This window comes from Barbus barbus (assembly GCF_936440315.1).
Source record: "Barbus barbus genome assembly, chromosome: 21".
NCBI classification, from domain to species: Eukaryota; Metazoa; Chordata; class Actinopteri; order Cypriniformes; family Cyprinidae; genus Barbus; species Barbus barbus.
The window spans coordinates 23249949-23499509 of NC_136749.1; the positions used below are offsets into that span (position 1 = coordinate 23249949).

Below are 249561 nucleotides of genomic sequence, written 5' to 3' on the forward strand. Positions count from 1 at the left end.
CCAAAGCAAACACAAGAAGCCCCAGTACTAGCAGGAACCATCCACTGAGCAATAACAAAAAGACCTCACCCCAAACCGGCCCCCGGTCCACATCTCGCTGGCTCGCTTAAACACATGCAAGCTCATACGCACAAAAACACACAAGCAGATGTGCAGGTTCATAATGAAAAAGTGCCCTCCACCCCACCTCGGCGTACACACTTCAACACACCTGCCACAGCGGTACACGTTTGTTCGCTCCCTTGCACACATTCGCGAATACATCACTGTAGCCCAGATGAAAAATTGATACCGGCCAGATAAACCAATCTTGTAGCCAGCTGTCCTTTGATCAGCGTGCATTACTTCTAACTGAGGTCTGAGGGCCACCTTTCGCAACTGCTTTTTTTATTTGAACTAAGACCTGAGGACCGGGCCGGTTCTCTCCTGAGGGAGGAAACTGAGAAGGCTACTATCTGTGCTAACATGCCCCTATATTACACCACTGATTTATCGATTCTGAACACAGCCGCTAAAGCGCTTTAATGAGCAGACAAGCTTATGAAGATGGACATGTGATCAAGAGCAGACCCTCACCCGCCCAGGGTCGCGCAGATGACCTAACGGGGCTGCTGGGCTCCATTTGCACTCGGGTCTCAGAGGTATGTGCATTACTCTCTTTGTAACAAAGAAGAGAATCTACAGATTGCTTCAGACTGCGGATGAACGTGGAAGTGAAGGACGAATGCTCAACGTCAGGGTTTAGGCCTAATTGTTTTTGTAAAGGATGTGGTATTGAAATAGCTTTTACTAACTGAGAAGGATTTTGCACACAAAAGAAGGGATAAATTACTGTAAGTCGATCCCTTATGATAACAAAATGAACACACATTCTGATGCAGAGAAACCCAAGCTGTTGGAGAGAGGAGAACTGGCCAAATGGATTGTCATCCTTACAGATGCTCAAGCAACACTGTATTTCTTTGACTGAAAGTCCTCCAAGTTTATCATCCAAACAGAACTCATATCATTACAGCGTTAGACAAAAGTAGGAGGTTTTTAGAGAAGGCTAGTTTCACTCAGCCCCTGAGTGAGAATGGAGTCCTCCAAGTCTTGCTCCTCCTCTACTGGCTCATCAACCAAGGGCTCAAAGTGGGCTGAAGCGCTCCTATAGGCTAGGAAAATCAGAAACGAGATCTCTTCAGTTTCCCATTTATCCCAGACAGCAATGAGACAGCATTTTTACCTTTTTTTTGTTTTTTTTATGATAAATTTTAGGAGAAACATCTAAGACAAGGTTGAGCACTGTTTAATGAATCCCATTTTTTTCTTGCAGACTTGGACGCACTACCTAGCTAAAGATGACAATCAGACAACAAGCATACCAGTCATTAACAACCAAAACTAGTTACGCAACACAGGCCCAGATGACCTCACAATCACCCCAGTAACCATCTTAATTACTCACCAAAACAACTACTGAACTCACATAAAAGAACATGCAATTAAATACAATCGATTGTGAGAAACCCAATAAATCACTTATCACTTTAGAGAAGATACACCATACTGGATTTGTTTGTGATAATCCCCAAGCCAAGAAAGGTAACTGCTTTGACACATCCCTAATGAATCATAGGATGGCCGGATAGACATTGCCTGTGAGAAACGAGACAACGGGTTTTAAGTCTCATTACATAAAGAGTGTAGCGTGTAAGAGACTTAGTCTCCAAGCATGTTATTTAGCTTTGCTGCACACCGTACCCTCAAATTCACACCAGCCCACAATCAGGTGGGAACAGAGATGAAAGGGAAGAGACAGCGACAGCTCTGAAAGAATAGAAAAAGAGAAGAGGAAAAAATACGGCCTTTGCAAAATTGGAAAAGCATAATTAAAGGGAGACTCCTCTCATGCCAAGCCATTACTGTATTACTGTGATATCCAAGAAATGCTGTGGCACTCTATAATCAAGGCCTGCTAAAACACGGCGGAGTACAAGAGCGGTATCGGGGAAGGGCAACTGAACAATTGAGAAATGCCAGAATCATTTGCGCTGTTGTAAACAATAAAACCTCATGAGTCTGTGCGTCAATCAAGGGGGTTTTTCACAGCAGATAAAGGTGAAATTCTCATGGAAGGTTGGATGATTCTATCAACTTCCGACTCATCAAACACCTCAGCGGCTTTTAAAAAGGTGAGTCACATTACCTCAGGTGGTATAAAGGCTAATTACAGGCTGTAAGGTTAGAACATCTAAAATTACACCTCTAAATACTAATTACAACATAAGAAACCACCTATTACCCTTAGAATCATACGCAAACGGACTTTGCAATGTTATGAGAGCATATTTACATCAGGCCAAGGAGGGAGGAGTGAGTAAGAAGTGGGAATTTTGAGGAAGAATTCATTATATTGGGGACAAAGGGCTGCAGTACTGTTTAACACTGCAGAAAAAAGTAGCCTAAGTTATGATGAAAAGGAAGTTGTGACAAATCTTTTCTTCTGTACTGTGGCATACATACAAGTGTAAAAAATATAGGCTGATACTTTGTTCTGTGTAGAGTTCAAAATAAGACCTATAACATGCATTTAGAAAACAGATGAACAGAAAACAGTGAATTTTCATTTCATGCTAACTCAAAACCAGCATACGATGGTCTTATCTAACCACCTAACATTGTAAGACAAGCCAGTTTGCTGATTTTAGATGAGTTTTGGGGCACGTTTCAGCTGCTTTGCCTGGGATATCAGTTGGGCAACTTGAACCATCTAAGACCAGCAAACCAATCTAGGCTGGTTTAAGTTGAGGGGTTTTCAACCTGTACAAACTGAGAGACCCCTTACCCAGACATTCAGCCAACACAGGGACCCCCTAAACAAAGCTAGATTTTCATGAAAAGATTTTCAAACAGTTACACACCTTTGACAAGAAAATTCTAGTAACACTTTACTTAAAGACTTTATGTATAATGCATTATAAAGGGTTATTAAAGGGTATAATTCATTATAATTATTGCAATACATTATTGCAATACAATTATTGCAATATTCATTATAATTATTGCAATACTTGTCATAAATAATTATAACCAAATTTAAAATTCATAGTATAGTAATGAACTGATAAGTCTGTATTAACTGTGGTTACAATAATTCATGAGATTGTACTATGTATTACAAGGCATAATGAAAGAAATACAACTACATTTATAATGCATTATACATAAAGGCTTTACGTAAAGTGTTTCCAAAATTTGTTATGTTTTATATATCTTCTCTATTTACCCTCCATAGGACATTAACAGAGCCCTGGTTAAGAAACCCTTGGTTTTAAACCATTGTACGATTCATCAATTAACGCATTCCCCAGTAGCTACATCCGTTCTCCATGACACAGATTTATGTCAGCGAAAGGGCCGCACTCTAAACTCGCACAGGTCTGCGCCCGCCACCCCCCACACCACTCACTTTTCTTAGTGATCTTTGGAAACATATACAAACGTGACACTGAGCCCGAGATATACTCCAGGGCTACATTCAGGCAAAGGAAATCAGCACCGGTCACAGGATGTGACCAAAGCCTTTCACTCCCTCTTTTCTTCGTTCCCTCTTTTTTCACAGATCAATCAAACTTCCGACTATCTGAGAGGGGCAGGCGGAAAGGAGGGTCCTGATGAGGGCTGTTGGGATGGCCGAAAGGACAGAGGCCCTCTACACACACACACACAAACTAAAAAATACAGACCTGCAACCGTCTATGCACAGGGGGAGGATGCCTGCTCTAAACGATGCTGGCGGGCTGGTAAAGAATGAGCCTGCAACAGGATTCCAGGTCCGTGGTGCTCCGTTTACACTTTCAACTCCTCCTAGCTTATCTCACAGATTCGTCGGGATAAGAGAATTATGAAACCCCTTCTGGCATCTAAAGCTTCCTGGGGGGTCAATGGCGTGATGAGAGACAGCTATGAGGGGGCGGCTACTCAAGCCTACAGGCCTCCATGCTCTCTCCCTCTGGGCTCTCTCGCCTGAGCACAGGACTCTCGTGGGCCTTATCAAACTGTAATCATCACCTTGGCTGTTGGGCGGAAGGCTGGCCGGGTAGGAGCAGGCTGCGGAGGGGCTCGCGAGCTGATAGCCTCGCTTCTGTGAGCTCCTTCCGGAACATTCCGGCTTTTTGTGACCCAACTTAAAGGACAAAGAGCTTCAACCGATTGCAACAAACCCCTTAAAGGGATAGTTGAACCACAAATGAAAATACATTAACCCTCATGGCATTCCAAACCTGTGCGACTTTCAGTTTTTGTCCATACAATATATAGTCAGTAGGCTCCAATATCGTTTTGGACCCCATTGACTGATTTTATGGACAAAAATTATTGAAACAGTATGAAAAATATCTTCTATTGTGTTTCTCTTACTATTATAACTAAGGGTTTTCTCAGCTAAAGGGTTTGTCGCAACCAGGCTCTGGACATTGATTAGAAAAGCAAAGATTCTGAAAAAGGCCTTTAAGGAAGCAAAATGGTATTTGGGCCACATAAGCAGTTACGCAAGAATGAGGTATTAATCAAACAGCCATAGTTGTATAATTATTGCATCTGTCAGTGTAACATATTATGATTATTCCCATTCCAATTCCATATCCGGCTATTTCCATTTGTTTGTTTTTGAAAGAAAGCAGGGGAGCACTGCAACGCTATAAGCAGGAGAAAAGACTTTAGGTTTTCTGTCATGACTATGTCTGTAAGACAAGCGACAATAGCTGTGATCCAAAATTTAGTGAGAAATGAAAGCTATTCCAAATAAGTATGTTGAGTAACAGATTCTTCATTTAGGTAACACATTTTAAGACAATATACCGCATGTATCCTTGTAGAGAAGACAATTTTACAATGCACTGCAAAGAACTTTTTTTTAAAAGCATCAATATTGTGGACAGATGTTAGAATATTTTTTATTAATTTAATACCAAAAACAACAAAAAAAGTGACTGTTTTACCCAATACTTGTGTATGATATTTATTTTATTAGTATGTTTTTAGAGTGTCATGTTATTTGCTAATGTCAGACTCATAATATAGAAATCAATTCCGACTATATTTTATGAACTTCTGAAATTTCTGAACTCAAGAGATTTTTGTTACAATTTAAACAGCCTGTTAGAACAAGGAGTCATGAGAAGCAATGAGCTAGGCAGTGAATAATGTCACAGAAAATAATTTCAGTAGTCTCAGTGCTGTATCTTTGGGTGAAGATGCTTGTTATAATTGGTGGCACTGGACACTGGGTGCATGGTGCCCCGAGTTCTACAAAGACAATCAAATTTCAAAAACTCAAGCTTAGAAAGAAAGCAAGCAAGGAAGGCTAGCAGACATTCGGCACTCGGCCATCAGTGATTCACCCTTACACTCGGCCGTCTCCACTCAATGGCACGCCCTGTGCCTGGGGCATAATTGTGCCGCAAAGAGGAACAGGAACCGGGCCACACCTATGAGTCACCTCTCGCTAACAGAGACCCTTGTGGTCGGGGCCTCCAAATTCACAAATTCTGCATCATAGGCACCCAAGCCAATATTCGCCACAAACTCCAAGATCAAACCCTCGCCCCAGCCTCCATGATTTCCCAACCCCCGCCTTTCCAGCCGCCTGCCAGCGCTACGTTGGTTTAATCCAACAACACTTCCTATAGCAGCCTGTTAATGTCATTGTGGATTTCCTCAATGTTCTCACTGACCCAGAAAGGAGCACCACCCCAGCACTTCGCCAGGACCCTTCCTTGGTTTAGTGTTCCCAACAAATAGCAAATATGCTTCAGAACCAATAAACGCAGACCTGATATTTATTGGACTGTTATACGAGTATTCCCTCCTTGCCTGGCCAGCCCCTTCTCCGTGAGCAACCTTAACTACGCTCAAGTCTTTGCAATGCTAATGAGGACATGAGATGAAAGGGATGCAGCGTTACAGTGCAAGGCTAGACTTACAGAATGCAGCTGCTAGGTGAGAGGAAGAAATGGACGGGGAGGAAATGGAGAACACGGCCTGATTAGTGCCCTCTGAAATATCTAACCTTTGACTGCATAAAGGCTTACTTAAAACTCCAGTGACTAGATTTCATGAAACACAGCACACATATGAGTAATAGGAGGGTTTCCCGTAGCCGTCTTGCTCACATCAGCAGTCACACGCTGCCTGTTTGAACAAAATCTTAATTAGCGGGTGCTTCCTGTGAATGTAAATGTGACTGTTAAATATAGAATAATATATATATATATATATATTTTTTTTTTTTTTTTTTTTTTTTTACATATTTGCTGTAGTTAAGAAAGTACATGCAGTTCAAATGTTCAGGAAATTCATTTTAAATATTACATTTAAACAAACATAAATTGCATTCAATTCATTACATTTTAAATAATAATACAAATTATTACTATTAAGAAATATCATCACTCATATTCATAATATAAAATTAGCATGTGCCAAAACAAAATGACATGAAACATCAGGAAACTGCATGTCCTGCTGTTTTTATCATCTCAAATCAAAAGGTCTATTTAAAAAGTTAAAACCATCAGCAAAGATATTTAAAATGTTAAAATACATGTAAAATATAAAATGATGTAAATTGATGTATGTCAAATTCTGCCTCAGAATAAAAAATAAATAAAATAAAACAGGCAATTGTGAAATTAAAATATGAAAGTCACAAAGAAACATATAGTCACAATTCTAAGAAATAAAATTACAGCTCAGAATTGCGAAATATAGTCACATTGTAAGATATAACAAGTCACAAGTCCAAAAGATAGTAACAGTTGTAAGAAATAATTTTCAAATAAGTTATGAAATCATTACAGTGAAAAATAAAGTCACATTGTGAGATATTAAGTCTCAGTTGAGATATAAAGTTGCAATTATGAGAAATAAAATTCTACATTTTTTTCTCTGAAAAGTTTTACTACTTGCAAACTCTCTCAGCACAGAACTGAACGCAAGGCTCTTTTTCCACCGAGTGACTTTACGACCGCACATCCCAATTTCCTCCCTTTGACCACATACATTGTTCTCTCTCTGCGTTTTCGCTGCTGCGGCCAAAACCTTGCTTATCAATACACTGTCACCTCCATCATCCATCAGTCAGCACAAAGCTCTCGCCTTTACCCAACGACAGTCGTTTCCTCAGGCCTGTAGTCTGTTGCTAGGGCCTGGCCAAGGTTCCTTCTTTTCCTGCTGCTTGGTCTGAGGCCAATAAAAACCTTCTAGTGCACAAAACCCACCTCAAGGTTTCGATCTTGCAGTTTGTATGTAACGTACACGGAGTGAGTTTAAACACAAAGTTACTTTCTGAATAACTGCTAAAGATTGGGTTTGAATTCGAAACATGTACATAAATCAATAAATATGTTTGTAGTCTAGGAATGATGGATTGAATCTCCTCTGAGGGACAGCACAGATAAGAGGCAGCAGCCCATGCTAGTTCACAACAAGTTAAGCATGCACACACACATTCTCGGGAATGGGATCTGGTCTGCGTCACATGCTGTGGGGCAGAGGAAGGGAAGTGTTTCTTGTTTTAGCAGCACTTAGGCCACCTTCATATCTCGCCGTTGCACCTTTATTCAATCACTTATAAAGTATAGCCAAACACTTAAAAACTAAACCAGCTGAAATTCAGTTCTACCACCTTTCAACTTGTTTACCAGAAGCAGGCTGCACTGTATAAAGTAAAAATGAACAGCTTCAAAGCAGCCAATTCTGCCTAACTGGACCCTTTTAACTATAAAAAATACTTATGTTTAGTTTTTTAGGTTAGCTGACAAAACATTTATGAGGCATTCTACAAAACGGTGCCATTTGTGAATGTTTTTCCAATTTCTCTGTGTACATTTAGGAAGAAATATTTACATTCTGATGAAATTAACATAAATGTCTTCTCTCTCGAGATGTAGATTTTATTTGTAATAATGTGTTATGAAAAATATTTAAAATAGTGTGCCCAGATTATATAATAATCTGTTATTATATTAGTATATAATTAATAGTATATAATATAATATTTAAAAAATAATATTTACTTTTTTTATAAAAAAAGCCTTCAGGCTGAGAATAAAATCTGGTTTGTTTTAGAATCTGTGCATTTTGATTACTTGAGCAATACTCCAAGATTGTATTAGTTTTTTCATCCATTGGTTTGGGAGTGCATGCTGGGCTTTTGTAATCATGACACACAGCTCTAGCATGTGCAGCGTGGCTCTGCTGTGTTTCACGCAGACATTTGTTTCACTGGCTTTGTCGTTTTGTCTGGAGGTGGAGCACTTGCAGAAATCAATGTATGTTTCTTTACATGTCAGACCGTGACTGTTTTAGGCCTCGTGTAACTCAATATGCATATATGCTCACTCTCAAACACACACACACACACACACACACACTCCATACAATCCCTCATTTTCTCAGACACACAACCTGGGTTAACCATATCATATGCTCAAAAAACAGCAAGAGCCACATGTTTTTGATGTGTCTAACAAACTTGGATAATCCTTACGCTTGTTATCTTCAGAATTTTTCACTAGAGTGCAATATAACACCTTAATCTCACCGAGGGAAAACTTTACTTTAAATAAATACATACATATACATACATACATAAAAGATTAAACAAGAGGAGGCATAAATCTTTGTAAAGTCACGGGAAAGGAAACTTATACTCATGAACAAGAAGCACATGTAGGGCACAAGCTACCAGGAAATTGGTATAGTCTCGTATGATTTTATAGGGATCTTGGGCATGCCCTTCAGATTAATTAGGACGTGGAGTAGGGAGGTATTTTTTACAGGAAGCTAAGAATGGAACCCCTGCTGTCTGCCTTGGGGCGCAAATCATGAGTCAAAAACACGAAAGACTGTAACCAGGGTTTGGGGAGGTGGGGAGTAATGCAGGTCATATGCACACACACACACAAGCACATGCTTGCACCCTCACAAATATGTAAGAGCATGTTCAGCATCTACTTTTAATGATGTGGTCACTGCGCACACAGGTACGGTTTCTAATTCGCAAGCTCTTTAGAGAGCTGAGAGCTTTCCATCCGCTAATGCTGGTGGATCTATACCTGGAAACGGGATTGTTTGGTTTACTACACCATGGAAATGTTGCCAAGGAGATTTAGGGAAACGAACGGCTCACAGATAGTAAATGCAGATCAAATGCGGTGAGCACATGCTCTCTCTCTATCATATATACACATATGACGATAACTTAGTTGATTAAAAATTTGAAGCCTTATTTACTCACCGTCATGCTGAACGCAAACAACTTACTTGCTTCTGTGGAAAACAAAAGAATTTGTATTGTTTTTTTTACACACTTTAAAAAGAGGATTAAACCAAAAGGACTGTATTATGTGCTAATAGGTTTTTCACATGAGGTCAATTGGGACTTTAAAAAGTATGTAAAAGCACCATAAAAGCATCATTTTAAAAAATGTCAACCTAAACTTGGTAACATCTAAACTGGTTTTATTCAAGTCAAAACTATAATTTACTGCTGCAGAATCAACCAAAATACATTAATTGAACATTATTTGAAATGAATTATTCTTTGTTCAGTCATAAAAATAGTTGTTTGTTGTAATTAAGTGTGTTGAAGTAATTTAATAGATCTGTGCAATTAATGGATTATGATAACAAATAAAAAAACTGATTCCGATCCTGATATTTGAAAGAATCATTTAGACCAGGTTTGGAACTGGATCAAATGATGCACTGAAAAGATTCATTTACTTGGTTCATTCACAAAACGTATGGCTGTGAAGCATCAGAAGGCTTGGGCTGCATCCAAAATCGCATGCTTCCCTACTGCATAGTAGAAGAAAAACAGAATCTGAACAGAGTAGTATGTCCAAATTTACAGTATTCATATAAGAGTAGGAAAAAGGTCTTCGGATAACTTACTATTTCCAGTGAGATTCTGAAGTGTGCATCCAGCGGACACTTTACTATCCCATGAGAGTATACAGAATATACTTTTTTAATGGTCATTAAGTAATTACTTATTCAAAAGAAGCACCTACTCAGAGAGTATGCAATTTCGGACACAGCCTCGGAACATAATGCATAGGTAGTATGGATCGCTTTACTTTACTGGTGATGGTGTTGCTTTAAAAATTCACCTTTTGTGTTGCACGGGTTTAGAATGACATGAGGGTGAATAAATTATGACAGAATTTTCATTTTAATCTTCAGATTTTTTACATCAAAAGAGCAAAGCTAAGTCAAGACTGCATAAGAGGATCATCATCATACTTCAGAGCACAGTGTCAGCACTAACTGTGGATGAATGTATGTTTGCACAATCTAATGCAGCAGTGCAGAGGTGAATGGGCCAGGCTTTTAATGTTCCACTGTTTATTTACTTAGACTTGTGCTTGGCAGAGAAACACACACCGCACTGCAGTACTCCCCCACAGGCCGACCACTGATCCTAGGGCAGTGTGTGAGATCATAGTGTCCCTTGTAAAATCTCCCCGCTGAGCAGGGGTGGGAGACCCCATGCCCGGCAACATGACATCACTTAAAGCAGATTGCCACCATCCTGTTCCATGTAAATAGCCAGAGCTGTTTCTGTTCGCAAACGCTGTTTACAGCAATGCTGTGCGTAATGCTTTTAAATACTGGAAAGTTCACTTTTTCCTAGTAAGAGAAAAAACATATCACCAGGGTAAGCATCAAGTGCTTTAGAAGTTGCAGGTTTGGCTTCCCAGAGGAAATCTTTATTGCTTAAAACATTGTTATTTCATTGCTCATGAGACTTTATGTGGCTCTCGGCAACGTTTAAGATCAACTTTGTCTTAAATGTTTCTCATACAATTCCTTAGGTAAAATATAAACAAATTTAACTGATTGTTAATATAAAGTCAATATATAAAGCACACTGGAAAAAAATAAAAAATAAAAAAAAAATAAGCCTTAACTAATTGCTGGTCCCTATTGGATAGACTGTTCTGTTGGCTGATTTCAGAGGGGTGTTAGCTGGTTCAAGTGTACATATCATCAGCTCGAGTTCAGGAAATTTGGTCTTGGAAGTATTTCATGAATAATATTTGAGTTTATATTCAAATCTTTGACTTCTGATTGTAAATTTTGCTACCTTTGAAAACATGAGAACAGGTCTCTTCTGAAAACCAAAAAGTTCATTTGAAATTACTGCTTCTAGACTAGAGTCTAGAAAAAACAAAAAGATATAATTTGTGATTTTTCCTTCAGATGGGATGTGAAACTACACTTTTATCATACACATAACTTCATCCGGAAACATCTTGTCATGCAGGCACTGTTGTAACCAAGAGCAGAGTTTTGCCACAGGCTACATAAACACTTGAGCCATTTTATGTGACCAGCGCACAGTAAGAGAAGAGTGTTGGTCCTGCAACTGCCAACTCATAAAATTGACATGTCTGTAAATCCAGGCTTTTATTGACACAGTTCTGTGTGCTGGAAAGCTTTTGTCTGTCTGTTTCAGGATTGTTATTATTCAGTGTTTTAAACGTGAACTCTCTGCTCTACCGATTTCTCTTTGGATACACAATGGAGTTAATAAGGGGGGGGGGGGGGTAAACCTGGTGACTTGTGGGAGTTTGCTGAAAAGCACAGATTTATACAATTCTGCATTACTGTGTTACATGCAGATTATAAATGGTAAACCACTGAATGTAGTAGAGTAGCAGTGAAGCATAACTGAGAACAATATTTAATCTCATGCGCAGTGAAGGGACTTTTTAGCAATAAAATATCTTCTGGGGAAGCAGAACACATTTAATGCTTATGTGGGTAATGTATAATTTTTGCTATTTTTTAGACATTTTATTTAATAATGTGTAGATTAGAATTTTTATAAATCATAACTTTTTAAGTGAATGTTATCCAGGGCTATACTGCAACCTTAGGACAACAGCTGAAATGTTACAATTGATAAATTGTGAATTGTCCCTGTAAAAATAAAATAAAATGAAATAAAATAAAATTTTAATAAAATTAATGAAAAATATAATAACAATAATTAAATTAACTTCCTAGAAGACATCAAACTACAATAAGTGTCATAAGCAACTAAGGAGCAACATTTTTAGCAAAAAAATATCTTCTGGGAAGGCAAACACACTCAGTTCTTTCATGTATAATGCACATTTATACACATTTTGTTTTGTTTGTTTTAATAACATTTTATTATAACAAAGTGAATATTCTCCAAGGCAATACTGCAATCTAATGGCTACAGCTTAAATGTAGCTTTTATGTAATATGATTTCAATGCATGAATTGTCACTAAAATTAAATAAAGAATTTAAGTAATATAGAATAATAATAATAAAAAATCTTAAAGATTTCCCCTGAAGACACTGAACACCGCATTCAGTCACATGAGCAATGAAAGACCAATATTCTGAGCAATTAAATATCTTCTGGGAAAGCAAAGACAAAAATAAAATGAACACCAAAAGAGCATGGTTAAAAAATAATAAAATAAAATAAAATAACTTCCTAAAAGTCATAAAACATTAATTGTCATAAGCAACTAAGGAGCAATATTTTTAGCAATAAAATATCTCCTTGGAATGCAAATGCACTCAGTTATTTAATGTATAATGTACACACACTGTTTGTTTGTTTTTTAATAATGTGTACATTAGTATTTATATAAATTGAGACATCACATAACTATAAGTGAATATTCTCCAGGGCAATACTGCAATCTAATGGCAACAGCTGAAAGCTTTTATGAAATATGGTTCCAATGCATGAATAGCCACTGAAATTAAATAAACAATTCAAGTAATATAAACAAATATATATATATATATATATATATATATATATATAATGTTTTTTTTTTTTTTTTTTTTTTTTTTATCTTTAAAAAAAAAAAAACACACACACACACACTGAACAGTACATTCACTCTCATGAACAATGAAAGACCAACATTCTGAGCAATTAAATACCTTATGGGAAAGCAAATTCAAAAATAAAGTAAACACCAAAAGTGCAAAGACTGGTTAAAATAAATAAAATAAAATAATAACTCTGCAATCATTCAGTTAAATACTTAAAAGGACATTGAACACCCTGCCATATGTTCTTAAGATGCATCCCAGCTTCCAGAGGTCAGTGGTGCTCCACAGCTAACCTGGCTAATGGCTGTTGCCCTAAGCAATGCAATTGGCCCAAGGACACGTCATTCAGATCAGCAGCCTGTTGATGGAGCCAGCGAGCTGCTTTCGATCTCGTGCACATTACTCATTCAGTCAGAGATGCTCATCTCTTTTTACACGTCCTTTCTCGACCTTTAAGTCAACATTTGTTTGTATATTTGCATCTAGTTTGATTACGGCATTGACTATACCTGAAGAAACGTACTATGCAGCCATTTAGTATGAGTGTTCAGTATGTAAAGTGGCTTCCTTGGGTCATTCCCTCATTTTCTCACCACTCACTTCAGTTAATGAGACATGCCAGTCAGGAGGGCATCCTGCTGCTCGGGGCCAGTGCATTGCCTTGGAGCGGAGAGGAGGAGAAGCAATCACCGATCAGCCTGGCTGGAACTCTGGAATGCCCCCTCCTCATACCAAACCCACCAGGAGCCCCCCGATCTTTGCCAAAAACCCTGCACCACCAGCCTGTGGGAACTCAATCACCTCTGCCAGCATCCAGATCTACCTCACTGAGCTCAAACCAGGGTTTCTCTCTCTCAGCTCATCCGAGAAGATCCCATGTGAAGCCACCTTCCACGTGCTTTCCAGAGCAACACAATGAACATGTGCTACATTCGCCCTGTTGAAAGAAGCACAAGGTAGATTTATCGAGTGACCCATGACCGTAACCGACCATGTAACGGCTCGGTGGCCCCTACGCAGTCTCTCTCTAACCAATATCTTTTAACAAGTTTCATAGACGTTTAACCAGTCCCTTGTTATGAAACCTTACCCATTATTGAGGGCTTGTTTAGAGCTTTTATTAAGAATAATGAAAAGATGTTTCACTACTGTTCTGGTATTTTTATGATTTTATGTTTATGGGTGCTCCATTTTTTTCCCCTTGTCTCTCTTTCTTTGCCTGGGTTAGGATTCCCTTTACTGCCTCTTTTCCAGAGTTTGGCTGGAAATGCTCTGTTTGCCCAAAGGCTTTTATTGCCCCCTAACATTGTGTTAGGACACAGAATACTCCACAGACCTCAGAAAGAGGGAGCAAGAGAGGAGGGGGTAGGTTTGAGATGTTAAGAGGATGTGGTTAAACTCACCACATGATTTTCTCTGGCTCACATTTACTCTTAAATTTGAGCACAATGCCATGCAGAACATTTCCCGTCCATCTCAGTCCTTTAACTGCTCAGATATGCAGTGACCTTAAACTTAGTTTCTCAAAACACCTTTGCTAAACATCGAATGGTGTTTCTGCCACTCTATCGATAGATGAGGAAGAGACAGCAATGTTTGATAAGCAGAATTACATTAATATAATTTTTGGAGATGCTTCTATTAAAAGGGACTATGATACTACCAGAGTTTTTATCGACCATTGCAATACCATGTACCATTAACAAGTAAATACTATGGTACAAAAATTCATGTACTATGGTATATACACTACTGTTAATAATTTGGGGTTGGTAAGATTTTTTTAATTTAAAAAAAGCATCTTATGCTTCCCAAAGGCTGCATTTATTTGATTAAAAAATACAGTAAAAATTAATATTGTGAAATATTGTTAAAAAATTTAATTAAGTGTTTCCCATTTTAATATATTTTAAAAAGTAATGGCAAAGTAGAATTTTCAGCATAATTACTCCAGTCTTCAGAGTCACATGATCCTTCAGAAATCATTCTAATATGCTGACTTGGTGCTCAAAAAACATTTCTGTTAAAAATAAAATGTTAAAAACAGTTGTGCTGCTTAATATTATTGTAGAAACTGTGATGCATTGTGTCCAGATTGTTAAAAAGTTAAAAAGTAACATATTTATTTGAAAAGTAAATCTCTGTAACATAATAAAAGTTTTTAGTATCACATATGATCAATTAAATGCGTCCTTGCTAAAAAGAAATAAAAAACACTAAAACTCCTAATTTGCTGTTAGTAGCTGTTAAGTTTAGGTATTGGTAGGAGGATCAATGATGTAGAATATGTTCATGCAATAAAAGTGCTTTATAAGTACTAATAAACAGCCAATATGTTGATAATAGGCATGCTAATAAGCAACAAGTTGAGAATCGGGTCCTATACTAAAGTGTTACCAAAAAAAAAATCGTACTTTCCACAAACTTTTAAACGATTGTGCACATAGAATTCCAAAAATACCACGAAAGCACCGTGGTACATGCCCAAAATATCACGTGGTACTTCTAAGCTCATTATATGTTCTACGTGAAAAATATCATGGCACAACATATTACTGTCTGATAGAATCACTTTACAATAACACCATGAAAGTCATTTTTGTTAGGGTCACACTTAGCATTTAATCTGGCTCGATTCTTATAAGTAACGGACACTTTTTACCATCCAATCGACTCCTGATGGATAAAATCAAGCCCCACCTTACATTTTTTCTGTTTAAATATTTTGTTTCACTCAGAAAACATAACAAAATAAAGTAAATTGGTCTGTAAACTATGATTCACATTGACGTCAAGGACATTTTTTTCTATTATTTTGTACAATAAACAAGTTTTGTAGAGAGCTGACTCGCCACTTAATGTCTCTTATAACCAGAAACAACAAATTCATCTTTGTGACCCGAATGGATTTGAGTTTCCTGCAGTGCTGGCAGCATGTGAGGAATAGATTAACCTGACCACTGTACATTTGAAGGCATGATCTGGTGACCTGAAAACGTAAATTAATAGGATTCAGTGCACTATCCCTGCAATCCTAGAAGGCTGAAGGCAAATTCCAGGTCTTAATTTGGACTTGCGTTTCCAAACCCTTATGAAACAGACAAAGAGCCAATTTGCAAAGGCATCTGGTTCCCCTGACAGCATAGACTTGCCCTCCTCCCTGTTGCCCTCTGTCTCTCTGTCTCTCTCTCCTACCCACAGCCCGTCCTCGTCTGTTTATCATAGAATCTTGAAAACAGAATCAAACATGAAAGGAAGAGTGCAGGCTCGATCTCTTTAAGATTGGCTGGAAATGTGACATCTCTGGAAGCGTTTAGACTGTCATAGCTGCCTGTGCTCTTCAAAGAGGAGCTGGAGGAATGAATTAATGTTGCTCCTGTAACTAACATCCTTCCTCTTCCTCTCATCCTCCTCCTTTCCCTCCCCACATTGCCGATTATGATAGCGTTTGTGTGTGTATTGAATCTCGAAGAGATCCTTATGAAGGGGGCACAATCTGAAGGTCACATTTGCAATTACAAATTTAGGCATAATTGAAATCATAATGCAGTAAAGTACGATAATATGATTTCAAATGAAATTCTTGTTCTCTCATAAACAATCAGAGAATGATCCAAAGCAGTGCCAGAAAACATACTCTACCATGGAGAAATGTTTTATGCTATTGAAAGATGTCTCTGTTTTTTTTATCAACCAATCATTTGGCCAATGATTATTTTTGTGATAAACTAGCACAATGTGTCTTCATACACCAAGCTAGAATATGCTTAAGAATACTTGGAATGCAGTGCATTGAATGGGTTTGAAATAACATGAGTATCTTTCAGCAGTTTCTCCTTATATTTTATTGTGGATTTGGGTTTAGCTCTCTCTATCACTGTATTAATACATTTCAATGCTTGATTTTAAAGTCAACATGAAATCAAAAGTGTCCTTTTTACTTTCTTAATGCAGCTTTATGGTCTTAGCGAATGACATATTGGATCATGTTGTTCCAAATTTATGGGGAAAAAAAGTTTATCTCCATAATATTTAATCAAAACATAATAACCCACTCTTCCTTTTCTGTCACTTAGGTCACATGGGCTTTTGAATAATTGTAATGATAATAGCCAAATACCCCTTGTGTTTAATAATCTTTCCCGGATATATTCATGTTGACTTTAAAGACATTTTTGCTGACATTTTGTAAGATTTAGGTGATGAATTATAGCCAGTTGAGAGCAGTGTGTTAGTGGCATTTGACCACTCACAGCTGGCCCTAGTTCTCTATCTCTGTCATTCTCTGAGCCAATCAAACGAGGCGGTCAGCGGCCCTCCTGCCAGCGGCCCAGGGAGGAAAAGGATCAAGAAGAGGGAGAGTCTGCCTCCCAACTTCACTGAACCCAAGGGTCAAGAGGAGTTTATTACACCCGAACCAAGAGATGCAGCGTCTCTCATCTGCAGACAAACTCATACCCACCCACTTACATGCACTTTTAAACACTCAGACCCATGCAAACACACTCTCCTACAAAGTGGTCCACAAAGGAAAGAATTCTGTTTGCTCACGGCACTCATCCATGTAAAAGCACGGCAAATGTAAAATCTCAACGGCAAAGCAGACAGTCTGTGTGTTTCTCAGCACGTCCAGTCAAACACTAACACACACACACATGCACCAACAGACCCCTTACCGCCACAAAAAGAAGTGGCACGACACTTTCCTTTTCACCACAGTATGCTGACTCTCTAGCCTCCCTCCCTTTCCACCTTTGTATCAGTTGAGCAGCATATGGTTACTGCCATCTGATTCCACAGCTGAAAGTGCCTTTCACTTAAGAACAGTTCAGAAAAAGGTCAGACTTCTGCAAACAGAAATATCACGCTGGAGAAACGCTCGCTCTCATTCTTAGGTGAAGGGAGACCGAAAAAAAAAAGACAAAAGCACGAGGAAGATGAAGTTACGTCTGCTTAGACAGGAAGGGGATCATGGTACACTAAGATTTTAATGGGAAAATGGGCAAAAACTCCTGCAACTTGTGCAAAACGTGGCATTTTGCATAATAGCGATGCATTTCAGATGCATCAATTACTGAAAAAATACACCAAAAAAATGAAGGACATTTGTCCTAAGCAGTAATGAATTCAATTATTAGTTGCAAATGACTTTAAGAACATGTGACCCAATCAGCATCTGTTTTGATTGATTTGTGCTATTGTCAGCCTGTGTTTTATCTAGGACTTGATGAGCATGTGTTTGGCTCACAGAATCCTGGCTGCACTGGGCTATCTAGTCTCTCAGGTCCCCATTGTACCACGCTAGTAAATGATTAATGTCAACTGTTCCTCCTCTGACCTTGTTGGTTAAAGACTTGTACCTGACAACTCTCACCCTTAGCTGGAAGAGAAATGCCTCATCAGTCACAAAGAGAAATGCCTCATCAGTCACAAAGAGAAATGCTCCTGCTCCAAAAAAAGAAAAAAAACTCACCTGTTTATAGGATTTGCAAAGTTAATTTTAAAGTTAAGTTCATTAAATAATTATTCAATATTAATATTAGGAATTACAAGTATTTAATATTAACTTACCTGACAACATAGGTAATATATGGGTGAATCAAAGAATAAGTGCAGGTCTTTTACCCCCCTAAAATGAAAATAAATGCATTTTAATCAGAGATAAGAAATTATTAATAAAATTTCTTATTTATGTTTATTATTATCAATTAACTGATTTGTCTCAATAATGACTGTTTACTATTGTCTTTTTAGAGCTGCTTTACAGCAGAATGCATCAGATATACTGTAAGAATGTAACAATAGGCACCAATGAGAAAAGTATGGTAATGAGAATAATTTAAAAAGAAAAAAAAAAGAAAACAGTTTGTTTGTTTTTTTAGGATAAATGACCTGGAATACACCCTGGTGGATGTTTTATTTTTTATCATTTGATCACACTAATTTTATGTTGAGTACAAATTATAAAGTCTGGTATTCACTATTGCAATGAGCTCGAAATATTTAATTGCAAGTCATCATTCCAAGCTTGTGAGTCTTTCAGCAACAACTTCTTCAAATATTTTTATGAACATATTTTGATGAACACAATGAAGAGAGCCACTAGGAGCCACAGAATCATCCATTCATTGCTTTTGAAGACAACAACAGCATACTTCTTGAAAACCTATCAGTCACAAATGTGGTTTTTCCATCGCCTGCTAACCTTCAAAAAGGCAAGAGAAGAAACCACTGCAGCTGATAACCACCTTTACCACTCACAGGCCACATCCATTGAGAAAATCCTATGATTCTGAAAAAGCTGCAAACTGTATCTGATCATACACACACAGCTAGAGATTTCTGATGAAAAACTGCTTTCTGGAATCCCAGTTCGTCCTCCAAGTCCAAATTAAGTGCATGTGGTACGCTAGCTGCCGAGAGTGTCAGACCACATCATGAATGCCGGCTGACTGTCTCCCAGACGGGAGCCTACAAAAACGAAACACATCCGGAACAACTCATCTGTTGGTTGTTTGTGTGTGTGTTTGTGTGCGAGGGGGGAGGGTGCGTGTGTGCTTTCAGAATTGCACTCTTGAATGGCATCGTCGAGTTACACCATAAATCTGTCCCTCATCAGGGAGACAAAATGAAAAGGGCTCCCCGCCATAAAACATCTGTAACAGTTCCATCCGCCACTAACACGTAATGGGGTAATTACCGAGTGGGGGGCAGTTGGTTTCGGGACAACGCTATACCCCTTTTCTTTAGTAATGCTCAGGGAATGTTCAGCCTGACATCTAAAAGTCGATAAGACCCGGACTTCCTCCTGGAGGTGCATCATTGATATCTCATCTTTTTTAGGAAGACTATTCGCTCCCAGCCGGCCGTTCTCCACACCTCCTAATCAAGCGCAATTGAGGCTAACTGTATTGTGCTGAGCTGAAACGTTAGACAGGTAAGCTGCAAAGCCTCATGACTAATGGATGGTGCGAGCCAGCAGGGGCTGTGACCTTTTGAGACACCCCAGGCACCATCTACAAAGTCCAGAGGTGTCAATCAGGCCGACTTTCCAATCAAGAACCTGAGTTCAATCCCCCGGCCCGCCCCGTTCACGAAGGGTCTGTTCTTGCTAGCTCGCTGCTCATGCCCCGTGTTTGTTTTTCTCAGTGGATCACTTTACAGTACAACTCCAAACGCTCCATTGTTCACGGCGGCGCAAGCTTGTTTTTATGAAATCAAGCAGGCTCGTAGGTCTCTAGCTCACCCGAACTTTAAATTGCATTTTAGGAGTAGCAGTCAAGGCACACGGCCAGCAGCGCAACCAGATGGAAGGTGGCAAAGAGGTCGCGTCCCTGCCCCGCCACTAAACACTGCTATTGTCTGATCGGCTGTGCAAATTTACCCTGCTCTTAGCACACACTCTAACCAAACCCCGAGACAAGACACACACACACACTTAACGACAGTAACCAATACCAGACCATTGTCTCTAAACACTCAATTGAGCCGCGAGTGTGCCTAAATAGTTTCCAGAAAAATAAAGTATCTCGTCAAACAAGTGTGTGAGACGTTCATCATTGCGGACACCCTGCAAATATTTGCGTATTCTCCCTTTCTTAAACTAAAACAAACAATCCAGAACATTCTCCACACACAAATCTACTATTAGATTTGAAATGTTTTGCTGCCGTTAACGAGATAAAAGCACCGACTCAGTTTTCAAAATGGCCCCCGGCCTGTGTTATAATGTGATTAGCAGGTAAGCTAAAGCCAGGTGTTTCTCAAAAGCATGTCAGGGGAAACTCAACAGATGCCCCATTAGAGGAACTCCACCTCTTTTTATCTTCTGTCCTTCTTTGTCATGTGCTTTCTGGCAAATCATCAGCTGCTAATTGCTTTGGCCTCTATTGACATAAACCTTATTCAGAATGTCCTTATTCAGAATAACATTATTCGGAATTCTCATTTGTGTGTTCCAAATAAAAAAAGAACATTATACAGGTTTGTAACAACATGAGGATCATTTAGTTCCCAAAACTAATACCGGGTTAAAAGTCTGAGTTTTAACTTAATCACAAGACAGTAAGGCGGGAAAATATTATTGTGTATGTATAGTTTTTGTACAATCTTTTATTTTTGATGATTTGGATTTAAATTTCTCTGTCTCTCTTTGCTTCATCTCTCCTTCTCTGTCATGTGTTTTCAAGCAAATCAATAGCAGCTCATTTATTTAGCCTCTATTGATAAAAAACTTAACAATATTCAGAATTTTCTCTTGTGTGTTCTACATAAAAAGAACTTTGTATTGGTTTGGAACAATATGAGTATCTCAGTTCAACATTTTGCAAACCTAATGGGTCCCAAGTCTGTTCTGACAGGAAACAGTAGGGGGGGAAGTATAACTGTTCATAGTTGTGTATAGTTAGGAGACACGCATACCCCCCACCCCCACACACACACACACACACAAAAAAGAGGTAAAAATGCTTACCTTATCTTTTCTTGTTGATGTCGGACATTGTTAATTGTTAAAAACTCTCAGTCAGATGCCCCATTAGAAGAACACACCTTTTTTTTTTTTTTTAATCTGTCTCACTCTGTCATGTGTTTTTCTGCAAATCAACAGCTACTAATTGCTTTGGCCTCTATTCATATAAAACCCAAAAACATTTTCAAAGAGAACAGTGCTACAAAACTAGATGAAAGATAATCTGACCTTTGACCCCGAGGCATGGGCAAGTGTATGTACTGTTTGGGTCGGCCTTTTGTCTTTGTGTCGTATCCAGCGGATGAATGCAGGGCTACACTGGGGGTCAGTCAAGGCATCTGCCACCCTTCAAGCGCGCTCTCATCCACCCTCCATCTTCCCATCTGTGTGCGCTGCAGTCCTTCTGTCTCCTCAAACACACACTCCTCCTTACTGTCTTTTGATCTGTCTCTCTGCCCATTCAGTTTTATGAGCAGGCTCCTGACACATGTCCTGCTCTTGCTTTAAACCTTAAATTTGAATCATTAAAAACAAAACAAAATTACAAATTGAAATGTGTATTTAAATGTGAATTATTGACATTTTGCGTGTTCCCATATATTTAACATACAGCATTTGAGGTATAATGTTGATTATTACAACAAATAATTTTTGCTTGTCCCTATTCTTCTTTAAAAATGTAAAAAAACAAGATTACAGTGAGTTACTTCCAATGGAAGTAAATGGAGCAAAAATTAGATTTGATAAAATCTCTTACACAAATTCCTCTCTTATAATTTGTGCATTATTTGAGCTGTACAATTATTCTTTTTAAACTTTAACAGTCAGGTTGTTTTTCATTTTTACAGTCATTTTAGGATTTATGGAACTGCACTGTTTTGGCGACAAAGTTGTAAAACCGCATATAACTTTACACAGAAATAGTAAGCAATTTTCTCATTCTAAAATCATGCTAACACACATTTTGCAAGTTTACATCTTCTGGCTATACTATTGAAACTATTGATGGTTATGAACTGGCCCCAGTGTCTCACTGTAAACCAGATTTTGCTTTAAAGAAAATAAAGAAAACATTTAAATTCATATTTGGGGTAACCAACATTAAACCTCAAATGCTGTCAGCTAAGCATTGTATTCAAATATAATTTGTCCCACTTTTGAATTATGCTTTCTTAATGTCTATTTGATGAATCCATTATTAGTAACTGATTTGTAAGATTACGAGAGCTTCCCAGAATCAAGAAAGAATCAAAACTGTATATCTTCAAGATTAAGCATTACCAGAGGCCTCCACAGTCGAAATCCTGTCTGATAGCACCATGCACAGATGTGATGTGTCAAGGCTATTTATGAAGAACATTCCCCAAAACTGCACTGAAAGGTATCTGTCCGTCTGCCAGGCATTTCACTGTACGATTTTATGAAAGAAAAACACACACACACACACACATTAGACATAACATTCAAATAAACAGTGATGTCTCAAGAGGCATTCCCGACAGTGGAAGATAGCTCTCCAATGACCAGGAACAGCCATTTACTTAATGCAGCACTGAGTCCAGGAATGCACTGAGGAACCCGGAATGGTAAACTCTGCATTCCATTTTGCTAAACACCCTCTGTATCTCCTGCATTCCGATCTCCAGCTACTCTTTCTATGAACCCGGCCATTATTTCATAAATTATAATCAAATAAGAAACAGTCTCGGGTCTGCAATCAGTCTCCGTTTAAAAGTTCACTGATGTTCTATTAGGATTAAGAAACAGATTCTGATCAGTTTCATGCTCGAAAGTGTCGGAAAACCTCAAATAAGGATCCAAATGCAAAATACGGTCAAGCTGACATGAAGCCTGTCATATCTAGCAAGCCAATCCCCATTATTTTATCCAAAGTAAACTTATCCCATGTGTTTTTTTCGACACAACCTTAAATTCATGCTGTCCACTATAAAGTTTTAGTGAGTAGAAACCCCTTAAGTGTCACCCCCCCTTTTTGGGGGTAGAGCTGAAAAGGGGGTGTCCAGATTCAAATTAATGTAATTCTGGAACGGTTTGGAATATGAACCTAAGTTTGGGCTCGTTTTTAAAAACACACTTGGAAGTTTCTTGTACAAGTGAAAGAAGTTGAATAAAATTTTTAATAAAAAAGTTATAGGTGTTTAAGTTTGTTGTAATAAAAAAAGTAATTTAATATTTATTTATATTTCATTAAAAAAAAAAATATGTGGTGAATTTAATTTCATGTCAAATGAAAAGCCTTCAGTCTAAAGAAGTTGTGTTCCAAATTTGACATTGATATCACAAAAAATGAGGTTTCTGTGTTATTTTTAGTCGCTATACCAACAATGTCCACTAGGTACTAGTCATGCTCCTTGTATGATTTGTAATGGACGACTGATTTGATTTACAATTTTTGTTTTATTCAAACAGCAATAAAACATGTCTAGATAGGTTGTAAATGATTTTTTTAAAACCATAAATATGACATAAAAAATGTAATATGACCATATACAATAAAACAACTACTACTGAAAACACATTGGCCTTAGAAACAGCTCTGGCTGCTTACTGAGACTTATCTGAATATCTCCCCTGTTCATTACTGCATAAAGTTATGAGGATGGGCTCTTTCTAATCAGAAATCTTAATCAAACATAGCTACTAGACCGTTGTTACAGAAACTTCACCAAAAAAGTTTATTTCATGTATGATCATACATGAACTTGACATGCATTACATTTTTTACTGAATAATTGCAACATCAATCATATACAAATATACATATTCAATTTATTCTCAAAGTTTTAGATAAAAACTAGAAAATATGTTTTGTCTGAATTGTTGGCAGCCAAAAAATTTTTAAAAATAAAATACTTTCGTGATTGTATGTGTATGTATCAACTTTTTGTAATAAAAGCCAATAAATAAAATTAAAATAAAATAAAAGTGTTTTTTTTTTTTTTTTGCTAAATTTTCTTGTCACAAATTAATGAATTACTGTCACTACATAATTTTAAATATAAAACAGTGGTCAAATATAAAAAATACAATCTCTAAGGTTAATAATGATATATAGTTTGTCAAGATTAGTTTAGGTTTAGTATAGAATATTACGGTTTTAAATATGTAATGGCTTTGGGCCCACCGGTGGGCCGGTGACACTTAAGGGGTTTTAAATGAAGATGGACAACTTTATAACAAGAAATAAGAACAACATTTTATATTTGTCTTTATTAATCTTCTTTAAATCTATTTTGATTTACTAATACATTTTTGCCTTTAAATTGTTCAGCAATATCTAAATATATCGTATTTTTTACAACAATTATTAATTTTGGTTAAGATCCACATATACTTAATGTGCATAATCATATTCATATATATATATATATATATATATATATATATATATATATATACAGTATATATATATGATATACATATTCTAATATTTTTTTTAACATTTGAAGTTGTTAATGTGCATATACGTGCACACACACATATACAGTGCCCTCCAAAAGTATTGGAACAGTAAAGACAAAATTCTCTGTTGGCTGTGGAGTCAAGACATTTACAAATATGATTAAAAGGTGAATATGAGACAAAACTACAGAATGTCACATTTTATTATTGGGTGATTCAACACAGATGTTTTACCAGCTAAGACGTTCAGCACTTTTAGAGTTCATCCCTCTATCTGATGTGAGCATAAGTATTGGAACAGTTGCCTCACAGGTCTTTCTAAGTGATCAGCTGTGTCCTGTTGCATTAATTCTTCAGATATTAAAAGCAGTTATATCCATTACTTCTGTATCGATGCAATCGATGATGACACGCACAAACCAGGATGAAGATGAGGGAGCTAACTTTGAGGGAAAAGCAAGCAATTTGGATGCTAAAAGAAAAGAGAAAGTCAATTAGAGCTATAGCAAAAACAAAGGGCATGGAGAAATCAAGAGTTTGGAAACCACCAGCAACCGACAACTACCTGATCAACTGAGAAAACAACAGTAGTTGATGACAGACAAATCATAAAAGCTGTGAAAATGAACCCTAAAAGACATGTCTGTAAAATCACCAACAACTTCCAGAAAGCTGGGGTGATGCTCTGACAATCTACTGTCCTCAGGAGACTTTGACACAGAATTACAGATGCTACACAGCGAGATGCAAACCTCTGACCAGCACCAAAAATAGAAAGGCAAGATTAACGTTTGCAAAAAAGCACAAAGGTGAGCCAGAAGAGTTTTGGAACTGTGTTTATGGACCGATGAGACAAAGATGAACCTTTATCTAAGTGATAGAAAAGCAAAAATGTGGAGAAAACAAGGGAACTGCAAATGTTCCAAAGCATACAGCCTCATCTGTAAAGCATGGTGGAGGTGGTGTCATGGCATGGGCATGCATGGCTGTCTCTGAAACAGCCCCTCTCAACTTTACTGATGACTTAATGTATGATGACAGTAGCAGAATGATTTTGGATCAAGAAATATATAAGAAAATGCCACCAGATTCATTGGGAAGTGCTTCATATTGCATCAGGACAATGACCCAAAACACCCTGCCAGTTCAGTCAATGATTTTATAAGGGCAAAGAAATGGAAAGCCTTAGATTGCCCAAGTCAATCTCCAGATTTAAGTCTGATTGAACATGAATTTCACCAGCTGGAGAGGAGAGTAAAGGCAGAAACTCCCCAAAACAAGCAACAATTGGGATTGGCTGCATTAAAGGCTGGGAAAAGTATTTCAAAGCATGAGACCAAGAGTCTGGTGATGTCTATGGGTCACAGACTCACTGCTGTGATTGTGCGCAAGGGATCTGCAACTAAATAATAGCTTTTAATCTTTTATATCTGCCTTATGTTCAACTGTCCCAATACTTATGCTTACATCAATGAGTGGGATGAACTCTAAAAGTGCTGTTCTTTTTATTTGGTAAAACATGTATGTGTTGAAACTGCTAATAATAAAATGTGACATTCTGTAGTTGTGTCTCATATTCATCTTTTAACCATATTTGCAAATGTCTTGACTCAACAGCCAACAGAGCAATTTTGTCTTTACTGTTCCAACACTTATGGAGGGCACTGTATATATATATATATATATATATATGTATATATACATATACATATATATATAGATATTTTGTTTTAAATAAATACTTTTCATATTCAGCAAGGATGGATTACATAGATCAAGTAAAAGTAAGAACTTTTTACATTGTTTAAACATTTTTTTACATATGTTATGTATGCACTATATATAAATCTTAAATAAATAATGCTGTTCAAGATCATGATATCTAATGAATTAACTAATGTTAATGAGCCTATTGTGAAATGTTACTGAGAAGAAGATAAATCTTGCAGAATGAGCTCTTGGGTGTTTTCATCTGTTTAGACAGATCTAATAGGACCTGTAATGGATGATGAGATCCCACCTGACACAGCGCATGCTGTCTTCATCCTCATTCTGAAAGACATTATCATTGTAAGTGTCATTCGCAGAGACAGCTAAAGAGCACATTAGCATCTTTTCCCCCTCCTTGAACAAACATGTGTAGAGTGACATGATACTGTAACAGAGTCTGGACAACATATAGCATTTCAAAGCAATTTCCTAATTGCTTCCAGGCCAAGGCCGATGCCTATATGGAAGCAATCCCTCCCTTCAACCTTTTCATCTGAAGATTGGGAAACATTACAGTGTTAAGAAAACTTGACCTGCGGATGGCTAATTCATTGGAAAACAGCCTGTTGCTCATACACTCAGATCCACGCTGGAGATGTGTTTCCTTAAATCTCTGTGGTCCACATGTTTCAACACAATTCAAACATTAAGAGGTGACTGTGAGAGGCATTACTCTGCGACATATTAGCACCATTACACGGCCCTGATTATTGGAGCAGAAACGTATGCGAGGATAAAAACTCTGCTAATAATGCACTGTGAAAACGAGCCACAGAAATCCCATGGGGTTTTAAAACCGTCTGAGAGCTAATAAAAATGTGAAACAGATCAGGTGAAGTGCTGGATTATCTCAGGAGTGGATCTGTCAGTAGAATGGAAACAAAAGATGGACACTTGAAAAGAAGCTGCTGAGTGAAAAAAGAATAGAAATGTTAGACTTCACACAGCATTTAAACTTTTTAACTCTGTATGGCAATTAAATGGAGGGAAAAAGCTAAATCATCTGCACAGGCCCAAGAGAATGGCACCTTGTGTGTTCCCTAATTCAAATTGTTTAATCTAATCAATAAAGAATTAAGTTTTTATGCAGAACACTGATATTATGTTTAATTTATATTTAAAAACTAAGAGTGACGTATCATTCAAAATGATGGAAGCCAAAATGCAGTTTACAGGAAAACAACAAGCATATAGGATTTTTATGGAATATGGTTTTCAACAGCTGCTGCAGTGGCTTCTATATGAGGTCATCATCTCCTGTTTCCCAGGACAATTATTTAACTTCACTGATAAAATTACTTTCTCTTTTAAAAGGTTTGGGAGATTGATAACATATGATGTTGTGTTAAGGACTTCCAGTGTATCTTATGCCATACAATGTGCTTTTAACCAAAAACTGCATGTGGGAGAAAATAAGAATCAGTATTTCTATATGTACATGAAATATTGGGAAATTTTGACAGGCTGAATTTTACAGATTAGATTAAACTATTTTAACCAAGTCTGATTCTTTTGCCGACCATCATGACATTTCATTGATATACTTAACAATTTCAATGATTTAAAAATAAAAAAGTATTTGGGGATTCAGTTGCACCACACAATTTTTTTTCCCCATTAATAGTGTGTATAATAACCGATTAAGACAGATCCATATATATATATATATATATATATATATATATATATATATAATTATGTCCCTTGATTTCACAGATTACATCAAAACACTGGAATTTTTTTAATATGATCTGTAGGTCATTTGACATCTAGTTAAAAACTATGATTGATGTATAATTCAAACATTTCGGAGGTTTTAAAGTCAAAAGATTTAAATGGATCTTAGGAGTCAGTGGCACCACACAAAGTGCATTTATTTTTTTTATTAGTACAGTAATAGTGTGGATTATTATCCATTGATATACTGTATATATATTTATATATATTTGGGAAAAACTTTAAACTCTAGCTGAATGCACCTCAGAACGTATATTCTATGCAATTATGAGGTAGACATCGATAATGGTATTTCCACCCTCAGCAATAATGAATACATTTTAAATTAAATTTGTTTTATCAGCGTAAGAAATACACGATTATCATGAAACTCTGTACATCACAAATAATAAAATAATTATAGAATAGAAATTATAGCGATTTGAGTGCATTTATAAATGTACATTAAAGAAATGTGGTTTTGCATTTCTTCATACGTTGCACTTTAGGTTTTACTTTACAAATATTTACAGCTCATAAAATGAACAACAGTGCATTCAAAGCTAATGTGCATTTAAATATAATCTCGCTTTCGAGTCTATTTTTTCCTTGTCAGTCGATAGGAAAAACTCTCCTTCCAGACTACTTGGACAGTTGCGGAAGTGCATTTTGTAAATATGCAAACGTTGATGGATTTCCATTTTTGTCTTCTCAGAAAGTACAAAATGACATTTTGTAGATTTTTCGTGGAAAGGTCCAGGCACTTCAAAAAAACATTTACTCGAGAACGTTGCCCGATGCTCCTCAAAAAAGCATCAGTCAGTCAGCCAGTCTCTCTCTTTCTCTTTGTAGGGATGAAGCAGAATCGCGTTATGTCTTATTTAGTGTTTGGTACATTCACCTTTGCCCCCAAGAGCTGAAAATGCCTGAAAATAACGCACTGGTGGTCATAAAATAAAGCGTTTCCAGGGCACTGCGTTTTGCTCATTCATTATCATCCATATACCATACAGTATCTTATCCATATAACTAACAGATGAGTTTGAACAGGTGCCCGTCTCTACATTCTTCTGAGTCCACAGAGATAATGGTGTAACACAATCCTCAGTGAATCCTGTCCAGACGGTTACGCACTAAATCTGGCGTTTCTTCTACCTGCCTCGTCCGAGAGACGACTCGTTAAAGACATATTTAGGGTTTTTGGACACGTAATTACAAAAAGAAAACCAGCATGTGTACGGAAAAATGACGACGAACCTCCTAAAACACAATTTTGTTCAAGTCTAGAGAAACTGTACATGCGCTCTTGGCACAACCGTGAACAGTGGACGGATCGTTTAAATCGTAAAAAAAAAAAAAGTCTCTGATGAAGAATCCCTTTTGCATAGGTGAGAATGCGCAGTTTGGGCGGCTCAAGCGCGTCTTTACGCATCGTTCAAGTTTTTTATGCCTTGGTGCCAAACCCTCGTGTGTGATTCGCTACCTACAGCCACACTGTTCTACCACCATGTCCTCGTATTGTTTGTACACGACGTTGTTACCGGAGTCTATGTAAAGTATACTGATGGGGCTGAGTTTTGTGGGGACGCAACAGCTCGGCGGCGTGCTGTTGGGGTCCATGGAGTTCATGAGCGTCTGAATGATGGCGTGGTTGGTCGGCTCCAGGTGCGACCTCAATGGGAAGTCGCACACGCCCTCGCAGTGGTAGGCTTCGTAATCCAGCGGAGCGATGATCCAGTCGTCCCATCCCAGCTCTTTGAAATTGACATGCAGCGCCTTTTTGCTGCATCTAGATTTGGACTTTTTGCCATGCCGTTTCCCATGGCGATTATTGAGCGGAGTTCTCCGTCTGCGCCGCGCTTTGAACTGCAGCGCGCTCTCCTCCTCCGCCTCGTCGTCGTCTCCGCGAGACTTGATCTTCTCTTTCATCTCATTAAACAAGTTTTCTCTTTTCCGAGACCGCGTGTAGACCACCAGTATGGCCTTTTCTTGCTGCGTTCGGCCGTGCCGGTGGAAACCCAGTTGCTTTAGGTCAATTTCTGTGTCAGATTTGCCATGCGTAACCTTGAGTTGGAGACAAAGCTGATTCCCTTGATGTCTGCTTTTAAAAATTCCCCAAACGTCCAGAACCTCCCATTCTGCTTTTCGGGAATCCTGAAGATCAAGGGATCTGGAAGCCAACGGCCTCTCTGATCGACACGAGAGTAAATGAAGAGTGTAGACGCCTGATGGGGACGGCTGGCCATCCCCGGGCGGTTTTCGAAATATCCTTAATTCAGCACCGACCAGCTCCTCTTTGTCGGAGAGAGTTGAGACATCAAACAGATACGTTTGTCTTCGCAAAGTAGAGAGCGTGAGATCGTCTGTAAGATAAAGAGAAATAATTACAGTCAGATTCACTTAGAGTGACTCAGATTCTCATAAAGGGGCCAGGTAAAACCTAAAAACTTATTTTAGGCTCTCTTTTAGTCTTTAAGATGGAAAATACACACACAATTAAGTATAAAAGAGTACTTAGCTAAAAAAAAAACAACAACAAGGAGAAATAAGGATGATGAAGATGCAGCAGCTGAGTATCTCAGTTTCATTAGTTTAGATAAATATTTTACCGTTTTTCTTTTTCTAAAATGTTTCATTAAAGTTTGGTAACAAGCATGTACAACCTTTTAAAAAATACCTATTTAACCATATTAGAATGCAGCTTGTAGGCTAAATAAAAATTCAAGGAAGATACATGATTGAATAGTTACTCTGCTGGCTCACATTCTCAGAGATCAAGCTTTATTTTAGTCTTTTAAGTTGGAAAGTGGAGTCTATATCAAGGCTAATAGATTATCCATCTAAAATTAGACAAAAAGAAGACAAGAAGCTGAAACAATTGTACCCCACAAATTAATTGTTGACAAATATTTTGCTTGGCCAGTGAAGCAAAAATGTGTGGTTTCTCTAAGTCTATACTCTTAAAACTCTTAAAATTCTTTACTGAACATCTCATGTTCAGTAAAGAACCTTCTATTTATCAAAAAACATTTTTGATGGATATGTTTTTGGGGGGGTTAAAATATATATGTTCTTAAGATCAGAATTGGGTTTAGGGGTCAATAAAGCACCGGTATATAACTTTCTAAAGCACTAGAATTTTAGAACGGAAAGCATTTTTGGTTCTATTTGGAACATTTACGCCACGTGGGTACGTAGTTTCTTTATGTGTTTTTGTAATTTAACTGTTTGCTAAATAATTAGTCATAAGTATGTACAGGTGACTACGCAAATAAGAGAGATCTAGTAGCCATAGCGAGGAAGAGAGAGAAAGAGGGAGAGTGCGGGAAAAGAGTGCGCCAGACACAAAGCGACATACTGTACGTGTTGAACAATGCACAATTAATGCATTCTTTCCCCTTCAGGAATCCAGAGGCCTAGTCGCACTTTATCACCGCCTTTTATCTCCCTGACAGACCAAACGAGAAGCATTTATCTGAATTCGTGTGAGCTTGTGTATGTAAGAATTTTAGTTCAACTATTAGACTATTATCGCTCCAACTACGCCTGGGGCACAGATATCCTTTAGCCTGAACAAAATCCCAGATAAATACGTGCATAATTTTGAATAACACCAGACTAATTTTAATATGGCTGTTCGAGAGCCTGTTGCTTTTTAATGCTTAAATACAAAATAACTGCACTGCAGTTAAAACTAAATCAAATCTTAAAAAACGGCACTTTGTAGTTTTCATTCATATTTGCTGCAAATAAAACGAAAATTAAAATTATTTTGACTTTCTTTGTCCATGCGTGAACACAATTGTCAAATAATTCAAATTAAATGTTTGCTTTCGTTCCTGTGCACGTATGGTCCACATTAGCGTTTTTATAAGACCTCAAACAAATCGAATACAAGATCACCAAATAATTAACAATTCTGAATTCCCACCAACCTCATTAAAATGCACCCCGCTTATATTTCATCCCTTCCGCCAAAAACAACATCCCCGTTCAAAAGTGATTATTGTACATATAAAATACCACTCCATGTAGCAAGAGTGGGACGTGCTTACGCGACGGCCTAAACAAGATCACCGAGACAAGTGAAGGCCACTAACAGAAATTCATAAATCACTATCGCTCGCTTTTAATCAATCAACATTCTTCTGCAATAATTCGATTCTGTAAGATGAGAGCGAGAGAGCGAGAGAGCGAGAGAGAGAGAGAGAGAGAGAGAGAGAGAGAGACTTGTCTTGGTGTGGCTATCGGGGCACCATCTGCGTTTTAATGAGTTACTTACAAGTGCCAAAAATAATTTTCATACATTCCGTTTGTTCTTGTCAGATCTTGCAACCATAACGATCTAAAATTTGGGGAAATGTCTTATCTGTTTTGGAGGAAATTTCTTCCTGTTACACAAAAAGATTACTGCCTTATCATAATTGAACGGCGCTTGAGTGGAAATGATTCTTGATGACATTCAGCAGCGAATGACGCGCATGGTGCATATAGCCAACGCACTGTAGTGCAGCCAGGCAACTGGAACGGTTTGGTTTTGCATCAAGTGTTGATGGTAAGGGTTACAGACCGATTGCTACAACACTTTAAGATGCTTATAAAATAAATGTTTTGATCTGTAACCCCGCGTAATGCACTAAACTCTACTAAACTATATCCACAATTTGAAGCATATAAAGCCAGCAAAATGCCCAAAAAGCAACATTGTCCAAACTTAAACAGACGTAAGGTCCTGTCCAGTTTTTGCTCTTCTCTTTTGGTGATGTTCCACTGGCTGAACTAGTTCATTACTGGAGAATAGACAGTGTTTGATATGTTATGACATGGACACTCAATTAGATCACCCAGTTCAAATACTCCAATCAGCGGTTTGATGCAAAGCAACCCTCAGAGGGTCCAGTGAAGGGTCATAGCCAATGACACATCAAATCAAAATCAGTGATGAAAGTGAAGCTTTTTCATCGAACCAGTTGGCGCTTCTGTTCTTTCTGCGAACGCGTTTGTCTGCAGAGGAAAAGTGCACTGTTTGCGCCGCCTTCTTTTCGTTGCATGTTTTTGCGTTCACATTGTTCACACAATTATTTGGTGCAAAGAAATACAATTTCACTGCATCTTATACGCGTAACATTGTAAAATAGAGAATGCAACTGAAACTATACTCTAAAAAACTGAAATAAAAGTCTTTAACGTTTTAAAGCAAAAAGACTGTATTTGTATTGTACAAATAAAACATTTCCTTTCAAAATTAAAAAAAAAAAAATGCAATAATGTATTACGTTGTTTTTTCCTCGCATGAGGTTTGTGAGAACAGTCCGGACTGCTTGCTCGCGAGGATGTTAAGGGAAAGATTTATTGCCTTCATTTAGAAAACGCACCAATTAGTGTTTTATTGGCATGTTACCTTAGGGTCAATGTAAAACTAATACAACTTTATACTAGCCGAAATATGAGGTCGTGCTGACCATTGAATTGTGGCCCAAGCAGGACGAGTGATCACCAAACCCTTAGCACATGAACAAACTCTCAAAAAGTATTCATCCAATTTAAGGGGAAGATCTCATTATTTTTCCCCTCTAACGACAATCTTGGTCTGTTTATGGCTTTTAGAGCAAAACGTATTTCTTAATGGTTTTGACTAACAGAAAGTCGTTGCTCAAGTCTGTGTTAAAGCATTAACATCTTTTTTTTTAAATGATAGCCTGTATTATATAAAGATTTCAAAGTAAAAAATGGTTCATTACTAAATATTGAAAATGCATAGTGCATAATTCAGACAGATAATGCATGCAAGAAAACAAAACAACACAAACCTTTTCCCCTGTCTACAAAACTCGTTATGGTATTTGCAGACTTTGAAGAGCGGAAAAAACTTGCATTGAGCCCCAGTTTTTCAGCGGCGGAGTAAGTCCTGTATATAGAGATCATGTAATCGTGAGGCACAACCGGGTCCTTTAAATCATCCCGACGACCCGCACCTGGAGAGGATGCGAAAATCTCTTTAAGAAATTTGGGTGACCTTTGCCCATCATACGCGCTCCTGGCACCCTTGCTCCTTTTCTGCGACATAAGCGCAGCTGACTGGCAACACGGTAAACTCCAAAGGAAAATGAAGAGCGTGTAAAAGGCGACTGCTCGCAAGGCATCCATGGTGTTACTGTCCCAAAAAAGTCAAGGCGAGCCGTGTCTCCCAGTGAAGCCGGGTTTTTTGGTTTGTGTTTGTTTCACGAGCGCGGACAGCGCGAGATCTGTGTTGCGTGTCTCAAGTGAAGTGCGCTGTACGCTCAAGAGCGCCAGGCTGTAGATACACTCACTCACGAATCACGCCCACTCCACAGACGCTCCTGTATTTATTGGAGAACTTTTCCAGACTCTCTATACACCTCCTAAGTTGTGTGTGTGTGTGTGTGTTTACGTCATTATAATATTTGCTATATAAAATTCATTTTAAAACATCACTAGTAGTAATGGATTTATTATTATTATTATTATTATTATTAATGATGATGATGCTAATAGCATGCATAATAACAATGGCATATTATAAAGAATAAGTATTATAAGTGTGCTTGCTTGCATAAAATCATTTTCTTTAATATGTGTATTCTTTAATATATATACACACACATTAAATTAATATATATATATTAAAGAACACATAGCAGCTATCATTTATACAAAAAAAATATTTATATAAGAATAATGCATTTAACACACATACTCTCTAGATAGATAGATAGATAGATAGATAGATAGATAGATAGATAGATAGATAGATAGATAGATAGATAGATAGATAGATAGATAGATAGATAGATAGATAGATAGATAGATAGATAGATAGAATATATAATAGAGAGAGAGGGGGAGAGTCTTAAATATAAAGCAGGGCTTAAAACAATGGCATGTATGGTCTGAGATATTAACAAAGAAATTAATTGAAAGTTTAATTTAGAAAAGTTTTTTGTCCAAAAACGAATTGCTCAGTCTCAGGAGTCTGTCCTGAAATAAAATAAGTCACTGAGGGAGTCTTCTCTCTGTCTCTGCACCAGGCAACACAACAGGATGCCAGGCCTTCCAAGCAGACTAACATGTTGACAGGGGTTAACAGGTCGACAGAAATATTCACAGATCTATTGCTCTGGCTATAAGCACCTCACTGCAGGCACATCGTCTCGCCAAGAACTGCACCAGTCCTGTAGAAAATAAAGTTGCTTATTAAATAAAGCAAGGGAAAGAACAGGCTAGGTGAGAATTTATTGTTGTAAAGTGTAAGCCCACAACAACTGACCAAATAACTTGAACATGTTTGAAGTTTCTTCAATCCATCTTCAGTGGGATACAATTATATAGAAATTTATGTTCAAATTAATTCCCATGCAGTCCTGTCAATGTATATGTTTAAGTTCTAAAGCTGGAAGACATTATTGTTACTGTCATGTAAAAAGTCTCACTTCTATCCTCACAAAGCTGGCTGCAGACACTCGGTTAATTCTCCAGCTTCACCTGTCCCGTTATCTTGCGCTGCACTGCCTCCTTGCGGTCAACAATAGCGTTGCATTTTGAAAAATGGCTACATAACACAAATGATCAAAATAACACAACCCAGAAAAATCCATGTTCAGTTAGTCGATGTAGGTCGATTATATAATTTAAAGCTCGCAACAAACTCCAATGCAAGCAACAAATATATGGTCAGCCACTCTATTTTTCCCCAGTCATCTCATCGGCAAAAAGTTTCCCAATTTACCTGAATTGGCACAAAGTGTCCCAGTTTACCTGAATTTAGAGGGAGACTGGGCTAGTAGTCGCAATTTATAGGCTACTCCGATTAATATTTCTCACTGAAGGTAAATTATAAGTCATGTTCTCTATATTTTATATTATTGTTGACACAATCTGTCATTAAACAGACAATTATGAAAAACTAAACTCAAGAAATTTATGAAACATCAGAATGTTTTGAGATCACGCCTGAAACGTAAACGGGGGGGGTGTGTTTTTTTTTTCTTTCTTTCTTTCTTTTTCCCTCAGGTGGCAGCTGCTAGACTTTTGCCTTCATGTATGTAGTTGATTTTAGAACTTTTATGTACTTTTAGAACTTCGGCAGTTTATCATATTGCTTTATTGTTTTCCCTACAACACAATTAAGCTAGTACTGTAAATACAACACCTTCTACAGATTTGTAAACTACTTTCTAACAACGTAATGTTTGACTAGGATAGACAATTTCTACAAATGCATCAGTTCTCCAACATTGTTGTTCTATTATCTACCAGCAGAGGGCAGTGAAACACCTTATTATTATAACTACGCCCCAATCGTATGACAATCAGCAGATACGCTATGCAGATATATCCAGTCGGTCACACGTTGGCTATTTGCTAGGACTTGGACTTTAATTTTTTTATCAACTTAAAAGGTTATTAAACCAAATGAGATTTAATAAAATCATATCTTTTGTATAAAACTAGGTTTGCTCAATCTTCTGATATAATTTGGATGCTATCGTCTTGAGTTAACACGGAGAACCTTATCTGGAGAATGACTTGAGGCTCGTGTGGTTAAGTTGACTTCAGCACCATGGAGAGCTGACTCCTCCACTCGCTGCACACTTTACTGTCAGCAGAGCTGCTCAAGTATGAACCCTGCTGCAAATAAACATCTCAAACCAGACTAAGCTGCTTTTCTGATCTTATATGGTCTCCCAGCCACGGTCAACGTGAGAGTTTTCCCACTTTTCAGCAGGTCAGCCTGGGATTCTATCCTATAAAACAAACCTGGATTTGTTTTCAGTAGTACAATTGACAATGTAGGCTAGTTTGAAGATTGCATGAATAAAGAATTAGCCTGAAAAACCATCCTGAGTTCTCCAAAGAACCTTTCAGTGAACAAATCTTAAAACAAACTCCTTTTTTTTCTTAGTGTGAAGAACATTATAATAATCTAAGAACCTTTTTGCACCATAAAGAACCTTTTGTTCAATGGAAAGGTTCCATGAATGGTAAAGTTTCTTCATGTGATCATCTATGCCAATAAAGAACCTTTTTTAAGAGTGTAGGTCAAACCCCATCCATCAACCATGCTGTGCACAAAAACAATGCTCTATAAGTCACTTTTGATAAAATCATGTATGGCTATCATCAGTAAACCAAGTCAATAAATCCGACCTGTTAAATCTCATTCGACCATGTAAGAGTTAATTCTTGCTGCTCGTTACATAACACACTTTGGAACATTAGTCAGATTTACGTCGTCCTGGCGATGTCAGTGTCCTCAGCTTCTTCTGCTTGAGCACGTACACTGATGCATTGAGATGCGCTGTGCGGAATAATCTGGCTTCTCGCGCAGACTGAGGCTGGGAGTCCATCACATCAGATCAAAACAAGGGCTGAGGACCAAGAGAGCGCGCACTGTGTTGTTTTGAAGGGATACGGAGCAGCGCATCCTTCTCTCTCTCTCTCTCTCACTCACAGGAATCCATCCACGAGGCAAGTGTATTTACTTACTGCGTCACACTGTTGTTTAGGCTACCATATAGCGGGTTATACTAACGGAAATGATGGCATACATTCTAATATTAGTATGGGCTAGTTTTTAAAAAGAATAGCCTACGACATGTTATTTCTATAGCCTCTATTCAACATGTTCGCTCTACACGTGAATTACGCATTGCTGTTCACGCAGTGTTTCATTTTAAGAAACAATTTAAAATATGAAACGATTAGTAATGCAGCTTATATTCATTTTTCTTTCGTTGTTTAGGTGGGGCAGAAGCGTCATTTGACATTTCAGCTAAACGTCTGTCAGTCAGGTACTGTCAATCAACTTCGTTTTAATTAAGGTTATTTTTTACGAGCTGAAATATTAATATTGTCCTTTGCGGGGAAATTGTTGTTTTATGAGTCTAGTTTTTACAGAATATTCACAGAACGCTATAAAACACTATAAATGTGTTTAAAAAGTTTCCTTTATTTGATTATAGAAATAGCCATTTTTGAATTATTATATTTAAATTATATATTGCACTTCCTGTAATTAAAACTGATTTAAGTCATAAACGTGTATTTTATACTGTTATACAGTAAAGAAATTACTGTATAACAATATCAAGAATTTAATAAGAATTCCTTTTGAGAACAAAAGGGCATTAAAATGACAAATTATAAAAGGCAAAAAAGTTAAAATTGTAAATATTGTAGTAAATAATTAAATGTATAAATTTGAGTCATAAAATGATTTAATTTAATTAAATGGCATGGATGAATATTTACTGAGTAATCTGCTTTTTCGTAGTGGGAGGTCAATTTTTGGCAATTTTCACCTGAGATTCAGAGCCAAATAACAGTGGGGTAAAAATGACTTCAGAAAGATGGAAGCATAAAAATGTTACTTTTACACAGAGACTGGTAGGTCTATTACTAAAAATCTGTCGACTTTAGCAATCTTTGTTGCATTATGTGCCAATGGTGACCGTTAAAAAATGGGGAAAGAGCACTTTTCAATTTTTTTTCTCTAAAGTTTGCAGGCCTGTAACTCAAAAAGTATTAAAGATATATTAATGCCCTTTTAGATTTTGGGTCTTAATTTTTTTCCTTTGGCATCTTTATTTTTAAGGCACTATATGGCTTGGTTCTAGAGATATTGGGATCTCAATATGGCTCCTGGGGTAAATCGTTAAATTGTACACATTTTTAGTAGCCAAAAACCAAATGTGGATCAATTTGCAAAAATTTGATACTTCTTTTCTTTTAAAGAGGAATGTCTAAAGAACAAATAATGTTGAAACTAGCGATGTATCTAGTTTCCTTTTGTCAAAACAACTGCATTGAACATAACTGTCCAAGTGCCATAAATATTCTTTTCCCCAAGTTTGCGTGCCAGTAACTCAAGAAGTATTAAAAATATTGCAGTATGGTTTTAGATTCTAGTTCTTCGTAAACTTTACTTTTGCAATCTTCATTTTCAAGGCCCCACATCATTCAGTCCCAAAGACAGGGGGGTCTCAATGAGGCTTCATAATGTTGAATATTACCCATTTTCAGCGCTTGAAAACCTAGAAACATGATTAGCAAGCAACATGTTAACTACATGCTAATCATGCTAGAAACATGCTAATTTTCTAATTTATCTAAATTTTCAAACTTCAAGCTTTTACAGCTGCTTTAAACTTTCGGGCTACGCTTTCTCAAGCCAACCTAAAGTTTGTCTTGACCAACTTTTTTATCTAGTTGTATTTAAAGCAGAATATCGGAAGAATTCGTCAGATTATGAATGACCAATGTTTAATTGTTAACTCTAGGTAAAACATGAACAGTGTGAAATGTAAAATATGATTACTCAGGATCCCGTTTACCTGGAGGTTAGAATTGCCCAGGGTTAATTATTCCAAGTGTGAGAGATCTTAAATGTTTGAGGTACTATCAATGATTCTGCCAAATATGCCCTTTAGCAGTAGATACTATTTAATCTGATGAAGCTTCGCATTATATAACAATAAAAAAGAAAAATAAATTCTAATAATTAATCCAGATGAGGAAACATCTTGGTTTCTTGATGTGAATGCAATGTGTGGTAAAAGCAGCCACTTTTCCCTAGGAGGCATGGAATTTGTTTCAAACATGTTCTGTACTCTTGGTAGCTTCAGAAGTTGTTGAACAAAATCCCTTCTTCAAAATATCCCTGAAACTGATTCAAATATAGAATCTTATGAATAGACTACTGAAAGAAAGGTAATGTGCCTCAAGCTTGTTCATTTCAGTGTATTTTAAGCACTTCGACAGGTAGGATTTATACATGTTGTTTTGATAGAGGGAAACAAGATACAATTCTAATTTCAACATTATTTAGTATTCAGACATTGTTCTTTAAATTAAATATGTATAGACTGTATACAATGTGACCAACATTTGGTTTTTGACCACTGAAAATGGGTAATATTCAGCAATCTGGAGCCTCATTGAGACCCCCCTGTCTTTGGGACTGAATGATGTAAGCCTTGAAAATAAAGATTCCCAAAAAAAAGGTTTATCAAGAACTAGAATCTAAAATCATATTACGATATCTTTAAGACTTCTTCAGTTATAGGCACGCAAACTTTGGAAAAAGAATATGTATGGCACTCAGACAGTTATGTTTAATGCAGTTGTTTTGACAGAAGGAAACAAGGTGCATTTCTAGTTTCTAGTTTCAACATTATTTGTTCTTCAGGCATTCCTCTTTAAAAGAAAAGAAGTATTATATTTTTCCAAACTGATCCACATGTGGTTTTTGACCACTAAAAATGTGTACAATTTAACGATTTACTCCTGTAGCCATATTGAGATCCCAATATCTCTGGAACTGAACAATATAGGGCCTTAAAAATGAAGAAGTTAAAAGAAAAGTTTGTTAAGACCCAAAACCTAAAAGGGCATTAAGATATCTTTAATACTTCTTGAGTAACAGGCCTGCAAACTTTGGAGAAAAAAACTTGAAAAGTGCTCTTTCCCCATTTTGAACGGTTACCATTGGCACATAATGCAACAAAAACTGCTAAAGTCAACAGATTTTACTAATAGACCTGCCAATCTCTGTGTAAAAGCAACATTACGATGCTGCCATCTTTCTAAAGTCATTTTTAACCTCCTGTAATTTGGCTCTGAATCTCAGGTGAAATTTGCCATTTTGACCCCCCTTCTACAAAGAATTACTCAGTAAATGTTCATCCATGACATTTAATATTTTGGTTTTCATCACTAAACTGTTTATCTTTCTTCAGAAAAAATATTAGCAAAATCAAAAATTTGAACCGGGGACCTCTGGTTGAGTTGACTCGGCATGACCCTATAGTTAGTTAAAAATGTATGGAATGCTTCACACTATAGACTGTGACAGATAAGAGAAGCAACTAGAGAAAAGGAATTGCAAACATTAGTAATCGTGCACACTGATTAATGTATAATGTCGGGCTGTATTTCACCATCTTCTCCTTTAGTCAAGCTCAAATAACAACACTGAAACTAGCAAGCAGAGAAAGCACTCAAAGCCAGTAACAAATGCATTAGCACACATTACTCTCCGTCTCCAGTAGCATTGAGTCATCACTGCTTTAGTGGACTAATGACAGAATGAGGAGTCACTGGTGCTGAGGCAACTGATTTAAATGTGTTGTGTTGACTACATATTTAGCTAGAAGACGACAGCCTTAGTTATATATCTGTATATCAGAAATGAAAATACTAAAAAGTTGTTAAAATTGTTGACTATAATGGAAAATTACAATATATTTTGATAAAAGGGCTTAAGAACAACTTAAGAACAATATAACTTTAAGGTACTAATATGCATTTTTAAAACAATAATATTATGTCTTTAATACCAATATTATACCTTTAGGGTACTATTATGTACCATTTAAGGGTAAATAACAAAGATGTACCTGTTGTACATTAAAATACTGCCCCAGTGACAACTCTGTATCTTTTATTCTGTGAGTGAGATTAAGCTGATTTTTACTGTCATGCTTTATGCATGAAATCATTCTTCTTAATTAAATATGAGCAGCATGTTACATAAGGTGTTATGAGTCAACAAGTATATAACCTCTAACTCTGACTGCACTCCAGCTTTATCACCTCAAGCCATTCCATTTGCATATAGGATGGATGAGGTGATTTAAGAGAAATTGCATCAGTAACTTCTAACTGTGTCAGGCTGAAACTAGTCTCAGCTTTTCTATTAGGCTGACATGAGGTAAAAACACTAAGCTTCTTGTCCAGACACAAGGCATCAATCAAGGACTGAATGGCTGACTACTGTCACTGACCGCTATCTGGCTTCTGTAAATGCAATGTTCCTCTGTGTTGACAAGTCTTTGTTGCTAGGTTCCGTTGCTAAGGCTCTGACTTGGGCTCAGAGAGAAAACAGTCTAGCTCCCATGAGTGCAATTTGACAGTCAATAATTTTACAGCTTATTGACTAAGTAGAAAAAAGTACCATTCAAAAATATTTTTGAAAGTGTTTCTTATGCTCACTGAGGATGCATTTATTTATTCAAAAATACAGTAAAAACAGTTAAATATTTTTACAATAAAAATAACTGTTTTCTGTTTTAATATATTTTAAAATGTTATTTATTTCTTTGATGGCAAAGCTGAATTTTTAAATAATTAAAACAATTGTTTTTTTTTTCTTTAAACAAAGCACAAAAATCTAAAACAACATAATACTTTAATAATTTAAAAGGATGTGGTGACATAAGACACTCAAAAAAAAAAAAGTAGCACGTTTTCCATATCCGAAAGGAATGGGCGACCTACATAAAGGTTGTCCTTTCACTTCTTTTGTAATGAAACGTGGCATCCGGACACAAAACGGAAATAACCCAGCTATGCAACAAGCGTCAACCTTAAAGGGTCAATTACGTCATCTGCACTGAAAGCAACCATAACCCTTATATAACCAACTTCAAAGAGATACTGAAAAACAAGGCACACACAACCACAACATACACCACTAATAACAGGAAATGGACCAATGACGTCATTGTCAATCAAGCGTGATACATGATATTAAATTATTCAGCCATTGGGCTTTGGTCTGTTAGTTATGAGCAGATCTGGAACACACAAAGCAGTCAAATAAGCTATTCAGAAGGATGGGTTTTATCATGTCTGTACCTAGATGAGGATTACATTTACCATATTACATCCTTCTCCAAGTGCAAAGCCTTTTACATAACCCCTGGTAAATTCACTGATCATCAGAAGAATCATGTTAAATAATAGCATTGGATCGGTTTAATTTAGAATGAGTGTTCCAGCAGTTTAATTCCAAGTACTAGTGAATTCATTTATATTTAGAGGGTGCATGGCTGAAACTCAAGTATGATAAGGCACTATATTTCTAAATTGTCCATAAAAGACAACTAGGTAGAAAACAAGATTTAATGGCAATTCTTTGCAAAAACTTATATTTAGCATTTAAGTATATAAATATTGTAGCCTGGCACTCTAGTCTATTTACAGAATCATTCATGAACTAGGTTAAACCAGCCTGGCATCTTGCGTCATGTCCTCATTCATTTTTACACTATAATCTTTCTTTGTTCTGGTTTGTTTGTCATACCAAAACCTCTTCTTCAAGCAACCTGTTTTCTTTTTTTTTTTTACAGTTTATTAGAAGTATTCCCTATTTAAGAAGAATGGGACCTTTTCAGACATACGAGGTGCTGAACTCTCTTTAAATTATTCCTGTCTAAACACATTTTTACTTACAGTAACACTAATTGCATGCAAGCAAGACTTTTACTTTTAAGGACCCAAGCATAATACAGATTAATACCAGCTTTAAAAAAGGCTAAACAGCTCACCTCAGATGCTGACTGTAGGTTGTCTGTAGGTAGCCGTAGCACCATGTTCCCAGTTACCGATTTTCCATTTCCTGCAGGTAAAGGAAAAGGGAAGCATGCGCAGCCGTATCCCTCGATTTGTCCTCCACCCTTTACGTACTAAAGCAAAGGAGTCATCAGTGTCCAACATGCCATTGTCAGAAGAGGAGAGCAAGGATTTTGACATTAGCTCCCAGCACTCGAAAAGAACCATCAGTCCCAACAGCCTGTCCTCAGGTAGGACACAAGGTTATCATGACTTCTCTGATGGCTTTTATGTGTTGTTGGCCTCGTGCATATGGCCTCTCTGATAAGGAAAAGCACACTAGTATAACTTTAAATGGGGTGTTATATCATTTCCACTTGGTTCTATCTTCTCAGATGATACTGGATGCCCAATCAGTCAATGTGCATCGCCAACCAAGACCCCTTCAGGCTCTGACAACAGCCCACTGGGTTCACCCACACTGGGAGAGCGCAAGGTCAAGGTGAAGAGAGTTCGGATGAACGTTGGGGCCGAGTGGAGCGCACCCACACAGAAGCACAAGCTAGAGAAGCAAAAACGTTCACCAATCATGAATAAAGGTAATTTTATTTCTGCAATTATTGCAACCGTTTTATATTCTATTTACATTTTTATATTATTTTCTTTCGATTCTGAAGGTTTATTTTTAAAATAATATCAATAATAAATTATTAATTTTATAATCGCCTTTCCAATGCTCAGAAACACATCAATCAATCAGAATAATTGAAAAGGGAAAAATAAATATATATATATATATGTTATATATATTATGACTATGACAACAGATCAAATAGTCAATGTTTACAGAACTGCATGTTTTCTGCATTCGAAAAAGTAAAGAACCGCTTGGTTTAGTAATCAAATGTTTGGTTAGTTACATAAACAACCACAACTAGCGTACATAGAAGGACAGTTTGCACATGGGATCTTTATCCGCTTGTGTGCAAGTGTGCACGTCCACTGGGGTGCAGGTTCAAACACAGAAACACATACAGTTCTCCAAACTTCTGTTTTTGAAACAAGGGTATGATGAGTAATTTATTTACGTCATGGTCACACCTGCCTGTTTAATCTATTTAAATGTTCTTGGGATTCTGCTGGAATGGGTTTCTCTGAAGTCTTTTTTAAAACAGAAAAAACACAACACAATCCTGGAAGTAGCAGGTGCTATGTGCTTGATTACCCTTCCTCATAGAGGCCAGTGATTGGTTGGCTTGTAAATGGCCAATCAGTGCAACTTAAAGTAGTTGGCTCCTCCTACCGCCTGTGACAATTCACAACATTTGACCTTGATTTGTATTGAGCAACTTGCACAGTTTTGTAATTGTTAGCGAGTTAGTCACATTTGTGTGGTTCGTCAGTTAGATAGTTAGTAGCACGTTTGAAAAAGTATTCACTTTATCATGGTTTTGTCAAAAGGAAAGAGATACTTTTCAGGTGTGTGTATATATATATATATATAATTTTTTTTTTTTTTGTAAAATCAAGGTCCTGAATCATCTTACCCCCTCTTTAGCATATCTCTGTCTTTCAGTCACCTCATTTTGAATTTAATGCTTAATATATTTTATTTAGATTATTTTCCCCGAAATAATCTGTTATCTGAAATATGTCTTGATCTGATAGGAGTATGTCTAATATAGTTCAGAAGGTTATCTATTTGCTTTCCCACTTACTTCAATGGTACTTCCAGGAAGTAGGTAATCAGTATTACATCTCTTTAGTCTTACATTTAGCAAGAATAAAATAATATGAGAATATATCATGTTTTAAGAGCCCTCAGAATAAAAAAAAAAAAATGTTACAACTACAAATATAATGATAATGATAATTTAGCAATTAACACGTTGCAAGAATAACATGGCTACTTTTGAATGGCTGTGAAAGTAGAAACAGTGTAGTTATAGCATCTTCCAGCAGGGTCTAAAGCTAAAGCTATCTGGAAAAGTTAATGACTGCAGGTAAGGAGATATTCGAGCTTTCATAAAAGTGCTGAGGGAAACCGAATGTGAAGGATTCCTCTGTCACTGAAAGATTCAGTCCCTGACTTCCCAAGCCTTACTTCTTCCATAATGGAGTCAAACGATGTTCATCACTGAAGTCTGTAACCCTATATCCTCTGACAGACCTCTTTGATCTGGCTACTGGAAATATGCTAATTGGAAACGTGCTTGGCTTGTGCATTTGGCGGGTTTGAAGTCTCTGCTTCCAGTCTTTTTAGATACCCTTGAATGTATAAGTTTTGCTGATGTTGAAGTCTTTTTAGAGGAAACTTTAGACTTTTGATCCCAATTTTTATGCTCTGTAGGCAGTGAGGCAGATTTCAGCTCATCTAGCAGCACTGGAAGCTACAAGACACATGAAACTCTGCCCAGCAGCTCTGCAGGGAAGATCTCATCTTCTCGCAGGTATGGTTTTTATGCTTTTTTTGTTTGTTTCTGAAGCCTAATCCAAGATGGCTGATGCTTTGTTTATTTTTCTCTGTCAGATTTGATATTTCATGCTAGATGACTTACCATTTTAAATTCGCATGTTAAATAATTTTTAAATATAGTGTGTAAAATAGTTTAATACAGCATGCAACATTGTCACTTGATCTTATTATGAGATTAATGGCATACAGTTATATAAAAATTTACAAAACCTTACTGAAAATAGAAGTTCAAAGCACAGTGCACATTTTGGTAAATCAACAGTAGTAAGTTAACAAAATATTCCATGCATGCTGAAAGAATGAGTTGCATGGTTGGTTGTTATTCAAAATATGGCCTGCGTGTCTTGCCTATGACACTGTCCTGTCCAATCTGCTTGCTCTTATCTCGCTTAGCCATGGGCCCCACATCAGAAGCCTGCCAGTGTTCAAACCCGCAGGAAGCCCTACTGCCCCTCGCGACGCAGAGCTTTATGCCCCATACAGGATGCCTCCCAAAGCCCCCTCCATTACCAACAGCAGTAGCAACTCCAGCTCTACCAGAAGGTATGGACAAAGAGGCAGAAGCATACAGATGGAAGGAAGTTGAGAGCATTGTAGATGCAATATATTCTATGCAGGGCTCAGGCTCAATACAGATAGTGTTATTGTGTCCTCAACTTCACAGAATAAAGGATTAGATTGGTCATGGTTTGGCTGTGAGGGGATTTTGACAAAATTGTCTGCTCTCATTTTGCCCACGCAGACAGCAAAGCCGTTGGCTGGCTGATAGGAGTAAAGTGTTTTTCAGTGCTACATTTTTGTAGAGAGGGTGAGGGGCATTAATATTTCATGTTTGACGATATTTAGGCTGTCGTTTGACTTAATAGCATGATGTAGGGTTTCTGGGTTTTTAGTTGTTTAAGTGATTGAGGGTAAGGAAACCAATGGGTATTCTTGTTGACATGGTCAATAGGAGTGAATTTTGGTTGTTTTTTAATATATATATATATATATATATATAAGGAAACTACATGTACAATACAATCAACTACATGTACAATACAATACAATTCTGTTGTATTGTACTACATGTACAATACAACATAATTCACTCCTTTTGAGCTTCTCCAGGGTCCTTGTTTGTTCTTCCATTGTTCCATCTCTGGCACAGATGCAAATTTGACTTCAAAGCAACATAGCAGGTTGCTAGGATATTGTTCCTCTAGATTTACTGCCTGGTAACAGGGCCATTGCTTTGACATTTTTTCTTTCTTTCTTTTTATAATTAATTTTTCATTCGTTTTGTACTGTAATATATTTGTACTTTTGTCTTTTTGTACTTAAGTTCATTATGTTCTTTAATTATTTGCTTTTGGGTTTTTTTTTCCTTTACCTTGCTGACCATGACGCAATCAAAACAGACCTGCAGTCTATATTTGGGTCATGTCCCACATGTTGAAAACCATTGATCTAAACCAAATTGAATGGACCAAATAAAGGGCAGTTATGGTGACTTGTGTAATGTGAGGTTTTTAATTTTTTGTATCTTTAAAGCTTTTAGCTTTTGCATTTGGATGGAAACAGTAGCTGGGATCTTTGGAATTTAACTTATGCGCAAAATTTGCGAATAAGCACCGTAAGACAGTTCTGGCAGGCAAGTAGAAATACTTTGACGAAAGACTTTGCTCAGGCATTTCAGAATGATCATAACATTTGAGATGCAGATCGGTCTGCTGTTTAGTCAGGTTATACCGTCCCATTGCACAAAATCACATGTCTTTTAATGCGCATAGTTGAATTTATTCGCAAAATGTTTCCTTCTCCAATTATTCGCATTAACCAAATTCGCATTAGTCAAAAACCACCTCAAGCGAGCATGTAAACTTTTTTTGCAAATAATTTTTTTTTTTTTTTTTTTTTTTTTTTAATTTGGCATTTTCATCACTCGTTTCTGATGCAATACTTCAAATTGTGCATAAAAACAGGGTGATGGAAACATAACTATTAACTTGTTACAGATACAACAGGCCGTAAAGTTCATTACTTCAGCTCTTGTTGTAGCTTTCATATTAGCATGCTTCATCAAATTTAAAAAAGCTTGCTTTTAACTTTCAGAAGAACCACTCCTGTACGCTACCATTCCTGCGGAGACAATCATGGCATTAAGCCTCCCAATCCAGAGCAGTACCTTACCCCTCTACAGCAGAAAGAGGTAGCCATACGACACCTCAAGACAAAACTCAGATACTCACAGAACACAGTTTGTGACCGGTAAGACTCTGCTTTGAAATACTTGCACTAATCCATTACTTAATTGCAGTTCCCTCGAGAGCTCTGACACAATTTAAAAATTGATATCACATGGTACATTTTCCACACTGATGGGTTTCAGGGAGGCTGAGATTGAGGAGCTGAAGTCCCAACTGGGGCGTATGCGGGAGGACTGGATAGAGGAGGAATGTCATCGTGTGGAAGCTCAGCTAGCTCTTAAAGAGGCACGCAAAGAGATCAAGCAGCTGCGCCAAGTGGTGGAAACCATGAAGAACAGTCTCATGGAGAAGGACAAGGGCATCCAGAAGTATTTCATTGACATAAACATCCAAAACCGAAAGCTGGAGTCCTTGCTTCACAGCATGGAGTTGGCGCAGGATGGCTGCAACTTGCAGGATGAGCCGACACTGGACTTTATCTGTGATTCTCCAGAAAGTTCCACTGCAGTCAAGTTAGAGATGGAGCTAGATGGTGAAGAACAAGCAGTGGAAGAGATGGCTGATAGTGAGCTGATGGCCAACAGAGCTGAAATTCTCGAGAAGGTTCTCATGTCCACTGCGGTTGATTCCAGCCAGGATGGTGGCACCAAGATCATTCCCCAACCTGGGCTGTCCACCTTGGAGCCGAGTGTCTCGGAAGAGAGCACAGAGGAGCATATCTCAAGCGACCCCTTTGGTGCAGAAGATAAAGGTGTCCAGACTGATGAGATGACCTACACCGCTGATCTCCAAGCCCTCCTTTTCCAGCTGCTAAAGCTCCAAGGTGGTGGCTTCCCTGGTCTCCTTATTTCTTCTCCCCACCAATCCCAGGAATCACCTTCAGCACATGTTCCCAAAAAGATTGAGAACTTGCCTGAAGCACAAAAACGTATAAAGGAGTTACCTGAAGCACAAGATGAAGTCAAAGATGTTGGCCCCATTTGCACCAACACCGCCCAAAACACCGTTAATGATTCTGGTCTGGGCTTTTCCGAGCCCAAAATGAGTCCCCAGTTCATGGAAGAGCTGAATTTTGACCTGAAGAATCCCAAGAACACCTCTAGCATGGCAGTGGTGGGAAAAAGACACTGGAGCAACAACTTCTTGGTTGATCTGGTTGCTGTGGCAGCACCTGTCCTGCCCACCGTGGCATGGCTCTACTCGCAGCATGGTTTGGTTGGAGGGGCTCCTGTGTACAACATTGCAGCTTTAATTCGAGGCTGTTGCATTATGGGATTGCACTCACTCCGCCATGTCTCTCACGGGCCAGACACTTAGTGGCCCTCACCCACAGTTACAGCAAGAGCACTTAAACATCATCTTCAAGTAGAAATTTTGTTTTTGAACACCTGTGATAATATGCATACACTTATTTTCCATTTAGTTGCAGCATTCCTACTTTGCACTGTGTATTTTTGAGGCACAAAGGATGAAATTAAGGGGATGTAAACGGACTTGTTTTGTCTTTTTTTGTTATTTATTGCCCTTATGTGTGTATATATAAATATTTTTGCATAACCTGATCATCTGGGTGAACGATTATGTTGCTCGAGTCTTGTTCTTTGCTGATTGCTATTCCCTGCTTTTTATAAAAGAGTCATTTAGAGTCAATGGGGGTTGACTGTCAGTTGACCTTTGTTTTTGTTGTAGTTAAAATGTCACTTGTGTTCCAAAAGAACTAAAACCTTCTGCCAAAGCTTAAATGTGTTCAGCGTTTTAAGTGAAACTGTATTTCTCTCCCTAAACTAGCAATTTCCTGAAAGGCAGCACTTGCCACAGTACAGCGAACACTTGTTATGTGCCTCAGCTATGTGCAATATTTTTGTTTATATCAGATGTATATCATTATATTTATTATTAAAGCATGGAAAACCCCTCCAAGCTTGGAGTTTTATTGTGTGTTAGAGCATGGGGAAGGTATTGCATAGTTTCTAAACTTGTATTACTTGTCTAGGCCCACATTAAATCAGTGTCCAAAAGCTCTAAAGACTTTGAATGAATGACATTTACAAAGTGATACAAATCCTTCAACATTTCTGCAATCCTGCCGATTAAACATTTTGGACTATTTGATCATGCTTTCAGCTATACCAATAGAAAAATAATAATCTCCACAAACCCATTATGGAAGGTGTGGTTTTACGAAAGCAAAGGTTTAATGCTGTGATGTGCCAAGCAAAGTGAGTTAAGTCAGTAAAGTGAGCCTTAATCTTTAATCCTTCCATTTTAATCCTATATTAATACAATTTAATTCTTTGCTCTTCACAAGATGAAGTTTCTTTGAACAGCTACTTGTTTATGAAGCAATAGACTTTTACTAAGCCAGAAAATAGTTTTTAAGTGTAGAAGTGTGTGCATTTTGTGATGGAATTTACATTTTAAATATTAGTCAAATAAAAATTAAAAACTAAATATTAATATTTTTAATAAAAAAAAATGTCACACTTTTGCATAATTTGACATTATCCTTATGGGAAATAACATACATTTTGAGGGCTTTTCAGAAATCCTGTTTTTAAACCCAGGCAGTGGAACCTTTCACACCTATAATTCAGAAGTGAAGTTAACCCCACGTTGCGGTTCAGTGTGAAATGACATTTAGGTGTTGAAATATTACGGATAGATGCAACGGACACCCAACCGTGCCTCGTTCATGTGCTTTGGAAGTCACAAACACACCGTGTGTTGTAAACAGTATCGGCTGTTGAGGGGAAAAATCCACCCTGCTGAAAAAACAAAAGAACCATCACAGAAAACTAGAATGGTTTCCACTACAAATACCATTACAAACATTACAAACCATCAACTTTTAACCATTAAAACCATTAAAAATGGTTTTCTGTAGTGTGTTTTGGGACATATTCCATTTAGGATTTATTGGTTTTAACAAGCAACCAATAGACGGTGACCAATTACCAGTAGAGACCCACTGGGTCCATTACTACAGTTTCCATTAAAACCAACACAAGTCCCATTATAACCTGGAAAAAAAAAAACATTACAAATTTTGTGATGGTGTCTATTGTTTTTTTGTTTTTTTTTCAGCAGGGCAGGGGAATGAACAGTGTGAAAAGTCAACTTATGATTGGAGGATTATTTTTAACCTCCTGGTAAATTATAACCAGTGTGAAATGTGAAGCACGATAACCCAAGATTTAGATCAGATTAGAATAAATGTGAAAACTATTTCACCTTATTTCAAATTTTTTTTCTATGATGGATTTTAATATTTTAAGATGTATGTTAAGGTAAAACAACAATATAGGCCTACATAAAATTGACCTTAAAAATAGCAAAAAGATATAAAAAAAAATAGTAAGACCAGGCAGTGCGCTAATGTGACCTTCATTATAATAAATAATGTTGTTGCATTTAGGCCTAATAAAAATCACCACCGAGACATAAAACTGCCAGTAACCGACGAAACAACGATGTTTAAACTTTAATATGTTTTAAGAGAAATCCTATCATCAACAGTGGAAGTGCATTAATGCTTCTTTAATGGGCCAGCTGGGTACCCAAACACACACATGCACAAGAACCCAAAAACATTTTATATAATGCAAAATATATGGAGTATATGAATCTCAGTGCTGCTATATTCAGAAGCTGAGACAAAACCAACCATCACACAGCAAGCATGGACCCCTGGGCCACTTGAGGAACACACAGTACATCTGCTACCAGATGGGACTTGACTATTGCATAACATGCAACCCTGCATGCATGAAATGGCAAGACTGAGCAAATGCTTGCTGTTGGACACTACAGTTACTGTAGCTATTTACTCTGTTCCAGACTATGTATTGTAAATGTTTTAATATTTTACCGAAGTGCCCCCCCCCCCCAGTGCATAAAATCTTTCAGCAGTGTTTATATACATTTTATTTAATGAACATGGTCCAAAAATCTTGATGATTACAGAGACAAACTCGTGTGAAAACCATAAAGTCAGGTGTGATGACGATGCCCATAGCTGCAGAAGACAGCATGTAATGTATAATTCAGTCAGAGTTTATTTTCCTCTCTCTGTCTAAGTGGGTCAGGCTGTGGGAGGGTTGGTCGGCCGGGGGCGTTGCTGAGGCAGATGGGGATTATGACATCACATTCTCAGAGCTGGAATATTCCACCGGTCCAGACAATGCATCTGACCTTGAATATCACAAATGATAGCACATGTATTCAGCTTTATGATGCTGATTGAACATCTTAACAGTCTGAGTACAAACAGATCAAATAAACTCTACTATTGTTGATTATGTTCAGAGACCCAAAGACGTCATCTTTACCACGGCACGGTGAGCATGTACAGTAGAAGATTCTGAAAGCCTCTGAATAAAGATAAACCACTGAACAGATAACCAAAATGTTTATTACAGCTAAGGCTGCAGTATGAAAAATTGTAAAAACAACTTAAAAAGGCATGAGCATGCATGAATGGGAAACATAAATCATAGCAAAAGGTGTGATTTTATTCAGTTTTTCATTGTTATCTGTACCTGTGGCTCTCATGGCTTCATGTTCCTTAATAATCATCATAGCATGCAGAAGTTCATTTCAGCACCACCATCATCATCGCCATCCTCATTCTATCAATGAACATAAGCAATTTCTACATTTTCAAGAGATAAGAAATTCTTTAATAGCTAAATAAAAGTCGTTCCCTTTGAAATTGCTTTTAAATAAGTGGTGAATGCTTTTCTCTTAGTCAATGCTCTTCTCAGTAACACAGTCTTATAAAGATAAAAGATAGTATGGTTGCCAATTTGGATATTTATAAAATTCAGCGTTTCCATGACGACCAACCCACATCTCTTAAAGGCGCTCTCTTCGAGCCTCGGTACATATTGAATATTTCTGCTCTCCATTCCCACTGACAATTATTAATTCCTTACCCAGATGACTCAAATTGTTGTCTTTAGAAAAATCAAGATCAAAATATAAGGATTATTCACAATTAAGTCCATGATTATCAGATAAACAGAATGGCAACAGATTAGATAGACGGCTAAATAGAATGTGGAGAGCAAAAACCCAAGGTTGCATAAATTTGATTCTTTTGAAATATTGAGATATCACCCATTTCTGGTGAGGTCCAGTGTTTAAAGCACAGACACAAGACTTTGATGACGAAAAACAGGTGGGAGGCAAAAAAGCAAAACCAAAAAAATGAACGGAATTCCTTATCTAAAATTTTTCTTGACAAAATCATTCAAGTGTTATAAATACTGACAGAAAAAAACATTTCGTTTTTTTCTTTCACCGAGCGCACGGTAAGAAGTCACAATAACTCATAAACAAAAGGGATGATTCTTTGTGCTGTGTTCAGTCCAATACAAAAAGAAAACCTGAAAAAAACAAACAAACAAACAAAAATTCCCCAAGATGGCTAATGGACTAAAAAAATATCCCAAAGAGGTGAGGACAGCAGTGTGGTGGGAAGGACAAAACCAGGTCAAATGTAATATGAGCAGTTGTTTGGCTGTTGCTTTGAGTGTCCGGTGCGCCATATTAATGTTATGAAAGCTTGACAGCAATCTTCTGCTCTTTTTTCATCATTCTCTGTGCCTCTTTCTCCATTTTCTTCCTCTGTTGCTCCATTGAACGCCTCTCTCTCTCAGCCAGCTTCTGCTGCCTGTATCCACGATAGACAAAGAAAGATAAATTTCATTGCATTTATGATAAGTTTAAAGAGATTTGTTTTGAAAATCAATAACCTGCTTTATTGTTTGCGGTCAGTAAATACACTCAAAAATCATTCCCTTTCAAATATGATGTGATATACAGTATGTTAGATCAAAGTAAAAGAGCATTCCCAAAAATGACAATTCTGTCATCATTTACTCACCTTCTTATCATTCCATACCTGGAGTGACAAGAAACCAAACAGTTCCAGTTCCCAGTACTTCCATTGTATTTTTTATCTACACAATGGTAGAACTGAAACGGTTATCAAGATTCTTCATAATATTGTCTTTTATGTAACACAGAAGAAAGAAATGCACAGAGGTTTGGAATGACATAAGGGTGAGTAAATAATGACAGAATTTCTAGTGAACTATCCCTTTAATCAAGATCTGGCACAATGCAGTGGAGGTTGAAAACAACTGTGCTTGTACATTGACACCTAGTGGACAAAATATGAAAACCACCATATTCTACCTCAAAATATTTTGAGTTCAATTATTACCAGACCATCACAGTTGCACAGTTACAAAATATGTAACACATGTTTAAATCCATTCCACAGACTTTGTCCCAATATCAAAAAAAAAAAAAAAAAAAAGAGAGAGAAATCAAATCGGGACTTGGATTTTATGACTGCACAGTGAATTGGCATACATATACATATAAATATACCTGTAATAATTTAAATAACGGTGACTTCAGTGATTCAATATTGCAGTTATCAAGGGAAACAAAAAGAACCAGACCTGCCAACCTTGCAAAAAAAAGTTGAGTACCATCAGTGTGGCGGGGGCACAATGTTAAATATTTTTCATAGGTTAGTACTCAGGGTCTGCACTCAAGTTTATGATATTCCTGTTATACAGTATTTTAGAGTAAACTAAACAGTAAGGATGTAACAATACAGTTAGCCCACGGTTCAATAAATACCTCGGTTTTTTAACCACAGTTTTTGGTTTGGTTCTGATGGTTGGGCACATCAGAGTTATTTTTTGCGATTTTTAAATTCTATTTAAAAAAAAAAAAAAAAAACTTCTGTACACTGTAGAAAAACATGGATTTTCATATGTCTTCTTCAAATTTCCTTTGAGAGAAGTATTATTTTTAAGGATTGGCCATTATCTAGTGCTATAAACACATGGCATGTCTGCTTCATTCATACTGGTTGCCTGAGGGCACCCTCGCGCAAAAAATCTATGTATGCTTCACAGAAGTAATAGAACTGATGACACTCCAGGAAATCCCTAATATGGACAAAAGCATCCTGCTATCACTGTAACTGAATAAAAGAAGATAGAAATGCTTTGCATAATGACATTCAAAGAGAACATTAAGACAATAAACTTGACTGTGACAATGTATCTGTGTTCTTAAAATTTCCTCAGGTATTTTCATAATAATTAAGTATATTTATAATCCACTGCTAATCGACACAGCCTTTAATACAGTATAGAGGAAATAAAACGCACAGAAATTATTAAAATCCCCCCCCCCCCCCCCCCCCCCAAAAAAAGCTGATTGGTTGAACTCTTCATCTTTTTCTGTTGCTTGTTTTGAGTCTTGTGCATGGACCAGGTTTTTGCGTAGTTTAGAGTGACAAATCATACCAGCGTACTAAGAGGTCATGCGTACAGGTTGGCAGGTCTGCAGAACCAGAAAAAATGTTATGTTGTACAGGATCCCCTCATAGTCAGCTGGTAAGGTAGCTTACCTCAGCACTTCCTCTGCCTCCCAGGCTGCATCTGCCTCATCCTCCCAGGCATTAGTGTCCTCCTGCCAGGTGTCCAGGTCCCCCAGCTCCGCCTGCAGCACACAGAAACATTCGTCATATGAATTGGAGGACTCTCAATAAATCTTTTTTTGTTGATTTAAAGTGTGAATTGCAACTGTGTGATTATCACTGTTACAGTGTATCACTCACAGAGGGCTGGATGAAGGACATGTCCTGAGTGGCAGCTAGTCGGCTGGAGAAACCCGAGGAGCTGTCTGGCATAGAGAAATTCAGAGGTTCCCTTTTCTTCAAGACAATCTGGAAAAAGAGCACAAAATGGCAATGATTACTTTCTTTTTATTATCATTACTGTTGAAAACTGTGAGACATTTTCAATTTATTGCAGCCTTGCTAAATAAAAATTTTACTGACTCAACTTTTGAATGATATTGCACATTACACAAAAATGGGAACGAGAAGGTCAGCACTAAAACCGCACTAGTGCTTCAATAATATTTGGCCCTTTTTCATCACAAGGTGAAAACTGTTATTCTCAAAACCAGTGAAGTGACGTACTGCCAAGTATGGTGACCCATACTCGGAATTCGTGCTCTGCCTCATCTTCTTCTTCACAACCTTCGGGTTACAAGTCCGACTCTCTATCCATTAGGCCACGACTTCCCACAAAAGAATGTTCAGAATGCAACTCAACTTGCAATCAAGGAAAGGGGGAAGTAGTGTGTGGCCAAGTATGGTGACCCATACTCGGAATTTGTGCTCTGTATTTAACCCATCCAAGTGTACACACAGTAGTGAACATACACCCGGAGCAGTGGGCAGCCAATGCTGCGGCACCCGGGGCGCAGTTGGGGGTTCGGTGCCTTGCTCAAGGGTCTCACCTCAGTCGTGGTATTGAGGATGGAGAGAGTGTTGGTTATTCACTCCCCCACCTACAATCCCTGCCGGACCTGAGACTCGAACCCACAACCTTCGGGTTACAAGTCCGACTCTCTATCCATTAGGACTGCCCCGTAGACTAAACCAAAAGACTTTCTTGAATTTTTCAAATTAAATTATAAAAGTCTCTTACTTCAATAAGAAATTAATTTCCACTTGGCCTAACTAAAGAAACTAATTGTTTAAAAAAAAATGTGTTTTTCTTGTTTTTAAGAGAGAAAGCAAGAGAAGCAGAGTTACTAAGATGTAAAAACATAAAATATATAACTATAGGACAAAATAAAATAAAAATTAGGACAGAAGATAGAGAGAAATAAATAAATAACAATGAACCAACAGCAGATGTAACCCCTCCTAATAATCAACCTACTTTTTGTGTTTTCCTGATGGTGGGAGCCATATCTTTGAAGTAGTCTGGCTCTTCTTCTTCATCTTCATTCTGTGGAGGTGGAACTATCCCGTTGCCACCTTCAATTTTAATACTTGTTGGGGCTTCCTCATCCCATGAGCTCCACTCCTCAATCTCTGGCTGAATTGAATTATACAACAAACATTCACTCATTTGTGACCCTGGACAACAAAACCAGTCATAAGGGTCCATTTTTTCAAATTGAGATTTATACATCATCTGAAATCTGCATACATAAGCTTTCCATTGATGTATGGTTTGTTAGGATAGGATAATATTTGGCCGAGATACAACTATTTGAAAATCTGGAATCTGAGGGTGCAAAAAAATCTAAATATTGAGAAAAACGCCTTAAAGTTGACCAAATTAAGTTCTTAGCAATGCATATTACTAATCAAACATTACGTTTTGATACATTTACAATAAGAAATTTACAAAATATCTTCATGGAATATGATCTTTACTTAATGCCCTAATGATTTTTGGCATTAAAGAAAAATCAATAATTTTTACCCATACAATGTAATGTTGGCTATTGCTACAAATATACCCCAGTGACTTAAGACTGGTTTTGTGGTCCAGGGTCACATTTAATCAAGCAAAGGCCAACAGTAGTAATAGTCATCTGTCCAGTTTATTTCTAAGTGAAAGTGTGCTTTATTTTCGTTATTCTCACTGAAGCATAAAAATGGGTGGCTTCTTTCTAAGAAGGACCTACATGACAATTTAACCATTCGGACATGCTCGGTTTCAAAAAGCTCTCTCAAACTGAGAGGAATACTTCATTTACATACATTATGAAATTATGAAAAAATGCGGCTTCTGATGCTAATGGCATTTTGTTCATATCTAGTCTTAAACATAATAAGTATAGTATAAAAAAAGCATATAGTTTCTTAATTTGGCATTGAGGTGTACTGTGTGTTAACTGTTTTATATTTTAATATAATTTATTCCTGTGATGGCAAAGCTGAATTCTAAGCAGCCAGTACTCCAGTCTTCAGTCACATGATCCTGTTGCTCACAAACAAAATCTTATTATTTTGGTGGAAACTGTGATACATATTTTTTGATAAATAGTAAGTTCAAAAGAAAATTAATTGTATGAATTTGCCCTAAAAAAAAAAAGTACTTTCTCTATGCAAAGTATTTATCTTATGACCCATTTCTCAAGCAATCATTATTGTAAATATTCATGACACAGTCTCCAGCATGATGCATTTTCTAACCTGTTTTGATGCAGAGGAATAATCAACTGTGGTCGGGAGGGTGATCTGATCCCCACTCAGCTTGCGTGACCTTCCAGTCCTAAATTAACAAAAGACAACAGTAAAAACACAGCAGAGGAAACTCATTGCTCACAGCATCACATCTGTAAGGGACATGCATTCATCTCTAGATGCCTCTATGTCAACAAGTTTCAGACTGACAAACTACAAGATGAATATGCAAGAAATTGAACAAAAGAGATTAATACGCACCTGCAAATCAGTCTTTTCAAGAAAGAGAGAATAGATGCCAAGCAGGTGCATATTTTAAAAAGTCGAAACTGTGTGATGGCCATGTTATGAGTGATATCTAAACAGAGTCAAAGAATACAGGGAAAAAGGGTGTGCATTAATTCATACTTTTAAAACACAAACACATCAAACCTCAAATAATTTAAACAAGCAACGTCGACACTTCAGACATGATTAGGTACTGTAAGAATCCATGCAATGTCCTTGGACACTAATGCTATTTGCATAATTAGCAAACGTTCTGAGGTTTAATATGATCCATACATATTATATAATGCTTTTTTACTTTATCCAATTTGCCATATTGACCTTTACCAACAACAATCAAGGAAGCAAATGCACTGCAATAGCAATTGCTAATGTTAGCTAACGTTACAAGCAAAGCCAGCTAACTAAACATCTATGTTGCCTAATGAGGTTACTTCGGTTTAGTTTACATTCAGAGAGCGTGTATGCGTTATGAAACGGTGAATATCCATGTAGCTACTCACCGGTCAGGTCAATTAAAGAGAGTTGATGTGGATAAAATCATAGCACGGGGCTAGCAGACTGAGGTAAATACAACACTTGACCTTTACAGATGGGACGAAACAGGGAGATTAGTGTGTTTTGACAAAGAAAGCATTCAGGAAAGCAGAACCATCATGAATAGCAGCTGTCAAGGTGGTCATTCTCATCCATATTACTCTGATGCAAGCAGCCATCGTCCCTTCATTGTACCACCTCACACCAACAGGGAACTGTAGTCTGTGGGTTGCCAGGTTGTCCGCATAAAATAATTTCCTGGGTTAAAGCGTGTAAATAATTTTTGGTGTCGGGAAAATATTTAATTACACAATTTGTGTTTATGGACAAGAGAAGAAGAAGAAGAAGAAGAAGAAGAAGAAGAAACACCTGTTGTCCCAGTGATATACAACAAGAATAATTAACCATGGTTATTTTGTAGGAGCTGTTCCTGCAGATAATACAAAATACAAATATACATTTAATTAAAATTACAATTAGTAATAAATTAAATAAAATTATCCGTATGGTTTCGTCAAACAATATATTTTGTTTGGTTTAACTTGAATGTCCATTTGCAACTTGGCAACCCACATTTATTTTAAGGGACGCTTTAAATTTTCTGCCATTCCACACAATAAAAGTCCGTTCTAAATGTACTAAATAAAAACATAAAAATATAAATATAATGAGTCTTGCACACATTGATTTCAGTAACAGACAGTGCAATCAATACTGGGTCATAAAATGAAAGGAGATAAAATTATATGACAGTTTTAATTAACTCCTTTTGACATACATATTTTTATTTAAGAGAAACAAAATGAAATTTATATATGTTTGTAAAGACTATATATATTAAATGTTTGTAATATTAATAATAATACTATCTATAGATAGTATTAATATCTATCTATCTATCTATCTATCTATCTATCTATCTATCTATCTATCTATCTATCTATCTATCATCTATCTATCTATTCTTAAATCTGAAATTTATTTATTTATTTTATTTCATTTTTTTTTTAAACAATCGCTATTAAAGTTTTCTCAGTGTCCACAAGTGCCAGGTATACAATCATATCACGAGGTACCTGTTACTTTTCTCTGCGCTGGAAGGACGAACCAATCACAGTCGTTTGTGATTACTGGAAGGACTATATTTTAAAAGTAATTTTACAAGACGCTTTCGTGCTGACATTCATTTTTGTACCAGATTCGAATTCTTATGAAGTAGCAGTTTTAAACGATTATACTTTCAATACTAAAAAAATATATCTAATAGTATAAAAACACCCTGAGATTTGAATGCGGCTCAATGAGATATTGGGCTGTCTGAGCCTCCAAGCTCCCCCAAATAAAAGACCTTAAGCTTCAGTCTCCCAGACAACGCCTAGCAATCCAACGATTCGTTTTCTAGAAGTGGTTTCCATTTCGGATCGTGATCCGGTTGCGCCTCTAGTGAAAGGGAGGTGTGGCTTTCTATCAGTTTCTCCAGTGAAGGGAGGAGCTGGCTCCGCACGAAAATGCAGCATTTCACCAGCCCCCGTGCAATAATCGGGTAAACCACAATTTTTGTTAAAACACTAATCTCAGACATGTTCCCCTGCTGGCGTGATCCATGCATTATTGGATCTTCTCGGCCTTGAGTGGGCGAGCAAACGCGAGGAGCACCAGTGTCGCCAAAAAATGTGAGTATCGCCATGGTCAGGTAGCGCAGGTTTCCATACACAGCTGGCTTATTGAATTCAGTCAAAATCGCGTTATTATGAACTGTTATGCAATACACTTACTATTTCATGAGATGTAATAATATGATAAACGGTGCGCTTGGATGTTGTATGTGTTATTAATGATATCTCGGCACAGAGAAATTCACGCCATTGTGATATTATTTCCTGTTTTTGCTGCTTTGACTTTACAAACCAGATTTTGGGCTGTTTGGTGAAGTAAATAATTTTTTACACATTTTGAAACGCATAATGTTACTGCTAAATAATGTATGGCACTCTTGAACAATGCATGACTGTCTCATTATGGACCCAAGTAAACAGGAATGCCATCAGTAGGCATACAAGTTGGATGTAGTATTGATTTGTGGGCCATAAAGCGAGGGAAAAAAAGAAAAAAAAAAACTGTGAAAACTACAGTGTGTCCTCTAGTGACATTGTTGGTTCTGCTCAAGTGACTTATCTGTCAGACCGCAGCTTCCATACGGCTGCATCCACTAAATATGACCTTCTCTGTCTACTAAACCAGTGCTTCTCAACATTTTTACTCCAAGCTCCCCACAGTTTACACTTTTACACTTAATTATTTATATGACTTTTCTGTATTTTTTTTCCTTTCAGGGTTTTATATATATATATATATATATATATATATATATATATATTATTATTATTATTTTATAGTCACAATTCAAGATCATTTGTAATCACAAATACATTTATATCTTGACATAACTAAAGATGGCCATGACCTTTTATAATTTTCTTAATTTCCATGACTTTTCCAGATCTAGAAGTCACATTTTTAATTCCCATGTATATCCAGGTTTATAAAGAGCATAAGAATTCTGTTTCTTAAATAAAAATGACAGTCAGTCTCTTTGGAATTTTTAAAGCTCCTTGGTTGAGAAACACTGTCTAAATACTATACTAAATCTATACTTTGTTCTGCTTACCATGGTTTTCTGTGAACTCAAAATAGACTGTGCACTAACTTTTGTGATGTAATGAGGTAGTTTATCCATCTTTGTCTCTTTTTCCATCATCCCTGACAGGATGGCATCTCTGTGGTAGGATGAGAAGTCCAGTGCCGCGTTTCAGGGACGTCGAGAGGCAGGCCAGTGGCCTGCAGCCCGTACAGTGTCTTCCTCCCTATCATGAGCGACAGAACAACATGTGGTTCATCAAAGATGCCTGCGGCATCGTTTGTGCGATCATTACTTGGCTTCTCGTTTTCTTTGCTGAGTTCGTCGTGCTGTTCGTCATGCTGCTTCCATCGAAGAACCTCACCTACAGCGTGGTGAATGGCACCCTCTTCAACAGCCTGGCCTTCCTCGCCTTGGCATCTCATTTCAGAGCCATGTGCACTGACCCGGTGGGTTTTTACCTGTAATAATCAATGCTTTTGAGGTGTCTACTGGGTAGGGGAGATGATTGCCCCCATTATGTGGGATTATATCTCACATAAAAATTATAATATTATATAATTATTAATATTGCATATATGTGTTTTACACACACACATTGGGAAATAAGTGTCATCACTGTAGCTTGCTTGCATTTTAAGAAAAGTGGTGTTATTTTTTCCCTAAACCTTCAGCAAGGTGTCATAAATGCTTCCCATACTGCTATTAAAATGTTGCTGAAGTTGCCTGATGCTTTCTTAGGGAGCCGTGCCAAAGGGCAACGCCACAAAGGAGTACATCGAGAGCTTGCAGCTGAAGCCAGGCCAGGTGGTTTACAAATGTCCCAAGTGCTGCAGTATTAAGCCGGATAGAGCTCACCACTGCAGGTGAGACAGGAGCATATGGAGACGTAGATGCGTAACGGTAGCAGCGCTATTCATCATGGTTATATTACTGTCAATGTTTTTTTTTTCTGCATTGAGATAATTTCAGATTCTATTCTGTTCTATTACCATTTGTACATTCCTTATAACATAGTCATGTTCTGAGTTAGTGTGCATGTATATACAGGAGTTGCAATATTTCATTATTATGGTGTTGTACCACCATATTTGCCTTTAATACAGTTTTCAACCTTCTTATACAACTTCAGAATAGTCTCCATTGGATTGTCATTATCTGCCATTTGTTTCAGAGATGTGGAAGGAGGGAATTTGCATCTCCAAAACTGCCCACGGTGGTTTGTTAATATTCAAGTTGGGTGATTGAGCTGGCCAGGACGTTCCAGCTGTCCAAGTTTTGTTATAAATGACATAATTTTCTTTCTGATTTTAGCATTTGTGTCTGTGATTAAAGTTTTAGCAGTTGCAGCTCTTTCTTGGATGCTGGTTTTGTGAAGTTCTCTGTAGTCTATTGAGGTTTGCTGTCACTTTGCGGCAGTTGTTCTATGTCGTTTGGACAGGATCCTCCTTAGTGTTTGACAGTCTCTATTATTCACTTTTGGGTTCCGCCTATTATTTTTCTTCGTTATGAAGTCTTCCCATGCTTTATGTGTGCAGTCATGATCATAAAGACTGGAAAACTAAACAACACTATAAAACGGCAAACAATTGAGCTGATAAATTTACAGAAGCTCCCGCTAAACAGGTTTTTATGATTTGTCTACCATTTCACCCACGGCTTGAACTGAACACAATTCATACAACACTGATATGCATATGACAACAAAAAGGATCATTAAAGATAATAGCAATGTTTTCATTGTAACACAAATGATATTAACCACTGTAATAATAAGTGTTCACGTTATTTTCTTCAACCCCTGTACATGAAGCTCAATATTTTTGAAAGCCATATCTTCAAACTATTAAGTTACAGTCTTTCAGTTGTTTGGAAGTGTTAAGGTGACTCTTTCATCTCTTGCTTTTCTCCACCCCTCTTTTCAAACTCACTTTAGTGTTTGTAAGCGCTGTATACGGAAGATGGATCATCATTGCCCTTGGGTAAACAATTGTGTCGGGGAAAATAACCAGAAGTACTTTGTGCTTTTCACAGTAAGTATTAAAACGGCCTATCATGCACACTTCTAAAAATACCACAGACACAATTGTGTTAGCCACATGTTGTAAGCATTGCAAATTAATGCAACTAGTTCTGGACTTTCTGATAATAGTTCAATTAACTTCCTTCTCAATTTGGAAGCATCATTAATATTAAATTGATTGTAATGTTTTCACTAGGGATTTATTTGTATGTTTTATTTCATTCTGGGTATTTGAAACCAACACTAACAAACATCTAATGTTGGTGTGTTTTTCAGATGTACATTTCCCTGATCTCTCTGCATGCCTTGGTCATGGTGGTCTTTCATTTTCTCTACTGCTTTGAAGATGACTGGACAAGTAAGTAATAAAAGCAAGTTATTGTTGGAAAGACTGATAACTTGACCCCTGTGACCTCTAGATGTCAGGGTCAGATGGCAGGCATGCAATTTAGAAAGTTATCTACTGGAAAAAGCATTCCAACCTTTGCAAAAACAGATAAGTACTTCTTAAAGAGACCCAAAAGTGTAAATTCGTTTCAAACGTGTATTTCTTTCCAGTACATTGAATACACTGGTTATTTTTTCCATTTGATTACAATGTAACTATTTTAATCTCTAAAAAGCATGCAAAAGCACCATAAAAGTATCATAAGTATCATTGTATTTCGTTGCCTTGTACCCACATGTGCAATGACAATAAAGTTGAATCTAATCTAATCTAAACTTAGACCATGGTCTGTGTGCATGTGGAAGTTAATGTGTGTGGGAACAGAAAATATTTGTTTTTTTTTATGATGGACAAACAGTATTATGTAAATGTAATATGTCATTTTTATTAGTACAAAAAGTGGACCGGTAATGAAGAAGGAGACGCAGATTCAAACTCGAGCTGTTGGAGGACATTCTTATCTCCCTACCACAGCTCCAGTGATAATTTTATATACAATTTTATTCAGCTTTGCATAAGTTTTTCAACCTGTGTTTGCTGCTAGCAAATATACTCAAAGTACAGGTTATTTACAAGAGAAAAGCCTGTTTATAGTTTTAGTCAGAAACAAAAATCTAAATAGATTGACACCCAAAAATTAAAATACTTTTACTTCCCCTCAAGTTGTCCCAAACCGGTATGAGTTTTTCTTCTGTTGAATATAACAGAAAATATTTGAATAATGCTTGTAACCAAACAGCTGACGGTAGCCATTGACTTCCATAGTATTTTGTTCCATACAATAGAAGTCAATGGCTACCGTCAACTGCTTGATTGTATTTTTGATCAAATAAATGCAATCTTGCTGATTATGAGACTTCTTTCAGAAATATGAAACCAATCTTATTGACCCATTTGAACAGTAGCATATAAATGGCAATCCAAACGAAACCCCCCAAAAAACAACAGTGTTACCAATGGTGTTTTCAAACAGGTCACTGGTATATTGCTAACCAAGCTTGGTGAAATGATCAAATCTCTTAACCCATGTGCTGATGTGTTTCGATGCTTGTCAAGCCTGCTGTGTCCCAGTTTGCACATACACATACAGATGTGTTGCCAGATATTCATACGCACAAACCCTCTTTTTTTATTTTTCTCCTTGTTACAAACAGTTATACATAGACAAAATGAACCTTGGATTTTATAGTGGTGTTAGTATAATGTATAGCTGTATGTGTGTTAAGGCTGTATGTGTTCCCTCTCCTCTCCTGACCCCAGAGTGCAGTACCTTCTCCCCTCCAGCCACTGTCATCCTCCTCATCCTCCTGTGCTTTGAGGGCCTCCTCTTCCTCATCTTCACCTCTGTGATGTTTGGCACCCAAGTCCATTCCATCTGCACAGATGAGACGGTAAGATATCGCTTCCTTTCAGCAGTGGGTGAACGTGGTAGAGGTAGTGCTTGTGGTCTGATATTGTTATTTTTAGGTTAATGCGTGTGGACGGTTTTACCAAAAAATGCTATCGTGCTTGATGTGAAATGTAACACATATGCAACAAGTATAACTAGGTCACTGTGTATTAAATAATAGTTGCATACATCCATTCTGTTTTTTGCCACATACCATACCTTGTTATTATTAAAATATGCTATAAATTGGTGACACTTGACACATGAGTCCAAACTATCCAGTGCTTTGGTCAACGTACTTGCATAACACATGGTCTTGTGAACTTTTAACAGCTGACCTGATAACACAATCCACACATATTCCTGTTCTATAGATGCAGCCAGAAATTTGTTCAGAGGAAGATGCCTGGCTATTTATCAGAGAATCCTAAAAATCAATCCTCAAAAATATTAATGGAACACTCCACTTTTTTTGGAAATAGGCTCATTTTATAACTCCCCAAGAGTTAAACATTTGAGTTTTACCGTTTTTGAATCCATTCAGCCGATCTCCGGGTCTGGATGTAGCACTTTTAGCTTAGCTTAGCATAGATCATTGAATCGGATTAGACCATTAGCATTTGGTCATCAAAATGGCAAAAGAGTTTCGATAATTTTCCTATTTAAAACTTGACACTTCTGTAGTTACATTGTGTACTAAGACCGACGGAAAATTAAAAGTTGCGATTTTCTTAGTACACGATGTGACTGTAGAAGAGTCAATCATTAAATAGGGAAATTATCGAAACTCTTTGGTCATTTTTGAGCGAGATGCTAATGGTCTACTGCTGCAGACCCCGTTTTAGTTTGAAAACTCTGGGGTTGCGTTTCAGTGTAAACGGACCAAAACGGAGACGTTTGAAAACGATGGCTGCCCACATTCGCACTGCGTATTCTTTGAGACCATGTAAACAATAACATCATAAGTAAAGTAAAGTCGTGACGTATTGTCAAGTATGGTGACCCATACTCGAAATTGGTGCTCTGCCTTTAACCCATCCAAGTGCACACACACAGCAGTGAGTAGTGAACAAATCCACACACACACACACACACCGTGAACACACACCCGGAGCAGTGGGCAGCCATGCTGCGGCGCCCGGGGAGCAATTGGGGGTTCGGTGCCTTGCTCAAGGGCACCTCAGTCGTGGTATTGAGGGTGGAGAGAGCGCTGGACGTTCCCTCCCCCCACCTACAATTCCTGCCGGCCGGGGGCTCGAACCCGCAACCTTTCGATTACGAGTCCGACTCTCTAACCATTAGGCCACGACTTCCCCATCATGCTCGTTATTGTACCCATAGATGTGTATGGGTAGATTCCCCCATTCGACTGCTCCAAGCACGCAGATGCGTCCGCCATCTAAATAATAGGAAATCTACCTATACATAGCTATGGTTGTACCTACATGAATGGTCACGTGACATGCGTTTTCGGTTGTGTAGTGTAGATGGAGATTGTTTCTGAAACGCCAGTGTAAACGGGGATCGTTTTCATTCTAAAACGCGGTTTTAAAATGAAAGCGCACTAGTGTAAACGGGGCCCAAGAGTCTTCTTTCAAAAACATTATAAAATCTTTCTGACCCCAGACTTTTGAAGGTAGTGTATATTGTGTTCTGTATGCAAAATTCCCACAGTTCAAGGTGTTACATTTGAAAAATACTTTTTTTTTAAATTTTGTATTTAATGTATATTTTTTTAGAAAACCTTTGGTAAAATTGTGATGAAAATAAGATGAATACTGGATGCAACACATCATTACAAAATAAAATGCTCCCAGTTTTACGTATTCTTCCAGTATGATGAATAAACCTGAACCAATACCACCTCTCTTTCTTGAATCCTTATTTGATTGGAATATGGAGAGTCGAGACATTTTTACATACAACTGGATTAAAAATGCTAAAAAACAGTTATCTGTTAAATAACATTTACAGTACCATTTTAGCACATTACTGTTTGAGATGCATACCGTTATATAATACATTATACGCCACAATCTTTTAATAAAAATAAGTGGGCAGTATGCAGTGTATACTGCACTGAATAGACTAAGCAGTATGCTAGTATTGTATTATGAGCATAACCATAGTGATGTGACCGTTCACTGTGAAAATCACTAGATAAACTGATTTAAAATAAACATTTGGATGAAGTTCTTTGTTTTATGGAATGGGTCAGTTGTTCTTTTCCTCTATTGGTTTGTAATATTCACACACTCTGAAGTCTCGGTTATCTCTTGTTTTTAGGGCATAGAGCAGTTGAAAAAGGAAGAGAGAAGATGGGCTAAAAAAACAAAATGGATGAACATGAAGGCGGTATTCGGACACCCCTTCTCGATAGCATGGTTTAGCCCGTTTTCCACACCTGACCACGGGAAAGCTGACCCCTACCAGTATGTGGTCTGAGCTCAGGAAGCTTTAAGCTAGAGACTCGAGTGCACTTGGACTGCCCTTATAAACACCATCTTTTAATTTATTTGTAATCAACGAAGCATTCAGCAGTGAGACTAAATCACCTTCGTCATCATTTTTTTTCAGGGAACAAATCATTGCATATCCAATTATCCTTGCCTCTGTTTATTTTAATTTAGAAGAGAAAGTGGATGCTTTATCGTGTCATAATCTCAAGCATCTCTGCCTAGCTACACTGAAATGAAGATGAGTGTTGCGCAGATAATAGAAGCCAATTTATGCTAATATAATCACTATTGTAATCTTGCCAGACTGTCCACAATGAGAACCTACTTTCTGAAGGTATTTTTAAACAATATGTTATTTTTTTTTATACCTAGCTACACTATATACTCCTGCCCTTTCCTGGTTAACAATGTAAGAGCACTGACAACCATTCAATAAAATGTTTTATTATGCTGACAGATAAAAGAAACGTTTAAAGGCAGTTTTTACCAAGGACGATAACTGTAATGATAACTATAAATCATTCTGTGAGGATAGTGAAGTCCACACTACATCTAGTTTATAACAATAATGACACCGAGGAACAATATCATTGGAATCACTCTTTTTTTCCAGCTCATGAATTATTAAAAACAGTAACAGCCAATAAGAATCAGAATGCTTGAGCATTTAAAACCACTTATAAAAACAGAGCTGCTGTTAAGGACATATAGTTATAGTTATCCTTATATTTATCATTCTTGGTGTGAACAGGCCTTATTGACACTGGCTGTATACAAAATATAAAAAGTGTATAAATAATATACAGGGGTATAAATATGGTCTGACAAAGCTTGGATTCAAGTGATTCTATACTAAATGATGCAGAAATATAAACAGAAATGTAACTAAAAAGACAGTATTGACAAATATTGATAAAGCGATACACTATTTTTTACATTCACAATTATTGTAAAACAGAATTGATCTATTATTAAATTCCATAATCAGTGCATTGTCAGCTCATTTCTACACCCTTGATTCTTAACATTTGAAAATAATTCCAATTAAATGATAATTACTTTATAAATGTAACAAATGTGTTTTGAGATATCATGAGTACATTTGCTGTTACACATAATAAGATTTTGAGTGATAACAGTACTGATGTTACTCGGCTGCCCTATCAGATTTACTTCCTATACTCAATATACACTGTACTTTTTTTTTTAGAGCTGATTTACTTGGTATGTTTCCATAAACTTGGTTTGCAGAAATGTTTAAGAAAGGAACAGGCGTAAAAAAAAAATTGTATGTTTTTGAAAACATTTACCATTGTTGCCATTGTTTTGGTTAATTGCATTATACATTTTATTAATATACTTTTTTGTTCTGATGAACGGATGATATGTGCTTGAAATTTTAAGTGTGTATGAAAAAGACAATCATTCTGTTCTTTTTTTGACAAATGGTAAATAATTAAAAACCTGAACACTCGGTCATTAGTGCTTTATGTGAAAATGTGTCAAAGTGTCTGACAGTGGATTTTCTAAATGCACAGCCATAAGTGAATCCAGTCTAATGACATGAAAATCAGCTGCTAAAATGCCATTCGCATTGCTAAATCACTGTTGCAATCTCTCAAGAGATCCAAATGTTTTCAAATTTGCTTGGTCTCTGTCTTCCTGTCCACTTCCTGTCTGTCTTTGACACTAACCTAGTTTTCTCCTTTTTTATTCTTTTGAGTAGTTCCCTTGCTCAGAAATATCAAATCTTTGTATTTTTGGGAATTAAAATAAATGAAAAAGCAACTAATTATATTTAGTATTAAATTAGGCTGATGTCCCTGTTTGATTGGTGGGAGATGGAGGTAAGCTTTGATTGCTACCGGTATAAAGACACATTTGTTCATAAGACACAATGCATGCTACTTAAGATGGTCTGTTTTTCTTTTCCTTTAGATACCTCATTTGGAATGTGAAGGCATGCTGCATGCTCCATGTGTTTTTAATTTGTGCCATAAAGTGAAAGTCGAGCCATTTCTTCAAGTCGGCTTATTTCATATTAAAGATTAAACACCAGAAGCACGCAGGTGCATGAGTATAATGAAACGCTCCCCATGCTTTTTTTCTTTTTTTTAGCATGTTAACCATTTGCTTTCCTTTTCGGTTCAATCAGTGGAATTTTAAGTTATTTTTTTGCCAATATGGATGTTTTCCATCTATTTATGGAGTGTATTATTTCATATCTCTCTAAAGAATCACAGCGGTGTTTTTCTTTTTTCAGGGCATTGAAAAGATGAAGCGTGAAGACCCTACATGGGAGAAGACTCCTTCCTGGGAAGCTATGAAGTCAGCGTTCGGAGGGCCTCTTTCTATGGCCTGGTTGAGTCCTTTCACAGATCTCTCATGCCAAAAAGATACTTTGGATCCTGTTCCCATGTTCCCACAGGGTGAAATCATTGAGGAGGATGTGATTGAGATTCCTTTGTAGCCTCATTAGATCAAAAACCCTGACACTCAAATGGCACATTTCCTGCCTTGGACTTGCAAAGAGACCACTGTGGACATTTGAATTTGGACTTGTTTTTTTAACCTATGGAAAAAAATATTTACGTACTGTACCAAAGTGCCTTAAAGCAGTATTTAAAACCAAAACTACAGCTAGCTCTTCTAAAGAGAAACTTACACTGTGCATAGAGAGATTGAGCTCCTGACAATGTCACATAGCATGTACTTTATTATGCCTGCTATTCCTGGAGCAGTGATGTCTTTTAGTTTGGTATATCTATATGTTTTATAAGACCTAGTATATTAATAATTCTGTATTAAGTAACTGAAGTGAATTCTTCCATATAGGACACTATAAAGATGCATCATCACAGTTAAATAGTTGTGTCTATGTATGAAATAATTTAATATATCACAAGATTTTTATTTTAAATCGCCTGGCATTGAAACACTATAAAATGGCTGCAGTGAATATACAAGTTCAGGTGCAGAATCAGACAATATAAACATATGGTGCTCATTTGTAGACCTTTCGAGCCTTTTCCATAATTTGCAAGACTTACAAAATGTATGACTTGCTGTATCATTCCAGGATTTCACTGATATTTTAAAATTGTGTTGTTCTATGGCATTGTTCTTTCTTTTTATTGTATTTATGGCCTTTTTTAAAAATATTCTATAACTGTGCATCTTTCCATTACTGGATGCATTATTGTTATTTGTTATGTTCTGGATTTCTTCCATTACCCGATGTTCCTCATGGCTGCACACTTTCGATTTAAGGTTCTTCAAATAAATGTGCTGTTTTTACAAGTCCATTGTTGTTTGAATAAAAGTGTGGTTGCAAGTGGGATATTATACACCCACGGAATTCCAGGTCAACTTTCAGATGTGATTTCTGAGTAGAATACATGATAATGTCCTGCTGTGCTCAATAGATGCTGCTTTTGTGGTTGGGGTTTCCTTTAAAATAGAGTCCAGGTCAGTGGTTTGACACACAGTAGTCATTTAATAACCAAAAACATTTATGCAGTGTGTGCATCCTTTTGACTACCCTGTTCTGACTGGAGTGCTAGTTCAAGTTTTACTTTGGAAGAATTGAAATTGAAAAAGGATGTTTCAGAGAAAGATGAGAGGTGAAACAAAATTTCATTTGAGATCCACAGCTGCATTTGGTCAAATATCCAAATATACGTCACAAACATATTTCAAGTCATAGTAATAAACAAGAGTATAAACTGATTTATTATAAACAAGAAATGGCGCAAGTCCATTGCATGACTATAGGCTTGAAGTCATACACATTTCAAGGCTTTGCATCGTGTAATTTTTTCACATTATTTTCACTGATGCAGCAAAATAAGTTAACTACATAAGCAATCCTGACGGAAAAAATATATACATTTAGCATAGATAATTCTATCATACAATGTGCATAAATAATTCTTGTTAGCTCTTAGTGCTTTTTCACTTGACTGATTTCACTTCAGGCATTGGATAAGGACTTGTTGCTCCCTGTTTTCTTCTGTCAATCATTTTTCTTATCCACATTTTCCTGTGGAGCCTGAGAAGTTGATCCATGCAAGACGTAAAGCCCTGTCAGGGTCAAAATCATGCCAACCCACCACAGCTTGGCATGAGTTTCACCAAAGATCACGTGTCCAAGAAAAGCCTGGAAAAAAGACAACATTAAATCATTAAATAACCGCTTTCTCAAATTAATTTGAGGGGAAAAAAACTCACAGAGGATATAAAATTTGAGGCAGTGGTTGTCACAGTGGCTCGGGCAGAGGAAGACGAGTGCCTGAGTGCTTTGGCGAAGAAGGTCCACATCACAGCATTGCAGGTGAACAGAAGACCACCACAAAGCAGTCGCAGGGGTATATGTAACTGCAATCAATGACATCATGTTCATTACACTGAAATATGTATATTCATATATACACCACATTTCTTACCCAGTCACAAGCTGTGGGATCAACTCCATCAGTGTTCTCCTGTCCATCTGTCCAGATCTTCAGCCCTGATTCGCACACATCTTTCAGATAATCAGCACCCAGGGACAACTTCGCAGAAGATGATGCTAAAGCTGCCAGAAACCCGGCCATTAAGGCATAAAACACGCCAGGCAACATAATTCTAGCTCGGTCCGACTAAGTCACTCAGACTCGACTGTGATAACAGTATTATTTTATCGCCATAGTTGACATTTTAAGATATAAAATGACAAAGAAACTTGACTTCCTACTAATGTGCATCACAGAAATAAATCACACTTGCAACGTTACAGAGAGACGGTCAGCATGTAACACGGTGGGCGGGACTTGAGCGTGCATTGTTGCTTTAAATAAGAATGTCGTATTTTAAATATTATTTGGGTGAAAATTATCATCAGTGCTGAAGAATTTGTAGGCTTTACGTTTGTGATTTTGGCTTAATTTATTATTATTATTATTATTATTATTATTTTTAGCTTATAAAACTTATAATAACCATTAAAATGCCTACATTTAAAATCCATCGTTCCAAGTGTACAGATGTCTCCAATAATGTAAAAAGAAAAACAGTTTATGATATGAACGTGGCTTTCTGAGCCACCAAGCGCCTCTTGAGGAAATAAATTGTAATGGCATTAGCAAATTGAATTGTTAGCAAGTTTGTTTAGCTCCCAATGTATGAAACAGAGAAAGCGCTGATTGGTCGTTTACAGACGCGTATTGATGAGGTGGCATGAACGTCAACATTACGCGCCTGGTTTTTGAGTGTTTAAGTGTTTGTAAGCGCATTTACTGAAACACAATGAGCAAAAAGAGTAACGTATCATGGGTGAAGCCAGCCGAACCATCTTTTTTGAAGAAATTCAAGAATGATGTTGGTTTTAAAGAAGGGCCGACAGTGGAGACTAAAGTAAGTGTTTTAATTACATTGGTCGTGCCTCAGCGTAAAACACTGCTACCTGGCTCAACGCATGCCTGCACTATGTTGTCTATGTAGGCAGCTCACTAGGCTTTCATACACAGTCTTTAATGCATTTATTTGTAATGTAGGAAATCGAATACTAAATGAAATGCTGTTGTTTTTGCAGAAGCAGCAGATGCCGCAGTTGGATGAAGACAGTGGTGACAGTGATCGGGAGGACGAGATGCCGCAGGTCGTGGTCTTGAAAAAGGGAGATCTAAATGCTGAAGAGGTTATGGAAATCAAGAAAGATACAAAGGATTCAAACAAAGGTAATGCACAGAGACCACAAATAGCGATCAAACCAAATCTGTCATGCAGTTCTGATACTCAAAAATACTCCGTGCAATAATTATCTCAATGAAATTACAGAAAAGAATCATTAAAGGTACACTTTTAACATTCCATAAATAAAAATGCAATATTTATTATTTAGACATTTCATAACTCATTACTAGTTCTTTCATAAATGTAATACTATAAATATTGGTACAGTATTCATATTAAAAGATGTTACAAATAATATGAATAAAAAAAGCTTAATTTTTATGAAACTAAAATAGTTTGGTATTAATCTTAATATGTATTTAGGTAATCAATTCCTGCACATTTGGTGACTGTTTCTCAGAATGTGGTTGGTGACGGACTACTTTCGTAGCAAAAAGTTGACAATTATGCATTCTTTCTGGTCTTGCTGTGAAATTGCACTCATTTTGAATATTTAAACTGCTTAGTGGCTGATCTTGAAAATTATGAAATAAGAGTCTGTTTCCGTAGTCCATAGTATTCTAACTGTAGTATTGACTACATTGACGGATTGAACCAGTGTCCCTATTTTAATGTTATAAATGTATAATATCTGACTTCTGATTATATCTGGCTTTTTAATTTAATATTATTTCTAAATCTGTTAGTGACAGATTTAGGTTTGACACATATAAATGTTTCTTGTACCAAAGGATGGCAGGTAGATTTGTAGTAAAAAAAAATCACTCCAGTCTTCTCTAATGTTCTGGTGTTCAGCAAGTATAAAGCCATTCATTAAAGTAAATGCTTTCATTTTCTCCAGATGAACAGCCTCCACGCGATGGGAAGATCGTCTTTAAGAAGCCTGTCAAACGCTCCTCTGATAAATTCAAAGGCATTACTGCCAGCTCTAGCAAGAAGAAAAAAAGTGAGGATGATGAGAAGAACGAGTCAAAAGCTGGTGTGAAGGTGAAGAACAACAGCCTGCTGTCTTTTGGTGGTGATGATGATGATAATGATGATGATGAGGAAGACTAGTTTGACTAGCATCTCTTTGAGTTAGATTGTCTTGGACTGCTTCTTGCAAAGACCAATCTGCTCTTTTAAAAATTATATTTCTTTGTGTGTGTGTAAAATAGATGTTTGTGAGATTCGTCAAATCCATGCAGTTTATTTGTTATATAATTTTGTAAAACATATGAGTCATTATGAGCCTTCTTGAGCATCTTCAACAGCAGAACAGCTTTTGCATAATCATAATTGTCATTAATGACACTTTTTGAAAGACTGATGATGATTTAGGTCAATTAGAAATGCAAATGTGATATAGCGTGGAACATAGAAGTTTTCAAAGATGCTCTGAAGTGTTTCATAGAAAATAATATGAAATCCAACAGGATGTACACATATGGCTTCTATAAAGGAGCTGTTCAGTTTCCTTTTAATGTTATTTTAGGTTTTTGTTTTGCATACTGTTGACCCTCAAAATCCCTGATTCTGGGACATTTGGGGTTGTATTTTATTATTAAATACATTTTGAAGAAAGAAAAAGCATGCATTCTGGAATAAAATGTTTTTACCACCATTTATCTTGTGCTGTAACTGAAATTTTGAAGTGTTGTGAATAAAAATTGTGTGTCTGGTCAGGAAGGAATGTCATAAAAAAAATGGAAATAGGGTACTTAACATTATCAGGTTGAGTAAAATTGCACTTTTGGAAAGGACTAAATACAACCAACTGTAGTTGGCACATAAGAGATACACTGATATTAATATATGAATAACTTCCTTTGTATGTTGTGGTTCTTGACGTTTTTTTTTTTTTTTTTACTCAAAAGCCAACCTAATTTCTAAAACACTATTCATAGGACCCCTATATAATATTAACTTGACTTTATATAATATAGATTACATTAGAAACCTGTCGTGCTATAGGTACATAAATTAACCACAATTCATTTTGTGATTTCACAAGTTTCATAAACCACCGTTTTAATGGAGTTTTCAGTTCCTTATCTTCATTACTTGTGGGCTACAGCCTAACATTGGATTATTTTGTTACATTAAGATATTAAAATGTTGCAGTAATGATGTTGCTTCACATTTAAACCAATATAAAAACTTCATCGAACAAATATTTAGCACAGAGATTATTTTATTGGTTACTTTCAAAAGCAGCATTTGTTTCAACGTTCAGACATTTGTTAGAACACACAACATGCAAAAACTTTCACATTCTCAGAGGAGAAATAAAACAGGACGGGTTCATATATCAACATGAATACATATATATAGTTAATCCACTGGAGTGTTAGACTCAGTACACCGCAATATTTTCACAGCTGAATACTTGTAGTATGAATTAAACGCTTGCATAAACACTGAAAAGAATAAAAACAACACAGGAATAATGACACACTGTAACAGATATATGCTAAGAGCTAGTCTTGAGTTAGGTATGACCTAACAGATCTATAAGCACAGTATAGTGCTAAAAAAAGAAGGCCATTATGGATCCAAACACTAATAATACACTCCCTCATTTGAAAATCACAGAATTGTACTAAATCACTCCATTTTTTTTATAGTACAACTAAAGATTACATTAGCATTTGAATGCTAATCTTCATAGAAATGTGAGTTATTACAACAGAAACTAGATACGGTAGTTGATCAGTTTTTCAGGATGCTAAAACGGTTACTATTTAGGGTAGGCTAACCTAACTTCATTTAGATATGCACCACCGTATCATTTTTACTGTAACATGATAAAAAGTAAAGACAACTATGTAATTCTATAACAAGTTTTTATGCTCCCGCTGTCTTGAAAGCACTTAGTCTTAAAAGGGGGTTGCTGGGAAATTGATGTGACTGATTTGAGCCCCTTTTATAGAATATATTGTCTTTTAAAACAAAACAAAACAAAAACTTGCATTCAAGTATTTGTTGACCTGTGAGAACTGTTCCTGACCAGTGAGGAGTTAAAAGGCATCTTCACAGAAATCTAGTTTTACTTCCTCTACCATGACCCAAGAAGTTCAGTGTAAATGGCAGTTTCAACATTTGTCTGTATGAAACGAAGCAATTAGAAATAATGAAATTGTTTTAAACCTAGCTTCCATCCTTGAGTTGAACGATGCGTAAAAGTATCAAAAACTGGTATTATGCTGTTTCTACAGGATCTTAAAGATTGTAACGGAGGTGTTATAGTCGTGTTGTGTTGCTCTCAATATGGACGTGTAGTGACCCTCAATGATGAATCTCTATAGTCATTTAAAAAGAGGCATTTCATCTCATCTGTCAGTGAGGTGATATTGTGGGCCATCCACAAGAGGGCAGTCAGACAGAGAGAAAATAGTTAAAAATGCCATAAAGGCTCAAACTGAATAGCACATGGCTTTTATGAAAAATCTTTTTGAGTATTGTCATGTATTATAACAACAAAACCGGTTAGGTTGGAAACAAACCCCTGAGTTCAAGCCTAACTATTAGTGTAGAATTGGACCTGGGACAAAAAGAGAACTTTAAAATATAACATTGTTATAAATGAAGAAAACGAGAGGTGTTGGAGGTAGGACCACCTAACAGAACATAGGGGATGGTGGTGGAGAAGGGGGATACTGTGGGACTCTCACAGGTGCTCTGGATGGCTCTGCAGGCAGGTCATCATGTCCTGAACTGATCTGCCCTCGAAACAGATCTGATAAACAGCCGTGAACAGGGGGAACCTGGAGAATAATGTAGATTTCAGATGTCACCAATTTTGCAAATGCATCTAGACAGAGAACACAGCACGTCCTGCCCTACAGCAAGTCCTTTAGCCCCCAGGTTGCTCCAGGTGGGCTCACACTGCAGTAGAAAAGTCACTCTGAATAAGACACTGTCTGCTAGATGAAGAATGGTGTTATGTATCCAGCACCATAAATATGATACAAATTAGTGTCCTATTGATTTTTTAAGAAAGATCCTGTGATGGCAAATCTGAATTTTCAACAGCCTTTACTCCATTCTTCAGTGTCACATGACACTTCAGAAATCATTTTAATATGTTGACTTGGTGCTTTCTTATTATCAACATTGAAAACAGTTGCTCTGCTAAATATTTTTGTAGAAACTGAGATACATTTTCTTTCAGGATTCACTGATGAATAGATGTTTGTTCAAACAAACAGCATTGTAACATTTAAATGTCTTTGTCACTTTTCATCAGTTCACTATGTCCTTGCAAAATAAAAGTATTAATTTCTTCTTCTTCCCCTTTTTATTACTAACCCCAAATTTTTGAATGGTAGTGAATACTAGATAGAATACTAGGGGGAAAAAATCAACATACCATTAACTAAACATTAGCATTACTAAGCATAGCATTAACCAATAATTAAAATCATGTTACATTTTTGAAAATCTATTTAATTGATGAAAAGTCTGGCACATTTTTAAAATGTTTTAAATTTACGTGTTAAAAAAAACATTTAAAAAGTCTTACAGACCCTAAACTTTGAAATAGTAGTGTATCTAATACTAGAATGTGGGATTTGTGTTTTTATAACATTTTATTGGACACTAATTTGTTCCATATTTATGGTACAAATAATCTCTACACTCCTTAAGCACATCCAAATTCTGTAAGCAAATACAAAGATAGAGAAAGAGAAGGAGAGAGAGAGAGAGAGGGAGATTTTCACTCTAGAAATATATTTCGTCTTTGATGCATAAAGACAGCCACAGGGGATAAATGTATGCATTAAAAAGAAGAATATTTAATAATAAAAAAAAAAAAAAAAAAAAAAGTCAGATGTCATGTTTTACAGACTTTACTGCTATAAAATGATGCAAATCAAATCAACATAATCATGCAAAACAGGATTACTCGTCCTGTAATCAGTGTTTGAAAATTTGTAAAACAAAATAACTGTTCATGAAAGGTTTTCTATTTTAGGTTTTTATTTAATAGATAAAGAGCCATAACTGTTTGGAGGTGGGTGGAATTGGGACTTTTTCAGGAGCATATTCAGGATATATACTAATATATGATAATGACTATCATTTTTAAGCACTGACAACCAAAAAACCTTTACACATACTTATCCACTAGGCCCTTCTGTTTGAGGATATGATAAACCTCAGAAGAAGTCAATGGTCCCTGAAGCTTTTGTCCATTTAACATCTCCTTCTCCAGTTCCTCGATGCTCTGAAAGAAAAGAAATCTGCATTGATCTTTTCTGCATCAGCAAATGTGCCTAATGCTCAGCATCTTCTTTCAATCCATAAAATGTACATTACATGCCATCAGGCAAGTGATGAAAGGCTAAAATGGATCGGTTTTCTTTTTACCTTCCCTGTTCTGGCAAAAGCCTCTGCCACGCGCCGGTTTCTTCCTCCATAGCAGGTGGTGATGAGGTCAGCCACGCCGCAGCTCTCGAGGAATGTGGCGGAGGATACAGAATCGTCTTTGCTGAAGAGTTTGGCGAAGGCGATCATCTCCATCAATCCCAGACGAATGACAGCTGCTTTAGTGTTGTCTCCACACTGCAGACCATCACAGAAGCCTGCGCCCACTGCAACTATGTTCTAAAACAGGGCCAAATAAGGAAGTGAGGGTTAGTAGAATGGCAGAATTATTGTTTTTTTTTTAAGTGATAAAAGCATAAATCTCACATTCTAGTATCAGATACACTACCATTCAAAAGTTTAGCATTGGTAAGATTTTTTTTTTTAAGTCTTGTTGCTTAAGAAATCTCTTATGCTCACCAAGGCTGCATTTAGCTGATTAAAAATACAAAAAAACAGCAATATTGCGAAATATTATTACAGTTTAAAATAACTTTTCTTTTTAATATATTTTAAAAGAATTTGTCTTCAGTGTCACAAGATCCTTCAGAAATCATTATAAAACACGTAGTAGTAATGGTAGGAAGTAAGAGTTATTAGAATGGCAGTTAGAGCTAAATTTTTCACGTGAAAAAAATTATATTCTAAAAATCTATTTAGAGCTGCTTTAAAGCAAAATTCAAGTTTGTTTGCATCATTGAAACATTATCCTATTTAACACTGTAAAGCTGCTTTGACAATCTGTATTGTATAAAGTGCGATATAAATAAATATGGGTGGAATTGAATTAAACTATCAGCAAAGCACAGTATTTATGTGTTTAAAGTCTATCTCAAAACTCAGATGTTGGCAACAAATAAACAGTTAATTAAATTTTAAGATTTAAACAACAGCTGATGCACAAGACCACATTTTCAGTGGAGGGGAAGATTACGAGTGAATAAATTTGGGTCTATTATAAAGCTTCAGAAAACTCATATAGACTACTTTGTATATTGTAATAGTGCTTTTCATTCACTTTCATAATATGGGAAAAATTGTTGTCATTTTTATACTTTATTCAACATTTCTTCTTTTGTGTTTAGAACAACAATGTTTTTGAATGAAAATTCTGTCACCATCTACTCACTCACTTCAGGTCGTTTCAAACGTGTATGATGTTTTTCTTTTTTCTGCAGAAAGTTGTTTCGAAGAATGTTGGTAACCAAGCAGTTTTGGTTACCATAGACTTGGCGTTTGCCTTTATTTATATAGGACAGTGTAATGACAGGAAGCGAAGTGGGAGAGAGAGAGAGAGAGAGAGAGAGAGAGAGGAGGCGGGATCGGGAAAGGTCCTTGAACTTGGGACGCACATAATGCGACGGTGCTATATGTCAGCGCGCAGTCCACAAAACTATCGGTGCCAACACCATTGACTTCTATTGTATGGACCAAAATAAAACCACTGAAACATTTCTCAAAGTCTTTTGTGTTCCACAGAAGAAAGAAAGGCATACAGGTTTAGAACGACAAGAGGGTAAGTGAATGAAAACAGAATTTTCAGTGTCAGATGAACCAACCCTTTTTAAGCTGTAAGTAACCTAGATTATTTGTCAAAGTTTGACAATATTACAATGATTTTTACAATGTATTTACGAGGAAGACAGCTGCCTTACAGCATCTAATTGTAAATTCAGCCGTGCAAGTTCTTCTTTACACAGAGGTCTGAGTCGTGCCGCTGAAGCCCTGCATCTCAGGTGCCAGAATCAAGATATTTCCCCTGGGATGAGCAACGAGACAAGACTGATATTTACCTTGAGGGCTCCACAGAGCTCTACTGTGTCAGCATCATCCACCACAGTGATTCTGAAGTTAGGCGTCTGCAGGAGCTCTTTGAACAAGAGGCCATTCTCCAACACCTTGCTGCCTGTGGATCGAAGAAAATGTCTGTTGAGTTTGCCCCTGGTGCTTTTCAGCATGTTTAGATTAGATTAGATTCAATTTTATTGTCATTGCACATGTAAGGTACAGGGCAACCAAATGCAGTATAGTAGCTAGAATGCAATGCTACCTACAGAAAACTTTTCACTCACCAATGGTGCTCTCACAAAACTTCTCAGCTGCCACTTCATTGGCAATGTTGGCCCCCATTAAGACACTGACATCAATACCCATTTTTTCCCGAATAATATCAGAGATGAGCTTCAATCCTTCTGGTCCTTCATCAATGCCCTACAAAGAAATAAAAAAAGGAGTCCATCAACACCAATGCTTTTTTAAATGTAGCATCACACTATTTCCCCTTCAGTAGATATAACTCTGGAGCACAGCTGTTTGGACCATCTTTGCCTAATGGCTCAAAAAATGAGGAGGAACACCAAAGCAGAACAAAAATAATAAAGGAGGTGAAATGCATATACAAGAAATGGGTAGAAATCTGAAAAACAGAACAAACAAAACATACATTTTAAAATTAAACCGGTAACACTAAGAAACTAGGCTACTTTTCAAATAGTGAAGTGGAAAGGATAAATCTAATTTGGTGAGGTATAACTGCAGAGATGAAGCGCTGTGCAGCACAACCAGTAACAGAGGAGACAAACTGGCACCAGGAGATAAATTGCACACGAAGAGATTGCCAGCAGGCCAGAGGGCCTTTTTTTACCCATGAGTCACTCCACATATGGTGCACTTTTAAAAAGATATCAAATCAGAGACTTCTCAGCATTGTTCATTCCCAAACAACCTGTCTGCATGGAAGGTTTGACCAAAACTTGGAATATTAAATCAAAAACAGCAATGGGAAGCATTTTATTGCCCTATCAATCAGCAAGATTTCTGGCTCCCAGGTGTCTTTAATACAGGTAAGGAGCTGAGATTGGGAACACTCTCTTAAAGGGAGTGCTCCTAATCTCAGTTTGTTACCTGTATAAAAGACACCTGTCCACAGAAGCAATCAATCAATCAGATTCTAAACTCTCTACCATGGCCAAGACCAAAGAGCTGTCCAAGGATGTCAGGGACAAGATTGTAGACCTACACAAGGCTGGAATGGGCTGCAAGACCATCGCCAAGCATCTTGGTGAGAAGGTGACAACAGTTGGTGCGAATATTCGCAAATGGAAGAAACACAAAATAACTGTCAATCTCCCTCCGTCTGGGGCTCCATGCAAGGTCTCACCTCGTGGAGTTTCAATGATCATGAGAACGGTGAGGAATCAGCCCAGAACTACATGAGAGGATCTTGCCAATGATCTCAAGGCAGCTTGGAGTCACCAAGAAAACAATTAACACTACTACGGTAACACACTACGCCATGAAGGACTGAAATCCTGCAGCGCCCGCAAGGTCCCCCAGCTCAAGAAAGCACATGTACAGGCCTGTCTGAAGTTTGCCAATGATTCAGAGGAGAACTGGGTGAAAGTGTTGTGGTCAAATGAGACCAAAATCGAGCTCTTTGGCATCAACTCAACTCTGTGTTTGGAGGAGGAATACTGCCTATGACCCCAAGAACACCATCCCCACTGTCAAACATAGAGGTGGAAACATTATACTTTGGGGGTGTTTTTCTGCTAAGGGGACAGGACAACTGCACCGCATCAAAGGGATGATGGACGGGGCCATGTACCGTCAGGGCCAGGGCATTGAAAATGGGTCGTGGATGGGTATTCCAGCATGACAATGACCCAAAACACACGGCCAAGGCAACAAGGAGTGGCTCAAGCTGAAGGTTCGAGTTGCCATACGTCAGCCTTGAAACCTTAATATGACTTGGAGAGGATCTGCAAAAAAGGAGTGGGACAAAATCCCTCCTGAGATGTGTGCAAACCCGGTGGCCAACTACAAGAAACGTCTGACCTCTGTGATTGCCAACAAGGGTTTTGCAAGTACTAAGTCATGTTTTTTGTGAAGGGGTCAAATACTTATTTGACTCATTAAAATGCAAATCAATTCATAACTTTTTTGAAATGTGTTTTTTCTGGATTATTTTGTTATTCTCTCTCACTGTTCAAATAAACCTACCATTAAAATTATAGACTGATCATTTCTGTCAAAATCGTGAAACGTACAAAATCAGCAGGGAATCAAAAAAAAATTATCCACTGTAATTATTTAGACAATTACTTAATTTGTCATAGATGGACATTTTGTTCCATTTTGTTTGTCTGACACAAAAAATGATATTGCGGCATTCATTATCGTTGCACAATGGGAATAAATTATTGTCTGTTTGTGTGGTAACTCATTGGTTCATTATGAAAATGCATTTTGAGAAAAATCATCATGCTCATTTATAGCCCTTCAGCTTTTTTAAGCCAAGTTAATTTTGAGCGCTACCTTTTTAAATAAACAAACTGTGTATATCTGTAGTAAACTAGCCTTTCTGTTTTCAAATTTAAAAATAAATTTATATTACTTTAAATTGAATTTGGTAATATTACTGAAGGGGAAAAAGTGTCTAGACATAACACATTAAAAATTTAATTTATTTGATAAAGCAAAATAATATTTTAGACCAATTACTGCCTAATTGACACCCACTATCTAGTTTAAAACTAGGTTACCAATTTGGTTTCAAAGTTGCTGTCAAATCTGCATCAGGTTATAGTCAAACAACGACAACACCTTACCTTTGTAAACCCCTTTCAAAAAGCATTACAATTATATACAATGCAAAGCATTCTTACTTTGATTAATGTAATTCCACGAGCCTTATCCGAAACACAGCCCACCATCTCATCGCACAGTTTCCGGATAAACTGGTGAGGCACAACGAAAACCAGGAGGTCAGCACCATCTGCGGCTTCCCGAAGCTGCGGCACCGCAACCTACAAGAGAAACACCAGAAATCTGATGCTTATTTCCACACCCTAGCAAGCTTGAACTAGACTATATTTATGCAGAATGGTATGCAAAAGATGATTTGGTTTCAAATGATACAGTCAACAGATGTCAAGCATGCAAATGAGAAAGACTAATATCAATTTTAAGTGCAATATTTTATTTTCACAGATCTGTTATATATATTATCTTAATCATTATTAAATCGCAAAAAATGCAGATGACACTTATAATGTATTATTTATTTTACACAGTATTTACCATAATTTCTTAACAAAAAAAAGAATGATTTATTATGCACAATTGTTATTATTTACCAAGTATTAGGGAACAGTCTTACCACATTCTCTGGGAGTTTGTAGCCTGGGAGGTACTTGACATTCTCGTGTTCTGTGTTGATGATCTCAGAGAGCTTTTTCTCGTTGACCATTTCTTCATAAACCCACATCTTGACTGTGGTGGCAAAGCGCTGGAGTTTCTGTGCATTGGTGCCAATAATTCTTGCAATTGCAGAGCCCCTTGGTACAGAAAAACACAACAGTATCTTTAGTCAAAATGCCAGTCTGTTGTTAAACAGCAGTTCCAAGCAGGGTTTACAACTCAGAGAAGCTGCATTGCCAGATGCAGTCAAATGAGGGTTATACAGCATGCAGATCTTCAAATCAATGCAGTTAAGTCATTAATCACTTGAATTTGCCCAGAATAATAATGCTTAACATATGGATCTGAATATCAGCTCGCTGTTTCTTATAGGGAATTAAAATTGTGCTCCAGTCTAAGCAAGTCATGTCTGAGCTATAACAGTTGGTCCACGCCATATGTTCTGTATATTAATCTCATAACCAATCACATATTGATCATATATAATCATTACACGTTCATACTCACCAGTTTCCTGAACCAACAATACATACTTTCAGCGGAGCAGCCATAACCACTTTTGCTTTCCACAAGTGGATAAGTGTTTCAAGTAAATAATATAGGTAATAATACTATAAAGTCAAGCAAGCAGTTACTCGGTGGGAGGGAACGTGTTGGTCGACTTTTGACGCCGTCATCAACGATAGCTGGGGATTCTGGGAGTTGTAGTTTTTCTTTTGGTTACTTTTCGCTGCCTGTAAAATCGCTGTATAAACCGTACCCAGACTAGCCAAGTTTCATCTAATTATACTCTTTTCTTATATGGTAGATTAAATCTCATAACTGAATACATTGTGAACAATATTCAACAGTAGCGCATTACATTAATATCTATTATGTTAACGCATACTCATATTTTTAAAGAAGGACAAAGGACAAAATCTGCATAATGGGGTTCTTTCTTTCTTTTTTTCTCTCTTCCTCTCTCTGTTTTTGCCAATTTTCACATATGCAAACTTGATTTAATTCTACAAAAGACCCACAAATTTAATCATAATCTATTATAAAAACATGAACTTTTTTTGCGAAAACATGCGACAATATATATATATATATATATATATATATATATATATATATATATATATATATATATATAAAAACTATAAAAATATATAAAAACTATAAAAATAGTAAAAAAAAAAATCCTATTACAGTAGTGTAATTTCCTTCTCAAAGAACACATAATACAGAAAATATCAAATAAATAATGATTAGGTAGGAACTAGGTAATCATAAGCTGGTCTGCAAACGGACAAATTTATACATTTTTATATTTTTTATTAATTTATTTATATAAATTGTATTTGATTTATTCATAATTTTTAATTTAATAGATTTATTATTTCAATGTATATACTTCTGTGTTTTTTAATTATTAATGCTGTTTTTCCGTACGTATGATAATGAGGGGGCGTGGATTTACGTTCATACTTGTTCACGAGCGCCTTTCTGATGTAGCCTTCCTGTCTGTGGAGCGCGGGAGGGGAGTGACCACACACCGATTCCAATGGAAACACGGAGAAGCCCATTAAAGAGTCCAAGGCAAGCCAGCAAGAGAAAAATGAGAGTAGTCTCTAGTCACCTCTTCTCCATATGATGATCATTTTCAGCAGTAACGTTAGCTTTGTTTTGCTTTTGAAATCGTGCTTTGGATTTTGAACCGTCACATTGTATGATCCAGAGTTTGGAGTAATCATGGAAAAAACACTGAACGTGTCGCATTCAGGGAGCAGTAAAGGAAAGTGGTCCGCGGATCTGGGGAATCCCGCACACAGACAGGCAAGAAGCGGCTCGTATAGTCCCGGAATAGGAGCTGTCTCGGACACTCACACGTCTCAGACCCAAAAGAGACACTTGGAGGGGGTTTTGAACAAATACACCAATTTACTACAAGGCTGGCAGAACAGGTAAAGAGTTTCTGGCGCTTGCTCACACTTGACAACTTTTAAACCCATACGGGATGACAAATGTTTTTCATAGTAGGCATATAGTCCAGATTTTTCACATGCTGGGCATTCTGATCATATCATTCCATCATTTCCAAGACATCCAGTATCTGGATCAAAGAATGAAGACACGTCATCTTCCAGCAATAAACAGAACGCGGAAAATTTCAGTGCATTATGACGCTATACATGAATGAAACCATATGTTTCATTGTTTAAATTTGCTCGGTTTCTCCCCCTGTTGATGCTGAACATCTGGGCAGCTTTATCCACCTACCTAAAGATCGTGTTTGATTAAGTTTTTGTCAGCGAGGAATGAAATACATATTTCTATCCATTATGACATCCATTATAGTTTATATATATATTATTCTACTATTATATAATTCATTAGATTTATTTAGCGCCTTCGAAGCACTCAAAGGGCTTTACATTGTGAGGGGGGATCTCCTCATCCACCACCAGTGGATATATATATATATATATATATATATATATATATATATATGTATGTATATGTACGTATGTATAGAGTTAAAAAAAAAAGTAGTTGTGGACACTATCCATGTCATATTTTAATACTGCATTTTGTATAATTGTATAATCTGATTAAATCTTTTGAGATGGAAGATGGAGATCACACCCTTTAGTTTGCCTACCTGTTATCTAAGTTCTGGTGTTATGTAATATTCTCTTATGATTTAAATTATTCTGGCTCATTGCAGATTTGTATAGTATAGTAAAACTGCATTAGTATGAAGGTTATTTCTCTACATAATAATACAAATTTTAGTCTGAGATCATTAAGAAGGTCTCCTGCATTCAGAAAACCGACATCAGTGATCTGAAAGGTCATGATTTTATGATTTTGTCCTCTGTTTTAAAGGACCTTTCCATAATGAAAGGGTCTATTTGTAGTCAGGAATCTAAATGTGAAATGAGCTCTTTACCAGCTGAGCTATGCAGAAACACTCCAAAGCAAGAGGCTCTCATTGAAAGCGGGAGGTTTTTTGTTTTTGTCAGATTTCATGGTTATGTGTGCTGCAGGGTTGAGTGCAGCACAGCCCACAGTTAAGGCTCTTTCATCTGGGAGAGACTATGACTCATCCGTGATGGGAAATCCCTCACATCCATAATGTTGTGCTTATTCTGTTTCTTAGTCCAGCAATCGATGGGGGAACAGGCCAAGCATATAACGAGCATCAGGACTGGGGGGTTACCCGCCCTCTGCAATGGCTCAGAAATAGCCCTCACGTTAACCTCAGCAATAGTCACTGTTTAGTGCTTAATGATTTGTGGGTGTGTGTTTGAGAGAGAGAGGTTTCCACACCACTCAATACTTTGACCTGATGAGAACTGGACCTTGGAGAGAATAGCTAACTGAATAGAACCGCTAAGAGAATGGCTATCACAGATTTAATTAATTCACCACTGAACATATGTTACATGTTAGCACAGTTAGAGATTGATCATGTCACATAATATGCCAGGGTATTCTTTGAAGTACCATGCATTTTTAAATAACATTGAAATAGTCTTTACTACAGTTTTACTGTGTTATATATTGTGCCACACCAGCATATATGAAATCTGACTACAAGTAAGAGGTTATGTCCCCTTTTTTTTTAAATAAAATTGATTAATAAAATACAATACAAATGTTATTAAAATATACAAAAAAGGAAACAATTGATATTTTTATTTAGTCATTTAGTTAGGATTATTATATTAAAGTATATTTAATAAGATGTTGAATTATTATAATATTATGATCATTTTTATTCAATTTTTTTAAAGGGTGAGGGGATATAACACAATGTCTTTTTTTGTGGTGAATCATACTGGGGGATGAGGTTATGTAAGCAAATGTCACCAAAGGTCCACAGTGATCGTCTGTCCTCCACCATCAAAAGCAATGCATTTGTTGCCGCTTTGATCTTCATACTTTTTAGCTACTTTTTAAAATAATGATGTGTCTTTGTCTAGCTTTCAGAGACCCCATCAGAGAGACTGTGGACGTGAAATTGGCAGCACATACATTTTTTTACTAAGAGAGGGTGACTGTTGTGTTATAACACCCAAACCGCATGATTACAATCCATTCCCTGCAGAGTTACGATCCCATATAAAGCACGTCTCTGGTTGGCTCTGACAGTGGGGAACCAGACGTGGCATGTAATGCATCACGAATAATGAGGAATGAAAGGAGAGAGACCGTAATAATGGCCACCGTAAAAACTGTCATGTGCTTTTTTATTTTAGGCCAGTTGTACTAGCTGTATGTAGTCGTGTTTTCTAAGACAAACATCACTGGTACTATTGCGCATACTTTTTAACAAAGCCCTTAAGTAAACTTTGGCATATCTTCTAACTCTCACGTTCTGTTATGGACAGAAATAAAAAATAAAGACTTTGTATTTTCACCTGGCATATAATAAAACGGATGGAAAAAATCCACAAACTCATAGCTACACTCTGCAGTGACATACTGCCAAGTATGGTGACCCATCCAACGTGCACACACACAGCAGCGAACACACACACACCGTGAACACACACCCGGAGCAGTGGGCAGCCATTTATGCTGCGGCTCCCAGGGAGCAATTGGGGGTTCGGTGCCTTGCTCAAGGGCCCCTCAGTCGTGGTATTGAGGGTGGAGAGAGTGCTGGACATTCACTCCCCCCACCTACAATCCCTGCCGGCCCGAGACTCGAACCCGCAACCTTTGGATTACGAGTCCGACTCGCTAACTATTAGGCCACGACTTCCCTGGCAACCAACAAGAACATGGTAGGAACACCATGTCAACACAGTAAAACCACACGGATCACTTTAGGAACTGCATAACAACGCCCTGGCAACCAACAAGAAGAGTGCAGTTAGGGCTGAAATGATTAGTCGACACTTGATAAAATATTATCAACAAATATTTTTGTTGCCGAATACTCGCTTGATTTAATATGGCCTAATGTAAGGGCCTGCAATAACGAAATTTGACCAGTGTGGCGCTGTAGCACAAGACTGTAATTCAGGCCTTCCACATATAATCCAACAGAAAAAATCACCGCGCTTATGAAAATATTTTGGACAGTGTTGCCAAGTCTATGATTATCGTTCGTTTTTGGGGGAATAAAGCATGGGGTGGAGAGTTGGGAATGGGATTAGGATAAAGGACCATGAGTCGGGACTCGAACTTGGGCTGTGAACTTGTGTCAGTGCACTAACCACTAGTCTGTCAGCGCCGATGGTGTTGCCAAGTCTGCGTTTTTTCAGTTGAACTGGGCTGCTTTTATACTGCTGCCATGGTTTAAAGCGAAACATCCCCCCCCGAAATGTGATTTTTACCAAGTTGGAACACAATTTAGATTTCTCAGTTCGATATACACAAGCAGCTCTTTACTGTTAGAGAACATCCCCACACAGCTGAGAGTGTGTTTAGATGCACTTTCCTCTCAAAAATGAAATAAACACGTTGGCGCCAATAGCAGCCTGCCGACATATAGTCCCAGCTCACTGACCTTTCCCAATCCCGAAAAAAAGAAAAAAGAAAAAACATTGTCAGTGTTGTTTAAATTAGAATTACAACTTGATATTCTGCTATAAAGCAGCTCTCCAGTGTGGAGTTAGAATATAATATTTATCACTCAATATTTGAATTAATTGCAAAAGCTGAATAATTGATCAAAACTTACTGATTAATCATCAAAATAATATACAATTAGTTGATTAATTGTTCTAATAATCGTCAGATTAATCAATTATCAAAATAATCTTTTGTTGCGGCCCTAAATCCAGTGCAGCCATTCAGAACATTTTAGGAATCACATAGAAACACCCTAGCAACCAACAAGAGCGCAATAGCAACCACATAGCTATGCATAATAAAACCACGTGGAACACAGAGAAATTGAATTTCAGCATCCTGGCAACCTACAGAAATACCAATCAACCGCATACGCATAGCTATGCAAAACAACCACTAAGAACACGTCAGGCATCACACGCTGTCAAAATCTAGGTTTGTTGTAATATAACTCTCTTCTCCTCTCTGTTTTTCATCATGCAGGTATTTTGTGTTGGACCCTGAGCTCGGCCAGCTTGAGTATTTCATCAACGAGCACGGTAAGAACCAGAAGCCACGAGGGTCCCTGCCCCTCATCGGCTCCTCGGTGGCCCCAAGCGATGAGTTTCCCTATATGTTCACAGTCTGTGCTGCAAATGGAGATTTCTTCAAACTGCGGGGTGAGTGTCCTCCCCTCATCGGGATTTCAATCCTTTGCTTTTGCTTTTAACATGCCGTTTGATCCCTTCCATCTCCATTCTCCTTTAACTTGAGTCTCCTCACACTGTCTCGCGCAACGTCTCTTAAGAAAGTATCTCTTTGATATGTGTTTTTTCCCTCAGGCATCCCCCTTTATCTGTGATTTAGTTGTCCACGTTCACCCTTTCTTTCCCGCCACCAACTTCCTCGTCAGATTAGATCTCTATACTTTCCCCTCTCTCTGTTTCTCTCGTGTCACTTCAAGTACGCCAGGAGTCTTTTCATGGTTGGCATTCAGTGTATGCCACAATATTTTATGATGGTTTTACATCAAAATTCTCTTTCGGTCCTCTGTGAACTCATTTAGACTGTGTCAGGAATTTACAAGCAAAATGCCAAAAGCCAAATCGGCCATTTGTAACAAAGGCAATGAGAGGATGGATTTCGCTGGGAAAAAAAGCTGTCACCTCCAGCATTATTCCCAGTAGTTTGACAGCCTCGCTGCGGGCGGAGTCTTGTCCGCTCCCAGTGTTCCAGCATTCTGAAATGATAATCTTCAGGTGCTATTTTTCTCATTTCACACCTTCTCAGTCTTACCCGGGGTTACAGATAAGCCACAAATTGAGTTTTTCGGTCTTGTGATGATAAAAAAGCTTGCATTGGTTCTACCTGGGTAACCATACCATACCTAATGACCTTAAAACTAGATTTTCATAGGTCATATAAAAACCCTGTTGGCAAGACAGTGCAGAAAAAAAAACAGATTTGGGGACTAGTGGAAAGAAAACATAGACAATACACATAAAAGTATTTATTTTATTATTGCTTTCTTTGTGTGTGTCTGTAGTTTTTAAATGAAATGCATATCTTTTTATAGGCTGTTTTCTCAAAAGGAGTTTTTTCTCATGCACAACACCAGAAATCTCCACTTCAGTAGCACTTATACAGTATTTTACTGTATTTGAATAAAATGGAATTTAATTTATGGAGTGATCCCCTCTATAAAATCCCCACTATAAAAACATTAAAAAAGATCAAGAACATTAAACCTGGCTTTATCCAGAGCCATTCCTGTATATTCAATTAGATAAAACTTATTTTCCATATTTAAACATTTCAGAAAACAGATGTCTTATTTTACTGTGATTAATCGGCTATGGATTTATGGCGATATGTGTTAGTTATCTGTTTTTAAATGTTAAAATATTATTTACTCAACCTCTTGTCTTTCAGAACACATATGCTGTTATTTTTTCCATGTAACACAAAATGAGAATTCTAAAGAATATTCACAATATTCACAAAAAAAAAAGAGGTATGACCTCGGCATCCTGGCCCAATTTCCCCATTGGTCTCTGACCATCATGGCCTCCTAATCATCCCCATACATTGATTGGCTTCCTCACTCTGTCTCCTCTCCACCAGTAAGCTGGTGTGTGGTGGGCGTTCTGGCGCACTATGGCTGCCGTCGCATCATCCAGGTGGATGCTGCACACTGGTGGTGGACGAGGAGACACCACCCCTCACAATGTAGAGCGCTTTGAGTGCTTAGAAAAGCAGAAAAGCGCTATATAAATGTAATGAATTATTATTATTATTATTAAACTTGCAGTTCCATTGCGCTGAAGTCTCGCATTTTTAATGGATTTTTAGTTAAATGCCTGAAATAAGTCTTAGTGTACATCAGTAATACCACTCATGATTTAAAGCGTTTCGGCTTGAAAAAGTGGTTGCTAACAAGTTGCTAAATGGGACTACAGGTTGTCAGGACATTAAATGTCATCCCAGCAAATTCATCTGCTTTAGTAGGCTTTTACAGCCTCATGTTTATACTTGCCATCTTGGAAGCAACTCTAAAATTTTACAACTTGTAGATTTTAAATAGAGAAAAAGATTTGTCAGTAACTTGATGGTAAAGTTAAGGAAACACGGTGTAGTTTGTTTATAGCCTAACTTTATCTTTTTTAATTTTGGTTACTATATTTAGACTTCAAAATTTGTTTTGAAGTTGTCTTTGATTATCATGATGAACAAAATGTAAGAATCACACATTTTTGCTGGTTGCAGACCTTATTTTATGCAATAATCCAAAAAGCAATGGAAAATCCTTTTATGTATGCTATATCATCCCTGCAGCACTCTGTAAACCTGTGAGCCAAAATTTATACCATTACTCACCAAAAGTCATAAAATATGGAACATTTGCTTTCATATCGAATGGTGTTCATTGACATCTAACCTGTTATGTAGGGATTAAATTAATTTTAACAATTAAAAAAAAGTTCAAGTTAAAAAGATCCCTTTACTATGCATGACTATTTATAAGGATTTACAAAACCAAACACGATCATTATTTTTAATGCACAATCACATAATTCATAATGTGTTTATTGAATGAAATTAGCTGTAGAAGCAGCATGAATGGATGTGGCCATTTATAGTTCACGTGTCTTCTTTTAGCTTGTGATGCGCGTGAGCAGCAGATGTGGATGACCCAGCTTCAGCTGTGCGCCCGTCGCCACTCAGACGGCAGTGCCAAGGTAACCCAGTTACATTTAACTAGGCACACTGTGCTCTCATTTCCTTCCTTTCAGTCTTTTTCACTCCCTCTTGCTTTAGAAAGCACATTGTTTTTCTTGAGGCTGTCCTCCTTTGATTTTGTTCACTCTGTCATCGATGATGTACTAACTGTCCTTTCCGTAAGTACATCTTCTCTTGTCATGCTTCCTGTCTTTGTCTCTGTCTCTCACATTCTGTGTACTCGCTCTCCATTTCCTCTGACCTCTCCAGGTACTACTTCGATGACAAACTGCCCCTGTAGTCTTGAGATTTGTGATGCTGTTTACTCTCTCTGTCTCTTTTCAGTAGAGAATAAAGTTCATCACACTGCATGTGAGGCTTATTGTAACGGGTGGCATTTCAAATGAGGTCATTAGCAAGTTTATACCTGTAAGTCTTGATTTGGCTTAATTGGTAGAGATGTGCTATTACTTTTCTACAGTTTAGCTTGGTGGATGATAAAACAGGCAAATAAAAGCCATTGACAGTGCACTGAAGGAGAATATATGGGGACCAGAATTATAGAGACTTGGCTTGGCAGTAAGCAACCATTTTTCATTTTAGTTTAGTAGTTTTAGTACTTCAACTTATATATATTCTTTCAGATTTATTCCAGTCAATGAAAATAATTTTGAATAGTTACACACTAATAACAACACAGTGCATTGTTGTCACTTCTGTGACATATGTTCTTGAGAAAATATACATTTTGACATATTTTTTATATACTGGAAGATACAATTAACTGGTAGAGATTTTTGACTATCGTCTCTATCGCGGTTACAGGCTCACACAGCATTGCTGTGCTACGTGGTCACGAAAACTTACCGTTTACATGTGTTTTTCTAAGCATTGAGGTTTAAAAACATTGATTTTAAGCCATTGAAATGCAAGCGAAAGAGAAGTCTTATCGCTATACTTCACTAGAGGAGTGCTGTCAGAGAGGCGCGCACACGTGAAGATGGTGCTCATAGAGCGCGGGAGTATTGAACAGAGTTATTTTTGCTGCTTTATATGCACACTTGTGTGTCAAAATGCCCATCTTTGCAATTATGCTTATAAACACAGTCATTTTTGGTCTGAAGTGAAAGCAAATAGCTGAGAAAGAAAACACATGTAACAGTATATTGGATCCGGGCAGTCTTAATATTATCATATGTAATCATGCACATATGTACAGACCTGCTAGTGTTATCCACAGATTTATTTATGGTTATTATAATTCATTGAGCAATAAAATAAGTAGCTGTATGGAAGCAAATGATCTATACATGTGACAGCTGAGCTCACCTGACATGATCATATACTGTAAGCGTGGTCTTATCCACATGTGGTTTATCCACATAGCATGGTTTATCTTTTTCCAAAAGTATAAACGATAGTTTGATACTGATGGGAGAAACCGTGTGTCAGTTCACTTATCGTGACAAAAACACACTTCGGGTCACATGCTGTTTCCCACTATTGTCTGACTCTGAACACTCATTGATTTTTATGTTTAACCTTTACAGAGTTAAACTTTAAGCATTCACCTCCATAAAGACATGTCATTAAATCATGCCTCAAGATGCATAATGTTTGTTTTGCCGCCTGAAAGAGATTCAAATGGATGTTTAAATGCAGTGATATGCATTCGGCACACTGTTTTAGGCAGATGGTGTTGTGTCCAGTTATTTATTGTAATTTTCAGTGCTCTTGAGTGGCAGAATAATGATAACTTCAGTCAGATCTGAAAATGAGTGTTTACAAATGGGAGAGTTATCCACTAATTTAGAGCACGGATTTAATGGAATGGAAGTTAGCCTTGAGGCTAAAACATTGTTTGATTTCTATTAGCATTCATTTTCAATATATGACCAACAAATGGCAGTCTAATAATACAAGCCAGTGTTAGCTGCTAATGTATTCTTAAAAAAAGGAAAAACCTTACAGTCACTTTGATTAATCACATTATAAGCAAAGTAATTTGAAACCACACAAATCTGGGCCTGGTCTTCATCATCGACCTAAGGCCAAATATATTACATTACCAGTGTGTTATACTTTATCATTTAATGACTAAATCCATAATGCATGCAACAGATGCTTCATGTATTCTCTACACTTGATGTGCTTATTTTTTATTTCCCTTTTTAACATAACATAATATATTAGTGTATATATTTTATTATTCATTGCACTGATGTTAGCAGAGTATTATTATGTTTTTTGTAAAGGTCCGTTATGTAATTTTGTCCAGTTTCAAAGTGTTTCTACTTTAAATAAACTGTACTTTTGAAATAAATTAAAACTTTTATTCAGCAAGGATGCACTAAACTGAACAAAAGTGACAGTAAAGACATTTACATTTACTTTTCAAATACATGCTGTTCTTTTTCCGCTTTTCTTTTTCTGTTCCTCAAAGAATCCTGAAAAAAAGTATCATGTTTAAACAAAAATACTGAAACAAAAATGTGTCTGTTGTTTCAACACAGCTGTTTTGAGCTTTAATAATAATAATAAGAATAATTTTTGTCAACACCAAATCAGTATTTTAAAATTATTTCTGAAGGATCCCATGACACTGAAGACTGGAGTAATGGCTGCTGAAAATTCACCAAGGAATAAATGAAAATAGTTCATGTTAAATTGTAATATTATTGTACGATATATATATATATATATATATATATATACACCATTAAAAATGATATTTTATGCTTCTCTCAAAATGTCTGAATTTTAATTCAAATTTCCCAATATGCACTGTTCTGTGAACATCCCTGCTATGAGGGGGTCTAAGGGTCTGTGTAATCTATGACTTATGTAACCTGGTAGTCAGTGCTAAAATCTCATACCACTGAACAATGGACTGCTGTTAGACTGTGAGAATGCAATTGCATGAGGTTGGGGGAGCTCCATCAGACCTGAATAAAATACTCATTGCCGCATATACAGAAAACCTCATAGTGTGGTTTCATTTTGGGTCACATCAAAGAGTGCGATCTTCCTTCAAACCTAAGAGTCCATTTAGAAGCACCCAGGGGAGCAATGTTCTCTTGCGTTTCTCAAGAATGCACAGGTGCTATTGCCTTTTTCTTTTTACTTAAATACATCCTCCTCTGTTTGTTTGATATGAATCATTTTTATACAGAGTTCAAGTTTATTTGTATAGCGCTTTTTACGATACAAATTGCTGCAAAGCAGCTCTACAGGAAATTAAGTTTCCACAATATATTTATATATTGCAGAACCTTAATATATTTAACTTATGGCAAAATTTGGTAATTCTGTATGTTGTCTGAGCATTGGCATCCTCTGAGGTCCTCTGAGGGGTCGGCATTATCTTTTCTCAGGTGTTCGGTCATCTCAGATCATTTAAGGGTTGGATCCAGACTGAAGCTTCTGTCATTCCTAGTTACCACGGGATGTTAACAGAGAAACAAATAGAGACATAATTAGCGTAGCTGCTGTTCCATCTAAGAAAAAATGATTTGTTCAACCCAAGCAAAAGAATAATAATAATGTACATTTGATCAGATATAACTGCAGTACAAGATTATAAAATGCATTATGTGAATGCTTGGCTAAAGAGATGTGTCTTTAATCTAGATTTAAACAGAGAGAGTGTGTCTGAACCCCTAACGTTATCAGGAAGGCTATTCCAGAGTTTGGGAGCCAAATGTGAAAAAGCTCTACCTCCTTTAGTGGATTTTGCTATCCTAGGTACTACCAAAAGTCCAGAGTTTTGCGACCTTAGGGAGCGGGTTGGATTGTAGCGTGGTAGAAGACAAGTTAGGTATGCAGGAGCTAAACCTTATAGGCAAGTAATACTATTTTGTAAATGATACGGAACTGAATAGGTAGCCAGTGCAGAGACTGTAAAATTGGGGTAATATGATCATATTTTCTTGACCTGGTAAGAACTCTAGCCGCTGCGTTTTGGACTATCTGTAGCTTGTTTATTGAAGATGCAGGACAACCACCTAGCAGTGCATTACAATAGTCCAGTCTAGAGGTCATGAATGCATGAACTAGCTTTTCTGCATCAGAAACAGGTAGCATGTTTCGAAGCTTGGCAATGTTTCTAAGATGGAAGATTGCTGTTTTTGTAACATGGGGAAATATGATTTTCAAAGGACAAGTTGCTGTCTAATATAACACCCAGATTTTTTACTTTAGAGGACGTAACAGTACACCCGTCACCCGTTGCAAATTGTAATCCAAGAGATTCTGTGTACTGTTTTTTGGTCCAATAAGTAATATCTCTGTCTTATCTGAATTTAATAGGAGGAAATTATTGGTCATCCAATCTTTTACATTTTTTACACAATCTATTATCTTAGTTTAGAAGTTTCATCTTGTTGAGATATATAGTTGAGTATCATCAGCATAACAATGAAAACTAATCCCGTATTTTCTAATAATATTACCAAGAGGCAACATGTATATTGAAAATAGCAGAGGACCTAGGACAGATCCTTGTGGTACTCCATACTTTACTGGTGATAATTGAGATGACTCCCCATTTAAATACAGAAAAATACAGAGCATGACTTTGGGAATGTTGCAGTTCTGAGACTGATTTCTATGTATTTTAGCAACTCAGATCTTCTTATGGGTGTTTGCAAAGGCCAGTATGCTGATTTAGTGCTCAAAAAGCATTTCTTATTATTCATTATTTTATCAATGTTAAAAAAATTTGTGCTGCTTAATATTTTTGTAGAAACTAATACATTTTTTTTTTTCAGGATTAATTTTTTTTTTTTTTTGGTGTTTATGAATGTATTTTCCGTCACTTTCAAGTTTAATGCTGAATAAAAGTATACATTTCTTTAAAAAAAAAAAATAATAATTATTTGTGCATTAAAGAATAGACCTGCACTACAGTGGTAACCAAAATTATTAGAACACCTGACAGATCTGAAAATATTGACCTTTTTTGCTTTCAAAACATGATTTAATTTCATAATGTTCAGGAAACATGCTTGCTCTGAGCAGAAAAAATATGATGAAGTGAGTTGTATTGTTTTTATCCACTTTTAACTTAAATATTTGGTATGTCCACCTTTTGCAGCAATTACAGCAGCACATCTCTCTGGTAGTGTCGATATATTTCCTGAGAACTTAAACACTAATGTTATCCCATGCCTTCTGCAACTCAAGCCAAAGGCTTTCCTTTGAATGTACAATAGATCTGTCCAGTTTATTTTCCAACTCGCCCCAAATTCGTTTGATGGGGTTGAGGTCCGGACTTTGAGGGGGCCATTACATAATTTTCAATGTTTCAGCAGATTCCTTCCATCGCAGGTAGTTTCGGCAATAGTTCGTTTTTTGGGTATTGTAATGACCATTTCAACAAAAACAACTGAAACCTCTTAAATATGCCAAGTGTTCTAATAATTTTGGCCACCACTGTCTATGTCTAGGCATGAGAATATTATAGAAAGCTTTTTTGCTCTTCAGCCAGTAACCAGTCTTCCACGACGCCCCAGAAACCATGTAGCCGTGAGGTAAAAAAATCACCCCAAACTCCTCAGAAATTATGGAAGAATGTTTTGCAGTCTTAAAAAAACTATAAATCCAGTTAGACTTGTGATTTTTGTAAAAGCATGCATTAGACACTTACTTTTGTGCATTTTTCATCCGCAGTGCACTAAATGCTTTTGTGAATCACAGGCAAATGATGCCTCAGATTAGCTGTGATGGAATGAGATTGCAGTTCTCAGGTTGTACTGAAGAGCTTTTAGAGATGAAAGCATTTCAAACGAGTGACAACTTGTATCTCTCTGCAGTGGAGAACAGTACTCCACAGGAAGCTCTCTCCTCCTCTCTCTGCCGTCTCATATTGCACTTTTTCCCACCATGCACTGCCCTTGCTTCCTCTCCCCCTCCCTGTCTGTATGTGGCTGCTGTCTTGGTGGAGTCAGGCCGATGATGCTCTTTTGCGTGATGGCAAACCGTGCTGGCGGCACAGGGCCTGTGTCTGTTCCCGTGGGGAAGCGAGGCTTGGGTGCCTGCTCTCCCTCTCACTCCTGCTGCTGCCATTGCTGCTATTTCTTTCAGGGCTGTGCCTCCTACTCTTCCTGCAACACCTCCTCTTCCTCCTCCGCCGGCCGGACCCGCAGCTTCTCCCTGCACCCGCACCCCGTCCCACAGTGCTCCTCCATCTCCGCCCAAAGACAGATCCCCCAGCACGGGACGCCTGCCTCTGTCATCACTATCACCCACCACAAGTCTCCCACCGCCAGCCAACGAGCCTGCAGTCAGCATCCTGCAGGACTGCACCAGGTAAAAGAGGTACGGACAGCGTCAGACAGAGCCAGCTAGCCACTGTTATTAAACACACTGACCTTTTGCAGTGTCTGGCAGGGTTTTTTATTTGATTTAACTCCTTGCTGCAAATTTAGGATTTTTTTGTGGGTCAGACAAGTAGTTCGGATTTTTGGGCCTGTCAAAAGTTTCATTAGTCACACCATAATTATTATTAATTTTATTTTTTTGCAACATATATTTATTAAAACATGTTTTAAAAATGTTCTTCTAATATATATATATATATATATATATATATATATATATATATATATATATATATATATATATTTAATTTATATGTAACTTTATATCTAATTTAATATTATATGCTTGCTTTTGATATTATATGCATTTTCCTGTAAATGTTACATTGTAATTACATAAAACATTTATTGGATCGCTCATCTGTTAATTTAAGATTTACTTTTAGCAACATATTTCTATAAAAGTGAGAAGTTATACATATATTATATTATATAATTATTAAAAAAATTACCATTTAATTAACACATTCATATATTCACACACACACACACACACACACACACACACATATATATATATATATATATATATATATATATATATATATATATATATATATATATATATATATATATATATATATATATATATATATATATATATATATATATATATATATATATATTACAAAAATAACATTTGTCAGTTATGATCAGTTCATTTTTACTGATGCTTCCAGGTCTGTCAGGAATCAGTTTTACTATTTCTACAAAACCTATCTATGTAATTTTACCTTGGTCACATATTTACAGTAAATCAGGTCTGTCCACTATATTAGATGAAAACATCAAAGGGTTAAATATTAAATATTGGCTGTCTGTTCTGCCAAAGAGTTTTGCATTGTCACATGTTAGTAGTTATTACACATAGCACACAGTCATTTGCTTTAAGCTTTGAAGGTTGACGGAGGTTCAATATATAGTCAGCAGCACTGCCAGTTTTGAGCTGATTCCCTTATGGAGCGCCTCAACCTCGGCTGGCCTGTGAGTGCTGCGTCAGCATCAGAAAGTGGCTGTTCAGCAGGAAGCTTGTGTCATCACATTGTTTTGACATTGTTGCAGTTATACCTCACAGTAGAGTGAGAATGTTAGAAATGGTCAGTTTTGACTCAAAACTACATGAATTGCACTTATTCTCATTCATGTACGAGTACTGAATGAAACGACTGCCAAAACTAGCATCACTATTGCTCATAGATGAATCTTTATGCCAAAGTATTTACGGAATAGTTTACCCAAAAATGAAAATTTGCTGAAGATTTACTCACTCAGATCATTTAAGATGTAGATGAGTTTAAGTTCAAACTGATAAAAGCTGATAAAACATCACAATAATCCACAAGTAATCAACACAGTTATATATTTGCATTATTTATTGGATTATTGTGATGTTTTTGTCAGATGTTTGAACTCTCATTCTGACGGCACCCATTCACTAGAGCAAGTGATGAAATGCTATATTTCTCCAAATCTGTTCTGATGAAGAAACAAACTCATCTACACCTTGGATGGAGTAAATCTTCAGCAAATTTTCATTTTTGGGTGGATGATTCCTTGAAAATGTGGCATGTAACTTGGCTATACTACTTGTAGTGTTAGGTCTGAGTCAAGTTCGATTTTTAACCAATTGAATTTGAGTGGGAGACATTTATTTATGCTTTTTTGTCTTAATTTTAAGTTGTTACTTATTTTTTATCTTTTATGTAACATATGATGTTGATTCGTCTGCACTCTGAAAATTTCTGCATCCAAAAATGTCCAATTCCATTAACAATTGAAGTCCCAGTCCCGAATCCAAATACTCCAACTTTGACTGCTTGTGCTACAAAAATGTACAACACCTCAAACTGCTGTTATAAGCGACCAGCCTGAAGGTTTTTGCAGAGGATGTTCAAACAATCAAAATAATCCTATAGACTGAATTCATGCCTCATTTAATATTGAGGAATCTTATCTAAGAAACATGCTTTTGCTTTGTTTTAAACCGTCAGTTTGTATGACTCTAGTGTGATATTTTCCTGACAACCAGCTGCTTTTTCTGGCTCTTAGGCCATATTTTTGTCGTCAAATTAGATGACACTGTCACTTTCGCTGACAGTCCAAAGGAAACATGCAGCAAGTCATTGGAAACCAGCTGAGATTCATAAAATGCGCTTTCAAAATGTGTGTGCATCTAAGCAGTGAGGTGGAAATTATTATTAGCAATCTCTCTGAATATTTTGCCAGCGTGTTAGACAGAATATTTTACTGGGTGTAAAGCTGGCAAGCATGTTTATAGGTGTAGTTCTTCTAAAATGTAAAACTCATTACTCACTCATCTTCATGTCATTGTAAGTCCGTATGACTTTCATAGGGGTGAGTAAATACTGACAGCATTGTCATTTCTGGGTAACTATCTAAAGTGAGTGTAAAAACTTAATGACGTTCTCTATACATGTTCTGTATATATTTTGTGGGGCATTCAATCGTCTTCTCATTCATCTGCCCCACTAAATCATCTTTCTTGGCCGTGGAGCCAACCCACCCCCATACACCTATTTAAACTCATCCAGGCCCATTTACACCTGCTGATATGGAGCTCAAAAGAGGTAATCTTCGGGCTGTCAGTCAAAGATGTGGATAGCGCCTGTGCTTTTGAAAAGACAACCAGACAGAGAGACAACATCTCCTTTGCAGACTGGAGATAGCCGAGACTCTTTTTTCATATTCACACCATTTGCTTTCATCTCTAATACCTTTTTCAGCAGGTGCAATTCTGTATATTTTGTAGTATATTTTGAAGTTTTGCTAAAAAAAAAATTCCCCTCCATCAGCGCTTATTAACTTGGAGTCCCTGATGTTCAAAGTATTCTTTTTAATGCCACTAGCATCACTAAACAAATTTTTAGTTTTGAAATAATTATTTTATTTATTTAGGGAAAAAAGCTTTCCAAACCTGCCTGGTACTAGTAATTGCCCCCTAAATCTAATAACGGGTTATGCCACCCTTTTCAGCAACAACTGCAATCAAGCATTTGCAATAACTGCCAATGAGTCTTTCACATCGCTGTGGAGGAATTTATTCGCAGAATTGTTTTCATTCAGCCACATTGGAGGGTTTTCGAGCATGAATGGACTGTTTAAGGTCATGCCACATCATCTTAATTGGATTTAAGTCTGGACTTTGGCCACTCTGAAACCTTAATTTTGTTTTTCTTGAGCCATTCAGAAGTGGACTTGCTGATGTGTTTGGGATCATTGTTCTGCTGCATAACCCAAGTTGCGCTTGAGCTTGAGGTCACAAACTGACGGACAGACATTGTCCTTCAGGATTTTCTGATAGAGTGCAGAGTTCATGGTTCCATCAATTATGGCAAGTTGTCCAGGTCCTGAAGCTGCAAAGCAGCCCCAGACCATCACACTACCACCACCATGTTTGACTGTTGGTATGATGTTCTTTTTATGAAACGCTGTGTTGGTTTTACACCAGATGCAATGGGATACACGCCTTCCAAAAAGTTTCACTTATGTCTCATCAGTCCACAGAATGTTATGGGCTAACATTCTGCGGACTGATGAGACATAAGTTGAACTTGAAGTCTTGGGGATAATCAAGATATTTTTGGCAAATGTGAGACGAGCCTTTGTGTTCTTTTTGGTCAGCAGTTGCTTTTGCCTTGGAACTCTCTCATGGATGCCGTTTTTGCCCAGTCTCTTTCTTATTGTTGAATCATGAACACTGACCTTAATTGAGGCAAGTGAGTCCTGCAGTTCTTTAGATGTTGTTCTGGGTTCTTTTATAACCTCCTAGATGAGTCGTTGTTGCACCCTTGGAGTAATTTTGGTAGGCCGGCCACTCCTGGGAAGGTTCACTACTGTTCCAAGTTTTCTCCATTTGTGGAGAATGGCTCTGACCGTGGTTTGCTGGAGTCCCAAAGCCTTAGAAATGGTTTTATAACCCTTTCCAGACTGATACGTCAACTATTTTGTTTCTCATCTATTCTTGAATTTCTTTAGATTGCGGCATGATGAGTTGCTCTTTAAGCATGCTTTACTTTGTCAGACAGGTTCTATTTAAGTGATTTCTTGATTCAGCAGGTCTGGCAGTAATCAGGCCTGGGTTTGGCTAGTGAAACTGAACTCAACTTTCTAAAATAATGTAGTTAATCACAGTTCTTTCATTATTTATCAGGAGGGGGCAATTCATTTTCCACGTAGGGACAGTAAGGTTTAGACAGCTTTTTTTCCCTTAATAAATGACATCATCATTTAAAAACTGCATTTTGTATTTACTTGCATTATCTTTGTGTAATATTAAAATTAGGTTGATGATCTGAATCTTTTAAGTGTAACAAATATGCAAAAAACTTTTAAAAACAGGAAGGGGGCAAAAACCTACCTACGAATAGCTTATAGTTATGTACAGTTCCAGTGGTTGGGGTTGGTATTGGCATTTATTTAATCAAAAATACATTTCTTATTATTAGTAATGTTGAAAACTGTTTGCTGTCTAATATTTGATAAATAGAAAGCTTAAAAGAACAGAATTTGTTTGAAATGGAAAACTTTTATAACAATGTTGAAGTCTTTATTGTCACTTTTGATTAATTTAATGTATCCTTGTTGACTAAAAGTATTAATTTCTTTCAAAATAAAAATTAAATCTAGTGACCCTGAACTTTCGAATGGCAGTGTGCAGCCTGCAATTTAAACTGGAATAGCAGAAATATTGTAAGTATTGTATTGAAAGAAATGGCACACATTACCTATAGAAATGATTTTGAAAGGCTCCATGAATTGAAGTGACTGTCGTTATAGTTTCACGAAACTGTTGGCATTTTAATTATTCTGCTGTGTTTATTTTTATCCATGGCTTGATGTGCAATTAGTCACACTGTTTCCCCTCAACAAGTGTGGAAGAGTGGAAATTGCATTCACACAGAAATCATTAGCGAAGATTAGAGCGGATCATCTTTATAGGGATGTGTTGATGATCTGTCTGACTTGGTCTTGTATAATTCTGAAGGTGTTCTGAAAATATTTGACTGCAGAATGGTGTGATTGACCATTTGGAATCAAATATTCCATAGATTTGTGGCAGAATTTTTTTGCATATCAGGATTTGTATATTTAACTGAAAGAAAACCGTATGCGGCATTGAGTTTACTTTTATTTGACCCTCTTATTTGCCAACGCCTTCTGTTTGGTACATACTGTAAATTTAATTAGCTGATGGTTTGATTCAGCAAAGCTACCAGAGTGAATACCTAAGGCACAAAGTTGAATATTTGTATGTATAAGCATGTCTGCTTATTATGCTACAAATTTAAAGCCAAAAATAAAAGCTTTTAAAAATGTGGGGTCCGAAAGGTGTTTGTTTCTTTCCTTTTTTATAAGAAATCTATAATTTTATTCAGCAAGTAAATTGATCAAGGTGACAGTAAAGACAAATAACAATATAACAAACGATTTCTGCCTCAGATTAATGTTGTTCCGTGTTCTATTTATCAAGGAATCTTTAAAAAAAGATAATAGTTTCTGCAAAAAGTATTAAGCAGTACAAGTATCAACATTTGTAATAATAAGAAATGTTATTTGAGCACCAAATCAGCATATCAAAATGGTGAATATAATGAAATAGCAAACAGTAATTTATTTTTAAATACATCTATTTAACATTTTATTTCTAAAATATTTCACAAATGATTTTTCTGTATGTCTGATCAAATAAATGCAGCATTAGTGAGCATTTGGTGAGACTTAAAGCCCCCAAACATAGTGCTTTCCAAATGAATTTATTTTGTAGCCAAAGTTAAGTTAAGTTCCAGTGACGTTTCATGTCCTTTAAGAGCACATGTGAGAAAAAAAAATGTGTGTGTGTAAAAAGTGACAGTGATGGAGAGTGACAGAGAGCTGTAACCTTTCTGACTATGAACATTTTGACAGTGAAAAATGACAAAGACACGACAAGAAAGACATATTTTTTTGAAGGAGGGACCAGAGAGGAGGAGGACAAAAATTGCTGGAGTACAAGGAATTGATTTTCTGTTCATTCTACAATATCGTTTTATGAGTATTACTATTATCTCTGCTTTCTGCCAGTACTTCAAGAATATAGTCAGAACCTCAAGAGTATAGAAGACAGACCATTATACTCTTAAATAATAGATTGCTATTTACACTTATAGTGTTTTATAGGTAAGGAATTATGGGTAAGGCCAGCCCCAAACCTGAGTCACCTGCATTAGCATTATTAATGTGCTAAACACTGGTTACATTCTTCATATGTTTGTCTTTTGTGTTCCATGTAAGAAGGAAAGCCATACAGGATTTGAACATCATGAGGGAGAGTACATTTTTGGGTGAACTATCCCTTTAATGCTATTTTAGTCTTTTTCTCTCAGCATTATACAACAGGTTTGAGTGTGTGTGATCTCTCTGCTCCTGAATCTTGATCAGTACTGAATGTGAGCACAGGGGTCCATGGGAATTCTGCGCTGAGAGCAGGTGACAGCTGTGATGCCTGTCTTCTCTTTCCTTTAATACTCATTAAAAAAAGAGAAATGGATCAAGGAGAGACTATAAAGAGATGGATCAATTTTTCATGAGAGCTGGTTATGAGCAACTGCAAAATCTCTTCTGTGCTCAAAGTTTGCCATGCTGTGGCAGACAGACAGGACAGTTATTATAGAAATCCCAAAAGTATTTTGCTTGTTGCAGAGAGAGCTGATAGTGATATCCCTGTGTCAGTGAATTTAAAGATGACGTCAATGTCTGTGGGACTAAACACAAGTCTAACCTGTTAAAGCACATTTAAAAGGATAGTTTACCTGAAAACAACAGTTCTGTCATCATTTACTCACCTTGTACTCAAGCCTGTAGGACTTTCTTTTGTCTTTGAAATTTCAACCTTTTCTATGTAACATTTTAAATGTCTGGAAAAATGTCCTTTAAAAGTAACAACCTACAGGTTTTGCAACAACAAGAATGCGTAATAATGGCAGAAGTTTAATATTTTCAGTTAATTATTGCTTTAAAATATTCATTTTTATACACTACTGTTCAAACGTTTCCTTCACTAGTAAGTGTTATTATTTTTATTATTATTATTAATAATAATAAATTGATGCCTCTATTCAGCTGGGATGCATTAAATTGATCAAAAATGACAGTAAAGACTTGCAATGTTACAAATTGTATCTTAATATAAATAATGTTCCTTTGAACTTTCAATTTATCAGAGAATCCTCGGAAATGCGTGTCCCTGTTTTCAACATGGATAATAATAATAAATGTTCCAAATTGTCATTAGAGTGATTTCTGAAAGTTCATGTGACACTAAAGTGGAGTAATGGCTGCTGAAAATTCCGTTTTGCTTCACAGGAATAAATTCAATTTTAAAATATATTAAAACAGAAATTTTAAATTGCAATACTGTATCTTTAATCAAATAAATGCAACCTTTTTGAGCATAAAATCTTTTCAAAAAAGAAAAAAAACTCACAGACCCCGAACTTTTGAAAAGTGTATGTGCATCTTTTATATAATCTTATTTGTTTCTAAGTGTTTATTATTATATTTAGATAAAATCTTAGCTGTTACAGAGAGGCAGATATCTTGAGACGACTCTAATGTTCCTTTTAAGAATGTAACTTTCCTCCATTAAAACTACAGCTGTGCTGTAATAGTGTTGCAATCACTGAAGTGTTGGAATGGAGGGAGGAGAGAGAGAGAAATATGTGCGTACTGGGCGACCTACAGTGATGAGTCACATCCTGCAACTTTTTTGCTCCTCTTCGGCTATCTGTCTGCTTTTCATTAGAGCTGCTCAATATCCACACCACCACAAAAGCCCATGGTCATTATCTTCATGACGGACTCAAACGGAGGTGGCAAACACTACAAACTTTCCCTCACGACTCGCTTCACGATCACAAAACATCTCGTATTTAATGCACATTAGAGTTTTCATAAACACCCAATAAGAGTAAACTCAGCAACATACACCAAAATATGTCATATATTCTCTGTCTCTGGGATTTTCAGCTGACAGCATGGGGTTTGTTTGAACACTTGTGCAGAGAGGAAGATGGGATTGAGCTAATCCTGGAGATTACTTTCACTCCGCGAGGATTACTGGTGTCTCAATCTGCTCTAACCTGGAATACAATCCCCTGGATTAGATTATTGTACTACACTTCTCATTTCTTCTTTACCTCAATATGTATTATTTTATTACTTTGTGATTTAATCAGTCAACTTTATTGTCATTTTAAGCATAATACATGGCAATTGATAAAAAACAATTATGTGTGTATATGTGCACACAAAGGCAGCATGTATTTAAAAAAAATAATATAACAACATGAACCATTTTTTATACTGTTAACAATGTAATTTATTCCTGTGTTGGCAAAGCTCAGTTACTCCAGTCCATTACTCCAGTATTCAGAGTCACATGATCAGAAATGATTCTAATATGCCGATTTGATGGTTAAAAACATCAACATTGTTTATATTATCTACGTTGAACAGTTGGGCTGCATAATATTCTTGTATAATATATGTGTATATATGTATAAATGTATTAAAGTTTCCACAGCCACAACATTAATAGACAGGTAGGTAGGTAGGTAGATAGATAGATTCATTCAAATCCTTGGCTAGTGCTTGCTGTAGCAGTTGCAGCATGCTTCAGAAACCCTCCACCTTCCCCAGCTCCACCTGTATAGATCTGCTATGGGGTGATCCATATACAGTGGTGAAAAAATCATTTGATCCCCTGCTGATTTTGTATGTTTACCCACTGACAAAGATATGATCAGTCTATAATTTTAATGGTCGGTTTATTTTAACAGTGAGAGACGGAATAACAACAAAATAATCCAGAAAAACGCATTTCAAAAAAGTTGATTTACGTTTTAATGAGTGAAATAAGTATTTGATCTCCTATCAATCAGCAAGATTTCTGGCTCCCAGGTGTCTTTTTATAAAGGTAACGAGCTGAGATTAGGAGCACTCTCTTCTAATCTCAGTTTATCATCTTTATAAAAAGACACCTGTCCACAGAAGCAATCAATCAATCAGATTCTAAACTCTCTACCATGGCCAAGACCAAAGAGCTGTCCAAGGATGAGAGACCAAGATTGTAGACCTACACAAGGCTGGAATGGTCTACAAGACCATGGCCAAGCAGCTTGGTGAGGAGGTGACAACAGTTGGTGTGATTATTCGCAAATGGAAGAAACACAAAATAACTGTCAATCTCTCTCGGTCTGGGGCTCCATGCAAGATCTCACCTCGTGGAGTTTCAATGATCAGGAGAACGGTGAGGAATCAGCCCAGAACTACACGGGAGGATCTTGTCAATGATCTGGGACCATAGTCACCAAAAAAACAATTGGGAACACACTACGCCGTGAAGGACTGAAATCCTGCAGTGCCCGCAAGGTCCCCCAACTCAAGAAAGCACATGTACAGGCCCGTCTGAAGTTTGCCAATGATTCAGAGGAGAACTGGGTGAAAGTGTTGTGGTCAGATGAGACTAAAATCGAGTTCTTTGGCATCAACTCATATACTTCCTATGACCCCAAGAACACCATCCCCACCGTCAAACATGGAGGTGGAAACATGATTTGGGGGTGTTTTTCTGCTAAGGGGACAGGACAACTGCACCGCATCAAAGGGATGATGGACGGGGCCATGTACCGTCAGGGGCAGGGCACTGAAAATGGGTCGTGGATGGGTATTCCAGCATGACAATGACCCAAAACACACAGCCAAGGCAACAAAGGAGTGGCTCAAGCTGAAGGTTCGAGTTGCCAAACGTTAGCCTCGAAACCTTACTATGACTTGGAGAGGATCTGCAAAGAGGAGTGGGACAAAATCCCTCCTGAGATGTGTGCAAACCCGTTGGCCAACTACAAGAAACGTCTGACCTCTGTGATTGCCAACAAGGGTTTTGCCACCAAGTACTAAGTCATGTTTTGCGAAGGAGTCAAATAGTTATTTCACTCATTAAAATTCAAATCAATTTATAACTTTTTTGAAATGCGTTTTTGTTTTTGTTATTCTGTCTCTCACTGTTCAAATAAACCTACCATTAAAATTATCGACTGATAATTTCTTTGTCAGTGGGCAAACATACAAAATCAGCAGGGGATCAAATAATTTTTTTCCTATTATATGCTACCTATGGGGGTTTTCATATGTTATATGTGCAGCAGCAGTATTTCTTACATGCTCACTGCAGCATGTTGTGGATGTATTAGCAGTAGCAGGTCTCGGTACCTGCTCTGCCGCAGCAGATCCATTTTGCCAAGACTAAACGCAACAACATCGTCATGTACATTACCATGCCAGACCCTTCGAGGGATGTCATGATAGAACTAATTTTGTACAGTTTTTAAGTGCATTCTAATCAAGGATTCATTTACTAAAGGGCTGTTCTGTAGATAATAGAAAGCCCTAAATACAAATGTGTGCTGTTCAAATTGATTTAATTAAGATGTTTCAGAAGTCCACATGGAATCGATGGGAAGGCTGTCTGTTGATCTGGTTTTTTAGGTCATGTCCCAGGCAGAAGGCCAACAGAAGAGCCTGGTTAATTCCATCGAGTCGTTGCCGAGCCGCGGGCCGCTGTCCTCCCTGGACCAGGATCTGCTCCTGCTCAAAGCCACGTCTGCAGCCACACTCAGCTGTCTGGGAGAATGCCTGAGTATCCTTCAGCACAACGTGTGCCAGGCGGCCCAACACATCACCCACAGCCACACGCAGGGATTGAATACAGGCAAGAATATGGCACTGTCTGTCTCTTCTGAAATGTGTGATGTGTGTTAGTGCAGTGTGCCAAAACGTGTCCTCTTGTTACATCACATATACTATTATTGCTTGGTTTATAGCTAACATAAATTGAAACTCAATGTCCACAAATCTTCTTAATGGTGAATTTTGTCATTAATTTTAATTGCTGTGTATGATAACTGATATCATGCTGTGAGCAGATAACGTCTCTAATTGGACAAGGCCCAAAACGGCCTCAGAAGGTCATGTGAAGAATGGAGAATTGACACGTAACAACACCTCAACTAGACATCAGCCCCACTCTCCACTTCACAGGAACAGAGAACAGCTGAAAGACACAGAGGTACTGAAACACATATTATATATATTATATTATATATATTATATTTTTCCTAACATCTTTTACATTCTATATAGCAGCTGCCACTGTAGATAACAGTACTATTTTATTTTATTTTTAATTTATTTTACTTTACATTTTATTTAATTGTAATTGTAATTTGAATTTATTTTTTTAATATTTTGTTTTATTATTCTATTCTATTCTATTCTATTCTATTCTATTCTATTCTATTCTATTCTATTCCCTGCCTGAAATTTGATCCATTACTGTCACTGTTGGACAATGTTACTGCATAGTTTATTTGGTCTCATATATGATCTTGTTTCATTTTATTTAGTCACAGAGGTACTCAGAAATGCAGATATATTATGTTTTTAAATAACATTTTATTTTAATTTCTTTTACTTTACATTATATTTTATTTTGTATTTTTTTTATTTTGTATTTAATTGAATTTATTTTTTATTTAATTATTCTATTCTATTCTATTCTATTCTATTCTATTCTATTCTATTCTTTCTCCCTGCCTTCTCAAAGAAAACGCCCCTGCAATATAGTCATCATTACACCCATCATTATCATTCTGAAACTGGCAGCTCTGTGAGACGCTACTTATCACTTTAAAAGGGAGATGATCTTTCAGGGGTAAAATCTGTCACCGGGATACGTTCAGCTTTTCTGATAATAGCGCAAAAAAATCAGAATATCATTTAAAGTCTCCCGTAGAGTAGACACGTCTTTGAAAAGTTTCAAATACGCATCTGCGTGCGTGTGCCTGCCAGGCTTCTACAGCGAAGGAGTGGAAGAGGAGCACTAATTGGACGTGTTCTAGTTTTAGCGTCTGTGGCGGGTGACTGAGGATACCCACAATCCCTCTGGAGCCCTGAATGAGTCAGCCGTCCCTCTTGGAAACCTTTTATCCGCCTGCGTTTCTCTGGAGAAAGGCCAGGGCTGCTGTTTCTTCGACGTAAGCGTTGTGCAACTGTTTGTTTGCGCGCATGCGGTGGCGTATGTATAAATACACGTTAATTTGTGTGTGCGCGTATGCCTGAAGGGAGCTAATTCATTTTGCGGTTGCTTTGTGTCTGCTTGTCATTAAATCGGCTCCCTATGAAGACGAACATGCTCCCAGAATGCAACAGATAGAATTCGTGCTACGTTGTTTCTCTGATATACTCGCAATAATGTATCTAATTCATTTAACGTTGAGACTCATACCATTAACACTAGAAGTCCCAGAGAGCAGCCATTTGGCTTTTCTACCTATAAAACCCGCAGGACAGCCGATGGGCTGGAAGGCTTTAGGCTAATATCCTTAATTGGCTGTGAACAGTTGCTTTTGTTATGTAAACAATGTGGGGCCATGCTGAGCCACTTCAAGGAAACTGGTGTTTCACTTTGCCATCTTAGGGAGAAATCAACACACATGTTTTTTTTTCCTTTGTTGCTGAGATTTATTGATAAAAACAGTACAAAATAAAATAAAAAAGAAACCAACCATTTGTACACATTTACAAATAATATTAAAAAGTGAGTGAGTACACGCCGCACTTTGTGGTGTTGTAAAGGGTGACAGTGTTTGGCTTCCTTTTGGTGGTATTATCAGTCTGAATCACGCTGTGCATGCTGCTAAGAATGTAGACGGTCTTCTTCCGTTTGGGTGCATAAGCCGTCAGCGTAGCAGCAGTGGTTGAAAACACCTAATAAATAAGATAAATTGTTATTTTCATAGCACTTTTACACACAATGACACAATGACACACTTGGCGGTGTTGATTCTAAAAATTAGAAATACATAAACATAGAACCACAAAAGACCTGCAACATACCTGAGTGGTGAATTCATTGCGATCTGTGTGTCTAGCGGATTGAGGGATTTCCCGGCGAATCTTGTTGACTGCGCCGAGGATGGTGGTTTTCCGGCTAAGAAGTTTATGCGCAAGTGACAGCGATGTGAGACATGGTCAATCAAGTTCTCTGCTTTTAGCAGCCCTCCCTGCCCCCTTATCTTGACTTGTGTAATATAGCACACACACGCGTATATGTAGCTATATATGTACGTGTATGTGCATATATTCCCATTCATATTTATATTTTTTAGCACACCAGGGTGACTAAGAGTATGATATTGTCCAGCCATGACTTCCTGTTCCACAGGATTATAAATATGAGGAATACAAAGGCCAAATTCCCTTAATCATCCATCACAAGGAGTAAAACCTAAGAATATAATTCTGATGTGCAGAATAAGAAATTAGTTAAAGCATTGAAAAATTCTTTCCAATCAACTAAAGATGTTAAAAATCTGCCTGGAAGAGGACACAGCTGTAAAATTGTAAAGATTAGTTGAGTCTTTGGGTCAGAAACCTAAAAACAACATTTAAACATCCCCTACATCACCTACATGTTCGGGAGGGTTTCAAGGAAAATTCTCCTCACTCATCCAAAAACAAACTCCAACAAATTCAGTTGTCAGACACGATTGGAACTTCAAATGGCACTGGCTTCTATGGTCAGAAGAAACTGAAAAAAGAGCTTTTTGGCAGCAAACCCACCAGATGAGTTTAGTACAAACCGGGATTAAAATATTACCACGGTTAAATATACAGGTGCATCTCAATAAATTAGAATGTTGTGAAAAAGTTCATTTTTTCTTGTAAGTTGTTTCAAAAAGTTAAACTTTCATATGTTTTAGATTCATTGCATGTAAAGTAAAACATTTCAAAAGTTTTTTTTTTTGTTTTTTGTTTGATTATAGCTTACAGCTGATGAAAGTCAAAAATCAGTATCTCAAAATATTAGAATATTTACATTTGAGTTTCAAATAATGACCATCCCTACAGTATAAATTCTGGGTATCTCTTCGCTGAAACAACAATAATGGAGAAGACTGCTGACTTGGCAATGCCAATGTGAGACATGGTCAATGAAGTTCTCTGCTTTTAGCAGCCCTCCCTCCCCCACACATACAAACAAGCCACCAGCAACCATTCACACACACACCCCCAACCCCCCTGCAGATTGCTCAGGTAATGACCACATTTACACATGAATTGATGCTAATGATAGCCAAAAGACTAGCCAGTTAGCATCCACTTGGCTAAAGGAGGGTTACAAATTTCTGGGACTTCTAGTGTTAAACCTTTAAATGACGCACTGTTGAAAATTAAGAAGATGATGATAGCATGATGCTGAAGTGTGAAACAAATGCATAGCACATGTGTTCTTCAGTTATTTTAAAGTGCTTCCAGCACCGAATGCAATTTTAACAGACACAACATCAGCATCGACTGCATGGCTCATGGATTATCTGGGCATGAAACTGTGCCAGCGCAGACAGTGAAATATGCTGATGTATCTGAGGTCTGAAATGAGTTTGTATGAGCTCCATCAATCAATCCCATCATACTGCATATGAGATCCGGCTCCAGGCGTCTCCTTTTTCTGGAGTGCAGTGTGTTGCTGTATGGATCATGTGTGGCACAGTGGATTGTGGCCGCGTCACGCAGGAGAGCTCTGGTGATCTTTTATCACACTGTGTGTATTGTAGCCCTGGAGATACATAATTAACTGAAGCTTTCGCTCTGCGTAATGTGATTGCCCGCTGTGGGAATTAAAGGAATCGTTCATCCACAAATGAAAACCTTGTCATAATTTACTCACCCTCATGTCGTTCCAAACCTGTATGACTTTCTTATATCCGTAGAGTGCAAAAGGCGACTTTTTGAAGAAAATCCTGGTTGCTGTTTTCAATATGTGAAAGAGCTTAAAAGACTTAAAGTAGCATATGTCTATATGAATTGTAAACAATATACAATAAATGAAAATTATATAATTAATTACTCTCCCTCATGTCATTCCAAACCTGTAAGACCTTCTTTCATCTTCAGAACACAAATTAAGATATTTTTGATGAAATCTAAGAGCTTTCTGACCCTGCAGACAGCAACGCAACTGCTATGTTCAAGGCCCAAAAAGGTAGTAAGGACATCAGTAAAATAGTCCATGTGACATCAGTGGTTCAGCCGTATTATACATTGATATGCTATTTACATTAACTCTAGACATTTGGGCTAGACAAGACTAAAAAAACACACCTGGTAAACAGCAGCTGCAGTGGCATAGGTAGTAAAGTGCATATCAGTAACTTTTTGATGCGATGAACCTGAGTTTGAAACCGCCTTTTGCCGAACTTGTTCTCCCTATTTCCTCATCACATATCACATAGTAAAGGCATTTATTTTCAATAAAAAATAAGGAAATAATCAAAAAGTAAAAAAAAATAATGTTCAATAAGTTTTAAAAGAAACATTTATCATGAAGGGGTAGGGGGGGGCTTTATTGTCTCAAAAAGACATCTATTTCATTTGAATAAAAATAATAACTTACTGTACGTTATTACTGCATACAGTTTTATAATGTACTACAATACTGAGGTGCAGATATCTGCCACTTTGCACTAACGCCCCATTCCATTCAATGCTTGAAGGAGGGCGTGTCTGTGCAACTTCATAGTGTTATTAAATAGTGAGGGTGCTGATGCAAAATCTGTGAGGGTGCTGATGCAACGTCATAGTGACAACAGCCAATCACACGACTTTTCTGGTGTTGCATAAATGGGATTGGCTAGTGTCTGCTAGTCTATTTGCACAATTCAGTTCGGCAATGCTTGACATCACTCCATTCAAAGTAAACGAGAGGCATTGATGCCGATGCCCAGTGTGAATGGGGCGCAAGTAGTATAAATAGCATCTAACTTTTATTTATACTTATTGCAATGAAAATACTGCTATTTTTTACATGGTATTAATAGAATCCATTGCTATTTGCATGTAGTGCAAATAGCATCAATTAGCTGCTGCCAAAGTTTTATTTAAAAAAATTACACTAGCTCTCAATTCTCACATTTGAGAGAGTTCATATAAGAAGTGGTGATTTACGATCCACAAATGAACCATTAGAGTCTACTCTTTTTAGTGAATTGTTTTCTATAATTTACAAAACAGTTCTGATTGATTTGTTAACATTTCCCCATTGTATTTGAAATGAGAACAAATTAAGACATAATACTCATTTTAGATAAAAGATGTTCTGATATTTTATTATGTATTTTATTTTTTAAATAAAGCAATCCTGTTCTGTTATATGAGCAGCTGACCGGATCTAACTTGTATAACATTTATAATACATTGACTTTGACCTAACAAGTGGAATATTTATTTAAAATTATATTTTAGAATTCCAATCTTGTTATTGAAGCAGACTCATCAGAAAGCATCATTACTTATTCTGCATGAGTTTGGGATATTGTAATTAATTTGGACAGACAGGGCCATGGGTCGATGGCGTAGCTACTCACCAGATGAGAAACGCCTGGCCGGTGGTTCAGCCGTAACAGTTTAAAATTCATGGGGATTGCTCAAGGATAGGGGGAACACAACAAATGATTAGCCAAGCGATTTGTTCAGCAGCTGCCCAAGTGATTCTTCTTGTCTGAATGCAGAAACAGTGAGACATGCTGTAAAACAACAGTGGTTATAAATCTTGGCTGCGTTTGGGACTGGAGCGAAAGGGCTTCTCCTTTATCACCGCTGGCCAAACGCCAAAGCATTTGTCTGAATGTGATATTGAATCTTTTAATTGACAAACACGTACCTTTGTGCCTGCAGATTGTGTTTTCTCTGATGTAAATGAAACATAATAAGATCTCTTGTGGCAGATTGCCTATTGTTTTCATTATTAGAATGGTTGTACTTCATCGTAATCACCAGTAGAGGAAAGCAGAGAGCAGAAAGGATTGCAGTGATTGAAGATTACAAGTGAACTGCAGAGAAAAGCAGTCACGACTAGCAGTCACGACTGAATAAAGCTGTTTGGGAAGGAGTTTGTGTAATGTACACAAAGCATTTAATGGTTCTTTTTTAAGACAATGTTTTTATTGGATTTTTGGACAACTGGGATTGAAATAAGACTGTCAGCATTCTCAAGGAGAGAGAGAGATTTCAGAGTTGTGTGTGAACCAGCATGCCTTTCTTTCCTGTCTGTTCAGGGTCTGACAGCTCGCTCTTCTGTACTGTCAGAGGAAAATAACGGCAGCAAAACTGCAGGGAGCAGAAAAACAAACCCGAGCTATGAGACATGGCCCATCAAGCATACATATCCCAGATGTTTGACACGAGAGGCAGCGGTGCAAATCCTTGTCGAGATTCAAATTGGTGTGTGGATGGGTGTTTGTGTGTGTGTGTGTGTGTGTGTGTGTGGCTAGAAGGCAAACATCTGTCCTCGTCTCTGCAGGGGACGAAAGGCAACACTCTCAGAGGCACAACACGGAGGGTTTGGATTTGTGTGCTTCGACAAGGAAAAGATTTCACAGCGGTCAGTTCACCAGTCATACTGGGCCATAGCTAAGGCAGGGGTTACATGGGAATCATGAGGAGTTTATTGATTTCTGCTTCAGATTTTGATTCCAGTGATCTCTAATTTATTAATGGTTTAGGTGTGTTGTTGTATAGATGAACATTGGAACTAAAAGAGAAAACAGACATTTAAAAAAAAAATAGTCTGCTTTTTCTGCAGTTAAAACTGCACTATTACAGTTGTTGTTCAGTTTCTTTAAAAAGCCTTTAATAGTTCAGTTGAGTTAAATTTCTTGTTTTTTTTCTTTAATTTGCCAGTAATTTATTACCAAAATTATTAAATGTACTTGTACTATGGCACTAAATAATCTAAATGTTGTTGTTGTTGTTATTATTATTATTATTATTATTATATCAGTGTAATATAAAATCATGTTATAATAAAATTTGATATTGTAAAATGTAAATGTAGTTCGTAGTGTAAGTTTTTAAGATACTGCTACTACTACTAATATTTTGTCAATGTAATGTGAAATAATATTATAATAATATTTTAAAATGTAAAAAGTAGTATGTAGTTTGCTTCAAGTTTTTTTTTAAATTATTTTATTGATATGATGTAAAATAATATTATAATAATATAAAACAATTTAAAAAGTAAAATGTAGTTTAGGTGTTTAAAATACTAGTACTACAATAATTTCTCAGTGTAATGCAAAATATTTTAATACATTTTAAAATGTAATAAAGTAAACTACATATATTTACAAAATCTTCAAATCAAAATTTTAAAATTAAACTTTTACTTTTTAAAATTTTTTAAATTATTATATTATTTTACATTACATAGGTTATATAAATGTGTGTGTGTGTGTGTGTGTGTGAGTATTTATATATGTGACCCTAGAGCACAAAAGCAGTCTTAAGTCGCTGGGGTATATTTGTAGCAATAGCCAAAAATACATTGTATGGGTCAAAATTATACATTTTTGTTTTATACCAAAAATCATTAGGACATTAAGTAAAGATCATGTTCCATGAAGATATTTTGTACATTTCTTACCTTAAATATATCAAAACTTCCTTTTTGATTAGTAATATGCATTGCTAAGAACTTTATTTGGACAACTTAAAGGCAATTTTCTCAATATTTAGATTTTTTTGCACCCTCAGATTCCAGCTTTTCAAATAGTTGCATCTCAGCCAAATATTGTCCAAACCATACATCAATGGAAAGCTTATTAATTCAGCTTTGAGATGATGTATAAATCTCAATTTTGGAAAATTGACACTTAAGACTGGTTTTGTGGTCCAGGGTCACATATGCATATATGTGTGTGTGTGTGTATATACACTACAAACTATAACCTACACAAAAAAACTACATTTTGCTAAAGTTTTTATTATTATTATTTGAATAAGATTAGAATGGTGAATTCAAATGGTTGTGTTATTCCTTATCATTTTATTTTCCCCTGCGATCTGTTTGTTTCTGCAGACTATATTCTAATTTTATATGGTAGAGTTCATTAAAGGCTCTTTGTCTCTTTGAACGTGGTTTCATCTTGTTCTCAGTGCGTGGGCACTTCCGTTAACCTCGTCCCTGAAGACAATGTGCTGCCGCTGATAATTAATTCATGAAGGTGGTGCTGTTTTAAACACTGCTTTCCCACCAGCCCATGCTGTTTTCCCAGGAGCTCTAACATGATGTCATGTCACCTGACCAAAGTCAACTGATTTTTATGATCAGTCCTGAAAAGGAAGGTTTAAACACACAGTGTCTCCTACTACAGCCTTTTTACCATTTGCAGTCTAAGCATTTTCACATTTTCATTTGTCATAACAACGTTGAACCCCACTGTATTTCATCTAGAGTGTATAATAGAGCTAATTGTATTGTGTACAAAAAGCATCTCTGTATGCTAAGCTGACGCCTGAAGCCAGAGCTGTACTTTGAGTTGTGTTTGTGAACACAAGACACAGGAGAGTATAATCTGAGATCATGCCATGGAGTTTCTCTCCCCTTTATTTCTTTCCTCTGTTGCTCATCACACACTGAGGCTGTGTTCTGAATAGCATACTACTTTTACTATTTCTGCAGTATGTAGTTGAGTATGAGTTTTTTGTATGAGTAGTATGAGTTTTTTTCCTATTAAAACTAATGAAAATTGATGATGTCTGTCAAGATTTAATCACCTTTTTTTCTCAAAAGACAATTTTATTAAAAACGCAACAGACTTTTTTTCGTTTTCTAAGATTGTATAATGAGGTCAGGTGACTATAGCATACTACTGTATACCATACTTTGTATACTGTGCAATATGCAGTATTTTAGTGTTCCATAATGAAATACCACACACACACACACACACACACACACTAGGTTCAGGAGGTTCCCATGGAGTCTCGGATCAGGTCGTGTCATGGGACCGCATGAGGATTGAACACATCATCTGAAATTATACTGAACACATCACAAACTCAAACTGTACTAACATCATGGCAGATACTAGGCTCTGTAAGACTTTTTTTTTTTTTTGAAAGAAATTAATATTTTTATTCCGCTAGGATGCATTAAATTGATCAAAGGTGAAAGTAAATATATTTATAATGCTATAAAATATTTCTATTTCAAATAAATGCTGTTCATTTGAACCTTGTTTTCATCAAAGAATCCTAAAAAAAGTCTATAACGTTTTCCACAGAAATATTAATCAGCACAACATATGTTTTTAACATTAATAATAATAATAATAAATGTTTCATAAAGATCAAATCAGCATATAAGAATGATTTCTGAATGATCATATGACATTGAAGACTGGAGTAATGACTGCTGGAAATTCAGCTTTGGCATTTTTTTTTTTTAATTTTAAAATATTTTAAAATATATTTATTTAAATAGTAAAAATATTTCACAATATTTCTGTTTTAAAATAAATGCTTATAAAACAGCTTTAAAATCTCACCGACCCCAAACATTTGAACAATGCCATATATTTATACGTTCATTACTTTAAAAAGTTTAAAAATATTAAATTTAAAACCAAAAAATTGTCTTTGACAAATCTTAACATTTAAAGCATTACTTCCCCAATGCACCAAGGGTTTGTTTTTATACTTGTGTGAACTAGTGCCGGTGTGTTAACTAGTGTTGGAGCAGTAACTAAAGTGGATGTTTTGTCAACTGGGAGTGACTGGACAAGTGAATTTACATGCCCTTCGATTTTAATAATTTGCCTTTAATCTGACTGAAAACAAATTTGTCCAACATGATCAGCTAACTACACCTGTCCTCAGCATTGTGTGCTTGCTCTGAGAAACAGAGGTGATACTCGAATGTATGCATTATAATGGGGACGATGCAGATGTGGAATCGGTGCAAATGCACTACAAAAGTGATTTAAGGTGGGAGTGGCTTTGAACGATTGAAGGTCATGTGGAGGATCTCAATTTAATCTTCTCACCGGTCATGATCTCTCTCTCTACTATAATGTCAACTCCATCCTCTATGAACCTGAACAAACAAACCTCATGAAGTTCAGATGTACATGTAGTTCAGCATGTCTGTGGTAAGTCAAGGCACCATTAGAGAGAGAGAGAGAGAGAGTACAGGCTGGCAGAGTGGGAGGGAGCAGGGCTTCCTCGGCTCAGGGATAGCTGGGCAGCCAGATAACAGTGTTAGAGTTAGTGAGAGATCGTGAAAGAGAGAGTTTTGTGGATACCACCACAGTCAAACTATGAGATGAACACCCAAGAGCGTATTTCTGAACCAGCCCTGAAATGAATGTAAGTTTGATGCGTGTTTATCCTGTTTGCGAGAGGCAGGGGTGACTCTCTGGAATGCGGGGAGTAAGGGAAGTTGGAAACTTCATTCATTTTGTTGTAATGTTTTTATTGGCTCATGTTGATCATGTTTTTGTGCCAGTATTTTTGCATATTAAGACTAGCAATAGAAAATACCATTGTTTAGAGGTTGTTCTTTAGAAGCTCAACAAAGTGGTGTTCTTAGATATGTACGTATCAACTTCATCTCAGATGTTTCTCAAAATTGCATTTTGAGGAATAAAATGAACAAAAATTAGACCATTTTAACTCAGTATAGAGCTTAAAAATAAATATGGATCGATATGCTTTAGTTTTGCTAGCATTTGATGAGAAATCTCTGACTTTTGATTACACATTTTGACACATTAAGATCTCTTCTGAAACTTTAAAGGAGACAAGTGAGATTACTGGAGCATTTTCCTCTGACAGAAAAGTCTTTAGAAGACATAGTCTCCATTTTCTCTCTAGTCAATCTCATTGTTTTCTAGGTGAAAAATCTAGGTGCTTTTCCTATGCTACTCTATTCTTTCCGCTGCATCTCTAAAATCACTGTGTATTTAATTAGCTCTGATTTGATTTGCATAAACAGTCTCAACATGCAACTTTTGGCTAGTAGTTACTGTAGCTACCAAACACTCAAACAAAACAAAACCACTCAACTGAGCGTCCACAGAGAAAGAAGGAAACAAATGAATTGTTTCGAGCGTCCTTGACATGGTCCTTTGCGAATAATACAAGGACAATACTGAGTACCGTATCCAGAGTTAATTGAAGAAGACGGCAGCATGGAACAGTGTATTTAGTATTGGTGATGCATTTGTGTTATAGATTTGTCACGCTGGATGTGTGACCTTGCATGTGACCTCATTCGCATGTGTTTATTTAATCATATCTGTGATGACGTAAAGGGAGAGAGAAAGTGCTCTGCTCTTGTTCTATGAAATATTCAGGTGGATCGCTGCAGCTCCAAATGAGGACGGCCCATCCGGCTCGACGAGCTCCTGTACTTTTTACAGGAACACAATATTCCCTTTTTACCGCTAAGAGAGAATGCTGAAGGAAAGGGAAATATGATAAATGGTTTGCGAGAGAATCTAATAACATCGAGCCATAATGCCATGGGCTATGGTTTGTGCCCAGTTGTAAGCGTTATCTCGGGGATTACGGCTTGTCCACAAAACCCTACTGTTTTACTTTACAGTCTAATCATATCGTAACCCATTTAGATCCCATCTGCTGCCCCTCACTTCACATTCACTTCACATTCATGTGCCTTGGAAAGGAAAAAGGAGTGATCCACCGAGAGAGGATCATGTGATCTGCTTTGCTCATCTGTCAACATTATATGCATAGAGCCCTTAAAGGAAGGGGCTTTTTATACACTTCCCATGATGCTTTGGGGCAGGCGCTTCTGGACCACTTCTTTACATTATGCATTAGGAACTTTACATTATGCATTAGCGATTGCAGGAGGTACCAGCTACATTAGCCACTCAAGACTGGATACACAGTTGCCTTGAAACCAATGAGCATTTGTCATTTTAAGAGAAAAAAAATGTTTGATATAATATACACATACACATACATATTATATATATATATATATATATATACAATTTTTAACATGCAAAAATTAATTAATTTAAACATACTGACAACTTATAATAGAATGACAACTTTAAAATTTTACATTTCACAACAATTACATTTAAATTAAATATTAATTTAATTACATTTAAATTAAATAATAAATGGAAAAAAAATAAAAGTAAAATATGTAATCTTCACCATGTTCTCTCTTTTTAGTTGCAATTTCTATAACATTTCTATGGTTAAAGGAGTGTCGAAACAACAACAACAACAACAAAACAATACAAAAACAAATGTCAACACTAATAGGGTTCCTTTACAAGTGAGAATTGTCTTTGTAAATTTCAATAATTTCATAAAAGTCGTAATAATTGAATGTCAATTATGAATAATGAATAAATTCTGAGATTAAAAAGCAATGATTATGACAATAATAATTTGAGTTTTTATGTCATTTATGATTTCTTAATCTCATAAATTTGACTTTTCATGACATAGTTATGATTTTAAAAGTTGTAATGACTACATAGACTTTTATGTCAATTATAACTCAAGATCTTATAATTTAGACTATGTCACATTATTTGATTGTTTTTCGTATGTGGTGGATAGGGGTTTTCACAGCATGCCATGTATGTGGTGTATAGAAATTAGGTTTAAAATTGTAATTAATAGTAAATCACAAGTGATCTTTGTTCAGTAACATTTGTAAATTGTCCTGTGTGTGTTTGCAGAACTCCAGCTCAGAGTCGGTGGACTCCAGCGAGGAGATCACAGACACAGAAGATAATGAGGAGGAAGACCTCGGAGTCTTGGATGACCAGAGGAGCATCATCCTCCATCTGCTGTCTCAACTCAAACTGGGCATGGACCTCACACGGGTACACACACACACACACACACACACACACACACACATACACACACTTGCTGTCCCACCCAAACTAATCATGAAGTTGAAATTGTCGTGAAACAATTTGGCCATTCCCAACTTGTGTACATTCGCTCTTCCTTTTCATATACAAACAGGAACCACTCAAGACTGCCTGATATCCTCTTGATCTTAGGGAACAAAGGATAGTTTTCTAGCTTTTTACGATTTGGAAATCTTTATTATTAGATTTTTATTATTAGAACATTGTGGCATACACCCACATTGTGTGCAATAAACAAAAGTTTAAAAAAAAGAAAAGAAAAATGCTTTGTTTTAGGAGTGGGTTAATGTTTATCTGTAATTCATATAATTTGCTTCATATAAAAAAATAGAGGTGTATGTTATGTCCTTATTTAGAATTTAGTTAACAACCGGACCTCTTTTCCACAATCTCATGCTTTTTTCGATGTATTAAAGTTTTGCATGGACATTGTCCAGTTTTGGACACAGATTGAGAATGTGCCACGCTGCGTGAAGAAAAATAGTATTAACATAATCATAGCTCAGGGGAAATTCAGTTTCATAATTATACTTTACATAGTCAGTTAACAGGAAACGTTATCTGATTTGATGTTCCTATTCGTCCTCATGATTAGGAATCTAATGGACTAATTCAAGCGTGTCGAGAGGTGTCGTGAGATTATTGTCCTAATTACGCTTCATCAGCCTGAGGAATATTTCAGTGTTGCGATATAAGTTTCTCTCTCTACTACCTAACCTTGTCTTTGTTTAGTCTGTCTGAGAGGAACATTTCCTTCTCGGCTTGTGTTTATAGTTCAGCAGGATTTGAGCAGTCATTTGGATAGCTCATATGATGAAGTTCAGTGATGTGTGTGTGTGTGTGTGTGTGTGTGTGTGTGTGGAACAGACAGAGCATTGATCTATGGAGTCAGAATCTGTGACAGAGACAAGCATACAGTTATTATATTATTACATCTTTGAGCATCAGTATCAATGTGCGTTACACTGACAGCAGATCACGTTGCATACATTTGAATAATATAAAATAATGTAAGCTAGGGGTGGGCGGTATGACCAAAATCTTATCACGGTACGAGTAATTTTATTTCATGATAACAATATAAATATATCACAGTATAGTTATTTTTGCATTAAACAAGGTCTTTATGATATCAAAATTTTTGATACCATTGAAAATTCATAATTCTAGTCACCAGTGCCAATATCACAAAACACTAATAGTAACCTAAATTTAAAAAGAAAATGCCTCAAGCTCACTGAAGACAAGTAAACTTTCATTAATTAAAAACGAATGACAAGCAATAGGACAAAAAACTACAGTATATCAAATAAATAAGAAATGCTACATACATTGAATAAAGGAATCTAATATATAAAAATCACTTGTTTTTAAGCCGCAATGCTTAACGCTAAGTTTTTGTGACCATGCTACATAGCAAGGTTACGTGAATGTGTAACTGCAAATTTCTACCGGTTAATTGTGTCTACCGGTATATTTTAAGGAAATATCACATAGCTAAGATTGCTGTTTTTTTTTATATATATCTATGTGGATTTGAGTGGCACATGTAATCATAGCCAGATAGCAAAAACAGATAGCAAGTGTGATATTGCTTTAATACAGAAGTTTAATAAACAAAAAGTTATTATTGAGTAATTTTAGGCACAATATTGCCAGTTACTTTGTTTTGCTCCGTCAATAAAAACAGCTCTGGACAAAGCCTCAGCAGAGTCATTGCCCATGATAGTAGTGAATGAGTCAGTGTTTCTAAACAAATTGGCTGAGTGAATTATTCAGTGATTCTCCTATTCATCCTAATTAATCAGTGCGATTTTTATGATTTTTGAGGATTTAAACTACAGAAATGGTGACATTCTGTCTGTAATGTGCAAAGACAGAGAAGTTTTATGATACAAATATAATATAATTTAATATAATATGTTCTCTGCTGCTCAAGTTTCCTCAAATCAGCAGCTATATATTGGTCAGATAATGTATGCCAATATCTTTTGTTCTCAGGTGGTGTTGCCCACGTTCATCCTAGAGAAGCGCTCTCTTTTGGAGATGTATGCCAACTTCATGGCCCATCCGGATGTGTTTTTGGCCATCACATCTGGAGCGACAGCAGAGGAACGCATGATCCGGTTTGTGGAATACTACTTGACTGCTTTCCACGAGGGTCGTAAAGGTGCTGTGGCCAAGAAGCCTTACAACCCCATTCTGGGGGAGAGCTTCCAATGCACATGGGACGTACCGCAAGATAAGGTGCGGCCCCTCAGGACTACCAGCACAAGTCCAGCCCCTGCGGCTGCTCATTCCACCCAGACCACCTCCAATGAGGGGTTAGGATCTTACCGGCTATGCTTTGTGGCTGAGCAGGTGTCCCACCACCCCCCGGTCTCTGGATTCTACTGCGAGTGCAAAGAGCGGCAGATATGTGTCAACACCCATGTTTGGACTAAAAGCAAATTTATGGGCATGTCCATAGGAGTGTCAATGGTTGGTGAAGGTGAGTTTGATGAGTCTCTCTTAACACCAGTTTTAATTTTAGTATTTTATTGGTGTGACAGATATTTTACATAAGGATGCACAGTACATTGGTACCTTTCGACTGATAGCAATACATTTTTGATTTATTGGTATCAGTGGATATTCAATTTTTAATTATTTGTGCTTATTTTCCATATTTTTATGTTATGTTAGTTATGTGTAGTTTTGTTATCCTATGCTTACGTAAAATTAATCTTTAAACTATAAGAATGAATATAAATATACATTTTTCATGCTGCTGCACTTTATCATGTTTAGATCATTTTAGTTAGGATCATTCATATGCTTTTTGTTAATATTTTGAATTCAATTTTATTTTTATGTTTTTTTTTGTATGTGTGTATATATGTGTATATATATATTAAGTTTATTTACAAAAACCGATAACTCAAGGTTTTTTTTTATTATCAAAAATCATGTTTTTAATGTGTTTTATTGTTTTAGTTAGCTGTATTTTTTAGTTATTTTTAACCTAATCAAAATAACCCAACTGCAGTTTGATTAATTAGATTAAATGGAATGCACAATGAAAAATAGAAGATTTTTGTAAATTGTTTAAAACGGAGTTATCTATTTTTGCAAACGACTTCTTCATTCATATATATATATATATATATATATATATATATATATATATATATAATTTTTTTTTTTTTTCAAAATACATTTTGGACCAATGAGATTTCACAGTGGGTGGGGCTACACAGTGCAATACGATTTCAGTTCATTCAGGTCGCAAGATTCATCCATAAGATCTTAGGATGAGTCAGGTTTGCATGCTAAACAAAACATTAGTGGAAAAACTGCTAATATAGTTTCTTAGAAGCATTTATTTATTCATTAAGTTGTGTTGTGTTTATGGCAATCATTTGTCTGTTGGGATCGTTGAGTTTTGTTCATTACTGTTTGATTAAAGCCTGAGGGTTTGCTCATTCAGGCAGAACGGTTTTTCTTCCATCCTCTCAGATGTGTCCAAAGAGCATACTGTTTCCAGATCAGCTGATTGCGGTTATGTGTCGGCCTCAGGGCCTGTGATATTTACTGGTGCTCCATCTGTCTCAGAGAATAACAACAGAAACATACTGCTGTTTGAAAAACTCTCCCCTTGATGTTTCACTTCACTCAGTCGCTTGATGTTTCATTCTGATTCTAAAACTGGTGAGCTGCCAAAAAAGGGAGCATTTTAAGGCATTGTCATCATACTCCCTGATGCAAAGGCTGTTCAAGAATCTCTGCTTTAATTTAATAAGGCTAACTTGTTTTGGCCATATTCTTCACAGAGAATGAAATCCCAGAATGCATTGTGACAAAATGTCAGATAGCACAAGATAAATGTTGACTATAAATACACTTCGTGAATGGAGCACTAGAAACTGATTTAAAATAAATAAATCTGACTGTTTTACTCTTTAAACTTGTGTTTACCTTACCATGTCCACTACTGAATAAAAGTTAGGCAGCATTTATTTGATCAAATATTATTAGAATTTACAATAACTCTTTTCTATTTGAATTTATTTTAAAATCACATTTATTCCTTGCAAAGCTTAATTTTCAGCAGCCATTATGCCAGTCTTCAGTGTCACACGATCCTTAAGAATTCTAATATGCTGATTTGTTGCCCAAGTAGCATTTCTTATTACTATTAATGTTGAAAACAGTTGTGCAGCTTAATATTTTTGTGCTGCTTTTGTTTCAAAATGTAAAAGAACCACATTTATTTGAAATAGAAATAGAAATTTCTTGACCTAAGCATGTTCTTGAAACTCAGAAGTGCGCTCTGAAGTGGATGATCGTGAATGAAGGTAGCATTTGGAGTGCTTAACCAGTTAGCACTCTTCTGTAATTAGGACAACATTAATTACTTATAAGACAGCTAACACTAATCTCCAAGTGTAGTGTACACACTGTTAATTGGAGCAGCAGGAAGTTTAGAAGAATTTAAAAGATACTTCATCCAAAAATGAAAATGATGCCGTTTTCTTACCCTCGTGTTCTGTAGTTGATAGTCTATCTGTCTTCTGTAGAACACAAAATCTATTTTTAATAATTTCCGTGCTCTTTTCCATAAAACTAGTTCAAATGTATATTTATATAAGTTTTCTGAAGTTTCGATTGTGCTGATTTTGGATTTCTGCTTTTTTATCAGTTGTTATTCACAGATAATTTTCCACTCTGTTAACCCTTGCATTTCTGCAACTAGATCATTAAATAGTTTGTAAGTGATTCGGTCTGATTCTTCAGTGAATCATTCAGTCTGATTTGTGAATGGCTTCAACAGAAAGAACTGGCTCAAAAAATTTGATCATTATGTGAAAAAAGATCTGCATGAAGCAGCAATATTTTAATATGAAAGTGATGTGGCCAAGTATGGTAACCCATACTCGGGGTTTGTGCTCTGCATTTAACCCATCCAAGTGTACACACACCCGGAGCAGTGGGCAGCCAAGAACATACACCTGGAGCAGTGGGCAGCCAAGAACATACACCTGGAGCAGTGGGCAGCCAAGAACATACACCTGGAGCAGTGGGCAGCCAAGAACATACACCTGGAGCAGTGGGCAGCGCCCAGGGAGCAGTTGGGGGTTCGGTGCCTTGCTCAAGGGTCTCACCTCAGTCGTGGTATTGAGGGTGGAGAGAGTGTTGGTTATTCACTCCCCCACCTACAATCCCTGCCGGACCTGAGACTCGAACCCACGACCTTCAGGTTACAAGTCCAACTCTCTATCCATTAGGCCACGACTGCCTCAATATACATCTATATCACTGAGATACTAGCTTTTTCATTAATATTTTGTATTCAAATGGTTTTATTTCTATATTTTCAATTTGAACATTTTAGTACTTTTGTTATGTTTTTGTCTTTTTTATTAGTTGAATATGTCTGTTTAATATAGTTTGTTTCAGTTTCAGTTTCAGTATATATATATAAAACACATGCAAATAGACAAAGCACCAGCAAATCAAGAAAACATCATCATCAGTTTGACAGCAGGTGGTGCAAATGCTCACAACACAACCAAAAAAAAATTATTTGCAGTACGTTTCTTTGTTTGGTTGTGTTGTGAGCATTTGCAGCTTGTGTGTTGTCAAATTGAAGAAGTTGTTTTCTTTATTTGCAGGTGTTTTATCTATTTGCAGCATGTTGAGCTCTCTCGGCCACCGTATATATGTATATTTATATATACTGTATATATATTTAAAATTATTTTTTAAACTTTTATTACATTTAGATTTTTTTTATTATAATTTTTTTTAATGGTTTCAGTTTTAGTTAAATGTAATAGCTCTGGCATGACAATTTTCTTTTGTGAAACAGGAAAATACTCACTATTCCAAAAACTCATTTGAATTTCCTGATTGAACCCATAATCCATTAGCATTTCAGGCTCGCTAAAAATTGACATCATGACTGAATTGAGGGTGCTTGAACAGCCTTAACACAGCGAATGTCCCTCCTGCTAATCAGCCGTGTCGGCTCCATCAAATGTAGTTTCCTCATGTGTCAGCACAGATGAATTCAACTGTCCTCTACTGGGATCTTCAGAGAAGCTCTGGCATCAGCATTTCACAGAGAATTGCTCTAGCAGCACTGCTTCGGGACGCAGCACATTTGACCCTTCTGGAGCAGAGAGCCATAGACAGGGAGCCGAGCTGCACCCGCCCCCCTTCAGCTCTCTTGTCTCTGGGAAACAGATGTGCTGTTGTTAGACCTGGCTGAAAGCCCACAGAGATTTTGCCACAAGACAGCTGTCCATTATGTAACCAGAATAAAAAGAGGCCAGGCCCACTGAGAGAGCTGCTGTGAACATGCTCACGCTGTTCAGATGTTACCCGAGTTACGCAGCTAGACACAATTCATCATTTTAATTAATAACTTCCAACTGTAGTTCGAGACTTGCATTATAATATAGTATATTAAAATCAAAGTACACCAGGAAACTTTTAGTTAAATCTTTAGGGGGGAAAAAATCTGTCATCCCGATGACTGATGAATCAGAACAGGTCAAAACACATGACACTGGGTTGTACAGAAGTATTATAGTGGAAATTAAGCTAGAATTTAATTTAAAAAACTAATAATAATATTCCTAAATGCACGCTAATGAATTGTTAATCTAATTTGGAACCAATTCTAATATGCTCAAAAAAGACAGTAGTTTTGCTTTAGCATCCAGATTTTACATTGGTCATCAAGTGTTGACGTTAACAGTATTGTTTATCATACAGAGGTAAACAATGTACTAAAAAAATCAAATATTGATCTTAATATTACTGTGAACTTGTCATATTTTCAGTTCCAATTTTTATCTTTTCTACTTTTCATTTAACTTTTAATGTCTTTTCTATGGTTTGTTGTGGCTTCCATTTTGCTCATTATGCCAAAGTTCTTTATTTCTAATTATTATTATTTTTTTTAAATTTACTATTTTTTTTATTATTGTTTTTAGCATTATTTGTATACTATTATAGTATTTATTAGTGCTGTCAAAGGATTAATTGTGATTAATCACATCCAAAATAAAAGTTTTTGTTCACATAATGTGTGTGTACTGTGTATATTTACACACACATACAATGTATATTTTAAAAATATTTACATGTATATATTTATATTACATATAAATATAATTAATATATAAAATAAAATAATATATAAACATAACATTTGTCCTAAATATATACATGTATGTGTGTTTTAGTAATTTAAGTGCTTAAACTTAAAAATTTTAATTTAGCTGGCTGCCAAGGCAAGATTTTTATTTTTTAATCTAATAATTCTATTTTAGCTTTATTTCAACTGAACAATTTATATATATATATATATATATATATATATATATATATATATATATATATATATACACAAATGCATATATATATATATATATATATATATATATATATGTGTGTATGTTGATTTTTATTTTTTTTGCATGTTTGTCACACTTTAATGTTTCAGATCAAATTAATTTAAATATTAATCAAAGATAACACAAGTAAACACAACAAGTTTTTAAATGAAGGGTTTTTTTTTATGAAGGGAAAACTAAATCCAAACCCACATGGCCCTGTGTGAAAAAGTGTGGACTGACGAGACAAAAGTTTAACTTTTTGGAAGGTGTGTGCCATTACATCTGGCGTAAAAGTAACACAGCATTTCAGAAAAAGGACATCATACCAACAGTAAAATATGGTGATGGTAGTGTGATGGTCTGGGGTTTTCATGCTCAAAAACCCTCCAATGTGGCTGAATTCCAACAATTCTGCCGAGATGAGTGGGCCAAAATTCCTCCACAGCGCTGTAACAGACTCATTGCAAGTTATCACAAACGCTTGATTGCAGTTGTTGCTGCTAAGGGTGGCCCAAACAGTTATTAGGTTTAGGGGGCAAGCACTTTTTCACACAGGGCCATGTGGGTTTGGATTTTGTTTTCCCTTCATAATAAAAAACTTCATTCAAAAACTGCATGTTGTGTTTACTTGTGTTATCTTTGATTACTATTTAAATTTGTTTGATGATCTGAAACATTAAAGTGTAACAAACATGCAAAATATACAATATCAGGAAGAGGGCCAACACTTTTTCACACCACTGTATATGGAGATGAGCTGAAACCGTTCTGTCCTGTAGCTACGGTTCCTGGTGAGTGTGTTCTGCTGAAGAGTCTGACCTGTGCCCTGTGTTTTACGTTAGGAGTGTTACACCTCTTGGAGCACGATGAGGAGTATGTGTTCACGCTGCCGTCTGCCTACGCTCGCTCCATCCTCACAGTGCCCTGGGTGGAGCTGGGCGGGAAGGTTTCCATCTGCTGCGCCAAAAGCGGATACTCTTCCACCGTCACATTCCACACCAAACCCTTCTACGGAGGGAAGGTTCACAGGTGAGAGTGAAGAGACTTGTCTTTGAGAGCCTGTTTTATTTGAGACCAGGTCAAACAGTTTTTCTTTTGTAATTCTGCAACAGAGTCATGGCTGAGGTAAAGCACAACCCCACCGGCACCATTGTCTGCAAGGCTCAGGGCGAGTGGAACGGGACGCTGGAGTTCACCTACAGCAGCGGAGAGACCAAAGTGATTGACACCTCCAAACTGCCAGTCATTAAGAAGAAGATCCGGCCACTGGAGAAACAGGGCCAGTATGAATCGAGGTGAGGAGATGCTTTCATGAATTTAGCTTCAATAATGACAATGTGAGAGAACTGATAACGAGAATTAACATGAAGGATCTTTTCTTTGAAGTTGCTATAAGCATTGTTTTACAATTTTATATTCATATTTCTTTTCATTAGTAGTCGATTTTATTTTTCATATTATGTGAGTAGCAGCTTGAAACCTTTGTTTAAAAGTTTACAAAAATGTATAGTTTATAACCATTAAATATTGCTTAAATTAATATTAAATATTGCTAAATATTGTTAAAATTTCCTAAATTTGAAAACTTGCTAAAGAACTCAATTTTATTTTATTTTATTTTTTTTATTTTAAACATCAGGGTTGTCAGGTCTGTGTGACAAAGACAACCCACATATTTAATCCTTTTTATGCCTTTTCAAATTTATTTCCATTTGTATTCTTGCTGTATTTATTTAAAAGGGGAAAAAGATTTCATAAAGTTCATAACCATTGAAAAAATACCTCAATTTGGCAGTTTACCATTTTACCGTATAGGCTGAACTAATAAACTGAAAAATGTGAATTTAATTTAATAGGGTTTTAATGTAAAAAAATATATATATTTTTTTTTCTTTAACATCTTTAAAAATCATTTCTTTTTGCAGCCATTTGGGTCTAGTGTCAAAATGGTCTGATTGTCAGACTTGCCAAAATACAAAATGGACTAAATACATTTATATAAATAACGTGTATTTATTTAGTTACTTTGTTGTATTCATCTTGTACACGAGTCCATTACTGTCTATTTTCAATATGCTCCAAATGGAAGCATAGTGAAACCTTCCTTTTAGGGAAAAGAGCCACTCAGACAATACAAATTAATAACGAGTGTAAAAGATCAGAGCTCAGTGATCCAGATAATACCACGGTGGATGAGCATCCTGCATTTTAACTAAATCCTGCCCCTCTAGAGCTCTTCTAAAATACTCGTGACCCTCATGCACCACTCTGGCCCTGAGCGAGCTGCAGGCTCTAATGCTGCTTATTGGCTTATTGTGGAGGAGAGATCAGACCGGACAGAGCCCATCAGAGTAGTCTAATGCTCTCAGCCTGGTGTTACCACACACGCGTAATGCAATCAAAAGAAGATACAGAGCGGCAGAGAGGTGCGTGGAAGCAGTGGTATGCATGCGAAAAGTGTGGATCCATCAATCCTCCAAAGGTTTGGGGTCTAATTTAATAAAAGTTTTGGCTGATTTATCATCTGAGGTTGCTTTTCTTATTCTGATCGATATGGCTAGACATAACACCCTTGACTAAACAGCAAACAGCAAAGTTTTGCAGCTTACTCTGTTCAAGAAACAACCGTTTAAATGACTTGTAAAGTCATTGCCCATATTGCAAAAATTCATTTTCAATATATTTTATTTAATACCCCATAATGGGCAAATATATATTGCTTGTATAGATTTTTAAATATTTTGCATAAATATATTTTTCACTTTTTTATTTATTTTTTTGTTGTTATTTATATTTCCTCATACATTTATTATTTTTTTGTCCACCCTTGGCCTTTTTTCATCTAAATAGTTTCAATCCAAAAAATTAAAAATGTTTCAATCCAAAATCTATTTATATTGTCCAAAATATAGGTTAAAATGGCAAAAATATTATTACAATTGAAATTGATATTTCTTGCTATTTGAAGTACATTTTATAACATACACAGTTATTAAATTATGTTTTAATTATGTAAAAAAAAAAGTGCTAAGCTATGCTGCTTACAACATTTAGCATATGTTTGAAATACATTTTGTATTTCAAAAAATAATTTAGAGTATATTGCCAGGATGGCAGTAGTTTTCAGGTGCAATTTAGGGTCACTTTTTTTAGGTGTGTTATTCCTTAACCATATATACTGTAAGCATGAATAAAATCGTAGAGTCATATCAGCCAGACATCTTTTAAACATGATTCTTTCCAGACTGACAGACTGTGTGCAGTATTCATGCGACAGTCAGTGAATCAACCGTTTCTCGAGTCCTTATCCTGTCTTCTGACAATGATTGACAGGCGGCTGTGGCAGCATGTGACAGCGGCTCTGAAGGCCGGCGACATCGATGCAGCCACTGAACACAAACACCAGCTGGAGGAGAAACAGAGAAGAGAAGGAAAGCAGAGAACGGCCAGCAGCACCACCTGGAAACCCAAGTACTTCATTAAAGAGGTGAAGCTTTCTAATCCTACACTAAATGGCATACTTTATATGAGGACTTGCTGTCTCAAAGCCTTCATTTGTGCATAAAAGTATTATTTTTAATTTCCTAGGGATGTGCAAAACTACATTTTTTTAAAAAATGGACTATTCACTGTCATCTGAACGATTAGTCGACTAGTAATTGGTTTTAAGGAAGTCCTTTATATCTAGATTGGTTTCAGTTCATCAGGCCGCGATCAGGTGTGGTTTTTATGAGGTGCTTAAAAATTGGACCTAACTTAAAACTAAAAGTTCAACCATTCAAGGCTTGGAGCTGCAAGAAATTTGCATGTGTTTGAAATAAGTCTAATGCCCATCAAAATGCATTTATTTAATCATAAATTTAAATATTTCAATTTTATAAATATATTATTTTAAAATGAAAATAGTATTTTAATTTTTTTATTAAAATATATTTTTTATTTGTAAAATATTTTTCAAGAATTTCCAATGAATAGAAATTTCAAAAGAACAATATTTATTTGAAATATTTTTACCACATTCAAAGTTAGTGTGAATTTCTTTATATTTACATATAAATGTTATATTAATATTATATTATAATACATATAAATACTTGTAGTATTGTATTTAATTTTATGTATTTATATATACATATACACAGTAGTACACACATGTAAACAAACTTATTTTAGAATCGAATAATCACGATTAATATATGTATATATATATGTATATATATGTGTGTGTGTGTGTATATATATGTGTGTGTGTGTGTATGTATTGAATATATATATGTATATATATAGTTCCAGAGTCATGCAGGTTATTGGTTTTCGTATGAGATCTTGCATATTTAACATTTGTTTTTGTCCTTGAATTTGCTGCAGGGGGATGGATGGGTGTACCACAATCCTCTATGGAAGACGAAGTGATGAAATCAAGCTGGAGCCACATGATTTGGGTCCATCACAGCCCTCCAGCCCCGCGGATGGGAGTGTCCATGTGAGCCAGGAGCTGGCCGACCAATAGGACTCAAGCAGCAGGGAAAGACATTGATCTATTTCTCCAACTCCTCTCATGGAGAATGGAAGGTGCCAAAAACAAAAAATGAACTTGAGGGTGGTAAAAAAACAACAAAACAACAACTCAAAAGCCCCTCTGGATAATGAAGATTTGGACGTGGAGGCCTAAATTTTGTGACCTTGTACAATATCTTTATATTTGTATATTACATCTGGTAATCAATAATACTGAGTAAAGTGATTTTTCACACAGGAGAGATGTAGCATCTGTATCAGAGTATAACTGTTATATAACTGTTATTTTAGAACACCGTTAAGGCAGATATTGATGCAAGCGGCATTCTGGGTATTCGAGAGCAGTGATATATTCATGTTCAATAGACCTCACCTCTCAAGTTCTTACAATCTTACCATATGAGGACAGTATTGTGCTTCAGTTGAGCTTCCTGAAGAAAGAATAAAATGGATATTTAAAGGAATAGATTTTAAAATCATGTGCAAATGTATTTTTCCCTCATGGTGATTTAGTAAGGTCAGTGATATGCATGCATTTGTCACTTCACTTATTAAATTCAAGTTGAGTTGGAAAAAGTAGATCCTCAGAGGTTTGACCTTTTCACACATTTTAATTTTTAACCACACACTTTTTTTTTTTTTAAACAAAAACCAAAACTATTTCTGCTGAATCAAATGCTGTTGGTGTAACTCCGCTTATATGGTCACACATATATACACAAAAATAAAAAATGCACTGTATTTAATGATAGTTGTTTTAATAGGGTGCAAAATACAGCCTATTTTTTCTCTCTCTCAACAAACAGTCCTTGAAAATAGTGTTTCTTCATCCAAAAAAATAAATAAAAATAAAATAATTTTTGGGTTTTGTCTTAGTTTCAATTGTGTAATTAGTCAAATAAATTTTAAATGTCAAAATGTACATGCAAAAATCATATAGTAATGAACAGTCACATATGTAAATAACACTGAGCTTTTCCAAGAAACAAGCTCGTTTGAGACCAAATGTTTCTTACTAAAACCATTTATTTCCCATGAATAAAAAATATTTGATTCTTGAGCAATAGTTGAAAGTAAACGTGGTTAAAAATACAAAGTAATGCCAGCGTTGAATACAGCCATTTGATGTTTAAAACTAGCTAAGGCCCATTTTATGTTTGATAATCATGTAACAATTCTTATAAAAATAATTTGTGCCTTTAAATGTTTAAAGTATACAGCTTTAGTAGAAAGTGAAATTCATTAAATTTACAATGTATCTAATGTAGTAAAGAGCAGTTTTCTCCATTAAAATATTAAAACTTAACTATTATGACAAATTCTAAACAACATATGAAAACCACATGCATTTCGTTATGCTATAGTAGATTCTTTACCAGTGTTATTTTTGAGAAATATATTTTTTTTCAGAATATCAGTGCTGCCGTGACGTACTTTTCCAGAATGATTAGACACGTGACATGTAGAGCTCATCTGATTGGTTTAAAAACTTCTGAAAGCCGTCGCATTCGTGAGCTTCTCCTCGATGTAATGTGCTAGAGCTGCCGCCTAGAGGACACCTGTAGAATAACACCATTGACTTACAGAGAGATGGTTTTACTATTTCTAAAGACAAAATAAAAATGTGAGTGCAAACATGGATAAGGCAGATTCTTTCATGGAGTCTTTTTAATCACAAATGGCATCAACTCATTCTCACAAACAGCATCTTCGCCTTTCGCTCGCGCTTTTAATATATTTTTTTTTAATTTACAATTTATGGAATAAATTTTCACTTGAAAAAAGAAAAAAAAAAAAAGAAAACAGTTTTTGCATTTCAGGATGAAAGGCTTCCTCTTCTCAACTTCAAGTGCATTCTTGTTAATAAATACCTTCCCATAAGCGTCAGAGATCTCCGAATAGAATAACATGGATGTGTTGTGTTATGAAGAAGCGGGGGAAAACCCATAATTAGAAGGAAAATTTTATCTTACAAAAACAGATGAAGCAAAAGCAATACGCAAGGATGAAAACCAAAAAGGCAAAAAACAATCGAGGGAAAAGTTTAGATGGCAGCCCAGGAAAAGAAAACCCACCGGATTTTGCAGGAAGCGCCCTTTTCAACGTTTATATATATAAAAAAAAAAAAAAAAAGATTGGAATATTCACACTAAAAATACGCACTCTCCACCTGCATGCTACTCAGTAGTGGATCCACATTAAGGTGAACTAAGACAAAGTGCATTCAGGCTAGTAATGCAGCATTGTATAAACCTACAACTAATTCAATTCACTCTTTGTCCTGGCAGACAGTCGTTTAGGAAGGGGGCAAATTAGATTTATAATTGGCTTGGACATCCATAAGCATCTGTTTTTCACTAGTGTGCACAGGAGATGCCAAACCACAGCACCCCCTCTGGACAAAACGCATGAGCAACAGGAAATCAAAACAGATTTTCTTCATTTGAATTTAGAATTATTGCATAAAACCTTATAACCAATAGAAAAACGAAACAAAAAACATTCAAAATGATGTAACAAACAAAATCGTTTATATTCAAAATCACCACAGTTAAACGTTACTAATAATCGAGTCCTTTGCAATGTCTGCCTTAGAAAAAAACTCCCCAAAGAGCCCACTGCATTCTGTCTCGTAGGAAACCGGGTTTATCAGATAACAGTTGAAACCAAGAGAGCATTTTTGGGGCTGTCGCACTGCAGACGGCTCCATATTCCTCAGATTTTTTCCATATATTTTATTTTTAAGTGCTTTTTTAAATCAAAAGTTAATTTATTACAGGCTCTGACAAAATCTCTTTGGTGCTCCAAGGTTCACTGAGCTTCATGAAATTCATATTTGTTGGTTGTTTTAGCATTCAGTTGGATTATATTAAACTGTACCACAAAAATAGTGCGTGCCGGTTGAGACACGGGCAGCGCTCTCGCTTCACCGGAACATTCAAGTACAAAAAAAAAAGAAAAAACAAGAAAAAGAAAAAAAACAAGAACAAAACTAAGTCCAGAGTTAGTCAGATTATAACAGCGGTGCAGATCCCCGTCCTCGCCTCATCCTAGAACCCATCATGGCAATCACGGGACCAAAAGCCTCCAATCAAATGTTCTCAGGTGGGCAGCGCCAGACAACATGTTTCTTCTTCTTTTTGATTGGTGGATTACTTACTAGTTGCATTTGTCCTTGTCTTTTGTTTTCCTCTTTTTCCATTCTCAACATTTTCATTCAATAGCTAAACAGACTTCTTGTTCAGTTTCTTGCCTTTTTTCAGAACCAATTTGTTTTTGATGTATCCCCTCTTCCTCTTGGCTGTCTGTGAACCAAAGGAAACAAGTATATTTGAAATAACATATCGGAGTCGACATTCATAATGAAAATTTAACACAAGACACAATAGCACTATATCTCAAACAGACTATAGTGAAAATCTAGATTTATGTAACTAATAATATAGGGAACTTTAGTTCAACTACTTGCAGTATTTATATGTAATTTATAATCAATAGTTTCCTAAACTTTTTTTTTTACAAAAAAATTGTCCATAAAAGGTCATATCTGTATTTTCTATAAATAGCCAGTAAAATTTGTAATAAATTAACTATAAATAAAGAATAAATTAAACTATACTAAAGCCTTATTTTTTTTAAATAGTCATGTTTTATTAAATATATATTTATTACTATATACACACTATACAAAGTAATATTAAAAAAATAATACTGTTGCAAGAATATATAAAATATTAATTTATTCATTAATTATTTCATATAGAATATTCATATAATTATTATAAAATGTATATTTTTTAACTATTTATCATCATAAATATGTATTATTATTGATATCATTACAGTATTATTAAAAAGGCTACATGGACATGGTAGACCTCAAACTGCAAAAGTAATTTGACAAAAACATTTCTTAAAACTGACATTTTTTGACACTACAGTAGTTACTATGGTCTTAATACAAATACCCCAATTAAGCTACAACTCTTTAAATGAGCCATAACAAGAACACATTTAAAACGATTGAAGCTTACACAGACTCATCATAGATGTTCATAAGGCTGTTCTAATGGAATCTAGAGGGAAGAACCTTTTTTGAGGTGTACTTCTGCTTGGCTGCGATGTTGCGGAGCTTGTGGTCCACAGCCTGTCGGTTCTCCTGCTTCTTCACCCTGTAGATGCGCACCAGCCAGTGCTCGGAGGTGAACGCCTCCTCCAGGTGCTTCAGACGGATGTCCTTGTTGCCGATCTCTGCGTTTCGTGTCCGGTCAAATCCAGGAGGTGTGCGGAAGTCCAGCTGCGGAGGTGGTGTTTGGAATTAAGCAAGCAGCAAGGTTTCGTCTATATGTGCATTACTGCACTATCAGAGTGGTACGATAGTGACAGCTCAAAGATCAGCCCTTGTTTTCCACCATTGTCACAACACAATTACAAGACTCTTGTGGATAAACCTAATGAATTAGAGGGAAGCAACACTCACTTGCATTTCCCCAAAGCGGTAGTACGACATCTTGTACATCAGGCAGTTGAGCAGGGTTGGAGAGCCGGCCTTATCCACTCTAAACTCCCCCTGCGGTGTGAAGTAATCACTTTCCTACAAAAGAACAAAAAGATGGCAGTTTTATGACTAATCTCTGACATACGCAATAGCAGAACACATAGTCAATGCTATCAAATGATCTCTGTTCATTAAAAGCAAAAATACATCTAAAAAAAAAAAAGGAAATCATGAAAATAAAAGCATGTAAATGATGGATAATAACAGGAATATTTCTTGTTGTGGGCGACCTGAAGCCAAACAACAGTAACTGTCCAAGACAGTGAATGTTACACAAAGTGCTTCATTAATTGATGTAGCGCCGGTGCGTTAGAAAGGATTCATAATGTGACATATCAGTTAATGTGACAGTCTAACAGCACACTAAAGCAAAGAGCACCATCAGAACGCTTGATGTTCTCCTGTCAGAGAACATCATTTCCTCTATAGGACTGCCAAAAAAAAAAAAAAAAAAAAAAAAAAAGGATGTCAACTACTAGAAAAAGTAAAGAATCTTTTTTTCCTTTATTATACAAATTCAGCAACACCATAAATTGCCACTGACCCGGATATCTTTAGGGTGCTCTCCCTCAGCAATGCGCACCATCCACAGGAATTTGTTAATGTCATCGCCTGAATACCCAATCACTCCTCCAAAAATGATCAGGACGTAATCCACATCCAAGGATTTCATAATCTCATAGGCTGCACTCTCATTGGAGGACATGGCTTTACCGACCTGCAGAGGAAACAGAACACTGAACATGACCTTTCATCGTCCTCAAGATGGCACTACTGAGCTAAAGATACCAAAACAAATCAGCTAAATTCTTGCTGATTCAGAAAAAGTCACAATTTATTCCCAAATAACAGCAAATTAGACAGTTGTCTGTCCTCACCAGAGCTATGTGGCTGTTATTCCACGTGTTGTTGTCCACCAGCGTGGTGCGGTTGGCCATGCCTGCGATCTGATACCCGTAATCCCACCAGGACATGACTCGAGCATGCTCATCTGTATTCTGCCTGAGCCAGTAATATGCTTCACGGAAATCATCCAGAATGTTGCGTGATCTGGAAGCAAGTAGAAATGAATGAAGAAAAATCATATAACTTTTCAAATTAAAATTATTTTTTTAAACAAGAAATAGATGACATGAAGGTGCTCTTACCCATCATGGTTGTATGACGCCAGCACTACGCTGGGACTGGAGTAAGCGTTGCTCGTGACCCACGTGCAGTGCACAGCAAACATCATCAAGAGCATCAGCATTAACATGGTAACAATGCTTTTGATGTTGGGGCCCAAACCCTCCTCTGGGCGGTCCTGCTCAGAAACATGCTTTCGGACTTTGCCGGCCTGCAAATGAACATGGACACACCAATTAGATCAGACTGAATACAGATGAGCTACAAAAAAAGCTAGCCATGAATCACCATTCTGTTTTCTGCAACAACAAAATATTCCCTATAAACCAACACGGGGTCTTCAACAAGGGTCTGGCAGTGGTTTGGCATGGCCAACCGCACCACGCTGGTGGACAATACGTGGAATAACAGCCACATAGCTCTGGTGAGGACAGACAAGGGTCTAACCCCCCCAGCTCCCCACATCCCCAGGACCCTTCCACCCCCCCACCCACTTAAAAACTGTGACCAGCACCTGTCACTTGTGCAGCATTGGACTGATCACTACTTCATTCAGCATTGACTGCAAACTACCTCTTCGGATAGTCTGATAAAAGACTGTTCTCTTGTCACTTTAACAGACTGATAAGCTCTTCTTGCACTACATATATCTGCACAGTTTTGTTTTATTTAACTGGTTTGCACTCTATCTGCCATGTGCCTTATGCCACTATCTATTTCTTTATTTTTCTACAAATGTCCTCATTTGTATATCTGTATAGTTGTATGTACATATGTTTAAACTGTATTTATCTGTATTTGAACGTCTACTGTCAGTGTCTTAAATGTTAACTGTATGCACCAAGGGTCTGAGAGTAAAGCAATTTCAATTCTCTGTATGTATGCGCCGTACATGTGGAAGAATTGACAAAGCAGACTTGAATTACTGATCAAACTGTCAAAAAAAATCTAAAACAATATGATTAGTTATTAAAAAAAAATATAACACTGGGCATAATCACAACATTTCTCATAATATTATTTAAATCTAATTTTAATTTATTATATACACACTCCAACTGTCAAATAAATTATAGCTGCAATAATAGATAATTATTTTGATTTGATTTAAAAGCAGTTTATATAAAATACTACTATAATATATTATTTAAAAAATATTTATACAATTATAATAATAATAATAATAATAATAATAATAATAATAATAATCTCAAACCAATTATCAACAGGTTGCAATAAAAAAAAAAGATTTATTAAATAGTGTATGTATGCATATATATACACATACATATATACATTTATATGCAATAGCAATATTAATAATTCATTACATTTATATAGCGCTTTTCTAAGCACTCAAAGCGCTCTACATTGTGTGTGTGTGTGTGTGTGGGGGGGGGGCCCTACATCTCCTCGTCCACCACCAGTTTAAATATATAATACATCATAATAAATTGATTAATATTTCAATGGGACCATAAATTTTACAGCTTTAAATGCAACATTTTAGACACCAAGGGGTCCTTAGCTGACCTTAATAATAATAATAATAATAATAATAACTAAAAAAAAAAAAAAAAAAAAAGTTGCAAGTTAGACATAATTCTGCTTTATAATAATAATAACTTTATTACGATTATTATTGAAATGCACTTAAATTGTACCATGCACGTGTTACTATACGGCAGGCATAAAATGCAACATTTATCCACCAAGGTGTACTTTGTCCCTTCACTGACCTTATCATAGAGGTTGCCCTGATTCCTCTTGTCGTCCTCATCACTGCTATCCTCAGCCGGCGGGTTCTCACGCTTCATGTCATCACCCAGGTAGTGCTCAAACACACTTGAGAAGGCGATGGCTGAGAGCATGCACACCACTGGGGTGAGTGTCAGCATCAGACGTACCATCACACCGGCAAAGTACACCGCGCTGATGGCGTACAGAGCCACTAGAGGGCAACAAAGAAAACATCACTTATGATTCCAGCAGACAATGTGGAACTGCAGTGTAGAATGAACGTTAATGAACTGCAGTGTAGCGTTTATAGTTCTGTACCGGATAATGAATCCAGAGAGAAATGGAAAAACACAGAAGTGGGCCTTTAAACATGTAGCAACATGTCGCCTGTTCACGTTCCCTTGTTTATTCTAGTGAAAAACCTCAGGAACACCATGACAGCAATTAAGAAATAAAACAAACTCTTCTGGGGACTGAGACTAATTCAATGCATTCTGTTCTCCACAAATGAAAATACTCATAGCAGACATCAAAACATCAGTGAGTGTTCTCAGGCATAAACAGGACAATCACTACAACTTTGTTCAGAATAAACAGCATGCTGGAAGAAATAAGCTCAAGGATGTTTAGTGGCACTTCTAGAAGAACAAAATTAAGTTTTTACAGAAAAGCAAGAGACTTTTCAACAATAAACCCTGACAACACTTCATATATTTTCAATTCTATGGCTGAATTTTTTTATAGACTTAAACTGATTCCAAAGTAACTTGAATGAAAATGAAAAATACATTAGCTTGATTAACTAATTTTATTTACAATCCCTAAAAAAAAAAAAAAAAAAAAAAAAAAAAAAAAAAATTTGGACATTCAATTCACATTTAAATGGTTAAAAGAGATTAAATCATAAAATCAAGTGGCATCTAGAATCAAATATCGCTAGAATTTTTCTAAGGACTTCACATTTCTGAGCCATTTTTGCAATGACTTTAAACGATTAAATGAACAATGCAAACGCATCGCCTGGTAATTTCAAGGACGTTAAGACATGCTCACCAAAGACTCGCTCATCGTTGATGTTCTTGATGCAGAACCAGAGGCCTGCTGGGAAGGTGCAGACGAGGATGTGCAGGTCAAAGAAGAAGGATACCCAGGTGGTGGGCTGGTGCTCTGACACCGAGGCAATGATAGGGATGTGGATCTTTGCGTATCTGAGCACAGGAGGCAGAGAGGGCTTCGTTAACTTACTGTGTTAAATGTTGCAAATAAAACTAACCAGCATTGAAGGGATAGTTCACCCAAAAAATGAAAATTCTATCATTAATTACTCACCCTCATGTCGTTCTAAACCCGTAAGACCTTCGTTCATCTTTGGAACACAAATTAAGATATTTTTTTAATGAAATCCAAGAGCTTTCTGACCGTGCATAGGCAGCAACACAACTGAAACGTTCAAGGCCCAGAAAGGTAGTAAGGACATCATTAAAATAGCCCATGTGACAACAATAACTGACACAGAAGAGAAATGTTGAATAAAGTCATTTTTGTTTTCTTTGTGCAAAAAAAAAAAGCATTCTTGAAGCTTCATAAAATTAAGGTTGAACCACTGATGTCACATGGACTGTTTTAATGATGTCCTTACTACCTTTCTGGGCCTTGAACGTTTCAGATGCGTTGCTGCCTATGCACGGTCAGAAAGCTCTTGGATTTTAAGCAAAAAAATTCTTAATTTGTGTTCCGAAGATAAACGAAGATCTTACAGGTTTGGAATGGCATGAGTAAATTAATGACAGAATTTTCATTTTTGGGTGAACTATCCCTTTAAAAGAATAGTTCACACAAATTTAATTCTGTCATCATTTACTCACCCTCAAGTAGTTCCAAATCTGTATGAATTTCTTTGTTCTAACACTAAAGGAAGATATTTAAGAAAGTTTGTAACCAGGCTGTTTTGGGGCACCATTGACTTCCATAGTAGAAAAAAAAAAACACTATGGAAGTCAATGGCGCCCCAGAACTGCTCTGTTTCCCACATTCTTCAGAATATGTTCCTTTATGTTCAGCAGAACAAAGACATTCATGAGTAAATGACAGAATTTTCATTTTTGGGTGAACTATCCTTTTAAATGACTGCATTACTATCGGAAAGCCGCACTAATAACAACTACAGGCTAATACGATGCCTATTGCTATTTGGCTATGAACTAACCTGATAAGTCATTTCAGAGGAAGAACGCACTTTTGCTGAAAGATTATGAAGACCGTGTCAACCATCGTACATTTCGATTTCATACTGACTTTAAAGCCAGTCTAAAATTTTTCAGAAGAGTTCAGTTAGACTGCGTCGGTTTTGAGTGCAAAGCGTCCACAAAATCCACATCAAAACAACTCTGAAGAATAAAGCCAACTTTATATCAGCGAAGCACATCTCCAATAGCAAAAAAAAAAAAAAAGAAAAAAAAAAAAAAAGAAGTTTCACTCCATAAGGACTAAAATTTGCTTTATAAAAAAAAGAAAACAGAAGCCAATAAGTGAAACAATGTCAAGACTCTGGACAGGCGAAAACTGCTCAGTGTGTTAAAACGGATGCTGAACGGGGCCGTTTGTTGTGGAGTTCCTCTACTGTTCGCCCTCTCAATTTTGCTGCATTACTGCGCTCAATTTTGGCGACTATCGGTGTTGTGATCATTATCTGGCGACCTGACCTTCCGTATCTGTGTGGACTGCGGCGCAGATGGCTGACTGCGCACAGCGAGAGCTCGACAGGACTGTGGGTCTCCCTGCAGAGCTGCTGCATTGAGGGAGTTATACAATTATGAATTTATGATAGGTGACGTTTTACTGAGGGCAAAGAACAAGCCGGCAAGAAAGTAATGGGTTTATGGCTGAGAGGTAAAAGCGTACAAACACTGCTGTACCTGCAGGGCTGCCCAAAAAAAGGTAATAATCAAAATTACGATACAAGGCCTATCAGTAACAACAACCGGTCCTATTGAGTGCGTTTGATCCACAGCTGTATGATTTGTTTCACGGTGCACAAAACAGTCTTGAAAAGTTTGCGGTAAATGTTGCACCAGCCGGATTCACCGTACTTGGCGTAACACCCAATATACACCACAAATGAGTGATCTGACAAAACTAGAACACTTGGTTAGAGCTCAAACACTTGAAGTGACAGCTTGATTGCAATGGGATGGGAATTTTCAAGCATTGTTAGCTTCCTGTATATATTATTTTTTAAATTAGTAGTTTTTCATGCTGCTCAGAGAGCCAATGTGAATCCAGCGGTTTAGGTCTTGATCTACTGATGTATAAAACAGCAATGAATTACATTTCAGTATTTTAGCAGCGTACATAAAGAGTATGAAATACGTTTGGGTCACCTTGAGTAACGTCAAAACCTTGCCTGTTTTTGAGATCATTAAGATTTGCATTTTAACAAGTTTCAGTACGATTAAGCACTTTTCCCCTTCAATATCCCATTTAATGCAAAAAACTATTTTTGTACCGCATGTGTACTATTTACACATGCGGTATTTGTTATACAATTGCTTATGCTAATCTACATTCCCATTTAATAATAATAATAATAATAAAACAGCCATCACTGAATCATGAAAAAAATGGGAGAAGTAGAACATGAGAAAAAAAAAATGTATTTGATCATTTTGGAGTGAAATATGACCTATGCTATATTAAATTTGTATATGAAGTTTACCTCACATTTTTAAAGAACACTAAAAAATTATTTTTTTCCCCCCACAGAATTACATTGGTTAAATTTTGCTACAATGTGAAAACTAAAATGCTTTGTTTTTTGTAAAATAAAATAAAATTTCATTAAAATTGACAATGAATGAATGGCACTGACAAAAAAATATATTATTGTTAACATTGGATTTTTTTTTTTAGATGCAGTCACACCTTTATTTTAAGGTCCAATTCTTGCTATTAACAAACCATTAACTGTGACTTTTGCTTCAATAAACTCCTAATTTGCTGCTTAATAATAGTTAGTAAGGTAATGATTAAGTTTAGGTATTGGTAGGATTAGGAATGTAGGATATGGTCATGTAGAATGTGCTTTATAAGTACTAAAACAGCCAATATGTTAATAATAGGCACGCTAATAAGCAACTAGTTAGTGAGAATCGGTGCCTATACTTAAGTGTTACCCAAAACTTTCTTGACTGGCTTTGTGAGATTCTCAATTCTATTAATATATGATTACATCAAGGCAAAAAAAATTGTCATAATATCAGGCACTACTTGTCTATGAACTAGACGTGGGGTTTCAATGGCGGCGTGAATGAATATCAACTGAAGGAAGCTATTCAGACATAATTCAAGCAATCCAAGAGACCGCTTACAGACATAAATCATGCTACATGCTTGACCCCACGACAAAATCAGGTCTTTTGTTGTTAAGCCACTTAACAGGGTGTGCTAATGCGCTATTAACAACTTACTCGTACGATGGAAGACCAAAAAAAAAAAAAAAAAAGTATATGAAATGCTAGATGCACGGCATACTTACCCTGTGTCCCAGAGAGAGTAAAAACGCCCACTCCAAGGAGCAATGTACCCTGAAAGCACATTAACAAAACAGAGTGATTAAACGCAAATACATGCACGCAAACCACCCGACCATTACTGACTCAAGAGCACTTTCAAGCAGCTTCCGAGGAGCTGACGAGCTTGGACTACGTCCAGTGAACCTTAATACCACACATATAGCCAGCAACGTTTTCAATTAATCTACACCGCGAGACTGCGCTCGGTTTGAAAAGCAGTGTGGCGAGCAGAGGGAAGTGCTTAATGAGATCTCAGAGGCCTACTGCAGACGCGGCCCTGCAGCAGAAAGATTAATGAAAGCCTCGGGTGCGACGGGAATACAAGCAAATCACCCTGACTCCATATATACCGGCAGAGGTACGGTGTTAAGAGGCTGGGGTCATAGAGTCAGGCTGGATTCAGGTGAGAAGGCAAAGACTTGGATGCGATTGTGTGGATGGGTTTTTCTTTTTTTCTCCTTTCTTACTGAAAGATGTTTGGTTCGGATGATTCAGTCAAGGGCAAAATATAATTTAAGAATTTGCTATTCAAACGTCAAAAAAAAAAAAAAAAAAAAAAAAAAAAAAGGGTTTCACAGTTCATCAGCATCGTGTCCTCTATGTGACAAGTAAACAGCAATGAAGCTTTTTAATACTACGCTGAGGGGAAAAAAACCCTGCTTTTTATTCTGCAAATCAGTCACGCAGGGTGACAATTTATTATCGTGCAATCTATTTACTGACAAACTTTTAAAATAGTGCAGCATAAAAATAAAATAAAAATCTTCCAGTGACACTTGCGACCTTTCAATACAGAGTGGGATAAGAAATGTCAGTGAGTAAAGTGACAAACCCTTAAACCAGCAAACAATGCATCATTTTTAGCATGTAACCATATATTTGATATGATAAACATGAAACAAGTAATTGTTATGCTACTAACGTCTATACATGTTAAAGTAAGATTTCTACATGCCAGGTAAATGAAAAAAAAGTCTAAATTTTTTTTTTAAATAAGTTACTTTTATTCAACAAGGATGCATTAATTGTTCAAAAGTGACTGAAGACATTTATAACGTTACAAAAATATTTCATTCAAAATAATGCATTCATTAAATTTTTAAAAAAATGAGGGCTGCCACAAAAATATCAAGCAACAATGTCAAACAAGAAATGTCTCTTGCTCACCAAATCAACATGATTTCTGAAGGATCATGTGACACTGAAGACTGGAATAATGGCTGCTAAAAATATAGCGGTCATTACAGGAATAAATTACATTTAGCATTAAAATAGAAAACTTTAATAATGACCCAGCGAATGTGGGGCAAGCGGTCTTTATTTTTAAAGAAAAAGGTCAATTTAATGTTTGCATGCTCAGGGCTTGCAAAAAAAATAAAAAAAAATAAATAAATAAATAAATAAATAAATAAATAAATAAAACGCAAGCCCAACTATTGTGTTTTCCAGTCGGGCTACCAAAATGCATCACTGCCCTGCCCGATGGGTTATCTTAAAATACAGGGCTACCGCAGGTCCTTAAAAACTCTTCAATTTAGTTGTTCCAAACTTAAGGCCATAAAAAGGTTTTAAATGCGTTAAATGGTATAAGAAATGGCTTAATTGTAATTTCAAGAGGTCTTACAGTTGGGGACGGAAAGACAAGAATGGCCATACGGCTGGATTACACGTCAAAAGGCAATGATGTCATTGAATAAATATGAGCGCTGCACGTTTCGAGTCAAAACACGACACGGATGTCTTTGTGAATGTAGTGCCTGATAAAGCTTTTAGAGCTTTTAGAGTTTGAGCGCGGACGGTGCTGCTTTGTGTACAGTCGCTAACGGGGAAACCGCTATATTAAGCCGCTCCTAAAGCGCCACCTCGTGGCAGAGAATGAATTTGCATTTCCAATAAGCCTTTCTTGCCGTTTATGGTCAGATCAATGCAAATATCGACCCAGTTTTAAGCAGCAAACACAGTTGTAAATGAGAAAAAATGTGCCTTCTAAATATCTAAATAATTAGACAAATTAATATATTAAAACAAATAAATATTACTATGCTTGATTTATCCCTTTTTATAGAAATGGTCTTAAGGCTGAAATGCTGTTGTATAAGATTTTTGTTTTTGTGAAAACCGGTATCTGAACTATAAATGTAAATTTATGGCTTACTGTATGTTACCATAGACACTGTCCAACCCCGTCATACTGTGGTTCATTTTACTTGTGCAGCTCTTAAAATGGGTCTTAAATTGCATTAAATATTAAAAAAAAAAAAAATTGATTCTGCAGATACCTTGTAAATAGTGAAATAAAATTCCTTCATATTTGTGTATTGAAAAATATTTGACAATTAGACTCCTATCTGATTTTCTATATAAAAAAAAAAAAAAAAAAGTTTTTTTATTTTTATTTTGGCTAGTTACATTTTCGGGCTACCAAAATCTGAAGAGTACCTGCCCGAAGGGCTACCAGGGATTTTGAAATTTTGCAAGCCCTGATGTTATAGATGCCTTAATTTCAGACAATAGCAAACATGAATAATTAATAAATATTTATTTTTACCTCTCTCACTTGTCCTTGTCTAGAGGATAACTTTAGTAAAAAGTGGAACAGTTTATCCCACTATCATTAATTGAGGTTCAATCAAAGCCTGATTTTTTTGGGGGGGTGAAAAAACAAACATTTCACATTTGTGGTCGTAGTTCGGTTGAAGTCTGGTCAAGAAAACCAGAAAACTGTTCATTTAATTAAATGTACTACTTTAAGTGTTGTGTTTTTGCACTCACCTGTGTAAGTCAGATAAATGACAGTAAGGAAAACCACCCCCGCTGCCAGAGAAACGCCCAGAAAGAACAATGTCTGGAACTCCTGCCTAGTCAGTCTATCCTTCAGATACTGCAGTAAGGCGTAAGCCTGAAGCAGTGCAAATACACCTGCAAACACACACACCATTAATCCACAAACTTTCAGACACTTTCCCAACGGTCATGAATTCCTGGAGCTAATTTAATGATACGGAAATCCTCGCTCTCTTGGCCCGAGATTATGGATTTGAGTTGAGAGAGATGATCTGAGATCAGTGTAAAAGAGCAACAGTTGAAGAAGATTAGAGGCAAACCAGTCTTACCTGCAGCAGCCATGTGCTCGCTCGTCCTGATGGGCTGGAACCCAACAAATGGGATCTGCATGGACAGCACCAAGCCCACTATATAAAAAGTGCTGTAGGCTGAGATAGAGACACAGAAAAATCAATCAAGATTTATCTGAAGCAAAGATGCTTACCAGAACTATCAAACTTGGTGTCCCTAGATGGTAACTGCGATATGAAAAAAAGGCTCTTATGTGAGCACTTAAAGGGATGGTTCACCCAAAATAAAGATTGTCAATATTGTCTCACCGCTATTACGTTCAACCCCGTATGACTTCAGTGGAACACAAAAGGAGTAATTCTGAAGAAAATGCAGTCTTCCATGAAATTACAATAAATGGTGACAGACTGTCACACATAAAATAAGTACACAAACAATGGTCTAGGACTTGTGCACTTTATTTCCACATTTTCTGAAGACTAAAATGTAACTCATTTAAAACACAAAGTTATCCTACGGCTTCAGCAGACTTGGAATATAGAGCTTTAAGCCCATTTCACACCAAGAACGATAACTGTAAAGAGAACTATGAAGATATAGTTTAAAAAATCCTTCTCAATATTGAAGAATAGCAGAGTACACACCACAGCTATAACGATAAAGGCACAGAGAAGCGATATCATTCGATTCACTTTCAGAATTATTTTTTTCCCAGCAGATGAACGATACAAACACTGACAATGACACCTAATCAGGATCGGATTCTACTATAAAGCAGCAGATGAGTGTGCGCTTAAAATAAGCAGACAATACTGTCTCTGCTGGTGTGGACGCTAATATCATTATCTTTATAGTTATCGTTCTTGGTGTGAACGGGGCTGTAGTCAGCTTTTATTATGCTTTTTCATTAGTTTCAAAATACCTTTTTTTGTTTGTTCCACAGAAAAAAAAAAAAAAGTAATGCAGGTCTGGAACAACCTGAGATTGAGTAAATCAGAAAAAAAAAATTTACTCTGATTTACTCAATCTCAGGTTGTTCCAGACCTGCATTACTTTTTTTTTTTTCTGTGGAACAAACAAATGCATTTTCATGTTTGAGTGAATTATCCCTTATCCCTGTGATGAAGTGCTTATGATCCTCTATTGTAATTCACTTACAACGAAGAAAAAAAAAAAAAAAAAAAAAAAAAAAAAAGGATATCTGCTAATCCACAAACGTAAATGTACCATTCAAAGAGTAAGAAAGCTTTTTTTTTTCCCTTTTGGTAAGAAATACATATTTTTATTCAGCAAGAGTACATCAAATTAGCCCGAAGAAACAGTAAAGTATATTTACAATGTAAAAAAAAAAAAAAAAGTTATTTAAATAAATTCAGTTCTTTAAAACTTACCATTCATAAAAGAATCATGAAAAAAAAAAAGTTTCCATGTTTTCCAAAATATTTCCACTTTTCTGTACCAATTTGCACTCTCGAAATCTGCATTGAGGCACTCTTAATATTCCCTATCATTAATTGCCTGTGCATTTCTCCCCATTTGCAAATTGCAGTGGATAAAAGAGTCTGCTAAGTAAATGAATGAAAAAAGTCTCTTTAAAGCACACCACAATTTGTAAAGCATGACTGTTATCTGAGATGAAGCTATTGAGTTCACTCCAGTTTTGTTCTGGATTTACATTTGTCCAATGGCAGCAGTGGAATGTGGGTCTGCCTGAAGCAGAACGGGGTTGTGTAGGGAGACTAGGGGCCTCGGATGTCCCCGAATGCGGTCTAATCTGGGCTCCCGTCCCAGCTATACGAGAGCAGTTGAGTAAAAGAGTCAAACAGCATGACAAAAATTGTACTTTAAGATGCACACTCTTATTCAAGATCAAGAAACGCCCACTTAGAATGGAAGAGGTTGTATAACACAACAAATAAGCTATTTTAATATACATATTTTCCAGATATCAGAGTTTCCTACCTGTCTTTTCTTATGAGCCAAAAATGACAAATACTGTACAATAAAACAAAATGGAGGGAAAACACTGACACGCCAGTGACGGAGAGCAGTCATTCCTAGAAGAATGACAACCGTAACAGTGTCACCTGTAACACTTGACTGACAGATCCGTGAAGTGGACCCCTACCTGAGAGACAGGTGTTGACAGCCTGTCAGAAGAGGTCCAAAACACACTGGTGCGAGTGTGTGCACATGAGAGACGGCGATACAGCTGTGCAGTAGAGGAAACCGAAGCTGCTTGTGACAGTAACTATATGAGCTGTCAACCTTTGAGAAGCATCAATTAAGGGGCAAACCGGACCATCTTCACCCTAAAACGGGATGCTCTAATAAGACAATGCACACCTAAGACTACAGACACACACAAAAAACATAGCATTTCCTCATCAATGGACAACTGACTGGCGGTTTTATGAAAAACTCTCAAAAGGAATTGGAAAAGAGCAGTGATTAAGAGAGTTAAAAAGGGTTGATTTAACTAGTGACGAAATATGAAAGGTCTAGAGTCACAAAAGTGGCTTTCTGGACATCTAGTTCTGGTACTGACTACTTGGAAGTGGAACTACACACTTTTCCTTTTGCACTGGCAGCTACAATGGGAACCCTGTGGTGAAGCAATTCAGTTGTGTCATTTCTGTGCACCACACAATAGCAGTAACAACAAAAGGACAACGATGGATGGAAGACGCCAGGATTGGAGCTGCGCTTTTGTTACTCTTTGGATACTGTTGGTTTTATGTTGTTAACATGAGGGATGGAAAGGAGACATGCAAATCTGAGACAATAGAAAGAACAAAAGAATATTTTGACAACTCCAAATCTCTCTGGATGCGGTCTATGCGAGTTTCAGGAACTTCAGAACTATTCTGACAAGTTGGACTACTTCTGAAGTTTCTGAAACGTGCATGACTTCCTGCAGTGGGAAAGCAGCTAATATATCCATAGTATCTGACTAAAATCTGGTGTACATCACAGCTTATTCTGGCCAAGAATCAACAGTTACAAAGAAATAGATTATCAGACAGCATCCAAAAACAAAGGATGGATGCCTTACATCAGTGGTTCCCAACCACGATCCTGGAGGATTTCCAGGAGAAGTGCATGTTGCGTTCTTTAACATTCCACCTGGTAACAAAGATGCCATGATGCCAAACTCCCTCATCAAAGAAGAAAGCAGTCGTGTTTACAACGATGAGCGCTTAGGATAAACTAAATGCTGGATGTTCAAAAGTATGTGAATTATTTCAAGTTCGCTGCATAGAATCTTTAAAATTTGTCCAAGAGTTTTACACACCGGTCTGTTATTGTGGCAACATTTCCAAGCCCCCAAACATGACAAGGCACAACACAAAACATGATTGGTTGCTTTACCCGTCAGTCATATGGCCTCTTGGGCGGGCCTTGGCCATTTAAAGCGACCAAGTTCCCAGAACTTCTGCCGTCAGTCTGTAGGTCTGGTTAAACGACATTAGGAGTAAAATGGCTGCTGTCAAACCAACTTAGGCAACCCTTGAAAGTTAAGTATTAACTAGCCACTCAGTTCGGGCATGATGATTTCCAGACAGTTCTTGCCATTTTGTGGAAAATACGTACATTGAACAGTCACTAAACAGATTGTTAACCTGATGTCTGAGGCTACCAAAGCAGACGTCACTCTAGAAGGAGACAGCAAGGTGAAACAGAAACGCAATAACCAGATCCCACTGGTTTTACATCATTCTCCAATCCATCTCTGAACATGACTGCTGTTCTTTGTCCAAGCCCCGGCCCCATAAACCGAGAGCAATGCTACTTAATCTAATCACTATGATCTATTAGGAGAGGTGGCAGTGATACTCCATGTGGAATCGGGCCATGGCAAATGTGTAGTGGGACCTGCGGCAAGTGCAAGAACTTTCCAGAACTGAGCTAATACCCAGCATCCATCAGTAATGCATTTTGCACAGGGCAGCTGCGGCAGAGTGGGAGGGGCTAATAAAGATTTAAACAAAATTAGCCCAGTGGCACAAGGCCCCGTTGTTCTATTATCTGAGCGCTCACTCAGGAGCCTCACAAAAGCACTGCACCTTTAATTATTCATCGGCCTAAAAAAAAATGGCATAACCCAAAGTGAGCAAAATTACTCTTTGCTCTTTAAGGAAAAGAACTGTTGTCTTTTTTTCGCTTTGCAGAAAGCTTATTCGTGCTATCAGAGGTCCTAATTGACAGTTAGCATGTTGTTTTGGCATTTCAGACTGCATGTCTGGATTCAAAGGCTTTTTCCGCGACATGAAGATCCATGCATCCTCAGATCAGTGCTGCATGTGTGATTGGTTGTGAAAGGCAAGAGTGAAGTGGGCGGAAAAAATGTGTCATTAAACATCAACGTCAAATTTAAATGCTGCTGTCAAAGCAGAGAGAGACTCGTGCTGTCGACCACAGCTGTGCAAGCATCTCTGCGTGTCCAAATCAAAAAGCAAGTGAGAAAGAGCAGGTTCACGCTTCATTATTGTACGGGAGAACAAGCACTACGTGGGAGGTGATGTGTGTACTTCATACAAAAAGCAGAGATGTTCACACAAACATACACAACACAGGGGACTCACCGATGTACAGCCTCCTGCTGAAGCGCTGCATAAGGAGCAGCACGAAAACATGGAGAGGAATCAGGTTGATGATGAAGACATATCCTCCCCACGCAGACACCTGCAACAAAACACATGTCACGCTACACACAAAAAAACACTGATACTGAAATATTTTGCCTTATGATACTGTATCAAGAATCAGTATTTTTAGGGAAGTAGCTAATACTTCAATTTATTAATTATAAGGTTATTATATTTCAGGGATTTGGGTTACAATATAGAAAATGTTGTTCATGTTGTATTGCGTGTTTGTTCTGTATATTAATCATCATTAGCATATGAAGTTACTCATATTGTTAAGAATATAATATAATACAAAATGTGGGAGAAAAAAAATCCTTGCAAACACTGTCACTTCGTAACAAACCAAACTTAAACCATTGTCAACTAAAATGTTTATTTCATTGAATAGAATTTCAGTCAGTAAAATTGATTAAAAATTAATGACAATGACACGTTACATTATTTTTGTTAACAGATCAAAAATTTAAAATTGCCAATGTCATTCATTTTAGTCAGTTTTACATCACGACTAAAGGGTCAGTGAATAAAAATGAGTGACTTAGACAAAACTAAAGTATATATTACATTAATAAAATGAAAACTATATTTAACAGGACATTTGTTAAAAGACAGAAATTGTTTATCTACTTAACTGAAAAACCCAAAATTACTACAAGTTTAGAAAACAGCACTTGACTCAATTTTGTACTAGGCAACTAAATATCTGTCATTGGCCACCGGCTAATAAATTGTTAGCTTTAACTCGCCTGTTTATATATTTAAATATATTTTGACTGCATGTTGTGCCCATAACTGCTTTAGTTCGCCTACACACTACGACACTTTGACAGCATTTGACAGGAAAGACTGATTGTATAAACTCATTTATGCTCTTTCCGTGGCATTCTAAAATGTAAATAAAGCAGAAATACAGCAAAGAGTACTGTAGGACAGTTGTGGTTTCCCTCTCATCTTGACACCACACTATTCCCATTTATATCAATGGATTTGCATAGTTATCTGGCACATCGTAAAAACTGCAGTGTGTAAATAGCCTAACTCATTGTCGCATGGCTGAGAGGTCTCTCTCTTTCTTTTTAAGCAATATACCACTGTTTTGAATAACCACACACTAAAAGGTATAGAAACGCAGTGTGTCGTGACCAAGTTATATCATATCGCCCTGGTCTCTGCTGGCTCTCAGCCCAAGATACACCACATTTACCTGAAAACTCCATTAGCACACTCACCCTTTGGAACTCTGCAGTTTTCTAGGTCACTTAGGATGTCCCGTTCAAGAGAGCATATCTCAACTCATGCCCCCGGTAGTGCCTCTGGGCCATATCGGACTGTACTGGACCCCAAGGTCTTAATGGAGCAGATGGCTTACGATTGCACTGGTGTCATTTATGTTTATAAACACATTTGGAAAGCCAGAGACTATTGGGGGCTGGGCAGGGCTGTAGGCTTCCATTATTAATGAGCGCTGCCTTCCTCCAGGGGAAGAAGCTCAAGTTTCAGAAATGGCTGCTATTCATAACCGACTGGCGCGTGGCCCCCACCAGGGTGGCATGATGGATGGTTCTGTTTGCTTTTTCATTTATTTTACATATCACATTAATGGGTTGAAAAAGAGCAAGAGAGACATGCAACCAGCCCCAGGACACCCAACACTATGGACGGAAATCAAAAGAATTTAATGATTATAGTTCAGCTTACGATTCCACTTAATGATCATGGATCCTTAACTTTATATTACGCAACAATATTTCACAGCAATTACACTGTTTTACGTCTCATGAACCTTGCTTAAAACCAAGTTCATGAATCAAATGATAAGACCAAGTAATGACTTACGGTTCATTGAGTGAATCAAATGTTAATTTGGAAAGCGTGCAATTGATTCAGTAGGTAAATGGGCCGTTTCAGACAGATGAGTTTGTTTGTAACTCATTTGATAGTCGTTTTGACAGATTCAGCAAAAATAATCATTTCACAACTCACTTAATACCAAATTGGACTACACTAGTCACATTATACATTGCTGTTCAAAAGGCTGCACTATGCACATTTTCTTAATACTTTCTAAAGTTATAAAAGATCGCCATTTCAAATAAATGCTATTCTTTTCAACTTTCTACTCAAAGGAATCATGAGAAAAGCCATCACAAAAAAGTAAGACGTTTTCAACGTTTATAGTAAGAGATATGCTTCGGAGCACCAAATCAGCATATCAGAATGATTTCTGAAGGGTCATGTGAAACTAAAGACTGGAGTAATGACTATCAAAGGAATAAATTACATTTTAAAATACACCAACATAGAAAACAGTTATTTGAATGTGTAAAACGTTATATTATATGTATATAAACGTTGTATTTTGCTCATTAAATATAGCCTTTGTGAGCATAAGAGACTTACCAAACCCAAACTTTCAAAAAGCAGTGTAATTCCCTAAGCAGTGGCAGGAAAAGCTGTCAAGGTTATTTACTATGGTATTACCAAATACCATTAATAGACATGAAATGCCATAAACCATAAACCACCCGAACATAAAAAAAATCCAAAGAATACTCACCATGTAAAAGTACGAGAGGCAGCAGCCGATGGCCCAGAAGACCGAGCCAGTTTTGACTGATTTCACCTGTGTGGAGAAGACACTTAAGTTAATTCCGCTAATCCCAGACAAAGGGTCCGATACCATCACCTCTAACAAAGCCAAGACAACAAACACTCAAATAAGAAAGAGACCAAGGAAATTCAATGTTTAAGTCAGGCTTGACAGCAAAGTCCTTGGCGTTTCAGCTGACAGCGAGCTCCAGAGAGAAGAGATGGGCTAAAAATCACAGCGCCAAAAGAGAAAGTATGCTGCCATTGCATCTGTTCCAGCTGTCTCGTCGTTCAGCTGAAAAAACGTGATGAATGTCTATCAAGGTTAATTCATCATTTCAACAGTGTGGGACAGCGCAACACTTGCTGAAATGAGTTTTTAGTCATTTTAGAACAGCTCTCAATAGGCATGATAAAACTAGTCCTCATGACTCATGCGCTATATTCAAAGTCCTTTGAAGTCAAACAATAAATGTTATAAACAGGCAAGTTATTTCACTGATAATCTTCTCTTGCACTGAGCTGTTAACTTGAGAACCACTGTAAGAATGAATTGAACCAGATAACTTGGAATATGCAGATTCATGAACAAATGAAGACAAATTTTGTAATCTGAATCAAGTCATTTACTTAAAGAATGTGACTCAACAGAACTAATGATTCAGACGAACTCAAACTGATTCAGTGATCTTACTCAAAATAACAGATAATAGTTTTCAGATTCATGAACAAATGATTCTGACTCGAAAGAATTCAATAGCTAAACTGGATAACTACTTCTCATGAGAGATGTCATGATTAACAGTAAATAACAACAAAAGGCTATCAAATGGCTTCAGAAAACTTGGTATATGACAAAAGTTAAACAGTTGTGTTATCCATTTCATATTAAATTCATAAATTTTGATTAACGAAGATGAACAAACGTACGCAAACAAATGGTTATATTTTAATCTAACTCACCCATAGGTAGTAGGTAAACTGCAAGGCAAAAATGGCGATGCCCTCATTGTCAAATGAGCCAGCCACAGAGCGTGATATGTAGCCTGGTACGATGGCGATGAAACACGCCGCCAGCAGGCCGGCACCCTGGTTCCACAGCTCCCGCGTCAACAGGAAGGTAGAAATGGCAGTAAGGCCACTGAAAACCGGAGCCAGAAACACGCAAACATCACGTATGTGCACCGTCACATGAAGCAGATTCAGTATGTAGTGGATCAGGCCCGCCGTCACCATCAGACCAGGATACACCTGCAAAAGACAAGATATGGGAGATGCTATTAGTTGCAATTGAATGCAAAATTAACTAGAAGTTTGCCTGCAGCAATTTGAGGAAAAAAAAAGAATAAAATCAGGATCTGTAAGAAAGTGTGTAAACATTCCTAAATATTTGATTGGCCCCAAGACATAGAGATGATGAGAAATTTAGCCCAAGCACACCCTTAGGAGCTTGGTAATCAATCGTATTGAAGGAATAGTTCACCCAAAAACGCCTCTCAAATCACCCTCAGGCTATCCAAGGAGTAGATGCGTTTCTTTTTTTTTATCTGAACAGATTTGGAGAAATTCAGCATTACATCACCCCTGGATCCTCTGCAATGAATGGGTGCCATCAGAACAAGCCAAGAAGCTGATGAAAACATCACAAGTAATCCACACGACTCCAGTCCATTAATTAACATCTTGTGAAGTGAATAGCTGCTTGTTTTTCAAATAATTCTATCACTGACAAATCCATCAAGATATTTAACGTCAAACTGTTGGTGTCCTCTATCCGTGATATTGCGTTTTCCAGTGAAAAAAAAAAGTTAAATGTGCACAGATCAAGCTACGTTTACAAATCCACAACAGTTCTAAACAAAGTGGATTTTGACATGAGGACAACAGGGGATGGGCGATCGTTTAAAATTAAAATGTCTTAATGACAGATTTGCTTCTTATAAACATGCGGCTTTTCACTTTACAAGATGTTAACAGATGGACTGGAGTTGCGTGGATTAGTTTACTGCGATGTTAATCAGCTCTTATTTTATCAATTCTCATCAAGTGATTTAATGCTAAATTTCTCCAAATCTGTTCTGAAGAAGAAACAAACTGATCTACATCTGATATGGTGTACATTTACAGTAAATGTATTTAATATTTTATTCCATTCTAAACCTGTATGGCTTGCTAAACCTAAAAGAAATGTTTTGGACCCAATTGACTTTCCCTGTAAGACCAAAATATCTTTTTTTGTGTTCCGCAGAAAGTCATACAAGTTTGGAACAACATTAGGGTGAGTAAATGACACTTAATTTTTGAAGCTGAATTTAGCAGCCAAACAGCAGTGAGAAAGGAAACACCCAGTTCTATAACTCCACATTCCCACCCTCTCTTTCACCTCTCATGCGATGAGCAGCGTCTGTAGGCTGTGCTGAGAACAGACCAGCCTGCTCTGAAGGCCATATAACGACTGCTTGAACTGTACACAACAGATGCTGTTCTCTGCCTCCTGCAGCCCCCCTACAGCTCCAACACCAGAGCTGTCAGATGCCAAACGCTAGCCAAACTTTCTCCAACCAGGGAAAGAGCTCATTAGGTTCAGCAGCACTGCACTTCTCAGTGACAGGGAGTGTTAAAGGGGGTGGCCTTATTTAGGGACGAAAGATGCTGTTTTCAAGCAGAAATCATCCAGAGGCTGGCTGTCCATAGATGCTTGAACATGAACAGCCTTTCGCATGAATTTAACTGCATTTTTTTTTTATATCGAGGTCATAGGCTAACAAGAACAGTTGTCAAAATGCAGACAAAACAGATCTAGCAATTTACAGAGCTGTAGCATTACTGGAAAAGTTCTGTATCGATGCTATATGTGAACAATGCTGCAGCATTAACGGTTCGAGGAACAAGGTCAGAGCGCTATGATGCGAGTCTAAGTCTGCTGTCAAAGAAACTGAGCTAACCACAATGTTTGGAAGAAGCTGAAATAATTTCATGCCGTTTGTGATACAGAGTCACAAGCGACTGTATAAAATGCTAATATTCGGCATGGGAATGCAGCAACAATAATGTGGACATCATGCACTCAACTACAAATAATTTGTGTAGAAGCAATTCTGGATCAGGAAGCGAAAGCAATTGTCAGGAAATGACAACTGATTTTAAATGATAGATTTGTTGATGACAACAAGTTTAAAAATCTGCAACTATTTAATAGATGCAATAGATGCAACTATTTAAAAATCTGGAATCTGAGGGTGCAAAAAACATCTAAATACTGAGAAAATTGCCTTTAAAGTTGTCCAAATGAAGTCCTTAGCAATGCATATTACTGATCAAAAATTAAGTTGAGATATATTTACATCAGGAAATTTACTAAATATCTTCATGGAACATGATCTTTACTTAATATCCTAATGATTTTTGGCATAAAAGAAAAATCAATTATTTTGACCCATGCAGTGTATTTTTGGCTATTGTTACAAATATACCCCAGTGACTTAAGACTGGTTTTGTGCTCCAGGGTCACATTATATATGCTATTTACATTAACTTCAACTAACAGTGAACTGAAAAATACTCCTACAGCATTTATTAATCTTAAATGCAACATTTGTTTTTTTTTTTAATAAAATTTAATGTACTGTGAACAAACTGTTTGAAGTATTATTTTTTGTTTTAAACAAAAGATATGAAACTAATGAAAAATATATATTTTTTAAAATATATGGGTCATAATGAGACATTGCAAAATGTTACCAGAAAAAGAAAAAAAAAAAAACAAGAAGAAGGTCAAAGATTAAAACAACAACAACAACAACAACAAAATACAGGCAGACTTACCGTCCCTCCCACTATTCTGCCCAGTGGGTACCAGGCCCTCTCGTCAAACCAGTTGAGAAACTCGTAAAAGCCATTAGTTGTGAGATGATGAGTTGACCTGTAGTTGAACCTGTAGACAAAAAAAGAACAGAATATAACACACTGTCACTTCTATTGGAGGAAAAAAACAGCATTTTATCAACATTGGCCTGTCACAGTGTGTTTGATGGCAAGAAGAGATGCGTGTTAAGACACTTCCTAAATGACAGATTAAATACTCAACTGCCAATCACCATCAAGCCCACAACAAGAACATCCACTGGGAAGCACTTAAACGGTTAACAACCAACAGAAATATAGATTATTAAATGAGATGGAAAAAAAGACTTGTCAGTTATTTAATCTTGAAGGACAAGTATTTCCAAGGACAAGAATTGTTGACTCACTGTTCAGTGCACACAGACAGAAAGACACCTGTTCAATCAGTCATGCATACTCGAACAAGGATTTCTGCAGATTTTCCTTTAGGCCAGTTTTCTGCCGCAAGATGAATAAATAAAATAAATACTCAGATACAGAGTTGTATTTTGGACCCTACTTTTAGAGTTTTTATATAATATAATATAATATAATATAATACAAACGCATATTATTATTATACATTTATCAAATACACTTATTGAGTTTTTGAAGGGGGTTTTATAAACACTTTAAAAGTCCAATGCTCAAACAAATACATTTCCTGGCAGTCTTTATCAACTTGGAAGCATTAATTTGATGCACACTTGATTAACAAAAACCTTAAACAAAAGCACTATGAACATGGCTGCAATTAAACTGTGTAATCCTCTCTAATGCCTTTATCAGCCCAAATTCAGCAAACTGTGTCCCGCTATCTCCAGAGTACTCACTCTGAACCTTTTCTTTACAAACTCCAGAACACAAGACACCTAGCTTTTTAAAACTCCCCTTAACCACAGAGGGAATTTATTTGTTTGTTTAAATCAATGCAAAGCCCTGAATAACTGCTTCGTATTTAAACTAAACATTCTATTTTTAGCATAGAAAAAGCCCAGGACTAAGCAAAGCCTAGCTCACTAAAATACATGAGTTCAATAATATATGCAGGAAGAGCCCTGCTACAAGGAAAACGGAATAATTCACAGAATAATAATGTGATATTTTAACAACTATGACAAATAATGTATTAAAAAATAGGGGGATGAGTAAATATAATTTCTATGGACTGCATTATAAAATTACCAGCCATAAAATGTTCAATGAGAGAACATTCAATGGACCATAATCAGGAATACTTCATTTGTGCAAATGAAAATTAGGCTCTGAGGAAGAGACAATCGAAGGCTAGTCAATCACTCAGCCAAAAAACTATTATGAGAAATCTAATGTGTATATACTGTAGAGATGTGATATAGGACCTCATGACAGCACCACCTATTAAAACGAACAACGGCTAACCCTCACAGCCTCAGTTTCATTCACGTAAAATATAGCATCGGCCCAGGCTAGGCTCCATCAAATACTCTTATTGAAAGTTTACAGCTCCAGTGGATTCCTGATTGCTGCTATTGTAAATGCAAGTAGATTGTGTCCAGTGGGATAGAAAAGCATTACTTCTGGATTTATTTAATCAGATTCTGCATGCATGGCAAGTGTCAGCACACGGCCTGCCATCAAATTAATGTCCTCACTATTTTGTAATACAGCCATCTCACTGGAAAGAAACGCTCGGCGTTCGCAGGAGAATCTGGCAACCCGACGCTTGAGTAGGAGGAACGGCAGAACTGTGAATCATGCGTATTTAAAGACCCCTATAAAAGCACACAAACCATCCATCAGTGACCCTGGCTGCTAACTGACACCGCAACCTGCTAGCTTCCATTCCCGCCTCGCTGACCTTTCTTCCCTCTCTAGAGGGGCTAAAGATTCGAGAACCTTTACTGGCATGGTCAAACTCTCAATCAAGATCTGATATCTGAACCGGGTCCTTGGCATTCACGGAGCACTGCAATATCCTTTCTGCAAGGAAACAACATGAACACACCAGCAAAAGCAAATTAAACCCTTGTTATCAGGTGTTACTGCAGGTTTGAGAAATATTATTGAAATGCAATCTTCTGCAGATTTTTGTTTCCATTCATGCAGACAGAAAATGTACTCGAATGCCTATTACATACACAAATAGCTGCCCGGGGATGCTGTTATGAAGATGCCCATCACGTAAACAGACTTGCATTAAAGAGACTTTGGTTATACGCTGCTAAAAGTCGAATATTTATTCAATTGATGGCTATCTCTTCAACTATGGGCATTTTGGCCCTTTTGAAAATAAACTCTAAAAACACTTTTCTAGTTAAAATCCAGCTTATCCAATAAAAGTAAACGAATGCATTGCAGAACAGGCAAATCAAAAAATTATGTATTTATGCTTAATGGCATTTTGTTGTGGAAATGAAACTGGCATAAATGACACTTTAAACACTTTTGGAATAAAATGTGTCATCTTGCCGAGGCTAAATTCATTGCCAGCATTTTGTACATCCTGCACAAATACAATTTAAAATTTTTGCATGATTTATTAAAATTAGGGCTGTCGCGATTCGTCGACTAGTCGATTTTTAAAAATCGTCGACTTCATTTTGCTCGCGTCGACTAACCGGCAAAATACCGGAAGTGCCACATTTCACGGACGAGAATCCATAAAACATTTTTAGACTATTTGCCAAGGCTGCATGATATATTAAACCTATTTAAAAATCATAATTAAGCATAATTGTGAATTCACAAAAGTATTATTTATTAATATTTCTCCTTTAAAGAGAGTTTTTTTATTTTAATTTGATTAATTATTAGACTAGAACACGTGGATATGTTGTCATTCTCACACTATAATACTGAGCTGTGATTTCAGTTATTTGGACTATGAGACGGACACTTGCTTCTTGCACTCTATATTGCACTTCACTTTTGCTTTAAAAAAGGATTTCATAGAAATTTGGATTTCATTTTCCAACTTAAAAAGGAAACATCTTTTGTGTGTTTTGTCCCTTTTGATCAATTTAATGGGTCCTTACTAAATAAAAGTATTCATTTCTTGCAAAAAAATAAAAATTATTGACCCCAAACCTTTGAAAGGTAACGTACACAAGTCTCACATATCATTTCAGGCATGCTCTTCAATGGCACGGTTGTCTTCTTGGCAAAAAGAGTACAGTGTGGGACAGCCACAATTGAAAAATTCTCATTAATATAAATGTATTAGATGATCATAATTTAATACATCAAAAAGTGGAAAAAAAATCTGCACACTGTTATTCCGTTTATTATTCCCCAATTTGTTTGTTTTTTTAAATATCATTTCGGTCCAAGTCCTTCGTCAGGCAAACATGGTCTTGGATCGAAACGTTGCTATTTTAAAAAATTGTTAAATAAAAGGCAGTAACAGTGTGCAGATCTTTTTTCCACTTTTTGATGATACCCTTTGATCTTGCACCTGGCAAAGACATTTTCGGAAGTGCGTACTTTCACCCTTCTTTCATAATTTAATACATGCAATAATACAACAAGGATAAAACGAAAGCTACTGAAATGCAGAAAAACTATGAATAAAGGCATAGAGAAAAGTTTATAACCATAGTTTCTGACCTTCATAACAAAAAGAAAAAATTTAAATCTGTTAGGTTTTAATAAAAATCAACCCCTGGGACATAACTGGAAGAAACATCCTAGCGCTTCCGTGACCGCATACTCTTCTCCAACAATCATTGCCAGGAAACACAATCACAGGGAAGTCACCCGGAAATGACCCGGGGCAACACTGAGCCGTGTCATTTTAAGGTGGGGTAATCTCAGCAGACAATGCGCAAGACTATCAGATTTCTTGACAGTATTATAAGATGGATACATAGAGATGTCTTTATGAGCGCAGTGAACTGGATTTCTTTATTCTACAGTTTAACCTTGTTCCGCTCTACGTTCCCACCGACTCTGAACTCCGCACTTCATAAAACTCAATTTCACACTGCGTGGACATACATGCAGAGCTTTGAAAAGGTCCCATTCAATGGCGTGGGGCACCCTAACATTTATTAACAGCCACTGCTGAGGGTATGGGAGAAATTGCCACTTAAAGCATGGCTGGGAATGCTTGACAAAGGTTGCTTAAACCATAGAGTTTCTTGTAGACAGAGTGACTAAAATCAAGAGTTGAGAAGAAGAGCTAAAGCACTTAAACAACTTTGAACTACTCCTGATGCCTTTAATTGGCCTTACTGCAGTCTTTAATGAACTCTAAGCAGAGTCAGGTTCATATCTCGTTGCTGGGCAAATGTAACCGAAATGGAATAACTATAGGTAACCATGAACAGAGGAATCTAATAATTGCCTATACAGCCTGAAAGAGCTCAACCTTGGATCATAAAGGAGCGATCATCACACTGATGCTGATACCGTGGGAGGTTGACAAGGCATTTTTACGTCACTGAAGTATCCAAAGTAGGCAACAAATTGAGTGACTGTCTCCAACAGTGAACTTCAAACCGCCAACTATTATTGAAAAGGAATGACTTCCAGTCACATCATCACTGCAAATCGCTCTCCATGTAAGTGCCCATTAAGACCTGGTATAAGGCATTATGGGGACAAAAAGGAAGAGAAACGTATTAAATCTGAAATGTTGCACCGTGACTAAGAGTATCATAATGAGACTGAGGACTGCCTGGACCCAAGGATTGGTTTCTTGTAAGTCCGATTACTTCTCTCCATCACACCATGTGCATATCAGAGGGCAAAAGTCAGACATTTCAGACTTCGAGATTGCATGCAAGTTATCAGCAACATTTCCCCGAGATTGAGGATGTGGAAAAATTGTAATAATTTACCCTGAGTCGTCAGGCTGGGTAGCTTGTCATATTAAATTTGATGGCTGACATTATGCCTCCATCACCTGCATCAATTTAATCAGGATGCAGGCATGGAGCGAGCGTACAAGGATTTTGGAGTCTGGGGCAGATAGGAGTCTGAGGTTGATGAAAACGGAAAGAGTTGCAAATATGGAAGATGACAAACTCGGAGGAAAGACTTAAGCAATTCTAATCATAACTCATCCTTAAATTTACACCAAATAAACCAGTACAATGAATAACAGGTTAAGCACAGAAAATCTCTCACTGCTCTTGACTAAATCACTTTTGCAACTTTAGTTGGAAGAAATACATTTAAATTTACACAGTGAAGACTGTTTTTGAATATTTTACATAATGTAGCATTTGTTTTATTTTATTTTTCTTATAGCTTGTCCTATTGCTTGTAATAAGTAGTTTCTTATTTAATCACTGACTTTTTCTCTCTTTTTTCCCCTTTATTAGGAGTTGTATAAGTTTGTGATATTGACATTGGTGTCACTGAAATTCCCATTCACTTTGTTCCAACAAATATTTTGTTCAACTGAACACTGATTTAATAATGCGTGGTCAACTATATGCATAAACATTAGGACAGAAGAGTAGAAATCCTTTAGCATCCATTCCTACCAATTTATGCAAAACTGCTTGTTTTCTACATTCTTGTTTACCACCAACTAGCGGTGTTTGAATGCAAGCAACATGGCTAGTTTTAGGGTCACCTGAACCAACAACTAGCCTATTACACAGAGCTCCCTTATTAGTCAACGAGACGTTCTGACAAACCACAGACAAGCGGATTTTTAAAATACTGTTTTGCACATCCCTACTTTCTAGACAAAAATAGAAGTAGCCTCAGAGGTAAACAGTCTGAAGATGTTCCTTGGGTTTTTATTCCTTCACTAACCTTTTTTCTCTTCAAAAAACCAATTACTGTGATCTAACGAGGCAGTCTTCCACCCTTCAAAGAATTAAAAAGAGGCTTTTATGCTTAATGTGCTCTAAAGGTGGCCGATGGGCCAACATATTCTGACCTCAATCAGTACAGCCCAAACAACACACACACACCTCAAACTCATTAACATCAGATTCTGGTTGAATCGCACCACAAGCTTATGTCACGGCCCGTACCAGCACTTACACAAGAAAACCACAGAGAAAAACACAAACTTCAGCTCAAAACACAAAACGAAGGCTATACCATCAACAAGAAAATGCCAACAAAATCATGTCAGCAGCACCCAGTGAAGAAAGTACACTACTTTGGTACAGCACTTCAACCCTTATACAGCCCGTGTAAGACAGTCGCAAAGACCAAACCTCAACAACACAGGTGCTCTGTGAATCTATGGATCCTTCTGTAAAAAAAGTGAAGACTGCAAGTTCAGGCCAGGTTGTAGGTTTGATGGAGGAGTGATGGGGCTTCAGCTAAGTTTGCTCTTTTTACCTGCTCCATTAAACATGGGTCTGTCTAAGCAAGACTGCTTCAGGCACAGCAACTCAGCAGAAAGAGGTCTAATGGCTGAATAATATATGGAAAAGACTTATGGTTTATAAAATGAGATGCGCTGTCTCCGTGTGCATTAAATATGTCAGGGAGTAAAAGTGAGTGCTGGTGCTTTGCAGAATACTCAACCCCGTAAGAGACAAGAATGAGAATCCAAATGTCTTTCATTTTGGTAGAAACTGACTGTAAATTCTCTTCCATTTCAAAAGGAGATTTTTTTTTGCACCAACATTTAATTCTGGCCAATTCAATAAGCTGGTCATTATAAAAAAAGGAAATTCTCTATTTTGTCAAAATAAAGTCTATTGCTGTAAATGCTACAAATGATTTTTATAGATTAGTTTTTAAAGATTAACTAAGTGACTGTTAAACTATTACAAGTAATATAAATAGAAGAAATGAGCATGCACAATTAAACGTGGTATAGATAGATGCCGACGAATGAAGATTTATATTTGTGTCTAATAACCACCATGGTATCAATATATTGCATATACCTAGTTTCCAACAAAGAGAATGTGGTTGTAGGCCAAAAAACTGGGCTCTGCACCAAACCTCTTTAACTGCTGGTCTCAAAACCAAGAACCAAGGGAACAAAACAACTCATTTTGGCTTGATTTGATGCAATAAGACTAGATCGCTCGCATTACAATCAATGAAGCGGTTTACACTTGAAGTTGGCGGGTACTGCATTTCTATTTTGGTCACGCTGCACAGCTCAGCTCATTCCAGCCACTTTATTTCCCTGTCCAGCTGAAATATAATTATTTACAAATGTCATTTGCGTAAATTGATTATGCATTTTATTTGTTATGAATGTAAATAAACTGACCTTTACAAAACACAATAGATCACTTGAGATGCTAATCAATCTGATTTAATTATTTGGACTTGCTAGTGTTTTAAAATGTTATTGAAAATGAGACCATGGCTGTGTCCAAATTCAGGGTCTGCATCCTCCTTAGGATCCTTCCTACCCGGTTGAAGGAGGAGGGATCCTCCGACGTCCGCAAAACCCAGAAGTCGGTGTTTGTGAATTTGGACAGCCTACCCTTCTTTCAGTTCCCTCCCTTACCCGTTGCTCATATCCTGTCGCCTAGCAACCGTGACAGCGCCAAGCAAGAAGCGGGAAAATGGACAAACAGAGTTATTCTCCTCATTTGAATTCTTTTGGAAGAAATAAAGCAATTAAATAAATTAAATACTTTCTTTGCTCGTTGTTGGAGAGTTTTTTTATATCAGACTACAAGACAGTCACATCCAGGTAAGCCATTATAGCCTATTTTTATTTGTTTTTAAGTAACTTATTCTACTAATTTCTCCTACAAATTCATTGAGCCGAAGCATAAACTTTAGCTTGTTTTGTCAGAGAAACTCCTCTCCCACTCCGCTACCGCTCGCTTCGTCCGCCATTACGCTCTGCCGAAAAGAATTATGGGATAGGTAGGACGGGAAAGGATCCACCACACCCATCCTTCCAATTCGGGGAAAAGGAGGACGTATTTGTGGGCCGCATTTGAAGGATCCTACGAATTTGGACAGCCTTCGTCGCGGCGCTGTGACGTAACATCCTTCAAATGAGTACTCCGAAGGATGCAGACCCTGAATTTGGACACAGCCCATGTTAGTAATAATGATTGGCGTATTAGGCAGCCAATACGAATTCATGGTAACACTTTAGGTTCCATTTGATAACTACATTAGCAACCGCCATTTATTCATATAAATTACAAAATTTACTAATATATTATTAAAATCAAAATTAGCAACTGTATTGTTTAACGGACCTAAGCTAACAAACTAACAATAAACAGTCAGCAACTGTTATCAAAGATTGATCAATATTGTAATAATTGCTTTGCTCATATTTATTGAGATCTTACTGTAAAGTGTTACCAAATTAATCTGCAAGTAAAAGCATATGAGATGGTCTGAATACAGATGAGAATGTAGACTTTAGAAATTCAAGTACATCCATCCATGCCTCAATGAATCTGCTACTGACCTGAACTCTGTGAAAGAAAAACAAAAAAGGATAAAAAGATTTCATAACCGAACTGGCTGGATCAACAGATCAGTCAGCTGTAAGTGATTGGGCGACTGTTCTTTTTAAAAGAAGAAATTGGGCTTCAGAAACTCATGAAACGCCCGACTAGATTTAAGAATCCTGATTCACGCATCAAGCGTGTCTGGTCAAAGCAATCAGTCTGAATGATTTAAGCATCGATCAAGCCTCATACTGAAAAACCTTTAATCTTTTTAATCGCTGATGGGAGGAGGAAAAGCAACAGCAAATGCCAAATTCACATCTCACTTCCTTTGTGTTCATTTCCTGGAGATTTAATCCAACATAAAAGAACTGATTAACCTTGAACGATACGGAAGGCTTTCTGGATGAGGACAAGGAGTTCGTCCCGCCTGACACAAGCACATCAAAGAAACGCTCTTGGAATAACTTTGAGGGCCCGTAATTGGCACGGGGAAAAGCTTGTGCAGTGAATGCAAAGCAGCTCAGCTAAGTGAGCACATCCCAATTAAACCCATTCCGTTCCGGCATACAAAGACGCCAGCGACGCATTGTGTATCACACACACAGAGCAAATAACTTTACCCAAGTGGGCAGAAAAACCACAGCGATTAAAATTTAGCATATCACTGTGTGATGACATTAGAAAACCTCCATCTGCAATAATTAGGTAATCGGTGCTACTTTGAATCTTACATTTCATTAGCCAGAAACAGAGACTGATACGGTTTTCCCTAAACTAGATTTCTCTGTACCAGTCCTCTGAAAACTGCTAATGATCCCTATCTATGCTTAATTGTCACCGATAATTACCTGCCGCAGATAAACAAGGTCTTTCTTATGTCAAAGAACAAAGAGTTAAATTCACAATGGCTTAGAAAACTCTGGTTGTGAGGCCTTGTTTACACCAGTTATTATAGGAAGAGTTTGTTTAAAAATGACAATCTTTCATCATTTACTTATTCTCGTGTTGTTCTGACCTACTTTCTTCTGATTTGATATGTCTGTGTATAAAAGAGACTGCAATTTAATAGTTGAACTCAAAATGAAAAGGAATGAATCATTCAGATTTGTGAACTGATTCTTTGGAAAGAAAAGACTCAAAAAGAACAATGAATTTGCAAATTAAAACTTATACACAAAGCAATCATGCTCCTTCAGAAGACCTGAAATATAGTAAAATATAGAAATATAGTTGCTTTCCCCCCCCCCCCTAAACCTGAAAACGACAACATTATTGGAAGCAGACCTTAATATAGATCTAATTTCATTTCATAAGCAACCGCCTTGCACCCCTTGTTTGAGCACTATAAATCTAGGAGTTTGTACAGCTGTGAACTATCATAAGATATCAATGGGCACAGAGGAACATTACATTGCAAGCAACCTTATGGACCACATGCGGTTTTCAATAAGCAGGAGAAGCTAAGGTGAGAGACTCCTACAGTAAAAAGGAATAAAAACAACCAGCCCTCGTAATCATGTTTTTACAGTCAATTGGACCGTGTTAACTGCTCCACTTTGACCAAGCAGTGATGACACAAACTTGAGTGGGAGAAGGCTACAGACAACTAGTCAAGCTACAGGAGCAAACAGCAAACTAAGACCTTACTTCCATTTCAGTGTGGGCGATATACCAGTTTTAAGAATAAAGCAGGGCTTAACAACAACGATTTTGTTCTTGCAGGACAAGTAGTTCAGATTGATATTTGGTCTGCCAAAAATTTTCACCAGCTCCAACAAAATAGTTTGTGTATGCATAAATACATACATTTATGTTAGTATTTGTGGTATGTTGTGTTGGAAGAGCATATGGAATTTCGTTGCATTTTAAATGCAATGACAATAAAAGGCAATTCAATTCAATAACATTCTTTTCTGCATCATATTTTTGTAGCCTAAGTCAGAATGATGATTTGCATTTTATTAAACATTAAATTCTTTACAAAAAAACTTACAAATTACAAACTTTAAATTTACAATTTTTTTATTAGCAGTGGTGGACCCATATCGTAGATATATCTTCACGACATCACACAATGTAGATGTACATTTAAAATAAATAAAATGGATTATGAAATTTTAACTTTATAAACTAAATCTTTAAAATAAATATACTTATCCTTTAGATAGCAACTTTTTGCTATCCGTTTTTCAAAAATAAAAGCAACAAGTCTTCATATTTTTTTTTAAAATAAAAGACAACAAAATAATTTTGCAAATGCTATTATGCTGTTACTGCTTACTTTCTTTGTTCACCAGTTCTGTCTTATAAATTATTAGACAGAACTGTTTAACAGAGACCGTAAAATAATGAAGATGGAGATTAGGAGCTTTCTGTTCTCAGAACTGTCAAAATAAAAGTCCCGCTTCCAACACAAAGCTGATGTCAATTAAAGAATGCCAAATATCGGCTGATATATTGATCTAGCATTATTTGTTGGGTTTTAAGCAATAATAGGAAGAAATTCTAAAAGACAGAAACATCACTTTTGGATTAAAACAATATGCAAAGAAAAATACATAAATTATAATAAAATAATATATAATTTATATATAATTTAATTAATAACAATTAAAATAACATTAAAGTTTCCTACACAGACAACATTGACTTTCAAAAGCAAATAAGGTGAAGGTCAACTTTCACAGCCTGACAACTCTGATCCAGGCTGCTAAACGCTAAAGACGAGCTCAGCTGAACAGGAAGTAATAACATTAATGAACTGGCTAATAGAGCCAAAAATGAAGAGGTCATGAACCTAGATCGAGTACAGCGGCATCAGCGATGCTAACTAGACAGATAAACAGCACTACAATAACTGATGGCATTTTAAACCATCCTAATTATCACGGTAATTCCCTCGGTTCTCTAACAATGCCTTGAACGGGTTATGCCAAGCACAGTATAAAAAAAATAAATAAATAAAAAATAAAAAGGATGACCAGTGCTTGGCCTCCTCTACTCATTTTAGAGACTAATTAATACGTCGACTTATATTCAAGGCCAGCTGGAGGAAACAAGGGCCCTGTGGTCCCTGCAATATTATAATTCTCCTCATGTCCTCCAATAAAAGTAGAATCTCATTCAGATATACAAGAGAGCAGCTCAACTCCACAGGCGGCGCAGAGATAAGTGGCACTCAAATGCTTCTTCAGATCAGAATGCCCGTCACAGACAATGCAGCCCTGGTCAGGGAGATACAGGATGAAAGCTCAATTAACACAAGGGTGGATGGGCAATGCCATATGGATAGAGAGAGCGGAGACGGAGATAAGAGCGGGATTCAAAGAAAATGGGGAAAAGGTAAAAACAGAAATATGAGCTTTGCATTGCAGCTCTTTTTTCTGGTGCGCAAACAGAACATAGGGGTTAGGCGTGGGCCAGATGATCAAACTTATTTCACAGTATGATTCATTTAATAATCACAAGAGATAGGGAGGAAAAAAAAAAAAAAAACTGCAGTGGCAATATTTTACCTGACAATACTGCAATATTCTCTCAAATCTCTCCAGTCATTCATATTAGGTCAACAGACCATGTATTATTTCAAATCAGCTGAAATATACATTTATAAATATTTATTAAATATAGCTCATTATGCAGATAAGACAAATTGAGAAATGTAGAAATAACCTTTATAACTAATAATTTTATAATATATTAGTGCTGTCAGATGATTAATTGCGACCTAAAAACGCACGCACATTTAAGAAAAATATGTAACGTTAATATTTTAAATATATTTATACATGTAAATTGTATGAATATTAATACATACAAAATACAATTTTCTAAACATATGCTGTGCGTGTGTTCATATACACAATACACATTATGTAAACAAGCTTTTTTGGATGCGATTAATCACGATTAATCATTTGACCGCACTCTTAGCCGCATCCAAAGCTGTCAAATAACCAATAAATATAAATGTGTCTGTGGCACCATAAGCACATTCATTTCCATTCTGCCTTATTCAGGTCTTCCTATGTATTTTCACATTTCTCCCGACTTTTGTTACATGTGAATAATGTAAATGGTTCCCGTCCACTGACAGAAACAAAAAGTAGGCCTTGCCCGATATATACAGCATATTAAAAAATCTCTACCAGTTGACTTGCATTTCAGCCCTAATATCAGACTTGTTATTTGCCTTAAGAGGTTGAAAGAAGTGCACAAGCCAAAGCAAGAGAGAGAGAGAAACGATAGACAGAACACACTAGAGGAATTAAAGAGTAGAAAAGCAAAACAGGAAACACAGCAATCCAGCATCCAAAAATGAGAAAGGACAGAGCAGGCTTGGGGCAGTGTGCTGGATCTAAATGAGACACCCAGAGAACCAAAGTGTGTGTGCTGCACTGAAATTATCTGGACATGAAACAATTACTCATTTGAGCTCTCAAATCAATGAAGCCCCTGGCTGGAAAAAGAGAAGAAAAAAAAAACAACCGTTTGAACAAAGCATTTTAAAGTAAGGTGCTCTCAGAGTTATTGCAATTTCCAAACACTTATGACACTCGGTCAGGTTCCAAACCATTTCAAATGGTGTTACTTACAGGGACAGGGTGAAGAAACCTCCCTTCAGTATTTGAAACCAGCATTCAGACAAAACTCCATCACCTGGTGCAAAAAAAAGCCTGTATTTCAAAAGCCTGTAGGTGTTTATTTCTGCATGTTACAAGTCCTCTAAGGTTGAAGTATTGAAAATATTTTGCATGCTGAATGACTTGTGAATGTCAGCGGGCTCGGATCCAAGACTGAGCCCAGGAAACCAATAACCCAGAGGGACCTGCATCCCAACCTCTACAAAGGGACTTGAGCACTCACACTCAGTTAAAAGCTTCTCAACATTCATATGACTAACAGAGCTGGAAAATCAATCCGAGCCAATGCACGCCTGCCAGCAAAAAAGAAAAACTCTTCCTGCATGTCAAAGTAGATTACTGAAAGAGCGCACACAATAGCCTGAGAGGTGTCAATGCCACACTTGAGAGGACAGTCGCATGTGTGCAGGCAAACAAAAGGTAAACACTATGAATCACAAGAATACGGTCTCTTATTCACAGCAAGATAAACAGCATGAGCAAACGCAGATTTAATTCTTAAATGCAATCAGTGGGTTACATCAGAGACTGCTTGAAAGCTCTCCAATTGCACAAAAAGGCAGAAAAGACTGAAGAGGATTGGCGGAAATTACACAATCAGACCGATGTCACAAGCTTAAAAAAAATTAAGTATTTAATACACAGCATAGACAAATTTATATCAACACATCGGACATTGTTTGGCCAAACAGAGTTCTCAAATTTATGCATTTGGTTCAACCAATTCTACTGTGTTGTTGCTCAAACAAGCAGGGACAGGAGAATTTATTTGAATGTTTAAATAAAGCACACATTTACATTTATTCATTTAGCTGACGCGTTTATCCAAAGCGACTTACAATTGCTATACATGTCAGAAGTCGCACGCCTCTGGAGCAACTAGGGGTTAAGTGTCTTGCTCAGGGACACATTGGTGTCTCACAGTGGATTCGAACCCGGGTCTCTCACACCAACGGCATGTGTCTTATCCACTGCGCCATCACCACCCACACAAAACACTTCGGCATTAACAGATGCCAACAGACGTGCCCAAGTGTGCAATAGCATCATAAGGAACAAAGTAGCATCATGCTAAAATGTCCATGCCATTTCAGGGTTTGCTGTGTGTTTTATGAATGCTCTGAATGGAAATGGGCTAATGACAAACACGGTTGGCTGAGCCATTATATGTAAATGGTTTAGAAAACCATCCCAATAAAATTCAGAGAGCCCATTAGCAAACAGAAATGCCCCGTTTGCTAATTGAATCTACTCAAGCAAGTGGTGCAGTCCATTTAGGTCTCCACTCCATAGAGCCAATGAGAGCGCATTCTTGAACACGCATATCAATGCCCATGTGCAGATTTAAGGGGTGTTCACACACATAGATATTAAATGGCTGGAGGTCGACAAGTCTCTGTGCTGTTGTTTGCTAGTAGGCATTCCTACTGGACTGCAGTATCCAACTCTATCAGGCGGACTGTAAAACCTACTTCCTACACAAGCTGTCTGGCCAACACAAAGCAACCAAATACAGTTTATTTTGCGTTTATGTGCTGTTCAGGGACCACAATAATAGACTACATAGAGGATTTTCAGTTCTGCTTATGGAGGTCAAGTTAACGTGTTACTAGGTGCCCCAAACCAATTTATGAATATCTTTCAAACATCTCAAAGACACAACTGTTGCAAACTTTGGCCAATACAGTGATTATGTCAAGCTCAAATGTGCGTGTTGCATCAGTCAGGTGTGCTGAAAACACGTTTTATCCAAGATGGACAGAAAAAACAACAACCCTGTGTGCCCTAACTCCAGAAAGTAGCAGTCAATCAGATCAGAGATTGCTAGATCAAGAAAGCCCTGCGACACATTCAGGATATGAATACCAACAAACACAAATTAGTGTAATATTGTACATATACATATTGTGATACAAAAACCACAAAAAGTACCAAGTCTATGACTAGATTTCACAATAGCGGAACTCGTAATAAACAAAGCTATAAGATAAATCTGGCCACATGTCAAAAAAATTTAGATCACTGCCCAAATAAACCACCAAAATCATACCAGCATTTTTTGTATTTCTTAAAAGACATTGCACATGAGAGTTTGTGTATTCCATGATTAGTGCTGCATCGAAATCTATTTTTTACAGAAGTTTTCATTTAGCCGAAAACCAAAACCTGTATTTGTATTTAAACGATTATAATGTGTAATTAAAAAAAATCAAATAAACAATTGGTAGTAAAGTTCTTCGGCAATGAGCCACCTCTCAATTTCAGCTGAAAAATAAAGCTAGAATAATAAAGCAGCACTCAGTAAACAGTCAGTAATTTAGGCCCTTGAGAACTATTAAACTGTAACTGAAAACTTTTCTTTTCTCCCCTTGCTGTTTCAGACAAATATTTTCAGTTAATTCACTTGTAATGGCCAAACTTTACCTTTGTCCACACTTAACCTGAAAGAAACCTATGACCGGCAGACATAAAAAAAAAAAACTATACTCTAGCATGATCACCTGCTTTGCATGAAGATGTTCTTCCGTTGAATATCATTAGTTTTAGCCTAGGAGGCGGGTTAAGAGTTTGCTTGTTTAAGCACATAGATAACAGTCTTTGATCTTCCGTTCAGACTAATTAATGCAGAGCACCTGCAGCACCATGACCCTCAACATAAGCAGTTATGACAGTAAATCTGAAAATTGGGATCATACCGTGAAAGGAGGATGGTCCTGCTGTTATCCTCTCCATATGCTAGACATGGCAGTACTGCTAAAATGCAATCTAACACACGCCTGATTATACAATTATTGCGTTTAAAGAATCTGTCATGGTGAGAAGCGTGACCATAAAGTTTCCAATCATGATAAAATCAGAAGTTGACCTAAATTCACAAAGCCTCATATACCACCTTGAGACTTTATAACAGACTTTCATAAGCAGGTTTGTCTTCACTGCTCTTAACAGAGGGCATAAGGAAATAATTGACAGTAAGCTATACGTTACAGAAAAGGGAAGTGAATGCTTTTGAGTCTCAACTGGATGTAATTGCTGCACAAGGGGTTTAATTCAAACCTATTATTCATGAATGGACTAAACACTTTAGTGCTAAAAATACAGCATTAGTTCTAAAGCAGAAGTTAAGAGCTTGTATTTGACAGCTCTGCGGATCAAGAGAACTACACTTTTCTGCAAATTTGACATTGATATGAAACATAGGGATATTTCATGAATACTATTCTATATACTATATAAACTATTCACTTCTAAATAGCACCCATTCCAGTTTTAGCATTTAGCAGTCATCAGAACATGTGCTTGGTAACTAGTTCCTGTTTTCCCAGTACTAACTGGCTAGACAATAGTACTGTTGTGCATTACAATTAATAGTTAAGAATTCACTAATAAGACAGTGACTATTTGTCAAACTAGTATGCTCTAGTATGTAATGAATTAATAATTAATTGAAAATGTACTACTAGGACTAACGACGTTAGTTAGCCATTGAATTACCTACTAGTAATTAACAATAAGCAACAGTAACAAAATACATTGTAGGGCATCTTAATTAATAAATGCTTGCCATAAACCAAAACTTAAAATAAACAAAGAATAGCTCATTTCCTCATTTGCAGTTGACCGACACATTCATTATACCTCAACAGATCGTAATCAACAGTAGTGCTAAATTAAAATAGCACGTTGCTAACGCAAGCACTTATCAAAATCAATTTTATTTATCTGGAATTAAAAAAAAAAAAAAAAAAAAAAAAAAGGAAGATGGAGGGCAGTTGCCGTGCGGTTACGTGTCAAAATTGTCAAGCATGGAAGTACCGCGCAGAGACAAAAAGCTTCCTGACAATTACGCTGAGATGAACGGAGCGGACTCTCCACTCACAGCGAGATTAATCGTGCATTAACGTCAAATTAAAAATGCGCCACAAACCCACCCGCCTTTCTACTCACCAAGGGTCAAACTCGTGAATGATGCTCTCGAAGCGAATAACTGCGAAAAGTCGCGAGCTGAACCCTGCCAACCAGGCCAGAAAGAGAATGGTGAACGACAGCAAAGACTGCCATCCCGCCGGCTGCGTCAGTCCCCCGGACAGGCCTCCTCCGCTGCCGCCGCATCCAGCCGGGGAGTTGGGCCGTCCGTTGCCTGAGACCGAACCTCCGGCGTTGGAGCTGGCTTTGTGCTTACAGTCGGAGGCGGTGTGGTGCTCCGCCATGTTCTGGAGGATTTGGTTAGAAGAGCACTTCCCACCGCCACGCACCCCTCTTTCCACCAACCCGCTCCCTCCTCGGCTCCAATATTTCTGCGCAACCAGGCTTTCGCTCCAACTGCAGGTATTTGGCGTTGTGTATGAACAATCTGGATTTATTTGCAGTAGATTCCGCGTCTGAGTGGCATGCTAACCGGCTTGTGCCACACGAGATCCACTGTAGGAGGGGGGGAGATAGGGCGGTTCTGCTCCATACAGCAGGAAGAATCTTTCAGCCTCTCATAACGAGACAGGTAGAACAAGGCGGGTCATCCTTCAGCCAATCCGCTGCAAGGAAACCACTGACAGAAGCTGTGGATCAGCCAATGAAAGCACGCAAAGCCTCGAACGTTGGCAAACACAAACGGAAAAACGTTGACAGGAGGTTGGCCAATCGTGACTCTGGGTTTCAATAACGAACACTCGTTTGAGCCAATCAGCGTGAAGAACCGTCGCGGCGCTGTGCGCGACACACCAATGAAATAAATGAATTTTGCATCGAAAAAATGCTGCCTTGCCTTCACACAGGCCACTAAGCAAACGAAATTTTCATGCGGATGTGAAGCGATTGATTTGACATCAAGACATAAAGTTTATGCCTGAAATTTATTGCGTTTTATGTCGAAAAAGGCGCATGTTTCACTCAAAAATGCCATTTACTCACCTTCATGTCGAGATCTTAGGCGCAATGACTGCCTTAGTGACTAGCAAATGCATTATAAGAATAAAGATGCAATGCAGTCAGAGAAAATTACCACTTTTTGTGTTAAGGGTTTGAAACGATATGAGGATGACTAAATAAAGCTAAAATGTTTGGTATACATGCTACATAACAGATATATTGCATTATTGCATGCCTGTGTTGGGCCATGGCAGCTATTGGTGCCTGCTTTTGGACACAATATGAAATATTGCACAATAATCCTTGAATAAACTGAAGCTGCAGCAGTGAAAAGATTTAACATGGCACAAGAACACCCTGAGCACACCACAAAAATGTTCTTAAACTGTATTTATATTTTGGAACATGTAATCATCATAAACAAAGACAAATGTAAGTGAGAAGCAAAATTGCATAAGCTGCACTGAAAACAATTAAATTGAACTCTATCATCTGAATGACTTAACAATTTACAAAAGCCATATCAGCTACAATCTTTCCAAAAATCACTGAAAACAAATAATAATAATAAAAAAATATGGCTAAATAAATAAAATGGTTTTCATGTATAATGACATTCTTGAGCAACATGCAAGCACTATTTTTTTTAAAGCCAGCTTTATAACCTAAGGTGAAGACAAGATGTTTAATTCATATAAATATTTAAGTGCATACCTAATGCTTTAAAGTGTTTGGAGATAAAAAAAATATCCTATGATAATCGAAATATAATTTTCTTAATATAGTATGCTACATTACCGTACAGGATGGTGATCTGAAATTCACAAAGTGAATTCTCCTGTATCCCCCTAAAACATGATCCCAGTTTTAGACTCAACCACTGCAAGGTTATGTTTACTTGAAACACAGTTTTTCAAAAACCACATGCAGTATAGATCATACAGCTTTTTCAAGGTTTTTTGCAGACCAGCATGCAAAAATTGCTGCAGATCAGCTCATGAGACATCACAGGCACAGTGGTAGAATATATCAGTTCCAGAACATCTTCTTTTACAGTGTAGCAAGACAAGGTTTAATGTTAAAAAAAAACACTTATTAATGCACACATTTCCATATGAACTATATTTGTAACCACTTTTTTTCAAGGTTATTAAAAGCAACCTTCATCGGTCAGTGGATTTTTAAGTTATTCATTAATGTGACATTGCAGTCGTGGTGTTTAACAGTGACCACTAAACCAAAAGTTAAATCTTTGGTTTATTTAAACATGACTCTATCCACAGTGCAAGGTATCTGTCTCGGCAGACAACATCCAACATTAAGCATGTGTCAATATCACTGCACTGAAAAATCGATAGATGCATTTAAGCCAATTGATTTTTGTCTTTCCTGTAAGCATCTGGAAAAAAGAAGTCTCTTTTTTCTTGCACATGTGGCTCTGGTTATATTGCACACCCAACAGATGTTAGTAAGTTTCCTCTGTGGAAGCAAAAATTAGTTGTGCCTTGCAGTATTTGAATATAAAAGGCCTTGTTATATGTCCTTTTCATCAGCAAAATTGCAGTGGAAAATTTATTTGGATAGATGCTTAGCATGCTAAAACAAATCACATTTGCCAAATGCCTTTTTCAAAGGTATCAAGTGTTTTTCAAGTAACAGCCTCAATGTACCTCTGCTGACACCCACAGTTTCCATGATGCCAGTGCATAGCAACCACTTGACTAAATACAATGAATAATCTTTCATTTAACTATCAGTCCTCTACAAATATATGCTAAATGATGAAAATAGAGTAATGTATCATTAAAAATAAACAAATAAGTGAAGTTGTTGCTGTTAAGACTAGGTTGCATTTCATTTCTTTATTTAGACACTTATTGTTTTCAATATAGTTTAAAGGTTAAAAAATCTATGCTCTTTTGCTTCTAATTTACACTCTTAAAAATAAAGGTGCTTCACGATAGAAGAACCTTTTTGTCTAAATGGTTCCATAAAGAACCTTTAACATCTGAAGAACCTTTCTGATTCACAAAATGTATTTGTGGTGAAAGAAGGTTCTTCAAAAAGCTAAGAAAGAGATGGTTCTTTAAAGAACCTTTGACTGAATGGTTCTTTGTGGAACCAAAAATGGTTCTTCTATGGCATCGCTGTGTAGAACCTTTTAAGCACGTTTATTTTTTAAGAGTGTACCCTGGTTTTGGGATGTTTACATATTTCATCTGGAAGGAAAATATAAATATAGTTTAAGAACGTGATATTTTTGTGGTGTTCTTGTTTAACTGGTCTTCTTGGTGCCAGCGTATTATTTGATTTTAAAAGTAGCTGTGTTCCTAAGGAATGGCACCAGGAACATTTCAGTAATTCCAGAAGATCCCTTCTTATTTAAATGCCAAGGCAATTACCCGCTGCAGTCTGACATTAACATCCACTTCTAACAATTGTTTCTTTCTCTTTTATTTTCTTCTGTGGATTCTTTGTCTCAATAGGAGAATGAATGCAGAAAGTTTGGGCATAAAAAAAAAAAAAAAACCTGTGTATGAGGAGGTTAGAAGTGGCGTGACTTACCTTCTGGTGACTCATATCAGTTGTTTGGGACGGAGGCAGATAATGAGGCCGAGTGTGTATCTGTTCAGCAGAAAAAAAAGACCGCTATTCTTGTGTGTGTTCATTTATTGGGCTGTTCCGTTTATTGTGAATGATCCAGCTAAGATCACAACGCTTCGGGCCTTTATTTCTCTGAAGACATCTGCAGCTATTGGCAGAATCTACTGATGCCGGCATCTCAGATTAAGTGCTCAAATTTGATTAACCATTCATTTGTTTGTTTATTAGTGGTTCATTCATAAGTATTCAAAGCCGGTGCACTGTTTGTGCTATACAGACATAAATAACATCTCAAATTGTGCAGGTTGTTAAAGACAGATGTTTCTGTAAGAAATCACACTTGCAAATCTTCAATAAAACAGGTATACATTGAAGGAGGAACCTGAGATGTTGGGTTATGTGCTCTTATAGGTCTAATTTATTATTTACCATTATGTCCTTCCGAACCTCTTGCTGCTGGAAAAAAAAACATTTTATGTTTTGCCTCAAAATGGTACGAAACACCTTTTTGGAGTCAGCTCTCACAGGACCTATCATATTTGTTGGGTACTGAGATATGTTTGACTCCGCGCCATTTTTTCATGAATGACTTTTGGGACTTCACCTTGTCCGTCCAACAAAGATGTTTACTGTTAACTGCTCTAACAGCAGCAATAAAAAATTGCTAGTCAACCGTTGGAATCCTCCTCATGCAATGGACAGACGAAGCTGGACTGTGTATTTGTTGGACATTATCTTGATGGAACTCTCAGCTTTTCGTATACATGGATCTAATGGGAAAACTGTGAATTTAGTGCATTCAGCTGTTAATGTTGTGTCATATTTTCTAAAATCTTTGTAAAAATTATTTTATTGTTATTTATTTATCTATTAATATTAATTAATTTATTTTCATTATTTTATTTTATGTAATGTAATCTATTTATTTTTTGAAGTCTACCAGGGGTGGGATGGGTTCTAAATTTGTACAGTTGCTTTTTGTTTTTTACTACTGTTCCCAGAAAAAAATTAAATAAACAGTTGTTTTAAAAAAAAAAAAAAAAAATGGTACAAAACTTTTTAAAGGTTTTGGCACATGCCATGTGAACACACACACACACACACATGGCCATGATTTGAAATGGTTAAATGGTTCTGAAATATATAGTCACACTTGTACTGCATTGGAAATGTGGAGATGTTTTGTACTAATGTTTGCAGTAAAAAAAAAAAAAATCTAACTAAAAGCTCATTTTTTGAGGCATCAACTGAGAACACAACTTTTTTTCATGCAGTTTTAGAGTAAAATATGATTTTGAAAATATATTTCATATAAAATTTAAAAATAGTATTCTTCGTAATAAACTTAAACTTGAAAGTCATCCAGATGGCATGAATGGAATAACATTATTTTTGAGTGAGCTATACTTTTAAGCTAGTAAGCAACCACCTATGACAACCTTAGCATCATGGTGTGATTTTTGTATGGGCAAGACCTAATCAAATTTAAAATGTTGTCTTTTTTCTATGTTTCTTCTTATAATTCATGGTAATTTATTGGATTTTTTTTTTTGTTTTTTTTTTTTCAAATCCGTCTCATCATTAGATGTTGGTGGCCGGATTACAGTATTGTGTTGTAGGCTACTGTATAAAACGGCTCAACATGCTCCATAATCTCTGTATCTGCAGACACGTCTCACAAAATAACATACCAGCAGTGTGGAAAGGCTCTGTTTGTCTTCATTAGGTGGGCTTCTGCTGTAAAACTGCTTTCCAATTTCTCATCGGCTTCTGCAGTAACACTATAATGGACTAGAGGACAGAAGTGCTGGAAAAGATGTTAGACTGATCTGTAGAGACAGCGAGGCACTTACAGCGACGGCCTACAGCTCAGCACACAGGCTCATAATTACTAATGATCACTTTGATTTGGCTTTCTACCAAATTGTGCTTGGACTCCACTATAGAAAATGACTCGTTGATAAAGTTTTTAAAATGTTTAAAAAAGCTTTCTACTCTTAGCAAATGTAATTTACATTTATTCATTTAGCTGACGCTTTTATCCAAAGCGACTTACAATTGCTATATATGTCAGAGGTTGCACGCCTCTGGAGCAACTAGGGGTTAAGTGTCTTGCTCAGGGACACATTGGTGTCTCACAGTGGATTCGAACCCGGGTCTCTCACACCAAAGGCATGTGTCTTATCCAATGCGCCATCACCACCATGTATGTAAATGCAAAAGAAATGACTATTGTTAAAGCACATCTTTTAGGACTGTAACGCCTGTAAATACTGCAGCAAGGAATAATTTATTGCAAAGCTTATAAATCTGTTTTATCAACTTAAAAAGTAAATAGAATAGATAAATAAACAGGGCAATTATGTTCAAAAAAATATACACACTTAAAGATTTAATGTTTGCATGTCCCTCTTTTTATGGAACAGCTCTCTCTAGTGGTCAAAGCTAGGCAGGACAAAATCAGATGTAAATGAAGCATCTTTTTAAACCAATACAGACATGGTTGTCTTTTCTTTTTTCTTCTTTCCAGCTAAGGAGGTCAAAAGAACAGAAGGATTTCCTCAATTAAGACTCAGAATAAAGTAGTCACAACACATTAGAGAAAAACTTTAACTATACATATATAAATAAAAAACTACTGTATTGTCACCATGGTGTTAGACAGCAATAACATTGTTAGAATTCAACATAGGCCTATATACAATGGTACTGAACCATATTTACTTACCATGGTGTTTATGGTCATTTAACAATGACCAGCAGAGGGCAGTTTTCACTACAGCCTCAGAAACTGCTCCCATACACAGATTTTTCTCAGGAACATCACTCACTGGAGTAAAACAAAGTCAAATCCCCAGATCTCTGACAACAAAGGCTTTGATTTAGTGGTTTAGTCTGGGAACGGAAGAGTTTAGTAAACAAACGATGTCTGCGGAGTTTAGGATTTGAGATTTAGTTGTGAGAAGTTAAAAAAGAAGACAAAATCCTCTGTTACCTGTCCGCCAGGTGATCTGTGTTGAACTGTGCCAACTATTCATTTCTGGTTTTGGTTTGGTTTCGATGGTTTATCGAATTTGGATTTGATTCTCCTTTTAACCTGGTTTGATTATGTAAATCATCAACGTATTAAACATCAAATTCAGATTTTATCAAATGGATAAATAAATAAATAGTCATTTAAGTTTGGTTCTTTCAACCTCGTTTGCATATATGCATATTTAAGTAAATTATGAGCCACAATTATCCTGTTAAACATGACAAGGTCAGATTTCACATACAAAAATAAATAAACAAATAAATAAAACAAACAAACAAATGAGATAATTCCCATTTGTATTGAATTCTCCTTTCAAACTGGATTGTATAAATTCATATTTATGTAAATTATGATTAAAATGATAAGTTATACTGCTGAGCACACATACAAAATTAAAATAAATGAATAAATAATTCTTATTATCATTACTACTACTAATACTACTAATTTCTATATTAAATTCTGTGCAAAAACAAAATAAAGTTGGTTTTTGGAATGTTACAACTTTTGCACTGTGACATTATTTTCATGACAATTTAAGGACATTTATTCATTATTTCAACAGTCATTTCAGATACTGAAGGTCACTGATTTTCTGGTGTTTTCTGTGCATCCATAAGTAGAGACTGTTGCACCATTACCTACATTAATTTTCACGGTGGTATCATCTAATACAGTAAATTCACCCCTAAATGACATAAAAGGTCATTTTACATGTCAGTAAGGGACGTTTTTGGCTGGGATACGCTGCGACATGGACCAGACCTTATGCTGTTTACTCCATGGGTTTGACTACAACAACTATGTTAAATGTGCTTAATGCATGAAAATTATGTCACAACACAAAGGCCATAAAATAGGCCATTTGACAGTACTTTTGCTGCCCAGAGATCATCAACAATACAATGGACCATCCAAATGTTTAACCTGTCATTATCCCTGCTCCTTCCACCTGTGTTTGTTCTGAAGCAAGTATGATCGTCTATGGCAGGGGTCATCAAACTTGATCCTGGAGGGCCGTTGTCCTGCAGAGTTTAGCTCCAACTTGCCTCAACACACCTGCCTGGAAGTCTCGAGTATACCTAGTAAAACCTTGATTAGCTGCTTCAGGTGTGTTTGATTAGGGTTGGAGCCAAACTCTGCAAGGACACCGGCCCTCCAGGACTGAACTTGGTGACCCCTGGTCTATGGTGTGTTTGGGCCGAGTGCACTGTTCCCCTTGCGGTTTCTATTTCTTATCTGTTGTTTGATCTCTGTACCCTCGGGTGGCGCCAGCGATCAAAGAGCATGATGAAATGGAGCCTGATGGAGGCTTGCTCCCAGGTGAACCTCTTCAAACAGATAGCAATCAGTCAGCCTGGCCTGCACGCCATCAACCTGCACATGGCCCAACTGAACTGGAGAAGAACCACAGAGACCTTCACCACCTTTGGTACAAGTGTCTCTGGCCCAACATTGAAAAAGCCAGTTTTATTATGGTGGTAGGCCTATATATGGCACTCAAACAAAAGGTGATGCTTTGTAAGTTTCTAAAAGAAGCAAAGAATGAATCAATCAAATTAATCAAACTAGGCACCTGAATCAGAACTTTAGAAAAGATGGGACATTTTTATTTATTTATATATTTTTTAAAGAAATTAATCCTTTTTATTCAGCAAGGATGCATTAAATTGATTTAAAAATGATAGTAAAATAAATAAATAAAAACATAAATAAATTTAAAATAAATGGTGTTCTTTTTGACTTTCTACAGTGAAAGAATCCAGAAAAATGTATCAAGAGTTTTCACAGAAATATTAAGCAGCACAATTGTAATTATATAATGTATTTGTAATTTGATAATAATATGTTTTTGATCACACAATAAGCATATTAGAATGATTTCTGAAGAATTATGTGACATTGAACATTGAAATAACTGAGGAAAATTCAGCTTTGACATCACAAAAATAAATGACATTTTAACATATTAAAATACGGTAGTCAACATTTGAAATGGATCAAAAAAAGTTAATCAAAGTTGTCCTAAGACGAACGCGTTTTGGTTTTAGGACAACTTTAATGAAAGGTTTTGATCCACTTCAAATCTTGACTATGTAGAAAACAACTATTTTAAATTGTAATATATTTTACAATATTACTGTATTTTTCATCAAATAAATGCAAGCTTACAATTTTGAGAGACGTAGTTCTTTCAAAAATATTAAAAGAAAGAAAAGAAATATATTACAATACAGACTATAATAAAATGTTTTAATGTATTTAGAGCCAGTTATGGATTGCGTGGTGTGTGTGTTTTACATAAAGTGGCACAATTTTAGTTTGTTATTTAGGTTACTTCAGACTGACGATTAAACTGTGTACTATAATCTTTAACGATGAATTCTAATATTTAGGCTAGCCTACTATGCTTAATGAAGTTGATGGAAACTTACCGTATATGTAGGCTACTTGTTATGAATCCTTCATGTTTTTTTTTCTTTCACAGGCACATATTTGAGGTCTCCTAAATCTTTTCTTGTAGCGTATTTTATTTATACATTTTAGTACTCACGCTATTTACAGCCACCTCTGAAAATGGAGTGAAGAGACTAAACTGTTTACTCCATCGCTCCCGACATAAAAATGTGGATGCACAACGGTTTCCTCTGGTCAGCTCTGCTCTCTCTAGGACACCACAACAACAACAAATGCCAGGACTCAGAACGGGCCCATAAATCCTATTCTGAGATCAGTGCCACAGAGGGATATTTATAGCCATTCAGCCCCGCAGATACCGGTTTATTCCCCCGTCTGCTTCTCCCCCCAGACATTCCCAGCGGTTTAGGGGCTAAAATAGTAAAGAAACAATAGACACTAGGGAAAAGAGGGCTGGTGCGAGGAACAGGGGTGTGTGCAACTGCCGGGGATAAAAATGACCCGTCTGAGGGACTTGCACAGTCTTCGTTCTCTCTGTCATTATGGTCACGGTCGTTCCCGGTCAGGAATTTCAAAACTCTCACTCCCAAACAAAGCCCAGATGAACCGCTACTGACTCCAGCGTGAGAGCTCAATTCAAACAACCTCACGCTATTACAAAAGAGTCTAAGAGAGAGATTATTTCACTCAATTTAACAGCCTTCTGCCCCATCTCACGCTTATGAACAACTGCATGCTCAGTTTTATTTTTGCATGAAGCATGAGTTTCATGCCGATAACTGATAAATAAAATTTAAATTGCATAGCCTACTATTTTGACTGAATAAGTCAAAACTACTAGTTTCATGTCAATCACCGATAAATGAGAGATATTAAAATGTTATATCTTGTCTGAATGAATTAAAATGCATACTAACGATATTAACGATATTAAAATGCTATACCATTTTGTTTGAATAAACTAAAAATACATTAAAAGTCAATCATTTTAAATACTACATTGCAGCAACATTATAATGTAGTTAGATGATTCGTTTTGTAATTTACTAAAATTACAATTATAAAAAATATTGTTTTTAAAGCTGACTTGTATAAGACGATGAATAAGGTAATATAAATGGAAAAAAGTGTAAATGAGCACGGACAATTAAATATTCAGTATAGCAACCATATCAACAGTGTTGTTATTGTTAACTAAAATTAAAAAAATATTTACTTTAATTGAAATTTACGCTTAAATAATATAATGGAAAACACAGAAATTAAATGTCTCGGTAACTAACCAAAATAAGTTTAAGTTCTCAAATTAAAACTAAATGGAATTGCCTAAAGATAAAAAAACTTTTAAAAAATACAAAAATAAAATGACAATAGAAAATATAAAAAAGAAAAATTAATAAATACTATATAAATAATACTAAAATAACAAAAAAAAAATCACCTTAGCAACACTATCAGCATGGTGATGGCCTGCGGGGTTTGGATGGGCAAGCGCCTAACATTTTCTTTTGAAAATGACAGAAATCTAGTTCAAATCACTGTTACTCACTCTGCGGTTGTTCTAAAAGATGCTTTCACACAAAAATGTCTTAAGCAACAGCTAAAGGTTTTCTTGCAGTAGAAACCCTGAAGCTTATGCACAGAAAAGCGAGGCATATTTGACGGCTGATTTTCAGTTAAGAGGTTTGTTTCCCAGAACACTGAACTAGCAGGCATGCATGTTAACTGGTTAATGGAATGTTTGTTAAGACTAACTGAAAACATTGTTGCAACCAGCGGCAGAATTACAGGCAATTATAATCTGGCTGTCAATCATCATTGATATGAAAGGAGCCTTCACAAATTTCCCAGGTTGAGATCAAAAACACTGTCTAATGATGAATCCCACTCATAATCCAAAGATTTATACACAATAAACAGGCTGTATTAAAGAAAATAATAAACATGTCCATTTTTGTGTCAATACTGTACATAAATGTATTTTAATCATCAATATATTACATAAAAAAGTAGTAAAAGAGAGGCACAATTTAAAATCCAGGATGTGTCAACATGAGGCACTTTGTGAACTTAAAAATACTGTTCGTTTAACACATTTGTGGTATGTGCAGCATATACTCTTCCCTTTTTTGGCTCTCTCAATAGTGTGGGTTGATATTTATGTCGAAAGCTGTATTTACAATACACTTTTTCCTTTGGCTAAAAAGCACAATACATTTCTTGCTAAAAGCAACTCCAAACACACAGACACACACGCTAGTATTCTTACACACTCATGCACACAAATCTCTCACCTAACACATTCTTCCATAAATCCAGAAAATCCTGAAGTGATCTGTAGAAAGTCTTACAATCTCCTATGAATCTTTAGTGTTGAGGCAAAATATATTCCTGATTACATTTGGCTCGGTCAGGTGTCAGAGGAGAAAACCAGCATCTGTCCAGCTCCTCTTGCTCGGTAGCCTGACCTTCCTCAGTGTGAGCTATATATAATCTTATAAAGTGCATGAAATCTTTGGTTATGAAACATAAAGCTTTATGAAAAGGCCATATTCTTCCACTCCACCTCACTGGAAGGATCCAAACATTCAGTTTATGCAGAGAGAGAGAGAGAGAGAGAGCGAGCGAATGAGAATGACCTTTCTCATTTGTCATCGCTCACGCTCACAGAGCAATCTTCTGGAATCTTCTCCTCAGAGCTGCTGCAGGTGGACAACTTGTCTAGGTCGTCGTCCATCTCGCTGAAGCGTTCGGCCACACACTGCGCCGTGAGCCGGGCCTCAGGATCGTGATCCCAGCACTCGTTGATGGTGGAACAGACTGCAGCTACACCCTGGAGATCAAACACAAGTGTTTGTGCATGTATTTGCCTACAGTACAGTGTTTTATTATAGTAATAGTCAATATTTCATCGTGTCATTTGCATAATTCTTTGAATATTTAGGATTTTTACTCAACTAATCAAATGACCGGATTTTAACGGTAAAAAACTAAATGCTACAGTAAAAACCTGTTAAATAGTTAACGGCAAGTTCCTGTAAAATTTACAGGGAAAAAACGTAAACTGACGTTCCCAGAATTCCCTGTGTTGCATTTCAAATTTTGTTTGAATTTTATGTTTTTTTCTTTGAAATAACTATGTTTCTTCTTAGTTTTTTCTTATCAGTTATGTTTATTAGGGATGTATGTTACATCTAATGTTGTTAAATGAATGTTTATTGCATATTTCAGTTTAATGAGTCTCACCATGATGGTGTTTAATGCTTGTGTGAATGACACTGTGTACCTTCTATATATGTTATTATTTCAAAGCTGCTTGTGATGGGCTTTGGTTCATCATGTGATTTTCTCATCACCACCTGCATTTGGTGGTTATCAGTATATTTCAAAGGTACAAAACAGATTTCAGTACTTCAATAGGTTGGAATATTAACATTATATCAGTTAATGAAATTACGGTATTTAACTGTAAATTTAATTTAAAACCGTAAAACCTAAAATGTTGTTACCCTATTTTTTATGGTAGAATTCCGGCAACCACAGCTGCCGTTTTTTTACTGTAAATTTAACGGATTTTTTTATACAGTGTATTTTAGCTAATCAACATCTTTGGGTTCTAAACTATATATTCCTGGCATTTTTTGTCAATCTACACGACCATTCAAAGGTTTGAGGTCAGTTTGACAGTCAAACCAATAAAAAATCTAATTTAACTGCACTTGTTTTCTTACTCAGTATTTTGTATTCCAGTCAAAATATCTAAACATCATTAAATTAGACACATAACATGGGAAGCAAAATTACATAAGTTACACACTGTTTGCAGAAAAAGTTAACAAAATTGTGTAAAAATTGGTTTAATTTTATGTTAAATTAATTAGTTATTTAAAAAAAAGTCTCTTATGCTCACCAAGGCTGCACTTATTTGATAAAAAATACAGTAAAAACAGAAACATTGTGAAATACCATTACAATTTAAAAAATGCTTTCTATTTTAATATATTTTAAAATGTAGTTTATTCCTGTGACACAAAGCTGAATTTTAAGCATCGTTACACCAGTCTTCAGTGTCACATGATCCTTCAGAAATCATTTTAATATGCTGATTTGGTGCTTAAGAAACTTTTCATATTATTATCAATGTAGAAAACAGCTGTGCTGCTTAATATTTCTGTGGAAACTGATACATTTTCTTCAAGATTCTTTGATGAATAGCAAAGTAAGAACATAAGAACAGCATTTATTTGCAATTTAAAACTTTTGCAACATTATAAATGCATTTACTCTCACTTTTGATCAATTCATTGCATCCTTGCTTTATAATATTAATTTCTTAAAAGAAAAAGTTCTTACCAACCCCAAATGTTTAACCCTCTGGTTGTGTTCGGGTCAAATTGCCCTGAATTTTTTTTTCTTTTTCCTGAAAATACTAGTTAACGTTATCGCATTGGACTCAAACTTACTGACTTTGCGCACATAGGGTACAAGTACTTCTCATAAATTTTTTTAGAATTTTCGTAATTTTTTGTGGGTTTTATTTCACCTAGTCACACTCGTTGTGTTCCCGGTCAAAAATGACCGGACTCCAAACAACTGCTTATAAATCTGTCATTATGCTATATTATCACTAAATATTGGATTCAATCTTTTTGTCAACTTGTTTTCTTTCATTTAGGACTGGTTTTGTGTTTCTATTTGCTTCTGATTAATCGTAAGCCTCATTTATCTGAGAGTAGGTACCTCATTTTTTGAGTGAAATTTTTTTTTTTTATGAATAATTTTCACAATATTAAACAAAAAATTTAAAAAATTTGCACTGTTTCTCACACTAGTGTACTTTAATGTTTAATCAGGAAGTTTGCTTTTAAATGCTTTTATTTTGTACAAAATTGCAAAAAGTCACACTCGTGGTGTTCCCGGTCAAAAATGACCGGACTCCAAACAACTGCTTATAAATCTGTCAATATGCTATATTATCACCAAATATTGGATTCAATATTTTTGTCAACTTGTTTTCTTTCATTTAGGACTGGTTTTGTGTTTCTATTTGCTTCTGATTAATCGTAAGCCTTATTTATCCGAAAGTAGGCACCTAATTTTTTGAGTGAAAAAAGCATTTTATATGAATAATTTTCATAATATGAAATGAAAAATTATGAAAATTTGCACTGTTTCTCACACTAGTGTGCTTTAATGTTTAATCAGGAAGTTTGCTTTTAAATGCTTTTATTTTGTACAAAATTGCAAAAAGTCACACTCGTGGTGTTCCCGGTCAAAAATGACCGGACTCCAAACAACTGCTTATAAATCTGTCAATATGCTATATTATCACCAAATATTGGATTCAATCTTTTTGTCAACTTGTTTTCTTTCATTTAGGACTGGTTTTGTGTTTCTATTTGCATCCGATTAATCGTAGGCCTCATTTATCTGAAAGTAGGCACCTCATTTTTTGAGTGAAAAAAGCATTTTTTATGAATAATTTTCACAATATGAGAGAAAAAATTATGAAAATTTGCACTGTTTCTCACACTAGTGTACTTTAATGTTTAATCAAGAAGTTTGCTTTTAAATGCTTTTATTTTGTACAAAATTGCACAAAGTAACACTTGTCAAAAATTGCCGGCCATTGAAAGTGAATGGGGAAGAATGAAAGAAACAACTAGTGTTCAGGAGCATGTTGTGCTTGCAAACAAAGACCTTGGACCATTGCATGTGTGGATGCATTTATACTCAAGCTATCACACACACACATGCGCACACACGCACGCGCACACACACACACACACCCATCCATCCATGCATACAAACTATTTTATTACACCTATTTCATCCTACCCTGAACTGCATGCAATATCCTTTTATGAATAAAAAAGGATCTCTCTCTCTCTCTCTCACACACACACACACACACACACACACACACATGCTCAGACTGCCTTGTCTTTAGCCTGCATTGACCTCAAAAATAATCTTTTCTTTCACCACATATTCTAGACTACGGAGCCCCTTAGAGCTCATGGTGGTGGAAAGATTTCGGGGTGGGTGAAAAAAATTTGGGTTGGGAGGAAAAAATATTTTTCAAATCTTTTGCGTTCTCTCGCAAAGATGTGTGCGTTCTCTCGCAAAACTTTGCGTTCTCTCGCAAAGATGTTTGCGTTCTCTCGCAAAGATGTTTGCGTTCTCTCGCAAAACTTTGCGTTCTCTCGCAAAGATGTTTGCGTTCTCTCGCAAAACTTTGTGTTCTCTCGCAAAGATGTTTGCGTTCTCTCGCAAAGATGTTTGCGTTCTCTCGCAAAACTTTGTGTTCTCTCGCAAAACTTTGTGTTCTCTCGCAAAGATGTTTGCGTTCTCTCGCAAAGATGTTTGCGTTCTCTCGCAAAACTTTGTGTTCTCTCGCAAAACTTTGTGTTCTCTCGCAAAGATGTTTGCGTTCTCTCGCAAAACTTTGTGTTCTCTCGCAAAGATGTTTGCGTTCTCTCGCAAAACTTTGTGTTCTCTCGCAAAGATGTTTGCGTTCTCTCGCAAAACTTTGTGTTCTCTCGCAAAGATGTTTGCGTTCTCTCGCAAAGATGTTTGCGTTCTCTCGCAAAACTTTGTGTTCTCTCGCAAAAGTGTTTGCGTTCTCTCGCAAAGATGTTTGCGTTCTCTCGCAAAGATGTTTGCGTTCTCTCGCAAAGATGTTTGCGTTCTCTCGCAAAACTTTGTGTTCTCTCGCAAAACTTTGTGTTCTCTCGCAAAGATGTTTGCTTTCTCTCGCAAAACTTTGCGTTCTCTTGCAAATATGTACGCAAAGACATCTTTGCGAGAGAATGCAAAGTTTTGCGAGGGAACGCAAAAGATTTGAAAAATATTTTTTCCTCCCACCCCGATTTTTTTTCACCCACCCCGAAATCTTTCCACCACCATGAGCTCTAAGCGGCTCCGTACTAGACAAAACATTATGACAATATGTTTAGAGGCGTTCGTGTTCTCTTAGAGTAAACAAAAGTTTACAATTAAATGCTAGGGCATACAAATGCCTCACAGTGCCTTGCTTGTCATTTACACGAGGAAGAGACAACTGAAGAAGAATTTTACAGTGACGATGCATTGCAAGATATATTGGAAGATAAAAATATCACTGGACAAGCTGAAAACCTTGCAACAACTGAAAAGAAGCAATCTTCTGATCTTGAGGACCCAGCTGAAGTTGATGTAACGTTCTGGTCGAAGGATGAAAAAAAAAAAGATTATTTTGAAGTCAATGCAGGCCAAAGACAAGGCAGTTTAAGCATTTGTGTGCATTGTGTGTGTCTGTGTGAGAGAGAGAGTTATAATATGAGATTCATAAAAGCATATTGCATACAGTTCAGGGTAGGATGAAATAGGTGTAATACAATAGTTTGTATGCATAGATGTGTGTGTGTGTGTGTGTGTGTGTGTGTGTGTGTGTGTGTGTGTGTGTGTGTGTGTGTGTGTGTGTGATAGCGTGAGTATACATGCACGCACTGGTCCAAGGCATTTATGTTTGCAAGCACAACATGCTCCTGAACACTAGTTGTTTCTTTCATTCTTCCCCATTCACTTTCAATGGCTGGCCCTTTTTGACAAGTGTTACTTTGTGCAATTTTGTACAAAATAAAAGCATTTAAAAGCAAACTTCCTGATTAAACATTAAAGCACACTAGTGTGAGAAACAGTGCAAATTTTCATAATTTTTTCTCTCATATTGTGAAAATTATTCATAAAAAAATTATTTTTTCACTCAAAAAATGAGGTACCTACTTTCAGATAAATGAGGCCTACGATTAATCGGATGCAAATAGAAACACAAAACCAGTCCTAAATGAAAGAAAACAAGTTGACAAAAAGATTGAATCCAATATTTGGTGATTAATATAGCATATTGACAGATTTATAAGCAGTTGTTTGGAGTCCGGTCATTTTTGACCGGGAACACCACGAGTGTGACTTTTTGCAATTTTGTACAAAATAAAAGCATTTAAAAGCAAACTTCCTGATTAAACATTAAAGCACACTAGTGTGAGAAACAGTGCAAATTTTTATAATTTTTTGTTTAATATTGTGAAAATTATTCCTAAAAAATGTTTTTTTCACTCAAAAAATGAGGTACCTACTCTCGGATAAATGAGGCCTACGATTAAACCGAAGCAAATAGAAACACAAAACCAGTCCTAAATGAAAGAAAACAAGTTGACAAAAAGATTGAATCCAATATTTGGTGATAATATAGCATATTGACAGATTTATAAGCAGTTGTTTGGAGTCCGGTCATTTTTGACCGGGAACACCACGAGTGTGACTTTTTGCAATTTTGTACAAAATAAAAGCATTTAAAAGCAAACTTCCTGATTAAACATTAAAGCACACTAGTGTGAGAAACAGTGCAAATTTTCATAATTTTTTCTCTCATATTGTGAAAATTATTCATAAAAAATAATTTTCTCACTCAAAAAATGAGGTACCTACTTTCAGATAAATGAGGCCTACGATTAATCGGATGCAAATAGAAACACAAAACCAGTCCTAAATGAAAGAAAACAAGTTGACAAAAAGATTGAATCCAATATTTGGTGATAATATAGCATATTGACAGATTTATAAGCAGTTGTTTGGAGTCCGGTCATTTTTGACCGGGAACACCACGAGTGTGACTTTTTGCAATTTTGTACAAAATAAAAGCATTTAAAAGCAAACTTCCTGATTAAACATTAAAGTACACTAGTGTGAGAAACAGTGCAAAATTTTATAATTTTTTGTTTAATATTGTGAAAATTATTCATAAAAAATGCTTTTTTCACTCAAAAAATTAGGTACCTACTCTCGGATAAATGAGGCCTACGATTAAACCGAAGCAAATAGAAACACAAAACCAGTCCTAAATGAAAGAAAACAAGTTGACAAAAAGATTGAATCCAATATTTAGTGATAATATAGCATAATGACAGATTTATAAGCAATTGTTTGGAGTCCGGTCATTTTTGACCGGTAACACAAAAGGCGTGACCGGAGTCCGAACACAACCAGAGGGTTAAACAGTAGTGTAATATATATCTAAAGCTTTTTTCAAAGAAGAAACACTTTTTCCAAAAGCTCCGCAATGGAGTAACTTGCAAATATGTTGCCTTTACCATGTGCTGAGATCAAAATGCAACTTTACACTGTTTTACCTGGTGTTTCATCCAGCTGTTGGGAATCTCTGGTCTGCCCCGGTCTCTCAGCACATTGTCTTTCATGCTCTCCACACAGGGGTGCTCTCGGACTTTCGAGCCAAATGGAGGTTCGTAATCCTTAACCTCTGCAAAGACACACACATGAGACGATCAGATAATCTGACATATGATCTATCCCTTTATGACAGCATGAAGAATCATTATTGGAGAGCATTTGGTCGTGAGAAGTACTGAGGTTGGAAACTGGAAGCTGGAAGAAAGCCCTGAGTGGGGAAAAGAAAGCATGTTTCCTATGCTCTGGTTGTTATATCCGGAGAAAAAAAAACGTAAATGTGGCATTTGGAGAAAAATGGGACGAAATCAGTTGCTCCATCAGAATGGCAACAATAAACAATGCTGAGTTTGTGGGTCATTTATTTTGTTCACAAGAACAAATTGATGAAATATGAGGCTAATCACTGGACTGTGCCAGCGAGCTCCAAAAACAGATTTTCCAGACCTTGTGAAACTCGCAGCTGCAGAGGCCCAATCATATATCTGTCCTCAGCCTCCATAGCCAAGTACTTGACCAGAGCCAGCCATAGATAACACACAAACACACACAGGGTGCTAAAAAATCTGCAAGAAACACCAAAACCTCCAGTTTTCCAAAAACAGCCAGAGACGTCATAAAACAGCAGTTATTGTCCTATTCTTGGCCAGTATAAAATCCATTACAGCAAATGATGGTGGATGAGTACTTTTACTTTGGAGCGGTTTGCTCTTGATTGGAGAGCATGTTTTGTGGTTCTTGCCCAGCACTCTGGGCCCACAGGAAGGGGCTAGGCCAGCGTGCAGCCTGGGACAGGAAGTGGAGGACTGTGATTGAGCCCCTGCGGAGAAGCTGACTCCACAAGTGAACGCATCCTGTTTTTGACAAGTGGACTTCCCCTGTTTCAGCTCTTAAACAAAATACTCCCACCCCTACAGTGCTATTTCTGCTATCCTCGGTGCCCCGTGTGAGGGTCTGACCTGATGGTGGTAAAACGGACTAAATCGGAGCTTAGCATGCATGCAGTCCATACATGAGGACACATGGCTGTCAGCAACATTAAGGTCACCAAGCATCTTTCTTTTTTGGTCTTTCTTGCTTTTTCTATATGTCCTGATTTGCTCAAGGGGCTGAGCTACTCAAATGCACTCGCTATGTAAGGAATGCCGTGGTTTTTGGGAACAGATGTCCTGCCGGCTGAGGCCTCACACCCCTGGCCCAGCTAGAAGTATCCAGGGAAGCGCTTTTTTACTAGAGTTTCCCCTTCAGATTAACCGTCTGCTACCTCCACAGACCTGCCTGTCTGAGTCTCTGTCTGGGAAAGAGTACAAGAAAAAAAAAAAAAAAAAAAAAAAAAAAAAAACACATTTTATGGGTGTTTCTTCATTCTTGAGTGCTTTTATATCTCCGAGACAGATTTTTATGAAAATTAAATTAAAAATCAAACACTCTTTTCTTTCTCTCTTATTTTATTTTTTATGCATTTATTTATTTTTGTAATAAAATGTGACCTTAAAATATACACCATTTATTATCGTGCCTACATCATTTAATTTTGCTGTTTTATTGTTCCAAACATTGAAGTTTTTAAAATATCTTAAAATATGAAAATCCATCATAAAAACAACAATTATGTTTACAATAAAATACTTTTTTTTTTTTTTGTTATTGTACTTGGTTACCAAAGAGATGACAATGTCAATGATGAGCAGCGCATATATATATCTATGATTTATGCAAATTGTAGTTAATAATTTATATAATTTTTTCAGAAAACATTATACACTGAAAGAGAGAGAGATTTAAGTGTTCATAAATCACAATAAGAGAGACAGTCAGTCGGGGCAGACAGGAGGCAAGATTCCTGTTTAAACACTAGGACATTTAAATGTCGCCTAAAGAGTAATGCGACAGCAATGTTGCCAGACCGGAGGATTTTTCAGTCAGAAACATTTGGGGTGGATCATGAGCGCACAACACCCCTGGCTCTTTTGTGCGTTTGTGAAGAGCTGGAGTCAGTGAGAGGCGTGACGGCAGTGAATCTGAGACCTGTACTGATGGATGGCCACCCTGCATGGGCTTCTGCCACCTGCTAGCCAGCTGCTGTCCTCCATTTACTTGTTTTCCTGTCTTTCTCTGAGGACGGGAGGGAGATCTCCTTGGCTGGCAGGATCTCAAGTTTGCTCTACAACTCCAGACCAGGCCGCACCCCGTGCTAATTCAGGACTTACTAGCATACACAGTGAGCCGCAGCAGAACAACGCAGCCACAGCTTTCCATTTCACCATCACCCACACATGGACTTTCTGCAGCTGCTGTCTGCAAGAGCTACATCCCTAAATGTTTCTTTTCCCCCTTTTTGAAAGAGATCACAGCTTTTTCACATTGCATTCTGAAGGTGGTACTGCAACGGGAGACAGACCCCGGGATGTCTGTCTCTACCCCCTCGACACAGACTGCCTGGCTGAAAACATCTCCAGCTCTGCAGATAAGCTCCAAGCAGCATGACAGGAGGACTCCAGCCACAGAGAGGCATGCCGGGGCATGTGGGTAACACAACTCGCCAGGCACAGGGACAGTGTGTGAAACAATATACACATGCAAATACACTGCCACTCATATTACCAAAGTTGATTAAAATAGTAAATCTCTGCACCTTCATTCAAACGTCAGCAGAATTTTGAGGTGCACCTTCTGAGCTTGACATTCTTTTCTTAACATTTTTGTCTTGTTTTCCAGTATAATATCTAAACATTCTTAAACCAAGGCACATTTACATGGGAAGCAAAATGACATGTCTTGTTTTCAGAGAAATCGAACAAGATTTTGCTTAATTTATGTTCAAAAGTTTAAGGTTAGTCAGATTTTGAAATGTTTTTAAAAGACGTCTCTTATGCTCATCAAGGCTGCATTTATTTGAGCAAAAAACAGTATTACAGTGAAATATTATTACAATTTTAAATAACAGTTGTCCACTTTAATACATTTTAAATGTATTACTGTGATGGCAAAACTGACATTTTTTCCAGGGTTTTTTGATAAATAGAAAGTTCAAAAGAACATAATTTATTTGAATTGATATTGATATTTTATAACATAAATGTCTTTGTGATTTTTGATCTATTTAATACACCCTTGCTTAATAAAAGTATAAATTACTTGGATTATCTGAGGGCAAACAAATCCATGAGAGGACCAAAATTGGAAAGATAATCCAGGAGGTTTCATCCATCCTGTGCATTTTAAATGCAAAAGCATTTAGCATTTGATGAATACACAGCAGACCAATTTTTTTACTGGGCAGCCACTGATCATTTTTCTATGCAGGGGAAACCCTAAACAACAACACAATCCCCCCTCTTCCTCAATTTCCACATGTATCCGTGTTTATATTTACATCCATGACTAATTACGGTTTCTTGTTGTTGTATTTCATACATATAAGAGCATAAACGCTCCATGACAGCTATATGAATAGTTTTTTTACGCCGATATGTCAGTATGCCAAGAATATGCTAGCATCTGTCTTCCCACCTGACCAAAAAAGGGAAAGTTCTTAGGAAGCACTTGACATTTCACTCATTCCTTACATTCTCCAAATAGAGTGAGGAGTACACCGTACCATCTCTGCTCTTGTTGAAGAGCGACTCCTCCAATAACAGGAAGCTGCAAATTGGTCAAAACACACTGTGGGTCGCAGTGGGCTTTCCATGAAGTCTACTCAAACAATAGCCAACTATGGCAGCAGAAAAAAACAGAGTGCCACTAACAAAACCAAACAAAAAGCGAGCCTATTTCCATCCCTGTTCTCCTTGAGGAACAATTACAGGCAGAATGGAAATAGAATAGCATTGTTTCAAGTTTACTAACTATATTGGTTTGGGAAATGCCAAAATATAAGCTATGTTTCCAAGTGAGAGCTCGATGTTTGTGTACTCACCTCCGATGGCGTTACACCTGGACGTGATCTCCCACAGCACCAGGGCCATGGAGTAGACATCGGTTTGCTTGAATGACTCGATGTTCTCAAGGTTGATCCTTGATTCCAGCACTTCTGGAGCCATGTACCTGGCTGTACCCACCTGAGAATCAGATACAATACATTTTATATTGTATATTTCTGAATGTCATGATCACATGAACAGCATTTAGAAATACTAATATTTTCTAAATTTTTGTATTATTTTGATCAGTTATATTATTAATTATTATTACGAATTATAAATATATTATTCATAATTATTCATAAAAATAAAAAAATAATTATTATGATTATGTTATGACAAAAACAATTATATATAGACATACATACATACATATACATATATATATATATATATATATATATATATATATATATATATATATATATATATATATATATATATATATATATATATATATATATATATATATATATATATATATATATATATATATATATATTAGGGCTGTCAGTAACGCATGCAATTAATCTAAAAAATTTAACACATTAATATTTTTTTAACGCAAATTAATGTTGACCCAAACTTTTTTGCCATCATCGCAACGCGAAAGGTAATATATCATTGCCTGCATCCCAATGTGCCCAGCAAAGTGCACACTATCCATCCTAAATTATATGAGATATTAGTCATTTTCAGTACTATTTAGGGCAACTAGGGTGGATAGTATACACATTGGGACGCAGGGATTGTGTGATTATGAGGCGCCGGGCTAGACAAAAGTGAAGTGAACGTGGAGAGAGAGAGCGAGTGTGTCTGAGAGAGAGAGAGAGAGAGAGAGAGAGAGAGAGAGAGAGAGAGAGAGAGAGAGAGAGAGAGAGAGAAAGCGAGAGAGCGACAGTGTGCAAGAGATATATATACTCATATGTGATAAGGGTATAGTGAACCAGTGTTGCCAGGGTCGCGGTTTTCCCGCACAATTGGGCAATTTTGAAAATACAGTCAAAATACAGTACAATATATATATAAAATCTAATTTATAACTAAATTAATTACTATGATTATTACACCACAATTATTGTTAATTTATGTATTTATTATTATTATTATTAAAAATGTGATTTATAAAAATAATTCTTGTGATTGTCATAACACAAATATAGTATTTTTATTATAACTTATAAATCTGATTTACTATTTTATAACTTAAAAAACGTATTATTTCAGTTATATGTAATACATTTATTATTGTTAATAATAATAATAATAATAATAATAATAATAAGTTGGTAATATTGTATATTCTCCTTCTTATTAATGGCATTATTGTTATTGTGGTTGTTTAGCGGTTTCCAAGCTATTTTATCATCTTTTTTATTCCTTCAAAACACTTAAGCTCATTTCATTACTTGACCTCACATTAAAAGTACAAAAGGTCACACCAATGAACCAACAAATCTTAAATGTGATAATTAAACGTAACCTTAGCAGTGAAGTTTAAACTTACTTTGAACTATTTTTAGGGTTACTGTCTGGGACCAACCGAATGTTGGCATACATCAAAGCACTCTGGGTATGGAGAGACGTCGCAGAGTCAGGTGATTGTTAGCTAGTTTATTACTGATTCACTCGTCGCCTTTGTTTTTTCATTTTCAGCCCGTGAATCATAAATCTGAGCAGACAGTTTGAACAAAGGGCGCACATACATAAAACACACACATCTGCACATGGTGAAATGCCTGAGGGGACTTTCCCTGCAAGTTATGACTTGACGTACCTGCCACTGTAAATCTGCACAATTTTAGGTATGGAACACGCCAACGCTTAACTTGACACTTACCAAGCAATAAGAGCAAGTGAATCTAGGTAGCCTTGTGCTGCACTGGGGTTAATAGAAAGTTTCAGTTAAGCTTCAGGGGATAGACTCCATTAAAGAATAGAATAGAATAGAATAGAATAGAATAGAATAGAATAGAATAGAATAGAATAGTTTTGGTTTAAAAATATTGCTGCTAATTTTTTTTTTAAACCTAAAGTTTAATCAACCAACAGTGCAACAGTGACTGGTCTATTCCCATTAATTTTTTCATAGGGATTTAAAATAAAAACTAACGGTACAATATAAAACCACTGATTTATAGTCATTTACTGCAAGTATAACAACAATATTTTTTAAAATATTTGTAAGATAGATAGATAGATAGATAGATAGATAGAAATAGAGAGAAAATATCCGACTTTAACAAACCTGAGTGATGCACTCTATTGCATACTAGCACATTTACATTAAATCTGAAGAAATTTAATTCATATTCTATACATGCATTTACACTACTTCTCCAAATAATGTTTGGAATAATTAAGATTTTTTAATGTTTTTGATTTCTAAAGGATCATGTGACACTGAAGAATGGAGTAATGGCTACTAAAAATTTGAATAAATTACACTTTAAAATATATTAAAACAGAAAACAGTTATTTTGAATTGTAATAATATAATTTCACAATATTGCTTTTTTACTGTATTTATCATCAAATAAAGGCAGCCTTGGTGAGGGACTTCTTTCAGAAACTTTAAAAAAGGTGTTTGATTGATAATGTATAAGCTGTCTGTTTGCTGTATACAGACAGACAGTCTAAATGCACCTATGAAGATTAAATATTGTTGCATGACCCACCTGTCCACTGTTGGCCAAGTCATCCACCGAAAGAGAGTTGTCAAGGCGGAGGCCAAGTCCAAAATCACAGAGGCAACAAGAGAGGTCATTCTTCACCAGGATGTTAGAGCTCTTCAGATCTCGGTGGACGATGGGCACTTTGGGCCGCCCGCAAGGGGTGTGGTCACTATGCAAATGAGCCACCCCCCGGGCCAGCGAGCCCCCGAGCACCCGCAGGTCCTCCCAGCTGATGAGGTGTCGAGTGAGGTACTCCTGCAGGTTTCCGCGTGGATGATAGGCGGTGATCAGCCAGTACTGTTTCTCCACCTTCCTCTCCTCAGCTGTCAGGAAGTGTAGGATGTTCTCGTGCTTCAGATCAATGTCTGAGAAGATGTCCTTTTCGTTCTTCCAGGATGCATACTCTTCGTAGGGGAAGATCTTCACTGCCACCGTTTCAAACTGTTCCGAGGGGCTTTGTCTCAGCTTGGCTTTGTACACCTCGGCGAAGCGGCCCTTGCCCACCTGAAGGTCCAGCTCGATGGGCAGAGGTTCTGTGTTGTGGTTGAGGTTGTTGGCATGCGTGGAGCTGCTGTCAGAGCGGTCGTCATCCATCATGATGGCGCAGGCGTCGCTACAGTCCAGCGGGCCTTTGGGACCCTTGCGTTTGGACGGCTTTTTGGTCTCCCACTCATCGAGTTTGCGGCGACGGTACATACGATACCAGTAGAAGGAGGCGATGACCAGCACAGCCAGAACCAGGAGGGGCAACAAACTGACAAGGATCACCAACACCACCTGGTTATTTGTGGGGTCTGGAACAATAGATGGAGAGAAAGCAGAAGGATGTCAACATTTACCTCTGCACAGGGCAAATGCATATCAAAACTACTTAATTACATACTTATGAACCAATGCACTGTAAAACTCAAAAAAGTAACCGCCCATTCTGCATACAGGAAATTCAGATACCAAGAAATTTTAATTGACTATGACTCTACACAGGCGCGGCTTGTCTATATGGGCAGAACACAGACCTCTATATAAACTGAAACAATAACAAATTGTAAATGTCTTCAGCATTCTGCAACACATATTTTTCAGATTTTCTATACTATTTTAAGTCGTAAAGTAAGCAGTATATATTAAAATCCAGTGCATGGCTTTAGCAGACATGAATACATGATACTAAGTGGGGCAGACGGTGCCTGAAACCTCCCGAGCTCAACAGCGCTCCACAATTTTGCAACGTTAATCTGTGGTGAAAAGGGGAACTGCAGCGTGCTCTAATTGAGAGCCATTGGGGCAGTTTTGAAACTACCCCGCTTATTTTCACGTTACCTTACGTGAACCTCGCTCCACCGAGAAGATATCAGTCCACTTCAGCAATGTGTCTGCATCAGGTCAGTAACTAGTTAGCATGTCTGTTTTTTTTTTCTATGTGGAGTAACGTTAGTGAATCAAATTAACAAAGTATAAATCCTTAAGTTTAAATGTGCTCACATAATAGCCTTTATATGGTTCTATTGTGTATGTTTTATTAGTATTCTGAGAATAGACATATGATTCAATTGCTTCACAACTTGTAACATTCTAAATCAACATTTGGAGGTGATAAACAGTACAAGGCAATTATAATACAGCTTTTTATGCGTGTTCTTCGAGCCTGTCAATCAACATTAGTGCACCACCCACAGGATAACGCAAGGACACCTCTGCCAAAATTTTGTCCGCATGTCTTCAGAGATTAGAATATAAAGCTTACAAAATGTTTTTCATATATTAGTGCTACAACCCAGAATCTGCCCCACCTACATTTACGGTCAGGAGCTGCTACTGAATCTACATAAATGTTAGACAAACAATATTCCCCCAAATGTTGTCTCAATTATCCTAAAAGAGTTGTCTGAACAAGCAATGCCATATCTGGCTTTCCAAATAGTTTTTCTTGAGAGGCAAAAACCACAGAGTTTACCTCATGTTAACTGTGTAAGACAGAAATAATAAGAAATCAATATTTGTTGTGTTGCTAATTGATCATTTGTTAAACAAGAAATCTTTAGTTGACCTGACAGCAATTTATTGGCAGAGGGCATTTTGCTGGTATTTTGTTTTTAATGAATGATCACATTCAAATGAGCTAAACAATGTAATATTACTGGGAACATTTGTAGGTTAATGAATAAAAAAGTAAATAAATAAAATAAACTAAACGTTATGAAATTACAATCAATTTATTAAAATAATAAACAACTAATTCTATTATTATACTGATCAAATTTAATTTGACTAAATGTGATCTCACTGGGAAGATTTGTAAATGTAAGAAAATAAATTCATCACATTTTATTTATTTGATTTACAAATATTTATTTGAATTTAATTGATTTAAAAACAATTAAAATAAAGTATTTTTATTTAAAAATGATAAGACTAATGAACAATTCATTTATAAAAATAATTAACAATTATTATTATTTTTATGTTGATCAAATTCAATTAGCTAAACAATATAGTACTAAAGGGAGCATTTATAAAAAATACTAAATACTAAAGACTAATTATAAGATTAATTAATTTATTGCAACATCTTGACCCCCCCCCCCCCCCCCCCAAATTAAAACTTGCTGTTTGATAAATTTCAAAAAGATCTCACTGCATCATACCAAGTATATATATATATATATATATATATATATAATTAAATGTGATGTTATGCAATCTAGTCAAAGGTATGTCCTTGTGTCCTTGGGCAAAGTATACTCTAAGTCACTTTGGGTGGAAGGATGTATTCATTGACTACTTAGCAGAGAAGTCCAGAATTTAGAAATACCAGCCATAACCATCTAGTTACCTAGTACCCAGGTTGACTGAACTCCTAATCATTAACCCAGTTTGTGAGCAGACAGTTTTTCCTGCCACACCAGGGAGCTTGAGCAAATCTCGCACAGTGAGAGTCTGTTCTGTGACTTCATCTTTCAAGGCAAAGTTTACACTGCTACGATGTGCGCCTGCCAAGCTGAGGACTGGCTTGGAAGCCTTAACACTGCAGGTTCAATCCAGAGACAAAGTGAGAGTTGCCAACTACGTGGGCAGAGAGTGGAGTCAGTGTTTCGTCTGTCTGCATTCTTCCATCAAACACACAGACACGCCTTATCATTGAGACACAGACATAAAAAGAACAGAAATGGATACACGACACTGGGAAAGGAAAACCGTCAATAAATGCCAACGCGTTTGGCAGACAGAGCAGTCAGCAAACACATGCAAAAAGCATAGATGTGTGGTGCAGAGGGAACACTCAACCCTTCACATACAGCGGCAGAAACCTCTTCTCGAGCCAAACAACCAATATAAACACGCATGAAATCACAGCGCCTTTTCCAGCCACATAAAAAAGGATGCCAGGCACACTGTTGCAGTCCATGACATTATCAGCTAATAAGAGGCACTTTTCTGCAGGCTCTACTGTTAAACGCATCACTGTACATCTGTGCCAGGGTCTTAACAAGAATCAAGTGGATTACGCATTCCAAAGCCTCTGACTCACAAGTTAATCTATTAAAATTGTATTACTTCTCACAACCAATAGACATGTTTCGCATTAGTGCATTAGCAAACACCGCTATTACTACTACCATTGCTCACACGTACTGGAACTGGATTCATTAAGAATGCAGAATTTATCTGTACCATATTATCTGTACACATAGAGTGCTGGTCGATATTGGATATTTAATTAATTTCTGCCTATGCTTACATGATCTTTGTCTTCCTGTAGCTCAAACAGTAAAGCATGGTGCTTGCAAAGGCAAGGTCATGGATTTGATTGCATGAATTTAAAAATTGTGTAGTTTGAATGCAGTGTAAGTCACTGTGCATCTGCCAAATGCATAAAAAAAAGCTTTGAGTGGTCTGATAAAGAGCCATATGGCTTGAAACATCACTGTTGGTAGGAACTTGCAATAAAAAATTTGTCTAGTTATTAATTTTTGTGTGGAAGCCCATTTTTGTCATGTGATACAAACTCGCAACTCTGAGAAATAATGTCAGAACTGCAAAATAAAAACTCCTAATTGTGAAATCTCTTGGAATTGCGAGTTTATGTCTTGCAATTCTGACTTTGCAACACACAATTCCGATGTTATTAAGTAAGAATTGTGAGATATAAACTTGTGATTCAGAGAATATATCAACCCCCCCCCCCCCCCCCCGCCACCTCCGAATTGGACTTTATAACACGCAATTGCGAGTTTATATCTCACAATTCTGAGAAAAAAGTCAGAATTGCAAGATATAAACTTGGAATTGCGAGAAAAAAGTCAGAATTGCAAGATATAAACTCGCAATTGCGAGTTTATATCTCACAATTCTGAGAAAAAAGGCAGAACTGCGAGATACAAACTTGCATTTGCAAAAAAAAAGTCAGAATTGCGTGGAGTTTTTATCTGACTCTATTATTCTGACTTCATATCTTGCATTTAGCAGTTAATATCCTTTGAGTTTATTACACTCAAATGACAGAATTGTGAGAAAAAAGTTAAATTGTGAAATAAAAACTTTCATCAGTGGCGGAAATTGGCTTCCATATTGGTGTGTCAGCTTTTTCCTTTTTTTATAATTTTTTTTGCCTGCTGGATGTGCGCTTTTTGTCTATTTTTTTTTTTTTTTTTTACAAACAAATCTGCTTATCATGTTATACTTTAAAATGTTTGAATTACTAAATTCCCTTGTGGCATATAAATGACTGATTTTAGTTTGTAGTGTTTGTTTGTTTTTTCTTTGATAAAACACTATAGAATTAACATTTTGCTTTCAACTATTTACATTTTTCAAGACATTTCAGTTTTTTTTTTATCGTTTTTAATCATGGCACTCATGAAGCAATTTCTCACCAAAAACTTCAAAAGCTTTCCATTACTTTTCCAGTTAATGAACTCTCAGAACATGACATTTCACATATCCTTTAAGTTTACCAATGTAGACAGGCCAATTCTCTCCACCCTCTTGCGTACTAATGATCAGTGGCGAACAAGCTTCGACCTGCTTTCATTTGCTGGCTGGGCATATTGTGTGCTTGCTTTACTTTTGAAAATGTCAGAATTCAAAGTGAGGATTCCCATATGTACGTTACTGCCTTTTGGATCCCTGTCCTGTTTAGAGTACGCAGGAGTACTGCCAGACTCAGATTGGTCTACATGCTCTACATGAGAAACACAGACCTATTACTGTATGTTTGTTATGGCTACGACTTTGTTTTATAGCATGGCTCATACCGCAAACAAGTCTGACTTTTCTTTTTTTCTCTCACAAACATCGTCTTGGTCTGTTGTTGGCTTTCTCGATGTGACTCAGACCTTTTAACTATCTGCTCTATAACCGGAGGCCAAGATTCCTTAGCATGTGAGTGTGGGTGTGTTTGGGAGCCAGCGTATATGGGTTTAAAGTAAAGTGTGCATAGATCCTCAGTCTGCATTCTTCCTCCTTTCCCTTATGTTCTTCTTTCCATCAAAATAACCTATGATAAAAGATCAACCGAGTAGAAACATATTGTCAGGTTGGAAATATTCCAGTGAGACACAGACACATGCTGCTGCTTATTTGTCCTGTCAGGCAAATGGCCTGGATTGTCATCCTGGGAAAGAATAATGAGTACTTTCCACAAGATCTGAGAAAGAATTTTGGCATCTATCATTTTTGTGTGACAATAAGATGATGACACTGATATGTCACAATAAGCACGCCGTATGGGTAACCAGCAGTGTTGGGAATATTAAAAAAATAAAGCTAAACTTTTTTTGTTGAAATAAAACTTGTGATTAATCATGCACAATAAGAAATGTATAAACTTGTAATTTGTATCTGTAAAATACAATATGGATTCTACTGATTTGGAATATAATAAGATAAAATAATAAATGATTTTTTCATAATAGTTTAAATAAATCATTTTTCAAAAACATAATATTCCATTAAATGATATACTGTTATATATCACAGTTTGTGATTCCTCTATAAATACACTTGTGTCACATTAAAACACTGTGTAGTCTACACGTCACTGCATTCCAAAAAAGATGCGTTTAACATTATTTTTTTATAATGCAATTACACGACAGAAACATTCACTCACACTTCCAACCACAGTTGCAGAAATAATACAGTGCATGTAAACATGAAATCTTATCAAACAAAGCTACAGCAATAACAACCTAGCTGAGTGTGAAGCTGGTTCATTTTACTACTGTGATGGTACTGTATATAAATGGTTTCATGTTGTGATAAAACCACAACATGCTTCCAGGACCTCTAAATCAAGACGCCTCCAAGGTTCCATATTCGCTTCATGTTCCTTCTGATTGAGCCAATCACGTTTACAAGTAGAAAAACAGAAAAACGTGTGCAAACCACAATGAAAAGTGCAACACGCTCTTTCTGACAAGCTTTATGAGTTGCTTATTAGAAACAAATGTACTTTTGCTGGAGCGCTCAGGCAATAACGGCCATCATTGTGAAGAGAGTAGCAGCAAATGTGTCTGCTTCAATCAGTGACATCAATCTGTCTTCATATCTCATCATCATCCCATTTCAGAGCCAAATTTAAACAAACTGTAGGTTTAATTGTCATTAAAGCGCTGATCATTTCCTTGCCTTGTGTTTTTACTCAGTGGATGCTTATTGAAATGTTTGCACAAACTCCATTTTGAAGAACAGCACTAATAAGTCTGCAGGCGAATTATATATATTTCTGCAGAAACATCACCCCCCCCGGTACTGTATACTAATGACAGTAATCCTCAGTTAACCACAGCTTCTCCATTTCCCCTTTTCTAGATGAAACTCCATTCATTTGTCTGAAGCTTCATTTAAAAGGCATAATGACATCTTCATGCAGACAAGCGGTTTCAGATGCAGCAAACGCCATAATGCCTCTGAATGTGGAACTGAAATCTTGCAGGAATAAATAAGTAACATTTCAATTAATACATTTTGGCTTTTAATATGTTTTATTGTGTGGTAATCGTTTTATAAAAGCAATTATGGAGGACCAAACCTGCATAAATTAAATATGAATAAATGAATGAATGAATAAATAAATATATTAATGAATAAATAGATAAATAAATGTGATAATAGGAAAATAAATAAATGAATAAACGACTTGATAAAATAAATACGATTTATTTGTAATAAAATTAAATTTCCCCCCTTAATTTATTTTCTGCTTTTATGCATTTATAAAAAAAATTTAGCTTTAAATTTTTCCCTAATTATTTTTTAATGTATTTTTATATTATTTATACATACATTTTTTTAGATTTATTTATATATTTATGCATTCATTTATTTTAGATTGCATTCCTGCAATTTTAGAATGATTTATTCCCACATGTATTTATTTTTAGATTTGAAGGGGTTGCAGGCATGACAAAGTCCTTCAGTCGTGATTTATTCACGATACAGCACGGCCTCGAGTACCTTATTGCTTACATATATACACTCACCTAAAGGATTATTAGGAACACCTGTTCAATTTCTCATTAATGCAATTATCTAATCAACCAATCACATGGCAGTTGCTTCAATGCATTTAGGGGTGTGGTCCTGGTCAAGACAATCTCCTGAACTCCAAACTGAATGTCAGAATGGGAAAGAAAGGTGATTTAAGCAATTTTGAGCGTGGCATGGTTGTTGGTGCCAGACGGGCCGGTCTGAGTATTTCACAATCTGCTCAGTTACTGGGATTTTCACGCACAACCATTTCTAGGGTTTACAAAGAATGGTGTGAAAAGGGAAAAACATCCAGTATGCGGCAGTCCTGTGGGCGAAAATGCCTTGTTGATGCTAGAGGTCAGAGGAGAATGGGCCGACTGATTCAAGCTGATAGAAGAGCAACTTTGACTGAAATAACCACTCGTTACAACCGAGGTATGCAGCAAAGCATTTGTGAAGCCACAACACGCACAACCTTGAGGCGGATGGGCTACAACAGCAGAAGACCCCACCGGGTACCACTCATCTCCACTACAAATAGGAAAAAGAGGCTACAATTTGCACGAGCTCACCAAAATTGGACGGTTGAAGACTGGAAAAATGTTGCCTGGTCTGATGAGTCTCGATTTCTGTTGAGACATTCAGATGGTAGAGTCAGAATTTGGCGTAAACAGAATGAGAACATGGATCCATCATGCCTTGTTACCACTGTGCAGGCTGGTGGTGGTGGTGTAATGGTGTGGGGGATGTTTTCTTGGCACACTTTAGGCCCCTTAGTGCCAATTGGGCATCGTTTAAATGCCACGGCCTACCTGAGCATTGTTTCTGACCATGTCCATCCCTTTATGACCACCATGTACCCATCCTCTGATGGCTACTTCCAGCAGGATAATGCACCATGTCACAAAGCTCGAATCATTTCAAATTGGTTTCTTGAACATGACAATGAGTTCACTGTACTAAAATGGCCCCCACAGTCACCAGATCTCAACCCAATAGAGCATCTTTGGGATGTGGTGGAACGGGAGCTTCGTGCCCTGGATGTGCATCCCACAAATCTCCATCAACTGCAAGATGCTATCCTATCAATATGGGCCAACATTTCTAAAGAATGCTTTCAGCACCTTGTTGAATCAATGCCACGTAGAATTAAGGCAGTTCTGAAGGCGAAAGGGGGTCAAACACAGTATTAGTATGGTGTTCCTAATAATCCTTTAGGTGAGTGTATATATATATATATATATATATATATATATATATATACACACTATATTGCCAAAAGTATTGCGTCACCCCCTTCTAATGAACATGTTTGACTACTTTAGTAATTTCTATGAGTACAAATCTTAATGTTTAAGCATATAATATGTATTCTAGAGAATTGTGTGCTTCTAATTTTATAGCAACAGTTTGGACAGAACCCTTTTCTATTCTAACATGACAGTGCCTCTGTGCATAAGGCAAGGTTCAAAAAGACATGATTGATTCAGTCAGTGTGGAAGAACTTGACTGGTTTGCAGAAAGCCAAGTCCTAATCCCAGCTGAACACCTCTGGTGTGACTTTAAATGTAGACCTTGAGCTAAAAACTCATTACCAAACACCAATGACTTGTACATAAGGGTACTGTCATTTTAGACACGTCCAAAACTGTTGCAACAGAGATTGAAATACAATTTTTAAATACATGAACTAAAAGTCCACCTAGGCCAAAAGTAGCACAAGCTTGCTTTTGTTTATTCGATTCAGCAAAAAATATCTGTGAAATTGCTATACGACAAAGCCCTGCTGCGCAGTACATAATTACGAGCTGGTGTGTACACCCTGCAGCTGCCACAATGAAGTCCAAAGAAACGGCAGCGTCTCCAGCCGAATACAGAATAGGGAGCTTATCGCTGGAACGTGCAGGCTCTCAGCTACAGTTAATGTCATAAAAATGTTATGGTCCAGGAAAACAATGCCTGGCATTTCTGGAGAAATATGCCATGGAACCGTTCCAATAAGTAAACATGGACTTCCTGCAATACTTCCCCACTCTGGCAGAGAATGAGGCCTCCTTCACCGGATGGAATTACAGCCACCCTCAACTGCTCCTACATAGCAAACACTACAGGCATCAAACACCTGCTCAAACGTCATCTTTCACAATATAAATCCGCAATTTAACAACGGTAGAATCTGTCTTCATTAGCTTACAATAAATGTGTTTATGTACTGAAAGAAGGAAGCACACTCTCCTCAGGATACCCCACGCCTCAGAAATCCCCACGTACTGTGTGGATATTCCTTGTTTAAAAACGAAAATGTGGCTCTTTAAAGCATACGAAACATGCAATAAACTTTCCAAATAGTGGTAAATAAGGTTATTAAAGTGAATGCCTAGCGCACACAGCTGTTTTGCCATGTGGTTGTGATGTCTCTGCTTCATGTTACACAGACAGGAAACCACATGTCTGAGATCCTCAGCCGTCCACACAACCAAAGCCAATCGAAAGTCTGCCTGAGACAGCACAGCCCGGACAGCAACAATGCAGCTACTTTAGAACGTTACGGCAACCTGAGCTCACATACCAGAGCGTTTTACAGGCTATGAGCCAATGCTAAATAGTTAGCATTGCACAGCTTGTGTGTGGGAGATAAACATGTTCTGCTTGGGTTTGATTTATCAGCTCAGTTGAGTGCTGTTTATCTAGTGTGGTGAAGTGTAGCACTATCAAAACCAAAACTAGCTGAAACGCAGTTCGTTATTTATACACTAATGCAGCATTTCCATAATCTATGGAAAACCTCAGAGAGATGTGATGTAGGCTACATCATATGAGAAGCTTCAGAGGTTGCAACGCTCTGGTTTTGCTTACCAATTTGCAGGCCCACACGGAATCTGTGACTGCAGAACGCCGTAGATTTCCACTGATTTGGAACTTCTGTCATTCATAAAATTCTAAAAAATTCCTGACCTTTTCATTTGAGTAATTTTAGCATTATTTATATAGTATTATAGCATTTTGAATTAGCTTTCATTTTTATATTATAAGGTTACATTATACATTTTATATAAGGTTTTTCATATTTCCATTTAGCTAGATTCATTTTAGTACTTTAACTTATTTAAATTAGTTGCCAGAATGAACCATTCTAATTAAGCTTTATATTCTATTTTATTTCAGCTTTATTACAGTTAACAAAAACAGTTTTTAATAGTTTTTGTTTTAGTTAACCATTAAAACACTGCTTTGGCATCTAAATGGGGTTCGCACACATTTCAAGTCTGTAAACTACTGTATTTCAGAATGAAACGTGATGTTCAAAAAGACAATTGTAGGGCAGGGCTTGATTTTATCCATCTGGAATTGATTGGATTGTGAAAAGTGGGTGTTACCAGAATGATTGGAAGAGAAAGGGTTTATAATAATAATTGCAAATAATTTTTTAGGTCAGTCAATAAAGGAAAGTCGTTTTTGAATCAAAGCAGCTATTTTGATGAAAAATTCCAATATGAAATATTTTTAGTTGGAATAAACCTGGCAAATAATCGTGCATAAAAACATGCATAAAGAAATGCAAATCGGGTCGTGTTGACTTTAAATAATTTGATTGTGCTGTCATCTACCAGTAAACATATACTTATCGGCTCTTTTTTATGTTTTGTCATGCTTAAATCCATTCCTAGTTTTTCCTTAAAAATCAGCCGAGAAAACATAATTCTGCAGATTCCATCTGGGTCTGTCAGCTGGATCAACCTGAAGTACATTGCTCAAGAATCTACCAATTTCAGTTACTATCTTAAAGCACTACTACCAATGACACAAATAGGAAGGGTGCACAAAGTTAGAAAGAAGAAGGAATGAAGAGGGAAACTAACGGAGTGTGAACATCAGCATGTCGTTGCACTCCTCTGCGTTGCAGGAGCAGATGTGTAATGGGCCTCTGTTTGACATCCTCTTTTTCATTTCACACTTGGTGTTGTTGTAGTTCTCCACCATGATGCCATAGAGGGGCTCGGAGGGTTTGTGGCACAACGTCTCGATCGTGTTGTTGTCATCACTCTTCCTCCTGATTTAATCGAGAGGACACAAGTATAAACACAAACACTTTGATTACAGGGACTATGATATCAAATGACAGTTCTTTTGTCAATATAACAATTCAATTGTTATTTTACATTCTCAGTTGACTTTGACGATAAAAATAAACTGCATGTCCCCTTGTTGCTATATCAGTAAACATAATAAGCACTTAGATACAGCAATGACTTGTTGCCTAATTTAACTGCGCTGTTTCCATAATTGAAGACAACATGAAATTTCATTCACAGCACATTTAACCACAATGTCACATATTTCAGAGCAAAACTTAATTGGATTATGAAGTGTTAGACCTTTGGATAATATTGGATAATATTATTTCTTCTCCTCACAACTTGGCCTTGGTTATATAAGCAGAAAAGAAAGGTTCTTTCAGAAGTGCTGCAAGTTCTCACATTTTTATTAAAACCACCACTTTTCTTTCTTTAGAACAATATGTACTGAGACTAAGCATATTTATTTTGATTTCGTGTCATTTTTAAAAAATATTAGAATGATACTGCAAGCTGAGAAACAAGATTCATTGGTGATTTTTGACTGTTGTGCAAAGCAGACGTTTTAAACTTCATAAAAAGTTGTGGAGCAATGTGACTTGAACAGTGACATACCAGATAGCCACACAGATTTCATCAGCATCGGCACAGATGGATGTGATGGTGCAGTTGCTTTCACAGATGCCGGTGCCTTTACAGTCGGATGCCTCCACGTCACAGAACTTACACAGTTGAGGAAACCGAATTGGATTATATAAAGCATGTATCCCATCTAGGACAAAACAGAAAAAAGGACACCTATTAAAACAATTTACTCTTGTATTCAACATTTCTGATCCAATATTGCATCTACTGCCCTTGAGTAGTGCCCTAAGGGACCATAAAAGAGAGGGAGATGAAATGCTGGCTGCTTCTGTTATCAGATATACATGCTGCTCGCTCTTTATCTGCTTTTCAATGCCCTGTTTGAATGTGCTTTCGTCTCCAGCTGTCAGGTTCCTGAGACTCTGACCTAAATGCACTGATGCAAACACCAGCACAGAGAGATCAAACGGCTTCAGCTCCCGTCTCTGAGAGTACAGACTGACATCAAGACCTCAGATCAGTGAAAAAGCTATGCTACTGCCACTGGTTTAGTCTGTAAATGGAGACCCAAAATGTGAGTTCAAGAACACACAAGGGGTTACTGGTTACTAGTCATTTCTACGCGTGTATGGTTTTTCAATTTCAGCGAGTCTGTATTATGGCCAATCCATAAGAAGTCGTTAAACTGTATTACGTAATTTGTTAGTTTAGCTGCTCTTTGGAACACCTAACACGCCTCCTAGACTTTCCTGTGATAAAAGGCCACCTTGGCTCTGTAGGACTGAAAGGGGCACCGGTCATTCAAACACACTGAAAGACTTAGAAGTCAAACCATACAGCAAAGCCCAAATGATATTTAAACACATTAATCATGTTGCAAATTAATTAAAAGTGCACAGTACTGTTTTACTGCTCTAATTGAAGGATTCAAGGGGGCTCATTGAGGAAAAATAAAGGAAGAAATGTACAGTTATGTAAACGTGCACACAACACGTGTTGTTATTGTTAACTAAAACTTATAAAAAAATTGTTAAATGAAATAAAGCTGAAAATAAAAAAGAAAATTGATTATGCATGCATTACCCTTTTTTAACTTTAGATTACCTTTTCCATCACTTAACACTCACTTGATCTACAAAACACTAGTCATTTTACTGTTAATTAAATTTTTTAGCAAAATTAACATCTAGGCCTATGTTTCATACTGTAAACTATAATGTGACATGCCTATTCACTTGTAGCATTTAAATGATTTATTTTAGTTTTTTGTTTGTCATTTATTTTGAAATTAGTATATGATTTTTAAATCAGAAATACAATTAAAATAATTATCATCTTAAATCAGGCTAAATTTAATATTATTGCATCCCTAGTTTGATTAGCTGGAAAGCATCCAATTGAGATGTGAACTCCACTCTCTGCTCTGCCATTGGTTGTTGCCATATTCATATTTGCATAAAGTTTGACTCATCTTCAATGGTCTGTTGTCATTCACTCACCTCAAATTTCCAACTTTCACTGAAAATTAACAATGTAGTCACTTACATATCACTGTTAGTGTAAACGCCTCTTAAGACTGAAACCAGAGTCACTTGCAATTCAATCCAGTAGCACTAATTCCACATGTTCAGGTCTCAATGATGGGAATCGCTTCTGATACAGAGAAGTGATACATGATACTGATACATGATACAACATGGCAGACAGACAATCACAAGACCTCCGACCCCCATTTTTCCTTAACTCAGCTCTCGCTCCTCAATCTGTCTCCACCGCTCTTAGTTGGGCGGTTGTGGCCTAATGGATAGAGAGTTCGACTTGTAACTCGAAGGTCGTGGGTTCGAGTCTCAGGTCCGGCAGGGATTGTAGGTGGGGGAGTGAATAACCAGCACTCTCTCCACCCTCAATACCACGACTGAGGTGAGACCCTTGAGCAAGGCACCAAACCCCCAACTGCTCCCTGGACGCCGCAGCATTGGCTGCCCACTGCTCCGGGTGTATGTTCACTACTGTGTGTACACTTGGATGGGTTAAATGCAAGTTTAACAAATTCCGAGTATGGGTCACCATACTTGGCCACACACCACTTCCCTTTCCTTTCCTTCTGGTGACCTGACCAAGGAAGGAAGCACAGATAGGGCGGATGTGTGGATACTGCATACTGCAAATAAAACCTACAAATACGATACCATCTTGTCTTAAGATCAATCCACTGTCATTTTTTGGCTGCTTTAGCTCTGTTTTTCGAGCTGGGCAGATAAGCAAGACTATGTGCCCTTTTAGCCTCTGGTTCACTGGAGCGAGCCAAGAGGGGATTGTGTCGGACACGAGGATACGAAGACAAATATGGTCAAATCAGATGCAGCCATTTTGAGGTTATGTGACCCCTCTTCTCATCCCAATATAGCTATTTTTGAGTTCTTGGCGCAGAGGCCCGGAGAGGCTTCGGTAAACATAAGCTCGGATTCACAACCTTCATCCACTAGCCTGGGTCTCACATGGCTTCAAGGGCCTACAAAGGAGCTTTTTTACTCCGTAAGCACTGCTCACTGACTCTTTATCTATGGCCCAGCCTGACTGGATAACATTATATACTGCAAAGCCATTACCTCACACTATTTCCGTTGGACAGTATTCATAACACAGCCAAAATTATTAAATTTGAACCTGAAGGATGAGATAAAATATGTGATTCTTCTTCAGAGGGCCAAATGGAAATTACTTACACAAGTTTGGCACGTAAACGTCTTTTTCTAATGTCATTTAAAGACTGTACTCTGTAGATACGTAGACGTAGGGCTCTGGCTGTCTCCAAAAGGGTGTCTAGAGAGGATTTCGTAATTTTAATGATACATCTGATAAGGTACTTCAAAAATAACTGTACAAAATGCAAATGTAGAATTTTGGACAATCTGAGTACCATTGGTTGCACTTTAAAATTTCCCTTTTTAAACTTGACAGAAGAGTGACTCAAAACAACAAAAAGTGTGAGTTTAAGTGCATGATGCAAGACAGGATGAGCTCAAAATGATGAGAAATAAAAGTAACATTCTAAATAAAAAGACACCAACAGGAAGGCTGCATCAGGGGCGTCGGATGCTATTTGTAATGCCTAAAACAAGCAGGGCAAAACTCTTGCACGTGGCTCAAACATACAGCCCTAGTGTGTTTCAGCAGCAAAGTGTGCAGAGCTACATGCAGCCAAGCAAGGCTGGAAACAGGAAGTGGCAAAGATGTAGCTCGACATCTGGAAAATATGATTTCTGTAAGAACAGCACTGTGTGACAAACATATCTTGCTGTATAATCAAAGGCATGAGGTGGGGAGGAGTTCAGTGAGTGTAATTACTGTCTAAACTAACCTGTAATCACAGAGGCTGAAATTAATGACAGGACAGAGAGAGATAAACAATTTATACCAATGGGAGGAAGGATGCGGGGCTGGTTGAAATAGAAAAAAAAACGTCCTGTGCGAACTGTCAAACACTTCCACTACAACCGAAAAGACAAACTCTAACTCTAATGTAATGTGTTTCAGCTGTCAGCTCATTAGGGCGTTCCCTTGTGCACACACACATTTGAGAGAATAACAACAGAAGAAAGCTGATGTATTAACATGTCATGCACTCGATTAGAGGAATATGTGTTTGATTCCCTTGTCTTTCAAAGCTTAATGAGACAGAATGAATATGTCACCGTCATTGACAAAAAAGTGCCACTGTATTACAGTACCATAATACTACAATGATCTTTAAGGACTTGCATAGTACAACTAGGCTTTTCTTGAACATTCATGTCATTTTGTACATTTCCTTCAGTTACTATAAATTATCATCTTAAAGTAGTTTATGACAAAAACGACATTTGACATCAAGCCAATATAATAATTTATTTGTTTTCACTGATCATTCAGCACGGTTTATATCAAAGCACCACAAAGTAAAACCCATCTGATACCATCACCACACCATGCAAAAGACTTTATAAGGTGCCTATAACTTACACTTTACATTACATGGCCCTATACATAGGTTAACAACACAGATAACGGTTTTACAAAGATAATGACACCGCGAAGTCATATCAAAAACACAGACGTGCAAAGTTTATTCGGCACAGGACAGGACAATAATGCATTTTATGGACTGATGTCATCTTTAAACACCTGAGCAAATATATGTTGCTCCACGCTCTTACGTAACTCCTGAAAACTGCACAGGAAAAAATAAGGCTGAAGCTGGCGTTCACTGAATGCGATCACCTGTTGCACGCCTTTAAAAGTAAACAGTCAAGAAACAAACGCTCCACTATGAGTACACGAGCCATAGATGACAAATACACGGGTCACCTGCATAAAAACACACATTTACACGCGTAACCTATATACCTGCAAACTTAAGAAAAGCGCAAGATGTAACTCACCGACTCCGCTCCGATCCATGACAACCGAAGAAATAAAAAAAGTCCCCCAACAGAGCAGAGAAAGCCAATATTGCTCCATTAGAACCGCAATCCTGTCCGTATCCCTCGCATTAAAGTGAACGTGACCAAGCTGGCGTGGTGATTTTAGCGTCTGATCCTGAGGACAGGAGAGCGTCTCATGCTGCTGAAGTGAACAGTCACTGTGAGGGAATCTGCGGGCTCGAGACGCTCGTCGATCTAGGGGAACAGGAAATCTTTCAGAAAGGGCAGGACTTTCCTCCGTCTCCCTCCCTCTCAACACACAGTCTTTACTCCAAGCCTGTAATTACACATGTGCCTTCACTTCTAATTTTATTGTGTAGGACTTTAAATAATGCGTTGACGATATTATTGTGGGATTCGTGTCGTTTAAAGACGATGGACGCCTTCATTGCGACGCTCTCACTTGTCTGATGTGGTTCCTTTATGCCATTTTTGAGGTGAAAATATCCAAGTATGTCTATAGTGCTCACGAGTGTGTGTGTGTACTCTTGTTTATATATGATTTACTATAATTGATAGACTGTAATGAAATAAATTGTCCTACATCACAATAGGTAGGCTACTTCTAAATATTCATTTTCACATCTAATGCATCCATTTCTTCAGAGAAATACATATTTGTTTTTATTTAAGTCTATGTCATATAGCAGGAATTAATGTTACACTACAAACTTTTGTATACTTGTCTAATATTATATTAGTAATTTTTGTATACATTTGTCTCGTTTTGTTTGTGACTACCTAAATGCCTTCATAAATATGAGATCTCTTTTAACAGTCGCATAAATATAGGCTTAACCACTGATTTATGATCTCTATTATAGATCAATGGGTTTAACCTGTAGCAATCATAATTTGCTGAAAGTACAACATAAGTCAATGGGAGGTCCTGACAAGTATATGGTATTTCTATGGCATGACTTCACTTAGCTATCCAGATAAACGTGCATGCACATGTGTTTGTGTGCCCCCAGTGCCTGCCTCTACAGAAACAGTTGCTGCCCTGTAATCATTATACCATAACACTTGTTATAGTGGACAGCCTAAGTGATCATTAGCTATGTCAGGCATCAAGTTTAAACCTTACCAAGTTAGAATACAGCTGTCTCCGACTGTGATTTAAACGCTAGGCCTACATAAGCTGTCTCTTTCTTGATTGTTACAGTGATTCTTTTGATTTTTTTTAATGATTTTTTTTTTGCAAGAGAGAGAGAGAGAGAGAAGAAGACAGAACAATGTGCTGTCTCAGTATTTAAGCTAAAATTGAGGCTTAGATAGAGTATATAGTCAAGTCTGAACATGCACGAAACTACACAGCCTACCACAGACGATACACGGAGAGATAGAGAGCAAAAGAAAGAAAGAGGTCCACTTTAAATAAAAAACAATCCAGTAAACACACATGATGCTGTCACAGGGGTTTCAGACCAACATAGCGCTGCACATAGAACTTTTACAGTTGGGGCTGCCAAGATCCCACAATGATTGAGCATTGTTGGTGTATGATCAAAATCTTTCTCTGGATTTATATAAACACACTAAGAACACAGCCAGCGCTCTACAACAAGCCTATCAGGGCACTTTATCCTCTCTGCCAATGTCATCACTTATTTTACTCATCACTAATATTAGTGCTTTATCTACTCACATACAGTGATTTGAAACCACAAAGCAGTTGTAAATCATTAAAGGAATGATTCACCCAAAAATGAATGATTGCTGAAAATTTACTAACCCTCAGGCCATCCAAGATGTAGATGACTTTGTTTCTTCATTGGAACAGATTTGGAGAAATTCAGCATTACGCTGAATTACTTACTGGTCAATGTATCCTCTGCAGTGAATGGGTGCCGTCAGATTGAGAGTCCAAACAGCTGATAAAAACATCACAATAATCCACAAGTAATCCACACGACTCCATCCATCAGTTAATGTCTACATGTTTGTAACAAACAAATCCATCAAGATGTTTTTAACTTCAAAGCATTGCTTCCGGTTAAAATACGAGACCGCTAAAAGATTGCTCTCTCTAGTGAATATGGTGAGCATGTTTACAAGTTCAACTCTATGCAAATGAGCAGAACTTGCAACTACTGTATAGAACGATGAATGGAAAACCTTGCCAGAAATCACTCATTTATGCATTGATAATAACACATAATGCATTGTTCTTCATGATGATGATATATGATGCATTATGCATTGCTTTTTTTTAAAAAAACACTTTCTCCTTAGGAATCTTCTTCTTTTTTTTTTTTTTTAATCTGATCCCTTGTCAAATTAGGATTAATAAATTAGAAAGTCTTATTTTTATTAGCAATAAATCTTATCTGTGACTAGATCTGACAAGATTTTAAAAGGTGTAACCAGCTGCTTAGTCTGTTTGGTTAAGAAAAATGTCACATTTTCATTGCTGATGCACACGTGAAAGAAGAATTACATCTCTCAGAGGTCAAACATCCTCTTGGAAAGAGCAGAGGGATTTATGAAAGCATTGGTGAGTGTGTTTGAGATCATGTTGCTCAAGTGTTCCTTTCAAAAGGCAGATGAAGATGCCTGAGGGTAACAAAAACAAGAGATGAAGAAAGTGAAAGCAATAAATATAGAGATGAACAATCTCCATAAATATGGAGATTATTAAATGAAATACACTTGACAAATATGTTTAAAGTCACTATTAAAACAATTTTTTTTTTAGGAATATTGCAGTGCTTATTAAAAATGACTTGACTGTGCATGTAATTATTTGTATCACTCACATGAAACGATTACAGCAATTAGCAAACGCAACATTCCTATCAATTTACAACAGACAAAATCAAGCACAACCCTTTTATTGTTCAAGAAGCTATTCCACTTGAACGATAAGAAAATTCTGTCACAATTTCCGCTTAATGCCTACTTGCAGATTTTAAAAGTTGTATAGTGTGTTCCAGCCTTAAAGTGATTAAGAAAAATAATAAAGCAATACTACAGTAATATATGAGAGCATGCTTTATACACCTGCCCCGTTGGCATCATCTATCACTCTGGCAATAATCTAACATTTCAGAGTTGACAGGTGTGTGGTCAGATCCCCTCCTCAGAAACACCTGAAACATCTGTTCTGACATCCACCGGCTCCACCGCAGGCCTGAAGCCATAAACGTAAACAAAACTTTACTGCGGTTAGATTCATCTGTTATATCAAAGAGCTTAAGTGTGTCTTGACGGCTCTATTCTGAGCACACAAAAGCTTAGGAGAGGAGAGGAGTTGGGTTTCTGTTGGCACGCTTGCTATGACAGGCGTGCCGTGTGTATCTCTGCTTTCCTGTCACCTGAACCCATTGCTGTGTAAACCAGGGGAGATGCCAGAGATGCATTAGGAGGGTGGACGCAGTACAATGAAAAAGAGGACATTCTGAGTGGATTTTATGGCTGAGATATTCATAATTACGTGGCTGCTAAACTTGCCACGTGGCTTTATGTGGAGCTCTGTATGACTCAGAGTTTACTGCGGTCCTGACTCAGTCAAGTCATGACTCAGATTGTACATTTCACATCAAGCAGGCACTCAACATTGTGCTAGTAAACAAAAATGAGTAAACATGTAAGTAAAAAAAAAAGACTTTATAATTCAACACTGAGCATGAAACATGATGCACTATATTATATTAAACAACGTATGTCCAATCAAAATACCATAGATGCACAAAAAACTTTTTAAACTTGATAATGCCATTCATTTTCCTAAATATGCACAATTTGCATATATATATATATATATATCACGGTTTGTCAGTCCGTGACGCTATATCGGAATAGACGTATGACCTATTTTTGGGCTGAAGAAATATAGTTCTTCGTGTGAAGTTGGAAGTTTCCTGTACAAAGTTCATCTGACAGATTTATTCTTTAAAAACCGACATTTCCGGTGTTAGTGATACAGTGTCCCACAATCTCAGAATACAATGCGACAAGCTCAGTGAAAAAAAGTCAAGATGACAGACGGAGACAAGAATAGTAACTTACTTTTGGCTTATTATTTCATTAAATATTAAAAGTAGTCATTAGCTATTAGAAAACAAACAAAATATCTCTAATAGACCTAAAAAGGCAGAAAAAGGAAATAGTTTTTATTAAGGAGAAGAGAAAATAAGTGGTTACAGTTAAAGTCAAATCAGATCTAGGCCTAGATGACATATTCACATAACTTGCTTCCTTTAAAAAACCCTGACCTTCACAAAGTAGACTATACAGAAAAAATATTTTTATAAATACTATAATATTTACCGAAATCATGTGCCAAGAAATGTTCATTGTATTCAAAGAATGACATAATATTACCATAGTATGTCATGTCCTGAAAATATAATAATTATATGATACTTCTGACTTTTTTGTGTACTGTTTTGATAGTTAAATCATTCACAAGCTGCACCGTCATTATCTGAATAAAGACATTCTTTAATGTAAATGATCTTTAATGTATAACATAAAGACCACTTTCAAGGATTCAGCGTGTGTGGAATTCTCCAAATGACTGAAACTGAATTGCGAACTATACTGTTTAAAAGATTCATTAATTCATTATTTTGTTAGGTCTGAACGCCACACCTTTCTCCACATCAAATGAGTCAGAGCCAAATCCAGATAAGTCATACCTCACTCATTTTCCCATTATCCCTAAGCTTACAGGGATGTGCAGAGTATACAAATGCACTTGGAAATAATAACACCGTTGAAAAAGGGGCAGGGATAAGGAGGGGCCTTTACATTCAATACACACTGACTAATCTAGTGCATTTAAACAACAGAGCAGGACAGATGACTCAAAGGATTAATGGAGGACTTTAAAGCTTTAGTCCAGGACAGGCCCATGTATCTGATCAGATCACAAATATGAAGACTAAATATGAAGCACACAATCAGACAGGACATAAACACACGCACACCATCACAGCAAGCGCTCAGTGTTTGTTTAAACATGCCCAAAGGCAAAATAACTGAGCGTTCAATGTTTTTAAAAACAGGATGTGAGTCACCACGGATAGGCTGAGGGTTTCTAGGCAAAACTCTCCAAATGTAAATCACTTGCACTGAGAGGTGACCCAATCACTCTCAAATGCCTGGATGAAATCCTGAATAGCTTATGGGAAGTCCGTTTGGAGTGAATTAGACTGAGTCAGTGCATGGAATCAGTCCCAGGCTCCAGGTCTAAGCACTTCCTGTGGTCTTAATCCCCTCGGAAGGGACCAATCGCCCACTCACTCATGCTCTTTTGCCAGCTGCTATATGACACTTCTCACATTCAGTCACACACATGGCACTGGGTGAAAGACATGTCTGTTGACTTAATCACATCCAGAGTGGCGCACATGTTTGGGCTTGTGTGTGAATGTGGAGTATATCTATGCACGCGGACAGAGAGGATCGCAAGATGACATGTTCAGCGATCTCATTTCTTTGCGTCAAAACTCTGTTGGGATGGGAGTAGTTTTATACGGGGAGATGGGGGGGGGGGGGGGGGGGGGGTGTAATAATTACCAGAGCTTCTCCATGATTTTAATCCCATCAGAATCAGGCTTGTCAGTAATCTTTCCATGCCAGAAAAGATTATAGGGTTTTTTGGCTTCTATAAAATGCACTGAGAAGTTAAGACACCAGAAAAAGAAAGATGAAACGTATTAAGAGAAAAGCTGACTGGTGCATTTTTCCTCAGGTGTTTTGTGCAGTCACTCCAAGCCTTTTATTAAAAACGTGATGCTGGACACAATTTATTAGTTGTTAAACAATGAACTAAATAAATATACATTTATATTTAAAAATAAAAAGAATAAAAAATAGGAAAAATTGAAAAACGTAAATAGATCATGTATCTAAAAAAGTTTACTTGTCCAGATTTTGATTAAATGTTTTCTAAGAAAGCTAGTTATCTTCTCATATTTAATATTTCCCACATGATTACATGTGTCTGCAACTGGTAAATATAGGCACTCCTATTGCTGTAATTTTAGCAAATAGCCCATCTTGTACTAATTGACAATAAACATTACACACATCCAAAGTAACAATTACTTTACAGACATTGCCTTAAAAAAACCTAATCTTGTCCAAAATGTGCTTGAGCAAAGTTCCTTTAAGGATATTCTATAGTCTTTAGCTTTAGTCACCAAATGTCTTTTTTGTTTTTTTACTGCAGCCTTACAAAAAATAACATTTGCAGGAAAACCAGCCAATATCAGAATTTTGATAATGCACATATTGTGTTTGTGTGTATGCGAGAGAGTTAGAGAGAATTAAACTGCATTAATAAGTCCATTAGATTCCAGTGACTTTCCATTTTCTCCCCACTTCAAAAAGCCTTGCACGCTTGTTCACACAATTCCTCAGGCTTACAGCTAATTAACAACAAAATAAGCCAGCGGTTCTTCACAATAAAAGCAGAAGCCACATGAAAAAGATGAGAAGGAAAAACAAAAGCACTCGTTGTGTGTTAAACACAAAACAGGAGGCCAAAAACACAGATTTGCAGAAAACACAAAAAGGACTAATTTGAGAAAGAGACAAAACTAGGGTAGCTATGAAAAGAAGCCAATTATAATGAAGTTACTTCAACATTTTTAAATACACAAATGATGAGAACATCCAAAACTGATATTCACATTGTCCTGTAGATGAATTGTGGGAGAGTTCAGGTGAGGAGGAAAAGGAAATGAAGTGTGTATCACACACAGCAGTATCACAAAGAGTTTCCCTGCCTCCTCATATCCAAGCCATTGTGTTTAGTGAACTCAAGCAGAGAGGCCAGAAGATGCTGTGTGTGTGTGTTTTTGTGTGTTAAGCCACTCTTCCTTTACTTGCTGACCTTATTTTCGCACACTCTCGCTCCTTACATACACACCATCACTCCTGCTGCAGGCAGAAACTTGCTTTCCAAACAGTAAGCACTTTGGAGGGCCGGAATGCTGCTCGGAATGTCGCTGACAGGAAAGCAGGAAGAAGGGTCACCCCACCTTCAGATGCTGCAAAGTATGCAGCATCTCTTCCTATCTTTTACATTCAAGCACAGGCACACAACCTGAACCACTTTCTTCACAATTTCTACCCATTTTCCACCAAGGCAGTTCCAGTGCTGGTTCGGAGCCAGAGCTTAGTTTCAAACCGGTTCTTTGTTTTTCGGGGCTTGTTTCTGAGGTATGTGGGATTTGCTTCCTCTTCCTTATCTCCAAAATGATCTCTGAGGTTGATGGATCTTCATGCCACCCAGAAGAAGCACATACTCTATTAAAAAGTTATGGCCAGACATCATTTTTAATGGTACTGCCCCCATTAGCTCCCCTTAAGCGCAAAACTTACACATGTTACTTGCCTGACAGGAGCTGACAGCGGTTTTATGGTATGTCTTCCTTAGATGATCATGAAATGATGAGGCTAATGGTTAAATCCTGTTTCCAGAGCTGGGTTGGATTGGTCTGCGTGCATCTCTGTAGCGAAACCAGCCCTCGACCACCCCCGTTCCCCACACTGAAAAGCTCACGAGAAAAGCCTGATTTGGGTGGAAGATGTGGCTTCTTGGGTTTGGGGTCTGGAAGGGTTTTAAATTCCATAATGAGGAGCAGGTCTGTCATTAGAGGATGAAAGGAAAAGGATGGATTTGAGGAGAAGACACTAACCATCCTAAAAACAGAAAAGACTTGATTACAGGGCCCGCCGATGATAGAGATACACAAATCTCACAGCAGGAATCGAAACATATTCCACAAAAGCATGTGAATGGAAAGTGGGATTTTACATGTTAATTAATTGTGAAATATGTAAGAATGAGGGTTGGGTAAGAAAAGGCCTTTTTAGAATTTAAGAATTAGCGTTGAATTTAATTGGCCACATCCCACAGAAGTTGAATTCAAATCAAAGCTGAATTTGAATTATAGGAAGTGGAATTTACCATTCAGAGAAATTCAAGGAGAAATGGCATGCATTCTGGCAAATTAAGTGTTCATCCACCCCAAATTTGTTCAGTATATATATACTTTATATATACAGAAGAAATATACACAGTACATACACATATATTGTGTAAACAAAAACTTTTATTTTGGATGCGATTAATCGTTTGACAACACTAATAAATTTTGAGTATTCATAAGCATTTATTAAATAATATACAAAATATAAACTATGTACACATTTCTGGATGTATGTTTTAAAAAGATAGGTTTATCTGTCTGTAAGGCCTTCCAGACTTTTTAAACTTTTGTAAAAAATACTTTGTCAAGCAACATCCTGAAAACTTTTTCAGTTTTTAGTTTAAAACAACACTTATTGCAGTTGAAATTTTAGATAATTTTAATTAGAATTCATTTAATTTTGCACCTGTTTGCTACCTTAAAGTACAATACTGAATACATATAATGCACAATTGGCTTAGAGATTGGAAGTAATAGCTTAGAAGTCACAAACAGCATAAATGCCATCAGCTGTTGTTTATAAGCAAACACATTGTGTGACACCACAACAAAGATACAGCCTGAAAAATGTGGATGTTATGTAATGTATAGGCATCACTTTGATTTCTGTGCATGTTGATTTCTGAAGTGGCTAGTCCACAAGCAGCCATCAGGCCGTAATGATTTACAGCAAAATCCTTGTGTGTGGCGGTCTTATCTGTGACATGAGAGGGAGAATGGGACGCTAATCTCGCCCTGAGAAGAATAACAGCTGATAAGTCTTTTGGTAGGATGATATGTGTGCGTGTGGGTATTGAGACACACACGCATAGGAGGTTATTCAGTAGAGGTCTGTGGGAGGTTTCGCTCCGCACAAGAAAGGGAACGTCCTCACATAAGACAGTGGGTCAGTCATGTGTGCCACGGTGCCGGCATGAATGGAAATAGGGCGATGTGGTATGGTGTTAATGTGAACAAATAATTATTCTCACCGCAGCACAGATGAGAGAACTGGGGAACTTAAAAGCAAAAGGATTGGTTTAGCCAAAACTCCATGCCATTCCATTGTCACCACAGCATTTACTGCAAACCAAGCAGCAGTGAGAGAAAGTGTAGAAGGATATTAACGCTTTGAGAGAACACTTTAGTGCAGCACACAATGCATCTTATCACCCATTGCCGAAGTCATGATTAGGAATTTATGGGATCCGATCAAACTCATTAAGTGCTTGATGTCGACTCAGTAGATGGAGTCGTCGCTGTGCAGGGGTTGTTAACTTTACTGCTAGTCTTTAGTGCTGCATTTAACAGTCAAGTGAGTAATATATGGATGTTTTTTTAGACAGCCACCTGATTTCTTAAATATATAATTTACTAACAATTAATTTATATAATTAAAAAAGGTCTTATACATCTCTCATAATAATGTATATAATTATATATAAACATGTCTCATTCATAAAAATGGTTATTTTGAATAAATAAAAAAAATATATATAAAATATCTATCTACCTGTGTGTATATACAGTATATATATATATATATATATATATATATATATACATATACATATAACATTTGAAATTGTGCATTTTTATGTGAATTTTTTTAGAACATTTCAATAATGGATCTACTTTGTTGTTTTCAGCTCATAAGCATATGTTACTAATTCAAAACGTTACATTAAAAACGATAATAGAGACAATTGAGAAAGAACTAAGGGAACTAGGGAAGAGTGAAAGTTAATGTACAGGAATCTGAATACAACATATAGGCCAGGTTTGAACTTGTATCTCCTAAACAAGTACTCTAGCTCATCACACATAGAGCTCATGCTCTAACCACAAGGTCATGGTTCTAGCTGTGGTTTGGTCTGATGAGTTCAACAATGAGGCAATAATAAGGCCTTATAAAGAAATGGCAGATGAACATAAGGATTTTACTTACATTCAATGACAATGCGGTCAGTAAACTCAGTGTTGAGGGAGGAAAGTTGTGCTCTCTGTGTTCTCTCTGAGGAAATATTTCAACAGAATCTTATGAATATGTTTACAGTCTCAGAAGATGCAGGGTCAAGGACAGAGCTGCTGTCACAGAAATAAGCAGTAGTGACTATACACTTGGGAGGCTAAACACATTCTTTAGCTTTCTGTGGAAACTATATTGTATTTGCCTCTAAATGGTTAAAACATTTTGAATTATGCCAGTCCGAAGGTTGAGTCTGGTCGACTTTTTAGAAGTTTTTAAGTGGTTTGTTTAAAGCCTGTACATTAAGACAAAATGTTTGTGAATGGCTCTCAGACCCTTGAAATGAGAGCATGACATATGTTCAACCACTCCCTAATCCAAAAACACATTTCATTCAGTATTATATGATCCATTAATCCTTCATGTTCTGCTGTACACTTCACAGCAGAGTGGTAGTGGTTTAGCTGAACAATGACTCAGTGACACGTATTGACATTGCATTTGTGCAAAACACGCCATTTGGGCATGTCAAACCAAACATTTTTTTGTGATTGAATCACTGTTGCTAATCACACAGATCCAAACAAATCACACACACCAATGGCTACGGAAGAGAGCTTAAACCATAAGTTATGTCAGAATGAATTAGGTGATTTCTTCTTTGAAATGGGGCGTCTCCTCGATGAAGCAGTGAAATAGCTGAATGCGTGCCTGTTCGGCTCTTTGGAGCCCCATCAAGGGATTTTACTGATTATGTGGTTGTTATTTGCATGGAGATTTACTGAGATTTTTTAAAAAAAGAGAGAAAGACATTGATGGGAAAATACATCTGCCTGCTTCAGAAGAAAGAAAAGCACACAGATGTCTGGTCTACAACACTAGAGCTTTATCAAACTAACAACAACCTTTCAAAAACAAGCGAGAAGACAAAAACATAGCAATAGAGGCTTTTAAGACTATTTTGAGATAAGTAAAATTGTGCCTTTATGAATTATATGTGAGTTATAAGGAAACACACCCATTTAAGAAATATTTATGTTTGGAATAGTTGCCACACTGAATCACACTGAATATTTAGGATCTGTTTTTCTTACTTTAAATCTGGAAATAAACAGAAATGGCTAGGTTTAAATAATTAAATAATACAGAAGAAGAAATATTCAAGAAATATTTAAGATTCTTCAATATTTCTGCTATTCAAATAAGTATATTTTGTATTTATTAATTACTTTTTATTCAAATTGTCGTTCTGACAGTAAGTGAGAAACATAAAACTAAATTATGAAAATACTAACTAGAGGCTTTTCTACTATTTTCGAAATTCCACTGTATGCTTTATACAATCTACAATGAATTTTTACTGTTCGTTTATCACCACATACATTTCAAGGTTGGGTGTGAGGTGTTTGGGCCTCCCGGACTGCAGTGTTACTCTACCTCTCCTTTCAGCCACCGGTAACACGAGGGGCTCCAGGTTCAGCTGTTGAAACAATCAGAAGAAAAATAGAGAGCATAAAATGCCATCTGCTTCACTGTGCAGCGCTTACAGGATGGTGAATAATGAAGGGAAACCGAGAAAAGCTTTGACAACAGAATTTATGTTGACTCAACAAAGCCTTGCTTAAAAGATTAAACAATCTGAAAATCTGAGCGCTCCAAAGCTTCTTTTCAGCTGCAGCTGCAACACCAACAAAATTAAGAGGTGTAAATCACCTTATGTATGAGTGAAACATCTCCTCCATGAAAGAACAATCGAAGAGAGGAACAAGAGAGCAATACGAATAAATTATTGCTTATTATATTCAAAATCAAAATGACTGAGCCATGTGAGATGTTTGAGAATGATACCAAGGAATTGCTTTTTACATGTGTAATGTAAAGGCGAGTGTTGATTTTCTGTGCTCACTGTATCATTATACTCTGTATCACCACAGTTGCCAGTAATAATGAAAATTATTAGAGGAATAGCTCATCCAATTTTTTTTTTTAATATTTGCTGAAAATGCTCATTTTCAGGCCTTCCAAGATGTAGATGAGCTTGTTTCTTCATTTGAACAGATTTCATTCTGCATTACATCACTTGTTCACCAATTGATCCTCTGCAGTGAATGGGTGCCGTCAGAATGAACGATCAAACAGCTGATCAATGCGTATTTCTCTCCTGATACCAGTGAGATAACGTTTCCGAAGAAAGCAATATTATGGATAGAAGACTCAGATTTTAGCCGGAAAGGAACAGAGTGAAGTTAAAAACATCTTAATGATGAAACAGTTTCTTACAAACATGCAACCTTTTGTTTTACAAGAAGTTAATTGATGGACTGGAGACGTGCTGATTACTTGTGCATTATTGTGATGCTCTTATCAGCTGTTTGGACACTCATTCTTGGAAGTACCTGAAATAAAACTTTTATTTTGGAATTTTATTTTGTTTCAGTTAACATTTGTTTTGTTTTATTTCAAACAAGTTTTTTTCATGGTTTTAGAGATAAGTTAACAGTAATAATTCTAATAATAAGCTAAAAATCAAGACAAAATAGTCCTCGTAACCATCTGTGCACAGATCAGAAAGGGGGCCTTATAGACTAGTGGAGATGTTATGAAGCTAAAAAGCTTTTCTCAGAATAAAGTGTTTGAACATCTGGTCTACAGATTTCTAACGTTATTCAATGCCACAGACAGTTTTAACAGACAGCCAAAATAGTTGTATTTACAGTAACATAACCTCTAGACATAAATACAGTTGACATGGCCGGAAGAACCGCACTTACTACTTAAGATGTTTTCAGGTGTGAAAGCAGCAGTGAAACAGCAACATGTACAAGACAAAGGTTACAGTATGTGCATCATGGGAGAAAGTACACAGCTGGAAGTCCATATTAAGCTTGTATATGTGTTTTTGAACATGGTAGATGGTTTTTAATTGGTTCAGGATGGTTGTAAGCTGTGGTCTGATCATTAAAATAATAATAAACTTAAAAATAACTAATATAACTGGAAAAGCTAAAACAAAACTAAAGTACATTTTAATTAGTCCAATATTACTAAAATAAAAATGGGAACAAATTAATTTTACTTCTATATAAGGAATATATTATAAAGGTTTAAAATGTTGTAACCCGCCTTTATTAAATTAAATTGTATATATATATATATATATATATATATATATATATAGACACACAAACACACAAAACTGACTAAAATTAAAATAAATTTAAAGGTCAAATGAAAGATAAACTATAATAACCCTGGGTAAGACCATCTGTTTGATGGCTCAGGGTGGTCTACCTCCTTGCACCAGCTAATGACCAGCTATAAACCAGCTACCATGTTCCAAAACACACCTAACATCTTAAAGCTACTCCCCAGCTGGATATAAATCTGTATCCATGTATGAACCCCGCGCACTGGCATTCAAACATTGTAACATTCAGCAATACAGGAGTGAGTGCATTGCTTGTGTTTTCCAAGCAGAGTGGTATGTGTTTTTAAATTCTCCTTGTCCTTTCTACACGCTCGATCTCACCGCTCTGGTATGTAACACACACGGCCTCCTCTTCCCCTCCCTCCCTGCTCCTTCCTTCACTTCACACGTTCATACTTTCACCAGACAATTGGCCTTTTAAAATCAGTTTATTCCACTTGTGTTTTTATTGCCCTGTAGAGAGTGCTTGCGGTCTGCCGCAGACAGGCGGTTATGCTGACGGAAGTGGCAGAAGGTGACATGCGCTTGAGTGTTTTAATGCATCAGTCATGCATGGCGAATTCTCTGTGGTGTTGTGTCTGTCTGTTTGAGAATGTACAGGTCGCCCTGTAGGAAAGAAAAATGACAAATGGGATCCATTTAAATTTTCAGTTTTTCTGGAATTGGTTAGACAGGAAGAAAATGCGTTTGTTTCTCAGATTTATAAGACATATTTCTCATTGAAATGACCTAATTATCTGGGAAATGCTGTCCATATTTCTTTTATTACAGAGCACATTAAAGCAGTATCACACAAGAAAGAGCGTTGTTGTTCCAAATGTCGGAATATTCACATCAGTAGCATAATGGCAAGTGTGATATTGCTTTTAACAGTTAATTAACATTTCATTAATATTATTAACACCAAGTTAATATAGAGAAACTTACATTTTACACAGAATGTTGCTAGTTACTTGGTCTATTTTTGCTAGGCCAAGTCACTAAATCAGTGTTTTTAAACAATGAATGATTAAATGACTTGTGCATAAAGGCATCCACTTGTTTTATTCTTGAATAAATCAGTGTTTTGAATGAATTGGTAGAATGAATGATTTAATTACTCATAAAGACACTCAGTTTGTGAATTAATCAGTATTTATGAACAAACCGTTTGAATGACTGATTCAATGACTCCCTCATAACAGCCATAGATGTGTATAGATAGATGCTACATTCAACCGCTCCAGACACGTTGACATGTCTGCCATCTGGGATGGTCAACGTTTCGTCACTCACAGTAAAAAAAAAAAAATGCGTTTTCCAAAGTGCCACAACATTGCATAGCCTCAGGTTGTAATAAGCGCCATTATTTAAATTCCCAAAGAAATGGGATAAACTTTCACAGGTGAGAATGTGTTGGTTTGTGTTTTTAATTACCGGTTTTTAAACTATTGGAACTTTTTGATGTTGTGTTAGCTAACGACTTCATCTTGTTTTATTTCTTTTTTTAGCAAAATCATCTGCTTAAAGGGATAGTGTACCCAAAAATTATGTCATTAATTGCACACCATCACATCGTTCCAAACCCGTACAACCTTCGTTCATCTTCAGAACACAAATTAAGATATTTTTGATGAAATCCGAGAGCTTTCTGACCCTGCACAGATAGCAACGCTACTGACATGTTCAAGGCCCAGAAAGGTAGTAAGGACATCATTAAAATAGTTTATGTGACATCAGTGGCTCAACTGTAATGTCATGAAGCTACGAGAATACTTTTTGTGTGCAAAGAAAACTAAAATAACAAATTTATTCAACAGTTTTCTCTTCTGTGTCAGTCTTTGACGCAGGTTCATGATAGTACCACGACGTAAGCGTGTGCATTCCTCTGCTTGCACATCCAGGATCTGTGTCAGAACACCGACTCACGCATACGTGGTACTCTTGTGCTACATACGTGTGTATAGCTATGGTTGCAGACGCACAGTCAACTTGCTCTTGTGTGTTCACAGACCAGCTCTGACAACTCCAATATGGCACTGGTTTACCTATAGCGACCCATAGAAACAGCTGCTAATAAGGCATCTATGTATAAATATCTATGATAACAGCAACCACTCCATTTGCTCCTAAATGAACCGGTTTAATGACTCCATCATAAAGACAGTCACTTGTCGCCACCTACTGGCGTATGCTTGCAACTTGCAGAAAGAGTCAGTGAAAAATCCCCACTACTAATGCACAAACTGACTGTCACTAGAAAGATAAATGGAGTGAAACAAACAATGAAAATTCCCAGTGCTGTTGGACTACCAGCACACCTTAGCAACAGCATAGCAACACCCTGGCAACCATCCAAAGTCCCTGAACTACCTGAGCAACCATTGAGCAACACAAACACACAAAAAATGTGTTTGTGATGAACTTGCAAGGCCAGCACATGGGGAATTGACGGAAATATAAACCAGAACTCTCCAAACCTGTTTTTATGAGTCTTTCTTGAACAGTCGCAACCACCACAGTCTAGACTGTATGCATGTTTAGAGCGTAACATAACAGCTACACAGGCAGATGTGAATTCCTTTTACACCGGATAGGTAGTAAAATGATAAAGAAAATTGAGGGAGAGAGAGTGCACAAAACAAATAAATGGGAAGTCTAAAATCCTTTTTCCAACCACAGAGCTGACCTCTGACCTTTAAATTTCAGCTCACAAAGCTGAGGTGAGACCAAATCTCCAGCTTAATTTAGGAAGACAAATCTGCTTTAATTAGTGTCAGTTCTTAATGATCAGGTGCACTGCTGCGGTTGTCTGGGAGACTCAGCCTGCTAATTGAGTTTTTTTTTTTTCATGTTGGAATACATCACTCTCAGCGGGGGCAGAGAGATAGTGACAAAATGAGGTTTGGCAGGGTGGGACCATTGAGAGTGTTATGTGTACACAGCTAAGTCAATACATGCTGCAGAGACCCTGAGGCCTGAAACAACCTCTGCATGCACAGTTAGTTCTGAGTGAGCAAGATTATAGATCAAATTTTGCACTTTCATGTACAGTAATGCAGTATATAACATAAGGGCACCTGATTCCAGTGCTAGATATACAATGCATTCATGTCCTGATAAACAAAACAAAAACAGAGTAAGTGAAGATGTGGCTGGTTGAGGCACTTCACATTTGTGTATAAAAGTGCCTGCTACATGACTACCTACAACTGTAGTGAATCATACAAATTCATGAAAGGGCATTCTACGGAAAATGTTTCATTGCTTACTTAAACAGTGCAATTGGGTTGTGTACCAGAAGTTAGGAGTCACACTGACTTTTCATGTTGTTTTTCCCCAGCCATACCGTTTTGAAAATTCAAACTAGGCATGATCTCACAGAGTAAAATATGTCTGTGATTTTGAGTGATTAACACTAATAACTGCTTAAATGTTAGAGGTGGGGATGTTGGAGTCGTTGGAGCTCAGAGCCGAATGAGGTAGAGACAATGATCTGATGGTCCATGTGACATTACAGGCCTAATCGGGTCCAGATGTGCCTGGCTTCCACTACAACTAAAACACAGCCAGAGAGAAGGGCCCCTCAGAAGTCCCAGGACAATGCAGTCCTAAAGGACAGAGTAAAAGCAGCGCTAATCTAAAGTCTGGAACCCAAGGTCAAGGCATACAATGAGACAATGTTTTAAGTCAATAATATTATTATATATTATTAAATATATTTTATTTCAGTCCATGTTGCTGATATTAGTTTAGCATATACTGTATATAAAAAGTGCACTTCTAGATAATATTATTATGTAATATTTAAACATAATATTTGATATCTGAATTATACTTAAATACTATATTTTTTATTTTATAAGTAATTCAAATTTTATATATGTTATAAGTCCATAGCTTCATCCGAAAACGCATACTTCCCTATACTACTATATAGTGGGTGATGTGATGTGATGCAATGGCTGCTGTTGGCCACATGACAATGAAAACATGATGAATGTGGTATGTGTGGATTACATTCATGTATAGAACTTATTTTTTAATGGTTGTTAAGTAATTACTTATTTGAAATAAGTACCTACTCAAAGAGTATGCGATTTCCCATGTTAACTATGGTCTAAATTGGCTTAGCATCCATATGTGTTCTCCTAAAAAAGTCACAAAATTAACATTTATAAGATATTAAAGATAATAATATTATTGTATAATATTTAAATATAATATTTAATATTTAAACTAGGTAAATCTATTTTTTTATTTAATCCATTTTAACTGTGGAATACATTAGCTTAGCTAACTCAAAAAGTCACAAAATAAACTTTTAGCAGATATACACATTTTAAAATCGAAGCTATTCATTCATTCATTCATTCATTAACTAGAGCAGTGAATCTTACACATTTCTCTTTCTCTGTGTTTTCAGTTGGTTCACAGTTAGCAACCTGATGCTAACTGGTTAGCCCGCTAACCCATTAAAGTTTTCCCACTTTTCTTACTTGCAACAAGATACAACAGGCTAATATTGCTAAAAAAGACTAACAAGAAAAGCCATTTGAATACCTTAAACAAAATGTTGTGATAACAACAAGCTTCCAGTTTTAGCAGGAAATAGGTCAAAACAGGAATTACAATTGCAATTTAAAAAAAAAATCATACTGATAGACTTGACTGAACTCTAGAAATACTGTTGTATTATGTGTGTGAGACACATGGCCCTGATCTAACAGGCCAATGTCCATGATGAGTCAGGGTTATTACAGATGGAAGTGGTCAGCAGGCTTTAGCCAATACTCAACATGTCATTGGATTCAATTTAACATTCCATTCATCAGTTAGCTTATTAGCAGGCTTCCCAAACCCCGTTCCCATTGGACCATTACATCTTTGCAGAGATAATCCGTAATATGCTGAAAGCCGATGGAATGCCCTAACAGCACACATGTGCTCATACCAGCACACACACACACACACACACAGAGAGAGAGAGAGAGAGAGAGAGAGAGCAGCAGTGACCCATGTGCAGTTAAAACACAAGGATGAGGTAATGTCCCATCCTGCTCCAAACAGGGCTTTGAAAGAAGCTATAATTCAACCATTTTTACCACCACCCATATGTATCTGATTCACTATCCACCCACCGCCGGCCTAACCTGCCTGGAAAATAGACATTCTTCTCTCAGGAGGGCCTCAGTGGTATCAGAGGTAACTATTCCTTTTCTCAGATCAGCAGAAAACATCTTTGTCTAAAGATAGGTACAGTGAAACCTTTGCCATCATTTTATGTGACTTCTTTGTGTTCCTGGTGTGTGTTCACGGTGTGTGTGTGTTCACTGCTGTGTGTGTGCACTTTGGATGGGTTAAATGCAGAGCACAAATTCTGAGTTATTATTCAGAGGTGGACTGTCTTGCACTCTTACTTCCTGTCGTGTGCACATGCTCTCAAGTGGCCAAGACCGCAAGTGTGGTTATTGGGACAGGCCCAGAGTTTTGTTATTTCATATTTCAGTTTCAAGATCAGATATGGGCTGTTGACCTAAAACGCTCTGACAACACTGTCAAGCTTGAATAAAGTCTTGTAGCTAAGAAGTACGGCATGCAGTCTGATGTAAATGACAGTTAAACAGTCTCACAATCTGCCTTGGCTACCCAAGATCTCACCGGGGTCACATCATACAATCTTACGAGCAACAATCGTAAGGAGGAAAAAAAAACTCTCACACAGTGTGCACTTAATGTAGTTTGAGTCTCCAGCAGTCGGTGCAGTGCCCAGCTGAGCTGCTCTGGGATCTTCAGAACATTACACACTGCCACTGTTTATGGCTGTTGTCGACACTGATGCCATGGCAACCTCTCTGCCGCGGAGTTCGTCATATCTTGAAAGGGGGAATGGAAACAAGAGAAAAAAACGGTCTGTGTGATATTCCCACTAAAGCTCCTGGAAAACTCTGGTGGAAAAAGACAGAAGGAAGAGTGAAGAGGATATCAGCTTGGATCAGAAAGACCAAAAATAATAATAATTGTTGTGAACTTATATAACTCTTAGTTCACAGATTTGGGGTAATGTCTGGACTTTTGAATAATTTGAATTGCAAGCCCTTTAAAATAGAAAACAGCTACATTAAATTGTAAAAATATTTCACAGTATCACTGTTTTACTGTGTCTTTAATCAAATAAATGCAGTAAGCATAAAAAAGAAAAAAGAAAAAAAGAAACACTACTGACCCCAAACTTTTGAGTGGTTGTCTATAAATATTTTTAACAAAAATATAACACAAATTATAAATTCTTCACTGTTTCTAGGTCAATAATGCAATAAGCACAATATTTACTGGATTACTCAGTTTGCTATGCTGATAATATAATTTGTAATGAAAAATATTATATTAAATTACAGTGCAAAACATAACATTCATAAAATATAATTTGGATATTAATTTGTATATTAATTATAAAACATCAGTCAATAACAAACTAATTCTAAATCTCACATGCTCTTCCTATATACCAAACAGATGACTGTAACAAATAATAAAACATAGTATATAATATTATATTTATAAAATAAGATTTATATTAGGGCTATATTTATCACTATATCAATTACCAAATTATTAATAAAAATAAAAATCAAGAATTCTTTTGTTTTTTATACATTAATTTTTAGGGGAGGGGGGATGATTAATAGCATCAGCAACAACAACAACAATAATAATAATAATCAAATATTACTCTTCAGCAGTAGTTATATGGTGTTATTTGTAATATTACTGTAAATGGCTTGTATGAATGTGTCATTATATTTGATAAAAAATTATTATATATTCTTGACTTCACCTTTAAAATATGACACGTACTGCTTTTAAGTAACCTAATCTATATTTTCCTCTGGGTTAAAGATAAATAAATAATATTTGGAAATAATGAGTATTTTTTCTCTATATATTTTATTTTTACTGTTCAGCAGTGAATTTATGCTGCTTTTTAATAATTTCTTTAAAAAAATTCTTTTGAATGAAAATGTCATTATATTATTATTAAATATATTCTTAAAATCTTGTTTTGTTGTTGTTGTTGCTCAAAATCACACAGGATACATTTGGAAGAACGTGAGGGTGAGTAAAGGACAGAATGTTAATTTTGGTAATAAAAGGTAAGAAAAGCTATCGATGATGTCCTGTCCTCCTTTCAGCCAGACACCTAGCGGCTGTCATCGTGATGAATGTGTCAACCTTCCAGGGCCTGGTCAATCACTCAGCTCTTGGTTTCCCTCCTTTATGAAGGTCGTTACTCCGCTTCGCCTCTTGAGAGGCCTGGCTCTCAGGTCTGCTCTTTCTAATGAGGGATGAGATCCTTCGTAACGGTTTCCACAGCGCTGAGGTAATCGATCTGGCGCTCAGGAATTGAGATGGAGGCTTGGCTTTTACTGCAAAGGCTGAAAGGCCTGTTGTGTCATCCGTTGTCTTTGAGAGGTATGTGATTGTCAGTTTGCATTAGAGGGAGAGAGAGGTAGAGTTGTTATAATAAAATGAAACTTGACACCATCCCATCTGTCTCCGTTACTAACAAAAACACAGAGACCCTTGAATATCGTCTCTCAGCACGAAACACCATACCTCTTTTTAAGAGACATGGAACAGAGCTACCAAAGCATGAGACATTGGAAAAACACTTTCAAAATGGAGTACTGCAAAAACAATGTACTTTTCATTATGAAATACTGTTATGTCAAGACACAAAACCAATACTAACAAAACTAACAAAAATCAAAACCAATAACAAACATATTGACCCCACCCTTTAGTTAACAGAACCAATCAACTTCCAGCATCATCATCTTTTTTTTTTTTTTACGGCACTGTGCAAAATACAGTTCCCTTCCAGGAACTCGAGCTGCGTTGACGACGCTACGGGAACGCCTTCAGCGTGACCGCGCTCTGAACTAGAGTGTAATCTGTCCAATGGATGGGCCAGACGTCATAGGCAGGTGACGTCACCGACCGGGAAGCATAAAAGCACGTGCGGTGGAGCAGGCATTTGCTTTTTGTCATTCAGCAAGCGCTACTCTGTCTGTGTGTCTGTCGTTTTGTGTTGTGAGTCTTATTTAGTGTTGTTTGTCCTGGCACAATCACTTGAAATAGGCTCCAGCAATATGTGCAAGCACTGGGGCGATAGCAGATCGCATTACGGGCTGTGTGTTCCTCCCTGCACACGTTATATCACTGCTTGGGATACACGCAGTCTGTGTGTGGTCTGCTTGAGAGCAGAGCACGCAGATTCAGCTCTCGAGGGAGCTGACTGCCCGTTTTGTGAGCTTTTTCATTGCTTATGCCTGCTCTCTGAAGGCTCTCTTTGAAAAAGAAAAAGAGAGGAGTGAGTTTTCACTAGCGTTGAATGAAGACGGGCGAGCCCCTATCTTCTTCCCTTCCCTAGACCTGTCTTCCTCCTCCGAGGTGGACGCGTCAATGAAACAGTGTTTGCACAAGCATATTATGAATGAGAACGGCGCGCAGTCAGCTCGAAAAAAAGAAAAAGAAAAGGGGCTGATTGTGCTTCTCCCCGCTGTACATCTCGCATTCCCGCCACTGCTGAGGCACGGCGGCAAGTGAGATTGTGGGGATCGCAACATGGATCTGGCGAACGGGTTGGAGACGGGTTCGCCCTATCTCCTCCTGCATTCCCCAGATCTAGCGCTCTCGCTCGTGGAAGCCCGCGTGTGCGGTTCTTCCCCCTTTGAGTGAGCGCTCGCTATTGCTGCGCGCGTTGCCGAGGCGATGCGTGCTATATGTATTCTCATTCATATCAGAGCGATGCCCCGGGTGGAACACACGCTCGTGAGCTATCTTTCCCCTTGCGTGGCGTTGTCTCTGAAGGCTCGCGGCTGCAGGTCAGGCTGGTGCTGCACACCATGGCAGTGTTACAGGCGCACCAAGCTGACATACCTGCTTAGAGAGCTGGATGAGGGATGGGGCTCAATTTGACTGGAATATAAGCTGATCTCTAAGCTCCCTAGAAACGCTGTCTGTGGTTGACCCTATCTGACATGAAGGAGAAGATAGGGTCTTCCTCATGGCCGCCCCGCTTGCGCCTTCCGGCCTGTTCGCCTGGTCGTCTTGAGCAATGTTCTCAGTTTCTTCCGTCCCGAAGTGTAGCAGAGCTGAGATGCTCGCTTTGGGGACAAAGCTTACCAATATCGGGTTCTTCTCGTTGGCCTTGCACTCTCACCCTGCACTTTTACATCAACGATTGGTTGATTCTAGCTCGATCAGAGCAGGTGGTGATTCGGCATCGAGATGTCGTTCTCGCGCACATGAAGGGGTTGAGACTGAACGCCAAGAAAGTGTGCTTTCTCCAGTATAGAGAACCACTTATCTAGGCGTGGTGTGGGATTCGACTACGATGCAGGCACGTATGTCTCCTGCTCGGATCGAGTCGATCCTCACCTCAGTCAAGAGAGTGAAAGAGGGCCAGTCACTCACTGTCAAGCAGTTTCAGAGCTGCTGGGGCTCATGGCAGCTGCGTCCAACATGATACATTTTGGCCTGCTGTACATGAGGCCCCTACAGTGGTGGCTCAAGACCAAGGGGTTCTCCCCGAGGGGAAACCCGCTTCGCATGATCAAGGTCACGCGGCGATGCCTACGTGCCTTAGACATGTGGAGCCAAGCTTGGTTCTTGTCTCAGGGCCCGGTGCTGGGAGCTCCTTGTCGCCGCGTAATGCTAGCGGTTGGGGAGCGGTCATGAGTGGCCACCCTGCCCTGCGGGTATGGCCTCTGAGGGGGCGCAGCTCGTAGACCATCCTCCAGTCCAGAGCTCCCTCTACGAGGAAACTGTATGCCCTGAAGTGGAGATCTTTCACTTCCTGGTGCGGAGACCGCCACTTTGACCCAGTTAACTGCCCGGTTGGTACAGTGCTGGAGTTCCTGCAGGCCCGTTTCTCCGCAGGGGTTACTCACTCCACTCTGAAGGTTTACGTGGCGGCTTTATCGGCCAACCACACCCTTCTCGGTGGCCTTACAGTGGGTCGACACCCCCTGGTTACATGTTTCCTCCACGGTGCACTGAGGCTGAGGCCTCCAGTACGATCCCGTGTCCCTACGTGGGACCTGGCTGGGGTTTTAGAAGCTCTCTGTACCTCCATTCGAGCCTATTGAAGAGATTTTTGATCGCATTCTCACTTTGAGACTTCCTTCCTTTGGCGATATCTTCTCTTAAGAGAGTGGGGATTTGCAGGCCCTTCATGGCCCCTTCTTATCTCGTCTTTGCTCCTGGTCTGGCCAAAGCGTTTATCTACCCTTGAGCGGGTTATTTCCTAGATCCCCTCTTCTATACCACGGCCTGTCGTTCTGCAGGCCTTCAGTCATCCTCCCTTTGGGGAGCCTGACCAGAAGCTTAATTGTATGTGCCAAGGAGTATGGCGACCTCCAAGGCCTTTCTGGCAGAGGTTTCGATGCAGGATATCTGCAATGCTGCGGGTTGGTCCACGCCCCTCACCTTTGTTCGGTTCTATGACCTTGATCTTAGGGCCACTCCGGGCTCTTCTGTTCTTTCGCCCTCGTAGTGCTCCTGTGGGATACACACAGGGCAGGGACTTGGAAGTCTGGTGTCGTGGGCATCTCGTTCCCTTAGCGTCGTCGACGCAGCTCGAGTTCCTGGAAGGGAACATCTCAGGTTACGTATGTAACCCCGGTTCCCTGAAGGGAACGAGACGCTGCGTCTCGAGGCCATACTTCCTGCACCCCTGCGAGTGTTTGCTTCATTCCTAGAAGCAAACGCCGGCTCCACCGCACGTGCTTTTATGCTTCCCGGTCGGTGACGTCACCCGCCTATGATGTCTCGCCCATCCATTGGACAGATTACACTCTAGTTCAGAGCGCGGTCACGCTGAAGACGTTCCCGTAGCGTCGTCGACGCAGCGTCTCGTTCCCTTCAGGGAACCGGGGTTACATACGTAACCTGAAACATTTTTGTACCATTAATTAAGGTATTTAATTAAGGCATCGTAGTTAAAACCATTAATTTCTTGGAGAGAGAGAAAAAAATAATTACTGATCCCAAACTGTTATATTACTATTATATTATATATATTTGATATTCTTGAATTCACCTTTTTAACAATATTATATATTTATAATATTATTCTTATGTTTAAGGGGTTTTAATTTACTACAAATAAATACATATTAAAAATATATACAATATTACAAATAATTATAAAATGATATTTATACTTAAAATGACAAAAAATGTATTAGCTTTTTTATTAGATTATTATTAGATTTTCTTATTAGACTGTTATTAGATCATTACTTTTCAAGAATGCATTGTTTTATTTCTTTTAGTTACAATAATAAAAAAAGGCTACATTTTTGCTACAATAAATTCTTTGATGGATAGAAAGTTCAAAAGAAAATTTATTTGAAGTGTGTGTGTGTGTGTGTGTGTTTGTTTATTTATGTATGTATCAATTAAATAAATATAAATAAATAATTATACATGTGATATCATACATATAACACAAATTTAAGATGTTAAATGGCTCCTGAGTGACCTACTTTCCATAAAGACACTTGGTTATTGTTCTGCAGGCAACTGTAGAAACCGCTCAACCAGTTAAATAAAGCTCAGGTCATCATATAACACTCCAGACGTGATGTTTGCCCGATCCAGGCCTTCAGAAGTATCCGTGACTTCCAGAAGCATCTCCTCAGTACTTAAATATCCTCACCTGCTGGCTCCCATCTGAGGCACATACACATTTAATATGAAGAAAAATCAAAGTACAACCATAAATAGCTTTTAGACTAAATTGCAGGTGCAGAGTGCTGATGAATATGAAGTAGAATGATGTGTACTCTCACCGGAATGAAGTCTGCAGAGTCTTTTTCACATTTTCTGCTCTGTTTATCTGATAATTTGTGTAATGGACTCAAATATGCTGAAATGTGTTGAGAAATGCTTGATTTAAACTAGGAACGCTACACTTTTATTGGAAGCTGAAGGCAAACTATAGATTTATCAAACTAATGGTGCTTGCCAGTACAAAACCTGTGGGTGTTTTGTTGTATATTACTATGCAGTTGCTAGGGCGTGTTGGGTGGTTTCTATTGGCTTACTGACCAATGTCAAAAGAGCCCAGAAGTGATAGGCTATTCTAGTCTCTACATCAACGGCTACACAGTTTTTCCCCTCATTATTTAAGGTATTATCCACGTCCGCAGCACAAACGGTGCAGGATGAGTCAGATACACAAGTTTAATACTCAGGTTAAGGGTTAGAATAAAGTTAACTTATGAAAAGTAAAAATGGTAATGTGAGCCTAAGCAAGCACCAAAAATGACTCATCCTCATATCGTTCCAAAACTCTTAGGAACACAAATGAAGATATCTTTATTAATAAATCCATATTAATTTATCAGTTTAGTCCAAATAATTTCAGAAAGACTTGATTGCTTTATATGACGAACAGATTTAAATTAGGCTTTCATTTACATAGTCCCATTCATAAACAGATGCTGACTCGTACAGGATTGACGCGTGAGAACAAACCTCATTGGTTCTTATGGAAGCTCAAATGTGCTGTGTAACACACGAGAATGAATCTCATTGGTTCTCACAAGTCAAACAAGCATTCTTGAATTTCCATTTGCCATGATGTGCGTGTCAGCCTTGTTGGGTTGTCATTTGCCATGTTGTGCGATTGCCGCGAAATCGCGATATAGCTACCCCTTCAATAACATCTTGAAAAATTTCAACTCAAGCGGAAACTTATTGACACTTCCATTTTAACATGTCTGGTTGTATCAGAAAATGGAGGAGAGCATTTCGCAATGTTTTTATCTGTGCAAGTGACACGAAAAATATTCCGCGAGTAATCTAGAGCGATAACGCAATTAGAGTCATGTTTAATGTTTTGGGGGCCCTCAGTAAGTAGGGTAAGTAAATGATGACAGAATTATAATTTCTAGGTGAACTTTAATTCCTTTAATTAGCCATAATATTTGATAAACAAGTATAAGGCAAGCAGGTGAAATATGTTGCTTTGTAGCAGACTCTGTGCAGTCACAGAAACAACAGCTGCTGCCATGGCATAACTCACTTCTGGCAGAGACAAACGATGTTACAAGAAATATGTCAATAACCAGCTGCTACAAAACACAGTAACTCAATTCCAGTGGAATGCAGGATTGGTTCATATCAGTGATTTTGAAATCCGGTTCTGATTTAAAGCAAAAGCATGTTTTTGCTGGAAACGTACAAGAGCGGCAGGAATATGAATATGGCAAAACTTGTTTTACTTGATCATTTCAGTCGAGAAGCCAGTGAAAGTCTTTTGATTTTTGTAAGTGTCGAACTAGTTCAGTCAATGTGTCCTTTGACCCTGGAGCTGCTAATATTGCAGTATTTTCCCCATTACGTCTTGAGGAGGGGGAGAAAGAGAGAGAAACAGACTAAACACCTTTTGGCAGCAGTTCCAGCTTCACATTATGCAAGCTCAGAGCATTTGGAGGCAGTGCCAGCACAGCATGAAACAACTTATGAAACATTAACATAGGCCTAGAGAACAAGACAAAAGAGGGGAAAAAGATGCAGGGGCAGTGAGGAAGGAACGGGTGAGGCGTGTGGTACAGGGATGGATGGGATTAAAAGAAAGACGAGACAATGGAAAGTGTGTTAATGGCACAAATCATGAGCAGTCATTCCATAGGAAATGGGAAACTAGGTTGGTCACTGAGTTAAAAGTGCTCTTTAAGCAAAGCTGTCAATCTTGGTAATGCAGTCAGGCAGCAGTTTTCAAGTCTTAAGCACAGCTCCAACCGGACAGAACAAGACAGAAATTCCCATTTCTGTTTGTCAAAATTACATTGACAGATAGACTGATATTAATACAATATTTAGTCTTTCAAATATTTTGTTAAATGACAAATTGCACTATTTGGTGGGTCTTTAACACAAGCAACAATGCTATTTAAAGATATTTTATTTAAAAGTAACTTATTGCTTTCAAAAGTGCAGCTTTTAGAAATAAATTTAAAAAAAATAAATGTATTACCATTTATATATCATAAATAACAATAGTAATACTATAAGTAAACATACATAATATGCTTTAGCAATTTTTTAAGCTTAACAAAATTTCTTTGTATTAATATTACTATTGTTGCAGGCAAATGATCATGCAGATATTGTGAAAATCCTAATAATTAAACAGAATATATACTGTGTGTGTATATATATATATAGTCACGAATCAGGCCTCTGTGGCGCTCTCCGATCACCACCAGAGGGCACCCTCACCCGAGTATTAGCTCTCCACGTGCCTAGGACTGATTACCGCCAGGTGTTTCTCATTACCCCAGCTACTTAAGCCACACTCTCACTTCACCCCATTGAGAAGTCTTGTTTAGCCCCGTCTGACATTTATGAGTGTTTACCCTGATTGTTTATTCTGTGTATGATCCTGGACTGCCATGTCCCTTGTGATTCTCTTCCGCCTGCCCCTTTGTTGTTTGATCTGTTCCTGACCTGTTCCCAGCCTGCTGCCTGCCCTGACCCTAGCCTGGTAACTCTTATGATTCTGGTTCTCTGTGATATTCCTGACGCTGTTGACTTTGATCTTAATAAACACTGCAAATGGATCCGACCGCTTCTGACTCCTCATTACAGAAGACTTCGCCAAGCCAGGACCCAGCAGTGTTAAATCAACTCTCCTCAGAGGTATCAGCCCAAGCTTCGATGCTAGCCGCGCATCATCAACAGCTTCAGAAGCTCACCACACTTACCGAGGAGTTAGTAAGGACGCTGCAAAATCTCCACATTGTGAGTCCGCCATCAAACCCCACACCGCCCGCACCTGCGCCGGTGCCAACCACTCCCATAACGACTCCAACTCTGCAAAACCCACGACTTTCGCTTCCCAACAAATACGATGGATCCCCGGAAAGATGTAAGGGTTTTCTAATGCAGTGTTACCTCTATATCAATCAACCTCTCACTTTCCCCACGGATGACAGCCAAGTCTCGTTTATCTGTTCACTACTCACCTGCAGAGCGTTTGAGTGGGCTACAGTGATGTGGGAGGGAAACCGCTTGTCATTTCCTTCTTATAACACCTTCCTTCGTCAGTTCCGCAAGGTTTTCGAGCACTCGGCCAGTGGAATGGAGGTAGGAGAGGAGCTGATCGCTCTGCGCCAGGGCAACAGCACCGTGGCGGATTATACCCTCACCTTCCGTACCCTTGCTGCTCAGACCAGCTGGGAGAATGACCTCCTTAAACTGCTCTACCGAAGAGGACTTAATGAGGAGCTTGAGTCTGAGCTGGCATGCCGCGATGCAGGGAAAACCTTAGAACAATTTATGGAACTGACCGCCTGATGCTGGATTGACAATTTGATGCGTTCACGACATGCTCGTCGTCCAGCTCTACTTCTGCCCGTCACACAGAAACTCCCAGAGCCCATGCAGGTCGGTGTAACCCGTCTCTCCGCGGAGGAGAGAGAGAGACGCATTCGCCAACATCTGTGTCTGTACTGCAGGGAATCGGGACACATGAGTGCTGCCTGTTCCGCTCGCCCCTCCCGGAGAGATCCCACTTCGGTGAGTGCTGACTACAATCATTGTACCTCTTTTGAAATTCCCATCACTATTAATAGTGACGAGGGAGGAATCGAGCCTAAAGCCATGATCGATTCTGGGGCATCAGGGAATTTCATTGATATTACATTTGCCAAATCTCATAACCTCCCTCTCATTTCATGTGAATCCCGGGTGGCGGTGGCAGCGCTAGACGGACGACCATTGGGCTCTGGGAGGGTCAAATACCTGACTCCCGAATTACGACTTCAAACCGGAGTCCTAAACACCGAATCCATTAGACTGTTCGCCATTGAATCGCCTCAGAATCCTATCATCCTGGGCTTACCGTGGCTGAAGAAACACAATCCCCGTATTTCATGGTCACCACATCAAATTCTACACTACATCTGGGCACTATGAATATCGGGTTATGCCCTTCGGGCTTGCCAACAGTCCTTCTGTGTTCCAGGCATTCATCAATGACGTCCTCCGAGACGTGCTGAACTGATTCTTCATCGTCTACATTGATGATATACTGATATACTCCGACTCCCTTGAAACCCATGTTCAACACGTCAGGGCAGTAATCCAGCAGCTCATCAAGCATCAACTGTACGCCAAGATACAGAAATGTGAGTTCCACCAGACTCAGATCTCGTTCCTGGGCTATGTCATCAGCTCTGAGGGAGTTACCATGGACAACAGTAGGGTTCAGGCGGTGGTCAATTGGCCTAAACCCACGACAGTAAAGGAACTTCAGCGTTTCCTTGGATTTGCAAACTTCTATCGACGCTTCATCAGGAACCTCAGTGGAGTCGCGGCCCCCCTCACATCTCTACTTCAAGGAGGTAAATCACGTCTCAACTGGACACATGCCAGTGAACAATCCTTCCAACAGTTAAAAGAGCGTCTGACATTTCTGAGCGTTTACCCTGATTGTTTACTCTGTGTATGATCCTGGACTGCCTTGACCCTTGTGATTCTCTGCCGCCTGCCCCTTTGTTGTTTGATCTGTTCCTGACCTGTTCCCAGCCTGCTGCCTGCCCTGACCCTAGTCTGGTAACTCTCTTATGATTCTGGTTCTCTGTGATACTCCTGTCACTGTTGATCGAACACTGCCTGCTGTTGACTTTGATCTTAATAAACACTGCAAATGGATCCGACCGCTTCTGACTCC

General features: G+C 37.1%; 10 protein-coding genes across 16 annotated transcripts; 4 read left to right on the forward strand and 6 right to left on the reverse strand.

The window, feature by feature from the left end:
* Positions 1-28431: 28431 nt before the first annotated feature.
* Positions 28432-34535, reverse strand: LOC306886895 (growth/differentiation factor 6-A). The gene is made up of 2 exons (XM_079444257.1): positions 34071-34535; positions 28432-30623 (listed from the first exon to the last, which is right to left on the reverse strand). Exons 1-2 carry the CDS (start codon positions 34405-34407, stop codon positions 29740-29742), a joined length of 1221 nt encoding a protein of 406 aa, XP_079300383.1. The 5' UTR covers positions 34408-34535; the 3' UTR covers positions 28432-29739.
* A 2953-nt stretch (positions 34536-37488) lies between these two features.
* On the forward strand, positions 37489-50197 carry LOC306886894 (syntabulin-like). 3 transcript variants are annotated; one of them, XM_079444254.1, is made up of 9 exons: positions 37489-37749; positions 38024-38072; positions 43413-43466; positions 43688-43865; positions 44010-44213; positions 45965-46064; positions 46484-46633; positions 48185-48340; positions 48462-50197. In XM_079444254.1, exons 3-9 carry the CDS (start codon positions 43443-43445, stop codon positions 49594-49596), a joined length of 1947 nt encoding a protein of 648 aa, XP_079300380.1. In that variant the 5' UTR covers positions 37489-37749; positions 38024-38072; positions 43413-43442; the 3' UTR covers positions 49597-50197. The 3 variants fall into 3 exon arrangements, with proteins under 3 accessions (XP_079300380.1, XP_079300382.1, XP_079300381.1); XM_079444256.1 differs by lacking the exon at positions 43413-43466 and having other exon boundaries at positions 37547-37749; XM_079444255.1 differs by lacking the exon at positions 38024-38072 and having other exon boundaries at positions 37630-37749.
* A 1989-nt stretch (positions 50198-52186) lies between these two features.
* LOC306887629 (receptor-binding cancer antigen expressed on SiSo cells-like) lies at positions 52187-60573 on the reverse strand. 2 transcript variants are annotated; one of them, XM_079445522.1, is made up of 8 exons: positions 59290-59373; positions 59095-59175; positions 58565-58661; positions 58313-58391; positions 57045-57203; positions 55928-56035; positions 55718-55809; positions 52187-53953 (listed from the first exon to the last, which is right to left on the reverse strand). In XM_079445522.1, exons 3-8 carry the CDS (start codon positions 58645-58647, stop codon positions 53836-53838), a joined length of 639 nt encoding a protein of 212 aa, XP_079301648.1. In that variant the 5' UTR covers positions 58648-58661; positions 59095-59175; positions 59290-59373; the 3' UTR covers positions 52187-53835. The 2 variants fall into 2 exon arrangements, with proteins under 2 accessions (XP_079301648.1, XP_079301649.1); XM_079445523.1 differs by lacking the exon at positions 59290-59373 and adding an exon at positions 60205-60573 and having other exon boundaries at positions 52194-53953.
* On the forward strand, positions 60302-71460 carry LOC306887628 (palmitoyltransferase ZDHHC3-A). 2 transcript variants are annotated; one of them, XM_079445520.1, is made up of 7 exons: positions 60302-60801; positions 61896-62215; positions 62508-62632; positions 63703-63799; positions 64066-64147; positions 65498-65628; positions 70350-71460. In XM_079445520.1, the coding sequence occupies exons 2-7, from the start codon at positions 61916-61918 to the stop codon at positions 70554-70556; spliced, it is 942 nt and encodes a 313-aa protein (XP_079301646.1). In that variant the 5' UTR covers positions 60302-60801; positions 61896-61915; the 3' UTR covers positions 70557-71460. The 2 variants fall into 2 exon arrangements, with proteins under 2 accessions (XP_079301646.1, XP_079301647.1); XM_079445521.1 differs by lacking the exon at positions 70350-71460 and adding an exon at positions 67914-69564 and having other exon boundaries at positions 60571-60801.
* On the reverse strand, positions 71247-72880 carry LOC306887630 (transmembrane protein 42-like). Its single transcript, XM_079445524.1, has 3 exons — positions 72532-72880; positions 72317-72463; positions 71247-72245 (listed from the first exon to the last, which is right to left on the reverse strand). The coding sequence occupies exons 1-3, from the start codon at positions 72706-72708 to the stop codon at positions 72102-72104; spliced, it is 468 nt and encodes a 155-aa protein (XP_079301650.1). The 5' UTR covers positions 72709-72880; the 3' UTR covers positions 71247-72101.
* A 324-nt stretch (positions 72881-73204) lies between these two features.
* Positions 73205-75570, forward strand: LOC306887948 (uncharacterized protein KIAA1143 homolog). The gene is made up of 3 exons (XM_079446008.1): positions 73205-73480; positions 73659-73803; positions 74601-75570. Exons 1-3 carry the CDS (start codon positions 73373-73375, stop codon positions 74813-74815), a joined length of 468 nt encoding a protein of 155 aa, XP_079302134.1. The 5' UTR covers positions 73205-73372; the 3' UTR covers positions 74816-75570.
* A 346-nt stretch (positions 75571-75916) lies between these two features.
* Positions 75917-84991, reverse strand: LOC306887125 (glycerol-3-phosphate dehydrogenase 1-like protein). The gene is made up of 8 exons (XM_079444662.1): positions 84818-84991; positions 84270-84447; positions 83776-83916; positions 81181-81319; positions 80902-81014; positions 79112-79348; positions 78862-78968; positions 75917-77505 (listed from the first exon to the last, which is right to left on the reverse strand). The coding sequence occupies exons 1-8, from the start codon at positions 84859-84861 to the stop codon at positions 77409-77411; spliced, it is 1056 nt and encodes a 351-aa protein (XP_079300788.1). The 5' UTR covers positions 84862-84991; the 3' UTR covers positions 75917-77408.
* Positions 84992-85754: 763 nt separating this feature from the next.
* LOC306887627 (oxysterol-binding protein-related protein 10-like) lies at positions 85755-136031 on the forward strand. Of its 3 annotated transcripts, none has more exons than XM_079445517.1 (12): positions 85755-86259; positions 90365-90540; positions 93020-93099; positions 99164-99397; positions 110005-110227; positions 110442-110584; positions 123093-123239; positions 125295-125784; positions 131524-131710; positions 131794-131976; positions 134015-134168; positions 135050-136031. In XM_079445517.1, the coding sequence occupies exons 1-12, from the start codon at positions 86048-86050 to the stop codon at positions 135092-135094; spliced, it is 2274 nt and encodes a 757-aa protein (XP_079301643.1). In that variant the 5' UTR covers positions 85755-86047; the 3' UTR covers positions 135095-136031. The 3 variants fall into 3 exon arrangements, with proteins under 3 accessions (XP_079301643.1, XP_079301644.1, XP_079301645.1); XM_079445518.1 differs by having other exon boundaries at positions 85780-86259; positions 99164-99388; XM_079445519.1 differs by lacking the exon at positions 99164-99397 and having other exon boundaries at positions 85780-86259.
* Positions 136032-136841: 810 nt separating this feature from the next.
* LOC306886962 (dolichyl-diphosphooligosaccharide--protein glycosyltransferase subunit STT3B-like) lies at positions 136842-178810 on the reverse strand. Its single transcript, XM_079444359.1, has 16 exons — positions 178325-178810; positions 161335-161443; positions 158473-158760; positions 157478-157543; positions 154855-154954; positions 150307-150405; positions 149966-150112; positions 147157-147205; positions 143676-143830; positions 142622-142833; positions 140906-141093; positions 140636-140807; positions 140302-140475; positions 139680-139793; positions 139290-139496; positions 136842-138504 (listed from the first exon to the last, which is right to left on the reverse strand). Exons 1-16 carry the CDS (start codon positions 178585-178587, stop codon positions 138424-138426), a joined length of 2424 nt encoding a protein of 807 aa, XP_079300485.1. The 5' UTR covers positions 178588-178810; the 3' UTR covers positions 136842-138423.
* Positions 178811-189185: 10375 nt separating this feature from the next.
* Positions 189186-219915, reverse strand: LOC306887926 (TGF-beta receptor type-2-like). The gene is made up of 7 exons (XM_079445973.1): positions 219683-219915; positions 215292-215448; positions 214461-214651; positions 203131-203921; positions 200449-200590; positions 196475-196602; positions 189186-190134 (listed from the first exon to the last, which is right to left on the reverse strand). The coding sequence occupies exons 1-7, from the start codon at positions 219759-219761 to the stop codon at positions 189946-189948; spliced, it is 1677 nt and encodes a 558-aa protein (XP_079302099.1). The 5' UTR covers positions 219762-219915; the 3' UTR covers positions 189186-189945.
* Positions 219916-249561: the final 29646 nt, after the last annotated feature.

Excerpts from the sequence above, each read along its gene's own strand:
- LOC306886895 (XM_079444257.1), bottom strand. The coding sequence starts at position 34,407 with ATGGATGCCTTGCGAGCAGTCGCCTTTTACACGCTCTTCATTTTCCTT. Across the intron at positions 30,624-34,070 it reads TTTTGTAGACAGGGGAAAAG|ACGATCTCACGCTCTCTACT; the intron begins GTTTGTGTTGTT and ends TTTATCTTACAG.
- LOC306886894 (XM_079444254.1), top strand. The coding sequence starts at position 43,443 with ATGGGACCTTTTCAGACATACGAG. Across the intron at positions 43,467-43,687 it reads GACCTTTTCAGACATACGAG|GTAAAGGAAAAGGGAAGCAT; the intron begins GTGCTGAACTCT and ends CATTTCCTGCAG. Across the intron at positions 44,214-45,964 it reads TTCACCAATCATGAATAAAG|GCAGTGAGGCAGATTTCAGC; the intron begins GTAATTTTATTT and ends TATGCTCTGTAG.
- LOC306887629 (XM_079445522.1), bottom strand. The coding sequence starts at position 58,647 with ATGGCCATCACACAGTTTCGACTTTTTAAAATATGCACCTGCTTGGCA. Across the intron at positions 58,392-58,564 it reads TTGAAAAGACTGATTTGCAG|GACTGGAAGGTCACGCAAGC; the intron begins GTGCGTATTAAT and ends TTGTTAATTTAG. Across the intron at positions 55,810-55,927 it reads TGTCCTTCATCCAGCCCTCT|GCGGAGCTGGGGGACCTGGA; the intron begins GTGAGTGATACA and ends TGTGTGCTGCAG.
- LOC306887628 (XM_079445520.1), top strand. The coding sequence starts at position 61,916 with ATGAGAAGTCCAGTGCCGCGTTTCAGGGACGTCGAGAGGCAGGCCAGT. Across the intron at positions 62,216-62,507 it reads GAGCCATGTGCACTGACCCG|GGAGCCGTGCCAAAGGGCAA; the intron begins GTGGGTTTTTAC and ends ATGCTTTCTTAG. Across the intron at positions 65,629-70,349 it reads CCATCTGCACAGATGAGACG|GGCATTGAAAAGATGAAGCG; the intron begins GTAAGATATCGC and ends TTCTTTTTTCAG.
- LOC306887630 (XM_079445524.1), bottom strand. The coding sequence starts at position 72,708 with ATGTTGCCTGGCGTGTTTTATGCCTTAATGGCCGGGTTTCTGGCAGCT. Across the intron at positions 72,464-72,531 it reads ATCCCACAGCTTGTGACTGG|TTACATATACCCCTGCGACT; the intron begins GTAAGAAATGTG and ends CATTGATTGCAG. Across the intron at positions 72,246-72,316 it reads CCTCAAATTTTATATCCTCT|GCTTTTCTTGGACACGTGAT; the intron begins GTGAGTTTTTTT and ends TCTTTTTTCCAG.
- LOC306887948 (XM_079446008.1), top strand. The coding sequence starts at position 73,373 with ATGAGCAAAAAGAGTAACGTATCATGGGTGAAGCCAGCCGAACCATCT. Across the intron at positions 73,481-73,658 it reads GGCCGACAGTGGAGACTAAA|AAGCAGCAGATGCCGCAGTT; the intron begins GTAAGTGTTTTA and ends TTGTTTTTGCAG. Across the intron at positions 73,804-74,600 it reads TACAAAGGATTCAAACAAAG|ATGAACAGCCTCCACGCGAT; the intron begins GTAATGCACAGA and ends CATTTTCTCCAG.
- LOC306887125 (XM_079444662.1), bottom strand. The coding sequence starts at position 84,861 with ATGGCTGCTCCGCTGAAAGTATGTATTGTTGGTTCAGGAAACTG. Across the intron at positions 84,448-84,817 it reads ATTGTTGGTTCAGGAAACTG|GGGCTCTGCAATTGCAAGAA; the intron begins GTGAGTATGAAC and ends TTCTGTACCAAG. Across the intron at positions 78,969-79,111 it reads CTTTTGCCAGAACAGGGAAG|AGCATCGAGGAACTGGAGAA; the intron begins GTAAAAAGAAAA and ends CTTTTCTTTCAG.
- LOC306887627 (XM_079445517.1), top strand. The coding sequence starts at position 86,048 with ATGGAAAAAACACTGAACGTGTCGCATTCAGGGAGCAGTAAAGGAAAG. Across the intron at positions 86,260-90,364 it reads CTACAAGGCTGGCAGAACAG|GTATTTTGTGTTGGACCCTG; the intron begins GTAAAGAGTTTC and ends TTCATCATGCAG. Across the intron at positions 93,100-99,163 it reads ACTCAGACGGCAGTGCCAAG|GGCTGTGCCTCCTACTCTTC; the intron begins GTAACCCAGTTA and ends TATTTCTTTCAG.
- LOC306886962 (XM_079444359.1), bottom strand. The coding sequence starts at position 178,587 with ATGGCGGAGCACCACACCGCCTCCGACTGTAAGCACAAAGCCAGCTCC. Across the intron at positions 140,476-140,635 it reads ATAACAGCCACATAGCTCTG|GTCGGTAAAGCCATGTCCTC; the intron begins GTGAGGACAGAC and ends TTTCCTCTGCAG. Across the intron at positions 139,794-140,301 it reads AGCACCCTAAAGATATCCGG|GAAAGTGATTACTTCACACC; the intron begins GTCAGTGGCAAT and ends GTTCTTTTGTAG.
- LOC306887926 (XM_079445973.1), bottom strand. The coding sequence starts at position 219,761 with ATGGAGCAATATTGGCTTTCTCTGCTCTGTTGGGGGACTTTTTTTATT. Across the intron at positions 203,922-214,460 it reads CATGCTGATGTTCACACTCC|ACCCCACAAATAACCAGGTG; the intron begins GTTAGTTTCCCT and ends CTATTGTTCCAG. Across the intron at positions 190,135-196,474 it reads ACAGCTGGATGAAACACCAG|GGTGTAGCTGCAGTCTGTTC; the intron begins GTAAAACAGTGT and ends TTTGATCTCCAG.